The sequence below is a fragment of the Cynocephalus volans genome, chromosome 2 (genome assembly GCF_027409185.1).
Source record: "Cynocephalus volans isolate mCynVol1 chromosome 2, mCynVol1.pri, whole genome shotgun sequence".
Classification (NCBI taxonomy): Eukaryota; Metazoa; Chordata; class Mammalia; order Dermoptera; family Cynocephalidae; genus Cynocephalus; species Cynocephalus volans.
In genome coordinates this window covers 49,343,410-49,631,767 of record NC_084461.1, presented here as the reverse complement: position 1 = coordinate 49,631,767, position 288,358 = coordinate 49,343,410, and the positions used below count along the sequence as shown (strand labels likewise).

The window sequence follows — 288,358 nt, the reverse complement described above, 5'->3', positions numbered from 1 at the left end:
TTTATGAGATATGCAAAATAGTGATTGTGGATTTTTTAAAATTTCTATGTTTTTAAATGTCCTTTAAAAAAGTCTGCAATGCGATTTCAATCATTCATTGTCCTTTTTTCTTTCTCTATCTTTTTGTGTCTCTCTTTCATTTACCTTCTCTCAGTCAGGGAAATTCTAGAATGTATCTGGTAACTGTGGGTTAAGAACAGAGCTGAGAGCATTGCGTGCTGTGATCGTGGATACCGGGTATGCGCAGCTAGACTCCCTGTGGCCACCGGGTTCCGTTCTTCGCAGTCCCAGATCTCTGCTCACACTCTTGCTCCTGGCTGACTTCAGCAAATGCAGCCGTCTAGCAATATTTCAGAAATGTTTTGAAAATGTCTGAGGCATTTCCTCAGTTTCAACAATTTTCTCAGAAGTGTTGGATTTAAATGATTAAACTCTAGGCTTGAAGGTCACATGTTTCCCCACAGGAAGGGTGGAATTCACACCTCTTTGGATATTTTACTGTTTCACCTTATCTGCCTGGAAAACAAACAAAACATCCCTGTTCCATCTAGGCCAAGCTTGGATTATGCTTTTCATTTTTGGCCCAAACAAGGATTTCAGTGTGGTCACAGAGTCCCACGGATACTGCTTCACTTGGTTTGTAGACTTCACCTGCCAGTGAGAGGGCCCTCCTTGAGTTGGAAGAGCATGTGGCCCACCGCTCCCTTTACGAAGGCATTCTCTGTGAGTATCATTCCACTGTTACTCTACTGTGGGTCAGGTTTGTTTTTGCAACCTGATTGATATTTTCCAGGCTGTCATGCAATGCCATAGGCTAAGGGAATCCAGAGTTCCAACTCAGAGTTGGTAAAATGAAACTCATTGACTATCATTTGGCTGACACATTAGGATTAGTCTAAATTTATCCTGACAGTACCTCATAATGGTTAAACTCATTAATTGTTTATATGATGCTTTGCATATGTGGTTTTCTTCTATTAATTATTCCTTATATGGAGCTTATGGAACCAGTTGTTCTTGCCTGGGAGGCCATAATTTCCTGCCTACCCTCCCATTCTATTCTCTGTCTCACAATCTCTGAGTGATAGGGTGGGTATATGAAGGCTGGCCCCCTTGCCTCAAGGTGGAACTAACTTTGTGGTGAAAAGCCTTTCCATAGGACCAGACTGAATTTAGTCTTGGGCTGAGATCACATCTTGCTTAGTTTTCCCCCTGACTCCTGAGAGCATCCTCAATTACTTGAACAAGAATCCCTGTCTCAGCTCTGCTTCTAGGGAACCTGACCAAGACTGGCATGACCCCAAAGTCACCATAGATTTGAAAGAGTCCAGTTGCCTTCAGGATAATTTGTCAAGAATACTGCCCTCTAGGGATATTCCATGTATCTGGTAACAAATCAATCCAACCTAATTTCCTTAGGAAGAAAGTTGGCTCCTGCATTTCAGGTTATTTTCCTAAAAGATGTGAAGAAACATTGTTGAATGTCAATAAGGCACACAGCAAATCATAATATTGGATGTTCTGGGATCAAAAAGTGGTGTATTAATTTCTTGTGGTTACTGTAACAAATTGCCACAGACTTGGTGGTGAAAAACAGCACAAATTTATTCTCTCACCGTTTTGGAGTCCAGGTGGCCAAAATCAGTACGACTGAGCTGAGATCAAGGTGTCATCAGTGCTGTGCTCTTCTGGAGGCTGCAGGGGGGAATCTGTTCCCTACCTCTTCCAGCTTCTGGTGGCTGCCAGCATCTCTTGCTTTGTGGCAGCGTTAATCTCATACGGATCTTGCTTCCATATAAAGTAGCATTCACAGGTTCCGGGGATTAGGACAGAGATAACTTTTGGGAGACTGTTTTCCAGCCCACCATAAAGAGACCACTGCAGTGCTACTCTGCATTCCTGTGCTTCTTCACGATAAACCATCCCCAAATGCCTCTTGTTTACACGTTCTGTACTTACCAAAACATAGCCTGTGGAGGATATAGAGAAGCGAAATCACAGCTCCCTCCCTCAAGGATCTAGCCATCTATTTCAGGAGAAATACACACCGTGTGCTCAACCACAAATAATTCAGATTAATGTAATTTATCATAAGACAGTGCACCATTGACACTGGATTCTTCTAGGCCTTATATTCCAAGAGGAGGTGGAGAAAACCAGTGAGCTCAAGTGGTGGAGGGAGACTCTGAAGAAGTGTAAGTTTTGACCCAAGATTTAAATTTGGTTGAATTTGATTAGGCAGAAGGGAAGAAAGTTCAATTAATTTTCTCATTTGATTTTTACAATTGCCATTTAGGGTTGTGTCTTTCAAACACTTTTGGCCAAGTCATTTGTTGAAATTTTTGAAACTCATTGTAAGCAATGCATTTTACATCATGACCTAGTGTAAAAGATATACATGTGAAATAAAAGTTTCATAAGACAATATTATTTATCCTTAACACTTACATTGAGTTCTAACCACACTATTCTATTCTATTCCATTTCATTCTATTTAATTAAAAAGTTATGGTTGTGGCTTACTAGATCACTAAATTGAATCATAACCACTAGAGTGAATTGAGATACAGATATTTGAAAAAATGCCACTTCAAGTATAAATAATCTCTGTAATGGTTTCTGACACTTGTTCGTTATTTGTTCTTGCACATAACAAATTATCTCAAAATTTAGTGGTTTAAAACAACACCCATTTACAATCTCACAGTTTCTGTGGGTCAAGAATCCAGCCATTATTTATCTGAGTGCATCTGCCTCAAGGTCTCTTGCAAGCTTCAATCAAGGCACTGGTCAGAGCTGTGGTCCCATCTGAAGGCTTGACTATGGGAAAAGAGGGATTTGCTTTTACGCTCACTCACATGCTCACCAGCAGGATTCAGGTCCTGCTGAAGTTTGAGGGCCTCAATTCCTTGCTGGCTATTAGATGGAGGCCTCCTTCAGTTTACTTGCATGTAGACCTCTCCACAGGGCAACTAGCAATTACGACAGCTGTCTTTCCCAGAGTGAGTAAGAGAGAAGGAGAGGACGAACAGGACGCAGTCACAATCTTTTTGTCATATAGTCTCAGTAATGACATTGCATCACTTTTGCTGTATTCTGTTAATTAGAAGAGTCACTAGGTCTAGCCCAGATGGAAGGGGAGAGGATTATGCAATGGTATGAACACCAGGAAGTGGGGATCACTGGGGGCCATCTCAGAGGCTGCCTACCACTGGTACATCTGATATCATCAGGAGAACAAGGAGTTAGTGGCAGGTGAGAGAATTGAGTGTAACCTGCAATCTAATTTGCAACCTTTGGTGAGCCATCTTGACTTGTGAGAGTATGTCCAGGGAGTGACTGTTGTCTACAGTTATGACCCTGAGGAACAAAATGCCCTGAACCATTGCTTTAAAGTAAACAAGGAAGCAAGAGTGTTGCCTTAATTTGGCATTTGGGGAAAAGGAGGTGTGGTGATTAATTTGCTCATGCTCATATGGTGAGTTAGTGATAATGCCGTAGTTACAACCCAGTTCTCCTGGCTAGAGATTAGTAACTTGACCAAGATGTCCCAGTTTTCCTGACTTGATAACTTATTAACTTCCCCATGGTTACACAGCTAGGTGTTTTTTCTTCATACCATACCACGTCTCATACAAAGCTAGATTGAGTAAGAGAAACTGATTATCTCTTTTGAGTTTAATTTGCTAACTGAGGAATTTTTGCTTTCTCTGAGGCAAAAGAAAGAGTGTAGCTCTTAGGAAGAAAGCAAACCATATTAGTTTTTTCAGATTTCATCTCAAGAGATAAGCACTCTCTTCCACCTAATCACAATTCATTCTTTATTTGTAGCACAAAACCCTAATAGCCTTTAGAAATTGGATAATAATATAAAGAAAAATAGTGAGACGTATTAAGAGCAGGGTGCTATGTCACACACGTCTTACTACCTTTGATTTATTTATTTTAGTGATAGATAGAAAGATGGGCATTTGGAAAAATGATTTAAAATTCTTGGATTCCTTTTACCCTAAGGCTCCACTTCAGTCACATAGTGTTTTAGGAAGGCTTAGATGAGTAGCAGATGACTCACTGATATGTATGTCTATTTTGTGTACAGCATTTCCCTGTGTGTTGGATGCAATCTAAATATTAGGAGAGACAAGGTAGCTTCCAGCAGCAAGAGGTGTCAAGAAGCCTAACATGTAGAATGGGACGAGATAGTATCACTCCATGAGGGAAAATAACACCGTTCTTCTTAATCCTGCGTGTGTTGCCATGGTGATCTCTATACTCGCTGTAGCCACAGACAATTGTGCTGAGGCTGACTGAGGATCCCCCCCTCACGACAACCCACTAGAGATATTTCAAATGACAGTGCTCACCGGTGATGCAGGCTGCATTCCAAAGGATGGCATAAAGTCTTTGAATAGCAGGGGGAGCTGTCACGGAGTGACTAAAAAGGGAAAAAAAGAAGGAATTTTATGATGAAATTTTTTTCTTTGAAGCAGGAGTGACCCTGGGGTGTAGAGAACTTTCTACACTCACTGTGATTATATCTCTAAGATACTGAAAAAAGATAAGTTCTGAGCTCCCAGTTTGGAGATGGAGTGAGTGGGAAAGAGAGTTGAGGCATGAAAAACAATAATTTTTTTTTTTCCAGAATTTTAACTAAATTGTGAAAGGAAGTGTCTTTTATCTGAGAGACCCTTCATTTTCTCTGGATAATAAAGCATGGCAAAATAGAATAAAACTGACCTGCGAATTCAACAAAGGAGACTGAAAAGACCAGAGAATTTTAGATATGTTAAAATTAATGATAACATTTATTAAAAATGTAGTTGCTGTTTTGGAATGATTAAAAATTAGTGACATACCCTTGCATCTTTATTTTTTGCTTCCAATTACTCTTGATCATTTTTAGTGAGGGGTCTCAAATTCAAAGTTATGACTAACAGAGATGTTGGTAGAACATCAACTCAAGAATGAGGCCTTGAAACTCAAATTTTCTTTTCAGTGTCTGTACTCCTGTTTTCTTTCCTCTCCCCTCCAGTTTTTAATTCCTTTCTTCCCATGTTCTAGTTAGTTAAGTGTTTGATCACTTTCATCAGTATGGATTGGGGAATGGAGACTCAAGTGTCGTCAGTGGGAATCTCAGCCCATAGCTGGATCTTATGAAAATTCATGAAGAGTTGAATCAACGGGCTCCACCAAGACAGCAGGAAGGCCAGTCAAGCCGGGCCTCTTGGCTCTATGTTCTACCTTTCCTGCGCTTCTGTTACTTTCAGTTTCTGCTTGTCTTTGTCTGCCACTGTCTATTCTCCCTGCGTGTTTCCAGTCCAGATTCTTGATGGAAGGTCTGATTGGCAACCTAATTATCATCACCTCTCTTTTCACAGAGCTTTTAGTGTAAGGCCACATCAAGGTCCAGGGCAGTCTGGGAATTGGTAGTTTTTGTGCTAGGGTGGATCACGTGGCCTGAAAGTTATTGGGCCTACTGGAATTATTGCTTGGGGCTTTTTTCTTCAGTGGGGCAGTTTTTCTCAAAGGGACTGAAGGTCTCACACAATGACTGCCATAAACACTGTTTCCAATAAAACTGCTTATGGCTCCAAGAATGTCTTGTCCCACATGATTTAATCTGATGTAAGAATGATGGCTTATTCACTTTATGATATTTTCTTTTTGTGATCCATTAAGTTCCCTTAAAGGAAATATTGGGATAGACAAGATTTTATTTCTTCACTCACAAAGGAGACCATTACAAGAAAGAGTGTTAATGAGGTTTTAGATAGTGTAGGCAAAATCTCCTCTAACCTTGCTCTAGATTGCCAATTGCACTGAGCTAATCACTTCTTTCGTACATAAGTGGACGTTGGAGGGGGACTGACGGGGGCAAATGCACGAACACTGCCACCATCTGCTCAGTCAATCAGATCAGCCAAACAATCCATCTAAAAAGAATAAGGTTGCAATGACCCCGGACTGTGGATTGATCTAAGTCCTTGTGGGTGCCTCTCATCCCAGGTCAGCTTGCTCTCACCTTTGTGACACCATGTGGCCTGGTGGCAGCAGACACAGAAGGACAGGAACAGAAGGCTGGGTAGTACAGTAGTAAGGCGCGCGTGGCTGACTTGTATTTTGTTCCTGTAGTCTTCTGTGAATGACTGCTTACATACCTTGATTTAGGGGTCAGGAAAAATAGCATTTGAGAAAACATCGTTTCCTTCTGAAAATTACTAATCTGAAGAATTATACTTGTAATGTTTGAAAAATCAGCCATTTCAAGAGATTTACTAGAGTTTCCTCCTTGACCCAGTTTTAAGTCCTCTGCTGTGTTTCCTATTTCAGCCTTTAAGATTTAGGTTGCTATTAAATACCTTCCGTTTAATTTGCTCTAGAGGTCAAAGCCCCAGCATCTGGTCCTCAGCAAGTGACAGGAAAACCTAAAGTGCTCAAGTTGTCTTTAATGTAACCAGTATCTCACTTTTCACTAAGACAACCAGCTTTGAAGCCCTGCATTCTAAACATGAGCTCATCCTTATACAGTGAGAGAATAAATTTCTGTGAACTTGCGTTCTACACCTCTATTTATACACTCACATGTTTTCTGCTTCCAGTTAAGATAACAAAAATCTGCAGCTCAAATGACCTCATTTATTCTGTTTGTTTCTTGCCATTCTTTAAAATTGTATTTAAAGAGTTTTAAAAAACTGGGGGAACAGGAGGAGATGCAGGTGGAAATTTCAGATTTGCAGTTGAACATGCAAAACAGTGAAGAAGTATCTGGACAGAGAACAGACTGGCAATAACAAATGAAGCCAAAATGTCTAAGGATGTCCTATGACTCATGTTTTTGAATTCTAGTTTAAAAGTAAGGAAGTTTTAGAGCAAATTTTTTTAAAGAAGTTTTAAAAAGCTGTCATTGCTTAAGTTTTTTGCATCACTCAGGTGAATTGTCTAAACAGTAATCCCTTGCTACTCAACGTGGGGTCTGTGGACCAGCAGCCTCAGCCTAAGGTGGAGCTTGTTACAGATGCAGAATCTCAGGTTTCATCTTGCTGTGGTTTGAATGTTTGTCACCTCCAAAAATCATGTCAAAACTTAAACCCCGAAGTAACAGTATTAAGACAGTGTCAGAACCTGCAGTGCTCAATGCTGGACAGTAGTGGACAGATCTGATACCCTGTGAGATACTTCTCATGTGCAGTCGGAGGATAGAAGTACTTCCAAATGATAAAGTGTTATTAACTCAATCATGAAAAAAATAATTATTTCCTTCTCTTATTTTTCTCTCACAACTGAATAGCATCTATTGTTTTCAACAATTTTAAGTAAGAAAAATCTGCATGGAATCAAGTAAAGAAAAAATCTTATCGTCATCATCCTGAAGCTAAAAAAATAGTGAAGGTGGAAGATAAAAATAATTAGATTATAACATTACTGACATCACTGTTTTCCATTTGTGACATTGTCATGGTGACGGAGGAACAAGTTAGCATAGCAAAATCTTTTTTTTTTTTTTTTTCTTGCTCGGCTTGTCCTTTCACCTGTCATGTTGGAGAAAGCAGAATCCTTGTTAGCTCAGTCAGCTATTTTAACATATAAATCTTGATTTAGTTAATGGATTTCTACTTTCTTGAAATATCCATCATTGGGTAGTTGTTTCTTCCTTGATCTCTCAATTTTTAAAATAATTTTCCTTTTTGTTCTTCAACTTTGCTCATTCTCTTTGACCTCAGATCTTTGGTAAACTAAATAATCTTCTCATCTTTCATGTTTGTTACTTTATTATTAAATTTCCAACTATTTAAGTACCTTACTTAATATTTCCCATGCATCAATGACTTTGCTTCCCTTCAGTCTTTCTTTAATTTGTTTCTTATGTTAAAGTGTACAAAATCAAAGAGGAATCCAGATATTTTCATGGGCAATTCTCATCAAGAATGGCATCAGGCTGGTCAGTTAGCTTAGCTGGTTAGAGTGCGGTGTTATAACACCAAAGTCAAGGATTTTGACTTTGGCTGGATCCCCTTACCAGCTAGCTGTCAAAAAAATACAGAAACAAATAAATGAAGAAAGAAAGAAAGGTATCAAACTATCACTGCCCTTGGAGACATCCAGAAGTTTGCAGGAAAAGCTAGAGCATGGGGTAGGAGCAGACAAGTCCTGAACCAGACTCCAGGAATTCTCCATGTGATAGCTCAAAGCACAGATCAGCCATTCTCCTCAAATGAACACTATCGTAATGTGGCAAGTCCTGTGAACTGGCTCCCTCAACATCCCTTCCAGCCTCTCATTCCTTTTCCACAGCTGAGGCAGGAGAGTTAGAGAGATGCCCTTGAAGCCTGGCTCTGCATGCAGCCTAGGTTCTGCTAAGCAGATGCAGCTACATGCTGCTGCAAAGGAGGAAGTGACCCATGCAGAGCAGGGGCAGCCCACAGGGAGCTCAGCTTTCTTTGGAAACAGGGGGGCCGAGGCATGTTTCCCCTCAGCATCTCAAGCAGAGTTTGTACTCTCTGGCCCCCAGTATTATTAGTGCAGAGTGACAGGCAATTATGCCAGTGATTTCTACCAAACAGCTCTTGGGTGGTTGATTATTTCCCCTGCCAGCTGCACATCATCCAACCCTGGCTTATTATCCTGCAAGAGGTTCTTCCACCTAATACATTCTTTTTTGCTTAAAATAGTAGGAGTGAGTTATTTTGTTCACAACTAAGTGTCCTGGTTGACACATGCATATTGTTTTATACTGTGTTTAAATCTTTTATATCTATCACTATATCTGGTCTGCATGGCCATAATGTAAGAACCTTGTAGATAGAGAACACCTTTTCTTCCTTTTTGAGTCATGTTTGTCCATTCCATACTGCTAACTACTCAGGAGGTGCTCAAAAACAAATAAACAAAAACCAACTAACAACTTTTTATTAAAAAAAAAAATGGTCCTTTTGGAGAAGGGAAATATGAGCTTGATCAATGATCCCCCTGGGAGGTGTATAAAATGATCCATTGTAGTGCAGGAAGATAACATTAGAATGTCTATGTAAGTAGAACTTTGATTTTTATCTAAACATTTTTATTATGTCTTGCTAATATTTAATACAGATTGATAGTAGTACATACCTATTTACACATAGGTAAACAGGTGTGCATGGTCAAAAGTGTTACTGATAAGAGAATAAACAAAATATTTGGAGGTCATTGGGCCGAATGACCTCTCATGGTGTTTTTCAGTGATTTTTTTTTTTTAACCAGTCAAAAATTTCGCATGGAGCTGAGGATCCGCAGGACACTTAGCAGAGTGCCATCTGGCGGCGACTTCTTCCACCTGCAGTGTCTCTCCCATTGTTCCCGGGGCATGCCATCTGTCAGCTTCATCAGGTCACGGTGTCCTAGGTAGGTGTCGCCTTTAGGCTGAGGGCGCTGCAGGGAGGAGAGGGGGGTAAGCTCATTGCGTGGCAGTGGTTGAAGGAGAGAGTGAGCCTCACCGGGCCCACAGGGCAAAGAGGGGTGGAGGAGGAAGACAGAAGCACAGGTGGGGCACCTGAGAGAAGAGCAAGGTGGGTACAGAGGAAAAGTAAACTAAAGATCTGAACTTAAAGAGCACAGCAAGAGGAAGGCACATTGCAAAGAGGATCGTGCCCCCTGGGTTCCACCAATCCACATTCATCACTAAGGAAACAAAAGGCCAGCATGGAGGGTGGTTGGAGCATGGGCTCCTCTCTGCCTGCCCCCCTTTCTCCCTGGGGCCAGGGTGTCGTCACAGAACAATGACAATTTAAGGCTAACCTTCTCCTCCCCAAGAAAGAAACGATCTTTGCAAAACCAAAAACTTGCTACTTAACCACATAAAGTACAGCCTGAAATCCTTCCTCTCCACCAGATGAATGATGTGATTCTTGCTGGTCTTGATCTTATTCAGCCTTGACGCAACTGCTCCTCTGGGGGAATTCTGGTCGCCAGGAACGTTAGAACAGACACAGCATTTTTTTCCTTGGGTGGCTCAAGGTCACTTGCTGTAACGTCAGAGGAGGCTGCTCCTCGGGATAATGGAACTGAACAGTGACAATTATGCTTCCCAACAGATGCCCGTGTCCTTAATCTGCCCGCTGTGGAGTGAAACGACAAAGAGGTCGTTTTCATAGTCATAGGATGAGGTGTCAGGACTGTCCTGCTTTGATGAGGATGCATTGGGGAACGAGGAGCTGATGGCTTTTCCTGGAGGTCTTCTACCCCCCGCCAAGGGCACAGAGGGGACACGTCCGTCAAGAGGAAGAAGGGAAGAAAAGCAGACAGGGAAGGAAGAGAGGGAGACCTGAGAGACGGAGGGGGTGGGGGGACGGGAAAGGGGGACCACACAGTGGGAGTCCCCTGTTCTCTGTCTGAGACAGAGAATTTCATCAGACTAGCAAGTAGAAGTGGGCAGAGGAGAGGGCTGGAAGGAGGGCCCTGCAGAAAGTCACCTTCAGAACAAAGAGAGAACAAAGATCTTGGGATGCTCGTGCTTCTGTGACAGCACTGTGGGAGTCCACAGGAGAGCAGAGGCAGCCGGGCTGACAATTCAAGCTGAAAAAGGAGTAGGAGCTGCTAATGAGCAAAGCTGGGGCTTTCCTACCCGGAGCGTCACAGAGAAGATCGGACAGTGAATCACTGTATGGGAATGGCTGGGGGTGCCAGGTTAAAGCTGGGGCTTTGTGGGCAGAGTCCCCTGTTTGCCATGTGAGGGCAGGTCATTCATTCTGCTGAGTGTGGGTGGGAGGCAGGACAGGGCCAAGGTGACCTCACCGTGAGGCTGAGCTTTACTGGGGTCGTCAGCAATGGGAAGCAGTGTGGTGTAGTGGAGGGGCCAGGATTTGGGTTTGGAGCCTCATGTCACCTCTTATTAGGTTTATAACCTTGGTACATCCCATAACTTCTCCAGCCTCATTTTTTATCTGCTAAGTGGGCACGCTAGTCCTCATTTAATTATTCACTCCTTTATGATATATTTACTGAGCAGTAACCACAGGCTCAGCACTGGGCTCACCCAGTCCTAGGCACTGTAAATGTGTCAACTCACTTGGACAACCCTAGCAGGTAAAAGCTCTCATTATCTCCCTTCCACAAGTAGAAAAGCTGAGCACAGAATGGTTAGGTGCCACACCCAAGGTCACACAGCAGCCAGGGACTGGGGAGGCTCGCTTCACACCAACGTAGACTGGGGCCTGAGCCCAAGCTCCCTCCGCTCTGTTTCTGGATAATCACAGGCTTGTCTTTTTGTCTGCGAAATTGAGGTATTTGACCACATGGTCTCTGAGGTTGCTTCCATCCATCTACAACTCCTCATTCTCTCAGCCATTGTCCACCTCCTGTGGGTGGCCAGAAGTGGAAGCACAAATGGCGTGTACTGGAGCACAGTGGCAAGACCTTGTAGCTCTGAGAGGGACAGAGCACTGGATTTGAGGGATATCTAGGAGAGACCTATCATAGAAAAAAATTTTTTTAATTTGCTCAGTTTTATCTCATTTACTAAAATTGTCATTAAAGGACTGACAAAATTATATCCTCTGGATGCCCTGAAATCAGTGGCAAAAACTATTACTTCAGGCGATTGGCCAGAACCATAAAGCCCTCTTTGCTCTCATATGCGCGTTTCTTTTTGTCAGAGCTAGTTAAACGTGCTTTACAAAAGAGGACTGTTTTTCTTCTCTCCCAGCCCTGCTGGTCTCCTGCTCAGGGTGTAGATCCCAGAGTGGCCAGGAATGAGGTCAGAACTTAGGGTGGGCGACGGAGGAGTTTTGCAGACACACAGAAACCAGCACTGGACTGGCCCCAGGGAGGCATATCCAAGACTGGATGGCCTGGGAGGGGTTTTTTTTGTTTGTTTTTTGTTTTTCTGTGTGGTATGGTTTTTGAAGGAGGGAAAAGGGACTTGTGGTTGAAAAATAAACAAACAGCCAACAATGTCCCCTCCTCAAGAAGCAATTGTAGGCTCCAGTGTTTTTAAAACGTTCAGGGGAGATCATCAGGGCTTCGCAGGGAAAGGTGATGGCAGCCTTGCTCAGGCAGTTCTAGCACCCACACTTCCACCCATTTCTACTTCAAATCCCCATAGAGGGATGTGGGGGTGGGGGGCTACATGATTGGGGAACCACCCTAATCAGGAATGCTAGTGACCTGGGAGGAATTTTTGGTGTGAATGGGATTTTGAAAAACTGATTTTTTGGAGGAAAAGAGAGGCCGAACAGGTCTGTGGGTCCAGCGAGAGGGACTGGGGGCCCCTCAGTGTCGGGGCCCAGGAGGCAAACAGGCGAGGAGATGGAAGGCAAACAGGAGGGCGCAACCCCAGCAAAGTGAGTCACATTTCCCTGGGCAGAGCCCAGAGGACCGGCCGCCAAGCTAAGGCCAGTGGCTGTCAGACATCGTTTGCACCCAAATGTCAAAGAGCTTGAACTTGAGGCCAGCAGAGAAATGGTTTGGCCTCTCCAGAGGTGAAGGGGCCAGAATAAAGGCCTGGCCTTGGATTAGAGGGTGGAAAACCCTCTAACCTTCAGCCAACCTGCGGGGGGACCCTTCACCCCCATGGCAAGGCCTGTCCCCTCACACAGAAATGACAACAGACAGCCTCTCACAGAGGCTGCCTAATGCTCCGAACCCTGACGTGGGAGTCGGCTTGTGACCTCCCTCTGCCTCCACAGGTGTCTCTCCACTCCCCAAGTCTGAAGTGCTCACTGCCATGACTAAACCAACCGAGGAGAGGCATTTAGTGTAGGATGTTCTAGGGAACAGGAAGTTGAGGGATAGACCTCCATGAAGAAATTCCCCCTATTTCTGCCCTTGGAAATCCACAGAAGCAATGAGCCGGACATTTTGGTCTGATGGTGAGGACTGTTCTGGGTGTGGGGTGACACTTGAAGTCACTTTAAGATGCTGGAGCTTGAAGGGAAACAGGAAAAAGAAAGCCTGAAAGTCAAAAATTACAGCTAGAGTTTAAAATGCAAATGCTTCTGGAAGAGCTAATCATGTCCTGAAATCAAACTGAGTAGTAAACAACAAAATCAGGTTCTTTCCCAAATTTTGGATTTGATAAGGGGAGGAGGCAGATTATGAGGCCAGAGATTGTGCCAGAAAGGGCAAGGGCTGGGTTGTGGCATGGTGGGGCAGAAAAAACCAGGGTCGGGACTAGGGGGTGCCCCCTTCAGCCTTGGTCCTGAGCACCCCTCTTGCTGCCCCAGAGAGGACACAAACGTTTTGCCTAAAGTGAACCTAAGCAGCTGTAGACTGCACCCTCCTCAGGTGCTGTGTCACTTGGAGATGACCACTGCTGTCCTGGCCCCAGGCCCGGGCCCTGCAATTCTAGAACTCACAGTAGGCGCAGTTACCGTGAGTTTCCACACTACCAGCCGCTCCCTCAGTTTTCTCCCCACTCAGAAATGCGCAGTTGTTGTGACCCTATAGAAGGGCAACTGTGACTGTCTATCTATCTATCTGACATCTATCTAGACACACACACACACACACACACACACACACACACACACACACCCCTCCTCCATTTTAACGTATCTCAGTGTATTATTAGTAGCTCTTCATGACTTGAGTCCTGACTACAGTAAAGCACTGCAGGCCACTAGAATTGAAAAGGAGAGACATTTCAGAGACAAACCCTAACTGCCACCTTAGCACAGAAACCTCAGCTCAGGGAGGAGAGCTCATCTACAGTCCCCTGGGCCTCAGGGCTTGTGGGTTCTTTTGAAGGTCCTGTGTTTTGCTGGTACCACCTGAGAATGGCTGAGCCTGACCAGAGGGCTCCATCTAGTGGCTTATGGGAGCACGTTCTTTCATTTCCAGCCCACCATATTTCAAAATCCATCATTCCAAAGACAAGCCCTGTGCAAGCTCCTAGATCTCTGCTTAGATTCTTTAGTTGATGATGATAATTGCTAACTTTACTGGATACTTATTGCATACCAGATCTTAAATGTAGAAATTCTCACAAGAATCAAGTGAGGTAGGTATTTTTGGAAAAATTCAAAAATTAAAATTCTGACTAGCTTATGAAATGCCCCTGTAACTAAATGTGCTTATCTACCAGGGCCCCCAGAATTCAGCCCAGTTAATAATCAACTGCCTTCATTCCTGCTTCTGTAATCTTGCTTGTCTGCTTGCCCAAGTCACGTGAATGTGAAGAAGCTGAAACTAACAGCTGCTTGCCTAAGATACATGCTTAAACTAAAACTTACAAAGCCTGCCTAACTTGCCTATAAAAAGCCCAGTATACTTGTGTTCAGGGTCCCAGGATTTCAGAATATGAATTTGCCTGGGTCCTGCTAGCGTAATAAACTTTCTGACTCTCCAACCCTCCCAAGTGTCTGGAGCTTTCTTGCCGAGTTCATTCCACAACGGTATGATTGTTACCCCATTTTACAAATAAGAAAATGAGGTTCCCTAATGTGCCCAGATCATATGGATAGTGAGTCGTGGAGCAGGATCTGACTGCACAGCTCCTATCACTGCCCTCTCCTCCCTTCTGAAGCCAGTTGTAGAGCCAGAGCTGCAGGGATCACAGATCAGTCCCCAGGCCTGAACCCCGTTCTGCAGCTAGCACTTTGGTTTTGTTGTGAATCATCATTTTAGGCTAACTTGTAACCACATTTACTGTCAAAAAGATGGTTCACTTTACAAGGTAAGCTCCCTAGACAAGGTTCTAATCTTGACTTTGCTACTATAGCAAAAAACATAAATGAAGTATTTTTTGTTCTTCAATATCCTCATATCTAAAATGTGAATAGTACATTATTTCTTCCTTTTTTTTTCTTTTACAGATTAGAAGTTCTTTAGACAAATTTAATGGATATTTGGGTTTTTGAAAGACCCCTATTAAATAAAGACCCAAAGCTATTTTTTTTCCCTGTTATTTGGAGAGTTAGGTTCCTGAAGCTTAAAAGTATACTGGTTTGGAGCCAAAAAGAATCAGGCTGGCATCTGGCTCTGCCTTTTAGCAGCTGTCTGACCTGGGCAGACATTTAACATTTCTGGATTCCAGTTTCCTCATCTATAAAATGGAAGAATCTAACCAGATGAATTTGAAGCTTTCTACTAGCTGGAATATTAGGTGTTGGTGAGTTGTAAGAGAAAATATATGAGAAAATGCAGTAAAGGTTAGCAGGTATTGATATAACTTCCCTCATGCAATTATGCGTCATACCACACACTCTACCTCTTAGACATGGATAAATTAAGCTCATTATTATTTAGATCCTATGTAAAACGGATTAAATGGCTTGAGATCTGCAATAAGGAATCTCACGTTGAAAATGAAATCCCCCTGTTCCCAGTCTCTGAGCAGTTACTAGAACAACAACAACAACAACAAAAATAGGGATATATTCTCCAGTCTCTTGGGCCAAAACACTGCTGTGCACTTGGCCACATATGGTGTTCTATTGCTTGTGTACGTTGGAAGCCCACAGAATGTGGGTAATAACTTGGTGACACATGTTACATTAGAAGGAGTTTTATTCTTCTTTAAAATTTAAGTCACACTCAGCCTCCTCTGAAAAACAGCAAAGGCCAGAGTCAGAAATAGTCCTGTCTGTATAACTGTTCATGGTTAACTTTTATAGAATGTGAGGGCAAGAAGTCAGGAATAGAATTTCTCCTGAAACCACTAATGAGCAGGGTTAGGCTGGGGTTAATAGGAGGAAAAGAGGATATTTGGACCCAGGCTCCTGCACACCACATAGTAAGCAACTCTGTTTTCCTAATTTCCAAGTGATCAGTTTTTACAGGATATTTTTTTAAGTCAAGTTATGTAAGAATAATCATAGTGATTGGAATAAAAGAAAACAATTTTCCAGTCAGACTGGAAATTTTAAGCCTAAGATGAGAAAATAGGAAAATCAGCTGGTTATTGAGAATTAAGGGTCTAGGAGAGGGTGTTATCAGTTATGGTTCTCAATGGCCAACAACAGAATCCAATTCTGGCTTTTAAGCAGAGGCCATTATTCTCAGAATCTTTGCAAAGTTTGGAAAAAACAAACTTAAGAGCCTATACAGCTAGGAATTGGTCATATCTGCAGTCCACCTCCCCAAAATGGATTCCATGAAGCTCATTCTTCTGCTTTTCTAGCTTCAGATTCTACCTTTAAGGTAGGTGCACCCTATTGGTGGAGCACACCTGCAAGAGAAGCTGCAAAAATGAGCCTTTTATAAATGAGCTTCTATAAAAAAGTCTGTCTCTGCCTCCTAAGGTGGGGAATTCTCCAAAACTAATTTAGTAGTCAAATTCCTGACAGGAAATAGATGGCACCATCAACTGAGATGATTCAAAAAAGTTTAATAAAAAACTACTGTAATTATAAAGGTGTGAGTAGCAATGTGGGAAACCAGCAAGGGATGGTGAAGCTCCCCACAGCCAGCAACTGTGGGGAGCTATTACCACTCCCAGACTTGAAAGGATAAGGAACTCTTAGTGAAATACGGTGCAGTGTTTTGGATGTGGTTTATTACTGCTCAAACTCATGTTGAAATTAAATTGCTAGTGTAATGGCATTGGGAGATTGTGCCTTTAAGGTGTTAAGGTGGACTAATGTCTTTCTTGTGAGACTAGGTTCGTTCTTGTAGGAATGGATTAGTTCACATGGGTTGTTATAAAGCAAGGTTGCCTCTCATGTTTGGCCCTTTTGGCATGCCCACTTCCACCTCTGCTTCTCTGCCATGTTATTACACAGTATGAGGCTTTCACTAGAAGCCAAGCTGATGCCAGCACCCTGCTCTTGGACTTTCCAGCCTCCAGAAGCATAAGCCAAATAAACCTCTCTCTCTCTCTCTTAATAAATGACCCAGTCTCAGTTATTCTGTTCTAGCAACACAAAATAGACTGAGACAGAAAATTGGTATGATGTTGGTACTGTGGAGTGGGGTGTTGCTATATAGATACCTGAAAATGTGGAAGTGGCCTTGGAACTGAGTAATGGGTAGAGGCTGGAAGGTTGGAGGAGCAAGCTAGAAAAAGCCTGTATTGCTGTGAACAGAGCACTAAGGCCAATTCTGGCAAGGTATCAGAAGACGGGAAGACTGGGGAAAGTCTGGGACTTCTTAGAAATTGGTTAAGTGGTTGTGACCAGCAAGCTGCTAAACATATAGACAGTAAAGACCATTCTGATAAGGTCTCAGATGGGAATGAAGAATATCTTACTGGGAGTTAGAGTAAAGGTTACCACTGTTGTACAATAGCAAGGAACCTGGTTGCATTGTCTCTAAGTCCTTAGGCATTGTAGAAGGCCAAACTTAGGAGTGATGGAATAGTATATATGGTTAAGGAAATCTCTAAGAAGAAAAGCTCTCAAGCTGCTGTGTGGTTACTTCTAACTGCTTATAGAAAGCTGCTAGAGAAAAGGGAAGAGAGCAGAAAGATTTGGAAAATTCATGGTCTGGCCATGTGGTGGAGAATGAAAAAGCATTTTCAGGAGAGGAAACCAAGAGTGTGACCCAGAGACTGTTGGTTAAGGAGATCAATATGGCTAAAAGGGAGCCAGGTGGTAATCACTAAGACAATGGGAAAATGGTCCCCCAGGGCATTTCAAATCTTTGAGGCTGTCCCACCCATCACAAACTCAGAGAAGGGCAGGATGGTTTTGGGGCATGGGCTCAGGGAGCCCTACACTACTAGCTTGCTGCCCAGAGCTGCCTTGGGACTCTGCTCCCCACATTCCAGCATAGTGCCCCTTGGATGCTCCAGCTGTGGCTTAAGCAGCCCTAAGTGCAGCTCAACCTGCTGTCCCAGCTGCCACTCTACCTAATGCAAATGGCAAATCTTTGCACCACCTACATGGTGCTAATTCTGCAGGTGCACAGAATGGGATAGCTATGGAGGCATGTTTTTCTCCATCTAGATCTCAAAAGATGTTGCAGAAAGCCTGCAGGTCGAGGCAGAGACTTGCCATAAGGTGGAGCTTCGAAGCCTAGTGAAGCTGCAAGGGCAGGGCTGCCATTGAGACCCCAAAATTGTAGAGCCACCAGCAGTGTGCAGTACCTTCTTGGGAAAGCTGAAGGCACCAGACTTCAAACCATGAGAGCAGCTGCATGAGCTGCACCCAGCAAGGCCGTAGAGGAAAGGCTGCCTGAGGCCTTGGGAGCCCAACACCCACTACCATGTGCAGAGGTTGCCAGACATGGAGTCAAGGGAGATTATTCTCAGGCTTTAAGATTTAATGTCTGTCCTGCTGGATTTTGAACTTGCTTTGAGCCAGTATTCCTTTTTCTCTACCTATCTCGCCCATTTGGAATGATAATGTTTGTCCTGTGCCTATCCAACTGTCGTATCTTGTAAGTAGATGACTTCTTTTTGATTTTACAGGCTCACAGCTGGAAGTAGTTGGCCTTGAGTCTGAGAGAGGACTTTGGACTTCTGAATTGTTGCTGTAACGAGTTAAGACTTTTGGCACTATTGAAATGAAATAATTGTATTTTGCATTGTAAGAAGGACAGGAGTTTGAGGGAGCCAGGGGCAGAATGCTATGGTTTAGATGTGGTTTGTCTCCACCAAAACTCATGTTGAAATTTAATTGCCAGTGTAATGGTTTCTGGAGTTGGTGCCTTCAAGAGGTGATTGGTTGTTAAGATGGATTAATGCCTTCCTTGCAGGAGTAGATTAGTTCTTGTGGTTTGTTATAAACTGAGGTTGCCTCTTGTGTTTGGCCCTTTTGGCATAACTGTTTCCCCTCCCACTTCTCTGCCATATTTTGATGTAGCACAAGGCCCTAACCAGAAGCCGAGCAGATCCTGGCACCATGCTTCCTGGACTTCCCAGCCTCCAGAATCATGAGCCAAAATAAACCTTTTCTCTCTATAAACTGTCCAGTCTCAGATATTCTTTCATAGCAACACAAAGTGGATTAAAACATGTAGTGAGTCCTGTAGCTATAGAAGTTCTGGACTCATGCAGAGAAAAGTGGCTACTTCCAACTCTTGGCCTGGTAGTGGGGAAGCTGGGGAAATGAATACTCTGGTCCCTCTCTCTTCCCACCTTTCAGTCACCTGCTTCTGCCTTCCATTGGCTGAGCCCAGTTGGAAGCCAGAAGGCAGGGGAGTCCACCCTGCGGTCCTTGGAGGTTGGCCTTTCAAGCACAAAGCAAAGTGGAGAAAAGAGAGGGTAGATGTGGAGGGGCAAATGGAGACTGTCCAGCACTCTCAGGAAGGTTAATCAAAGGGGCTGGCCACCTTAAAAAAAAAAAAAAACAAATGTTTGTAGGTTTCCACACCCTTGTTTCTTCATCTGTTAACACGTCTTCCCCTTTCTTCTCTTGTATTTGATTCACAAGACATATTTGCAATGTTTCTTCCTTTTTTTCTCAGTGTATTTTTTCTCTCTTTCATCCTCATCCCATGTCCTTCCCCAACTCATTTAATTTTCCTTTTCCATTTCAATTTTATTAAAGTGAAAAGTGTACTGGAGTAGGGATCATATGGTCCAGGTCCTAAATCTGGTCCTACCTCATTATGTCATGGTCAGGGGCTGGTGACTCACTGCCGAGCACAAATTTGGGACCATGGTTTCTCATCTGTATAGGGAGGGTCTTAAGTTCATCACTTCATTCAATCATTCAAGAAATTGACTGAGGACTCACTATGTGCCTGACACTATGCTGAATGTGGGTGATAAAAAAGTGAAGGAAGGACATAATGACCCAGTCCTCAAGAATCTTTAGCTTAGTGAGGAATAAAATCATTAAATCAGTAAGTATGTATAATTGTGATAAGTACTACAGAGAAGGAGTCCACAGTGCTGAGACAGCCTATGACAGAGGTAAGCAGCCCTCATGTGAGTATGTCAGGGCCCGGGGCAAGAAAGCCTTCCAGAAGGAAGCACGTGAGCCCCAGAGGGCAGAGATCTTGATGGGCTTTGCTCTTTGCTCTATCCCATGACCCAGGAGAGTTCCTGGCACATAGTAGGCACCTACTGAATACTGTAGATTGAATGAGCGAACAAAATGAAGTTTAGGCTGAGTCCTGAGGGATGAGCATGAGCTATGTCAGTTATGCAGCGAGGAGGAGAGCAGTAGAGAATGAACAAGCAGAGGATGAAGGGTGGAGCAAAGCAGGGCAAGGCTGGAGTGCAACGGTGATGGTGGTGTGGGCCAGGGTGAGGCAGGGGGAGGTAGGAGCTTGGTCATAGAGATCTCAGGCCATACTGAGCATTTTGACTTTATTCGAGACCAGGGAGACATTGAAGCATTTAAAGGAGGAAGAGGAGAGCTTGAGCTGGATTGGATAATCTCTAAAGTTTCATCCATTTCTGTGATTTTTCTCCACCCAATGGTTTCCTCTTATTTCCCAGTTTCCTCTTGTTCATAAATTTATATTAATTGAGTATCTATTATATGCATAGCCCAATGGTAGGTGCCATGGGACTATTAAAGAATATCAAAAATGGTCTCTGTCTTCTATAAATTAACAATGTTTATAAAAACCTATACCTGACATAATGCTGGGAACAATAAGCTAAGTGTGATAAAAGGAATCACAAGCTACAGAGTCTGTAAGATTTCAAGGAGGGAGAGAAGATTTCCAGACATGGTTGTGGTTCTAGGGTGGAAGGTGGAGGTAGGAAGGGAACACAAAACGATGCCTCCTTTTTGAATCAGGCAACATTTGAAAAGATCGTAGCAGAAGGGAAAATTTCAACTGGTAAAAAAGGAGGGTCTTCCAGATAAAAGAGCATGAACAAAGTCACTCATGCAGGAAAATGATGAGGCACATCTGGAGGAGGAGGAAGTGTCCAGTTGTAGAGTTGTGGGGGAAGGAAGAGGAGAAAGTGGGTCCAGGCTATGACTGGTCTCGAATATCTATCGGAGAACTCTGGAGTCAGTTCTGAACCCTGAAGGTGCGTGGACTGGGAAGGGAAGCTATCTCAGGACAGCATTATTGTACAGAGAAAGGGATGCTATCATAGGATTCATTGTTATATAGTGAAATGTATAACATGCTTTAAAGGGGGAGTTCAGCATCTTGGGTGAACCAGAGGCCAGTCCAGAGTCATTCCAGGAGTTCAGCTGACCAATACATAGGACTCATACCAAAGGAGCAATAATGGAAATGGAATGAGGAGCTGCATGTTAGAGCTATGGATTTACGGTCACCAGCCACTGGTGCCACAAGTCCTCACCAAATGACAACTTAGCAGGGAAAGGGTCAAAAAAAATTTTAAGATATCTGAGGCCTCAGAACTTTGAGGCTAGAAGAATTTTGGTGTCATTAATAGGAAGAAAGAAGTCAAGAAGATAAATTGGGAAAAAGACATACGGATAGTTATTGTTCAGGTTACAAATGTTAATCGGCTGCAGAAAGATGCGGAAAGACAGTTCTTGCTTTTAGAAGAGATGAGGAACACACATACATAACAAATAAAAAAAAGTGGGAAGTGGCAAGTGCCAAGTGAGTTGTACCCACCAAAATGCTATAGAAATCTAGAGGAGATGGAACACATTACAGCTGAGTAAGTCAAGGCAGGCTGCATGGAGGAAGTGGGACTGAAGCTGAGCCTTGTGAGTGGCCAGGATTTTGATGGATACATATTTGGAAGATGACATAGAAGAGCCAGTTATCTAGTAAAGCTGAAAATGACACACAGTCACCATACAGTTCCACCTGTAATTCTACCATACAATTCCACCTGTAATTTCATACTTTAGAAAAAATATGACTTTTATACATAAGGATATATACACAAGAAAGTTTAATGAGTACAACTGAAATCTACTTAAATGCCCATCTACGGGAGAATGGATAAAACATTGCATTTTATACAAAAAAATGCTATAGACCTATTAGATTAAATAAACTAGAGCTACATGTATCAACATGGATATATCATAGAAACGTAATGGTGTGAGAAGAAAGTATATTTGTCAGGGTCCCATCAGAAAACATGGTACGCTCATGAAGTTTAACTGAAGATAATTCAATGGAGAGACTATATCCAGAGGTGTGCATGGGTGAATGGAACCAGAGGGTTGGTAAAACACTCAGGAACTATCAGCAAAGGGAAGTCTTTACCACCTCTGTGCTTGGAGTGATAAAGGAAGGGATTGGTGTTAAAGGAGCGTGACGAGAGCTGAAGCCACAGAGAGAGTCTGCTGGAACGGAGCTATCACCAGAAAGGAAGCCACCGCCAGAAATGCAGCCACCCAGGGGGAATAAATATCTTATATCTTATATGAGAGTTTCCTATAGCTGCTGTAACAAAGTACAGTACCAAAAACTTAGTGATTTAAAACTTAGTTTATTATGTCACAGTTCTGGAGGTCAGAAGTCCAAAACGGGTTTTACTGAGCTAAAGTAAGCAAAGCTGCATTCCTTCTCGAAGCTTTGGGGAGAGACTATTCCCTTGCTTTCCCCACCTTCTAGAAGCCACCTACATTCCTTGACTCATAGTCTCTAATTGCATATCAACGCCAGCAGCGTAACATCTTTCAATCTCTCTAATTATGACTCTTTGCCTTCCTCTTATAAGCATCTTCCTGATTACATTGGGTCAACCAGATAATCCAGGATAATCTTTTTATCTGAAGATCCTTAACTAATCACATCTGCAAAAGTCCCTCATAGTGGATTGAGTTATGTCCCCCCCAGAACTCATTGGAGCTCAAACTGTGTTCCCCAAGTTTTATGTATTAGAAATGTAGCCCCTACTGTGACTGTTAACAGGGTGGGAAATCCTTTTATGGTAGTTGAAAGGTGGAGCCTTGAAGAGGTGATTGGACTGTAGGATCATGCAGTAGTGAATGGATTAAAAATGGTGGTCAGGGGAGTGGTTCTAAGGGTTTTAAAAGAGGACAGTCTGTCTTTCTCTCTGCCCTCTGCCCTGCTCTCTCTGCTTCCACCATCTTGCAATGCGAGACCCCTGGGTCACTGTCACCACAACCAGATGGACTTTGGACTTCCCAGCCTCAGAAACTATAAGCAATAAATTTCATTGTCTTTATAAATCACCCAGTTCAGTGTACTTTGTTATAAGCAACAAAAATGGACTAATATGTCCCTTTTGCCATGCAAAGAAGCATATTCACAGGTTCTGGGGATCAGGATGTGGACATCTTCAAATGGCATTATTTTGCCTACCATGGCATACATTCTCTTCTGCCACTATTCAATCTCCTGTTGTTGCTTCCCAATAGACAAATCCAATCCAACAAGGGAGCCTGAAGATGTAGACCATGGGAGTCAGCCTTTTGGGGCATATCATCATGGAGAAGGACAGAGAATGGAACTGGGGTGGGCATTAGAGACTAAATAATGAAAGAGCAAGTTGTATAATGAAATGCATAGAATGACATCATTCAAATAAATTAAAAGACATAGAAGAACGTGCTATATGTTGTCAATGATTATATACACAGGTGGTAAGATTTTTTTAAAATAACCTTATTTTAGAATACTTTTAAACTTACAGAAAAATCACAAAAATAGTTGTTAGGCATCTATAATTAACAATAATTTGTTGTATGTTCTCAAATGGCTAGAAGAGAGGAGCTCAAATGTCTTATCACAAAGAAATGATAGATTTGTGTGATGATGAATATGCTAATTATCCTACTTTGATAATCACACATTGTATGCATGTATTGAAATATAACCCTGTGCTCCATAAATATGTACAACTGATGTGTGTTTATTAAAAATAAATAAATAAAAACTATAAAGAGGTACAGATAGTTTCCATATATCTTACACCCAGTTTCCCTATTAGTAATATCTTACATTAATATGGCACATTTTTACAACTAATAAACCAGTATTGATGCATTATTAGTAGCTGAAGTCCATATTCTATTCAGATTTCCTCAGTTTTCCCTTAATGTCCTTTTTCCGTTCAAGAATCCATCCAGGATATTATATTACATTTAGTTGTCGTGTCTCCTTAGGCTCCTTTTTGCTGTGACAGTTTCTCAGACTTTCCTTATTTTTGATGAGTAACAGTGCTTTTAAAATACACAGGAATGACAAACACATTTAGGACAGTGGCTACCTCCGGGACTTTGTGAGGGGAATGGGATCAGGAGATGGAGGGGTCCACAGGTAACAGGTACTTTAGATACATTGGTAATGTTGTATAACTTCGAAGAGATCTGAAGCAAGTGTGGCAAAATGTTTGGGATGGATAGCACTGGGGGGGGGGGGGGTAAATCTGTTATATTAGCCTCTGTGTTTTTACACTTGTTTGAAACAGTTCGGAGTCAAATCAAGGACGCGGGGGGGGGGGGGGGGAGGAGGAAGGAGCATGCGCAGAGGAAGAGGGGAGGTGGCTACCCTCTGAGGAAGGGCCGTGACCCGATGGCGCTGGAGCACAGAGTTGGCAAGAGCTGGTAGCGGGGACAGGAAGCTGGAAATGCAGACTGTGAGCCTACTGTGGACACCATTATGGAGGCCGATCAAACCTCTTCGTCAACTGAGAACCACAGACAACTTTGAGCGGTGCCGTGGGAGTAGAAGGGTTATTCTTTGGGAGGTATGCAAGTTGCACTGGAGAACACTTAAGGTGTGCACTCTCCTAGGAGGATGGTGCAGAGGGACGGACGTGTAACGATAAGGCCTTGAATTTAAAATGACAGCCAACAGTGACAACTCACTCTTCCAGCGCTCCGCGTGTCTATTTAATTCTTGTATCAACCCGTTGAGGTAGTGCTGTTGTCACCATCTGTCTTTTGCAGATGAGAAACTGAGATGAGAGGTGAATTAACTTGCCCATGTCACTCACAAATTTCGGAACGGGGCGGGGAGGGGCGCTGGATGCGGATGAGGCGAGCTCACCGAAGGGCGCATGCGCCTCAGGTTGTGTCCTGGTCCCGCCCCGGGGTGTGAGGAGACCCGGGCATTGGGGACGAGGGACGAGCGGGTGTTGGGGAATTAACGGCTTCAAACTTGAGGGACCAAGGGCTAATGTTACCACACAGAGAAACTATAAAAAGCAGGAGGAAGAGCAGGTTGGAGTGGCTGGCGAGTAAGACAAGTTAGGTTGGAGCAGCGGAAGGTGGAGCAGGCGGGTGTGGGGTTCCAGGAGCTACAGCTGTGCGACCGCAGCGTCCTCTCCACGGAGGAGAGAAAAGCGGAGGGCAGGAAGCAGTCAACACGGTAAAGACAAACGGCTTTATACACCCGCCGAATGAAATACTTAGCAGGCTTTCTCCCGAAGCAGGCTCCTTGCTGCCGCCTCAGCCGGGGCAGCCTGGTGAGAGGCGGCTCGTGCTGCCCGGGGCCCCAGCGCCCTTCCATGGCATTTATTTTACTCTTCCTAATACTATGACATGCATGGGTTCACCACTTGGCAGTTAAACATGACCGAGTTTTAAAATGAAGTTTGTTCCTTGGCGTGCGTGACCATGAGTCTCGGCAGCACTCGAATTTAAGTCCGGATAGGACGAAGCAGCCCCACGGCCCCTCCTCCACTGTCACCTCATGGGGAATAAAGAAACAAGCATTTGAAATCTTAATGTCACTCTAAAATCAAAGCTAGATTTAAAAAATCGTCATTTAACCATGTTCTGCCCACAACATCCTCAATTTTTAGGTTGTTTATTTCAACGCCCTTTTGTTATCTCACCTCAAAATAGGTATAGTCTGTATAAAGCAAAACTGGTGGAAAGGAAGGGAATACAAGTCTCTTTAAAAGAAAGTGAAAAGTGCTGGACCAAATTAGGCTTTCTAAGTTTAGGGAGAAACAGTCCTGGTATCACTTTGTATACAGGAGATATGGAATCACTGTACATATGGAGGACATAAACTAGCTGTGTGTTAAAAATATGGTGGGATGTGACCTTTGCAATTGACTTTTACTATACAACATCTTTTAGGTTTTCTAGACATAGTCATGTCACCAACTTGCTATGTGACCTTAGGAATGTTATATGACCTCCCAGTTCTTATCTACTCATCAAAAACAAGGAGCTTGAATCCTTGTCAAACTGTCTATAATCCCAGGGCCCAGGGCCCAGACTTGCTTTCACAGAAGCCATAAGAACAAGGAAGAACCTTGTTAGAAAATTCTTTTGACTTTATGCCAGGAATGAACTCTTTAGCTATATCATTTAGAGTGCATTTGACAGCAAATAACAAAATCTAACTCAACGTGGCTTTTAATATATATATATTTAATATATATATATATATATATATATATATATTTGTTTTTTAAAATCCAACATAACTAAACTTCCATAAGTAGGATGGGCTCCAGGGCAGGCTGATGTAGTTGCTTTACAGTGTTATCAAGACCTTCTGTGCTTTGATGCTTACCCCATCCATAAGCATCACATCTGGACCAAACAGCACAAGGAAGAAAAGATTATAGGTCCCACAGGGACTTGTTCTCAGGTGAGAGAGACCTTTCCCAGAATGACACCCCCTGGCCTCCAGCCAGCAGCAGCAGCAGCCTCCCCTTGTGTCTCATTGACCAGAGTTTGGTCGTATGCTCCACTCTGAACCCATCACTGGCCAGGAGAATGAGGGTGCCTTAGTTGGCTTAGACTAAGCATCTAGAATGAGTGGATGTTGAGAGTGGGTCTCTGCTATATTCTCCCTCCAGCTCTGCCTCGATCTCTTATATAAGTGCTGTCTGTCCCACCTCTCCTATCAAGCAGCAGCTGATCTCTGAAAGGTAGCGTATTACAAGGTTTCAGGGGTTAGGACGTGGACATCTTTGGGTGGGCCATTATTTAATACCAAACCATTGTTCTGTACAATGGCCCTTAACTCTGAGTGCCCAGTAGAATCACCTGGGAAATGTTTTTGAAAATACAGTCTTATCTAGGTCTCATCCCAGATCAATTATAATGGAATCTCTGAGGGTAAAGGCAGGTGATTCTGTTTTGTCCAGGATTACAGCAAGTTAGGGCTGAAACCAAATCTCCTTATTCCTGGTTCACGTTCCTTCCACTACCAGCTTCTATTCTCTTATCCCGTGCAATTCTATATATGTAAAAATGATTTGACTATTTAGGCTAACATTCTACAAATCTTCCTTTCTATGAGAAAAACAACAACTAAAAAGGTCAAGTTTTATATCAATAACTTCCTCCCCCAACTTCTCCTCTTTTTAGATTTCTTCAGAAATAACTGAAAAAGACTACTACCCTATTCTGACTTATGAGTGTATTTGACAGCCCCCTACTGTAGTTTCATAGTAAATGCATCTTTTTAACATACTTTAGCAGAAAGTTCATGTTTTGCTATGTCTAGAAAACCCAAAAGATATTGTGTAGTAACTGAATTGTGAAGGTAACATCCCACCATATTTTAAATATACAGCTAGTTAGTTTATGTCCTCCATATGTACATGTCTTCTGTATACAAAGTGAAACCAGGAATGTATCTCCCTAAACTTAGAAAGCCTAAAATATGTTTTATAAGTTGTAGTATTCGGTTTTGCTATATTAAAAAAGCTTCATTCTGAACAATACAGAATTTCCAATCAAGAAACATAAAACAGTTGCCCAAATTCCATTGGGCAAAGTGTATGTCAGCCTCCTTCACATGATTTTACAGAAAAGCAGACAATTCACCTGACCTCCAGAATGCTTTCCATCATTGATATTAAACTCTGCAATCAGAGATTGATCCTTTCTGCATAAGGCTCAATTTGATATTAAAATGCCAATGGCTCTGGGCAGAGTAGTACTCAGATCCATGCTTCTCATGCCGAGGTAATTATACTCTTTTTTCCTCCCAGGGGGAAAAAAAAAAGGCAGATCTTCCTGGAGAACATATTTAACCTGATGGTAAAAGAGAGAAAAAAATGTATATTTTTTCCTATATATAGGAAAAAATGCAAAATTACATGTATTTTAAAGATAAAACAGGAGATTGCAAATAAATCTTGTATTACTTGTATACCTCTGTTTATTCAATTCTGTTTAGGCGTACTTTGGGTGGAAAAGTTTGATAAGCACTGATAAGTCATTTTGCCTCAGTTTGGATGATTGTTTTCCCTAGAATATTCATTGACTATTAGCTGAGCCGAAATATGGAGCTGGCTGTGGTTCGAGTTCCACTTACTATGACTGTGTAGCAAATTACACCAAACCTTAGTGGCATGAAACAACAATTTGTCATGCTTATGGAGTCTGTGGGACAAGAATTTGAACAGGATTCAGTGGGACCAGCACATATCTGCTCTAGGATGTCTGAAGCTTCATCTGGAAAGCTGTCCAGCAGGCTCAAAGTCTGGGATCATGTCAAGGGCTGTTCACTTACATATCTGGTGTTAATGGTGGTTGTTGGCCAGGAGCATCAGTTTCTTTCCATGTGGGCTAATGTGGGCTTTCTCAGTGTGTCCACAGCAAGTGCCCTAAAAGACAAGAGCCAGGCAAAAGCTGTGTCCTCTTTTTATGACCTGGCCTCGGAAGTCACTCAGTACCACTTCTTACATGCTCTGTTGATTAGAGTATTAGTCAAAAGCCTGCTAGGATCAAGGGAAGTAGACATAGACTCCACCTCTTGAAGAATGAATGTTCATGGGCCGAGCCCGTGGCGCACTTCGGAGAGTGCGGCTCTGAGAGCGCAGCGGCGCTCCCGCTGCGGGTTCGGATCCTATGTAGGAATGGCCGGTGCACTCACTGGCTGAGTGCCGGTCACAAAAAAGACAAAAAAAAAAAAAAAGAAAAGAATGAATGTTCAGGTCCTGGAAAAGCAAGTGGGTCTGGGAATATTACCATGGCCATTTTTTGAAGATAAGATTTGCCACCGTTAGCTTACTGTGGTCAAAGGATTTTCATCTTTTATGGGGTCAGTCTTCTGTAAAGCAATCCTTCAACCTCTGTCTATATCTCATTCAGTTGAAAGTAGTTTTATGAAAACCTACAAAAGAATATGGATGGATCAGTCCAATTCTATTTCCAGTGCCTGAAAAGTAATTCCAAATGCAGGTACCTCAGGAACATCCTTAAAAATAATAAAAAGAGAAAGTCAATCAAAGAGGGTGGAATAGAAGGTCCCCAGGATCGCTCTCTCCCACAAATTAACAAATTCACAACTATAAAAATGTAACAACAGCTAAGCTGGGGCCACTGGAGCTCAGGGGAAGAGGAGGAGAGACCTACAGAGTTCATGAAGGGGGAGAAGCCACGATGAAAGGAAGAAAAAACTGCTCAGAGCGTTTCAGACCACGGCCGCTTTAAGGCTGGAACTGCTGAGTGCATGGAGCAGGAGCCAGCAAAAGCTGTAGCTGTGCCCTTTGAATGGAGTTGCTTGGAGATGGCAGGGGAGAAGAGGGCCTTTGTGGCCCCCAGGACAGCAAGACCACTAATAGGGTTCCCATGGACTCACGCAGCAGTGAACAGCCAGAACAGCTGAAAAAGAGGAGCCATTCAGAGACCGGTGACTCATCACAAGGGACTGGCGCAGGGCCCAACCCATGAGAAGTGTTTGGAGCACAGGTGGTGAGGGAGACGGGCCCACGGGGAGAACACTGGGGCACAGCAAGGACAGCTGATATGCCCCCCAGTCAGCACAGGACCACTCAGAGGAGACTGGTTGGGAATGTGGAATTGCATGGGGTGCAGTTTGATGAAAAGACTCAGGCCCAGATCAGAGTTTCTATACAACCCAGGTGTACCCAGTCTCTGGAGAGCTGGAAGTACCTATAATGTCAGCCATTAAACGCTGAGCTGCACAAAAAGTCTTCCCCAGGGAAACAGCAGCAAAGCAGCAATTTAGCTCAGCAACACAGCTCAAGTACTGGTTCCCACAGGAAGTTCCCCCATTTTAGAAGTAAGCAAAGGACAAAAAATTAGTTCTGGCCCAGGCATACCACCAACACCTCAGGGCCTGCCCTGGGGCCTGGGGCTTGGAGCCAGGGACTGGACCCCCACCCACATCTAGGCACACTGCCTGCACAGCATGGAGCTGGGGACCATATCCCCCCCACAGCCAGGCACACCACCAGCACCAAGGAGCTTGCCAAAAACATCACCTCCATGTGGGTGGCCCACCACAGCCACCACAGTAACCACAGCTGCTGAAAAAAATGGCTAGATGTCACAACCACCATGCAGATGGTCTGCAGCCACTGGAGTGCACTGACATAAGGAGAGTCACCAGCAGAGACCAAAGAGAAGAATCGGAAAAGAATAGGGCTCTCTCCACAAAGCCCATTCCAGAGTGACAGAAGAAGCATCTGCTCTATGATAATACTGGGGGCCCTGAACACACCTTTCAGCATTGGACAGATCATCTAGGCAACAAATCAAGAGTAACCATTACTTTTATAGAGGGAGAGAAGAAATCTAGGGTAGTCAGTGGTGGGAAGGGGGAGGAAAAGGGGGATAGGGACAGATTGGACAAGGGGCATAAAGAACAAGTACAATTTGTAGCAATGTACATACTAGTAATATTGATTTGATCAATATATGTCAACATTGAATCCCCAAAATATGTATAACTAATTGTGATTCAATAAAAAAAAAAAATAATGAAAAGACCATGCAATCTGCCTGTGAAGAATATTATTGTCAAGGTAATCAAGCCTCAGATACCCAGAAGTGAGCTAGATCCTGATGTTTTAGACCTTCTAGCTCTAAATTTCCTCATTCTAAAAGTTAAGACCTAGCTTTGATCCCCTTGGAAGTTAGTAAGACAGTGTCATGTCATAGAAAGATCATGATTTGGGGCATTAGAAAGTTCGGATTCAAACCCTGACTCATTTCTCAAATCTGGTCTTGAACCAAGGACTTGGTTCCTTGTCTAGAGTCTACGATAAGGATCCTATCTCAAAAAGGATACCTGATAAAGCATGCAAAGTAAGCAATACAAGTAGGCTCTTAACTATAGTTGTCTCAGGCCAGCTGTGATGGTTCAGTGGGAAAATGCATGTTAAGTCATTTTGTACACTGTAAACCCTGTGGAAAGTTTGGTAATATTGTTATTATACCCAATTTACTAGGTCTCATCTAGCTCAGCAGTTCTGAAATCTGGTGTTTACGAACTTCACCTAATACAATAGTTAAAATATGGATTCTTGACATCTGGTTTGGGAGATTCTACTCAGTAGGTCTGAGGGTGGATCTGAGAATGCATAATTATACTAGTCTCCCACGCCCTCCTCACCCCCACAGACACATTCAGGTGATTCTGATGCATCAGGTGGATTCACAGATGGGCATTTGGGATCCACTGAGATGATTCCTAGGTTACATGAGCCTTTGGGTGGTAAGGTCCATTGAATGGACTTCTGCTTCATAATAGGCAGTTGGGGAAGCTCCCCCTGCAAAGTTTACACATGCCAGAGGGTGTCAGAGAGTCTGCATATCTGAAAGGGGTCCTGGGAGGAGTGATGGAGACCACCTAATGAAAGCTCTGTCTCCATGGCAGTTTGCCCAAAAGTCTATTAGCCTTATCACTTATCACTGAGTTATGAGGGTTCGTCTATTGCATTGACTAGGAGAGTTATTATTAGCTAATAAGGTAGAAAAATTACTCAGGACTTAATTCTTGTTTGAAAGATTAAGTAATTAAGGAGCAAAACACACTTTGCAGAAGACCAATTTACGTGTCAAGCATCCTTAAAACAAGCATCTTTAATCACTGACTACTGGTTCCTTTCAACCAATGATGGATTTAATATGTCTAAAAGAGAACTATGGCTCTAAACTGGCCGCTGATACACCCGACCCATAGTATACTCTGCCTTTCTGGAGGAAATGTATACATTAATGTCAAATGGTTACCATTGAGAGAGACACTGACAAAAGTCAGAGATGATTGATCTTATTTTCTTTGGCAAGCATATTCCCCAGGCAGTTTTTGATAACTCAAGAAGAGCTGTATTTAAGGAAGTGTTTTTTAATCTGTATTATAGCTTTGCCTGCCTCTGTTCCTCCAGCATATTCTTTTCCTGCCTACATTACTACAGCATATTCTGCGATTTTTAAAGTTTTAATAATTTGTTTCTGGAAAACATTTTGCCACTTGGATTGCTTAATAGAGAGAGCTGTATTAGTCGTATAGTTTTTCCAGCTCCTGATTTCTTTTTTTTACCCCTGCATCATATTTTAGAATAATTATAAGGATATTGTTCTAAAAGTCCAACTCTAAGAGTACTCTTAATTACTTTACAGTTTTTCTCACTACCAAACTTTTCTGCTTCAATAATATTTATATAATTGAATACATCAATTATGCAAATTAAATTACTGATGTTTAGATTATACTTCATTTATTTTATGTATTTTTGTTTCTTACTTTTACAGACTATTAGAGGCCCTTCTCAAGATTTAAGGATTAGCATTAGGTATGATATTTGAATTATACACTCACATCACATCCTCGTTTCCCTTATCAAAATTGACATAGAAAGTCACAATAATTCTTACTCTGCCCTCTGGTGGTAGAAATTGGGTGCAAATGTTTTATTTTCAGCCTTATCCACTTGGTAAATACATAATACACATATAAATAATGCCTTACACATGTTGAGCACTGTGCTGGTCATTGTCTAATTTAATCCTCACAACAATTTTAGATGCATGTATAAGGAATCTGAAGAGCATAGCGGTTAGAAACTAGCCTGCAAAGGCAAAATTCAAATTTGAGGATGTCCAAATCCAAAGCCTACACTCATTCTACTATGGCATGCTGCCTCCAATCAAATATCTTCAACAAAGAATATTATCTAACAAAACTATGCATTGGGTCTCATAACTATAAGCAGATAAGAGAGTAGGATCTGGTATCGGAAAGACCTGGCTTTAAAATCTATCCCTGCCACTTACTGTATCTGTCACTCTGGGCAAATTATTTACCATCCCTAAGCCTTTGTGTTTTCATTTACTACCATCTGTGAGGATAGCAGTGGCCATGTTTCCAGAATTTGGTGAGAACTGAATGAGATACTTCATGGAAAGCACAATGTAACAAACTTGTGGCAAGTCTGATGACCATGATCTTGTTGAAAAATATTGTGTGTTCCCCTAACACTTTCTTTTGTTTCTTGTCTTTTATGTGATTTCCTCTTAAAGTTGAAATGCAATTTTCCCAGTAGAAAGGGGCATAGAGTTTTTTGGCATCTCATAGAGCTAGCACTGAGAACTGTCTTTTTTCCCCCTCAGTGGCTCTAGGTTGTGAGAGTTACCATTGATTTCATTAAATACTTAGATTCAAATGAGAATCTGGTCCTTGAACCTGCATTTATGGTTATTCAGGGCCATTTAGACATTTATTTCTTAATAAGAAAAATTAATTAATGGCTTAATTGAGATTTGGTCACTAAATTCTTTTTGATGCCAGATCACAAGATTTCAATGTTAATCTTGCTGTCTAAAGGGCCTTATCATGCTTGAAAAAGAGGTTACCATCAAATGAAAATGTTTTCAATGAAGGAAGAAACAAAAGGGTGTGGAGTAGTTGCAAGAATGGTAAAAATTCTTTTAAAATGTTTCAGAAACTCATGAAAAATAAATGACACAATTATAAAAAATTCTACAATGCTGGCAAGAATGTGGTAAGAATGGAATTTTTATATAATGCCAATGAATCTGTAAATTGTGTGGTGTTTTTGGAATGCAATTTGGTAATTTGTAAGAGCTTTAAAAGTGTTCATACACGTTGAACTTTCACTTTCAGCAATCTGTTCTAAAGAGATGCAAGTAAAACTAACTACAGAGACACTCGTCACAGCAGTACCTATGACCAAAAAGTTAGAAACAACCAAAGTGTGAATAATAGGACTGCTAATATAAGTTATGATATCTACACTAAAATGAACTTCAATACAGCCATTACAAAGATATTGGGAAGATGTTCACGATAAAGTGATAGACGGAAAAAGAAAACTGAAATACAAAACCATTTCTACTATGAATTATCTGTGTCTTTGTCTCACTATCTCTATTGCTGTCTTTATTGTATGCTCTCTGTCAGTATCTGTGTATTCAAATTATATACACACACATGGCATTATAAACAGTATTTCCTTCCCATTCCATTCACCTTCTTCAAAATCTAACAGAATTCTCTGTGTCATTCCAGGGCTATTTCTTACCTCCATTAGTTAGTATAATCAGGAATAGATTGTACTTAATTAAAAAATCTTCAATAGTGTTAGAAAGAAATTGTCTAGTATTCACATTTTTTTTAGCTTATTGTGGGGTGTTGAGCTGAATAAGATTTTTTTTTCACATCCAGACATACACACTAGAAAGGAAAAGATCTTGACAGTTAACGAGTATAAATCCAGCAATTATTGCTGGGTATTTATTTCTAATGCATAGTTAATGCAGTAACATCAATATTTCCTGAAAGTTTTTTCATCTGTTTTACCAAAAATCCAGTTCTGCACCTGGCTTTAATCTGCACATTGTCATCTTAAAAAGACCCAAATACTTCTTTAATAATAAATTATAGGATTTTAGTTCTATTACATACTTTTTGCATTTTCAGCTTTGAGTTATAACTGACAAATAATAAACTGCACATATTTAAGCACACAATCTAATAACTTTTTGCATATATACCTGTTAGTTCTTTATTGCAGTGTAACAAATAATCCCCCAAATTAGTGGCTTAAAACAATGAACATTTGTTATTTCACAGTTTCTGTGGATCAGGAATTTGGGTGTGGTTTAGTTGGGTGGCTTCTGTCAGGATGTCAGAGGAGCTGCAGACATCTGGAGGTCTGAATGAGGCTGGAAGATCTGCTTCCAAGCTGGTGACTCTCATGGATATTGGCAGGAGGCCTCAGGTTTTTGCTCACTGTGCACAGGAGACCTTAGGTTGCTTATGTGTCCTCACAACATGGTTAATTTCCCCCAGAATGAGTGATCCAAGAGAGAACAAACTAGAGAAAACTGCACTGCCTTTTATAAAGGCTGTCATTACTTCTTTATTCTATTTGTTTGGAGCAAGTCACTAAAGTTAGCCTGTAACAGAGGAAAGGGGAATTTGGCTGTACTTCTTGAAGGGAGAAATGTTAACAAATTTTAAGAACATATTTTAAAACCACCTCACCCATGAAATCAATAATATGATCAAAATAATGAATACATCCTATTAGAAGGGTACTTCAAAAAGTTTATGGAAAAATGAAAGTAAAAGATAGTATGAATCCTTCTATAAACCTTTTGAAGACCCCTCATATGAATTAAATTCTAAGCCAAATTAAATGCACTATCTCTAATATTTTAATTCTGGAGAAGTCATGAAATTACACAAAATATTTTTGCAAATACCACTGCTACCTTGTATTTGCAGAGCACTTTTCAGTCTGGTTTTTAAATAAATTATTATTGTTATACTGAATTATTTAACAAATTATATTAAAGTGTTTTCAAAATTGTTATTAGAGCAGTTGGCACATTTTTTATCCCTGTAGCCAGCCAATATCTAGAAATTTCTGGCCAGAAATATCAAAATTCCTTATTTTGAGAATAAAGAGAGAAAAAAGGATGTAGCAGAGGAGAAATAAGAGCATGCACACATGTTTTATTTCCTTGCGTTGGGCCTTTGACTCTTTCATAGCCTCACTTGAAAAGAAGATTATTTGGACCTTCTTAAGAAAGATGTTTTTCTGATAAATACTGAAAATGTGTCCTTATTCCTAGCATGCTTGCCCCGCATCTCTTTAGCAGCACAGCTTCCAGCTCTGGACTTTCTCTGAGAGCAAAGGGTTTTCTCTGTCATTGCTGCTGTCAGAAGCACCTGTCTGATGACACTGCAACACCAACGCCAATGCCACCCACCATGGACTGTGCACTGAAATGTGCTTCAGGCCCGGTGCTGCATGTCATGCACAGATCAGTTCATTTCCTTTTCACGATAGCCCTATAAGACAGGAGTTACTATCCTAATTTTTTTTTCTACTAAGAAATCGATGAAATTACAATTACCCTTGGTCATTCAATCATTCTTCATTCAGCAAATATTTTATGAGCATCAACTATGTGCTAGATACTGTTCTAGATGCTGGGGATTCTGCAGGAATAAAACAGCCCAAATTCCCTGCCTTCAGTTACATAAAACAGAAAAAATTTGAAAACAGATTATTTTAAGTCTGCATTCTTTATTTCCCCCAATTTTGTTTTGTTTTGTTTTATCATTACACAATGTAAACATGTTTTGTGGACCATTACCAATTTTTCCTTAACTCCCCCTTAAGTCTGCATCCTTAATCACTGTGTCAGTTGTTCTCAAACTTTTATGGGAATAAATATCACCTGAGAAACTTATTAAGAAGGCACATTTACTGCCTGGAGATCCTAATTCAGAAGGCTCAGGAATTGCAATTTAAATAACCATCATAAGTGATTCTAAAACAAAGGATCTGCAGACCACACCCAGAGAAATACTGTTCCAATACACTGTTATAAAAAAAGGAAAAGGTGACACATTTTTTTTCTCATTATTCCCAGTGATAATGCATCTTCAGTGTTTCTCTCTCCCAATTTATATAAACCAGTTTCCTTGAATCTAGGGTTTATATGTCCCAAGTTCATAATAACGCAGGTTTCTTTTACCAGGATTCTTTATTTTGAAAATGGGCACACTAAGAAGACTACAGAAGTTAATCCAATGATGATATAAATACAGGTAATTTTAATTCTACATCTAAATATATCCAGTTCTATGTTGTTAAACATTTTTCTATTGTCCACAATAATAGATCTTAGGAACTTGTAGTTGTAGACCTCTTTGTGCTAATGATGAGGAATAGAAACGGTCAGTAAAAGTGACTTGGTGCATTATTTATCTATTGCATAATGAATTATTTCAGAATTTAGCAGCTTAAAACAACAAACATTATCTCAGTCTGTAGGTCAGGAATCCAGGGGTAACTCACCTGGGTATGTCAGGCTCAGGGTATCTCACAAGGATATAATCAAGATGCTGGCTGAACCTGCAGATATCTCAAGATTCCACTCAGGGTAGATCTGCTTCCAAACTTATTCATTTGGCTGTTGCCAGGCCTAAGAAAATCTGCTTGAGGCTGAATCCCATAGACTTCTCCACCACATGTCTGTCTTAATACATGGCAACTGGCTTGTCCAGAAGGAGTGAACAAGAAAAAGTAAGAAAGAGTGCCCCAAGATAAAAAGCTGCAGTCTTTTTATAACTAAATCTTGCAATGACATCTGTGTTAGTCTATTTTGGTTGCTTATAACAGAATACTTGATACTGGTTAATTTATAAAGGAATGAAATTTATTTCTTACAGCTGGTGGCTGGGAAGTCCAAGATCCAGAGAGCACATCTAGTGAGGGCCTTCTCCTACAGTGCACATAATATCACATTGCGAGAATGAGTTGAGCAAGAGTGAGCTAACCTCCTCACTTATTCTCCTTTTAAAGCCATCAGAACCACATCCATTACTCCATGAATGGATCAATCCATTCGCATGGGTATAGTCCTCACAGTCTGATCACTTCTTAAAGGCCCCACCTTTCAATCACCATAACAGAATCTCCCACCCTCTTAACACTATTACAATGGAGACTAAGTTTCCAATACATGAATTTTGGGGGACATATTTGACCCATAGCAACGTCTAAGCTCTGTTGCATTCCATTTGCTAAATCCATTCCACACTCAAGGAGAGGGAATTATATAAAGGTGTGTGGTAGACATGATAATGGCACATTCATACAAAGTTCTCTCTTTAAACCCTGGAACGTGTGGATATGTTATATGACATGGCAAAGGGGACTTACAGATGTAGTTGAGATTATGGGCCTTAAAGTACGGTGATTATTCTGGATTATCCAGGCAGATCCAATGTAATCAATGAACCCTACAAAGCGGAAGAGGAAGTTGGAAGAGAAAAGCAGAAGGGATGTGGCAGAAGGGGAAGTCAGAGAGATTCCAGGGGTGAAAGATATTCAATGTGCTGTTGCAAGCTCTGAGATGTAAGGGTCATGTGCAATGATTGGAGAGGCCTCTCAGAGCTCATTGAAAGCAAAAAGGCACACAGGCTGTAGGAACAAAGACTGGTCCTGAGTGACAGCTAGCAAGGAGCTAGGAACTTTAGTCTTACAACCATAAGGAACTGAATTCAGCCAATAGCTTGAAAGAACTTGGAGTCAAACTCATCCCTAGAGTCTCCAGTAATGAATGCATCCCTGCCAACAAGTTAATTTTAGCCTGCTGAGATCAGTAGAACTTCTAACTTACAGAACTGTGAGATAATAAACGAGTGTTTTTTCGGTAATGGGCCACAATAATCAACCACATTGTATATTGACAAAATAAAATAAAATTAAATTAAATTAAAAATAAAAATAAAAAAATAAATAAATAAATAAAACTGCTAAGCTAAGGGCCAGCCCCATGGCTCACTCAGGAGAGTGAGGCGCTGGGAGCGCCGAGGCTGTGGGTTCGGATCCTATATAGGGATGACCGGTGCGCTCATTGGCTGAGCATGGTGCAGACCACACTGTGCCGAGGGTTACAATCCCCTTACCGGTCCAAAAAAAAAAAAAAAAAAACTGCTAAGTTAGCTATAATTTATTATGGCAGTAATATAAAACCACTGCAAGTCTGAATACCAGGTATCTTAGGTTGGGCTTCTATAACAAAGTACTGCAGACCGGGTGGCTTATAAACAACAGAAATTTATTTCTCACAGTTCTGGAGGCTGGAAGTCCAAGATCAGCATGCCCCATGCTTGGGTTCTGGTGAATGATGCAGACTGCTGTTTTTTTGTTGTATTTTCACATGGTGAAGAATGTGAGAGAGTTCTTTGGGGTCCACTTTATAAGTGTATTAATCCCATTCATGAGGACTCTACCCTCATGACCTGGAAGGCCTCACTTCCTAACACCATCACACTGAGGGTTAAGATTTCAACATATGAATTTTGGGGGACACAAACGTTCAGTCTATTGCAGCAGGAGATGGGATCATTAGAGGGCTGCATACCACACTGAGTCTGTGCAGAGAATGAATGAGTTTCTTACAGGAGAAGAAGAGCACATTCTGTAGTGTCTGTTTTTTTTCTAGGAAGAAAAACCTCCCTCTGCCAATACCATCAATGGTAAAAATACTGCAATGTCCCAGCACTGTTCAAGTAAGAGGAATGGGCAAACTCACATTTGTGGGCCACCACTAGAAATTAGAAATGGCCTGAAAAGAAAAGGGAGGTAAATGGGGAGATCATTCTTGAGAGGTAAATAAAGCCACTTGGAGGGTTATTTCATCACTCATTGTTTGTGGTTTGTTTGGTGGGTTCTCATGATGTTGCCATGGCTTAACTAGTTCTGCCCAGGGCTGAGGACACACACTCAGATGTTCAGCCTAATGTAAATGAGGCAGCTGCTGCTTTGGACTTGATAATTGCTGGTTGAATGAAGGATAAGAAACAGGTGGAAGGGCAACTGCACTGACCCTTGAAGAGTGGGATAGCCCTAAAAGGCAAGGAAAGCTCTAACTCACTCTGCATTTGGAAAGATGTACAGAATTCTGCCATCCCCTGTTGTCTTGCTTTCAGTGCTTCGCAAAATTGGACCACGTGAAAAACACCTGAGAAGCTTTGAAAACAAAGAAACATTCTCAGGGATTCCAATTTAATTGGTAAAGGTAGAAATAGAGAATCAAGTTTAAAAGGCTACTTCTCTGCAGTCTTTCCCCCAGGATTGGTTTCAGTTGGGTCATTCCTATCACTACAGGACTTAGGCTGACCACTGGCCCACCTGTTGTTCCCATGGAAAAGAGCCTCTCAGGCTGATGAAGAAATCATCTTACGTGCCTGAAATGTAAAGGCTTTCATATTCTACTTCTCATTCACGGAATAAGAAACATTTGAATTAATGCACATTATGGATGAAATGAGACAATACACATTAACCTCCCCCATGAAAAAACTGAAGACACCATAAAACTGTAGCTGGTTTTAAAATCTTTTTTCAATTGACAAGTTAAAATTATATACATTTATGTTGTACAACATGATGTTTTGATATACGAGTATGTATATATTGTGAATGGATAAATCAAGCTATTTAACATATGCATTACCTCACATACATATCATTTTTTTGTGGTATGAACTTAAAATCTACTTTCTAAGTAATATTCAAACATACCCCATATTGTTATTAATTGTAGTCACCATGATGTGCAATAGATCTCTTGAACTTATTCCTCCTAACTAAAATTTTGTGTTCATTGACCAATATCTTCCCAATCTTCCCACCTCCCAGCCTTTGGTAACATCCATTTTACTCTCTGTTTTTATGAGTTCAACTTTTTTACACTCCACATGTCAGATCACGTGGCATTTGTCTTTCTGTGCCTATATTATTTCACTTAACATAACGTTCTCCAGATTCATCCATGTTGTCACAAATAACAGGATTTCTTTCTTTTTTGAGGTTGAATAGTATACCACTCTGTATAGATATCACATTTTCTTTATCCATTAATTCATTGATAGACACTGAGGTTGATTACACATCTTGGCTATTACGAATAATATGGTAATGAACATGGGAGTGCAAATATCTCCTCAACATACTGATTTTATATATTTTTGATATATACCCAGTGGTGAAATTGCTGGATCATATGGTCATCCTACTTTTAATTTTTTGAGGAACCTCCATATTGTTTTCCATAATGACTGTGCTAATGTACTTGCCCATCAACAGATGAATAAAAAAAGTGGTATATATACATAATGGAATACTGAATAGTATAAGAATGAAATTCTGTCATTTGTGGCAACACAGGTAAATTTGGAGGACATTATGTTAAGTGAAGAAAATAGGAACGGACAAATACCGCATGTTCTCAGTCATATGGAGCTAAGAAAGTTGATCACATAGAAGTAGAGAGTAGAAAGGCAGCTGCCAGACGATGGAAAGGATAGAAGGGAAGGAGTCCATACTGTAACAGACATTTATTTTTTTATATGTAATGTGCAAACTAAGCTTAATGGATACAAAAGTACAGCTAGATGGAGGGAATACTATCTAGTGTTCTATAGCACTGCAGGGTGACTATAATTAACAATTTACTGTACAGTTTCAGTTATCTAGGAGAAAGGATTTTGAATGTTTCCAACATGAAGAAATGATAAATGTTTTAGGTAATGAAGAAAAACCAGCGGTTGCCAGGATTTCAGAGGATGAGGCAGGGAGGGCAGGAGGGATCAATAGGTGGATCATAGAGGATTCTTAGGGCAGCAAAACTATTCCATGTGATACTGTAATGGTTATTACATGACACTGTGCATTAGGCAAAACCAACAGAACTGTACAATACAAAGAGGGAACCCTAATATAAAATTAAGTTAAAAATATATCAATATTGGTTGATAATTGTCACAAATGTGCCACACTAATGTAACATGTCAATAATAGGAGAAACTATGTGTGGTGGGTGGGGGTGTGGGAATTATCTGTATTTTCTGCTCAACTTCTCTGTAAAACTAAAACTGCCCTAAAAGAAAAAATCTAAGGGTAGGTTCTTCCAGGCTAAAATCATTGCATTTATGGGACGGACCTAGAGATAAAATAGAAATGACAATAAATCTCAGAGTTGTTATTACATTTTTCTCTATCACGTTGCTCTTCGAAGAGTCTTTTGTCTTTTCTACTGACAATTCAAGATAAACTTTCTAGACCTTTACTGTTTAAGAGCAGACATATTAAGAGAAACATTGAAATATCTTTTACAGTGTGTAGTAACCTTAAGAGACCGTTGAGGAAGGTGCCAGCAAATGTGTAGTATGCCTTAAGAATAATTGAATTTTAAACTAGAAAAAGAGAAGAAGAGGGATTTTCTGGATGTCTTCTTCATGTCCCATTCAGTTTTTGATAATATATAAAACAATCTTGATAGTATTTTTGTCAAAACCCTAATTTAACAGCTTTAGGATTTGAATTCATGGCACCTGAGAGTCTAATGTAGTTTCCATGACCCCCTTTTTTAAATCAGCTTTTTACTTCTTGCTCCTACTCTCAAATCTTTATCAGTAAGACTCCCTCCTCCTCCCCCTGCCCGCCCCTCCCCACTGGAAAGCCTGACTTCCCTTTTAGCTCAAGTGTCAACAAATGGTCTTTTGCGAATGCCATCTTTTTTTCTTACTAAGCCTATGGTTATGTGTCAGTTTCCAGAATTTCCATTACCAACACCCCTCTCCCTCCAAAGTTCTATTTTTAAATGTCCTTTTAATTTTGGCTTGCTCTCCATTAGATGACCACTGTCTTTTGACTTTGCTGTTCTATGAATAGAAACACAGGCAAAAAGATGCTGAGGGGTGTGCTAATTCATACTTGCTCTAAAGTGATGTTGGTCACAGGGAATGCATCACACCTGGTGCATCCCAGTGAGGGGGGGGGGGGGAGTATAAAGCAGCAGCTGCCACCTTTTCAGAAACATGATCGCCTTCCCTCCTGAAAACAGCTTTGTGATTTGGTGAGCAATTTAAAACCTCAGCTCAGCTGGGCTTGCCACCCACTTAACTGACTACTTTCTGGTTTCTATCACATTAACTATGTGCCCATCACTGTTGAAATGAGGTGGTCCTTTCCTGGCTTAATTTGCACATTATATATAAAAAAAAAAATGTCTGTTACAGTATGGACTTTTAAAATAGATAGTTGTTTATTTCATCATTAGTAGTTGTTGGATGCTGTTTGCCCACAGATTAATAAAAGTATTAGGAGAGGACAAAATCAATTAGCTTGAGACAGTGGCATAGGATCTCTTGTTAAGGTGCATAGGGAGGGAATAGAAGGAAATAGAAACTGGAGTAGAAAAGGGAGAATGTAAAGCTAGGGCTTAAAGACCCCTCGAGTCTGTTGTACAGATTGGGTTACAAACCCTCCACATGCAGGTCTGTGAGCTAGTTTTAAAAAAAGGTTCATGGAAGCCGGAGGTATAGAAAAATGAGTGGGTTTTATTCAGATCTAGGAGCAACTATCCTAGGGACTTCTCTGAGAGTTCTGAGAAGTTCGGTGGAGCAGAGCTGTTAGTCTTTTATACTTAAGTCCACAACCCTGGACACCTGGGTGCCCATACACAATTTACATTAAGTAATGACAAGGAACACCTGAGGATATTTGCAGCAAATGGACGGCAAGATTCTGAACATCCGAGGGGCCCTGACATTTTCCTATTTTTCCCAGCAGAGAATACAACCTGGTGGAGAGAATATCGTTTTTGCTTGTATCCTCAAACTTTACCTTTATTGGGTTTTTCTTAGATAATGATGTGTAAGACTCTCATTTGGAAATAAAACCCTCCCTAAATTTTCATTCAGTAACCCTCTCTTTTATTTTCCTTTCAAAGTACCTAAATTGTGTCTCATTTTCATCAACACCATTTACTTCTTCACCCAATACAATCTTTCTCCGTCGTTGTTATTCTAAAACTCCTCCTATCAAGTTGAGGGGCCAGTCTTGACTTTGCCTGAAGATGTGGATCTCTCCTCCTTTCTCAAAATTTTCTCCTCTCTTGGCTTCTTGTGTCCGATTCTATTATTCATCTATCTCTTTGGCCACTCCTTTTTCAAGTCTCTCTTGTGAGCTTGTCTTCCTAGGCTGCCTATAAATGCAGTGTACCCTAGTTCTCAGTCTGCTCTTTTCTCATTAATACCTTCTCTTGCATATGATTTTCTCCACTCCCAGAGTGGAGTTATTATCTATATACTAGTCCTTTCCAGGAGTGTCATTAGTTTGTAACTCTCTTCTGAACTCCCACATGCTCACTGGACCTCATCTTTTGCATGTCCTGCAGAAACATCAGTCACAACACTTTGAATATAGAAGTCATCTTCATCCTTAAACATACTACTTACTGCTGTCCTTTTTCTCTTAGTTAATGGCACTAATCAAGCAAACCCGGAGCCTGAGGGTCATCCTTACTTTCTTACTCTTCCTGAATCTTATTGGTCACCATTTCTCACCTTGTAAATTGAACTTTCATGTATTTCCTACTCTCCACTGCTACTGTCCCAACTTTAATCGGGTAGAATAACTGCTAGATTACTATCACAGCTTTTCAATACTCTTCCTTTTTCTGCTATTGCCTCCTTTTAGTCCATTTCTCATATTGCCAATTTCGTGATCATTCACAATTCAAATCTCATCATACTTACTTGCTTAAAGTCGCTCACGAATTCCACACAGCTGAAGAATAAAATCCAGACTTTTAAAGCATTTCTGACAAGTGTCCTCATCTCAGTCTTGAGCTTTCTCCTTCTGTTCCACCTGCGATCACCCCGTGTGAATGGCTGTGGAGTTCTGTGAATATGTCATGCTCTGCTACACTTCTGTGCTTTGCATTTGCTGCTCCCTACGTTTGGAGCACCTTTCCGCCACTTGTGCCCCCGCATAGCTCCTGCGTCTCCTGTATGTTTAGCTCAGGCCTCATTTCCTCTAGCAGGCCCTCTTGGAACATCCCCACCCTTGCCCCCAATCTGTGTTAATTGCTCCTCTTCTGTGCTTTCACTGTAGCTTGTATTTAACCTGTTTATTGGTACTAATCAAATTATATTTTAATTGTCTACTTGGTAGGACATTGTTTTGAAATATTAACTCGGATTTTCCTTCAATGCTCACCTTCAGTGTATTTTGTATACCTGTAGGGAAAGTGAAATGGATAAATGGTCAGGGTCCCTCAGATGTTCAGAATCTTGCTGAGCATTTGATGTAAATATGCACCTGCGCCCAAGTGTTCCTTGAATATTGTTTAATGTAATTGCGCATGTGCACCCAGGTGTTCTTTGGTTGTCTGACTCCACCCAGGTGTTCCTGGGTTATTGATCTTAAGTATAAAAGATGAAGGGCTCTGATCCACTGGGTCCCCTGCCCTCGGGACACCTCCTGGGGGGTCACGGGGAGGCTGCTACTGCTGCTGCTGCTGCTGCTGCTGCTGAGGAAGCTGAGGACTGAGCTCGTTTTTCTGCCAATGGTTCCTGGGATCTTTCCCAATTACCTAGCTTGTGGACCTGTATGTGAGGGGTCTGGCAACCCAGCTGGCATGCGAGGGGTCTGGTGACCCAGTCTGTACAACGGGTTTGAAGGGTATGTGGGCCCTAACCTGACGATACCCTTTGCTTTTTTTCTATGTAGTCAGCAGAATTGCTTTAAGGGAGAGATAATACATTAAAATAGAGAATATGATTTTTAGTTCAACTTGCATGAGATTTAGAATTAATAAACAACAAGAAACTCTAGCCCTAAAGCACTCAGAACATTAAGAATAGATTTGAAAGAAAAGATGGGCAGCCAGTCTCCTCCAAACTAAAGATTCTTTGGACTGGATGAAGAGGTGTAGAGTGAGAAGATGGAAGAGAAATAAGAGAACTGAGAGGTGGAATGTCCCTGAAAAATGTTCAAAGACCTTGTGGCCTCTTATGTAGAGGAGTCTTTTTCAAGTGTAACAGGAAGCTGAGGAGAGAAGAGTTAGCATCTTCTAAGGGTGACACAGGTGTCCTGTTTCACATCTACACTTCAATGCTAGGGAGAAAAAAATGGCCACATAGTAACTTTGTTTTTTAAATTAATTCAAAGGTAGGGGGATATTACTTCAAGGGTGAGAGCAGAGGCCAATTCCTGCTAAAACCAGTTGAATCTGGTTCAGTTTCAGGAACCTTAGAATGAGCAGGAAACATGTGTAGTCCTTCTGGGGTCTTGATTTTTTTAATATTTAATTGATTTTTATCAACTTATTTGGGGGCAGGCGAGTATAGTCTAAAAAAATCTAACATTTCAAATAAGATACTCGAGCTTCTTTGAAATAGAACAAATTTCCAATGTTCATTTCAATGTTTATTAGACACATATTAGGGAATATTAAGTTTATCAACTGTGTTGATTTATTAATATTAACTTATACATTTTCCTCCATCACAATTGTTTTTCATTGAGTGTCAAGATTCTACTACATGTATTTTCATGTGTAGCAAGAAATTAGCATGTAGAAGTTCCTCTGTAAATGTTTATTGACAATATAACTGGAAGTTCCTTAATTTATTATTGTTTTTCCTGATTTTTGACCTCTTGCATGTTACCTACTTTGTCTACCAAGTAGGTGACCCTCCTGTCACTGAGTTCAGTTCAGGAAGCTAATTTGACCCATGTGGACCCACGTGGACTTTCCTGGGACCTTCTCGCTTGGCTTATTTTCAGTGCAGAGTCCTGGAAATGACCCAAAGAGGCATATTTGGAAGAAAATCTGTAGAATTAGAGCTGTTTGGTGCAAGTAGAACCCTAGGAGATCTCAAAGTTAGTCATGGGTCTGCTGTGATATGAATAGATTGGTAGCTGGGTGCTTCGCCATGCCCCGGTCAAGGAGAGCCTTCATCGCATGCTACTCATTCTGCATTAAGCACTGGGCATTAAATGATGCCCACACCACTCACACATCCCATCCACATGTTGTCCCTGTTGACTGCTCCTTTCCCAGGCAGCTACTCTTGATCCTATAACCAAGGCCTTTGTAACTCTGGAACACAGGTCATATAAAAAGTTACCTACTTTAAAATGTTACCTCTATTGGAATTACCCCTAAGCCTAAGCCCAAATTCATGTGCTGATTGACCTCTAAATAAAAATATATTCACTCTCTGTCTTGAGTTCAAGTTCAGTGCTGTACCTAAGGCTGCTGAAGAGGGAGATAACAAGAAATGAAAACAGGTATCCTAAGATCAAAAATAATATAAATTGAAAGGAGATTAAAAAAGTCATCAGACTAGGGCAGAGAAATTCAGGAATATAGTCTCTTAAATATTTATTGTCATCTTCAAAAAATAAAACAAGATAAACTGAAAGAACAGAAACCACTTTCTATACAGAATTCACATACAGACTGAATACCTAATAGAGCACATACCATTTTTACACAATTAATTTCAATAAATATAATAAAAACTTCACAATGTGAATACACTTCATAGCTTTAAACCCAGACAAGAGCTCCCGTGGACACACAAAGAGTCACAATATTTGCTATGCAGCAGTAGTTTTCAACTAAACGTCACAATCACTATATGAAAGCATTAAGCTGTTTTCAATATTTTCTCAAGAAGAGTTCCACAGTGCAGTCACTGAGAAGGAGCCAAAAGTGCCCGGTTACAAACGAAGGTCTTTATCTGTGTATTTCCCAGCGCCCACTATGGGAAACAGAGCTACAGGAAAATCTCTGGGTACACATCTTCCTGGGTGACATTAGATTAGACAATGTCTTGTGGTTTGGTGCACTGGCAAATGTCTAGATCAACTGCTCTAATGTGGTTTTAAAGCAATTTGTGTTTTGCGGCTGAGTGTGGGACTGCTCAGCACAGAGGAATATGATGATACAGCAGCTTGTCTTCCTTTGTGGAGACCAAAGTGTGGGGAGCTGAGCTGGGGTGAATTGAGGGTTTTCAGAGGACCAGCTTAGCCGTCTTGAGAAAAACAGTGATCTACAGCTGCCAGCTCTGTTACCCCTCCATTTCCAGGAGCTTACTGTGGCCATTCCCACTTATTTGCCTGGCACAATGTCCTCACTACCTAATTCTTTCTGGGATCATATCTGATCTCTTCAATGGAGCCATCTTCGACTCTTCCAGTTCTTACAGATCCCCCATTTTCTGTGCTCTGATATTCTGACGCAACCTAGCATTTCAATTATATCTGACATCTTGTCCTTGTTCTCATTAGGAAGAGGAGCCATACCTCTTTCATATTTGATTCCCACAGTAGTGAACACATCATATTTAATAACTATGTGACAACTAACTAAACATTTAACCTCACCTTTAAATTATATTCTAATGTTGGCTACCTGCTTCAATTTTTCACTTTTTAAAAATTTTGGCACAAAGTCATCACTAATCTCCCAATTTTACCCACCTTCACTTGACCTCTTCAGTGGGTTTTGAGAGCTGAGTACAAATTTTAGTCTGTCACAGTTAAATTCAGGCTGCACATTGCCCACATGGTCCAAAGCCATTTAATTTGATTGGCACTTCCTCACATGTCAATTTCTGGCTACGTGCCACAGAGAGAACTGAAGGCTTTGTGTGATGTACAGAGGGTCGTGGTCATCTAGAACCAAATGCCCTTCATCAGTTTTAGTGAATAAATCATAACTTGGTTTTCTTCCTAAGGGTGTCATGGCATACCCTGTTGACTAAATGAAAAGGCAAAGTAAAATGAGGCCTTACCTTGAAAATTGAAATGGCAAATAGGAGTTTAAGGTGGTTGACCTACTTTAATCTTCATATACATAAATTTTATAGCTTTTGGTCATCCAGCAACTAGGCCTAATTTCTTGACTTTGCATCTCAGTGAAGTTCCTGGCCACCAATTGTGGGATTAACCAAGGGGGTCTGAGGATGGATATATGAGTTTATGATGGCATTCCAAAGTGATTTAAGGATTCTGAATTTTGTTTCTCCTAGGTCATCAGTGTGGACAATTGAGAATTGAAAGTGAATATAACATTAGATAAAACCTAAGAAGACATTGATATTTTAGGGTTCCCAGGGTTGACAGTGTTACAAGGTTGAGTAACAATAAAATATACATAAAAATACAAGAGTGAAAATTCTTAGTAGACAGAACAGGTGATCAACTTTTCTGAGGAAAAAAAGTAACTTTTTCTTATGTGCATATTTTTTCATACTTATCTAAATTAGTTGCTTGCAAGTAAAATGTACACTCTTACAAGAGGCTTAAGGAGAATTCCCAATTGTAGAAGAGAATGCTTTCTTCTACAGTCATTCTGTCTTGAAAATAAAATCCACAATTCTAAAAGGTAAAATTGACATGGACTTGCAGATACTAAACATTTGGCCTTATAAGAAAAAAGTACTTTAAAGTAGGCACAGAGGAGTTTCACATGACACCAATAAGATATTTACTGTATAAATTGCACCACTAGACAAAAACAGCTATAAGAAATCATTTGAATAAGTCACATAGCCATCAAAGCATCTCACACATTCGTTATAATTCACTCTTTCACACTAGTTTATATACACTGAGTAAGTCATTAAATATTGCACTTATTGGCCCATGAACCCTCAATTCTGAGGTGTTGAAAAATAGAAAACAAATCTATTTTTATAACATATTTCATGCAACATTTAAGATATTTCAGTTCTACAAACACCATTATATAGTTGTACATTTGGACAGTCCAACGGTATCACATCACATCTGACATTAACAATATATTAACAGGAATTACAGGACAGTTTTCGTTCAGCACATATCCTAGTGAGAATGAGACAATGCATGGAAAACCATAGTATTGACACAGCAAACAATCCCCAGACTTCACTTTACAAGAAGGAGTATGGGATCACCAGACAGATGTAGGTCATGCTTACGTCCCTGAAAGGCCAGGTTTCTGTGTGGCTCATGTACCATTTGTATCTATAAGAACAGCATTCATGAACCTAAGCAATTCCTAGCCCCAAACAACACGAATACGAAAGTATTTCCATTAAGAAATAAAGCCACAGCCAACTCTCAGTTGCCCACGATGAAGGAAAGGACGAACACAGGTGAATGAAATACTGGACAGGTAACCCCCAACCTCATTTCAGCAACTGATGCCTGGTTGAAACTCCACCAATAATAGTTGCTGATGCGAGGTAAATGGTGAAACTTGAGTCTGATTTCCTTATTCTTTGTCCTGTCATTTTGTGAGGATAGTGCTTTAAAAAACTGAAATGATAAAAAATCAGGAAGTAGAAAAGAGAACTGTAAATTGAGAGTTCCATTTGTCTGCTAGCTAGCTGGTCTGATCCTAATACTCGAGCTCTGAGTGAGGTTTTGAAATAATTCATTTCTGTTATCTAGAATGTTTGCAAAATGTATTTTCTCTCTACCCTCTCTGTTTAACAGGGAATTAATTATGTGCACAGACCCACAGACTAATCGAATCAAATCAATGTGAAGAGTCTATTTCACGAACCTTTTAAAACAAGATGTGAGTTACAACTGGAACAGAACAAAAGCTCCTTTTCCTTAGCACTGAGGAAGCACCATAGATGGAATTTTCCCTTCACTGAAAAAAGGTATCAGTGTTTGTGATTTAGTGTGTGTTGGGAGGGGCAGCACTATGTGTGTGGCCCAAGAGTAAATATTTCAATTTACCAAAGGGAAATATTATTTGACTAGAGTGTCAAGCATTTCTATAAAGGCTTTTAAGAAAAAATACATTTATTTATGAAATATCTATATCAATAGGTAGATACATTTTAGATAAATACCTCCCCCCATCTGTTTTTGCCTCCTTAGGAAATACTGTATTTCTAGAACCTAGAGCCCTTTTGGTGTAGTGTAGGGGTAAAGACACTTTTTTCCTTTACCCAATTTGTCCCAACTAATTTCAGGCTATAAAACATATTTATGTCTTAAAACTGACTTTGGACAAAAATTCACTTAAAATATGAAGAACTCTAAAAAGCTGACCTTATTACTAAAAGGTTGAGCACATCAGAGAGGGACTTCCCCATTTTTCTGGCAAGCTACTAAAGCGCAGGTAGTATTCACAAACAGGCAGAGCTAAGTAGAAGTGCAGAGAATTTCATTTTCCAGGGAGTTATTAGAAAGGGCCACATGGATCTAGATGCTCATGTGGCCTCCTGATGCAGCACACTGAGTGAGTATACACACAAAGGAACGGAGTTCCCAGTACCTGTTACAAACTGTAATTCAGAAAGAAAGGGTAGACAGGCCAGCTCCCAAGTATGTCACATCAAAAATATCCAATTGAGCATTTCAATAGTACTATGAAAATTATTAACAAGTAGAGTAACTTTTTGGTCTAGAAGGGTTTTAGTCATGTCTTTAAAATAAGGCTTATATCACAGTTTTGCACATGCAGGTGTTCTCTCAGCTTGGTAGAGTTTGGATAGGTTTTTGATATAGTCCCACAAATGCCACATAGTTAACTAAAAGAACACATAGTACACCCCCAGCCATGCACTAAGATACATGTTGGATAAAGCATGTCACAGTGAACCACTGGTATGCACTGCCGCACTCCAAAATTAATGTTGTTTTATGGAAGTTCAGTTAATAGAGGAATTTCACTTATTTACTTTTAGTAGTATTTTACTTTTAAAAAGGGAGAACATTGTATACCTGAAAGTCTATTGTCAGCAGAGATGTAGTTAAAATTGGAACTTTGAATTGGTTTCTAAAAAATAACCAATGTAGTAAACCAAGGCCTATAATTAATCTGGGTTAGAGTTAAGTAAGTAACATGTATATTTGTTTATTGAGTGTTTTGATGTCTTGTGTAATTTGGGTTGTAGTTTTGCAGAACTTATATTTCACATTTATCATCATGATGCTGCAGCTTTCTGCCACAACTGAAGGCATTGCTGTAGTTTCCCTTTCTGTATAAAATCTTAGCACTTATTCACCAGGCAGCAAAGGGATACTGAACTTCAACTGACCCTCAGGAGGAACTCTAAGAACCTCCTTGTGCTCACAGTCATTGGAAGTTCATCAAGGCAAAAGAAGCTGTTCGGTCAATGTGGGCTGTAGCAAGGAACTGATTCACTGTCCTGAAGCAATTATCTTATGAGCTCATAGATGTGATGTAACGTTTAAACTTCCGTCTTAGGACATAAGACACTTCATGCACCCTCTACATCCATCCACATCCCTAAAAGCTGAAATGCTGATTCACTCTGAGGATGATTATTTATATGAAATAGTTTCCAGTCCAATTATTCAATTGCATTAGGAAAAGAAAAGAAGGTACCAACACCAAAGCTCTTGAACACATCTGCTTGAAATAGTCAGGGTTTATTCCTAAAAGTATTTGGAGGGGTGAGGGTTGACAGGTGATGAGTGGCAGAGAAAGAGAAATTCATACTTGGAACACTAATTTAATTGCACCAAAGATAACGAGATGGTTGTCTAGGATTTACAAAATGACACAAATATAAACTTTTTCAGGTGTCTTGTTCTTTTAAATACAAATTTAGTTAGGCCATTGGTAAAAATGATCTATAGATATTTAGGCTGTTGGTAGATGGAAGTATAATGTGTGTGTGTGTGTGTGTCTGTGTGTGTAGTGGCCAAAAGGTTGAAAAACCTTGGGACTCTAGTGTTAACATTTATGAGTAACAAAGCTCAACAGAAGCTCACTTAGTTAACCCTGGGCTAGTTCCTCTATTTGTTAAATTTGATTTGAAAACCAGGATTTCTTCATGAGATTAGGAATAGTGAATATTCTCTTTCCACATGCTTTACAGAAGGAAAATAGGTGTTCTTTTTCTTGAGCTCTGTGACATCTTTCTCTGGAAACTTCTCACTGAATTATGGAATGGAATTCACATCAGGTGGAAGTTTCAGAGCCTAGAATCAATTAGGAAAGCTCCACTTCCATCAGAGTTTGGAAAACAGAAAGTACCGAATGTTCCTTGGCAATGATTCTTGGGCTACAGCTGCATCACTCGCCTCTGACTGCCATAAAATGGTTCAGCTTTTGGGATGTGTTTGGCTTAGGTCTTCTGGTCTAAGGGCCAGTTAATTTCCATAGCAATCAGTTCTTTAGGGAAGGGGTTTTAAGAGAGCAAAACTCGGCTCTTTCCCTTTCTCTTTCTGCTCTTTCCCATTTTGCTTTCCATTTTACAATAATATACATATCAAGGTCTTCTGAGAAAGCCATCCAAGATATCCTATCTAGGCCTTTTACATCTATATATGTGTGGGACGGGGAGGATTTCCTGGCTGTATTGCTTCCTATTAGATTGTAAAAGTGAGCTTAATAGCTCTGTCATGTAACTTGGCCACATTCTGGCCCAGGTTTATAGAAATATGACAATGACATGCAAACAGGCCACTGTTGCAAACAAATCTGTTTTTATGCCCCCTGCTTTTCTCTTCCTCTTCACTTTAATTTCTGAGATATTGAAGTTGGTTGTCCCATTAGAATTTAACAAAACATTTATGTTTTCTTGTCTTCACTAAGCTAAGGCTTGCCTTGTACGGTGCCAAAGTGGAAATTTGCTATCAATTAGTGGATCATAAACTAAAAAGGTAAGAAATAATGTGGATATGTTTAAAACATCCCAAATGCTTTCCTGTAATTTTCATCTTTTAACATACTAATAATGTATGTGACCTAGTTCCCTGACTTGTAAGCATTTATTCTCCAGAGATATATTTATATGTATGCATGTTTCCCTATCAATACCCTTGCCCAACAAACTTGCACCCAATACTTTCACGGGAAGCTTCTCTATTTTTTAAAAACAGAGAAAGAAGTAAAACCTTTAACACAGTCATCAAAAAAAAAAAAAAAAAAGGAAAAATCCACCAAATGGAACTGTCCTTTCAAAACCGTCAAACAGTACCTGCTCCCTTCCTAAAATCCTTGCTGTAAATAATGCTGGAGAGTGATACAGACACCAAGGTTCCCTCCAGTCTGTGCTCATCACCATCGGTGGGATTCGTTGTTTGCTTGTTATTCATATATGGCCTTCAGGAAGTCTGGAATAAAAAATCTGAATGTTCAGATGGTTTCTCCCCGCTCTCAAATTGCTGTGGATCCTAAGTATTTCTGTAACTCTCAGCTACAAAGAATGCTTTCTGTGTAACTTAAGCATGTTTAGAGACTTACATAATGGAGATATGCTTAGAATTATGAACATCTGAATTGAAAAAGATTCAAGATGAAAATTGTCTTTTCCTCAACTTGGGACCCAATGAAATATTGTTTAAATGCTTCTAATTAGGTAAAATAACTTAGCTGAGTTTTGAGCAGAAGGCAATCGTTGAGGAAGCATATCTGCATCCTATGGAAAGAGGAGCCTTAACAAGCTCAACATTATCTCTATTCCAAGAGTTGGTAATGATTCCAGAAATGATGGTGGTGGTGGGGGTAGTGGGGTGGGTGTGTGTTATGAGGAACAAGTCATTAAGGAAATGGGGGCAGCTCAGACCTTAGAATTCTATAGCTACTCATACCCTTCTTTGTTAAATTGCTTGTGGCATAACTTGCATTCAGGAGATACCCCTCAATCTGTTCAATGCTGTCAAATATTCAGAGAGATGGATAGAATCAGTGGAAAGAGCAGTTTTGGAGTAGGGTATTTGCATATTTAAACATGTAAACTAAAATTATTGTTTAAATCTAGTTTCTGTAAGGTGAGTATTAATGACTTAGGAAACTTGCAAGTACCTTAAACACAATATTTCAATTTCTTTATAGTCAATGGTCTCCTCAGTTATGAATAGCAATGAAAAATAGACACATTTCCTAACGGTAAACTGACCAGCCCCATGACAGTGTCTCTAATCAGAATCTAATTTCCACATGATTTTCGGTTGAGAGTAGAGCAAATCAAGTCTCCTGCTATCTGCCCCACTCACATATACACACATTGGCAGTTCCTGGTCACGATCCCTGCGAGTGAGTAGAATGATTTGAATCCATGACACAATAGTCAGTTGCAGTAAAATTATTGTCTGAGGTTCCAGCAGTAGCTTAACTGAGAAGAAATTTGAAATGAAAAGAGCCTAGAAGAGAAATAAATAACAAGTCACATGCAAGTACCAGATGTTTATAGATGAATAGTCCTTACAAATTTAAGATCACATATTTGCCATGTATTAACACAGGAAATCTCTCAAGAATTGAACGCATGGATAAGCCATTGACATCAAAGACTTCCTTCAAATAATTATTAGGCAGTATAAATGAAGGCTAATAGACCATTTATAAATGCTGTTTGTTGGCAACTGGGGCCTCCAGGAGCTGCCTATGTGCATAGGGACATTAACAACCACAGTTGGGTTGCGGTGGAGGAGGAGTTTCCTTGAGTCTTGTGTTCTGCTTTGCGGCAGTGATGGCTGGATCGGTCTCCAGACTCTCTGACATTTTGTCACAGATGATATCCACAAGGCGCTCAAATGTCTGCTTGACATTAATGTTATCCTTGGCACTTGTTTCAAAAAACTCAAATCCTGGAAGAAACACACAGAAATGCAGCTTGGTTATTTCATGTTTCTGGAATGAAATGGGACTTGATTATGATTTTGAATGACGGTGAGTTAATGGCGGGACAGCAGTGAGTGGTGGGTTTGGTTTGGGTAGGAGATGAGAGGTGGGCAGGAGGTGCCATTTGAACCAATGCTACCGTCTTGCTACTCACTAAAGGAAAATATACATATATTCCTTTAAGAGTTAGTAATGGCAACATTAAGAATCCTCAACACCAAGTCTATCTTTGACATCCTTTTCCGCCACCCCCACCCCCCCACCCTGGCCCACCCTGTAGCTTCCTGCAATTTTTTCTAGGCCTGATATTATTTGGCATTTTATTCTTTTCCCATTACCAGATTCTACCAAAATTATTAATTTTTATTTTTTTCATCACCTTGTGACTTAGAAGATTTCAGGTGCATAATCTGCTGCAAAAAAGGCTACCAAACTCCAAGCTCTACCTTTTTATGCCCTGCGACTGCTCAGTGATGGGTCCGACGGTGGGCTTCTAGTAAATTTTCAGTATATAATAGGACACAAGGTGGCACTGGAGAGCCGTGAGATTTACCTTAAGCCTGCTTCAAACTGCTTTAGGAAATTTTTTGAATGGGTTAGTCTAACAGCCCACCAGGGTGTTGTATGCCACTGCACCTATCTATTGGGTGCTGATTTCTCCATATCATCTGTCTATCAGTAGAAATGTTTTTATCAACATCTGGGAAAGAACAGTTGATAAATTTCAAATGAGCTGCCAGAATTGCAAGAAGGTACATGATGCAGTGACAGTTTCACACTTGGACTGATGTGTCACTGTACCTGGGCAGAAGCAGCCTTAGTATGCTGCTCTGTACACAATTTTATCACTCTTATTGTTTGCATTCACATTCCACTGGCTGAGCTTGCCAGTCAGTTGCCATGACAACCTCCCACTAGGCCAGCCAGAGGTTGCTCTGGTCCATTCAGAGGACGTTGATTTAGGATGTGTTGGGCTGAACACAGAAAGGCTTTTCTAATCCATTCTGAATTTTACACTCTATAAATCCTTCTGGTTACATCTGGCCCTATCTCAGAGGAGCCACATGGATTCTGAATGATTAAGTCATGTGATTTCATCCCAGCTCCTGGGGCCAAAAGAAAAAAAAAAAAGAATGAACTGATATTTGCATCCATGTCAAAATCTCTCAGATAATCCAGAAATACTTATGTTCTTATACAGTATAGAAGGCTATAGTATTGAAGGGTAGAAAACAAAAAGCAATTCTCATGAGTTAAAATTTCTAATTTAGTTATGATGCTATTTGGTCGAATGACTACATCTGAGCTTGAATTTCACTAGCTACTCTATTGTTAAAGTTCAAGTGGATAATTGCAGGATTTGAGCTAAAAGAACCTCAGTAAAGCCAGGTTCTATAAAACAGAGGTGGATATTTCAAACCATCTTTGGTTTGTACTTCTCTCATTTTGTCTCTCTGGGCAATGCTTATGTGCTTCTCTTACAGTCTACATTTCTTTATCTACAGATAAGGGCATCTGGTGTTAACAGAACTCTCTCTTCTAATGTTTGTACTGTGTGTAGGGCTAGATCATTCACTTTCCAACAGTTTGATCCAGCTTTATGGGAAGGCAAGTATGGATCTAAGCAATATCCTTGTTGTTAAAATATCAGAGCTATTTGCATTCTCTGGAGATTTTTTCCAGTGCTAATGAGAGGGTGCTTTATGTCACGAGATATCAAGAACCCGCTGAAGAAGTTGAGATCCCTGGACAAGACTTCGGAGAAAAAAATTCCAAATTTTGGTACAAAGATTTCACTTACAGGTTCAATTGTCTCATCTTTTCTGCTAATACTTATTTTCTTATTAGCGTGATTTGGGAAGGCAATGAACTTGAAGGATATCATAAAAGATTTAGCATTGTGGAAAGATGGTATTCCACATCAGTTTTTGTCAAGTGTGACTCCTTTAATCTGGGCTGTGAAACATCCTACAGTGCTGGTATACAACTTGAGGTCAATAAAATGATCCTTGATGCCAAAAGCCAGAATGCTCTCAGCTTCTCGACCTTAACCTGGAATCCTAGGAATACGTGGCTACTAAGGAGACAGTGTCCCAGGACGGGCACACCATATTATCATAGTACCCACTTACCCACATGGATGAGAAGAAGACATCATAATATGGTGATGAATCAGAAGTCAAAAGATGTGGGATTTAGGACCACTATCAACACTTACTAGACTTGAGACCAGGAGCAAGTCACTTATTTTATTCTCACTTTCCTTATTTATGACATCTGCCTTTTATCATAAGGCTCACATGAAAACAGTAGGTAAAAGTCTCAAGCAAACAGGAAAATCCTATGATAACAACAGCAATAGTAATAATAAATTAACATTTATAGAGTGATTACTACATAATAGGTACTATTCAAAGCACTTCATATGTTTTAACTCATTTTTTTGGTGCCATTATTTTCTCCAATTTCCTGATGGGGAAATGGAGTCACAAAAAGGCTGAGTAATCTGCTCAAACATTTCCTTGCTCTGCTAGTAAATGGCAAAGCTGGAATGTAACTACTAACCTGTATACTCTCCTGCTTTTCCAGATATCCTGCAAAAGTGAGCTACTATAGTCACGTGTTGCTTAACTATGGGGATACAGTCTGAGAGATGTGTCATTAGGTGATTTCACAGTTGTGCGAACATCATGGTGTACACTTACACAAACCTAGATGGCATAGCCTATTGCTCCTAGGCTACACACCTGTACAGCATGTTATTGTGGGCATCTGTAACACAATGGTAAGCATTTGTGTATCTAAGCATAGAAAATGTATTGTCAAAATATAGTAGTATAATCTTATGGGACCACTGTTGTATATGTGGTCCGTCATTGAAGACACATGACTGTATTTTGTTCCAGTTGAATTATAAGATTTATGTTAATTAATAATCACAATATATACCATAAACTTTCATCAATTTACATAATGAGAAAGTAATTAATTGATTTAACCCTATTAGTGAACCAAATGAAATAATCTTTCTTAATGATTCCAAGGGTATTCTGATATTTTGATTCATCAGGATGGCTATCCTGATAGCTGTATCAACACAGAATTATACAATTATAGATATAAAAGGTTCTAGAAGTTAGACACTCTCTCATTGACCAAATATGCCATGACCTCCTATCATAAGGTTGTCATAAAATGAGATATTCAGGATCAAAATAAAAATATTAGTATTTTAGTATTTAGTTGTTCAGATTCAGGGCAAGTGGGACTTTACTGTGCAATACATGATTCTCTGTCCAGGTGAATCAGCATCTTCATTCAATCACCTGTGTGTAAGGCCACTCATGCCCCTCAGCTATGTGTGCCCATGGGTGTTTAAAGCTCATGGCCTAAATCTTGACTACAAATTCAACCACTATAGCTTTGATTTTTCTACTAACTCACTGGATGTTATGGCCATTACCTCCCAGTATCTCAGTATTTTAACTTCAACTATAGAAACATGAACTTGTTCTCAGAAATCTTTAACCTCCCACCATACACACCTACATCTGTAGAAGGCCGACCCTTCAGTCAATGAAGCTTCAGAAACAGAGTCTTTCTTATAAAACTTTGAAGATCGCTTCTAATTTCCTGAGTAGAAAAGCGTGGTGCAGCAAGATTAGATAGGTGGCTCAAGGTCACACAGCAAGACCACTGTGAAGTCTGACAGAGATCTCCTGATAAACAGGTTACTGATTTAGCTTCCAGCCTCAAACATCTGTCCATCAGATTACATCATCATCTTTCAATAATTTCAGCACACAGATGTCTTCGTCAGTGAATCAGTGAACATTTTTAATTAGCCATAGGGACTCTGATCATTCTTTCTCATTCTTCCCTTATCAGGGAACCTTTAAAAACCTTTCTGATTTTTCTCTGGCAGAGGCAGCACTGTTCTCGAGGTGGGTAAGCCTTGTTCAGCACATTTCTGTTTTAGGCTCTCTCATGCCTGATCCTGAAAGATCACTCCTGCCTTTTCCAAAAGACATTACAGTCATGGCTGGATGCTAATTGTTTCAGGTTCACTTGGTATTAAGAATGAGACAGAAGCTTGGAAAGATTTTGTTTGGAAAAATGTGTTAGCTGTGCTGAGGAAAGAAGGGAAGAAGTACAAAGCCAGCCTGTGTCCTCTTCATGATGTGAATATCACTGCAGGAGGCAACAGAGAGAGATGGTGCAAACCAGATTTTGCTCTAGTGCCCAAGGGAGGTGATCCTACAGCATGACTTCACAGGATTGGAGGTCCACCTGCATTAGAATCACCTGAAGTGCTTAGAAGCTTCTAAACTCCACCCCAGACATACTGACTAGAATCAAAAGGGGAGGGATGGGTCCTCAGAAAATGCATTTATTTTTAACAGGCTGCATAGGAGGTTTTTTATGCACATGAAAGGTTAAGATTCACTCTCCTCTGTACACTCATATTCATAGCAGCATTATTCACAATAGCCAAAAGGTAGAAACTACCCAAGTGCCTATTCACCTATGGATGGATAAACGAGATGTGGTATATACATACAGTGGAATATTATTCAACCTTAAAAGGAAGGAATGTTTGACACATGCTATAACATGATTGAGCCTTGAGGATGTTATGCTAAGTGAAATAAGCCAGTCACAAAAAGACAAATACTGTTTGTTTATACTTATAGGATGGACCTAGCATACTTAAATTCACTGTATTAGTCTGGTTCTGTTGCTTATAACTGAACACCTGAAAAGAAAACAAAACTTATTTCTTGCACTTTCAGAGGCTGGGAAGTCCAAAGTCCAGGGAACACATCTGGTGAGGACCTTGGTAGTGGTGGCTCTACAGTGATGCACGGTGTCTCATGGTGAGAATGGCTGAGCAAGAGAGCTAATTCCTCATTTCTTCTCCTTTAAAAGCCATCGGAACTGTGTCCTTTACCCCATGAATAGATCAATCCATTCACAAGGGCATAGTCCTCACAATCAAATCACTTTTTCAAGGCCCCACCTTTGAATTACCACAATAAGATTTCCTACCCTCTTAACACTGTCACAGTGAGGATTAAGTTTCTAATACATGAAACTTTGTGGGACACATTCAACCGATATCATTCACAGAGTTGGAAAGTAGAATGGTCATTGTCAGAGGCTGAAAATAGGGGGCAAATGGGGAGTTAATGGGCATAGAGTTTCGGTTTTGCAAGATAAAAAGAGTTCTGGAGTTTGGTTGCACTACAGTGTGAATGTACTTCCTACTGAAATGTACACTTAAAAATGTTTTAAAAGGTAGGTTTTATGTCGTGTATATTCTACCACAATTAAAAAAAATTCTCTGCAATCGTACACTGTTGTAGGGAATTTAAAATGATTCAGCCTCTTTGGAAAACAGTCTGGCAGTCTCTCAAATGGTTAAACATAGAGTTTCCACATGATCCAGCATTTTCATTCCTAGATACATACCCAAGGGAAATGAACATGTATATTGACACAAAACCTTGTACACAAATGTTTATAGCAGCACACTAGTTATAGGAGCACATTAGTTATAGGAGCACATTAGTCATAACAGCCAAAAAGGAGAAATAGCCCAAAATGCCCATCAACTGATGAATAGATAAATAAAATGTGGTATGTCAACATAATCAGATATTTATTCAGCCACAAAAAGTAATGAAGTAATGACAAATACTACAACATGTATGAACCTTGAAAATAGTACAAGTGAAAGAAACCAGGCTTAAAGGGCCAAATTTGAGGTGCTGTGGTTTGAATGTGCCCCCGAGCTCGTGGAGAAGTTTGACCTCCGTGTAAGTGTAGGGAGGGTGGGAAATCTGACTCTGGTGTTTGAAAGGTGAGGCCTTTAAGAAGTGATTAGATCATGAGGACTGTGCCCCCACGAATGGATTAATCTGTTCATGAATGGTTTAACGGGTTATCAGGGAATAGACATGTAACTTTATAATGAGAGGAAGAGCCACGTAAAAATGCTCCTGTCATGCTCACCATGTGATACCCTGGGTCGCCTTGGGACTCCGCAGAAAGTTCCCACCACTCAGAAGACCCTCGCCAGACGTACCCCCTGGACTTTGGACTTGCCAACCTCAAAAACTGTAGGAAATGATTTTCAATTTCTTTATACATTACCCACTTTCAGATATTCTGTTGTCAGCAACAGAAAACAAACTCATACAGGAGGGTACTTCAAAAAGATCATAGAAAGATGCACATTATCTTTTAATTTCATTTTTCCATGATCTTTTTGAAGTATCCTTGTACTTTATGATTCCATATATTTGAAATGTCCAGAATAGGTAAATCTATAGCGACAGAAAGTAGATTAGTGGTGACCTGGGGATGGGGTAGGGAGTGCGGGGCAAGGGGGAGGGAATGCTAATAGGCATGGGGCTTCTTTCTGTGGTGATGAAAATGTTCCAAAATTGATTGTGCCAAAGGTTACACAGCTCTGTGAACATAATAAAAACCACTGAATCGAACACTTTAAGTGGGTGAATTGTGGTATATGAATTATATCTCAATAAACCTGTTATACATATTTTAAAAGAGAATTACTTTCCTAAATGAATGGGAATGTATGTTGCCCTTGGAGATCTCTCCAGAAGGAAACCATGCCCTCGTGGGGAAACCATTTCAGTGTCTGACAGAATTCTTGAGCAGGCAATGTCTCCCCATGCCCAATGCAAACCCTTCATACAGGTGTTTAAATCCAATCCTTTTTGTTCTGACCTCAGCAGAGAGGAGAGAGCAGCTTCTTCCCCGGGAGGACATTCTGATGCATCCTGGAGTATCAGAAGAACTTGAGCTTGAACCCCACACTGCTAGGCTTGCTGGCACTTTTCTCTCCATATTTCTGCACATTGATCCCTGAAGGTCCTTAGAGTAAGAAAGCCTCAGAGAAGTCTGGCGCCTTTTCAGACTGATACCCACAGGGCAGCAAGCAGGACCAAAACTGTGCTATTCACCAAGGTGGCAGGCTCCAGGCGGTCACTCTGGTGCTTGAAGGGTACTGAAATGTCACAGCACCCCACAGAGACTCCATTCCACTTGTGATTACACTGTGTTTATGGCAATGATCACAATTCTACTATCAAGTATTTTACTACTCCTTTCTCAGCTTTTTTCTCCAGTGTATTAAAACAGTCTTATAGGCAACCACTAATTCATTCTCACATGTCCATAGCTATACCATGTTGTGCAATGCTTTTTGTTTTCGTAAGATGTTTTGTGGGATTGTTGCTCTTTTTTTTATCCCAGGAAACTCCTAAACATTATTTGGGGTACTCTGCTCTTTTAAACTTCACTTTGAAAGAAAAATCACAGCTATTTTTTTCTTTAGAGAGAAAGCGGCTACTAAAACCATAGTGCAATAAATCATTTTTGTCTCTAATTGTTAAAAATCTATGTTCTGTTCTTAAGTTTCTATTGCCAAACTCCCAAACGAGATCTTCTATTTCCAGATTCGAATTGCAATTTCAGTGTCCTGTTTTCCATTTCCTGTGGAATTGGATGAACCAGAGCTACAAGGAAATGTCATTTGGCTGCTGGGCGGGTGACATTTGGGCCAGAACTAAGGATTGCTGAGCAGCAGGACAAACTGCCATATGAGTTTGTCCCATGCTGGGGCTCAGCCTGGAAACACACTTTAGGAGGAGCAGTGGGTGAGTCTTTTGACCCGCTTGCCTGAAGAAGGGCCAGGGAAAGACCAAAGCTGGACAGCAGCAAGAACACGAGATCAGCCAAAGGCTCGCATTGCTAAAAAACTGGTCAAGCATTTCAGTCCCTGAGTCCTTGTCTTTAGCCAGGTATGACCACATGGTAGTTTTCTCCTGCTTCTGTCAGGATTCTGAAACTATGCAAGGGTCATTCTATGGCTGTGACAAATGCTGGTCCATGTAGAAATGTTCCCTCTCTGTCCTTCCCCTGCCAGACATGAGCTCAACCCTCTTCATTCCTTCAACAAGCTCAGATTCTGTTTTACAGAGGAAATGGGCTGTCTGAGCTTGCTGGTGTAAAAGTTGCACCTGCTGCGATTCATCATTCGCAGCAGAATAAAATCCAAGCTCCACAGCCTGTCATTCCTTCTCACCTTTATTGTCTTCTCCTAACCCAATCCTCTCCCAGACCCTCACCCACACACCCAAACCCTCCACTTCAGCCAAGCTGGTCCCCTCCCCATCTGGTGAATGGACTTAACACAAGGCTCACTGCAGCTTTGCCCTTAAGGAGTCTCCATGTGAAGCCTTCTCTCTCATTCCGTCCCCTTCCCAGTCCAATTTAACCTTCAATACAGAGGGTGCTATGTGTTCCATCTGGCCCCAGGCTGTTGAAAATTTAATCTTGAGCCAAACTTTAAAAACTCAGGATTCTTTTTACATACAAATTCAGATTTCCGGCTTATCTTTAAACATGGGAATACTCGGTGGGTGTGTAAGGACACCGTGGCTAGTGTATTTCAGAGGGGGGCATTTCCTCTCCAGCTGACCACAGTCCCTATCACTGCTGATTGTTTCTGTGACATGAAATCCAAGTTCAGCTCTCTTTGCACTCACACTTGTGATTCTCGGAACCCACATCTCTATTAATGGTGGGAAAATTCAAGCTACACGGGGAAGGGCTTTCATTTCAAGGGGAAGGAGAAAGCATTTTTTAAAATTTTACTTTCTTTTTTTTTAATTTTAATTTTTATTATTAGCATATTCATTATTACAAATCGTAATTTTTCTTTATGCCCTTTACTTGACCTATCATTCCCCCACCCGCTCCCTCCCTGCCCTCCATCACTAGTATCCTTAGGTTTCTTCTCTCTTTCTGAAAGTTCAACACAGTGTTGTGGTCTTTTCTTTCTTTGTTTCCTTGTTTCTTTCTGTCTTTCTATCTTTCCTTCCTTCTTTCTTAGCACTCAGTTATGAGTGAGGACATGCAGTATTTCTCTTTCCTCGTTTGGCTTATTTTCATAATTTTCTCCAGACTCATCCATGTTGCAGCAAATGGCAAAATTTCATTCTTTTTTATGGCTGAGTAGTATTCCATTGTGTAGATACACCACACTTTCCTAATCCAGTCATCTGTTGATGGACACTTAGGTTGGCTGCATATTTTGGCTATTGTAAATAAAACTGTGATGAACATGGGAGTGCAGGTATCCTTTTGACATGATGATTTCCATTCCTTTGTATATATACCCAGTAGTGGGGTTGCTGGATCATATGGTAGTTCTATCTGTCATTTGAGGAGTTGTTTGAGAAACCTCCATACTATTTTCCATAATAGCTGTATTAATTTACAGTCCTACCAACAGTGTAGAAGAGTTCCCCTTTCCATGTATCCTCCCCAGCATTTGTTATTCTCTGTCTCTTTAATAATGGCCAGTCTAACTGGAGTGAGATAATATCTCAATGTAGTTTTGATTTGCATTTCTCTGATGATTAGTGATGCTGAGCATTTTTTCATGTACCTGTTGGCCATTTGTTGGTCTTCCTTTGAAAAATGTCTATTCATCTCCTTTAATTGGATTATTTGGGTTCTTTTTTTTTTCTTTTTTTTTTACTTATAGCTCTTTGAATTCTTTATATATTCTAAATTTTAATCCCTTTTTGGATGTATAGTTTACAGATATTTTCTCCCATTCTGTAGGTTGTCTTTCCACTCTGTCAATTGTTTCTTCTGCTGTGCAGAAGCTTTTTAGTTTGATATAATCCCACTTGTTTATATTTTCTTTAGTTGTTTGTGCTTTGGGGGTCTTATTTGTAAAATCTTTGCACAGTCCTATTTCCTGGAGTGTTTCCCCTATGCTTTCCTTTAGTAATTTGGTGGTTTCAGGTCTTATATTTAAGTACTTAATTGATTTTGAGTTAATTTTGGTATAAGGTGAGAGGTATAGGTCCAGTTTCATTCTTCTGCATATGGATGTCCAATTTTCCCATCACCACTTTTTGAAGAGGCAGTCTTTTCCCCAATGAATGTTCTTGTTGCCTCTGTCAAAGATCAGTTGGCTGTAAGGATGTGGGTTGATTCCTGAGTTTTCTATTCTGTTCCATTGTTCTGAGTATCTGTTTTTATGCCAGTACCATGCTATTTTGGTTACAATAGCTTTGTTATATAATTTGAAGCCAAGTAGTGTTATGCCTCCATCTTTATTTATTTATTTTTGCTCAGGATTGCTTTGGCTATTCAGGGTCTCTTGTTGTTCCATACAAATGTAAGGATTGCTTTTCCTATTTCTGTGAATAATGTCATTGGTATTTTGTTGGGAATTGCATTGAATTTGGGTAGAATGGACATTTTCATGATGTTAATCCTTCACATCCAAGAGCATGGTATGTCTTTCCACCTTTTTGTGTCCTCTTTAATTTCTTTCAGTAGTGTTTTGTAGTTTTAATTGTTGAGATCTTTCACCTCCTTGGTCAAATTGATTCCTAGTTGTTTTTGTTGTTGTTGTTTGTTTTTTTTTAAATTTTTTTTTTGGTGCCTATTGTAAATGGGCTTTCTTTCTTGATTTCTTTTTCTGCTAGTTTGTTACTGGAGTATAAAAATGCTACAGATTTTGGGGTGTTGATTTTGTTTCCTGCAACATTACTGAAATTGTTAATCAGCTCTAAGAGTTTTGTCCTTAGGTTTTTCTACATGTAAGATCATGTTGTCTGCAAACAGGGATAGTTTGACTTCATCCATTCCTATCTGGATGCCCTTCGTTTCCTTCTCTTGCCTGATTGCTCTGGCTAGTACTTCCAATACTATGTTAAATAGGAGTGGTAGTGTCTTGTTCTTGTTCTTAAGGGAAAAGCTTTCAGCTTTTCTGCATTCAGGATGATATTGGCAATCAGTTTGCTGTAAATGGCTTTTACTGTGTTGAGATAATTTCCTTCTATACTTAATTTGCTGAGAGTCTTTATCATGAAGGGATGTTGAATTTTGTCAAATGCTTTTTCTCATTGAGATACTCATATGGTTTTTGTCCTTGATTTTATTGATGTGGTGTATCACATTTATTGACTTGCATATGTTGAACTATCCTTGCATTCCTGGGATGAATCCCACTTGATCATGGTGTATAATTATCTTGATGTGTTGCTGTATTCTGATTGATAATATATTGTGAAGGATTTTTGCATCTATGTTCATCAAGGATATTGGGCTGTAATTTTCTTTTTTGGTTGTTTCTTTATCTGGTTTGGATCAGGGTGATGCTGGCCTCATTTAATGAGTTTGGGAGAATGGCTTCTGTTTCAATTTTTGTGGAATACTTTGAAGAGAATTGGTATTAATTCCTCTTTAAAGGTTTGATAGAATTCAGCTGTAAAGCCATTTAGTCCTGGGCTTTTCTTTGTTGGAAGATTGCAGATTAGTGCTTCAATCTCATTGCTTCTTATTGGTCTGTTCAGGTTTCTATTTCTTCTTGGTTCAGTCTTGGTAGTTCGTATGTGTCCAGAAATTTATCTGTTTCATCTAGGTTTTCATATTTGTTGGCATAGAGTTGTTTATAATAATCTCTAATAATTCTTTATATTTCTTTGGTACTGGTTGTAATGTCTTCCTTTTCATTTCTGATTTTTGTTCTTTGGGTCTTCTCTCTTCTTTTCTTTTCTTTTTTTTTTTTGTTAGCCTAGCTAATGGTTTGTTTATTTTATTTATCTTCCCCCCAAAACAACTTTTTGTTTCATTGTTCTTTTGTATCATTTTTTTGTTTCTATTTCATCTAGTTCTGCTCGGATCTTAATTATTTCTTTCCATCTACTACTTTTAGGATTGGATTGTTGTTGTTTTTCTAGTTCTTTGAGGCATAGTGTTAGGTCATTTATTTGGAGTCTTTCCCTTCTTTTGATGTAAGAATTTGTTGCAATAAACTTTCCTTTTAGTACTGCTTTTGCAGTATCCCACAGGTTTTGGTATGATGTATTTTTATTTTTGTTGGTTCAAGAAATTTTTTTTATTTCCTGCTTAATTTCTTCTTGGACCCATAGGTCATTCAGGAGTCTGCTGTTTAGTTTTCATGTACTTGTATAGTTTCCAGAGTTTTGCTTGTTATTGATTTCCAGTTTCAATCCATTGTGGTCCAAAAAGATACTTGGAATGATTCAATTAAAAAAAAAATTTGCTGAGAGTTTATTTGTGACCTAACATGTGGTTTATCCTGGGGGATGTTTCCTGTGCTGATGAGAAGAATGTGTATTCTCTACTTGTTGGATGAAATGTTCTGTAGATGTCTGCCAGGTCAAATTGGTCTAAAGCATAGTTTAAATCCTGTGTTTCTTTGTTGATTTGTTGCCTGGAAGATCTGTCCAATGCTGAGAGAGGGGTGTTCAGGTCACCCACTATTACTGTATTAGTGTCTATCTCTCTTTTTTGATCTAAAAGTGTTTGCTTTACATATCTGGGTGCTCCAGTGTTGGGTGCATACATATTTATGGTTGTTATGTCTTCTAACTGGATAGATCCCTTTATATATATAGTGGCTTTCTTTGTCTCTTTTTATGGTTTTTGGTTTAAAGTTTATTTTATCTGATATAAGAATAGATACACCTGCTCATTTTTTGTTTCCATTTGCATGGTATATCTTTTTCCATCCCTTTACTTTTAGTCCATGTAGGTCTTTATAGGTGAGGTGGGTCCCTTGAAGACAGCACATAGTTGGGTCTAGCTTTTTAATCCAATCAGTCTGTGTCTTTTGAATGGGGAGTTTAATCCATTTGCATTTAGGGTTGGTATTGACAAGTATTGCTTTACTCCTTTCATTATATTGCTTTTTGTTTGAATGTTTTAAATATCATTTGTCCCTTTCTTCTCCTTTTAATTTTCATCTTTGATGTTAGTTGGAGTTTTGAGGTGGCATGATTTAATTTCTTTCTCTTTCTCATTTGTATTTTGGTTTTAATGGTGAATTTTGCTCTTTCTTGTGAAGGAATTTGTGATAGTGATGATTGTTTTCAGATTCTGAATGCAGGACTCCTTTGAGAATTTCTTGCAGGGCTGTTCATGTGGTAGTGAACTCCCATAAGTTTTGTTTGTCTGAGAAAAATGCTATTTCTCCCTCATTTCTGAAGGATAACATTGCTGGGTATAGAATTCTTGGCTGCCAGTTTTTTTTTTCTTTTAGTAGTTTGAATATATCATTCCATTTTCTTCTGGCATGTAAAGTTGCAAAGTCTCTGTTAGTGTGATGGGGGCTCCTTTATAGTTGACTTGATGCTTTTCTGCTGCTGCTTTTAGAATTTTCTCTTTGTCTTTGAGCTTTGCCAGTTTGACTATAATGTGTTTTAGAGAGGATCTTTTTGAATTGAATCCCTTTGGGGAATCTTTGGGCTTCCTGGATCTGAAAATCTGCATCTCTCCCTATACCTGGGAAGTGTTCTGTTATTATTTATTTGCATAAGTTTTCCATGCCCTTTCCTTTCTTCTCCCCTTCAGGAATACCCATGATTCAGATGTTTGTGTGCTTGAGATTGTCTGCTAGCTCTCTCAGATTTTCTTCATTTTTTTAAAGTTATTTTTTCCTTTTTTTTTTTTTTTGTCTGCCTGGGTTATTTAGAAAAAAACATTTTTGAGGTCAGGAATTCTTCTTCTTTGCTCTAGCCTGCTGCGCAAGCTTTCTGTTCTGTTTTTTATTTCATTGAGTAAATCCTTCAGCTCTAGGAGTTCTGCTACATTCTTTTTTAAGGTATTAATCCCTTTGTAAATTTACTCCTTCATATCCTGGATATTTTTTCTTGTTTCATTGTGTTCTCTAATTGATTCTTCTTTTATCTCTTTGAGTTTTCTTAAGATCAGTGCTTGGAATTCCTTTTCAGACATTTCAAGTGTTTCATGCTCTGAGGAGTCTGGTAGTTGAGAATTACCATATTCTTTTGGTGATTTCATATGTTCTTGTTTATTTGTAGTTCTAGTATTTTTTCATTGATGTTTGGTCATCTGGTAGGGCACTTGTTTCTTCTATTACTCTGGAGTGGAATATTAAGAGAAAGACTTCTTCCTTTATTTGTAGGCTCTGCTGATGACTCTTCTTGTATCAATGCAATTGAGTATGCAGTGGGCTGCCTTGGCTGCTGCTTGGGTGGTGAGTGAATGCGCCTTTCTGGGGCTCGGGTGGCATGGGCTGGCAGCAGTTGTGGTGGCAGCACATGGGCTGGACTGGTGCACACTTGGGCTCCTGCTTGGGTGGTTGGCGGGCCTTTCTGGGGCTTGGGTGGTGTGGGCTGGTGGTGTGCAGGTGGGTCCAGCACTTACCTGGGCTCCCACTCACTGCTGCTCTTAGCAGAACATGCTGCTTCATGCTGGGGGATCTGAAGTGGCACTGGCCATGACAGCAATTGCCACACAGGGTGGGAGGGCACACATGCCAGCACCTGTAGTAGGGCATCCTCAGACAGTGCTGCAGGCAGCTTCCCCACTTCCTGGGTCAGACACTGGTGGGAGGAGGGCGCTGCTCCAGAGGCTGGTGGTCACGAAGCCTGGCTCTCTGAACAGGCTCCTGCTCTAGCTGTGTACCCACCAGTCCAGTGTTCCCTGAGTCCCCCTGGTGGACGGCCTATCAGTGTGCCCGTGTGTCAATGGGTCTCTCTTTTTTTAACTGTCATGAAAACATTTTTCTATGTACTTAATCTGCACACAAATTGTGTTTGAATCTTACATCTGGCTGCTTTCCTCATTTGATTACTTACATCAGCACCCTGTCCTCCGTGGCTGTGTGAGTTTGAATACTTCCAGATCTAGCTGTGTGCCGACTCAGCTGTGAGGTCTTGCCCACACTGAGCATTACCTGCTCCCTACCATTTCTTTTCCTATCATATATTTGGAACTTAGTTGTTGTTTTGTATAACCGGTATAACACTTCAGTATAACAGCAGTGTACAATTCAGTAGCTTTTAGTGCATTCACAGGGTTATGTAGCCACCGCCACTATTTAATTCCAGAACATCTTCATTACCCTAAAAAGAAACTTGGCGTGCATTAAGCAGTCATTCCCCTTTCCCTGCCCCCCCATATTAGGTGTATTTTGCTCCCCAATTAGATTGAACATCTGATAAGGGCTTCTCCATATCCCTTGAAATATTTAACACAGTACCCAGCACAAGCAGGTGTCCAGCAGATTTTGGCTAATTAAAGGATTGATTGCTGTTAATTGGATGGGAGCAGTGGGTGGGGTGGAAATGGAGAAATGGAAGGAAAGAGAATCACTTTCTTTTTGGTTATGGTTATGAAGTGACTAAACTTGTGAGCAATTCCATCAGCCACATTATTTCTAGATGGAGTTTATCAAGCACAGAATTCCACCTAATATCATTTTGCTTTTGCCCTGTGGGAAATTTATGATATAAAACAAATTAAAGCAGCAGCTCTATTCACCTGTGGAAAGACACATTTCTGAAAAAATTGAAAAAATGCAAGGTTGTTACACTTCAGTATCTCAGCTAACAGCTGTTAATGTGTTGAGAAATTGATGTTCTGTCAGACTGGTTTTAATAAATGGATAAGGATCCTTTATGATTGGCAGAGTGGTTGTTTATATGCAAATATGTGCTGAGTGATTTAAGAGTTTGTTCTCTTAAATCTGTTAAATACCACATTCCCTTTTTAACTTCTTAGCATTTCAATAGGCTTCTAATGATAAAGGAGAAGATTTCTAGCCTAGGCTACTTATGAATTGGCTAAACATCAATACAAAAACTTCAGGAACTTTTATTTGTATAGGATTCTCAGTTTATTATAGCATTTGTATGCATTATGAATTAGCAGGTTATTTTTGCTGTGAGTGGTGCATATGAAATAGAGCAAATAGTGTAATACATTTCCAATTAGCAGGGCCCAAACTAATGAGAGTTCATTCTGATATCCAAGGATGTGGAATCTTAAATATAACTAACATTTATTGAGCACATATTATGTGCCAATATATGCTAGGCATTTTGCATTTATTTCCTAAACTTGGGACCAGCACCATGAAGTAGGTACATTTACAATGCTCATTTTACAGTTGAGAAAAAAGATTGAGTCACGCATTTGCTAAACCAGGACAAGAACTAAAGTCTGACTCTAAAACTCACACTTAACCTCTGCCCATCCCTAATGTCCACCTTCAAATATTCTGGCAGTGCCCCCACTCAAACATCATAGAATAATAACTGCTGGCTTCATAAAAAAGTTTTGGGGGATTTTTATCCATGCTGAGTAATGTTTTTTAACATTTACCTGTTCCTAAAATCAGGAAATTCTTTTCAAAGTCTAACTCTAGCTCTTTTCAATAGTAATACAGCCTAGCCCTCCTCTCCAGAGCAAATGCAGAAAGCTATGTGAGGCTTCACATAAATGATTTTCCTTCAGTGATAAATTCTGACAACTGTAATTAAATCAACTGTTTTCTTGACAGAGCTTGTATCTGGGGAAAAAATACCATCTCTCTAGTAGCAGTTAGTTTATTCATTAAACTCTCAAGGCAGAGGATGAGATAATAATGAATTTTAAAGTCTTTAAATCTCTTTCTTAGAATGGCCACTTCCTTGACAAATAAAGCCAATTCAAGTGAATGCCAGTTTACTAAATTTAAAGGCAAAAGAGAGAGAGACAGACTAGGGTGTAGTATCTAGATTCAGTGGGGAAAACTATTATGATGGATTTCATAGATATAAAATCATACTTTAGTATGTACAAAGATGGGTGAGGTGCCTGTAGGAACCAAAGAGTATATCCTTGGAATCTGATGTTGAAACAAGAAAAAAAGTCACCAGCTGAGAATAAAGTTACTAAGCAAGTGTGACAAAGTGCATAAGATTAGTCATCTGCATAAGTAACTCATTCTAAGGTAGGATTAACAAATGACTTTCTGGTGAGAATGGGACACTTCCCAAAATCCATCAAAGGACCAGGGTGTCTCCCAAGTTTCCAACATGGAGAGTGATATTTTCCTTTTAGCTGTGGTCTAATGAGTTATGAAATTTCCAAGGTGAGACCACCAAATGGAGTTGGTCTGTATAGAGTCAAGGAAAAGGAGAGTCAAGGATTCAGAGTATTTACTGCTGAGTGTAGTCAAGAGGAGAGGAGAGGGTGCCTGTCCCAAGCTGTGTGAGTGTGCAAATTTGTCTGTGCCCCAACTCCATTGGGATAAGGGAGCATTGTCCCCACTCAGTGGTATTTCCTTACTGTCACAGGCCTGGCAAGAAGTAAGCACTCAATAGAATAAGGAATAAATAAATGAACATCACTGGGTTTCCTTTTCTTCGATCTACAGTCACTGAGAAACTCTATGAAATTGATTGGCTTTCCTAAGGGTATATTTTCTATTGATAAGAGGATGCACTGCTTATCTGAGAAAAATACTATCAGCTATGTTGCATTTACATTTCTCAAGTAATAAAAGCATTTTTAATTAGAGATCAGTCCCTTGTGAGTTTGGTTAGTATGATTTGTTCTGTTTACCACGAGAGAAAGGAAATGACACGGGCCAGTGTGCAAAGCTGATGAACAGACCTGGGACTCTGCCAGCTGCACACACCAGTATACATTTCACAGTCCAGTGTGAGCAAACAGTCTTTGATTTGAGCTCTTTCAACTCTTAACACTCAGCAGATTAAACTCTATCCAGATGCTGCAGTTTATATTTCTTATATCTGCTTTTAATTTTGGTTAGTAATATTGGTATTAGCACTTTTTTGTTGTGTTTAAAAACCAAATAAAACATGAAGCCAGCAGCTTACACATATTTCTGTTAAATGGAACTGGATTCATTTTTAAACAGACCACAAAAAGGGTTTGCAAATTCACGTGAATGGGAAGAGGACACAGCTTGGAAGATCATCCTAAGAGAAGGAGCAAAGGTGGGGTTCTGAGCCAAGTCTAGGTAAGAAAAATAAGGGATAAACAATTTTGAGAGATGGGGCAGGAGATATGTAAATGGAAGGTTGGTTAGGGTATAAGCTTTGATCCACAAATGGTAGAAGGGCACCGAGAGTTTGGAAGCTCTTTAGCAAGAAGAAGAGGACTTTGCATATTGGTGGCTCTTACAGCAGCTGGACTCATGGGAATGAGGATGCCCCAGGGGTCAAATGTTGATAGAGATCTGGAATAATAAGAAGGAGTATAGGAAAGACCATCTAGATTAGTGAAGTTGACTAAAGAAAGCAACTAGTAAAATAGGGGTTTGCCAGGGGCTAAGAATTCATTCACTGGGGAACGTGAGCACATAAGAGTGGAGGTTTAGAAGCTTAGCCTTCGAAACACTGGGGTCCCAGAGGAAGCTGAATGCACCACTCAAAGATGCTGCATGGGTGGGTTCCATGGGTTGGATGTAAATTGAATCACTTTTGAGATTGAAAGGGGATGCTATTAATACTTACACTGGGAAATGAGCATAAATTGGGGCTGTCCTGAGCACACTGGGAGGCATGGTCACTTTATTCATAAGGAGCAGACACTTTCTGAGGAGTGAATTTCGGCTGCCAGTAAAGAGGAGAATAAAGATCAAGAGTTAATAGAACTTGAGCTCAATGAAGACAAGGACCAGGAGGAAGTGGAAGTCCTTTCCCTTTTTTAACCACGCCTAAACCAACCCAAACACATTAAAGTGTACACTGTTGGTTGATTTTATGCCTCCTGAGAATACTTAGCCAGAAAAGAACGTGAGCCAGGGGACGTAACAGTAGGGGGCAGTGCTTCTCCAGAGAGCTGTGTGCAGATAGGTACTTAGAGCATTTGAATAGCATTGCTGAGACTCCTTGCTGAACCCAGAAGTTGGCAATCCCTGTTCTTTCACAAACAGTACAATTAGGATTTAAATCAATCTTTAAAAGCTGCTAGAGAACAGAGTCAATGCATGTTTGGAGCAGGTGGTTTGAGTTTCAAAAATAGTCTTCAGGGCAATGCTATTCTCATTAAGGTTTCTGGCTCCTCAACCTGGCTTTATTACAAAATTGTTTTCGTAGAGGCAAGGGGAAAATGACCAAAAAATTGAAGAAAAAAAGTGGGGTAGCTGGAGGCAACACTGCGGGTCTATGCTCAAAAGGAAAGCTCTAAAATGGCCACGGTGGGAGAGTATCCACCACTAGGGCTGTTCATGCTTCTCTGGCTGTGGTGCCCCAGCTAAGTAAATGGTGCTTGGCAAGCTGAACTGACACTCTAACGACAGGCTAAAGCCTATGAAATGAGATTAGCTATGAAAAAGTGTGCACTACCAAACCTTAAATCAGCCACAGTCTTTCACTAAGGAGGTTAACAATGCAGACATAGATACCAATGATGGCCATTTCTTAGTTTGCTTTACTTTTTCATACCAATTTCTTGTGTTACACAAAAATGCATTTAATGGAGGCAACTAGCTTAATTTCATAGAAAATGAAAGGGTGTCTACTTGCACTATAAATTTGCAAAGTTCTCAACTTGCTAAAGAACCTCCAAACTCCCACTTTCCTCCCACACTTGTGGATCAAACTTATCAAATCATTTCGACAATAAATTACTGTCATCTTTGAAAGTATGGAGTTCAAAATGCCAGTGCTTAGGTGTAATGCTGGTTCTTTCCATTTGCTTTCTAGATGTTGTCCCATTCATTCCTATGACTGTCCATCACATATCTCCATTCTCCTGACTCTCCACTCTCTGCCTCTTCCAGGATTTCTTCCGATCTGCACGTTAATATGCTGATTTCACTCCCAACTTCTCCCTCCATAAGGATGTCAGTCAATTACTCAAGCCAGACACTTATGGTCATCTTTCATGCTTTCATCCCCCCAACCTCCAGATCCAGACATTCACCAAGTGTTATTAGTTCCACTGACTAAATAGTATAAAAATCTTTCCCCCATTTGCATTGACACTGCCGCTGCTTTGTTTAGATCTGTGGTCCTTAACTTTAACACAATCAAGTGAGACATGGCAGAGCCTAAATTAGAGGTTCCCAGCACAGGCTGTACATTAGAATCACCTGAGAAGCCCAAAACACTCATATTTGTGCTCCAGCTTCAGGAGTCCTGGCCATGATTTTTTAAATGATCCCTAATTGGTTTGCATGTACAGCAGGGTTGAGAAACACTGACGTGGGCCCCAGCCATATCTCAGCTGACTGCGTTAGCCTCCTGTGTTGTCTGTGCTTCCTCTGCTCTCCTCCAGTCCATCCTCTAACCAGTGGTCTCCAAATATTTTTGACTGTACAATCTCTACAGTTAAAAAACAAAACAAAACAAAACAAAATAAAAACCAAAAACAATCCAGCACTGCTCTAATATATAAATATTTATTTTATAAATATATAATATACTATTGGACTAATACATTGTAAAACATACCCAATACCCAATAACTGAAAGAAAATTTAAGTTGAGATACAAATAAATCTGTTAATATTTTCTTTCTGTATTCCAGTTGATCTCAAATGCCTTAATTTTGGAAACATCGCCAGGGTTATTGACCTAAAATGAAATCTGATCTTGTCACTCCACCATTTAAAACCTAGCATTAGTTCCTCAGCAGGTACAGGACAAAGCCCTCGTTCTTCAGCCCTACAAATGAGGCTCTCCATTATATGGCGGCTTTTCCAGGCTTAGCTCCAAAGTTCTGTTTCTTCTGCCTGGAGGAACCATCACCTGTTTGTCTAACTATCAAAATCCTATCCATGCTTCAAGACTTGGTTCAAACACTGGGTCCACAGTGTGACCTTTCTCAAAGCCTCTACACAGGGATGGCCTTAATCTTAAGAGCTCCTCTAACACTGAGTCTGTACCTCTATTGTGGCACTTATATACTGTCATTTAATTCTTTGTTTATGTGTCCCTCACTAAGCTAGAATCTCCTTGGGAGGAGGAATTTGTCATTATTATCTTTTTACTCTCAGTGCCTGGCCAATAGTTGATGCTCAATAATATCGAATGAATGAATGAATTAAAATACTGTAATGTATTTGTGAATTCTATTTTGAAGCATCTATCTCCTATAGACAAGAAGAAAAAAACTCCGAATGTGACCCACTGCAGTTTGGGAAGAGAATCTTTGGCTTATTTATTTTAGCTCAATGGATTATTAAGCAATTACAAGTGGATATTGCTAAATTCTCATTGGACCTGCTAATTATGCTCTATTATACAACCTCACACTACTCTTCTGATCCTCAAAAGCCTACTTAGAAATGTATGTTCCATTGGCCACATGGGGACCACAAGCCTGAAAGGTTCACCATGAAGCCACCCTAGAAGCCCCACTCCCTGTGGCCGAGCAGCGGGAGCCCAGCCACAAAGCGTGACACCGATCCCAGCTCCCTTCTCCTGGCTGTGGGCTAATCTGCATCTTTTTTTTTTTTTTCCTGTAGATCAGTGGTTCTCAGTCAGGTCTACACATTGGAATAACCTGGGGCTTTAAAAAACAATACTGTTGTATGGGTCCCATCCCAGAGGTTCCAATTTAGTCAGCTTGAGATGCAGCTTGGGCACTTAAAAAGCTTCCCATGTTATTAAAATGTGTAGCCGAGGATGAGAGCCCTTACTCTAGATGCAGTCTTCTTTCTAGATTTGTTTTCCTGCCCCTGCCTTGGTCTTGCCTAATTTGATGTTCTGAAAAAGAAACGAGGTCCTCTCAATGTTTGGAGGCCTCGCTGTGACTCCTGACATCTCTGCCATTCTCAATCCCACAGCAGTCTGGTGTGGCTCTCTCAATGCAACAAGCAAGCAACTAAAATAGCACACTGTACAAAACCCTAATTTTCAGTTATTTAGAAGGGGACTTTCTTAAGTAGTCCTGATTATAGCCTCATTAAAATGGTGCTCTCAAGGTACTGAGAATTTTCTGTAAAATTTAGTGGTAACTATCTGAGTGTAAGTTTTAAGGCCCGTGGAGTGAAGCACTATGAATTTCCAGAGGTTTCTTATAAAGCACAGAACAGGTGGCTAAGGAGCTTTCCAGTTTATTAGTTGTGGAAATTCCAAAAAGCTGGGCATATTTTGAAAAGAGAAATTATGTATTTGAATAAGATTGCATTTAAGGTAATTTGTCCCTAATAACAATGTGATCATTTTTCTGTCATCTTCCACTGGATCATGTGGATCACTGGAAGATTGTGGGGTCCAGCTACATATGCCCTAATTTCCTCCTGGATGGAACACTAAATTCAGGTAAGACCTGTTCTGTAACTCAAGGTTGTGCCAAGAGTATGATGACTAATATGGAGCTTAGTGGTAAGGAAAGGTGTGAGGCTGCTATTACAATGCACAAAGAGAATATGGTTGCTTAGGGTCAGACCACATGGATCTAAAAGTTCAGGGTTCCCAGGACCATATGATTTCACATTGCAGTTACTACCTTTCTTTCTCTTACTTGGGTTGGCAATGAGAGTCAAGAGTGGCTTCCACCACAAGATTCATGGGAACAAATTAGAGAATCCCAGAGCCAGAGTTCCCAAATCAGGCACCCTGGGGTAACTCAGGCTCAGCAGAAATCAGAATCATGGTTACAAAAATCCAAGGAGGTAGCCTTTCCTGGCTGGGTTATAATGATATTTTATTTACTTCAATCATCTTGATTCCAAAAGTGGCATATGAGGTAGCGTGGTCAGCATGCCCAAGCTCTTATCCATGATGGAATAGAAATATCCCACAGAATTCAAGCTTTCTTTATTAGCCATGGAGGATCTGCCTGCCTTGATTTATCTAAACCTTTTGGGAAGCAATTATATATCTGGCCTGTACCATGTCCCACTTCCAGAGGTAGTTGGTTCTATTTAGTATATTTTTTATTATGTGAAAGAGTATCCTTTTTCATTTGTTTTAAATTCACCTCTTTCTACTTCAAGAGACTATTCCCTTGAAGGAATTGTTTAATTAAGCCACAATTTATCAAATCAATAAGTTTTAGAGTTCATAGACATAGAATGTGTCTTTTTGTCAGTCTTCACATGCCTAAAACAGAAGCATGTACCCCTCACAGACCTCCATGCCCCTCCTTCATCCTTCAAGCACACATATTGATGTTTTTCAGCCCTGTTTAGTATATATATTCATATTTTAGTGTATTTTCTGATATATCGACCACACTTTAAGCCCCACAAGAGGGAAGATCCATGTTTTAAGACTGCCATTATCATTATAGGTGTTTAGTAAGTATTTGTCAGATGAGGAATCAAAACAAAAGAGTCATTAAATGGGAAAAGAAGGGGAGACAAATTGTATAGCTTGAAAGATGGCAAAGTGTTAAGAGTATTTTGTGGTTGTCAGAAATCCTCATGGATTGTTAAAAAGAGAGAGAAGAACTGTGGTTACTAGAGGTGGGAAGGCGGGGGAATAGTGAGGGGCTGGTTAATGGACACACAATTGCAGCTAGATAGGAAAGATAAGAAAATTAGTTGTATTAGTGTGCAGCTGACCCAGGAATCTATAATTAACAATGATTTACTGCATGTTACCAAACGACTAGAAGAGATCAAATGTGCACATTGCAAAGGAATGATTAAGTTTTACAATGATGAATATGCTAATTTCCCTGAACTGATCATCACACATTGTATACAGGTATTGAAATATAACACTGTACCCCATAAATATGTACAATCAATATGATTCAATAAATTTTTTTTTTTTTAAATACAAAATCCTCACAAGATCTTTGTTCTGGACAGGACGGATGGACACAGAGAATGTGTCTGGAATTCAGTCATACATCCACATGATACCATAACAATTTGTCTGATTGCCAAGTAGTTGAGAATATTATCTGTTATTTTCTTCTGGAAAAAATATTAATGCAAATTAAAAACACTTCAAAACTAGCTCCTTACAAACTGTTAATAAAAAATAATTACTTCTCTCCAGAAGCAATTTTAAGTTATCTTTAGTCTTTGTTTCTCTGACTACATTTTTGGGAAACCTCGGAGTTTCTGCACTTTCTGCCTTTAAGAACACATAAAAATGGTTCAGTATTCTTCTACCTATAATTCCAAGGCAATAGAAATCCCTTCCCCTCCATAAATTTCTTTGTTCTTATTCCCAGTTAAATTACTCCTATTCTAGGAAAACTTATATCTTCAATTATATCTCCCATTTTTTTCTTATCTAACATTTAATAGTTTCACATTTAAAACTTAAATTATGAGATTGTACATATATACAATTGCCATATTATAAATTTTATATAAACTAAAACCACAAAACATTCTTATATATTGTTAGAGGCACATGCAATGTTAAAAACATGCATGGGAGGAATAATACCAGCCATAGATCATGTTCAGCTTTGGCAGCAATTCCCTACCCCATCTAAACACTCTTAATTTAGTCCTGTATAAAAGTCACAAAGGGATTTGTTAAAAATATAAATCCCTAAGCTTCAACTTCAAAAACTCTGATGCAGCAGGTCCAAGTTGGGGTTGAATGGGAGAAAAGGAACCCTGGCCGATTCAGCTGCACATGAGTAGAAAATTACCCTAAATCAGAAGGCCTGGATATACACAGCTGTCAGGGGGACACAGGAGCCTGTGCTCCACTGTGAGGTTAGGTCTGGGACATGATTTGGTAGTCATTAGTCTGTAGTCGGAGTTAAAACCTTGGAGTGGATGGGAATATCCAAGGGAGGGTGTAGAGAGAGGAGTGGTGGGCCAAGCATAGAAAGCCTGAGTGTGAGAGACAGAAAGAGGAGGAAAGAGTCTACCAAGGAAATAGAACACATGAGCAGAGAGGGAGCAGGAGAACAGAGAGCACCTGCTCATAAAAGCCAGGGTGGCAGAGTGCAATTAGGAGGAGGTGCTCAACAGGGCCAAAGGAAACAAAATGCCCAGGAAAGGGAAGGCCAGAAAAATGCTCACTGTCATAGTCTATCTAAGGTACTATCATGTTCGTTCCTAGAAGGGTTATTTGTCATTGCATTTCCAGCACATGGCAAATTATAAGCACTTAGTAAATGTTTGGCAAACTACAGCTTGGTTCCATTAAGTACTCTCATTAAGATGAGCAAATGTTACATGAATATAACCATCCACAATGGTGAACTAATTGTAACCAGATCGATAAAGCAGTTATTTTGAGCTACCTGCCAAGATATGGTAATGACCTTTAAAAAACAATGCCTAACCTCTGCATGTACATGATGTTATTCTGGAGAATGGGATGTTACCAGTAATTTTTAAAAATAAAGCAAAGACCTTTAAAACCTTTAAATTTAGATTGTGAGAATGTTTTTGTTCCATACAAATGAACTCTCATGATCATTTGCAGAAGCGTGTGTAGTCATGAGGAGAACAAACCACATTAAAGGAGGTAAATGACTCTCCAAGAATGCATGTGTCGGTTGCTATGACAACTGCTGGGTTTTATTAAAAGACAACAAAAAATCAATTAGAAGACATTAGGAGAACTTGCACAGGAACATAAAACATTTCTGCCTCACAATTTTAGGAACTTTCCAACATCTGTGTACTGGATGGAAACAGAGTGTGCCAGTCAATGGAGTTCTAAGGAAAGTCACCTTCTTGATGCATTTCCATCATTATCATTACCGAAGTAATCTGATCCATAATCTGATCTTCTCAATACCCAAGTAATTTATTAGAGTAGTAAATAAATTTAGCCATTCACCCGGCTCTTTTGTATCAGTGACATTATACAATTCTTGGCTCTTACATATTTTCTTTGAACTAGTTTTCAGGTTTATTTATAAGGACAGCCTGTGTAGCAGTTTCTTCCCCTACATGGCTTACATCGGGGTGGTCAAGAAAATATTTCCAGGGTGGGAAAGAAGAGACAGTCTTAGGAAGCCATCCTGCCAACCATCTCCCAGTTTTCTTTCTCTCTTTTCTTGGGGATTTACTGTTCTCCATTCCCGTTTTCCTGAGATACTAACAGGACTAAAAAAGATTGCCAAGTTTTTCAGACAGTTCTTAAACCATCGTTAAATTGATAGACTGGGGAGAAGCTCTACGACAGAGAAGAGAAAGGCTCAAGAGTAGCCACAGTGAGACCAGATATCAGCTGTTTGACTTTTTCATGGGTAGCTCTAAGAATGCTTGGTGGAAGGGTTCTTGTGGTCACTCAGCGATAACTTTTAGTCTAATGAGCTCATGAATCTCATGGTCAAGCTTTCAGAGTGGACTATACCTAGTTCAGTTATGAGGTTTGCCAAGGGACAGTGACCCATGGAGAGGGTCCCTGCTTCTCCAATCCATGCTGTATACCACCAGCAGATTAATCCCAAATCATCCCCTTCATAGCAGTGTTTTTCAAATTATGGGTTGGAATTTATTAGTGAGGTGGAGGATCAACTAGTGGACTGAGACCATCATTAAAAAGAAGAAAGAGGTTAAGATAGAAAATAGTGTGGAATCTCATTTAGTTAAGGTAAAATGTGTTTTGTGAAACTATGTTTAATTCTCTCTCTTTACATATGTATGCCCTGGGTTGTTAGATTGAATGTATTTCTCACAAAAGTCCAGGCCAAAAAGTTTGGAAGGTTCTTCTCTGCTAAGAATCCCTCAATGTTCCCTGTTGTCTACAGAAAAAATGAAAAATCAAACAAAAATTCTAACTCCTTTACCTCTAGGGTTGGAATCATTCCCCGAATCTCCAACTCACTTCCACAACTCTATGCTAGGTTCCATTCACCGCCCTCTCAACTTATGTTCATCTCAATATCCACCCTCTTCTGTGCCTTTTCCTCATGATGTCCCTCTCCTCTTTGTAGTTTTTACATTCCACTGTCCTTTAGGGTACATTCAAGCTGTATCTTGCCATTGAACCCATGCAATCTCATTTCCTCCCACCACTCACCTCTTCCTGGTGGTCCTGCTCATTTCCACACATTATCTGTCCAGGTGTCTTCCCTGCATTGCTCTTTGTCTGCCTCCTATCCCACTGCACCCCCATACCTCCTTCTGGCAATATTTTTTCTATCCCTGTGTCTACTTTCCTCTCCCTTTTGCTTTCCTTTTGGCATCTGCCTTCTAGCTCATCATCTCATTGGCCTGTTTTTGTTGTCCTGTTATCTCTGCCTTCTTGTGTGTATCTCTAGTCTCCCCACTTGATGGAAAGCAACTTGAGCCCAGAGACTGTGGATCATACTGTTTTGTATTCCCCATGATGTTTGACATGTAATAGGTGCTCAGTTAAAGGTTCTTGAGTCAATCAATCAATCATCAATCCCTTTGCACAGAAACTCTACCCTAGTCGCTACAGCATTTTTCTCTTTAGATACAGTGTTTTGTGTTTGTTATGGCCTTGCTATTTCTAAAGCTCTGTCATATTTATTATCTCATTCGATCTTATCTACAAGGCCTTGGTTAAGTAGGCATGGATTATGATACTCATTCTTGAGAGATGAAGAGATTGAGTCTCAAAGAGATTCGTAACAGTAATATAGCTTATCAGTGGTGTCCCTAGAACCAGCATGTAGGATGTGACCTAGTCTGTACCATTACCATCTTCCAATGGACACTTGAGAACAATGGTAATCACACAATAAAATACTCACTCAATGAAAGATGTTGTGTATAGAGGAAAAAACAAAGAAATAGTGGTCAAGGCATAGTTTGTGTTTCTCGTGCAATAAGAATTTGAACACCTTGTATTAAGACCAAAATTCTGGGCATCATTTTTGCTTCTATAAATTGTGGTTGAATTCAAGTGAAGCCACATGAAGTGGGAGGAAATGCAGGGACTGCTTATGAGGATGTGTTGCTTTCCACTGTCAGGTTGAGAGACTTTTCATTAACCCCACCCTGGCAATGGGACTGTACATGGGACTCTGTACATTGTTAAAAATAATCGCCAAGCTCTCTTTCTCATTAATTTGCTAATTTGTTTCTCACCGAGCTGTTCTCCTAGGCGTTGGCCTCTCTCAGTTGAGATGACCCGCTCGTCTTCCATGTCACATTTGTTGCCAACCAGGATAACCTGGGCATTATCCCAAGAGTACGTTTTGATTTGAGTTGACCTAAAAGAAAAATAACAAGCACAAAATGATCAGAAGAATGCAGAACAGCATACAATGGAAGAGAAAAAATATATCTCACAGATGATGATAATAACAAAAAAACGAAGGCCAAATTCTTGACATTTAGAATTAATTAGTTCAGTGCAATTTCACCCTTCAGAAATTCATCAGAGATTGCATGAGTCAAAACTCAAGAGAACAGTGGTGCTGTACTAAAATTCTTTTTATTTGTCAAAATTAATACTATTCCCGCTACTTCCTTTCTCTCTTCTACTTCTGTCTTATATAATACCTTTATAGCTAGGGTGGCCGACCATCCAGGTTTGCCAAGACTTTCCCAGTTTTAGCAATAAAAGTTACATGTCCTGAGAAACTCCTAAGTCCTAGACAAACCAAAATGGTTGGTCACCCTATTGCCAGTCCATCACACAAAAACATCATTTTCCCATGTCACAGTAACATCTTAAAGAGCTAAGGTAATTGGAGCTTAGGAAATCTGTGGATAATAATTTCAAAAAAAGGAATCATAAGAACTAATATACTCATGCCTTACATTTTTAAGAGAAAAATGCCAAGTTGATTACTATCAAAATTGCAATACAACGGGCTGGTGTTTTAAGTTACTACAAACAGGATATCTTCAATTCAGAATAAGCCTCTAGTGTGGATCATAATGCAAATAACCAACATTTGATTTTGAAACTTAGACAATAATTATAATAGTTAACATTTGCAAGTATTGTTCTAAATGCCTTACATATGTTACCTTAATTTAATCCTTAGAGTAACTCAAGGGGGATATTATTATCCCCATTTTACAGTTGAGAGAAATAAGGCATAGAGAGGATAAATGATTTGCCCCAAATCACTCAGCTGGTAAAGTGACAGGTCTGGGAATCTCACTCAGGCAGTATGGCTCTCAAGCCTGTGCTTTTAAACATGTTTCCATATTACTCATTAAAAGTTTGAGAAGTGAAATTCTAGTGCATTTATTGTCATTCAGAGAGGAAGTCATGTTCTCTAATCCTCCCTTTATATTGGCCATGTTCTTATCTGAGAACAGGCTCAGATGGGTGGAAAAGATATTGCCCAGTGGATGGCCAGGAGAGAGATACTGAAATCTTGAAAAGCTAAACAAATGAAGTTTGAAGAAACAAATTTGTGAAGTGTTGGAAAGGGAAGCTTGGGAATGGTCTTACTAACAATTGTCAAGTCTTTTAGAATTACTGAATATAAAACAGAGATTAGCTTTTCTCAACTTGAACAGAGAATAAAAAGTAAATAGCTTTAAACTACAGCAGGAGAGCTTTTAATGACATGTGATCATTGTGTCTCCCTCCTGAGAACAAAGGAAAGAGCTAAGAGGCAGATAGGATTTTGTTCCAGAGTATTCCCCTGAACCAAGTGCAAGTTTTCAAATGAGATTAAAATCTCTGGTGAGATATGCTCTTGATTCTACCTGGACATCCCAGAGGCACAGCATATTTTGTCAGAAAAATCTGGGGTGTATGACCTTGCTAATTCTGATGGCTAAGTTAATAATAATATATATATTTTTTAGCAACAATAAGATTTGGCATGTATCCATAAACAGGAGAAATAAAGTCAGAAAATTTAAACTGTATACTTTTTTCTTACCACATCTTACATGTGGGGTATATGAAAAATGATGAATTCATAATGAATTAAGGTGTAAAAAATATCCCACATCTGGACACATCTTAAATCTTAAATACCAATATGTTTTTACAAAGGAAGTCCAAAGTTAACTTTTAAAGGATCTCAAATCTCATTGAATTTCCTTATGTATTTTTTAATTTTTTAAATATCATCCCTATACTAGTGTAAGCCTTATAAACCAAGGGGTGGCCTATGCTTGTAAAGGCTCTAGGTAGAGAATCCTCATGTTAATGGAGAAAGTTCCTGGTAGTACAGCTGGAAATCAGATGCCCAGAGTGCAATTAGTGACATGGGGTTCACAGGAGAGTGTTATAATTGTGTAAGGAAGGAGTTGGAGCCAGGATGCAAATGACACAACTTCTTGAGTTTCCTGAGGACAAACTCTCACTTGAGGAAATCTGGCACTCATCTGGCCTGGAAAACTCATCCTACTGCATCCCTGACTGTATAAACTCAACCCAGGGTATACATTTACGAGGATCAGGTGTAGAGGATTCATAAAGCAAATGTACTTCACAGGGCCTGGTTTTCCAAAGCCTTGCAGTTTCAAATATTGACTTTGCAAAGGACAGGAAATTTTCCTCAGGCTATAAAGTCTCTGGTGTAAGATAAAGATTTGTAACATAGCAAGGTTGCTGGCTCAAAGACAGACTGTTTACTCATTGATATGTAAAGTTACTGGGAAGCTGCTGGAGGGAGAAGGAATGTTTGCTAGATCAAGCTTTTGTTGGTAGATCACTTAATTTTCTAAGGGAATGTCATCTGACTTGTTTTTACTGAATGTTACCAGCTTCTCTTGTTAAACTTGAAAAATGGTACTTAGCAAAAACCCCACCTATGTCTCTTCCTGTAACTTCTTGTTCTGGAGAATAAATGCAGGAAGAGAACCCCAATTTGGGGTTAATTTCCCAAATGGAAGGAATGCCTCTCGCTTGAGGGTTCTGGGGGAGATTAACCACTTTGGGGCTTCTCACTGCTCAGAAGAGATGGGCTTTGAGTAATCCTTTATGGCTCCGTCACCCAGGAGAAGAGGGGTGACAAATCCGTGGAGGGCAAAGCAACAGTCAGGAAGGTACATAACTCAGCATCCACTGGCTGATTTGTATCCTTTAACCAAGTTGATGGAATGCTTGCTTCTATCATCAAACACATCTGAGTATCTCAGTTCTGCTGACATAATAACCCATGGGGTCTTTGCTCCTGCAATGGATTATACATTGATGCATACACAACATTTCCTGGTCTCTAAAAATTTATAATATATGAAAAGAACATCTTAACATCTATTTTTTTTTTTAGCCATAACTATATTAGAACCATCCCCCTTCCTATTTGTTCTTATATAAAAAATATTTTTATGTAATCTCCAATGTTTTAAATTGCCAAGAAAATAATGTAAAATGAGTATTTTTACAATTACCAGGGAATTATAAAGAACATTATCTTGAAAGCTTAGACCAATTTTCTTTGTAATGAAATAAAAATTGTGGTCTGGCACATTTGTGTTGAGATGAACAAAAGATTGATTTGCCTTCAGAGTGAGTTAATTTTATGATTGAAATCAGTATTGCAAATATTCAATGCTTGGTCTTGGTTTTGACTTCCCTGGGCTTCCTGATGGTGTTCTCCATCAGCAGAGCAGGGAAGATAGCTGCAGACACAGTCACACCATCAGTAAGAGGGGTCAGAACAATGCTGGTTGGATCTGGATTACAACATGTCATAGAATCTAAGATGCCATAAATCATAAGTTAAAAAATATTTTACTACAGCCAAGAATGAAAAGTTATAGCAAATTAAACTATGTTATAGTACTTTAACAATAGTCCTGCTTGGCACATTTGTCAGTCACTTTAGCTTCTTGTTGCTTTGAAATTTCTTTCATGTATTCTGAAGGATTTAGCAATTTAAAAAATTTTCTTTTGCTTTTGGTTGTTTTGCTTAGTGCATGACAGTTAACCATGTCATGCCTATGTTAATAATAAAAATTAAAATACTTTAGCTAATTGTGGATATCTTCCCTTCTTAGGTCCTGTAGAGCATGAAGTTGTTGCTTTGTGAAAAAATATGAAATAATGGTCATTACTCCAAAATAAGTATTCATATCACTAGTATTAAATTTAGACCCCTTTCTGCATACACTATAAATTTCTGCCCATGTACCAATAATTGCCTAACTCAATGGAGGCAATGCCAGTGTAACCAGCTATGACCAAGTTAATGTGTATGCAGGCAATGAAATCCATGTTTGGTGCTGCTACATAGTGATTATAATAAACCACTGATGATAAGACACTTCCCAATGTTGGAGACGTTAAAATATGAAAATTGTGAATCTTAGATTCTGTAAAATGTTATTGTGTTCCTGTTTTGTTTTGTTTTTTCAAATGTGTGAAGATCATACATGAAGAAGGTAGAAATAAGGGCCCAGATTATTTCCTTAACTCTGGAAAATTTGGAGATGAGGAAGTATTAGCCCATGAGTTGAGAAAGACCCAGAGCTGTGCATATTTCATCTACACTGCAATACGAATTAGGGTCAGAAGAATGTTGAGATAGCAATCCAGTTCCCGTCCCTTCCAACTCAGAATCACAACAATTTATTCAGCCAGTTTAAGAGAAAGCTCCAATACTAAGTGAGAATGGGGAAGTCATTCGGAATTCTTTAGCGTCAGTATCTTCATCTGTAAAATGAGGCTACCACATTTTCTACTTTGGGGCTGTTGTAGGAAAATTATGATCTAAGTAGGGCCACATTTTTAACTTGAAAACATCTTTTTACAAATAGAGCACATTATTAGTCTCAGCTTGGGCAGCCAGCTGTTCCTCTTCACAAATCGAGCTCCATTCATCCTTTCTAATTCCTATACTCTAAACAATAATTGGAATTTTTTCATTATAGAATCTCAAATTTTGTCTCCAGTTCATATCTCCAGGCTTAGTTCTTCTAAACAAGCACATTTTTTACTGGGAATAAATGGCCTTACTCTCGTATGTCTATCAGGAATGTGACACGTTTGTTGAATAAATCCTCCTTTCATGTGGCATTTATATGTATTTACTTTTCTGGCCATTTGCTGTATTTCGTAAAATTTCTTATTTGGGGGATGTTTCCAATCAGCTCAATTGAGGGACTAATTTCTTTGTTGGGTAGAGATACACATTTAAAGAGAGTGGCTATCACCAAATAATATACACCTGAAAAGATGATTTATTTCTGACTTGCTGCAAAAGATCCTTTGGGATTTACCATTAATCTCAACAAGATTAATGGAATCAGAAGCCATATGCTGGTCACCATGGTTACTCTGCAGATGGCAGTTAACTCAGACCTTACCAGTACCAGATCACAGATACTAAAAAATCTGTTATTTAGTTACTATTTAGCTAAAACAAAACAAAACAAAACAAAACAAAATATACAAAAAACCCCAAACCTTCTCTCATATTTATTTATAATCTCAAAAGAGAGAGGGGAGGAAAGCATAAACCCCCATTTCAGCTCCTTTCAAACGTGAAAGTGAGGTCTTGCAAAAGAGTTGGGATGGGGCAGAGGGATGTAAAAAGAGTTCTTGATATTTTATAATATTTTACACATAAATAACTGGACTCTACACAGAATAAAATAATTTAAGTCTGGAGATCTGTAAATGAACAAACTGAATTCCTACAATATCTCTATTCCTTCTCTTCTGTTCTGGGTATATAAGTAATTTCCTATGAATTCAACCTCTTCTCATAGAGAATAATGGGCTCTGGCTAGTCACAATGTTCTGAAAAACACTGCACAAAACGTACTTCAGTGAGTCTCCCCCACCCCCCAAAAATTGTGTCCTAGGATCTGATTTGGGCTGTATATGGGGGAAATGGGGTTTCAGAGAGAATATGGTTTGCTCTTCCTTACCCAGTGTAGTTCAGACAGATCTTAATTTAAAAGCTAGTATTTTCCACTGTATCTTTTAGTCTTACTCTCCAACATTTAGGAGCCTTGGCTTTTCAGTATCATAGCATACTTCAAGTTTGTAAGGAAACTTGCTTACAAGTTTTTTTTCACTTGCTCTTCATCATGGGAAGAGTCCATCCCAGAAAGAGGTTGCTTTTCAGCCTGTCCCAGAAATGATAAGCCATGAGAAGCCCAGGTGAGTTCTTCAGAGACCAAAAAATTTCAGACAAACTTAGAAAAGCCCAGTTTAACATAACACCTTGTATTAGTCCATTTCTGTTGCTTATAACAGAATACCTGCAACTGGGTAATTCATAAAAATGTAGAATTTATTTCTTATAGCTTCAGAGGCTGGGAAGTTCAAAGTCCAGGGAACACATCTGGTGAGGGTCTTGTTCTTGCTGGTGGCTTTACAGCAAAGCAGGGTATCACATGGCAAGAAAGGTTGAGTGAGAGAGAGCTAAGTTTCTCAGTTGTTCTCCTTTAAAGCCATCAGAACTATGCCCATTACTCCATGAGTGGATGGATGAATCCATTCACAAGGACAGTCTTCACAATCTAATCACCTCTGTAAGGTTCTCCCTTTCAATTACCGTAATAGGGTTTCCTACCCTTTTAACACTGTCACAGTGGGGATTAAGTTTCAATGAGTTTGAGGGGGCATTCAATCCAAAGTACACCTTTCACATGGCCTTGGCTTACTTTTCTAGCTTTATCTCTTGCTCCCTTCCTTTTTCCAACTCTGATATGGGCTTATTAATTTCTTTGAATTTCCCATACATGCTTCACTTTCAATAAGTAAGGGCTATCACTATGGATGGTTTCAGGTTTTGCGAGGTCTAAAATTAATAAAAAATTTAGGGCCTAATTTAAGAAAAACAATGCAAATTATAAATACAGAATTAGGCCCAGGATATTTTGTAGCAGATGCTGTTGCTGCTCTGTCCATATCCCCCAGGTCTGGCTGGCTGACTTCTGACTACAAGAGTCTGCACCTTTTTGCTTTACAGCTTTCTCCAGAGCAATGAAAGGTCATTCCGCCCATCAGGGAAGGTCAAATGTATCGGAAATGACACACCCAGGAGCAGCCTCAGCCGATGACTGACAAGAGTTGGTGTATAAACACCCCAGCTCTCTTTCTTCTCAGGTTTCTACCACGTTAATTCTTAGACTGTTTAAGCAGGATTAAGATCTAGTTACGTATAATGGAAGTTAGCTTGAAAATACCTCTTATTAGCTTTCTTCCCTTTCACAGCTTGCTTCCCCACCCTCTATGGGTTTTTCTTGCACTTCCCAAATAAACTACCTTTATGTAAATTCATGTCTCAGAGCCTGCTTCTGGGGGAAACCTATTAAGACACTTTGAGGGGGTTTGTCCTAATAAGGAGCCCAAATCTTAGCAGTGTTCTGGAACTGGCAGTACTGACTCGAAAGCAATGATTGCTAAATATTTTTTTCCTTTTATCAAAGAGCCAGCTTACTGGTGAACCACTGGACTCAAGCTTCTTTAGCTTTGCAAGAAACCCACCTGTAACCATCACGCGTGCTATCTGTCTAAAACAAATTCATCACCTCTATCAGACTCTCTTATTCTCTTCCATCTGGTCTCAGCACTCATATTCCTCCTGTGGGCCCACATATGCCCTGGACATCTATCACCATGACCTTTCACTTGTCTATATCCCCCCTAGACTGAAGGTGCTGTGAGGGCAAGGACTTCAATGGTTTGTTCACCATTATGTCTTCAGCATTCAGCAATATGTCTGGCACATAGATGTCAAACAGGAAGTTTGAATTTGTTATTAAATGAATGAGTGAATGATAGACTGAATGGCAAAAATACCTGAGAAGCTCAGTTAATTTGGAATATTAGCATAAAATAAAACCTCACAGGAAGAGAATCACCAACTTCCACGATGTCAGTGCCATATTGAACTCCTTTTAGGATGTGTTGCTGGCAGAGTTCTTTCGTGGTCTTTTGTACCCCAACAGTGTCTATGGTAAGGGACAAGTGTTGGCCCCTCCACAGCCTGCAAAGGCCATCTGTGTAACTAGCTGTTCATTCCAGGCAGAGGAGTCACGTTTTCCTTTCTGATCCAGCACCAATAGTCAGGATGTGGATACCTCAGGGAGCAACTGAGCACCTTAACACCATGGAATAGTTGCTTTGGAGGGAGGGGCCACAGTCCAACTCCTTCATTTTGTAGATGACAAAGCTGAGACCAGATGTGAAGTGACTTGACTGAGATGATGTAAGTACCTAGTGGCTGATATGTGTCTATTTCCAAGGCCCCCTTGAGTGCTCTTCTACAACATGCCATCTGCTCCACAGGGAGAGAAAGTGGCTGTATTTTATTGGATGTGGAACTTGGTTAAAAATTTATGTGCTAAATATTTGATTGTCTTTTCAAAATAAAAAATAATATATCTCCTGGGGAAACCCCAAATCCTTGAATCTCCATACACACAGGAATGTCATTAGGCTGCAGGTGGAAATGAGCAGAACTGGATGTGCCAGAAGGATCTGTTTGATCTGCCTCTCTGCAGCAAGTCTGTTGCCGAGAGCCAATACGAAGAATTTATTTTAAGAACTCAAGAAGCAGTTTTCTTGATCCATGATGTCCTGGAACTATCTGGTACCACATCTGATTCTGCGTTGTTAGTTTAAATCCAACCTTACATCTATTCCCATCGTGCCTCTCTTATAACTTCTGATCTCATTTTGATTTCATAAAATGTCAAATTCTATTTTTAAAAACCATATGTGTGGTAGGAACAATCGGACATCTCTTTCTATGCAAGAAAGAAAAAAAAAGAACTAGGTGAAGCAAAGATCACCATTCTGGACAACAAAGAGAGAAATGGAAGTCTGGCCCAGGAAAAGATCAGGTGTTCCTCAGCTCAAGAATGCTTGGGTTATTCTTTCAGAAGGAGCAAGGCCAAAGTCATGTTAATAGAATATCCTAGTCTCTAATTAGACAAGATAGTGTTGTCCCTGGGGAATTAATGTTCCTTGGCAAGATGTGCTTGCTTCTTATGTTAATGCTAAGGTAATTGGGCTTGCTGGAGGGGAAGACAAACTTAGAATCTAGTGCCTGCTTTGCCCTTACTCGGATTCTAGAACCTTCTCCTTCCCCTTTGTAGCCCTAGTGGCTGAGCAGAGGAGAAGCTCCATACATATTTGGCCAGAGCCTGAGCACTGAAGTTTGCAAAATATTAAGATAGGACAAAGGAGGAAGAAAATTCCTTCTGTGGGGGAGGTGGAATTTCCAACGAGGAAGAGTGAGATCCCGAGTTTGTCGAGTTTGTGGGACTTTGAAATGGGATCTACAGGAAAAGGATAGGAAGGTGTTAAGAGAAGATAAAGAAAAGGAAAAGAGAAATACCACTCAGACCTTTTGAAACCTAGGACTGTGAAGCCTCCTTTATAGGCAGGGGAATGAGTAAACTGGATGTAGTTATATACTCTATTCCTCCAACACCAGACTACTCTTTTGAGATCCCACTGTTGGGAAAGATTGTGAAAGACTTTGAAGTGGTCAAAAAAGGCTGCTGTGGTCATCTCTGCATTTCACCATCTTTGAGCTATTTTACAACTCCATAAATGATACAAAATTGATAATACTACAAACAAGTGCTTACCCATGGAAAGAAATGTAAATGAATTATGTGTGGTGGAATGCAATTGATTACTGCCCCATGGATAGTAACCTGTTCTGCAGCTATTGGTCAATTTCTTTCAACTTTCCTGCTCATTGAATATTCACCTGAACTTGTGCAGCATCCTACTAGCTCCATCTTTAAGTCATGAGTTAAATAATTACATTTTTGACATATGTTTATTTTACACTTGAATGAAAGTTGTAATTCTACCTCATATATTTTTAAAAATTAACCATAGCAACTTAACAATAGCGTCTGATAGAGGGAAGGCATGAGTTTGGAGTGACAGGGCAACCTGTGCATGAGAAGGGGCAGTCAGCCTTGTGACCATAGCAGATACCCCAACCTTTAGCCTGGGTAGAGACCCACCGGAGCGCAGCAGTGAGAAACACTCCCCATCATGAAAGTCAGACTAAGAGTCTTAAATGTCCCCTCAAGTTAGCAGGGAATGCCTTCTGAGATTGAGAAGACCCTGCCCTTTGCCACCCCCACAGGCAGTACTCGTCACTCTGGTGGGAGTCAGTGTGGTGCAGTAACCATAGATATATAATAATTACACATATAATGTAATATAAAAGCTAACATATAGTAATAAATAATAATAAAACAGTAGCTTCATGTATTAAACTCTCACTTTGTGCCAGGCAATATGCTAAGTGCTTTACATTTATCATCGTTTCATTTAATTCTTATAACAACCCTGTAAAGTAGCTGCTATCATTTTCCCAATTTTGCAGGTGAAGAAACCGTAAAATGAAGATTTATTTAGGGTGTTACCAAAAACACACTCAGCTAGTATATAATGGAATTGGAACATAAACCTTTCTTCTACAGTAGGAATTCAAAGTCTTTGGTTCTAGTTTTTGTATCTAATGAAGAGAACCAGAACTATTCTTTCAGCTTTGTTCAATCTCTGCTTCCTCTTCTATGAGAAGGAAGAACAAACCCTACCCATTTTCCCACCAGATTTTCATGAGGATCAAGTGAGAAAATATCCATGAAAGAGTTTTGAAAACTGTAGAGTGCTGTATGAATGGAAGACATTAGTATTACTGGTAAATTGATATCATTAATTATCCACATAGCATTGTCATATTATCTCAAAATCATCCTCATTATGATTTTCCTTGATGTTTTGTAACCTTTTATTAGAAGAGGTTTGTATCAGTCCATTTCTGTTGCTTATGACAGAAATACCTGAAACTGGTTAATTTGTAAAGACATAATATTTATTGCTTACAGTTTCAGAGGCTGGAAAGTCCAAAGTCCAGGGAACACATCTGGTGAGGTGACTCTACAGCAATGCAGGATGTCACATGGTGGGAATTGTGGAGCAGAGAGAGACTGACCTCCTCATTCACTCTCTTTTTGAAGCCACTGGAATGACTCCCATTACTCCAAGAATGGATCAATCCATTCATGAGGGTACAGTCATCACAATCCAATCACCCATCAAAGGCTCCATGTTTCAACTACCACAATAGTGTTTCCCACCCACTTAACACTGTCATGATGGGGACCAAACCTCCAACATATTAAACTCTGAGGGGATATAATTCAATCCATAATAAGGTTAAAGTGGAAGAAAAAAACTAAAAGAAAATACTATCTGGTTCTATTTCAACTCAACAAATGCATTGTCAGGCATTATGCTAGGAGCTTGAGACAGCAATAAAGAAAGATATGGTGTCTACTTTCAGGGAGTTTGCAGTCTGGCTATACATTATGATCCTATAAATATAGTAAAATCAGCAAGTGTTTATTAAACAACTACTGTGCACAAAACACTTGTGTCTACACCATATGGTATTGCTTTTCTGACTTTAGTAGGCAGCATCACTTGGAAGGTTTGCTAAAACAGATTCCTGCATGCTGTTCCTAGATATTTTGATTCAGGGGGTGTGGGGTGGGGCCTGAGATTCTGCTGGTGCTGCTGGTTTTCAGACCACACTTTGAGTAGTGCTGTGATAGAGAATAGAATAAGTGGGGCATGGCCTGTCTTTAGGCTGATACGTTCACTAGAGGGAAAAAGTCTGGTTGAAAAGTTAATGGTAAAATGGGCAGGGCAGGTGGGGGCTCTTTCAGTTCGAAGCTTGTGGGGGTCATTCCAATGGCTCGGGGATTGGGATGGGGAAGGAATGAGCAGCAGGTACCGGTCCTCTGGGAAGGGGAGGGGTGGGAGTTCGGGCTTGTACAACTCTTTCCACCCCATTTTATGATCCCAGGCTGTGTCATTGGTAATTTTCCCCCAGCCTCCCTCTCTTTTATCCTGAACACACAGTCATTCATATCTATGTTTTATAAGAGGTTGGTTGTTTTTCTTTTTTCCTTTTTGCCACAAAAGAAGGATGAAAAGGGGGGAAGCCTTTCTCCTCATGACCCCTCTTACTACCTTTTGCTGTTGTTGTTGGGCCCAGAAAGGCAGGAACTTTTAAAAAGAAAAAAATAACCATAGGTGTTTAAGTATTCATAAGTCTAAAGTAAGATTCAATCACCATATCAGGGAAATGTGTAGACTGGAGTAGAGGATCATAGGTGGTCAAATGGGGCTGGGGTTTCTTGAGTGAAGAGCTGGGAAGGTTTCCAGAAGGAGCTGTGGGGCTGAGGCTCATTGGGGGCACCACGCCTGGCAATGTGGTGGGAAGCTTCAGGGCAGTAGAAGGAGGGCTTGTCCTGGGGGTCCCCCATCAGTGGTTCACTTTTGTGAGTTTAGCTCTGACTGCCCTGGGGTAAGTTGAGAGGAACGGGGTGGGGGTAGGCACGGGGCCATCCCAGCTAGTTTTGTGTCTTGGGGGAAGTGGAGGGGAGTGAGGAAGAAAGGAAAATGATAAGCAGGGAAGCGAGGAAAGACTATCCTTAGGGCCAAGTAAGGGACTTAACTGGGGGCTATTGTCCTTTTCCTAGGCCTTGGGTTCTGGTAAAATAGATTCGAAAGAGCTGGAACTACCTGCTCTCTTTCAACACTACATTTGCCTTTGTAACCCCTCCTATTAAATGTTTCTGAAGCATTTTTCTATTGATCGTCGTAACAATAGCTGTAAAATCATCACTCACTCTCTTTTTCTCTCCCTCACATACTCATACACACACACCTGATCTAAACTTTAATATGGCAGTTTTTTCAGATGAACCAGAGCAAAGAGGTTTTGTCATTGTAGAGAACTCCAGCCTCAGGAAACCAGAAAATATGAAAAGGCCAAGCTTGACAGTTGCCATTTGCCCTTGGTCGCAGAGGGTAATTGCTTCAGTCTTTCAGATCTCACGTCCAATGTAACAACAGGTCCAGCGGCAGGCTGTGCATACCAACCATGGCATTTTTGCTAATACCCTGAGCATCCAGTGGCAAAGTGGTTCACTGAGCCCTGTGCTCAGTTCAGGCACTCAGATGAAGTCCTGGTGTCATTGTGCCTCTGTATGATCACAGTGATCCATGTTCACACCATGTTCCACAGAAGCAGACAAGGCCATGGTTGCACCATTTTGGTGGGAGCAAACTCCAGAAGTCCACCATTAAAATAAGTGAGGAAGGTAAGCTACAATTGATGTGTAAGATCAATACATCAACTAAAAGAAGATGCGCCTTGTGCACATATTAACATCTGTTCTTGAAGTATACACACACCCTCTATTAATGCTTCAGAAGACACTGTCCAATATCACCACGTTTCTTGAGTGGATTATATGAACTAGTAATAAGCACATCTCAAATTAAAACAAAACAAAAAGTAACATGTAAGAGAGAGAGACAGAGAGAAAGCACACAGAGGACTTTTGCACCAATAGAAGCACTTCTGTTGTTTGACCAGTATTTTCTAGATGTGTCAGTCATTTGTCTATTTGCCCTTGAATACACTTCTTCCCCTTCCCCTGCTGTGCTCCGTGTGGCAGGAGGCAGACCTTTGCTGTCAGTTTCCCAGGCTGCCTTGACAGCTGGTTTCCAATGGGAGACACTGGCAGGAGACTGGAGAGAGGGACAAGCTGGGTTTTTCTCCCTCTGCTCAGCTTTCAGTGGCCTCTTTAGGAGGGGTAGCAGCTCTATCATTCCCGCTTTTGCCAGGTGGCTGCCCCAGATTGTAGGCCCCAGGAGCACCACAAAAGTCTAGGCTCCCTTATTTCTCCAACTGTTGTGGAGGATTTATCTGCCACAAGACAACTTGAAATGGAAGAACAGTAAATAATAAAGTTAGTATAACTAGAGGTTCTCCCATTGTGATTTATCAACTCCAGAAAGATCAGTTTTGTTTAAATGTTTATGTGTTGTCAGCTGTGACAATACTGAAGGCTGCATACTAGGTTGTAGCTACTATGCAGTATATCTTACTCAGCACGGTGGCTACGACAAAATATCATACACAGGGTAACCTAAACAACAGAAATTTATTTCTCTCAGTTTGTAGTCTGGCAAATCCAAGGTCAAGGTGTCTACTGATTCAGTTGCTAGTGAGGGCTCTCTTCCTGGTTTGCAGAGGGGTGCCTTCTTACCTCCTCACATGGTGGAGAGAGAGCAAGAGATCTCCCTTGTGTCTCTTCTTATAAGGGCATAAATCCCATAATGGAGGGGGACTCTACCCACATGACCTGGTCTAAACCTAATTGCCTTCAAAGGCCTCACCTCCACCTACCCTCACATTGGGGATTAGGGCTTTAACGTATGAATCTGGGGGAGATGCAACATTCAGTCCATATAGCACAGTGGGTACTTTTCATTAATACAAACAAACAAACAAAAAAAAAAAAAAGAAGAGAGAAATATAACTATCTATAAGAAGAAATAAATAATAGTAAATGAAAAATACAGACTCTTAAGCAAAATCAATGTACTCAAAATTCTAAAACTGTAGTGTTTACTGAGATATTTCAAATAACTTTAGCTGGCTTTGGGCAAAACACATGGACTGTAAAATGACAAAACATGATACAGCATTTCTTGAGATTTGACACAGTGCACAGAGGGAAAGCTGCAGAAAGAGTAAACATTCTTGTCTGACTCCAAAGGATAAAACCAAGTGCTCAAAGATGAAATTAAAGACAAGAAAACCAGATATTTGTCTCAGGAAATAAGACTAACGTTTTCAATCAGATTATTGAAGTATTGTTTCCCTCATTATTTTAGGTTGATCTGGTAAGTAAACCCATATAGTAAATCTTATGCTGACAGGTAGCTAGATTAAGTGGCCTGAGAGTTCTTTTTCAATTTCCAATTTCTTTGATTTGTAACACAATTAAGTAATTTATAATGAGATGAATAATAGAATTACTTTGAAAGGATGCTATGCATATTTAATTTGTGTTTGATTCAGATTTAAACCTAACCATTTTGAAAAGCTTTTTGTTCCCTGAATTATTTTCTGCTTTTTATTCCTTCACTGTGCTATGCTTTTATTTGGACTATTATGATATTTAAAAATATGTCTAGCTGTAACCACAGAGGATGCTATAGCTTCCCTTAGTATAGCAACATAATTAACTCTCCTGCCCTGTTGACTTGGCGTTTTAACAATGAGGTTCATAAAAATTCTATCTGCAGATCAAATATTTGACTATAATTCCATGTACCAAATTTGATGGTCATGGTTTTCTTCCACCCTCTATGCACATGCTTTAATATGAGAACACAATGTTACTATCTTCTCTAGCAGAAAAAAAAAAAAAATTCTAGCATAAGGAACAGCAAGGGCAAAAGCCCAACAGAATTAAAGTATGTGACATGTGGAGGGAATGCTGAGGCTTGATGTAGCTGGAGCACTGTGTATGAATGGAAGAAAATATTAAATTCTGTCGGATAAAATGACTTAAGTTTGAAATATTTAATTTTGACCAAAAATTGTTTCTTCTCAGATAAGAGTAGAAGGACATCCCTGGAGAACTATGGTTCTCCCTGGAAAATGTACCTTTGACTTCAAAATATCACTGAAGAATTTGTGTCTAAAGCCTCCTTGGAGACAGACCTGTGGTGAAAGCAAAAGGGGTTGTTTTGGAAGCTCTTTTTCTCAGAAAAAAGCTGAGTAGGAACACAAACTACAAGATATATGACCATTGAATCTCAGCATTTTTTAAAGTTAGTGGTAGTAGGAAAAGCAACATAAGAATTCCAGATTCTATAGGGAACTCCCCAAATTTACATTTGCTCCTAACTGATCTTGAATCTTGAAAGTGAGTGCAGGTTTGTGTCCCCCAGAATTCACATGCTGAAGTCCTAATCGCCAGTGCGATTGTACATGGAGGTGAAACCTTTGGAAAGTAATTAAACTTAGAAGAGGTCATGTGGGTCCCCCCATCTCCATTTTGGGATTAGTGCCTTTATAAGAAGAGACACAAGAGAGCTCTCTCACTCTCTCTCCACTATGTGTGAATGCAAGAGGTCATCCCTCAGCAAACCAGGAAGAGAGTCCTTGCCAGGAACTGAATCAAAAAGCACCTTGGCCTTGAACTTTACAGAATCCAAATTGAGAGAAATACCTGTTGTTTAGGCCACCCTGTGTATGGTATTTTGTTATAGTAACTGGACTGAGTAGACATACTGCATAGTAGCTACAACCTAATATGCAGCATTCAGTACTATCACAGCTGACAACATATGTCCATTTAGCTAAAGCTGCTCTTTCTGGAGTTGATAAATTATAATGGGAGAACCTCTAGTCATAGTAACTCTCTAGGAGTAGGCAGACCACCATCAGGAAGGTCTCGCTTACCACCTGTAGTGATAATCCAAGCCATGATGCCCTTTTGCCTGATACTGCCTGCTGCCTCCAAAAGCAAATTACACCAGAAAAAGCAAAAAGCAGCAAGTATCTCAGGGATTCACATGCTTATTATCCATGAAAATTTAAGATGCAAATCAAAGTAACCCTTTCTAAAAGAAAAATGGCTACTCTTAACAGGCAAACATTTATTCTCTTTATTTTTCCATTCTGCTGAAGAGGTGATGATATTACTACGAGGCCATTCTGGTTGGTTAGAAAATGACACTATTCAAATCTTGCTAAGACATCGATGCATTTCCAATTCCTCCTCTCTGTTCATGCTGCTTCATGCCACTACACACCTGCACTGATACTAGCATTTGAGGTGGTTGATTTTCTGCCAAGTCCATTGTAATGGAAGCTGTGTTGAATAGGCATGGGCTGAAGGTACTGGAACCCATTTTGGCCACACTCTTTTATTTGAAAAACAGAAGCAATAGGTTTCTGGTCAATGATTTTAACACAGTGGTTTTTGACTGGGATTTTGGCCCCCACTGATATTTAGCATTGTCTGGAGACATTTTTGATGGCCGTGACTGTGGGGAGAAGATGCTACTGGCATGTAGTGGACAGAGGCCAGAGATGCTGCTAAATATCCTTCAGTGCACAGGACATCTGCCCCTCTCTCCCAACAAAGAATGTCTGGCCCAAAGTGTCAATAGTGCCATTGATGAGAAACCCTGTTCTAATGGAACCAAAGGATTTTTTTTCTTAAATAATCACATATTCAGGGAGCTTGTGCTTCACTTTGGCATGAAGTAGGAGTGGTAGAGCTTGATTAGTTCAAATGAACTCAAGGTAGATACTTAGGTTGCTTTGAAGAAGCACAAAAAGCAGCAAGCAACAACTGAAAGCTTATAGCTATTGCTTTATTAGCAAAGCAAAAAAGACATATTCAAAATGTCATAGACAATAGACTTCTTAAAGTAGAATGTGTGGTTATTAGGAGGCAAGAAAGGGGAGGTGGGAGGAAGGATGGTGAGAGGCTGGTCAATGGACACAAAATTGCAGCTAGATAGACAAAATAAGTTGTACTGGTGTACAGTCAACTCAGGAATCTATAATTAACAATGATTTACTGTATTTATCAAATGACTAGAAGAGAGGAAATCAAACGTGCACATCATAAAGAAATGATTAAGTTTTGCAATGATGAATATGCTAATTACCCTGAATAGATCATCACAAATTGTACACCTGTGTTGAAATATAACTGTGTATCCTACAAATATGTACAATCAATATGTTTTGACAAAAATATTTTTTAAAAAGTAGAATGATTTTGGGGGGTGGGCATTTTTCAGATTAAACAAGATCAACAAGAGTAACAGCAAGGTTGTGGCTGCCCCGATTCATGAATCGCAAATAAAAGCTAATTAGATCTTTAACTAAATTTGTTGTCATTTTGTTTTCTGACAGGTACAGACGGAAGGAATTTGGCTCCAGAGTTCACACCCTTCACTTCTATGCTAATGTTTGGTCCAGAGGATCAGATACTCTCTCTCCTGACACCTATTTCTTCTTTCCCTTGCTAATTTTCTGTTGAATATAAGTGTATCTACCATTAGGATGCTTAATGAAACAGAAAAAATAAATAAATAACAAGGAATCCAGATATCACATCTGCTAGAAATTAAATGGAGAAAGTTAGGACCCTGGTCATACGTGGACTTCATGTATGGATGCCCCCTCCCCCGGTCATACTCCCTTCCATAGTCTCACATAAATGGAGCCATTTCTCAGGGTGAGAGGCTTTGCAGTGCACCACATATGCCTTCTGCACCTTTGCCTGCCCAGGTGAGCACTCATGTTACCTTCCTAGGAATATTTCTTGCTAATCCTCTGCTCTTATGCTTCCTCAGACAAGCCCAACTGATCACTGGGCATGTTTTTCTATGTTCTCTGCCTAGAATACCATGTCTTTCTTTTCCATGTACTCAGAGTCTGTCCATTTTTCAGCTCCCAGCTCAAGTTCCACCTTCTTCAGGTGATGTTTCCCATTTTGGTTCGTATGGTACTTGTTACCTATACTGCTCATTTGGCTCTTAATTCTAAAAAATATTATTTTGTAGTGTTATCAAAGCATTATATATACATATTTCTTTCCTTCTGAGTATGGAGTTGGATTCTTGAAAGTAGCAAGAATATCTTAGACTTCCTTGTATTCTCCTAAGTATTTAACAGTGCCTAATAAGTATTTAGTAAATACACAATAAATGTAGTTTGGTGAAAATGGACCATTCTAGTTCTGAAACTGAATCTAAATACCTGGAGAAATGAAGATCTAGATAAATTAAAAACTAACTTTGCCCCTCCCCAATTTTGTCCCTTTTTACTACTGCAATCTCTATTATATACAAATAACATAAAACATCCAGTGTAGGTCAATGGATATTATGATAAAAAACAGGGAAACAACTAAAGAAAAACATTATCTTTAGGGATTTCTTAGCACCAAAAAGTGATACAATTATTTTTCTTTCTTTTTTTTTGGTAGAGGGGTCATAGTTTATATACTGTGGATGTTTTTGTTAGTAGCTTTTGCAAGAAGGGATGTTGGTTTAATCAAGTATTTGTGTATAAACACTGCTTTGAAGAAAAGCTGCTGACATTTTACCGGCATGAGCAAATACACACACACATACTCATGTACAGTGATTTTTTTCTCCTGTGGCATTCAGGCCAAACTGCTTTCCTAAACTTGCCTTTATTGCAAATACAGTGCTAAAGAGGTGTTAGCAACGGTGCTAAAGGAGACAAAAACCTCTCTGGGAGTAAGAAAGCAACTGTGAACCATGTGATTTGATGTCGTCAGCCCTCAGTTGCTTGCTTCTACCCTTTCCCTGGTTGGGAGTTTGTCTGTAGAGGAAGAAATCTGAATGGAATAGGAGCAATTCCTAGGGACTCTGCAAGATCAGAGGCCTGGGAGAGGCAAGAGACATGCAAAGCACACAAAAAAGAAAACATTCTGATTTTAAACTCAATTAAAATCCATGGGGCTCCTGGCACTTGAATGCGGAGGAAGACAAGAAAAATGGCTGGTCATTTTTTCTTGCCAGCCATCCTAGAAATGAAAGGAAAAATGCTGGTTGTCTTAAGACATGTCATCAATAATTTCCACTGAAGAAATCCACTGACAGATAAACTGATTTAGAGAAAGAACAATTAGCTAAAGATAAAGTTTATAAGGATTTCCTATTCCTAAGAAGCCCAAAGAACAGGCTGAATTCTTTTAAAGCTTATTGTCCCGGATGCCTTTATCTTCCTGGTACCCTAGTTATCTTCTATTGATAATTTATGCTTTTCAACCAAATTGCACAATAAATCACCCCACCTCGGACTGTGCAGCAGATGTGACACTAACAAAGTTCTGAGTCATTTGCAGAAGGCAGGCTGGTCCTGAGAAAAAGGACTGACATAGACAATCAGAATCTGTTTTTATTTTTACAGGTAAAAGCTGGTTTTGTAAGAAAATTAATTTATTTCTGATAGCGAACAGGATAAGTACACCTCAGTGGAAGTCCAACTGATTCTAGGATACCAAAAGCCACCTTTCACTGTTGACATTCTCTAAAATAAAAATAAAAAGACATTTATAATCTCACCAAAGAAAACCAAAAACCTAAACTCAGCCTAATGCAGAGCATCTGTCCTATTTCATTAACAACGTTTCCTGGAAATGGAGCTTGCCTGCTTAGTGCTTTTGACATCTGAAACCCAGTTGAAAATAACACTGAAGAATAAGCCTCAATAGTGAGAACTGCAAGTCAGACAGTAGACTGCTATTTATCTCTTCCCAATCAATTTTCTTCTTCTTTCCGGGATATGGTCACCAGCTAGAGACATCATTTCCCAACCTCTTCACAGCTAGATATGGCTGTATGACTAAGGTCTGGTCAGTGGAATGGGAACAGAATGGATGGATACTATCTTTGTCCAGCTCCCCCAAAAGGAAAGTGTTTGCCCTGGACTGCCTCTTGTGCCCATTTTGCAGGAATGTGGTTGAGGCTATGACCCAGCTTCCATCATGCAGATGAGGTAAACCCCCCAGTAAAGATCATGGCAACAAGCTGCAAGTGATTTGTGTTCCCAATGACCTTGTGGAACATGGCTCTCTTTTCAGCTTAATCCAATTATGCTATCAAATGAGACAGAAAACAATATCTTATATCCTTTAGCCTCATGTTTTAGGGTCTTTTTATTATAGCAGCCTAGCCTTTATATTACATAATGCAGGATTCATGTCTAAATCTGTGTGAACTCACTACATACCTTTATGTGTATCTACCTACTTGCTGTATTCCTCTCCTAGAACAATCTTTTTGTGCAAATTCTTAGCCCATCATAGAAGGCTGGAAAGTGCTTTTCGGGACCCATCTTTCAGCAGCTGATGGAATCGAGTTATTGATTACTTACTTCTAAGACCAATTGCAATTTCTAAAATGTGCTCATCTAGTTATTATCATTCCAACATATGCAGCCATAGCCGTTAGGTACAAACTGACATTTCTTGCTGCAAACTCTGCATGTGAGGTTTCTGTATGATTATTCTGTCCTTTGGGAGTGTGCACACAGTCACTGCACTATAAATGCATTTTTTCATAAGTACAAACAATAACAAATCTGGCAGAGGGACTATTTGTCATCCTATTGAACCTGGAATTAATGCATGCTGGCCCATTACTAGGGAATACAGGTTCCATTACAAATAAGAAAAAAGAATCTCTCTAATTCATGATATTAAGGGTAAAGAGGGTTTGTGAGTGTGGGTAAAAGTCAGATTGATCGAGTATAACTAAATGTAGTTGTTTTTTTACTTTCAAATATAGTATTTTTTATGTATTTAAAAAATTTTCTAAATTCATATTATATTCTCTTAGTTGTATTATTCTAATGACTCATAGAGAAAAAAATTTTGTCTAATACTTCACTCAAAAGGAGCCATGCATGTCAGTGGTAAATTTTTACAGATTCCAGGCTAATGCAGTTTGGATGCTGATTTTATGGAGAACAGAAGAGAATGTAGCACCATGTTGTCTTTGCTGTGGCGTGATGTCAGTAATGGTCGCTAAGGGAGGGAGAGCTGGAAAGTTGAGATTTGGAGGCTGTTAGACTTTTCAGGACTTGCTTGAAGAGAAGATTCACTGTGTCCCCAGCCCATCTTAGCTGGCTCCTGACAAAGTGGCCCCAGTATTATGACAGATTGTTACATGGCACCATTTCAAGAGTGTGGCTTTCGGTAAAGCAATGAGGGTCCCATGATCTGCTGGTCTTATTACATATCCAGAGGGTCGTCTTCTGGCCAAAAAATAGAAGATCCTCTTCCTGAGACCGAGATATTAATTTTAAATCTCATAATTTTTATAAGGATACATACCGTGAGTATGAAATTATGCAATGCTGTCACCCAATGAGAAAGAACATCAGGACTTTAGAATTTCAAAATCCTCCCAGGAACCTCATCTTTAGTGATTGGCTGGACTTTAATTTCAACCTTGCTCTTGAGCTTCCCCACATGCTCACATGCTACTGGTTCCCACTGGTTCTAATGTGCCACATAGCCTAACTGTCTTATGTGTCACCCTACCACATGTCATCAGGTTCAAAGATTACACCATGGTGAAAAATTACATGTTATAATTCCTCATCCTGTCTTTCACCATTTCTTGCAAACTTGGTCTTACTCAGGACTGCAGAGGTGATCCTTGGAATCCTAATGGAGCCTTCTGGCCACACCATTGCCACTTCTTATCTTGAGCACTGCCCGTACCTTTCTTCGATAGAAACCCTCTAGAGAGAATCCAGAAGAGGGAAAGCACCCCAGCTGCAGAGAAATGAGCGCTCTGGGGAGAAGAGAGACAATACAGCCCAATTCCTCATGGGGGCACTATATCCCCAAGCCTCTGCCAGAGGCTTCTGCAGCCCCATTAATATCATGTTTGTCTATCTCAGGAATGTACCCAAAGGCAAATGAGGGTAATGATGCTAAATACACCGACTGCTAGAAAAGTAATCATTCCAGGGGGAAAGACTCTGAATTTATGTGGTAAGCCCATAGTTCCTCTAAGAATCGCTGGGAAAAACCTGCGAAATCATTTGGCTGCGTTTAGTTCCACATGGAGATGGAGGGGTTCATCAGTGGTCAGTCTGAGCTAAGCTAGTACCCTCGGGACCCTCACTCTGTCCAGTTCCCCACATTCTGTTAATTTTTTTCCTTTTCCTCAAGCATGCTAAAGAATTCTATTCAGAAAAAAATGTGGAAGGTCCCCTACAAAATGTGGTTTCCCCTGCCCTCTGCCCCCCACGTGCAGCAGCTGAGGCTCGGCCCAAGGCTGTGCCCTGCAGTGCTGCCGCTGACCACCGGAGGGTCGGAGTCAGCGTGTTCATTACACTCACAAAGACAAGGCAGGGATTTGCTTCAACATTTAAAAAACACCCATCTTCAGGGGTGGAGAAAATAAGCGTTTCCTAGCAGGAGGGAAGTAGTAGCCTATAGACTTAATAGCTTAAAAGCACTGATTATATTTTCCTGCTCTATAAAGAACAAAATTGCTAATGACACTACCAGCCTACTGTGAGTTTTTCCCTCCTGCCTGCACAAAACACTTTCCAAAAAAAGGTCTGGCTCCTGTGGGCAATTCACAAAATCCAAAAACTGAATGTAGGGCACAGAGGGCACCCTCATGTGGGAGAAGCCGGCCGCTACCCATAAACCACCTAACAAGGAGTTTTCCTTAGTACCTAGTTCTACTGAACGAAGACATTTAAATGAGAATCTTACTCACATGCGGTAAGGTTATTACGTAGCAACGTGAAGTGTTAGGAGAAAACAAACTTCCAAACACCATTCGCTGGGGAGTCTAGGCAGCCTTATCTAGATTCATGGATATGGAGCAGAAATTACCTGAGATGGATACTTTAGAATTTGAGTACATTGTTATATGATTAATCACCTTGTATACATCAGATAAAATGAATCATTGTTTTCATAAATACTGACCATCTCTTTGAAGAAAGGGGGCCAATTGGTTTGCGGAAATGCCCTTCTCCTCATTTGTTTTCCTTCAGTTGTTACTCGTGTAAAATGAGCCTACAACAACTGTGTACCATGTTGACATCTATTAAAACTGCCTGAAAAGTTGTCTTCTGTTGCCTGCTAGGTTTTGTGTCCTGAGATAATGAAAAGCCAGGATAATTTAGATTGCAGCGTTCCACAGAACTTTACATTAGGCCTTAATAATGAAGTCAAAACCACTTTCTATACTATTCAGAGAAGGAAGGGCCTGCCTCCTTAGCAGGGCTGGAGGGAGTGGGGGTGGAGGGGTGTAGAGGAGGACAGAGCATTTGCAAAGCAAACCCAAGTCCCTGTCTCTCAGGCAGGGGCCCTTGTCTGTTTCAGCCATGAGGCACTTAGAGAAATAAATGTCATTCTTTTTTAAGACAGGTTCACACTGACTGTGTTCACACTGATTATTCTAGGGCCAAAAGGCATTCAAAGGGTTAGTAGTGTCAGAAAGACCTGGCTTTGAATATGAGCTCTAGCATGTGCTAGCTGGGTCACCTGAAGCTGTTTCCATTTTTGAAAAAGTGGAATCAATAATACTGCTTTTTTGTCTCACAACTCTTTAAAAAATACTTTAAGCCTGTAGTCAAGTAGGAATTGTCACACATCTAGTTTTCACCTAAATTCATCAATTGTGGACATTTTGCCACATCTGCTCTCTCTCTCTTCACATAACACTGTACGGTGGTTGTTGAAATATGCGAAAATAAGTTGCAGATTTGATGACACAAATAATTCACAGATATCTCTTTAGAAGCCAGTCTCCTTTATAACCACAGTGCCATTAAGTCAGCCAAGAAATCTGTGACCCCAATACTATAATACTAATATGTAGACCATATTCAAATTTCCCCAGTTGTCCCAGGAATATTTTTATACTTAATTTCCCCCCCCATCCAGGATCTAGTTAAGGATCACAACTTACATGCATGTGGCTGTCATCTCTGTCATCTTAGTTCAGAGCATTCTCCCTAACTTTTTTGTTTTTCATGACTTTGACATTTTTGCATAGTCAGGCCAGTTGTGGCCAGTTGTAGAATGTCCCCAAATCTGAATTTGTCTATTTCTTCATAACTATATTCAGGTTAAGCTTTTCAATAACAATGCTATATATGAGATGTTGAATAATTCCCATTTCATACACAAAGAGCACATAATGTCAGTTTGTCTCATTACTGGTGATGTTAACTTTGCTCACCTGGTTAATGTATTGTCAGCCAGATTTTTCTGTGGTAAAGATACCATTTCCCCTTTGTATGTAGTTAATAACTAACCTGTGGCATGATGTTTTGAGACTGTGCAAATATTCTATCCTCTAGCAACCTTTTTACCAATATGTTTTAGCATCCATCGATGACCTTTGCCTGAGTCAGCTACTACATTCATGGTTGAAATTGTGATTTTCTATTTTCTTTTTCCCTCTATTAGCTGACATTCTTCTGTAAAGAGCCCCCCTCTTTGAGTATTATTTTGAATTATTGCTTTTAAAGTTAATGTGTTATAATCTAATAATACCTACCTTAAGAATTGTTATGAGGATTAGAACAAAGTTATGTAAAACCATAGTGGGCATTATTTGTAATGATAATTATTATTTTTTCCTATGTGCCAGAAGCTAAAGTATCAATTTAATATTATAGTAGAGCACAAATTTGTCGCTGGAGTTTGTCTTGTCTGTGGAAGAAACAATGATGGGGCTACCTGACCAAAGAATTCCCTGAAGTCCTCTGGCTTGTGGTTAAAAGATTCCCTCTTTCTTGGACATCTAAATGGTACCTATTGACTGGTCAATCGATTCACAGCTGCTCACTTTCTAGTCGCATCTCTGCTTCCATCTAAAGACCCACAGCATGAATAGCTCCTTTGCTGGTCTCTGCTATCTCTATGGGGATTGGGGGAGGGGGGTCATCCTTTCAAATGGGAGGCAGCTCCTGTTTGCTGAGAAGCCATCACCAGCAGGAAGTCTTGGGGAAGAACAGCAAACAGGAAGTGGAGGCAGCAGCACTATCTGGTGAGTTGCTTGCTCATTTCTAATTCCTCCTTTTTGGTGTTCTAGGGAGTCTGATGTCCTTGGTGCTGAATTTGCTCATTGGCGGTAAGTTAGTAAGGTCTTTAGGGAAGCACATCAATGCTCTCAGGGAGCTGAAGGATATTTATATACATATCTTAGAGACAGGATTTGGGTCCAAGAGTTACTAAGTCTTGCCAAGAACATAACCACTAATGGCCCTGAGGTTTGACAGAAGGAAGAGCAATGTTTAGGTTGAATTCATTACTGCATTTGGCAAATAGTCATTAATGGAATTATTAGCTAAATATACTCTGCTTCTCTCAACCCTACATGTGCCGGTTTGTTTGAAAATGTGAGTGCGTGTGCACGTGCATGTGTGGGTCAGGGATGGGAGGTAGAGATGACTTTATTGAATAACCCCTGTTCACCTCCTCCTTCCCTATCCATTCTTTGCCCATCTTTGCCTTGCTCAGTGCCCAGGAGGCTGATCCCTGTGAACTATATTATCTGGGGTTCTTTCCCATGTGGCTTCCAATTGGGTTTAGCAGTGGGAGTCTCCAGCAGGAGCTCAGATGGCAGAAGGAGAAAGAGGTCTCTCCCCACTGCCTCCCTGGCAGTCTCTGGTTTGCTCCATACTACAGCTCTCGTGGGCCTCTCCTCCATAGCTCCTGCTCTCACTGGAGATAGCTAATATTCTGTCCATCTTTGCCTTCAGCTCTAAGGGTAGTAATGGTTCCCTGTTTGGCAGTGTCCAGGTGCCTCACCATCCCATTTTCTTATCCCTGCCACACTCTTGTAAATAATTTCTTTACAAAAGTCTTTTTTCAAGCCACCTGGGATGGATTCTATTTCCTGTCAGGACTCTGCTACATCCTGACTTACCTGCTATCTGAACTAGATGGTTACTCAGTCCTCTCCACCACTCTGGGTGGTGTATCTTGGCTGAGAGCTGGGTAAATTGAAGCTCAGAGAAATTACAAGACATGCCAAGTGTCATACACCTACCAAGTGCTAGTGCCCACGTTAGCATTTCCCTAATGCTGCACACAGTGCTCCTACATACAGTGTTTCTGTAAGCTGTGTAGCACCTTCTTCAGAGATGGTCTAGGAAGTTTTTAATTTCATAGGTGATGAGTTGCCTAAAGATATTTATGCCACTTGGAGCAAACACCATGGAATCTAACACTAAATGCTTTGGAGTTCCCTAGACCCTGTTAGATTTTTATTTCTCTCCGTCCAATCACTTTACTTCAGATTCACAGGAAAGGTCATTTGCTGGTCAAACCTATTATATCAGTGAACCTGATTGGAGGAGATGCAGATCTGAGAAGAGTAATTTTCTCAGAGCTAGTAATTTGCAGTCACCCTAGGAATTGTAAAGAGAAAGCAGTCAAACAATTGGAGGACTAGACCAATGTGCTGTTAAGCTTAATTATAGTTTGCTCTGTTTGCGAGACTCTGCCATCTCATTAGCCTTCTTCTTTTCCTCTTTTCTCTTTTTCCTGATCTTTTCTCTTTTTCTAAATCTTATGTCCATACTCCTGCCCTACATCCTATCTTTCTTCCTACGACTATTGTGGAATTTTTCTTCTTGTCCCAAAGCTGCCTCAGTTCCCCGTGAGTGTGCTGTTCTTTCATGGAAATCACCTTTAGTAGGGAATGGAGGGCCTGTAGGTTGGGGGCTCAATGAGACAGATAAAGCAACACCTGTCTTCTTTCCTCCTGGGCCTTTTCTATGAAATCTCATTTTCTCGATAATTGTCACAACACTATTTTGGCCCTTCATCCTAGATGGGGTTCAATATGGATCTTCAGTACTTCCTTTTTAATTTAAGAAATTGCAGTTGAGAAGATTTCTGGTTGAAAGTTACCTGGCAGGCCAGGGTGGGTAGGTTGGGGTGTGGCTTCCAGTGGCCTGAGTTCTAAGGGGGCAGAATCCAGGTGATGTAACAAAACCAGCACAGACTGGGGACTTCCCTTTTGTCCTGAACTCTGAGCTGTCTCTGAGAGTGGGGGACCCATAGTACAAGCCTTTTCTGAATGTGGTATGGGAACCACCTGACTCAGGTCACCTTGTTGCTTGTCAACTACACAGATTCCTGGGCTCTCTGGAACTTATTAAAGGGAATCCCTGGGGATAAATCAGCATTTTAAACAAATTCTCAGAGGAGATTCTTACGTACACCACAGTACAAGAATCACATTTATTAGCTGAATAATCTGAGAAAGTTAATGAACTTCTCTGAGCCTTAGTTCCTTCAACTGTAAAATGGGGAGAAAATCTCTTTTATAGAGGTGTTATAAAAATTAAAGCATTATTTAGTCCTTTGTCTAGAATACTTTAATAATTAATAAATAATTACAACCAATGATTCTTACATGATAAGAGTGAATTGATTTGTTAATATTTACAATGACTGGCGTTTGATATTTAGTAAAGACACAGACAACAAAAGGAAGATTTTTAAAAGCGTAACCAATGACCTGGACTATAAATTGGAACATGCCTACATCAGTAGAGAAATCATAAGAAGCATCTATCTTGCTATTTTCCATTCCACAAAATCTTGCAGCTAGAAAAATTAAGTAATAAGTTATCATGCTGCCCAGAAGGTTTTTCTATTTCCTTTGGAATTTTGAAATTTATCTGGAGGACAAAAACCCAAAAACCAAAAAAAAAAAAAAAAAAAAAAAGAAAAAAGAAAAGGGGGGGGTGTTATTATTCAAATAGAAGACAGTTTTACACACTTCTGAGGGTGAATCTTCTAGTAATGCATTGCAAATGAGTATATGAAATAAGCAGTGATTTTTGACAGCATTGCTGATATAGAAAGTTCTTTTGTGATCTTCTGTAAGAACAGAAGGTCTTACATTTTAATATACACCCTGCTGAGAAACTTGCAACTGATTTATGACCTCTCAAACCTGTGCTTTGCATTCTGCAGGCACACGAGAGAAATCGTGGGTCTAGCAAAGGGGAAAAAAGGCTTCTCCTCCTCTAAAAATTAAATTCCAATTTGGTATGAAGATGATCTCCAAGATGAAATAAGAACATAGACAATAAGATGACAAAATTGAAATGTATAATCAGGACCATAGAAATTTAATTGCATTAGAATATTATGAGCATAGGACCAGAAGATGGAAATCCTTCACCAGCGATTCCTGTCCCTCAGTGACCAAAAAAGCCCATGGGGTGCTTAAAAGATTGTAGATTCCTGGGCCCTGTTCCAGATATACTGACAACCTCTTCAGAGGCGAGGCCTGGAAATTTGACTTTTAAAAGCTTCCTAAATTTGGAAATAATTAATGTAGATTATATATACAAGAGAAACATATGTATTATCTCTTAATTCAATGTTTCCATGAACTTTTTGAAGTGTGTATCTATATGTGTATGTGTGTATCTATAGATATATGTGTGTGTGTATGTATTTATTCTGAACTCTGTTTGCCAAAGCAAAAAGTGACAGACATGAAGTTCATAACTCTTATCATAGGAATTCTTACAGTAGGAAACACAAGAGGAGCACAACTTTCCCTATGACTAATCTGAAAGAAATCTCCCTTTTAGCATTGCATGGATAGGGCCCGGAGGGATCAAGATAATGGGACCAACAGTGAGTACTCATTTTTCTCTGGTGCTATATTTAGCAAAGCCCTTAGCCCACCAAGGGGTGTGAGGCTGTGTGTCCCTTCTGTGCAGAGTGGTCCAAATATTATTCTGTTTGGGCTGCTGACTTTCCTCCAGTGGTGGGCAGGGTCTCCCTCAGGTGCAAGCAATAAGAGAGTGCGATGTATATAGAGTTTTAAGACAATAATAAAACTCTCTAAATGTTTTCTGTTATCACCACATGCCAGCAAACATGAAAAACAAAAACATGTCAATGATAAAATACTTCTCCCATAAGTTGAACTTTCAGAAGGAGAGAACAAACCTAAAGATGCTAGTGACGGGGGGATGGAGGGAGGGGGCTCGGGAAGTGAAAGGTCAGGCAAACAGCATAAAGAAATATCACAATTTTTAAGAATGAATATGCTAATAAATAAAAATTTAAAATAAAAAATCTTTTGTTAGTCTAAATTCTAGCAATTGCCGTTGAGTTTTAATAGCATATATGCACATACACATATACGTATACACATACTTAGCAGTGCAGTGCTTACAAAGACAAAGAGTCACAACTTGCGTTCCTTCAATCTGCCATTCTGCATGGAGTTTTAAATATGTGCTTCGATTTAAAAATAGTGTCTCCTTGGAGTTATTATTTGTGCTTTAATTTAAAAGCAGTGAAACTGGAATGTGAAGTACGAGGTGAAATATGTTTGGTAAGTGCAAATTTAATTCACATAAAATATTTTGTGGAATGTGAAAATATCTTTAAAAATTGAAGTTTTTTTCCCCATTTAAAATTGTTCAAAAGCTAAATAATAAATCAAGAAAATAAAATGTTATTTACTGTACAAAACTGTAGTTACCAAAATTGTTTCAATTGAAGATGTTTCACTTATTTACTATTTATTTGCACCAGCATGATCTTATATGCAAAGTTCAGTAAAAGACAATTTGTAATCTGTTTATTTCTTATATAATCCACATCATAATATTAATGAAAATACTTCTGTCTTATATATAGGAAGTGTTGTTAGGGAACAGTCTGCTCCAGTGGCAAATACACTAGGTATAGTGTCGCTCCCCTGAATTTCCCCGCTGCCAAAATCACTGTTGCTGTGGTTCACAGCTTCTGCCTCCAGCTCTATAATCTCCACTCCACTGTCATGGTTCCTTGCATTTGTACTCGTTGCTCACATCTCTTTTGTTTCCACTTTCCCTTTTCCTTTCGCACAATTTCTTGTTTTATTCTGTGCACTTGGCTCTTTTGCCAGAGGCATGGTTTTGACCACCAGGGCCAGCCAGTGAGAATACCCTCTTACCCCTGTTTGGAACACTTGCTGCCACAGGATGAAGAGGTTTTTGCCCATATGGTTGTAGGGCTGTTATTGTTAGCTGCTTGGAATCCACTCCTTCTTGCCTTTTCCTTAATTCCTGGCAGTATTCCAGAAGTAGAAGTCATCAGGCTTAATTATTTCTGAAGTAAACAGTAGTAGAACTTTACCTATAATGCTAAATTATTATAATAAGCTCTGGTGGTGAATTTAATGAACTTAAAATGGAGGGCTTACAATAAAATAAAAAAGCAAACACTCCCATTATCATCTAATTTCCTCACATATGATATTACTTTGAAAACTGTGCCATAGCATCATCTCACTCTTATCTGTATAGTACTTGCTATTTCATTTGCATTATTTCATTTGCTGTTTAGAACAATCCTATTATCAGACACAGTTATTACTGGCCAATATTATTTCCATTTTAGAAATGAGTAAACCATTTAATTGAGTAAAACCACTTAAGCCTAAAATTACATGAAAGGCCAGTGGCAGCGAAAAAAAAAATTCCCAACACCAAACTGCTTCTAAGTATCATTGTAAACCTTCTCTTCATTATATTATAGCAAGATAGCTCTGACTCTTTGGTAAGCAAAATTTAGTGAATATTGACTTTAATTCTCATTTTATAGTTGGAGAAAAATATAAAGGAAGTCACGGGATAGGGACAGTCTCTGTCCCAGAAAAGTTTATAATCTAGTAGGAGGAGCTTATAAAACATTAGGTTTAAACACTTTAAGTAAGTTCTCACATTTTATGGTTTCATGAAAACATTTCAGTGCTCATGTAAAGAAAAAATAATTCAAATTCAGGATGCTCTTACTTTAAAAGATATCATAAGATCTTATGGTAGAGATCTGCTTATCCAAGTACCTAAATGACATAGTCTCTTTCATCATAAATAGAACCTTTATTTAAGGGACACAAACATTTTTATTTAAGCACCAGATAGATTCAGTGGCTGCTTAGATTCGTAATAGAGGGGATGGTGGCAAAGTGAATTATGTTTCAACAAAAGTATTATTACTGGAAATTAAGTGCTTAAAACTTCCTTTATATCTCTTCCTACCCTGCCCATCCTCCAAGACTCACTCCAAATTGCACCTTCTTAAACATCCTCTCATCTCCCCAGATGAATGAGATACCTTTCTCTAGGCCCCTGCAGAGACTATGCTGGGGATTTCTTTCTTTGTCCAGCCCAACATCTAATGCTTCACCTTGTAACAGAACCCACAGTTACCATATGGATTCACCCTTCTCCCATTGTGAGTCCCAGGTGGTTGGAGTGGGCCAACTCTTCCTTGATTCCATGAGCCTGTGGTAAAAGACTAGTCAAGCAAAGCCAGAGTGACTAGTTCAGAGTGGGTCCAATGAGCTTCCATCACAAGGCTTTTGTAAGATTGCTGTAAGAGAAAATGACTTTGGTGGTTGAAGAGCTGAGGGAATAGAAATCCAGATTGTGGGAGCCACTGTGGGGAAAGGGTTTGACTGAGAGTAAAGCCAATTTTGAGACAGAGCAGAACTAGGGGAAAAAGGAAGAGGGAAATTAATCTAGGGAGACAGGGACCTTTGTTGTCATCACTGAACTTCTGGATTTATTTATGCCTGACACTAGACCACCTCTGGACTCTTTGGTTATATGAACCAATGAGTCCTTGATTTTTACCTTCTGGAAAATTGAATTGTGTTTTCATTCAATAATTATAATAGGAATAGTCCTAGCTAACATAGAGACATTCATTTATTCTATTCTTAGGCCATGTACCATCCTCTGTCATGTACAGTTTTCAACTGTGAAACAGTATAATCCCCTAGCTTCAACTGGGAGCTTTTGAAGGCAGAGAGTGGCTGTATTGGTCTTTGTTTCCCCATAAAACCTGGCATTGCTCGGGTGTGTAAATACTCCATAAATACTGTATCTTGAAGGAAACAATTCATAAGTACTTATTTGAAATTTGATGGGTGATTCATTTTTTATGGACAGTAAGACCCACATGTTTATTTCAATTAACTTTCTGATGTAAAGCATTTAATTTGAGCATTATCTTTCTTTGGCATTCAGGAGGGAGCTATCACAACACTTTCAATACTAAGAGGTGCTTGAATTTGCTATACTTTTAAAATTCCATGGAAACACTTGGAACATCATACAGCACTTTCCAGTTTTTACTCTTTGCCTCTTTTTTAAATTATAAATTCTGCCTTTATTTCATGCCTTTTCTTTCATAAATAAGCATAGGCTCTTAAAAGTATCCACACAGCTTCCTGAATGCTTTGCTGCTTAGAAATTTCTTCTGCCAAATACCCTGGGTCAGCACCCTTAAGTACCACATTCCATAAAGCTTTCAGGCATAAACAGAATGCAGCCAAGTTCCTTGCCAGTTCATAGCAAGGGTGATCTTTGCCCCAGTTTCCAATAAGCTCCTCATTTCTATCTGAGACCTCCTTAGAGTGGTCTTTGTAGTCCACATTTCTATCAGCATTTTAGTCACCACAATTTAACCAGTCTCTAAGATTTTCTAAACTCTCACCAGCATTTAGGCTTTTCCTAGCCTGCTTTCCCAAATTCTCCCAGCTTCTGCCCCATACCCAGTACCAAAGCTGCTTCCACATTTTCAAGTATTTTTTTATAAGCAACACCTTACTCCTGCTTACCAATTATCTGTATTAGTCCATTTCTATTGTTTATAATATAAATACCTGAAACTGAGTAATTTGTAAAGAATCAATATTTATTGCTCCCAGTTTCGGAGGCTGAGAAGCCCAAAGTCCAGGGAACACATCTGGTGAGGGCCCTGTTCTTGGTGGTGATTCTACAGTGACATAGGGTATCACATGGCAAAATGGTGACATAGTTTGAATATGTTTGTCACCCCAAAGCTCAGGTTGGAAACTTAATCCCCACTGTGACAGTGTTAACAGTGTAGGAAATCCTCTTATAGTAATTAAAAGGCAGGGCCTTTAAGAGGTGATTAGATTGCAAGGACCATGCCCTACTGAATGAATTAATCCATTGATGGTTTAATGATGATCATGGGTGCGGCTATGATGGCTTTAAAAGGAAAGTGTGTGAGAAATTCTCTCTCTTGGTCAGCCATTTCTCCATGTGATACCCTCTATCACTGTAAAGTCACCACCAGGAACAAAGCCCTCACCAGATGTGTTCCCTGGATTTTGGACTTCCCAGTCTTCAAAACTATAAGCAATAAATATTGTTTCTTTACGAATTACCCAGTTTCAGATGTTTCTGTTACAAGGAACAGAAATGGACTAATACAATTTTTATGGCCCTCTTCCCACTTATTCCTATCTTATGATTCTATGAAATTTTCAAAATAAATAGAGAGGCTGCATAAAAGTGTAAGGAGCATGGACTTTCCCAGGTGGGTAGATCTGAGTTCAAATCCTGCCTCCTCCACTTGTTAGCTGTGTGATTGTGGCTTGTACTTAACTTCCTCAAGCCTGAATTTTAATTATTTGTAAAATGGGAATAATATTAACTTTAAGAAGACTGTAGAAAATAAGTAACTCAAATAAAACACCAAACACAGGCCATCTACTTTGTAGCTGTTCAATATATTGATTATAATTGTTGAAACAAGGTACCCAGTTCACATGTGTAATGACAGGAGCAAATTCCTATTATTCTGCAGATAATAGTCTTAAGGGAATCTGGTTTGGGGTCTACAGACATCACTGAGTAGATATACACACTATATCTCAAGCTTCTCTCATTCACTGTCGGGGTTTTGTAATTATTTCATCTTGGTTAATGTTGTGAGAAGAACAGATTCTAAATGAGGCAGCTGGTGCCCAAAGCTGAGCAGCAGCAATAAGGCATAACCAAACACAGTGGTTCCTTGTTTTTCTCCCACCAAGGTCTGGCTTAGCATCTAAATTTCATTTTCCCAATTTTGTATTTATAAATGCATTTTAATGACTATTTCTTCTCCCTAGGCTACACAGTTTCATGCCCCCTCCCTCCCTACTCCCCCTGGGTAGGCATCTGCCCATGTTCTTTAGCACAGATTCCTAAAACTAGCCTCTATTTTTTAATCTCCTAAGTCTTCCTGTCACTCCAGTGGCATCATCTGGTTTTGCAGATATTTCACAAAACCATGACAGGCATTAAACCGTAGAAACCACTTAGGGAAAAGGGAATATGAAACATTTACATACCATTATCCACAATGTGAGATTTCTATAGCAAATATTGCTTATCTGTGATAGTTCCAAAATGTGACCATCTATTTTACCTCTTGGCACCTTTCCATAAAACTATAATTATAGTCACAGACTTTGATAGTATTTATTTAGAAGAGAACATTATACACAAGTGAAAAGACGTTCCTCCTTTCCTCACCACACACTCTTCAATCCAATGCACCGTAATAATGCATTTGAGATGCATATTTCACTGCAAAGTATGCCTAAAGCTTTCACCAAATCTGCATTAAGGCACACTAAATCAGAGTCCAGCAACACTTTCCCAAACAGGAAATTATACACACAGAAATACATTCGTTCCTGATATAATCTGATAGACAAGCAAAATTAAAACCAATTTTCTCTCCATTCATTCACATAAAAAGAAAACCCAAATAATAGAGTTCAGCAGGTTTCCATTTGCAGAGAAACAGAAATGGAAATCACAGGACTTACCTGGCAGGAGTGGGGGCAAGTTGGAGGCAGGGCTGCTGGGGTTTTGGCCTACAGCATGTGTATTAAACACAAAGCCATCTTTGGCTGTTTTTCAAGACAGAGGCAAGGGGTGCTGCAGAAAGATACCAGGAACTCCTTATATGGAAAGAAGCCAGACTGGAGCAGCATGCAGAGTGAGCTGAATTAAATGTGCAGATTAAATGAACAGCTTGCTTTATGTACATCAGTTAAGTTCAAAGCTTTCTGGCCTACTGCTAATAGCAGGCTTGGCAAAGAAATAAACAGTGACCTGGTGACATGGGGCCTGGCAGAAGGCAGGCAAGAGCTGCTCTCCTCCTCTGGTTCTCTCCTCCCCCGACCTTCATTTCTGTTGCACCTTTTTCTTTCTTTATTTGGGGATTTCTCTACAGCACCTATTCTTGTGCAAAAAAGAAAAAGCTTGATCACTATTTGGTCCGAAGTCCCTGACCAAGAAGAGAAGAGAGGTGTGCTTAGAACATGGCAAAGGAGTTAGGACAACTGAGAACATAATAGCACGGACCCTGACGTCATAACCTGCTAAGAATGAGGGCCGCAGGTACAGAACATGCTGCAGTCCTCAGATGCAAATGTGGTCGTGCCCATCAAAGAACGCTAAGTGTGTCTGTGGTGTCATTAGTGCTGCTATTATTGTGTTCATTATTCATGGTGTCTAAAGGGTATTCTACTCCCAGCACAGTGAGTCTGGCAGGTATGTCCCTCCAACATCCAAGTAGGGGGAATAGCCTTTTCCCAACTGTGACTTCCTCCAGTCCAAGCCAAGGAGCTACACCTCTCCATAATTCTTAAATAATTAAAAGAGCTTATTGTAAAAGTTTGTAAACAAAATTAGAAAATACAGATAAACATAAAGAAAAAAACCCAAATTACCCACAATTCCACTCCCAAATTAATCACTATTATCATTTTTCTTTATGTCTTTCTCAGGAGACTTTTTAGGCAGTGTCTTTAAGTCTCAGTCAATCTCCTTCCAATAAAGCTGGATTTTATTATAATCTACTGGGTAGTCCTCTTCAAAGGCACTATAACTGAAATCCATACAGAAAATGTTTACAGTTTACATAAAGGATATTTTCTGCTGTGAGAATTGTAAGGAACTCTGTTGTAAGGCTCAGAGAAGTGAGAGCCAGCCTGGCAGCAGCATCTCCACGTGCAAATGTATTCATTCTGGGCTGCGTGGGCTTCCCCACAGGGCAGGTGTGACTCATCTGGCCACTGCTTGAGGGGCTCAGGTCTGTAGGCTGTGTGTGCTGCTAGGGGCTGGCCACAGTGGCCACTCTGTCCCCCTCAAGACCCTAGAAGGAGCCTAGTTTCCAGAACGTCAGATCTTGAAAGGATGCGCTGAACTTTGTGGCCCTTTCATCTTATCTGTAAACTAACCTTCTGCCTCCCGTATTTCATTTCTTTTCAGCTCACTACCAGTATCCTCCGAAAGCCCAGATGCTTTTCTACAATCTCTGTGTGCAAGGCAGATGTGGCACACTGATAGCAATAGGAGATTTCCTGTGGTGGGATCAGGGGCATAAAATAAACCTAATTGTGTGTACTTCTGACACATGAGTAGAGGGTTAGTACTTTGACAAACAGACTCATGTTTTTTTCTTCCCAGATTGAGTCTGTTCCCTTTTCCTCCCCTTACCCCTGTCCTCTTTCCTGTGCAGCCAACTAGGCTCAGTGCCTCAGGGGCACTGTGAGATCTGGAAGAAAATAAAAATAACCTGCATGTTTCCTAACTTTTGTTTTCCAAAACCTTAACCTTTGGGAGAATTTAGGGAATTCACAGAGATATAGTGTCTTGGGGAAGCATGGAGGGAGAAGAGCTGGACGGCATCCCAGGGCTACTAATACAAGTGGCTTCTCACATGATCACCCACAGACTCCTGAACCTCGACAGATACAGTTCTCATTTCTACCTTTGGGACTCCCTGTGGACTCTTATTTGGCTGGGAGTGGCATGAAAATGCTCTGTCTACTATGAAAGGACTTAAGTCCACCAACATTTAGGTCAAAAACAGTAACTTATCAAGGTTCCTGTTTTGCTCAAGAAATCTAAAGGAAATTATTGCTAGTGGATAAAGTGGAAGTAGAAGAGAAAGGAGAATCTTTTGATATTTAATTTCCCAGTGCATTCCCGGCCTATGCCTGGTCACATGTCCAAACACACCCATAGGATAAGTGCCTTCTTAAGATCACAGCACGTTCATTAATGCATTTACTTTAAAAGCATTTGATCCAACACGAGTGCCATACGGAAAATACTTCTTTGCTCCCTCAGTACTTTTTTAGAGAACTACTTAAAATACAAATAGTGTTTTTCTCATATCAGCTCCAGCAGAAACTCTAATTACTTATCTGGAATATACTCTAATAAAGAGATTATGACACAAAGAATGAGTACATTCTGTAATGATGAATATGCCAACTATTCTGATTTGATCATCACATATTGTACACAAATAACGATAGTCAACTTTGTACCCCACAAATATAAATGATCAATTATGTTTCAATTAAAAAAGATTATGAGTCTTTGGAAAAAAATACAAATGTATCTTTTGTGTACCAGGTACAGGAGAAAGTCTTTTTGTTCTAAAAGATTCACATGCTGTTTTTATGTCTGCGCTTCAGATATTCATTATTCTGAATGATTGAGGTGTCAATTTGAATTTTCTCACCACGCAAAAATAAAATAACATACTTTTTACTCTGCTGAGCTTGAGGTGAAGATATTTTTTAACCTTTGATCTGAAAAAAGTTCCCTTGATGAGCATCTCATAGGGCATTTTCTTAAAAATCTTATCTCTGTTACAGGTATGATTTGTGGGTATTTGTGCTTTATAAAAATATATACATGGACTCCCATTAAATTAATTTCTAACAAAGAGAGGATGGAATAAGTGTAGAAAAATGCATTGAGACATGCTAGTATTATACTGATGATGGAAAATATCTGAATCAAAAAGGAATATGAATATATAGTGTTATAGATCCACATTCTGTATCTCTCAGAAATCAAGAGGGATTAAAACAAAAGAACTGAAGTAATTGAAATAAATAACATTTTAGGGAATAATACAATCAAGGGCTATAACAAAGAAAAAGACTTCACATTTTAAATCTGAAAGGCAATGTGGTCCTGGAGGCTGGCTCTTGAGAAATAATTCTTATCCTTCTATCGTTTGTTCAGGGGCTGAAGGCTATGAATAATTTCTGAGTGTAATGCCGATATTTCTAGTGAAGTGCTGACTGATTCATACCTTTTCATGACTTATGATCCAACAGTACTTTTGAATTCTTAAATACAATGTACTTTAGAAAAGCAAAGTTTTGAAATTGTTATCACTGAGATGATTTCTGAGCAAAAAAAAAAAAATGCGTAGGTTTCATGTTTGGGCTGTTGTAGGAAAAAGCAGCTTGTAACAGTCACTAAAAAGGAACATATTATGTTTAAGTACAGAAATAAATATTTAACATTTACTGTCAAAGACTAGCAATTATATGCATAATAACAGTGGGCACATAATGAGTAGTCACATTTGAAGTTGCTACTTAAATACTGTATGCAAGATATGAAAGCTTGCAGTGAGAATTTCTGGGAGACAACCTAAGATAGAAGATTTGGGTTAGGTTTATTAGAGGAAGTGGAGGGGATGTAAATTTTGATGAGAGTTTAAGGCATCATGCTATTTCATGTGACATGCAAGCATGTTAGAGAGGAGGCTCACTTACTCCAAGGATGTTTTACTCTTCCAAGCCTAGCCTGTTTAACCAGTTGAACTTGAACCTGTGGTGCACCAGTCGACAACTGGCAATGTACTCCAATTCCCATTCACTCACTCATTCATTCATTCATTCATATTCAAATCTTTTTTGACATTACACCTTTTGTTATGGGGATAAGGGTTAAAACAGTGCAAATATACCTACGACACAGTTTTCCTCCCTCAGGAAGCTTTCAGTCCAGAAGAGTTGATAACATGTGCACTCCAATAAAAGGTAGCTAGTGATAAGTGCTGCAAAATTTAAAAAGGTGAACTCTGGCAGGGACTAGCTAGATGTGAGAGTCCGGGGGAGGTTTCACGTGGAAGGTAACATCTGAGCTTGGCCTTGAAAAATGTGTGAAAAGTGACATACAGAGATGGGAGGCAGGGGTTGGGGCGATGGGCAGGAGGGAGTAGTTGGAGGAGTACATTCTGGTTCTGCCCAGGATGGGTTGCAGAACTAGAGAAGCCCAGTGGCCAGGCTAAAGGGAGAAAAGATATATGGAGTAGGTTGAGTCCAGATTGTAGCGGGCCTACATACATTTTATAGGTACTGGGGAGTGACAGAGAGATTGAGAAGGGTGATGATATGAACAGAGGAATTATTTAAGATTAATCTGGTGGGAATTCCCCCCCGCCCCACTTTTTAAACTAAGAATTAAGCCTTAATGCCTTAAAGTATGTATTTTATGTAATGAATTAACTTGTCAACTCTGCATTTGGAATGTTACTAGTTAAGGACTGAGAAAATAGTTACTGAAATCATATTCAGATGAAGAACTCTGATTAAGAAATGAAATGATTAGAAATACAGAAACCAAATTAGGAGACTCTTATAAATCTAGGTTAAAGAAATAAACTAAGAAGATAGCAGAGAAAGAACTACAAAAGTACTGATTTTAATAAATCATCTCTACCCAGCAGAAGTTCATTCTCCTGGCTGAAAAGATATGTGTAAATACTAGAGGGCCACACCATGTGCAGTCAGCTGTGACACTGATGAGAAGCTATGCGTATTTTTGCCGGAGGTTTTAAATTATTTTATTTATTTATTTTAGAGGGGTTTCTCCTTGACTGGAGAGAAGATGCAGTTCTAGTTACTATTTAAAGATAGGGCTGGAGGGTAATTCAGAAGAAGAAAACATGTTTGCAATTCTAAAGAGAAATGAAGAGGATCTGAATAAAATTATAGCCAGTATATAGTTGAAGACTACCTGATAGGTGATTAATAACAAAATATTAAATATATCATGGTAATCACAATTTCTTTGCAATGAAGTATCCATTTTTAGCTCTTCCACTAAGCAAGAAGCAACTCTTCCTTTCCAAGGAGGGTGTTAAAAGCTCTATCTAAGACCCCAGGAGATTCCAGAACACTGATTATACCAGCGACAACCTGTCCACCAAAGAGACCTGAAAGAGACACAGGCTCATTTTGGCTAGGGAGACAGAGAGCTGCAGCATCACACAGCCACAGTCTGCATTTTTATGAGTATATTGGAAGCACTCAGTTCGTAAAGATAACACTCTGAGCAAGTGCACAAGCAAAGAGCAACACTTAGATATGAAAGACCTGGAGTAAGAAACCAGACTTAGATGATTTGGGGACAGAGACTGTATGTAAGATACAAAGAAGGATCCAGACCAGGCCAGTGTTATTTCCTTAGAGAGGAGGAGGACCTGAAGAGATACTGGTACTCAAGGAGTGTTTTTAATAATTTATTATACTTAAATAACTATTAAGTATAATAACTATTAACTATTAAGCCCTGGGCCTCTCCCATCAGTAAATACAGATGTATTATCTTTCAGAGCTCTTCCAAATCACAATGCTTTGATTTTCAGGAAATGAATTGGAAGCTCTATCCACGTTATTCATTCTAGAAATTTATTCTCCTTCCAGGAGAGGGGACTGTCACATTTAATCAGAGCTGCTAAGTCTACCTCTGCCGTCTCATCTTTTTGGAGTTCACAGACTTTACCATCATTTTGCTTTTTGACCACTGTTGCTCTTCTGCCCACAATTTGCTATCAAGACCATGCCCATGACACTACTGACCTCCTCTATTCCTCTGCCTTTTAGTCCTTTTCAGCCTTAAGCCGGCAGGAAACATCTTTCTGATATTCATGACTACCTACTTGAGAGGGCCTCCTACACCAGAGCTTTTAGGCGCCTAGTGTCAGAGTTCTTTCCTTTTGTCCCCAACATCCCCCTTCTTCTGTGCAAAATGATTCCAAATGGGCCTCTCTAGATATTTGATCCCAACTATGGGTTAGGTTCAAGTAATTGTCCACATTGCTTGTTGGTACTGTGTACCTTAAAAAATGTGGCTAAGCACCTTTTTTAGTGTTTTCCAGAAATTTCACAACCTTTAAATTCTCCCAAACATATTGCTATAATTAGGAAGCTAGATGGTCTAGTACACATAGACAATCTATCAACGATTCAGTTCTAGCTCCTCTAAACACCCTTTTTAAATCTTATATATCTGTCTTTCCAACTATCATTCCTGACATGTCTACAAGTTCACTCTTTGTAGTTGCTGTTGATTTCACAAAGTCCTGAGTCATCAAATGCTTTCTGGGTTATATAAATACTTGGATCTGATGGTCAAGACAATCATGAGTCAAGAGCCAGAGTGAAAGCCTAGGTATGGCCAGTTTATCTTTGTGACTCTGCTTTGTTAACACTGGATTGGATTCTTCTTTTGAGGCTGACATTGAGTGTTCAGCTCTGGGCTGCCTGTATATGAAGTGCATTCTCCAGAAAGAGTAGCAAGAGATCTTACTGTAAGTGGTTTAGTAGAGATAGAATGAATGTGAATTAATAAACGATTTTTGATGGGACTCATGAGCTGTCAAAGATGATCATGTGTTTTCAATCCTGTCTGACTGAGAAAATGATGGAATTACTAATTGAGCAAAAGAAGAAAGGAGTTGCAGTAGGCTTGGAAATGAGGGTGATTAATTCAGTTTCTGATATGCTGAATTAGAGATTCTAATGAGTCAACGGAGTGGAAATGCCAAGAGGTAGTCAGATACAGAGAACTTGGAGGAGAAATGTAAACTTAAGACAAGTACTTGATAGTCACTTACATAGACATGATAGATGAGGCCACAGTGTAAATAATTTTAATTTACCACCTTGACACTTGGTTGGCTATGAGAAGTAGAGATGTGGGCAAGAGAGACAGTGTGGCATATCTCATTTAATGATGAAACTCATTCCTAGTTATTCATAAGTAGGACGAGAAAAGCAAGGAAGTCTGATATTACCAGTCAGTGCCAGAGCCCATTCCAGCCTTTATCCAGTCTTCAAATTCAGGCAGAACTGGTTAATAGAGATTCAAGCTTGCCCTGCCTTCATTCCCTTCTTTACTGGGCATGGCTCTATGTTAGAGCAAATGGAAGAAACAACCAGTTCCCAGATAACCAATAAATGACTGTCCTTCTTTAGTGGGCCTTAAATGATTTTAAGATTCACAACTTGTAAAACTGATTAGTCCAAGAGGGTAAAATCCTGGAAAGCTGCACCTCTTGTTGAAATGTAACTAAGGACTTATTGCAAGATTCTGTATAATTTTCAGACAAAAATCTGCTAACGTGGCTAATGGAGAATGCTGCTTTTGATCATTTATCCTCCTAAACCCCATGAGATTTGGAGCTAATTGCTCCTACAGCATAAATAATAAAACTCTGAAGTGCAGAAAAATTATGCACTGCATTTTTCTGAAATAAAAATATAGAGTTGTAGTTTGCATTATAGTGATTCATTTATTCATCAAACATCAGTTGAATGCTAACAATGTTCAAGCTTTGAACGAGACTTAGGGATTATAAATCTAGCCAATTAAATTATGCATAAAACATAGTCGTTCCCCTCCAGAAATTCTCAGTCTTGTGGGGAACATAGACATATAAAATTAGCTATAATTAAATGTGCTAAAATGCTATAGTGTTATATAAATTGTTATGGACATACAGACACGTTACTTCTGACTAAGGGATTTGGAAAGGCTTCTAAGAAAAAGTGATATTTAAGATGGGTCTTGATGCTCAAAAATGATGTTTCAGATGGTCAAGGCAGGGCTGGGCATTTTAAAACAAAGGAACACTCCTGGCACACTCACAGAGCTTGGCAGCTAATTGTTTAAAGAAAGAAGGAAGTTTGGTGCCTAGCACAGAGTGTGTTTGCAGAATGGATTAAAAGAGAAATCTGAAAAGGTCAGAGCTAGCTCTGGCATAACCGGTCTGTATCTGGATACAAACAGTAGGAAGCCAGTGAAGAGTGGGAGCTTGTATCATAAGTACCAGTGAGAAGTGATGAGGATGGGGATGGCAAGGAAAGAAGATGCTGGGCTTTTCTGAAGTAGAACTACTAAGATCTAATACATGAAGTGAATGTTGATCCCCAGGCTTCTATCTTGGAAGACTGAATAGAACGGCTGAGAATCCTAGCAGTGTCTAATCTTATTTCTCCTTTTCTTTCTGAGCACAGAGCTAAGTTTCATTTCCCAAACTTTTGCAGTCAGTTGAAGTCATGCCTCTGAGTTTTGCACAATGGAATGTGGGCAGAAGTGATAATACACACCCCTTCTCGGCCTATGCATTGTTTCTCTTCCCTACTTGCAGGAAGCTTCCAGGTAAGGTGTTGAAGATGGTCACACCACAGGATGGAAGGAATTTCACGCTACGAAGTGTGTGGAGCAGACCCTCCCCACCGCCATACCCTATAGGACTGCAGTGGACTGTGATAACCAATATATGTGAGCAAGCGATCACATTTTCTTGTGGCAAGCCATTCAGATTTGTGGCCTAACTGTTTCAGCAGCTAGTGTTACTACTGTGAGCAATATTCAGGAAAAAAACAGGGGAATGGTGTGAAGAAGATGGAAGATTAAGAAGAAAATGATGGGCTTAGTTTTACCTGTGTTGAATTTGAGGTAAGTGCAGGGGCATTTACCCAGGTGTTCAAGAAATCAGAAGAAAAATGTGTTTAAAGCTTATCAAAGGGGCTAAGGCTAGCCTTGCTATATTTAGATGTCCTTGGAATATGAAGAATAACTCTAAACACTTTTGAAGTTAAAGAAGTAAAAAGAACCACTCTTGATGCACATAGGCTAAGATGAGAACACTAAAGCAGAACTCTGGCAACACCAGTACTTAAGGTGTGGAAAGAAGAGAAAGATTTATTAAGACTTCGAGAAAGGGTGGTGGGGTGGGTTTGAAGGAGAAAGGGAAATAATTATCTTTTTATTTTAATTAGTTACTTCTCGCCATATAGCTAACACATTAGGAGCGTTTACATAAAAAGATACATAAATAGAGGTTTACATAAAAAGATGTGATCCTTGAAAACCCACTGACATGGACATGTCTCAATTTATAAATTAGAAAGTTGAGGCATAGAACGGGTGTGTGATGTTCGTAAGCTTATGTACTTCATAAGCTAGAGAGCGGAGATTTGAATCTAGACCTGTCTGTTCCAGAAAACTGGAGAAGACCTAATCAGTGGCCGCAGGCGTGAGTTTCTGCAGAGACAAGAGACAACCAGGAAAGAATCTAATGTCTGGTGGGAGGTGGGGTGAGCAGGACCAAGGTGGGGTAGAGTCACCACCAGGGAGCCTGAGCAGGAAGGTCAGTGTATGATGGAAGGCGCACAGTGGTGGGCAGGCAAAGGCCTGCCAGGAACTCAAAGAAAAAACAAGATCTGAGTAAGAAAAGTGTCAAAACCTGGTGTTGCATGCAGGAGTTTAAGGCCGGACTGGGAAACAATGAGTAACACTTATGATCAGCACTAGTGCCAGGCCAGGGCCAGGCCAAAGCTACGTCCCTACACTCCATCAGTACAATTAGCAATTCCTCCAGGAAGATGTGAGAACTGTGGCCTGTGGTTGTATATGACTCACTGATTTTGTTTGATTTGTAGGTATTTTTAAAATTTAAGTTAACAGTATTTAAAAATGGAGACACTCCATAGAAAATTTCAGATTTCAAAGTTCTTTTGAAAAATTACAAGGCTTCATTGAATTTCAGTTTGTAAACCCTGCTCAAAGGAAACCAGAAAGAGAAACTCAAGGCTTTGTGGCTGTCGTGATGTCACTATACCTGCCAGGTGGGATCTTCTTACTTGGCGTTGCTCTTAATAGATCAAGACACGATTGACCTGGTTTTAGCTCTGAGGCCTCATAAAGGAGCCTCAGACACTTAACAGAAGCCCCTGGGTTTGGCATTTGATATTTAGGTCATTTGTGACCTTAACCAAGAATATTTTCAGAACAGCAGTGGAGACATAAAGCAGATGGGACTAACATGAGGACGGAGAGCAAGGAGGCAGTGAGTGGAACTGCCCTTTTGACAAGTGTGGTGGCAAATGAGGACATAAGGGTATGTGTCACCTCTCTCTCAGATGACTGCAGTCACCACCTAACAAGCGTCCTGCTTCTTCCTATGTCCCCTCCTCAGTTCATAACACAACAGACAGGGGGGTCCTCTTAAATACGTCAGATCATGTCACTCCTCTGCTCAAAAGCTTCCCAATTTCCCCAGAGTAAAAGCCAATGTCCTTATTCCCAATGCTCCCGAAGGCCCTCTGGACCTGTTTCCCTGGCCTCAAATCTTACTACAGATCCGCACCTCCCTCATCTCCACCCTCACAGTCTTCCTCAGTGCTTCTTGATTTATTCTAAGAACATTCCACCCTGCTGCAGGACCTCACACTGGCCACTCCCTCTTCAATGGATTTTCCACCCGGCTCACTACTTCACTTCCTTCAGATCCTGGCTTAAATGTCACCTATCGCTGGCTGCTCTATTTAAAGTAGCATCTCCACCCTCTCCCTATACATTCTCCCCCCATTTCCATCTTATTTTTTTTCCTAAGGCATTTATAAACACCTGTTTCTAATTTATTTATTTCTCCCAATAGAATATTATCTGCCTCCCCTCCACTAAAGGGTAGAAGTTTTATCTGTTTTTTCCCCACTAATGTCTCTGTAGTGCTAAGAATGGCACCCGGCATATCATTTCATCCATTCTAGCTGGACGGAACAAAGACAGAGGGGCAGAGACTTAAGTAGGTCTGTGGGCTGGAGTGCAGAAGATAGAAAGAGGTAAGGAAGATAGAGCGCATATATGGTAGAGCCTGATCCTAGGAGAGATGAGAACAGATAGAACCGAGAGCTTAAGAGGAGGAGCTGGCCTTGAAAAGGCAGAAAGAGATTCTCCTCAGGAATGTGGGAAGGAAACAAGATAGGTTCAATAGATTAGGAAGGAAGAGAAACTGGCAGTTACCAATTACATTCACTAAATAATTAATTTATTAATTTATTGATTCACTGTGCCCCTACCATGTCTCGGGTATTACACGAGGGATGAGGGGTGCAGAGGTGATGCCCTCTATTTTCTCTGTGAGGCAGGAGCAAGCTCAGTAGCAAGAGTGAGGGGGAGAAGAGCTACAGGAACCTTGGAGAGAGTGTAAAGAGCTGGGAACAGCACCTCTGGACACTGTAAATGGAAGACAGGACATGTGAAAAGATTGCAAAGTAGTATGGAGGGCCCAGCTGAGGTTGTTGTGGTGCCACTTGGCGCAAGTATCCGTTTTTCTCCAGCAGCATTTGCAGCCTGGGAGCAGAAGCAGAGAAGAGCAGATGGTTGGAATAAACTGGCTCTGGGGACTGCTAGGAGAGGATGTTGTGGGAGGACCAGGGAGTGAGAGGATCAACTGATCAGCCCCTAAACCTAAGAGTCCACTGCTCCTCAATCACCTGATGCTGCTCACCTGATGTGGAGGATGGCCACTGAATGACAGCTGTCCCTCCTTCCCCCAGAGCCCTTGAATCAGTAGTAGCCTCAATCAAGGGACCCAATATGAATTGCTCCACAAACTTTGAATAGTGGAAAAGTTGATAGATCTTCCTTGGGGGTCGTCTCTCCTTACTTCCATGAATTCTTCAAAAGGGGTACCCACCTAACTTCCAGAATGATACCTTGAAAGCTGATCCTTCACTATCCAGTAGACATATCTGGCACACACTGTGGTGAATCCTTACTTGTTTTTGCTTCTGGAACAGGTAGCTACAGTCCTTTGAGTGAGGATGACTCAAATCCAATTCCAAGTTCATTTAGGAGAATCCTGTATTTGGGGTCTCAAAGACATGCTTCTATTACTGGAGGTGACTTTCTTGCACCTCTTTATACAAGTCTCTGTTGCCATAACTTTACATATTAATTAGGACCCGTATGTATTCTGGGCCAGATCTACAGCGAGTTAGTCCCCTGGTCCTAGGCTCACCTGGCCTTTACCTCTCCATGAGGTAGAGGTTTACATAAACTAAGCCAGCTTCACTTATCCCACTGTTGACCTGGCCCTCTAAGGACCTTATCTGATTTCACCACGTGTCTAGTTTGTGTCTGTTGCTCTCTTGGGAGAATCTCTTTATTTAGTCTTTTGGATCAGAGTTGGACAAATGATGCGTGAAAGGCATAAAATGCCTGCTTCTGTTGTTTGTCCTTCCGCCCTACCATTATCGTTCTCTATACAACATACCTATAATTTCTTCATCTGATATATAAAATTTAGGCAGTTTAGGATTTTTGATATCTGAATGCTGGAAATCAGAAGAACACAAAGATTTAGATTATGTTGAGTCATCTGGAATAGAAATTTCTAGAGTTTGAGGGAATGAGTTGGAGTGTACTTTCATGGGAAGCCAGGAAACAGGATAAAACCAAAAGACAAACAGCAAGAACTTTTCCTCCTATCTTCTTTGTTCTCATGACAATGAAAGGACTTAACCTAACTCTAGAGGACATTTTCCAGGGGCTTACTAGGGCTGGCCACACCTGCCCCTATTGGCTGGAGAGAGCTGCTGCATCACTGTGACGCTTGCCGCTTTCTTCCTGCTGTCCTTTCTTAAAAACACAGACACTATTTCTAGTACTGATTTTCTGCTCTTCTATTCTAATGGAGAGGCCTCTTCAGATACTAATAGCTTCTCAAAAGTTTTCCCTACCCAGATCTCTAACCGCCCTAACCCATGTGACTCTATTTTTACGTGTGATAATCAGGTTCATGGTTTGGAAGCACTACTTTGATCCTGTCAATCCTTTGTTTAAAAACCTTCACTATTTTAAAATATTTTTTAATTTAAATTTTTTTTTTTTTTTTTTGTCTTTTTCGTGACCAGCACTCAGCCAGTGAGTGCACCGGCCATTCCTATATAGGATCTGAACCTGCGGTGGGTTGCCGCGCTCCCAGCGCCGCACTCTCCCAAGTGTGCCACGGGCTCGGCCCTAATTTAAATATTTTTAAACTGTTAAAAAGCCCTACCGTTAACTAAATACAGCTCCTCAACTTATGGTGGGATTACATCATGATAAACCCATCATACATTTAAATTAGCGTAAGTCAAAAATGCATTTGATACACCTAACCTACTGAATATCATACCTTAGCCTCCCCTACCTTAAATGAATTCAGAACACTTACATTAGCCTACAGTTGGGCAAAATCATCTAACACAAAGCACATTTTATAATAAAGTGTGGAATATCTCATGTAAGAGTATCATGCTACATATTGCTAGCCTAGGAAAAAGATCAAAATTCAAAATCTGAAGTATGTTTTCTACTGAATGCATATCGTTCTCGCACCGTTGTAAAGTTGAAAAATCTAAGTTGAACCATCATAAGTCAGGGACCATGTGTGTAGTTAGTTCTCTTGACCCTGCCATTCAAGGCTGCACTTATCAAGCCTCTGCTTGCTTCCTGCTTGCTAATATCCCATTAGCCTGTGAGTTTCATATGACCAAGCTCAGAGTCAGTAGGAGAGGACCTTGGAAGGGTGTGAACATCAGGAGTCACTGGGGGTTGCAAGCGCAGCCATCTATCATGCTTCTCTTGCTTTACTCAAGTAGTATTTTCTTATTGCTTTTTTCTAGCTGCATATTATAACGGCTGTGTTTCCCAAGCCTTCTCTTTGCTCTTGGTGCTAACAAATGGGACTGCAGTGCTCAGCTTTGAAAGGCTGAGTCTCCCATTAACATCTGCCAAGAAAAGGAATCTAAGAAAAAAGAAAAAGAAAAAGATGTGTCCACTTTCCCCAAAGACACAGATATTCAGATGCTATTTTGCTTCATAAAGAGGAATTCTGAACTTGAGACATTCACGAGTATCAACTTTAATCTCCGGTCCCATGCGGAGACTTGTGTAATTATGTGATTCCATTCTTTTCTTATTTCTGCTTTTTTAAAACCTGTCCTTGCAATTTTTCCTTACGAAAAAAATTATTAACAACACCTAGACTCCAGAAATTATTGCTGTGTCCTGAAAATTCTAACCTTTAACCTCTGAAATTCTAAAAGTCTAATTGCTTCCCTTGCCTATTCATTTGTTGCTAAATAATATTTAAAGGCACATATAGTTATAAATTTTTTTAAGCAACCAAGAAGAGGAGCTTTTTGAATTTTTCACTTCTCCTTTCATGCATTAAGATATAATAAGCCTAAGATTTTGATGGGTTTTTTATTCAAATTAAGAGTTTTAAGGGTTTTTGTCTCTCTTAAATTACTAGTATTTAGCTAAATGTTTATTTCTTCCCTGGAAAAATGGAATCTCTTTTAAAGTAGAGATTATATATTATATAATAATTATATATTAAATTATATACATAATTAAATACATATTCATACTTTATCATAATTACTCATCCAGTATCTAGTACTTTCCATTTTCCAACAAGCTCTTGCTAAGTGATTTTTTAAAGTAGCTTTATCGTGATTTTTGTCCTTATGAAGACATAGGCATGTTGTCTAATTGATCTTCGTAGAGCAGGAGCTGGTTTCACCAAAACTGAGAGTTTGATCTCTATATGTTTAGACATCATGCTCTGTAGTCCAGGTTAAATAAACAGTGAAACATTTCTAGTCTTTTTTAAAACACTTGGAGTATTCTTTAGGTATTTTTGAACCATTCTTTAGTTCAAAAGAATGAATTTATTAATAATTCTGTGATGTGTATGTTTTTATGTGTGAGTGCATATGAGTGTGTATGTTTCAGAATGTAGTGAATTTCTAAACTATCGGGTTTTGTCTTTATTGCTTCCTAGAATTTTACATGAATACTAAGAAGGTATAAAAATGACACATTTAAAGTGAGAAATAATTATTGTAATTAATTATGATAATTTAATATTAATTATAGAGCATAGTATTTTGGCTTGACTGTGTAGGACAATAAAATTTGTGGTAGCTTTTCAAATTTTACTTCTTCATGGAGGTTTGAAAAGATCCCATGGTCTTTTAAAGAACTACAACAAAACGCCACTCATTAAAGACATTTTCTTGTAACAGATTCACAGCACTTTATCTTTTAAAAACCCTTAAAAATAAGAAACACCTGGAGGAAAAAAGTAGGCCATTTCGAGGAAAACCTTAACTGGATTTGGCCTTGGATCAAGCCCTGAAGATCCATACTTTTTCCTTGCATTTTTGTCAGTCATCCAAAATGAACACTATCCTAGGCTGTTCTGCTGATTGTTCAGTTTCTTTGCCAGTATCATTTCTGGGTTATAGACAGTGACTTATATTCCACTGTGGTTGATAAAATAATGTGGATAATCCATTAGCAGAGGAGAATACCTAACAGCCTTGCTATATTGCACACATTTTATCAATAAGTCATCCATAAAGTAAGAGAGAGTGTGGTTCACTAATTAGCATCCTATTCTCACCCCAGGGCAGAACATATTAATAATTACCATCCTTATTCTTTAATAATATTATTCTGTGTTGAAGTGAATAATTAAATTAAATAGAAACAACCCAGAAAATATAATTACAATTATCATGCTGTTAAGAGATTGCAGCATCATTGTCTGTACACTATACTTTTCTAAACTAGATGCTTCTAGGTTTATTTTCACAGACTGACTTTAAGGTATAGGAACATTTTTACCTGTGATTTAGTTACGGTTTTCATTAACACTCTTTGGAGCTTCTTATTTTATCAGAAATAATCTGATCAAAACACTGTACTACTAGGATACTCTGATGGAGAATATTAAATGTAAATTCATATCTTGAAGAATCTTGCAGATGACTAAATTTCTCTTAAAGAAACACACATAAATGATTCCACCTCCTGGTAGAAGTTATATATAAGAATGCAGCTGAATATCAGGTTTATAAAAGTAAGAAGAAATAAAAGGTCTGAATCTAATAAAATTATGCACTGAAAGGCTATCAGAATTTCAGAAGCTTCTTCACATCAAGTCAAACTCTGACAATGCTTTTCTCCTTTTGTTAAAGACATGGTTGTCAGGACTTTATTTTCTCAAGCAGATGTGAGTTTCCTAGTATCATCTACTGTCCTAGAGAAGAAGGAGCAGGAGGAAAGGAAGAGCGTGCGTTCAGCTCACTCTACCCCAGTCGGTGCTAAGAAGGAAGCCCTGGTGCTCACAATACTACTTTCATGCTCTAACCCTGACATCTTTCCTGAACCACGTACTCAAATATCTAACTGCCACCTCACCATCTCTGCTTGGACATCCACTGGAAATGGCAAATGTGAGCTGTGTAAGGCACACCCCACACTGCCACCTCCACCCTCACCTCTGACTCCCACTGCCAACCGAAGCTGCTCCTCTCTCCATCTGGCACCAGTTACCACTGCTGTCACCTACTCAGGAGCTCAGGATGCAAACCTAGGGGCCATCCTTGATTCATCTGGCTCTCTCCTGTCATCATCAAGCCCTGCCTATTTTACATTCAATTTAGTAGTCTGAATCTGACCACTTCCCTCTTCCTCCAAGGCTGCTGCCATGGCCCAATTACTATCTCTTCTTGTGCTGACTAGACTCACAGTCTCTTTCTTGGTTGGTCTCTGGGTTTCCTTTCTTGGATTCCCACAGTCTAATCTCCACACAGCAGTGGGAGCAAACTCAACAAAATGTAAGCATTATGAAGCTCCCTCAACTTGCCATCACACAGAATGTGGCCAGAAGAGCCCCACATGATCCAGCTCTTGTTACCTCTGACATTCCTGCCCTGACTCTGTGCTCCACCCACTCTGGACTTTTTTGCTGCACTTTGGACTCTCTGAGCTCCTGGCTGCAGCTCTTACCCTTGTCATTGCCTCCCCCTGGAATGTCCCCGCACCCCCACGATCTTCATGTGGTTGGCTCCTTTTCATTATGCCCCTTCTGCTCAAGTGTTGCTCCTCCAAGCACCTGATCTGAAATAGTCCCTGGGCCCCATTCTTTTACTCAGCCTTATTTTCTTCGTAGTGTATATTACCATCTGATAATGTATTATTTGGTTTTTTGTTTGTGTTATTATAAATTTGTTATCTGTTTCCCCAGCTAGACCTGTTTCTGCCTGGCACACAGTAGGCATGCAACAATCTTTGTTGTATGAGTGATTCACTGATCCACCCAACTGTACAGAAATATAGCCAACAGTTTATGGAATCAGTTTCAGACAAAGTAGAATCTGAACTTTCCTCAGGGGTGCATTGTGATTACTATAGGGAGAGTGATTACTCTGAGATCACAAGTCATCCCTGTTTTTGTTTTGAGATCCTAGGTGACTGGAGGTGCCCTGCTCACTCCCTGGCTCTCTGCTACATGTCCCACAGACATGTCCATCAGCATGTACAGGGCAGGCCCCTGCCTTCCACTCCGGCCTGTTTCCTCCCACCCTGCCCTCACCCTCTATTGCAGCCACAGTCCTCTTCCTGCGGTTCTGCAGGTTCACTACGTGTGGTCTAGCCTTGGGGTCTTGCATCACTGCGTGCTGGAATGCTGGGACCCAGGGCCTGGCTCCTTTTTGCCATTCAGAGTTCAGCTTAGTCAGTCCCTCAGAAAGGCCATCCTTGACCACTTAATCCACAGCAGCCTCCAGGCACTCTATCACATCATTACCACTTAACTTCTGTCTAGCTATATCACTCACATTTTTCTTGTCTATTTCCTTTGCCTACCACTAGGCTACATGTGTCAATGTCTCTCTTGTTTCCTACTGTATCCCCAGGGCCTGGAACAATGCCTGGCATGTAGTAGGTGATTAGTAAGTATTTGATGAATACAAGTGTGACCCTTGTCTAGCTCAGCGTTTTGAATCCACTGAATACATAACAAGTGCGAGTTGGAATATTAGCAGAATGCTTTCCTCCCCCTCCCCAAGTCTCCTATTGATTTGTAAAACAATGTCAATATTTCTTTGTGCCCCTCCAGAAAAAGAAAATGTTTCTCTTTTAACCCAAATATCTCTAATAGTCTCTTTCTCTTTCAGTTATTGTATAGTATTATTTATCTTCTTATTTGAAATGAGCAAGGACTGTGTTTTATTTATCTTTTTGCAATGCACAGCAGTGTATCTGACACATAGCAGGTGCTCAATAAATATTTATTAAAGGAATGAATGAATGAAACACATGTCTCAAATAAAGCTAAGGATCTGGTGGCTAGGTGCCTGCCAGAACTATATAATGGAGTAAAAGCAGAGTGCTTGTTTTCAGCCCACCTTTCAGAGCTGAGAATTATCAAGTAAATTACTTTGTCCTAATTTCTGAGATTTGGCTGCCTGCATCACTTCGACTCACTAGAAAACTGCTTACCTTCTTTACACAGACTTGGTCTGTTGCAGGAACTGTGAAGACTTGACAGATATTTTGGTTTTCTCTTAATTAGCAGCACCAGAAGAATTTAGCTTACCATGGGCACCAGAGCACAGGCACTGGTACTGGTCCATCCACAGGACATAGATTCCCATGGCAGAAGTATGATAGTCCCTGTCCTGGGCTCCCTCCCTGTCTCTACAACTTCGTGGGACTACATTTGTGTTGCGCATTCAGAGATGCTGTCCTCAGTCTCTTGACATCTATTCCCCCTTCTTCTTTCCTTGAAACCCGTGGTACCTAAACCCCTCACTGGGACATTTGGAATCAGCTCCTGCTTGAGTCTTCTGGCTGTGTGGTCTTTGGTACTTCAGACTGTACATCCTGACCTGTGATAGTCTGTACTCCCCGACAGGTATGTCTTCCTGCCTTTGTGTTCCTGAACCAAGCCTTTATCTAGTCTGAAGGCTCTGACTATACTTTTAGCTGACCTCTGTCTACCTCCCAGACTCTGGATCCCACCAGTGACCTCTGGCTCACACCTGAGCTCCACTGTCATGTTCATGATGACAGCACACCTCTTCTTCTAGAAACACCAAGGTAAACACTCTGGGTATTTCATCTCCTCACTTGGCCATTTGCTGCTTTGAAAGAACTTAAGATTATCCTTTCTCAAATTTCCATCAGATGCTATGAGGCAGCTTTGTCTCTGGGCTCTTGCCTTGAACGTACAGTCTCATTTCTAAACTTTATTTCAGTATTATCTCTTGATATCAGGTTCATCAACATGACCGATTAGATATACGATAGATGATGTGTCCACACAGTGGAATATTATAAAGCCATTAAAAGTATGCTGTATGACTGTATTGACATGAAAACATCTCCATGACATATTTTGCATAACAATGCAAGGTTACAAAAAATATGCTTAATAAAGTTCCAGTCACATCTGACTATATTTCTAAAAGGAGCGTGGAAGGTTGCTCAACAAATATTGATGGTGCTAAGATTGGGGGTATTTGGGCTTTCTTCTTCCTACATGACACATTTATTATGTTGTCTAACATGAGTAAGAATCATTTTTGTAAATAGGCAACATAAGTAAAAGGAGGAAAGAAAGACAAGTCTCATGGTAAGAACCCATCACCTGACCATTTCTTCTCTTGTGTGTCATAAAGCCAGTCAAAGGAAAATGTGAGCTGAAAGACGTGGAAATGGAAAAACATGGGCCAGTTATAGATTAGTCTTAATAGGTCCAGGCCTTCAAAGGCACACTGGGCCTCCATGCCTGTCCCCACCTTGGGAGCTGGAGGAGCTGGCTAGAAAGTTACAGGTCTATTCACTGTTAACCTTCCTTTTCCCAATCAGTGCATAATTCTCACTCGTTTGATCAGATTCTCTTCATTACTTTTTTTTGCAAGAAGCTTCCTGCTGTTTAGTTGATTTTTTGAGTTTTAAAGAATGTCAATAGAATTTCAAAATATGATATTTCACAAATATTTTTTTTTTTTAAAAGCAAGTGCTTGAAAATAACTGATATGCACAGCAAAAAGGGAAGTCTTCAGGCCAGTATTCTCCTTAATGTTTCCTTTCGTTAGGAGAAATATCGTAATAGATAATAGGTATCATTGAGGAGAAAAATAGTTGATTAAACCATTCCATGGAAATAGTTCATCTTGAAAAACTGATAGCCCCAGATATAAGCTACTTGCCACAGATATGGGAGAAAAGGTAACACAAATGTGCCAAGTTATTATGAACATATTTTTTAAAACCAAGAGACAGCACAATAGAATGGAATGAGTGCTATCAAGAGTGACAAACTAAGTTGTACGTTCATTTAAAGACTGCACGTTTTTGTCTTAACTCTGAAGATCTTCCCAGTTCAAGTGAATATTTAACATTAAATGGTAGGGAATATTCTGGATATCACTTTAATCATTTGTTGAATTGAAAATGGCTCGTGGGCTTTCAGTGATGTTTCTCTCAGTGAATGAGAACCAGACACTCTGAAGAAAACAAGTCTTTGGGTGCCTTCCAGTGATTATCTCCCACACTGAGGGCTGGGAGTTACACATGTGACCCTGCTGGTTCCTCCCCCAGCACAAAGCTCTGTCCATACAGAGCAACTGCCTTCTAAATGCCATGGCCCAGCTGAGCCACCATCATGCAATAGGACCTAAAAACTGTGACCATGGGCACACAAGATGGAAGCTAGTTTCAGAAACATCCTTAGGGGGTCAGTCCTTTTTAAATTTACATGGATGTGGGATTCATAGTCCTCAGATTGAAAGAGTAACTGATAGAGATTGCCCCTTTCTGAAGTTTGAGGCTTTACTTCCTCATCCTTGCAGCACAGGTTTGTAAGTTGGCTTCTACAAAGAGATTCCAAAATAAGATATATGCCCTGCAAAATCAGGCTTATTTTAACGCTGCCTGAAGTGTTTTTTTCTTTCTTACTTTTAAAGGAAAAAATCAAAAATAAACCTTATCCAATCAGAGAGACATGACTTTATTTAGGACAAGTTGAGAGGCTTCCAAAAGAAAATTAACCACAGAGCTGGGTGCAGAGCCTGAGGTCTCCGGCTTCCCATCTATTGCCCTTGTGCTACATCACCCTGACCTACGTGGAATTCCCCCGTCTCCCATGTGTCTTGTCGCGATGCTGTCAGCCAATTCTCTCTGCAGTGGGATATCCATATTGCTCTATTACCTTTTCTGCTTGCTGGAGTGAAAGCAAATGGCTTCTTACTCTAAATCACTGTGTTCACTCTTTTCTAAGTTGAGGGAAAGGCAGATTTTATTATTATGTGTCTATTTTGCAAACCAGGGATCTGGGAACTGGTTCTTTGATAGGAGTGGAAACAGAGTGGTAGGCACTGAAATGTGTGAGGAGCTTGGTCGTCCTGTTTCTTTGTGACATCTTGCAAACAAAAATATGTGTTCGATGACATCCCCTGTGGTGAGACTGCTTGAAAAGAGCCAGATCTACTCATCTCACATAGGAAAACTGATTTCTGAATGGGATCTGCCCTGCTGCCCATTGTGTTTGTATCTATGCGGGGAGGTCTTCAGGTGAAGATGCACTTTTGGGGATTTTCCCTTCAAAGAATGGTACTGCTGAAGAGAAACTTAGAGAACATATAACACCACTCTGTTTATCAATGAACAAAATGAAGCATAATCTCTCTGACTTGCCCAAGCCTACTCCATAATTTGGGGGCAAAACTGGGACTTGATACTTAGGTGGCTTTAAATGGATTATCAGATTATGTACAAGTTTTTTGTGTTCAGTGGAAAACCATGCATCATCTACAGTAGACTGACTGGGGTTATGGGATTCTAGCTTGACTCACCGTTTTACAGCTATTTTGCAACTCTTTGTAAGTTGTAGGTTACTGATAGCAATGTAAGTTCTGTGTTACCTGGTTGTGATTTAACTGACTTCCTCCTGTAGAAAAAAACAGTTTTGTCCCCATCTGCAATTCATCTCAACATTATTCTACTCCACATAAATTTATACTGTTTTCACTTTTCCTTTGAACCAGCTAAAACAGCTGCCTAGTTCTCTCATATCATAGGAGTAAAAAAAATTCTTTAACATGCATTCATTTTATGCCCTTATAAGAGTCATGATGTTACCTTTTTCTGAAAATTATCTTTTAAGAGACACTAAGTAAGAAATATTTATATTGCAGTTTCCTCAGATGGCCAGTTATAGAAAAAAAAAATCTATCAAAATGGATAAATAAATACCTATGAAAAGTGATAATATAATATTTTTCATTAAGAAAGTCAACATAACATGTTGATGAACTAAATTTCAGGAAGGAAAGAAAATTCTGCAAAAGATATCTTACATCTTTAAATATTCCAGTTAAATAAAATGATAAAATGATAAAAACAGTTTTAAGGAAGTAAGAACATTGTCCAAACCTTCACTGAAAAATGATCAATGATCATCTTTAGCCACACAGGCTATTGAGGATTTGCACTGTGGCTAGACCAAATTGAGATGTGCTGTACATGTAAAGTGCACACCAGATTTTGAAGGTTTAGTACAAAAGAAAAAGAATATCAAATATCTCAATAACAATTTTTTAGATTGATTACATGTTGAAATGATAATATTTTAGATAAATTGGGTTAAATAAAATACATTTAAAATTAATTTTATTTATTTCTTTTTTTAAATATGGCTATTAGGAAATTATAAATCACATATGTGGCTCACATTATATTTTTATTGGACAGCACTGCACTAGCATATTAAAGAGAAAAATTAATATTATTTAACTAAGCATTATTGACATATTCTTGGGTTTCAATATCTGTGCTGGAGAAAAACAAAACAAGAATAAAGAAAGATCATAAGTTGAAGAGCAGTTACCTGGGAATTCATATAAAATTAACTTGTTTCCTTGTACGAACAATCACACAACATTTGGTTGCCATAATTTATAGTATATAAAGACAGAAAAGATAGTGAAACAGCTGCTTTAAGCAGTTTAAAATCAGTAAGCATATATTTAGGTTTTTGTATCTTTTGTCCTTGATAGAAAGCAGACAAAGTCAGGGGTGTGGTGTCTTGTGTGTGTGTGTGTGTGTGTGTGAAAGTTCAAGGTTTCCATGAGGGTATGAAAAGAGCTGAGCGTTCAAAACAGAGAAAGAGATACAAGTTTAGCTAAGCTTTCTAAGTCACAGAGGAATGACTGGTTACCTTGGAAACAGTTTAAATTCTTACATCAAACAAGATCCTGGAAGTTGACCTAAGTTTTTTTTTTTTCAGAGCCAGTAACATGGATTTAAGGGTGTTTATCACCCCCAAATTAAATAAGATGTATTTGTGGTTATAGCAAATGTGTACCTTAATTAATTGCATAATTTTCATTTGTAATGAAAGTAGAAATTATATAACTGTCAGGTAAAGTCATTGATGTAAGATAAACTGAGCGTTTTCAGGAAATTATCTTCAATATATTTTTACTAAAATAAATTATTCCATTGGTTTTTCTGATTAAATAATATTTAATGCCTATTGCAAAAAAATATTCAATCAATACAAAAGACTAAGGAATAAAACATGGAAACTGGCCTCCCACTCCCAGCCACAATTCCTTTGTCAGAGATGTTTATAGTAAGCAGTTTGGTATATGTCCTTCTAAATTTGTTTGTGGTGTGTGTGTGTGTGTGTGTGTGTGTGTGTGTGTGTGTGTGTGTGTGTGTGAGAAAGAGAGAGAAAGAGAGAGAATGAGATCTTATAACTCATGTTCTTTCTACAGACTGCTTTTGAAAAGCGTGAATATTGTCTTCCTTTGGAAAATTAAAATGTTTAACACTCATATCTATCTAACCGGGAGTCTTGACACTGACAGACGGTCTCTAGTGCCTACAGTGCTAATTACTTGACTTGCTGTACTGATGTTGCTAGGCACATGTGTTCATGACATGTCTTCATTAACTAGACTCTAAACTCCTTGAGGGCAGAAATCAAGTTGTATTTAAGTGCACCACAGCATCTAGCACAGATATATGACCATGGTGAACTCCCAATAACAGATATTTCTTGCTTTTATCAGTGGATATTTACTGATTATACAACATATTATAGATTTTGAACACCAGACAAGAAGGGAGAACAGATTAATTGCTTGGTTGATAAAAACTGCTCACATGAATTGACACTTCCTATCGGGGTGATATTCAGTTAAGTCTGGGCTTTTGGTGATCCCATTTTTGAAAATCATAATGCTTAAATGAGGCTTAAAGAAAATCAGTGAGTCACCACATTAAGGGCTTTACATATGTAAACTTACTGGATCCTCCAATTGTGTAAGCACTTTTTAATTTTCCATTTTACAATGAAGAATCTGATGTACTTGAAGCATTAAGCAGTGGTGCTGGGAACTGAACCCAGGCACGTGACCTCACAACTCGTACACTGATGTTATGCTGGGAGCTTATATTCCAAAACTTTCATGATTTTTCTATATGGTCATGGTAGACAGGTAACAGGCTCAATTTTTCTCACAAATAAACACCCAAATCCTATTGACACAAAAGCCCATTGAGCATTTATCCTACTCATTATGTTGCCATTTCCTGAGTCATGTCCCTCACAACCAAATGAATGGCTATGGTCCCTAAGTGGGAGGGTCCCAAATAAGGGTGAAGGGGGCTGGGAATTAGGACTGGATAAAGGCTCTTATCTAGGTCAGGGAGACAGAAGAGGACGGAAGGAGCACTTGCCTTGGATTCCCTCTGCTGCTTCTATTAGTTCCACTCAGTCAGTGACATTTTTAATAACGGAAAGAACAGCACTTGAATGCATTGCTACTCTGTGGCCTAATTTTTATCCTCCAAATTTGCCATCATGTAGATTACGCTCTTAAAACCTAAATGACTCATCAGTAATTTTTTTTTTTTTTTTTTTTTTTTTTTTACCTCCCTACAGACTGTGAGCCCTGTAAGGAGGCATTGTTTTTTTTTTTTTTTTTTTTTTTTTTTTAATTTTATTTTGTCGATATACATTGTAGCTGATTAATGCTCCCCATCACCAAAACCTCCCTCCCTTCTCCCTCCCCCCCTCCCCCCCAACAATGTCCTTTCTGTTTGCTTGTTGTATCAACTTCAAGTAATTGTGGTTGTTATATCTTCTTCCCTCCCCCCCCCCGATTTGTGTGTGTGTGTGTGTATGTGTGTGTGTGAATTTATATATTAATTTTTAGCTCCCTCCAATAAGTGAGAACATGTGGTATTTCTCTTTCTGTGCCTGACTTGTTTCACTTAATATAATTCTCTCAAGGTCCATCCATGTTGTTGCAAATGGCAGTATTTCATTCGTTTTTATAGCTGAGTAGTATTCCATTGTGTAGATGTACCACATTTTCCGTATCCACTCATCTGATGATGGGCATTTGGGCTGGTTCCAACTCTTGGCTATTGTAAAGAGTGCTGCGATGAACATTGGGGAACAGGTATACCTTCGACTTGATGATTTCCATTCCTCTGGGTATATTCCCAACAGTGGGATGGCTGGGTCGTATGGTAGATCTATTTGCAATTGTTTAAGGAACCTCCATACCATTTTCCATAGAGGCTGCACCATTTTGCAGTCCCACCAACAATGTATGAGAGTTCCTTTTTCTCCGCAGCCTCGCCAGCATTTATCGTTCATAGTCTTTTGGATTTTAGCCATCCTAACTGGGGTTAGATGGTATCTCAATGTGGTTTTGATTTGCATTTCCCGGATGCTGAGTGATGTTGAGCATTTTTTCATATGTCTGTTGGCCATTTGTATATCTTCCTTAGAGAAATGCCTACTTAGCTCTTTTGCCCATTTTTTAATTGGGTTGCTTGTTTTCTTCTTGTAAAGTTGTTTGAGTTCCTTATATATTCTGGATATTAATCCTTTGTCAGATGTATATTTTGCAAATATTTTCTCCCACTCTGTTGGTTGTCTTTTAACTCTTTTAATTGTTTCTTTTGCTGTGCAGAAGCTTTTTAGTTTGATATAATCCCATTTGTTTATTTTTCCTTTGGTTGCCCGTGCTTTTGGGGTCGTATTCATGAAGTCTGTGCCCAGTCCTATTTCCTGAAGTGTTTCCCCTATGTTTTCTTTAAGAAGTTTTATTGTCTCAGGGTGTATATTTAAATCCTTAATCCATTTTGAGTTGATTTTAGTATACGGTGAGAGGTATGGATCTAGTTTCATTCTCCTGCATATCGATATCCAGTTATCCCAACACCACTTGCTGAAGAGGCAGTCCCTTCCCCAGTGAATAGGCTTGGTGCCTTTGTCAAAGATCAGATGGCAGTAAGTGTGTGGGTTGATTTCTGGATTCTCTATTCTATTCCATTGGTCAGTGTGTCTGTTTTTATGCCAGTACCATACTGTTTTGGTTATTATAGCTTTGTAGTATAGCTTAAAGTCAGGTAGTGTTATGCCTCCAGCTTTATTTTTTTTGCTGAGCATTGCTTTGGCTATTCGTGGTCTTTTATTGTTCCATATAAATGTCTGAATAGTTTTTTCCATTTCTGAGAAAAATGTCTTTGGAATTTTGATGGGGATTGCATTGAATTTGTATATCACTTTGGGTAGTATGGACATTTTCACTATGTTGATTCTTCCAATCCAAGAGCATGGAATATCTTTCCATCTTCTTGTATCCTCTCTAATTTCTCTCAGCAGTGGTTTGTAGTTCTCATTATAGAGATTTTTCACCTCCTTGGTTAACTCAATTCCTAAGTATTTTATTTTTTGGTGGCTATTGTAAATGGGCAGGCTTTCTTGATTTCTCCTTCTGCATGTTCACTATTGGAGAAAAGAAATGCTACTGATTTTTGTGTGTTGATTTTGTATCCTGCTACTGTGCTGAAATCATTTATCAATTCCAACAGTTTTTTTGTAGAGGTTTTAGGCTGTTCGATATATAGGATCATGTCATCTGCAAACAGGGACAGTTTGACTTCATCTTTTCCAATCTGGATGCCCTTTATTTCCTTCTCTTCTCTGATTGCTCTGGCTAGTACTTCCAACACTATGTTGAATAGGAGTGGTGAGAGTGGGCATCCTTGTCTAGTGCCTGTTCTTAAAGGAAAAGCTTTCAGCTTTTCCCCATTCAGGATGATATTGGCAGTGGGTTTGTCATATATGGCTTTAATTATGTTGAGATACTTTCCCTCTATACCTAACTTATAGAGGGTCTTTGTCATGAATGAGTGCTGAACTTTATCAAATGCTTTTTCAGCATCTATAGAGATGATCATATGGTCCTGGTGTTTGAGTTTATTAATATGGTGTATCACATTTATTGATTTGCGTATGTTGAACCAACCTTGCATCCCTGGGATGAATCCCACTTGATCATGATGAATAATTTTTCGTATGTGTTGCTGTATTCTGTTTGCTAGTATTTTAGTGAGGATTTTTGCATCTATATTCATCAAGGATATCGGCCTGTAGTTTTCTTTTTTGGTTATATCTTTACCTGGTTTTGGTATCAGGATGATGTTTGCTTCATAGAATGAGTTTGGGAGATTTGCGTCCGTTTCAATCTTTTGGAATAGTTTGTAAAGAATCGGTGTCAATTCCTCTTTGAATGTTTGGTAAAATTCTGCTGTGAATCCATCTGGTCCTGGGCTTTTCTTTGTTGGGAGCCTTCTGATAACAGCTTCAATCTCCTTTATTGTTATTGGTCTGTTCAAATTTTCTACGTCTTCACGGTTCAGTTTTGGGAGCTTGTGTGTGTCCAGAAATTTATCCATTTCCTCCAGATTTTCAAATTTGTTGGCGTATAGTTGTTTATAGTAGTCTCGAATGATTCCTTGTATTTCAGATGAATCAGTTGTAATATCGCCTTTTTCATTTCTAATTTTTGTTATTTGAGTCTTCTCTCTTCTTTTTTTTGTTAGCCATGCTAATGGTTTGTCAATTTTATTTATCTTTTCAAAAAACCAACTTTTTGATTCGTTGATCTTTTGAATTGTTTTTTGGTTTTCAATTTCATTCAGTTCTGCTCTGATCTTAATGATTTCTTTCCGTCTGCTAACTTTAGGATTGGATTGTTCTTGTTTTTCTAGTTCTTTAAGGTGAAGTGTTAGGTTGTTCACTTGCCATCTTTCCATTCTTCTGAAGTGAGCATTTAATGCAATAAATTTTCCCCTCAATACTGCTTTTGCAGTATCCCACAGGTTTTGGTATGATGTATCATTGTTTTCATTAGTTTCAATAAACTTTTTGATTTCCTGCTTGATTTCTTCTTGGACCCATATGTCATTAAGTAGAATGCTGTTTAATTTCCATGTGTTTGCATAGTTTCCAGAGTTTTGTTTGTTATTAATTTCTAGTTTTAATCCATTGTGGTCTGAGAAGATACATGGGATAATTCCAATTTTTTTGAATTTATTGAGACTTGATTTGTGACCTAATATGTGATCTATCCTGGAGAATGATCCATGTGCTGATGAGAAGAATGAATATTCTGAGGTTGTTGGGTGGAATGTTCTGTAGATATCTGCCAATTCCAATTGGTCTAGAGTCTTGTTTAGATCTTGTGTTTCTCTACTGATTCTTTGCCTAGATGATCTGTCTAATATTGACAGTGGAGTGTTCAGGTCCCCTGCTATTATGGTATTAGTGTCTATTTCTTTCTTTAGGTCTAATAGAGTTTGTTTTATAAATCTGGCTGCTCCAACATTGGGTGCGTACATATTTATGAATGTTATGTCTTCTTGATGGATCAGTCCTTTTATCATTAAGTAGTGTCCCTCATTGTCTCTTTTTATGGTTTTTAGTTTAAAGTCTATTTTGTCAGATATAAGAATAGCCACTCCTGCTCGTTTTTCTTTTCTGTTTGCATGGTAAATCTTTTTCCATCCTTTCACTCTTAGTCTGTGTGAATCTTTATGGGTGAGGTGGGTCTCTTGTAGGCAGCATATAGTTGGGTCCTGCTTTTTGATCCAGTCAGCCAGTCTGTGTCTTTTAATTGGGGAATTTAAGCCTTTAACATTAAGAGTTGTTATTGAAAGGTGTTGATTTATTCCTAGCATTTTATTGGTTGTTTGGTTGTCTTAGGTGTCTTTTGTTCCTTGCTTTCTGATTTACTGTTTGGTTTCTTTGTTTGTTGGTTCCTTAGGTTGTAGATAGTGTTTTTGTTAGCTTGTTTTCTCTTCATGAATGCCATTTTTATTGTACTAGCGGGTTTAGATTTTTCTTAGGTTTTTATGGCAGTGGTAGTTATTTTTCGGGAACCAAACCCAGTACTCCCTTGAGGATTTCTTGTAAGGGTGGTCTTGTGGTAGTGGACTCCCGCAGTTTTTGTTTGTCTGAGAAATATACTATTTGCCCCTCATTTCGGAAGGATAGCCTTGCAGGGTAGAGTATTCTTGGCTGGCAATCTTTGTCTTTTAGTATTTTGAAAATATCATCCCATTCCTTTCTAGCTTTTAGGGTTTGTGATGAGAAGTCTGATGTTAACCTGATTGGGGCTCCCTTATAGGTGATTTGACGCTTCTCTCTTGCAGCTTTTAAGATTCTCTCTTTGTCTCTGAGTTTTGCCAATTTGACTATGACATGTCTTGGAGAAGGCCTTTTTGGGTTGAATACGTTTGGAGATCGTTGAGCTTCCTGGATCTGAAGATTTGTGATTTTTCCTATACCTGGGAAGTTTTCTGCGACTATTTTGTTGAATATGTTTTCAATGGAATCTCCATTTTCCTCCCCTTCTGGAATACCCATGACTCGGATATTTGAGCGCTTGAGGTTGTCTGATATCTCTCTCAGATTTTCTTCCATGTCCTTGATTCTTTTTTCTTTCTTTTTGTCTGCTTGTGTTATTTCAAACAGCCCATCTTCAAGTTCAGAGGTTCTCTCTTCAACTTCGACAAGCCTGCTGGTTAAACTCTCCGTTGTGTTTTTTATTTCGCTGAATAATTTCTTCAGTTCAGCAAGTTCTGCTACATTTTTTTTCAGGACATTGATTTCCTTGTATATTTCCTCTTTCAGATCCTGTATACTTTTCCTCATTTCATCATGATGTCTAGCTGAGTTTTCTTGTATCTCATTCAGTTTCCTTAGAATTATCACTCGAAATTCCTTGTCAGTTATTTCAAGGGCTTCTTGTTCCATAGGATCTAGAGTATGAGATTTATTAACTTTTGGTGGTGTACTTTCTTGATTTTTTGTATTTCTGGTGTCTTTTTTTTGGTGTTTATTCATTGTGGCAGGGGGTTTCACAGTCCACCGGTTTGAGACTAATGACTAACTAGGATGTTGCTGTGGTTGCTAATTTGGTATGGCTCCCGCCGTGACTGCTCAGTTGGCCTCTAGTGTCTTGTGTGTGTGGTTGCCTCGGGTCTTGGGCTTCTCCGGGGATCCACCTTTCTGGTCAGCTTGTACTCTGCTGGGCTGGTGGATCACGTACCACAGGGTGTGTGATCTCTGTTGAGCTTTCACTTTCTGTACAGGACTTCTCCCCGTTCCGTGTGCTCTGGCCCAGGCTGTTAGATCGTGCAGTGGCGACCCCACCGGGTGTGTGGTTTCTGTCGAGTCTCCCCCCTCTGTGCACACTGTGCTGGGCTGGGGCGTGTCTTCTGCACCCCTCGTCTATCAGCTGGGCCTTCAAGACCCTGCTCAGCACCGCCTCGCCCAGGAAGTCTATCAGGTTTCTGCTAGGCACAGACAACCGGTCTCTCTGGGTGCCTTTGTAGCACTGTGTAGATCTTTCTCAGGTCTTGTTCACCTTTGTATCCCCCCGGTATAAACCGAGTCTAGTGCCTGCCTGCAGCCTGCTCTCCGGCAGGTTCAAGCGGACCTGGGAACTCTCCTACCACACTATTCCCAACCAGAAATTTGTTAGGCTTTTTTCCAAACTGGTGGTCGCAGAGATGTTATCTGCCTCCCAGTAACAGGAAGTTTACCGGGCCGGAGTCCAGGGTGTGGTGGAGTGACAGTCGGCCCGCCCGTACTTTCTAGCCCTCCCAACACTGGTCGGGACGCCCCACACCCCCAGCCCCGCCAGAGAACCGCGGAGGGAGTGGGAGAGGAGGCCGGCCCGCAGGGTCCGGAAAGCCCCGCGCCAGGCCAAGCAAATGGGCTCAGTGATGGCCGAGCAGGGCGGAGCTGCCCGCACCTGGGAAAATGGAGGCAGCACCGGGGCAGTGAGTGGCCTGGTGGTGCAGGCGGGAGCCGCGTGGGCCAGGGATCACTCACAGTGCTGTGCCAGGTCGGGCGCTCGCTCTGTCTCTGGTTTGTTGCCTTCCGTGTTCTCGGCGCTGCCGCCTCGGGCTGTTCAGTCGCGGCGCCGCTCGGGCGCTCCCAGGAATCTTCTTTAATGCCGGCCTGAAACCTCGAATCCTGAATAGGGCAGCTGGCCGCCTTCAGTGCGGCCCCAGCCTCCGGGATCCTGGCTGCATCCACAGCAGCCCTGGCGCCGTGTTCCCTGTTTCAAGACTCGCTTTTGCAGCTAAGAATCAGTTCTTTTCCTGCTCCACACTTCAAAGCTGTTGCCTGTAAATGAGGCAGCCTCTCCTGCCGGGGGCAAAGTGGCGTTGAGCCCCCACGACCGGCCAGCAGCAGCAGTCCTCCCTTAAGAGATGGCCAGAGGAAGGTCCACAAGTTTCCCGGCTGCCTGAGGCCCAGTGGCCACCTTTTCCACCTCAGCTACTCCGCGCCAGCCGCCGCAGCCGCCGCCATCTTAAAACCGTGACTCATCAGTAATTAATCAATACCCATGATGCTAAATTTCGATCATAAGAATGAACCAAAGCCAAGTCAATTTGGCTTTCAGTTAATTGGAAAAATTAAATGGATGAGAGAGGCCAGTTCTTCTAGGTATAAATAACGTGCTCTACAACTAATCTATTTCAAAGACATCTGCAAAAATATTTTAATACCACCAGACTCTAAAACTGCTTCATCCTCCTCTTCAATATATAACTAAATTAATAATATAAATGTAAAGTTGATAGTACAGAAAGTAGAATCTCATATGCTAAATATTATAAAAGCCTTTATATTGATTTTTAACAAGATTACTTTCTCTTCATGGACAAAAATGTCCTTTAGGCATGTGTTCACTCACGCTTTCCAAAATACTTAGTGTCAACTATGTGGCAGGCACTGGGGGGCACAACGGTGAATGAGAGAATCACGCATATGTGCCCATTTTCTTTGTGACATTGCCCATGCTGCACCTGGATGCAGGGAACAGCTTGTAGTCTCTGGCTAACTTGTGCCATTCTTTAAGTACTGGCTTCATTTCTAGAAAGCCTCTTCTGCCCACTTGTCCCACCCCCACCATGTCTGGGTTAGAATCCCCTCGTATATAACTTTGTATAACCTCCCTCAGGATCCCATACTAACCGCTGTGGTTATACTTATCACAGTAACTTGCTTAATTACTTGTTTGTATCCTTCATTGAAATCATGCCAATGAGAAGAGGTCCTGTCAGTCTTGTCTGCCATTATTTTCCATGTCCTGGCACAGAGTGCATTCTTATTAAATATTTATTGAGTGATTGAGAGAGGTGGTATTAAATACAAAGTGTTTTGGTTCGCCTATTTTATTGTTTGCACCTGGTGTAGAAGTTACTGACATACAGTCACTGGTATGGAAATGTTAAATCTAAAGGCTGGACCCCCATACAGGTAGCAACAGCAGAGGTGTGTTCTGGTCCTAGTCATGAGTTTGCTGCAAACAAGCTGGAAGAGGGTCATGGAGAAGTATTGTCGCACTCTTTTACCCGCCTGTAATCCTGCCGACTGGGCCAATTGTAGAGCTAGGGCTGGGTCTGGAGCTCACAGACCAGGTTACAAACGCTTCACACTCCAGGCTGGGTCCCCAGACCCCTCACACGCAGGTCTATGAGCTAGGAGACCGGCAAACAGGTCCTTGGAAGCCGTAGGTCCAAGAACATGCATGGCCTTGAGCAGCGGATGCCTGAGGCACTAAATGCCAGCCAAGTCGTGGTGCTGCGCATGTGCACTAACTCCACCCACACACAACTTATTTGCAAAGAATGCATGCACCACCCCCAACCGTCAGTAAGGCGAGGGGGCCTGATTAAATTATTCTGTTTTCCCAACAAGTACAAAAAAAAAAAAAAAAAAATCCCATGAACAACTGCCCAGAAGCACCACCACTCAAACACTCATGAGAGATCATGATGAAGCTGCCTTTCTAGATTTCTTTTTGATAATGACTGGCCTCTGTATTACCTTGGTAATCATCCTCTAAGCTCCTGGGTTTGTTTTCTTGTTTCCTCTCACAATGCTTTTCAAAACCTGTAATTCTTTTGACAATTTATTTACTTACTTGTTTATCTTTCCCATTTGACTGTAAATTCCCTAAGGGTAGGACTCTGTACTCTCAGCTCCTAGAACAGTTCTTAACACATAGGTGTTTGATAAATCCATTGAATAAATTAATTAATGTGTTTAACTTGCATGTTGAAAAAAATGTTCTTCAAGATTGTGGCTGTCCTCAGACCTCTGTACACACACACACACACACACACACACATACACGATGGTACTTGAAAATGTTCACAGAAGGATTTATATCATCTCTTAATTCTATTTTTCCATGAACTTTTTGGAGTAACCTCATATATAAACAATACACATATCTCTGTATATATGGTGGAAGACAGGTTGCATCTGATTTGCTCATAGTTGTATATCCAGAGTGTATTAGAGTTCCTGGTATATTGTAGGTACTCAATAAATATTCACTCAATAAATAAGTAAATAAACCACTCAATTAAAATTTTATTTCAAATTATAAACTATTGGGAAAAAATAGAAATTCATAGGTCTATACTAATAATAAACAAATGAATAAATAAATGGGAGAGCTTTTGCTTGAACAGAATTCTGAGATCTGATGGCAGATGTGGAGGGAGTATTGAAATTGAAAAATCATAATTTTGTAACTGTTTTATTAAAGATCGAATCAGGCAAGATTCATCAATGAATGCTAAATCTACAAGGAAATCTTAATGAGGAACTAGATATTAGTTTGGCTTTAAAATGTCTCCCACAGACTATTTATTAGTTGCAGGGGAGAAAATTGCACTGTAATTACCTAGTGGGGAAATGAGAAGACACTTGACTGGATGATTAAAGTTAACTTCACCAGTGAGGGACAGATGGACATTGGGTGCCTCCAGATGTGATACCCTGAGAAGGACACACATCACCTATGAAATATTCCAATGGAGAATGAATAACCAGAAAGCAATCATGAGAAACTATCAGACAAAATGCAAATGAGAAATGTTCTATTAAAAAAAAGTGGGGGATGAGGGCTAGTACTCTATTATTCCAAAATGTCAATGTCAGAAAGACAAAGAAAGGCTGTAGAAATTTTCCGTATCAAAAGAAGCTAAAGAGACATAACAATTAAATGCAATACCTGACCACAGACTGGAAAATGCCGTAGGGGAAAATGCTATAGAGGACATTGCTGGATCAACTGACAACACTGAAATATGACAGGTAGATTAGATAAAAGCATTCTATCAATATTAAATATACTTAAGTTGCTAACTCTACTGGGGCTAGGTAAGAGAATACCTACATTCTTAGAAAATATGCACTGAAGTTTGGGGTAAAGGTATTCTAGTATTAGATAAAAGTATTAGATAAAAGTACTCTATCAATATTAAATATACTTAAGTTGCTAACTCTACTGGGGCTAGGTAAGAGAATACCTACATTCTTAGAAAATATGCACTGAAGTTTGGGGTAAAGGGCCATGATTAATATGACTTACCCTCAATTTGTTCAGAAAAAATTATGTATAAAATAATATGTCTATAATATAGATGAAGAGAGTGAATGGATTCCGTAAGGTAGACGAGAAACAAATTTCAAAGACAATTGAGTGAAATTTTAACAGTATGTGATTCTGGGTAAAGGGTATAAGCTATTTTATATTCGTAACTTATCTACAAAATCAAAATTATTTTCAAATAAAAAGTAAAAAAACAGAGGGTACAAATATATCAACATGTATCAATAATCACAATAAGTAAAAAATTATTTCATTAGAAATACTTGTGCAAGTTTTAATATTTCACTTGTTTAAGAATGTCATCTTTGGCATTACAAATTTTTAAACTCTCATTTTGGATACTAAAAATAGGTTTAAATTCAAAGATGAGAAAGTTTGCACACTATTGCATAGTGTTCAAGCAGTTTCCACACTTAGCCATTCTTTGGGTTCCAATGCTGCCCACTGGGAATTTTTTGGAATGAGAGAGACTCCCAGCTGTCCCTGCCTGGACGACATCATCGCCAGGGAGAAGCATGCTTTTTCCACTAGCCCGGCAGCAGGTATTCCCTGCTACAATCTTCCAAATGCCCTCAGCTACACCGACCCAGTCCTGTCTGCCCAAATACTGATGTGGGGTCTCGTCCAGCCCACAATATTCTCTTGCACTAGCCCATGGAGATCCAGTCACTTCAGTATTCAGACACGTGATTGTTAGGAGTGACATAGTTTATAATTGTACCCACAACACCAACATCATTTCACAACACACAATACACAAAGTGCATTCTGCCCTCAGGAACAGCAATCTATGTCAGATGAAAACAAATTGCCAGATTAAAGGGAAATGTTAATTGGAAGTAGCCAATTAAGCTTCTGTTAAGTCAGATTAGTTCAGGCTTACAGCCACATTAAATCAGGACATCAAAAGGCATTGCCCTAGAATAAGTCAGAAACCAGCACTGTCAGTTTCTTCTGGAAATTATCCACATGCACACTTCTGTTATCCTCCTTGGAAACATAGCCCTGTTGTCACCAGCCTTGTGTGGTTGCCATTCTTTTGGAATTGTTGTGTAAGTGATCAGAGAATGATTTCCAGTTGATAACGTGTCAGCTGTGAGCTCTAATTGCATGTCTTAAATTCAGCATCTTAAAGTCAATCTGAATTTTTTTCTCACGTTCTTTTTTTAATTTTTATTTTTTTGGCTTCCTTGCCCATGTTGCTTGGTGTTTAACTTGGGCTGACATAAAAGGCTTTATTAATCTGAGCAGAAGAAAAACAAACAAACAAACAAATAAATAAATGTATGTCAGGAAAGCCAAACAAATCAGGGTATTTAAATTTAGCTCTTTGGATGATGCTGGGTAAACCTAGATGGAGGTGGTCACAGGGGGGCAATAAATACTAGGTAGGGCACTGTATTTGTGCAATTTATTATTTGGGTTTTTTTGTGCCTCAGTTTCCTGTATTTCAAGAAGGAACACAAGGTTAATACACTGAACATGATATAAACATTTATATACAGTTCCTCTTTGTGGTTGTGGCTCTTCATGACTGGTATAGCTGTATGAATTTCTGTCTTACCTATACGTAGTCTGTAGTCTGGAGTAATTACCACTTTCAATGTGCTAGGGTGTGGATGCTGCCTCTCAACAGCAAATATTCCCTTTGCTTAGTGTCTTCCTTACTAACCTGGCCCTGGGCTGTGCACATATTCATGCTGAGTGCGACATTGACCCTGACCTCTTTTCATTTTGGCAAGCATTTATCTAACACCTAATATGTGTAAGGTACCTGGGTTAGGGAAGGAAGAACAGGAAATAAAAATAAGACGCAGCCCCACAATAAAAAGCTCAGCCCATTGACAATGATGTCTAGATCACAATCATCATATTATTTTGGTTACATCAATGATTTAATGAACAGTTTCTGTAAGACCTTCGTTAACGACATGCACAGTGTAATAACTGTGTTGTGAAGTGCAAGTCTCAAACCAGCGAGAAATAGAGTATATTGGGCAGTTCACTTCGCATAACACAGAAATGAGAAGTAATTCTGTAAATGCCAGAATTTAAATCTTTTGGTACGGAAACCTTCCTAAAATGTCTTGTATGTGTCTCTCCTCTTATGCACTGAAAAATCTCCCATCTCTACCTAACCCCATCCCTGACCTCTAACACCCCCAACCCCACTCCCTGGAACGCTGAAATCCAGCTTCTGACAAATCTTGGCTCACTACTGTTGGCAAACAATTATCCTTCCCCTTTCATCAACAAAGAAAATAAAACCTTTCAATGTGGAAATATTTAAAGGGCTAACTAAGGTTTGGCGACATGGGAAGTCGACGGTCCCGCCTGTGGGCTGGGCAGTTCCATTCTCTGTGTCCCCGTGTGCACAGCTGTCCCTCAGCCCCAGGATGAGACATTCATCAATGATGAGAACAACGTACAGAAGTGCTGATTTTCTGCTGCTCCCTTTGTTCTGTTCTTGTCTCTTGTCACTTCTCCAGTGTCTCTTGCCTTTGTGTCTTTTATGGGCAGGTCTGGCGAGCGGGATGGGCTCTCCCTTCCCTCCCCTTCCTGGCAGACAGCTACTGGCCTAACTGCAGGGCATCTCTTTCCAGTTGGCCTTGGCTCTCCTTAGTGTTGACTTTTCCAGATGCTCAGGAGTTTTTTCTTGCCTTGAAAGACTTCTGGGGGTGAGGGAGATAAATTATGGTGCAGGATTACTTCTGGATCTAAACAATCTCAGGGAATCTGGAGGTTCTGGAAAACCAGATTCTGGATAGCTGAAGCTTTACTCTATAAATGGATGGGAATTTACTGGGGATTTCTTAAAATTTACTTTTAAGAAATGACTGCTTCTTAAGATTCAGGAATCAGGCAACAGCATGCTCCTCATTAAGATCTCTGTTTTTCTTTTCTTTTCTTTTTTTAAATTCTTGTTTTTTGGGGGTTAGAGAAAAATAATTTTATAGTTCAGCCAAAAGATGCCTTTACATAAAGGAAGTTCAAATGGATAATCTCCACTAATTTCTTTCACACGTTTGAAAATAAATGCTGGCTCCAGACAGAACACCCACCTTCGCAGATAATTATTTTTGCTCAGCAGCAAAACATCAAACTTCAAATAAGTAATTGATTCAATGAATATTTATGAATCTTGGAGGAAGTTTAAATAGGCTCAAAACATCCTATTAACCACTCTTCCAACAGCAATATAGTTTTTTGGTTTTTTTTTTTTTAATGATCCCTTTTCATTCTTTAAGGTCCCTGTTAAAACTGACCCTGCCTGGGATTCTGAAATGATGGCTGTCATTGTGACTGTCATAAAGCATTTAGTCTAATTCCTTACAAGTAGTTAGATCATCAATAACTACTTTCAGATTGGGAGTGAATTTCCATAATTTAATCTTTGGCAAGCTGGTATATGATTACATTATTCAAATAGCACATTATATTTTAAACTTATGAATAAATCTGCATTTTTGATAGCATATAAAAAGTAATAAAATTGAGCAACGTACAGTAAAGGAATTTCAGATCTCTATACTTTTCCCCATAACTGTAACATCTCTTTCTTGATTGGTATTTCACTTAACAGCTGGAGAAAATCCATCAGCAATCAGATTACCATTTCCACTGACTGGAATTACTGATAATACATCACAAAACCTTAAAGATGGGAGTTCAAGATGAACGTATGCAAATGTTCAATATAGACTGTATCTTTCTCTTTACAAATATCTTTTTCTGTACTTGAGTTTTCTGCACTGTGATTTTGACCTATTCTGCCCAAAGCGATCCTAGAACTTCTTTTCAGGGATATTCCTCTGGGACACAGTCCTGGTGGGAGTTTTTATGATTGGCTGTGTTCCTAAATCCCTTAGATATCATTAGGGGCTGAAATCTTGGTCTTTTCCAAGCACCAAGTTGCAGTTCTGTTAAGTTTTAGCAGTAGTGTTTTGTGAATTGGGGTTGATATTTTTTTCTGGTAGGGGATACTGCTTAGTCGACAGAATTGTTGCCAAATATCTACAGAGTCAGGAAATTGAAAATCACTAAGTAGGTTCAAGAAATGATTTCAGTATGTGGTTATCTTGAATTTAGCTTATGTACCATAGTTCAAGTTAAACAAAGTGTTGCAAGAATTTTATTACCAGATTAAGAAAGCTGCAGCGTTCTAAATACATTTAACATCTCCCTGAGTCAGAAAAAAATCATACGGAGTCTGAAAACTGATTTCAATATCTACTTTCACACCTTATTGTGCTTAACTCTGCCGTTCTGTTTTGATAGGCTTCAAATTGAGGAAAATCAATAATTACATCTCTGACTTACATTTAAATAATTAATTTGCACCTTTATTTTAAAAAAAAAAAAACAGGTTTAGTTCAGCATTCCAAAAAACAATTAAATACTTTATTTCACCAAATACACAGTCAAGTCAATCAAAATAAGGTTTCATATGCAGAATATGAGCATAACTAACATGACTAGAAGTCAATACTTATAAGTTATTTTATGACTTCAATGTACTTTCAAAAATGGACTTTAGCCATAGGACAATGGAAGAAATGATGAAACCACAAATATTCTTTGTATCCAATACAAAGTGTTATCCTCCCAGACTTTATAAAGCCAGGAAGTCCATCTCTCTCTCTCTCCTGCATACCACCATTCATGGCTTCGTACAAACCTCCTGCCTTAATCGGTCTTATTTTCAGCCTCTTGACCTCTCAGCCTCCCTGAACTAGACCCATGATTACTCCTTCAGTGAGCTGCTTTGCTGGTTGTGACTCATGATTGCCACAACTTTAATCACTCAACGAATGTTTATAGAGTTTCTACTATGTGTCCTTAAGCACTGCTCTGGTACTATGTGTCCCCAGGTGCTACTCTGGTACTATGTGTCCTCAGGTGCTACTGTGGTGCTATGTGTCTTCAAGCGCTGCTCTGGTACTGGAGATAAGGCACCACACAAAGCATATGCTCCTCAATTCTAACTTTGGATTCCTGTCTCAACTCTGATCTGATCTGTACCTTTTATCTTTTCTTTTCTTTTCTTTTTTTTCTTTTTTGGCTATGCACAGTACTAGTAGCAGACCCACAAACAGAGTTATGGTCAAGATCAATAGAGGATGGCACAATTTTTTTTTGTTTTTATAAATATAGCACCCTTTCCAAATCTAATCTATTTTAAATCTTTTCTTTTTTAAATGAAGACATGAGTTACGATAAGCTACATACAGTAAAAAGTGAAAGATTTGCAATCTGATTAAAAAGACTCGACTGACTGAGGGAATAATTTCCATATATATTAAAGGAATCCAGAGTGAAACCTTATACACAATTGCTTTCAAGAGAGTCAGAGATCTAATTTCTTTTCTTCCTTTTCAAAGCCTTTTTAACCTAAGAGTTTCAATGTTTTCTAATAAATATTTCTTAGAGTTTCTATATCTATTCTGAACAATTGCTGAATGTAATTCTTTCCCAGCTGATTCTTAAATAGAGTTACTGACTTGTGCAGAAACGGGCCAAGGCCAGACCATGATTCAGTTCAATGTATATGTCATGTATCTATTGTCCAAAGACTTAGAGTTACAGAGAATAATGAGATCGCTGCCCTTGAAGCACTCACGATAGCAAGAAGTTAAGAAGCACCAATTATATATCTTACTAGTTCCTATTTTTCTAACTAAACCTCTCAATTCCTTCTTGTTCATTTTATTACTTTCTAAACTTCTGGCTTTTGGGAATTGTTCCTTGCCAGAGTGAACATTGTATTAAGAGTGAGAAGGAAGATTACCTTGAGGGGCTTACCCTATCACATATGAAAATGTATTATAAAGCACCAGTTGTCAAAATTGTGTGAGATGGGTTAAAAAATCAAAGACTAGAGTGATGGAATGAAATAGAGATACTTGGAATGTAACCAGGCCTATAAATTTAATAAATTAAAATACAGTGTAAAATAAAATATGGGCAAATAAATAATGACTAATAAACATAGATCAGTAATAAATAAGATAATTTATTTGTTATTACATACAGCCATAAATTCCAAATGAACTAAAGAACGACTTTTTTAAACCCCCCCAAATTAGGGCCAACCCCGTGGTGCACTCGGGAGAGTGCGGCGCTGGGAGCGCAGCAGTGTTCCCGCCACGGGTTCGGATCCTATATAAGGATGGCCGGTGTGCTCACTGGCTGAGTGCGGTGCAGCCGGTCACAAAAACAAACAAACAAACAAAAAAAACCCCCCAAATTAAAAAAATTGTGAATTAGATCATGGTTATTACAGCAAAAGAATAAATTATTAATGGCACAGTAAATAACTGAAATTTTTTTTTGCAAAAGTCTAAAAAGTAAAACAATGGAAAATTATTCCTGATAAATATGACAAGCTTTAATATGACAAACCAGTATAGTTATGTAAAAATCAATATCCTGCCTTCATTGTACAAATGGTTAAAAGTTGTAAGCAGTTGACTCATATCCTTTGACAAACCTTGTATTCATCCTCCAAACCTTAATTCAATGTTACCTTCTCTATAAAGCTTTTTTCTTCTGCTTTCAAGCAATAACATTTTCTACTTGCTCTTACAGACTTAATCGTATTGCTGTAACATTTTTTATTGCGTTTCCTTGTAATTTACCATCTATATGTCTGTTTCTTTTTCAAATTCATCAGCTAATCTTTTTATTTTTCCTTTTTTATTCCCAAGGCCTAGCAGAATGTGTGCTCCACATAATGGGTGCTAGATAAATGTTTATTAAGTGAAGAGAAAATTCACACAGAACAAACCCCTTTGAAATTCTTTAAGAATCATGATTCCTCAATACCAGGAAATACAAAAAACTATGAAGCACTATGAAAGAAAGTTGGGGAAGAGAATACATAGACTGAGCTACTGCTTCTAGGAAGGATATAATAGAAGAAAAGTTGGATAGGTGCAAACAAAAATTCTACTTATGAAGCATATTAGGAGTGAGGCTATTTTCTGGAGCCTATGGCACAAACACGATAGAAGTTTACTTCTGTGTCCAAAATGAGTGTTTCTGATTGATGGGGTGGGGGGCGGCTTTATGTTCAGGGATGATTCTAGAAACCTAGGCTCCTTCCATCTTCTGGCTCTACTATCTTCACCATATGGCTTCCAAGATTTTGTACCAAGCTCATTAAAAAAGGAACACAGAACAGAAAAATCAAATTCACATCTTAAACACCATGGTCTGGAAGTAATGGCACACATTACTTTAGCCCACATTCTGTTGGTGTGAACTAATCATATGGCCCACGTAGGTGACAGAGAAGCTGGGAAATGTAGTCCCTGACTGCAATCACTTCCCAGTAGCTATGTACAGAAGGAGAAGCATAAATCTGATGAAGAGTTACATCTGTATGTCATATTGGTTTACTATACCTTCTTCTAAATTCTTCCTAAATGGATATCTAGGACATATTATTTCATATATATATAATTAAGTTCTGGAAGATACACACACTCACACGACTTATGGATCTTTGAGAAATATAAGGTTGGGGCTACAAGCAAACCAACAAAATGAGAGGTACGATTCTTCCAAAAATTAGAGGGTTGAGTGGTTTTACTTGTCTTTCAATTCGATTATATCCTTTATGGCAATGGTTCTCAGACATTTAAAAATAATTAGGGCACACACTGTGAATCAGGCACCATGCTAGACAATGCCAACACACAAAAGTGATGCAGGGTTCTTATGACCTCACGGAAATTCTCAGCCTAGTGGAGAGAAAAATACAAAAGCGGGTAATTATAATATCACGGATAAACAAAATGACAAAATATGCACAGATTTTAATGCTTAAAAGGGATAATTATCTTTTTCATTCTTAGTGTTTTCTCAGGATTCTCTCTGGATTGTTTGATCATTTTCCCTTGAAATTCCTTCTGGATAACGTGAATAACTTATGTGTCTTTTAAAGGATTTCCTCATTTCCGCTGTATTAACAACAAGCACGAGTGTGGGGATAGAAAAGATAGCAAAAAAATTCTCCTCTTTTCTAACCCATGTTTTGCATGTTTTGTTGTCATTTCTTCTGCCCTTCACACCGCAGTTACCATTATGGCCACATGTAGTAACAGTATAAGCTCTTTCGTCCCCTAAACCCCCCACCCCAAAGATGACTCTCGATACACTATTTAAATGCCTGGAAGAACTAAAGAGTTTGTTTAATAAGCAGAGGTGTTGGACATAGGCAATATCAAATCTCATTTAGAGCCATTTTAAGCCCTAGGACTTTTTCTTTTAAGCTCTTTTTGTAATACTTATTGTAACCTAAAAAATATTTATTGAGTATTTACAAAGCAAATGACTTAGTTCTGACTATTGTTAGATTCACAGAGTTTTACTTTATGTGATCCAAACTAAAGAATCATATAATTCTATTGATGAATAAAAAGGATATTTAAATAAAGAGATGATTAACAATTACACACACACACACACACACACACACACACACACAGAGACAGAAAAAAACATAGTTGTTTGGGTACGGATACAAATGAACCCACATTATGCCATTTTCTTTGCAATAGTTTCCCACTGCAGCCTTTGGAAGCTCACATGCTTTTGCCAGAAATAATAAATATTTTGACTAAATAATAGCATGTTTTTGGTTACCAGCTGTGACCTCCAGAAAATGGGAGAGGCAGATGGCGGGAAGCAGTGAGAGGGAAATTTAATAGAGAAATGTTAGAATGTGAGTGTTTTTTAAATTTTTTTTACTATACTCAGATTGTATATCAGTCTCTACAAATTAGGGTTACCAGATAAAATACAGGACATGGAGTTATATTAGAAATTTTAGGTGAACAATAAGTAATTTCTTAGTGTGTGTCCCAAAAATAGCATGGAAATACTTGTACTAAAAATTTATTCATTATTTATCTGAAATTCACATTTAACTGGACAGTTTATATTTCTATTTCCTACATCTGGCAATCTTACTAAAAGTTCTATTAAAGATCCTACAAATATTATTATAATCTATGTTTATTGTTGCCTAAAAATAAAATTAAAAACAAATTTGGTCAGAAATATTGTTAGTAAAAATTTTAGAGAGTTTTGTTGTTGGGGCTGAATCAATGAGCACTGCCTCTACTCAGGGCATGTATGTATTAATTCCTAGAAGAATGAGAGAACTTGAAGTTTCTGTCCGAATAATGAAGAGTGTTAAGAGTCCACTGCACACCCTCGTTTCCACTGTTTTCTAGTTAGCTTTGGTGTGTGTCTCCTGATGCACAACTTAGCTATCGAGTTCAAGGCCCCTATCAAGCAATCTTCTGATCTAGAAATAGGAACCAACGAAATACATATCAACAGTAATTATTAAAGTAATAAATATCTTTATGTTTGCAGAGTGCTGCAGTTTAAAAATTTTTCGGAATCTGTTAGCACATTTGATTTGCAAAACAACTTTGTAAGACACATGAGATTCTTGATTTCAGAAAAATCGTGTGATTTCCCTCTGCAGCTGCAGAGGCAGCATGAAACAAACATTGCTTTCCAATCTAGCTGTCAAACATGTACTTTATGGATGAGTTAATTATTATTCAAGATGGAACCAAACCACATCGCTGGGTAGTGGCTGCTAATGAGAAGTCATAAATCAAAGTCCTTAATGTTAAGCTCAAGCTACCACATGTAGTTCTCTTGAAATATCATAAGGATGGCTACGTGTGTGTGCATATAAGTGCCTTCTGATCCTCAGTTAAAATATTCATCCTATAACCCATCCTCTCTTCCCTTAGTGATGTCTTTGTTTTCCTGAAGTCCCAGGAATGGCAGAGCTCTTTGGAAAGGTCATGAAAAGGAGTGGACTGCCTAAGGATGGCTCAAAAAAGATGCTGACTCCTGGTGTTTACTCCCTGACTAACTAGTCTTGCCTAGAATGAGAAGCTGGTTTTTTCTGTTCTATTTTGTTTTGTTTTTTTCCCTAACCTCAGTGAGGAACAAAAAGACCCTTTTATTTATATTCATCATAAATCCTTCAGAAATTTGAGATTAGTTTGGGAATATAAAACTCTCCTTTTAAAGTGCAAATGTTTCCATCTACCTTATGAAATCAGTCATCAACTTACACATCCTGTGAATTGTTTTAATCTGATTATTCTCTGGAAATTATCAAAGCAATCAACTAAAAGGAATTGTTAAGATTGAAAACCTTGTAGAAGAAGGAGTTATGTAGGTTGGGCATGAGCATTCGTTTTCTCACTCACCCCCTCATTCATTCATTCATTCATTCATTCATTCATCAACTGAATATTGAGTGCCTACAAAGTATAGAGTTCTTTGAGAATACAATGTGCTTTGGGTAAGACAAGGATAAATCTAATTCATACTCAACCATCAGGAAGCTTATAACATAGTAGAAGAAATGGACAAGTAAATAATGATAATACAAAGCAGAATGAAATATGTGCTTATGAGATACGTGTAAAAGGGACAGTGCATTTGTTCCTGACCAGGAGATCAGAGGGAAGGGAAGATAACTAACATTTAATGAATACCTGCCTTATGCTGGCCTCAGCCAGGACTTTACCTCCATTATGAAGGAGGGAGATATAGTCGAGGTGAGCAATCGAGGATGAGGAGGACTGTAGAGGTCAGCAATAAGGAAAGGAACCCATCATTCTGATGGAACAATAGAGGTAGTGAGGAGCCCACACATTTGAGTAGCAGCTCGTGGTCTGGTGTGGTCAGAGTGCAGAAAGGTACCTGGGATTATTATATCCCATCTACTTCCTGAACAGTAGGCCTGGAAGGAGGGGAGCTTTGAAAATCAGAGGGAGGTGTGAGAGCCCTGGCAACATGAAAGCAAGAGAGAGAAGGCAAGGGCTGAGAGACAGGCTACAAAGGCAATTCTAAGAACAAAGGTTGATTCTGCAATAGTGGCCTGCTGATCAGGGCACTGAATGCCTGTATTTCCCTTGAAAGACTCTGAAGTCCCTGAGAGCAGGATGAAATGCATTTTGATATCTTTCACAGTGATTGTCATGCAAAAACCCCACAACTGCAAAAAAAAAAAAAAAAAAATTAAAATAAATAAAAAATAAAGCCCTTGTTGGTTGAATAGAATCTTGTATGCTATATTCAGTATACAGTGGGCTTCATATTCAAGTTTTTAAAAAATTATAATATTTGGAAAACCACAAACACGACCATTCCTCTATTCTGCCAATTCAGAAGCTTCCAAAGTTCAGAAACTCTGGCCTTACCGCTTTTCTGTGTAATCGTCTCATCAGAGAGAAAAAAGAAAGCATGAGGAGACACAATACGCACCTGTCTCCTCCTTTCAAGTGAGCTCCAGGTGCTGCTGATGCACACGAAAATCCTGTTGTAGGCTCAATTAGCTGGAGATTCCATACACTGCCATTCAATCATGTGACTGCTGCATGTTTGGTGACATATTTACCCAGGCCTGCTGGTACTCTCTCCATATCAGTCCTTTGTTCACTTCTATTAATAAGACAGCCTTTGGGTCCTGGGAACTTTTGCAGAAGCAGCACTGATGATAAATTTTACAGAAACAATTTACTTTTCTCATCACTGCCTCTCTTACCACTTCCAGAGGAAATTACTTGATTGAGTACCTGGGTGCAAGCCTATATTTCTCATGTTGGGAGAAAGCCTAGAAGGAGCCCCTGTCTCAAAAAGCAGCTACCTCCATGTAGGCCCTGTCCTTCCTGCTCATAACAGGACTCGTTATCTAAATCCTGCTGGTCCAAACATTTTGGTTTGAATGCCTGGATTCTATACCATGTGTTTGTCTGAATCACAGAATTTCTGAAAAACATAGGCAAACAATTAGCATTAAAATCCATAGACAGCATAGAATGTATTTGAATATATTCAGTGCATGTGGCAGAATTTGACCAGTGAGCATGCTATAAAAGAGACCAAAAAAAAAAAAGAAAAGAAAAGGGAAAAAAAAAGATCCAGTCCAAATGTTAATGTATTGGTTGTAGAGGGAGAGCATAAAATACCATTCTGCAAAATCTAGCTATACAAAAGGTTAAGAGACTATATATTTATGTGTTTTCCCAGAATGTTATTATTAATACAGGAGAGTCCAACTCCAATAATATGTGACCAAAAATGGCCTTGGGAAAAGTTCTCATTTTTCAATGTAACCTCACATTACAATCATGAGGGGAAATTTTTTAAAAATCTTGGTTTTGGGGTCCCAGTGGCAGAAATTGTGATTGATTTGGCACAGAGGATAAATATGCCTTTAAAAGAACTCTAGGTGATTCTAATGTTCAGTCTGGACTGAGAACTACTGTCTGATTTAAATCCAAGGGCAAAAACCCTTTAGTGCCTGCACTATGCCAAGAATATTAAACTTTCTCCTCTATTCCTCATGGCTATCTTGTAAGTTAAGAATTCTTTCTCCGTTTTTAAGATAGAAAATTAGGCTGAGAAAAGTTGTGTTGTTTAATTTCCAAGGTCACATCATATTTGGGTCTATTAGATTTCTTTAATTTTGAGGCATGAGACCTCAATTAAGGGTTTGCAAACCCTTCACAGCTCTCCTCACCTGCCTCAGAATTCCCAGCATGGTGTCTCTTTCCCCTCTCAAAAGCAGCTTTGACCTATATCCCTGCTCTCACACAGACTCCCTTCCTTCTGCCTTTCTCATTCCATCCCCAGATCCCTATCTCTGTTGCTTTTAAATTGAGGAAATTAAAAAAAAGGAAAAAAAAAGGAACTTTTTCTCTCAGCTTAAGGACATTTTCCTATGATAAGCTGTTTTATCCATCTACATAAATTAAGTAGTATTTGGTACTTTTCAATACCTATTATAAAGTCATAGGATGTAAAACTCTCTGCTCCATCAATTCAGAAAGAACTCATCTCCGGAATATACAATATGAAGGCAAAGATTTACATAAATTACCATATTAACATACATATTTAAAATTCATAGCTTATCAAAATCGAAATAAGAAAATAATTTCAACTGTAGCAAATCATCTATGTTTTCAAGTTACTTAAATATTTGATATGCAATTAGGAAATACTGGTTTGGGGGCTGGGGGGAGGGACGGCACAGCTAGTGTCTACTATGCTTAACTCCTTGAATGCCAGCAAATCTATCAAAAATGTGAAGTTTAGGATAGAGCCTGTGGGATTCAGAGAGGGGGTGAAATTTAGGGAAGAAGTTTGATGGGCGATGGGGTTATGGGTAGAATAGGGGGTCAAAATATTTGTTGTTATACTATTTGACAATAAAAAGAGAACATTTTGAGATTTTGACATGGTCATTTTGATGAGGGCTATATCAGAATGACCCTATCATACTGGCCTCATCACTGTTTCACTTCAGTGGCAACAAAGCCACTGAACTGAACAGGAAAATCTGCAGAGCCAAGAAGGGCAAGAGTGGGAAGGAATGTCAAGGGGAAAGTGAGGTATAAATAAGAGCGTTGAGAGGACCAGGGGAGACCAGCTAGCTTTGCTGCCACTGCTGTGCTCTGATTTTATCAGCCTTAAAGGGCTGCTTTATGGGGTTTGTTAGGGCAGTTTTATACAACGTTATCTTCCACAAGTAGCTAGGAAACACTCTTAGAAATTCTATGTTTAATTCATCCTTTTTAACATCTAGTTTCCATGAGTGTTTCATAATGTGCACTGAAGATTGATATGGTGGTATGTAATTATTATTTATGATAAGTGACATATGCTTGGGCTGCTTGTAAGTTCTCCTACTTCCACCATGATTCTTGCTCCTTTCTTTGGAAATTGATGGTCCAGAGAGAGAATGGGAGAATACTTAATATGTGCTCTGTCTAAAATGAATGGAATCAGGCATCATATACCATGACCTATCTTCTCTGGTGCCCAAATGTAAGCCTCCCACAACTAATGTTGTGGTAGTTTTCTAATTTTCTCTTTTGAATAGTTTCCTTTAATGTCTTTTTATTTTTTATTTTTTGTTTTTAAGGAGTGATCATGTAAGGGGGTTTGTTTACAGGTGATAATTAGGATAATTATCACCTGTAAAGAACTGCAAAGAAAAATGAACTGAAAAGAAAAATGACCAAGCCTATCCCAATGGTAAATAAGCAAATGAGGCTCTAGAATTCTCCAGCTAGAGTATGGAACCCTACATTAAGCAAACAATGCCATAGATTTGAAAATAGGTAGAGATTGGATGGGGGTTGTATCAATTTAGACTTAGAAGGTTTGATATATTCATTTCATGATGCAGTGACTGAGTACATATTTACATGCTGAATGGGCAAATAAAAGCCAATAGTATGTGTCATGAAGTACTAATATTCATTGAGATTCAAAAGCAGACATGATGGAGATTGTACTTAGAATGGACTGGAAAAAAGTGTAACAGTTGACTTTTAAAGCCTGTAATTCTGTCTTTTAAACAGAATCACCAACAATCCCATAGATTAGCTTTTAAAAACAACAATCATTCACAATACCATCTAGAAATCAAGCTGAATATCTAGGACTGGAAAATGGGCTTCTACTGTAACTTCTTTTCTGAGGAGTCATGTGACAGGTATAATTATTGTCCTTCAAGACAATCCTACCCACCAAAGGCAGGTAACTAATTTCAAAGAAAAGAAGATGTAATAAGTGGAGATTAAGGAAACTATGTTAGAAGATATTGGTATTTGCAATAAATATTGTGCCACAAAACTGCATAGTAAGAGCTTCCAGGGAGTGCGTTTTCAGAGAGCAGGTGAAGCAGAACAAATAGCAATCAGATCTGCATGATACCTTTTACTCAAGAGTCCGAGTCTTCCACTTAATCTTCAAATTCTCTGTATAGCCTGTTTGGGGAAAGGCTGTGTCTACTGGAACTTAGCTTCTAGCCTTCATTTTAGTGTCAATATTTATGGAATATTACCACTTCCAAAGTACAAAACACAAAGTCTTAGAAGACAGGTGTCTCTCTCTATTCCCTTAGCTCTTTCTGTACAGATGCACATTAACTACTAACATATGCTTTAGCCTTCAAGACATTTATTATTTTCTGAGTTACAAACACACACTTCTCTGAGGCCAGAATATAAATCCAGGTTTGCCTCTTTGGTCAGATCGAGTAAATCAAAAAGCTTAATAAAGACATCTCTAATTCAAGGATTTATACTTTTTTTTTTTTAAATGTATCTGCGTTCTTCATGGAGCTAATTTCTACTTCAGTGTTGTCAAGGGGAAGTCATTGGGAGAAGCCAGAACCAGTGCAACAAGTGAAGAAGGGAGTGGGAAGAAAACGAAGAGAGTCCAGAGGCAGAAAGTTAGCTGATTGGAAACCAGAACAGTAAATGAGACTTTGAACTGAGGCCATGGGAGATGAGCAGATATTTCCCATTGGATTAGGTGACATTTCTAGCTCTTTTTAGGTACCTGAAATAGGTGCTGTACTTTTATTTGTACTAACCCATTCCATAAGAATACACCCCTCCAAAAAATTACTGTCTTAGGGATGTGATGTGCTACAGTAACTAACCTTATAATGTAAAGTCACATTGCTCAATATGTAAGATAAGGCACGTTTTAGCTTCTCTTCATCAACCCTGCCCATATACCCTCTTCATCATACTGGGAAGGGGAGAATTCTCATTATACTCATATAGGCAAAGTTTTGGTAAAACAGGCAGTGTCTTCTTACATGATCTGAATTGACAGCACTGATTTGTTTTCATCATAATGGTCTGATAACATTCCAGCCCTCAGTCAACAATTTTTTGTTGAAAACATATAATTGATTTTTGCCTGGGCCCGTGCAGACTATGGAGACACAAAATGAACAAGTTCCAGTTCTTCATATTTCTCTTTCTGTCATTTATACATTCGTTCATTTGACAAATATTTATCGGTTACCTAGTATGTGCCAAGGAGTATTCTAGGCACAGAGAAAATAATACTGCATAAAAGGAACAGAGAACCCTGTTTCATGAAGCTTGCATTCTTGTTGGGAAGACAGCCAATAAACATAATAAGTATGTAAATTATAAATATATCACAGGGAGATAAATGCTATGGAAAAAAACATAAGGCAGAGAAAAGGGATAGGGAGTGCTGCAGAAGGTTGCAATAAGAAACAGGGTGGGTGAAGAAAAGAAGGCCTGAGAAGCTGACGTTACAGTGACAGCATGAAGGAGGTGTGGGGACACCATAACGGTATCTGGGGAAGAGACTTCCAGGCAGTGGGATAGCAGATGCAAATGCTCTGAGATGGAAGCAGTCTTTCATGTTCTGGGAATATCAAGAAGCTGGTGTGGCTAGACGGTGTGTGGAGGAGGAGAGCAGCTAAAGGTGGAGTTAGAGAAACAATGGGTAAATTGGACAGGGTCCTGTAGGCCATTGTGAGGGCTTTAATCCAGGGCAGGTGAGATGCTGTGAAGTTTTGGAGCAGAGGAGTGATGTGATCTGATTTATAGTTTGAAAAGCTCCCTACAGCTGCTGTCCTGGGAAGATTCTGGAGGCTGGGGCAGAGATAGACACAGGGATACCAGTTAGGCTATTTCAATAATGTAGACAAGAGATGATGGCAGATGGCAGCAGTGTGTTATGAGTTTAGTTGTATCCTCCCCAAAAAGATTTTGAGGTTTTAACTTCCAATACCTGTGAATATGACCTTATTTGGAAGTAGAGTCTTTGCAAATGACCATGTTAAGATGAGGTCATAAGATGAAGTCAAATCCAATATGACTGTGTCCTTATAAAAAGAAGAACTTTGGACACAGAAAGAGACATGTATAGGGAGAAGATGATGTGAAGACATGGGAAAAATGCCACCTACAAGCCGAGGACTGCCTGAGGCTTCCAGAAGCTAGGAGAGAGGCATGGAACAGATCCTCCCTCACAGCACTCACAGTCAACCCTGTCAACACTTTGATCTGGGACTTCTAGCCTTTAGAACTATGAGACAATACGTCTCTGTTCTTTAAGTTGCTCAATTTGTGGTACTTTGTTACAGCAGCCTAAGCAAACTAATACGCAGTGGAAATGGTGGGAAGTGGTGGGACTATGAATATCCTGTTGGTCCTCCTTACTTACAGATTCCATTTTGCGAATTCACCTACTTGCTAAAATCTTATCTGTAACCTCAAAATCAATACCCATGGTGCTTTCATGGATAGTTGTCGATACGCTCAGTGTAGTTCCCTGATGAAAGATCTCAGTCCCCTGATGCTCATCTTCCCAGCTGAGGCTGTATGGTAAGCAAGTGCCCTTTTCAGTCTATTTAATGCCATACTTTCTCCATTTTGGTGCTTTTTGTTGGTGATTTTGCTGTTTAAAATGGCCTCCAAACACAGTGCTGAAGTGCCATGTGGTGTCTGTGAGCACTTTCTGTGAGGTGCCTCGCAGAGAACATAACACCTGTTAGATAAGCTTCTTTCAAGCATGAGTCATGGCATTGTTGGACCCAGGATCAATGTTAATGAACCAACAGTACACATTAAATAAGGTGTCTTTCAGCACAATCACGTTTATGTGTTAATCAGTTGGCGAAGGTGATCAGAGCCTCACAGGAGCCTAACTCTGTGTTTCTCTTGTGGGGTATAGATTCAGTATTCTCAAATTTAGTGTTCTGGCAACTTTATAGGCATAACTTATATGAGTAATGAGAATAGACTGTATTTTGGAGTTAGATCCAAGATAAAACAGTATGTTTTGAAAGACTGTGGGCTCTGAGAAAATGAAGAGTTAAGATTAACTCCATAGTTTTTGGCTTGATAAATTGGAAAGATGGAGGTGTCATTTACTGAAATAAAAAATGAAGACTACAGAATGTTTTTTGTTTTTGTTTTTGGAGGGGATTAGGAGCCATCTATTTTCCAAATATAATCTTGAGTTTAAGTTGGGTTATCTGGACAAGAAAAATGTTTTATGGCTGGTCAGACCAGCAGTGAAAAATGTTGACATGCAGAGAGACAGAGACCTGAGGCCCAGGGTGGGGTGGTGGTGAAAGTCTGGGGTCAGATGTTTGTGCTTGATCCCACCACTGCCTTCTCCAAACTGTAACCCAAACAACTTCTCACTGATAGGGGCCTTGATCTAAATTACGATGCTCTGAACAAAGGCTTAGCAATTGCTCAAATCTTAGTTGTTCTTATCAGGCTGAAATTCATTCATATTTAACATAAGGTCACCTTAATTTAAGATGATTATATATTTTTCAGGGGAAAATAAGAGAGAACTGCAGAGGAAGAGAATATTTGAAGGTGAAATTTCATTCTACTTCCAGCACATCTGCAATGATCCCCTGAATGTCACAGAAATGAATTATTTAAAACTGGTGGGAAGATGATGTTGGATTTTTATCCTTAGTTTGGTGTTTTGGTGGTGTTTTTTTTTTTTTTTTTTTTTTTTTTTTTTAAGATCAATCTGCTCACCAGATTTTCTGCTTCAAAAAAGCCCTTATATGTGTAGTTCTTCATTGTGTCATAAAAAGCAGAATGTAAATAAATAAGATGCAGTGGGTGGGGGGAGATAAGCCAATGTCATTCTCTTGCAGGAAATACAAGAGCTGTGGCCATGCCACACTTGGAACAGAAAGACATTAAAATCACGAGTGGGGTAGATTTGAAGTCAAGTTGAAATGCACCACAATATGTGTAGACGTTTTGAATCATGTCTGGTCAGATAGATGTTTACATAGAGCCTGAATAACTGATCTGAATTATACACTTTAATGAGACCCAGTAAACTCTCTGGCTACAACTCATTTGAGAAACACTTCAAAGAGAAAGAAGTTTTCGATGGTGATCTTGTATTTCTATAACTATTTAAGTCTATTTAGGAACTGTATATTTAATAAATAATGCATTAATTTATTTCTTAAATCAAATCACATTGGAGGATTCAAAGCATAGAATACTGTTTCCAAAAAAGAGGTAGCCTCTATTTTCCCCAAATTACAGAGCCACCAGATTGCTGCTCTTGCTTGTACAACTCCACGTAGGTTTCTCTTTAACAAACTGCAGGTTTAAGCAAATGAAGATTAGGCAACTTAGTCTCATTACTGACCGTGATTACACACATTTCTACCACATGGATAAATCTGAAGAACACCGTAAGCCACGTTGCAGCTTCTAGTGTGATTGTCTGCAGCCAACTTACTTCCCTATGACTTTTATAAAACACTCAAATTAAGATAACCTCACTAGGCCTGCATTTTCCATGCAGACATCACTCACTCATTCAGTAAGTATTTACTGAGAAGCTACTAAGTGGCAGGCACTGGGGTAGGCACTGAGAAGTAATGTCAAGGAATTCAAACATACTCTTGTCTTCAAGGACGTTAGAATCCAGCAGAAAAACAGATAACCAACTAAGCAATTATAATATGTTGTAAGATACAGTAGGTAATGTGTCGAGAGCTTACCACAGGAGTAACCTAATCTGGGATTAGGAAAAGCTTCTCAGAGAAAATCACAGTCTAGCTGAGTTCTGAAAGATAATAAATTAGTTGGATCTATGTGAGGGTTGGAGTGATGTGGTTTCTGATAGAAGACAAAGCCCAGGGGAGGAGAGAACAGGAAGTATGAGAAGTTCAAGGGACTGAAAGAAATTCAGAAACTGCAAGAATTTAACAAGTATAATAATAAAGGTCAGCATCTGGTTTCCAAAATATTGGATGCAATATAAGCACCTGAGAACATAACCTCAAACTGCTTATCAAGCTGCCCATGCAGCACTTATCACAGGCACAAGGTAGAAAGCTGATATTTGAGAAAGCCAGTTTAGGTGGCATGCAATCCATTCATTTCCTTGAGTGGTTACCCTTCCATTGCTGGATTATGTGAGACCATGAAAAGTCTACGTGCTTGGATTCTTGCAAGGGTCGTCATTAAAGATACTCAAATATTCTGTCTGCTATGCTTTGAAGGCACTATAAAAAGAGGAGTCTCACACGGTTGGTCTTTTTAGTACTAGTTCTAAAAGATATTGTCGACATAAACCCAACGTTTCGCCAAGAAAAGGCATTTCCCTCCAGATTTAATTCAACGAAAACTTTCTTTGCCCTGGGGTGATTGATACAATTTTCCCTTTCTATAATGAGAGCTATGTAATATATCAGGGTTTTTTTCTTTTTTTTCCAGCCTTGGTTTCCAGAAATCTCAGAATCAAATTTCATTTTAAGCACAATAACCGTTTTGTCCTTTGGATTTCCATAAGCTCTCAAATTCTCTACCAGATGTCTTTCACATACACCCTCAGATCTTCTCGGACTTGCCTGTCTGAAGGGCTCTTGGCTACTTGTTCATTCCTCCTGCCAACCACTTCTGCAAGGGCGCTGCTCCACTCTCACCTCTGCTGTCTATGTGACGGGGGCACAGCACAAAGCCACTCATCTCAGGTGAGTCCCACAGAGCCCCCCCCCCCCCCCCCACTGAAAGCATCCCTGTTGCTGCTGAGCCATGAGTCACGTGTATATGTGCAACTGAGAAGCATGGAGGAGTGAAAGCCCCAGAAGTGAACACAGACCAGTAGACAACAGCAGCTGACGGGTCAGTTCTCCCTTCCTTCCAACATGTAGTCTGTCCTGAGATGCCTCGTTCATAAGGCATCTCTGAAGAAGTTCCTGTGAGAACAATGGTCAGTTACAGTCTACACCAAGGGGAGGTCAGTCTGCAACACCTCCCGTCCCCCTTGTTTAGTTCTCCCTGTTCCCTGTGCTCCTTTCCTCCTCATGCTTGCTTCCCCAGCACTGTACTTCCTATCAAGGGTTAGCACATAAGCTTTTCCCTCCCTGTTTCCAGGGAATGATGGTTACAACGAATATTCTTTCCTGATTCTTTGGAACTACTTTCTACTCCTATTTTGTTAACTATGTTGTATGCATCTTCGTGTTTAGTTTTTCACATTCTTTTTCTAAACTTGTAGATTCTAGATAAATTTATGAATAAGCTCAATGTTAGCTTAATTTTATATTAATTTTACAAAACTGGGAAATTTAGCCAAATTTAAAAGGATAATTTAATTTAACTCCTCCAATAAAATTTTGTTGAAAAATTCAAAGCACAGTCTAATGTGTTTTCAAAAAAAAGGATAGCTTCCATTTCCTCGAAAACATGCATTAGCTTGCTATGATTCTCTTTGAGTCTCTGTGCTTGCCTTGTCTTTAACAGACTAAAATTTATGTGTAATTAAATTTCAAAAAATGTAACAATCTATTTCTCTGTACAGTTAGATAGTTCAAGGATTTCATTGAAATCATAGCCAGCAAACTTTTCTTTTTTTTTTTCTTTTCTTTCCGTACAATCAAAGTGCATTTTGTATAGGAAGAGTACCTAAAATTTTCATGGCAAATAGGTTTCAATTAATTTTTCTTTTTGCTATACATACTTTTCTATATTTTTTTCTACCCTTAAGATGAGCACATGGAGACCAGTAATCTCAAGAATGTGTCCCTTTGTGCTTGTTTTTCCCAGAATACCTCATTTCCTGTTATAGAAGGCCACCACTGAGGATCAGCAAGCTCCCCGATCCTCTGCACCCCTCACTCAATAATACTGTACATGGAGAGCGAGTTTCAGCTGCTGTGCTGGGTGTTTATTCCCCAATAGGTTATTAACAATTCTGTTATTAGTTCTTAAACATTTCTCAAGGTTTTTGATGGGTTCTTTCTTCATTTTTTTAAAAATAAAGAATAATTTTTAAAATACCCATTATGTTAAGCAAGGGATACATATAAGAAGACATAGCCTTTCCCTACAGATAGCTTATAATATAGTAAGAACTTAAGACAAGTATATACTTAAGAGAAACAAAAGGCTAAATATAATTAGTGCCATAGCAGCAATACACAAGCAATATTAAATGTTTTGTTGTGAAAACAATAGAACCATAAATTCCTGACTATGTTGGTTTGAAGTAACTTCTATATTTTCTGTTGGGAAATCAAGTAAAATTGTGATCCTTTATAGTTCTTTGGATCATCCATTCAAATATATGTATATCGGATCTGGTGTTTTATAGCAACATAGGGAGACTACAGTCAACAATAAATTACTGTATTACTTCAAGCATCTAGTTGAGAGGATTTTGAATGTTCATAACACAAAGAGGTGACAAGTGTTTGAGGTTAAGGGGATGCTAAATACCCTGATATGATCACTGCACACTATAAATTCACCCAAATATCACACTGTACTCCATAAATATATATTACTATCATGTGTCAATTAAGAAACAATAAATTAAAAAGAAAAAAATTTCAGAGACAGAAGTAGATGAGAGGTTACCAAAAACTGGATGGAAGGAATAACGGGAAGTTACTGAGTTAGGGCTTAATGGGTACAGAGTTTATGTTTAGGGTGAAGAAAAAGTTTTGGAAATAGAAGTGGTGGTCACACAGCATTGTGTATGTAATTAAGTCTATGCAATTGTATGTTTAAAAAAGCTTAAAATGGTAAAAATTATGTTGTATATATTTTACCACAATAACAAAAGATGCAAAATATATATTGGATTAATATAGTATATGCATACAATAAAATATTATCCACCCTTATAAAGGAAGAAAATTCTGACATATGCTTCAATATAGATGAAACTTGAAAACACTGTTCTAAGTGAAATAAGCCAGTCACAAAAAGACAAATACTGCATGATTCCACTTATGTAGTTGAAATCATAGGTACAGGAATTAGTATGGTGTTTGCCAAGGGCTTGGGGGAGAAGGAAATGGGGAGTTATTGCTTAATGGGTAAAGTATCAGTTTTACAAGACGAAAAGCCTTCTGGAGATGGATGGTGCTGATGGTTGCAAAGCAATATGAATGTATTTAATATCACTGAACTGTACACTTAAAAATGGTTAAGATGATAAATGTTATGTGTATTTTACCAAGAGAAAAAAAAACAAAGAAAAAAACCAAGAGAAAACATATATTTGGTTGTACTGTATTCAGTATGGGGGGATAGAGATTAACAAATTCACAGTTCAATACAGAAGACAAAATGTAATCAAATAATAGAGTCTGCTAGGTTCTTTACGTGGTCTGTAGAAAGTTCTGGGGTAGCGTGGATGCAGAGATGGGGGTGCGAGCAACATTGTCCAATGTGAATGGAGATGGGGGGTAAGAATAAGGGTAGAGATGTCTTTTTAAACATCATAAAAGAATAGACATTTGATCTGGGCTTGAAAAGTGAAAATTTGGAAAGAGAAAAGGTATTCTAGGTAGAGAAACATGTAATGAAAGGATGGAACTTTGGTAGATTGAGAAAACTTCTGTCTGGTTGCAACATGGAGCCCATGGAGGAGGGTGGTGGGAAGTGATGCCAGTGGAACAGATATGTGGAGGTTACACTGTCCACCAAGTTAAAGTTTATGTTCATTATTAATCAATGGTCTTAGCCAGAAATGGGCTTCAGAATCACTTTGCAGAGTTTCAAGAAATAGATATGCCCATATTTCTTATGGGAGATTTGGTTTAGTGAGTCCAGAGTAGACCCTGGGCTTGTACATGTTGCCAAAGCTCCACAGGTGATTCACATGTGTTCCCAGAGTCACTATCATAGTCAATAAGACATTGCTAAAAGTTTAATTTTTAAGAAAGATATGCTCAGATTGACTTAGACAGCTCTGATGGCAATGTAATGGGTGACCAGGAGAGGGTGAGATCTGAAGGTAAGGAGACAAGGCAGAAGGTTCCTAAATGACAGTCTAGATTAAGACGGTGACAAGAGGCAGAAAGGAGAGAAATAGGTTTGAGAGGCATTCAGAAAGTCAAAATGGATGGGCTTGGTGTCGATGAGATGAGATGGGTAAAAGAGGGAGAAATCAAAAACAGTGCTCAGATCTCCACATCAGATAACCGAGTGATAATGGATTTACTAACTGAGATGGCAAGTGCTGGCATGGGTACTAAACAGTGTCCGGCAGATTGGCTGTTGCTGTGGGTTGGATATCCCCCCAAACTCATTGTTTGGGACCAAGCCCCACTGTGACAGTGTTAAGAGGGTGGGAAATCCATTGTGGTAATTGAAAGGTGAAGTAGTTGAATAGGTGATTGGAGTGTGAGGACTGTACCCTTGTGAGTGGATTGATCTGTTCGTGGAATAATGAGAGTGATTCTGGTGGCTTTAAAAGGAGAGTAATGAGGAGGTTAGTCTCTCTCTCTGCTCTGTCATTCTCACTATATGACACCCTGCATTGCTGTAGAGTCACCTCACCAGATGTGTTCCCTGGACTGTGAACTTCCCATCCTCTGAAACTATAAGCAATAAATATTGTTTCATTATAAATTACCCAGTTTCAGGTATTTGTGTTAAAAGCAACAGAAATGGACTAATACAGTTGTCAAAGAGTAGGTGCTCAATAAGTATTTTTTAAATGAATTTTAAAAATCTTGAGTAAACCAATGATCAAATTGTAGATGAAGAAAATGAGCAGGTATGGGTTGGTTATAGGATGAGCTTCCTTGGTTTTTGACAAATCTAGATGTGTGGGGGGATGTGGAGCAGGAGGTTATGGAAAAAGATATGCAAAGCAGGGGTGCTGTAATGGGAAAAAAAAGCACAAAGTTTGGTAATGGAAAAAAAAGCACAAAGGCTGAGTTTCAGAAACAATGGATGGTTCAGTTTGCCTCTAGAATAGTGAGAGATAAAGCTGTAAAGACAGAGTGGCACCATGATGTGGTGTGTCCGAAAGTCAAGCTGAGGAAGCTTTAATTAATTCAGTAGGCAATGAGGAGTCACGGCTCCTGGGCAGGGGTCTTCCATGATCTTTAGAATCAAGTGCTTTTGGAAGACTCCTACAGTAGCTATGGGATAGGACAGATTGGAACACGGGGAGATCTAAAAGGAGAAAGACCAATTAGAAGGTTCCTGTGAGGGTAGAAGAAAAAGATAATAACAAATTTAGCAGGAAGGACCAAAGAAGAAATGGAAAGGCAGGGGCAGATTCAAAGGATATTCATAAAAATCAATAATATGCGTGATCAGTCTCCAGATTAGAATGCCTGGAAACTAGAGATGGCTTCACGGTGGACCCTGGGTGATAAAGTGTTGTAGCCTCAATGAACAGAAATAAAGATGCCAGAAAGGTGAGCAGTTTTGGGGGAAGGTGATTGATTCTGAGGCATCAGCAGGGTGAACAGCTGGAGAAATTTTTGAGTGCCTGGAAAATGCAACACTGCAGGTTAGAGACAGATGGAGGCCAGAAATTTAAATTTGGGAGTCATTTGGTATAAGTGGTAAATGAAATTATGTGAATGGATAAGATGGCCAAGGAAATGGAGAACAAGCCCAAGAAAAAATTCACGGGAGGCACACTTACCCTTGGCAGGGGGGAGGAGGAGGGTAAAATCTGGGAAGGAGAAAGAGGAGTGGTCAGAGGAGACAAGAATAATTTGGAAAATGAACCCCTTGGAAGACAGAAAATAGAGCTTCAAAAGGACAGAGTGGGTAACTAGAGTCAAATAGAAAACTTGAGGTGGAGGAAGATGGGTCTGTTGACATGTGAGGAAGCCATCAGTGGGATTGAAGCCGGGTTGACTGGGGTTGCAGAGGGAAGGCACAAGGTAGCTGAATATTTCCATGTCATTTCTGATGCCAGAGACAGGCATGGGTCTCGGATTTGGTTTTAATGAGCTCAATGTTTTCTCAGCACGTTTCTTCCACATTTTCTCAGCAGCCAGTAACTTTCATGGAGACAACAAGGCAAGAATAGCCATGGGTGCAAACAGCATTGGGATGCTGGAGTCTGAAACCTCAGTCATGAACACTTCCTGCAGGAAGCACTGGGTCTCGACATTTCCAGAGAGGAAAGAATCAAGGTTAAAACGACGATTTTGCATGGCATTATGTGTGCCAGAGCTAAGTGTGACAATTTTCTAGACATTACAATGCTATTAATTGAACAAACCTTTGTGTCACTAATTTGAATGTGACTTTTCTCATAAACTAAATCCCCATATAGATGGTGTTTATCTCTGCACTCTCTATTTCATTCCATTTTGTACCAAATCTGCTGGTATTTAATTGAGATTGCCATGAACTTATAAATTAATTTGAGAACTGGCATTTTTACTGCTAAAAAGAAGATTACTTAAACCTTCTTTTATGTTTCTCAGTGGAAGATAATTATTTTTTCATATGGGTCCTAAACTTGTATTCTTCGGTTTATAACTCAGTATTTTTCTTTTGAGTTGCTATTGTCCATGGTATTATTTCTTGCAATGTATGTGTGTGTGTGTAAATAAGAAAGATGGAGGTGTCTTCCCAGATGAACAATTAAAATTCAAAAGAAATAACTTAAAGCAAATTTAAGTTTTTAGTAGTATCTGACCCTTCCTGAGCTGATATACATGTAAAAAACAAAATCACTTTTACTATTTTAATATTTAACATTTGATATTTTAATATTATCATAGAAAACAGAGAAAAAATGAATGCTGTTTGTTCTGCCTGTTTCCTTACATAAGACAAGTTTTGACTGTACTTAGAGTTAAAATGGAGTATCTGTTCAGTCAGTCCTGGTCACCAGCAGTGGGAGCTCCATTTCTCTCCATTTGCCACACAAAGTCCTAGCTAGATTCTGGCTCTTTCCACAGAAAACCTGCTCTTTTCAGCCCTGCTGCTTGAATTCATGACCATTCTCCTCTGTGCTTTCACGTCTCCTCCCGAGGTGCTGGTGCAGCAGGACGAAGCAAGCTGCTGCCGCAGCATAAGCCCCGCTGCAAATCACACTCACCATGGACAGCGGTGTTTCCTGATGGTGTGAGTCAGAAAGGGTTTTGGTTTTACCTTCTCCTTCATCCTAGTTCTTTGAAACTTTTCAGTTTGAATAATCTATTTAACAACTCTTCTAGACAAGGGGTCAGCAAACTTTTTCTGTAAACTGCCAGATAGAAAAGGTTTAAGGCTTTTCAGGCCATGTGGTTCCTGTTGCAACTACTGAACTCTGCTGTTGTAGTGTAAAAGCAGCCAGACAATAAACAAACAAATGAGCCTCGCTGTGTTCCAATAAACCTTTATTTATGAAACAAGTGGTGAACCTGATTTGGCCCACAGGCCATAGTTTTTCGATCCCTACTTTAGACCAGTAAACTTCCAAGCCACAGATTATTTATATTTTCAAAAATCAAAAGCAATGCACTAGTCTCCATGGAAGGTAAGGATGACAGGATGCAAAGCACTGGAATGAACACAATGAAGCAAAGTCACCAAAATGATTTCTTAGTGATCCCTAAATAATGGTTCTGAGCATACCTAGCATTTCCTTGTTTTATGAAACACAAGTGGGCTTTTAGAATATAATAATAGACATATTACACTGTAGTATGGTCATGGCTTCAGGGAGGAAGAGAGAATTGAATGGAAAACCATTATTATTAGTAATGAGAATAATTGATCCAACTTACCAATCTTGTACCGCATTGAAAGATTCTTCGTTTGTGATGTCATACATTAAAATAAAGCCCATGGCCCCACGATAATAGGCTGTGGTGATAGTCCTGTATCTTTCCTGGCCTGCTGTGTCCTAAAAAATAACAATGATAATCTTTCAGAAATAAGGCAATACTTGTCTAAACAAGTGATTAATAATTCCAAAAACATTCACAAGAGAAGTTGAAAATGCACTTGCAGTGTATGGCTATCTATCTTTTTTAGTCTTGCTTTTCCTAATGATTTTCACATGGCAGCTCTATGATATTCTGAAAAAGCCTTTTTTTTTTTTTGGTAAAGATCTAGCTCAAAGTACTTTCTACATATGTTCATTTCCATTAAGCAGCATCTAACAGTAGAAAACAAAATAAAAAGTAAGATTGTACATATCTAAAATCTGTGGCTTTTTATATAGTTGAAAACCAGAGGAATATATTAGCTCCGCCATTATGTATTTATTGCCTGTCTACTAAGTACAAGCCACTGCAGGGGAAAAAAAGGAAGTTTATGAAAATGGTCCTGCTTTTAAGTAGCTTGCAGTACAGTCTGTTTATTCAACTGGGAAATGAGAGTAAAAATACCTGCTTTGTGTGGATGTTTGAGTCAGACAGATTAGAATCTGAGTCCATTGTTAGATAGCTGGGGGAACATGGACAAGTTCCTGAACCTCTGTGAACTAAACCCTTCTAAAGTTCAGCATGCTCGTTAGGGTTTCATGAAATAATTTGTGTAAAGTGCTGCACACAGTGTAGCACACAAAACGTGATCAATAAATGGCAAGCACTGGGTGTTGCTGAAATGGGGGGGCAGGTAAGGAGAACACAAGACTGGAGAGAGCAGCTTACAAACGCAGGGGTTCAACACCTGCAAAAGAGATGCCTTGTAGCAGATAAATCTGGGAATCAGAGGCAGATACATGGTAGAGATGGCCCTGCATATGTCACATACACTGTATCCTGTAGCTGAAGAAATTGTTCTCAATGCAACCAACTCTTGCCTTTTGTCTTCTCAAGATCTGGGGTATCACTCATCATTTATATGCCCCTCGGCTCCCCTTTTTGCCGCTTTCCCTGGAGACTGGGGTCTGACTTCTCTTTCTTAGTACTCTTTAGGTGCTTAGCATTTTGGTTAGAAATGTTCCTTTCTGTCTGACTTTGGACTGGATCTTCTCTCTCCCCTTATCCCAGAGATGCCTCCCTTGCGCGCAGAATGCATCCCAGCTCTCTCAAGGTTTATTTGATAAACCTTGAAGGGAAAGCTAATGTGTTGGATAACACAGAGCAGTTCTCTTCACCATCAAAATTAAATTAACACCTCACATGGTCACTACTGGGACAGGCTCATGTTGGGTCCGCTGTTCCTCACCCATAGGCACTGTCCTTCCTGGATGCTTGCATCCCACAGTCAACAACAGAGAGAAGCTCAAGATTCCTTACAACTCCCTTCTAATTTGTGTGGCCTATTTTACTTGCTTCTGTAAGTTCAGAGAAGAGTGATTAAAGGAGGTTAGGGAACAGCGAATGATCCCAGGAGAATGTGGGGTGTGACACGGAACTGAAAATTAGCTAAGGGTGTGACTTTTCATTAAGCTGACAACAATTATATTTTACTCTTGAAGTAGGGATAAGGCTGGCCTGATTAGAAGATGTTTATTAGGTGGTATTAATGAAAATAAGGTTTCAAAGATAGGATGAAACCAAATTATAGTAACCAAAATAGCAGAAATAAAGCAAAATCAGTGGGGAGGATCCTTCAGAATATACTACCAATGGCAGAAAATAAAAAGCAAAAAAAGTACAGATATCACCACTTGAAAATCTGACAATTCCTTGAATATAGAAAAGATGCTATAAATAAAATTGAAATGACAGAAAATCAAATAATAAACTGGGAAATAATATTTGCATTGTACCAGAAAGACCAAAGGTTAATGTAATGTAAAGTGATGTTAGAAATCATTAAAAAAAACGTTAAATATTCTAATTATAGAAATGATTTATAAATAGGCACATAAATGGCTGATTGATTTGTAGAAATAAAGTTGAATCTCAACCATAATAATAAAAATGCAATGCTGCATAATTGCATGTCTGTATAATAGAAGTTACCTGACTGTTATTTGAATATTTTATTGTACTTTCCTCACTATTTTATAAATTAAATTAAAAAATAAAATGTAGATGCTAAAGATAAACATAGAAATCATAAACTGCATATCATTGGGGAAAATACATAAATTTATTAGGCAGACTGAAGCCAGTCTTGAGCTTCTTTGGATTAGCTTAGATATTCATTGGATTTAATTTAGTTAACAGTATATCCAACTGTGAAACAAAGAAGGAAGTTAGAGAACACAGGTAAAATGCCAGAACCAAATTACCCAAACTGTGTTTATTTTGTTTTTTATTGAAACATAGTTCATTATACGTGTCTGTGGGGTTCAGAGTTGAATATCAATACCTGTGTGCAGTATGTTTTGCTCAAATCAGGATAATTAGGATATCCAACATTACACAGTGTAATCATTTTTTGTGGCCCTTTATCAATTTCTCCTCCAAACTGTGTTTAAAAAGCAAGGTATACTAAGAGATTTTGTAATATATTTTAGGTCTCTGGCGAGCAGAACCCCTTATAACTAGTCAATTTTAAAACTTTCCCACATTTGGCTTGGGTTCATATTTTCCAGAACATATTATCTATAAACGTAACTTACTTTTTAAATGTTTTTTATTTTTGCCTACTGTGACATAACTTTACACGCCTTTCGTTTTCTCTTGGTAAAATATTTTTTTGGCATTGATTGAATAGCATTCTTACAGGTTGGGGACCTCACACCTCCTGCCTTATCTGTACGCCAGACAGAGTTCCCCCAATTTCTCATAGAGGAAAACAGCCAATATACCCCAGACACTGCTAAAAGGTGACTCAGACCCTTCCTGTCAAGCATGTTTTTAACACAGATACTGAATAATGTCGTACTGGAAGACTGTGACTTTATCTCTTTCTTCTTGACCTCTTCCAGGGATGGCTTCTCCTTTTCATAAGATGTTAATTTTATTTTGACAGTAAAGAAACAAGTTCTAGTGTTATAAAATGCATCAATTTCACATTGTGAGTGTACTTAATCTTTGAGAGAGCGGAAATTGAGACCCTATTATATTATGACTGAAATGTTACAGGAAACTGCTGGAAACCACAGGACTGAATAGCCATTATATAGCAAAGTTTAAAAATAGAGAGTGGGGAAAAACAGCTTTCAAGAAAAAAAAAATAGAAGCTTTTAGATAGTACTTAAGTCACAGCAAGGCACAAGATTCTCAACACCATCCTGATTTGAACCCAGAAACACAATCTAATTGGAGGCATTTGTCACTTAAAAGCTCAGAGAGAAAAAAGAAATTGTACCAAGCAGGGGAAATACGGTATTGAAATACAGAGGAAATTTCCTTTCCAAACGCACAGAAAATATAAAGAATAGGACTAAGCTAATAGACACCAAGTTGACTCTATTGGTTTTGGATATTGAGAACAATTTCAGAATTACAAAGTCATTAGCATCTTCTTTTGTTACATCAGGAAGGAAAAGAAGTCAGAAAACACTTCATTCATTACGTTTGACATTTACTAATGACGGTAGAAGGTTATATGTGAAAGAAAAGAACATTTTATAATGTCAAGTGCCACTAGTATAATTACACTTGAGCATTCTCAGAAGGTAACTGACTAAAATGGAACATCTTCTCAATTTGCCCAGGACACTGGCTCCAAACCCTGGCCTTGTGTTGTGTCTCTCCCCTGTTGACTCTAAGAACTGGGAATACCTGCTGAGTTTCTATACATGTAGGCTATTTCTGGTGATTGAAAAACACAACTAGAAATCTCTTACAGAGAAAATGAGGAATAAAGATGTGATTAAAAGATGAAAAATCTCTTCCATAAGCAATAGCTTTCATTTTCCTCTTTTTTAAGAAAAATAAAATCATTTTAGTGAGTTTAAATATTTTGATTTCCCAATCACATTTTTAGGAGAAATTTTTGGCTTTAATGATAGGTTTGATTAGCATATACTTAAGTATCTGTCAAGAAAAGAAGGGTAAAATGGGAAACATTAGCAGCTTGATAAGCAGTAGCCAAGAACAGTTTCAGTTTGAGTTTTGGCATTCTTACTTTTTTTTTTCCTTGGTGAAACATTTTTAAAAAAATTGTATGTACTGTATTCTCAAATATTTCTGAGGTTGTGCAGAAATAATATAGTTTTAAGATGGAGGAAATAGCTTTCATTGGTAAGATATGGGTTATATTGTAATTTGTCTTTTGTTTTGGTGGTTACTTTTCTCTGTATTAAATTAAGGGGAAAATAGAAGTGACCATGAGTAAACAAACATAACTCAATAATATCACCACAATCAAAATATACTTACTGATTGTCTAGACAGAGAAAAATAGATTGAGGACAGACAATCCTGGTACATGATAAAGTAGGTAATTTTATAAGTGGAGAAACCAGATCAAAACACATTGGCATTAATTGATCAGCAAAAGTAATTTAATTAAGCTAAAGGAAATGGTATGTAATAACCCAAAAGGGAAGTCAACAGAAATGGGGGCTGGGAACACTGTGACCCAAGACAGAAAACATGCTTTAACAAGTCAGTTTTCAAATGGACACAAAGACATGAAATGGAATATGCTTTAATATTCAGGTAAGTGATGATCTCTTAACTCATACTTTGCCACCTTTTACCTGAAAGACTTGTTTTGTATCATTAAAAGAAGAATAAATTATGCTCAGTATCATTTAATATTAACACTGATGCATCCATTCATTCATTTATTCATTGAACATTTGGTGACCTATTACAAGTTAAGGACTATGATAGGTACATGTTAAATTCACTTTCTCATTCATTAAAATTTATTGTTTGTTTTCAAATAGCTGGAAGAGAGAAGCTCAAATGCTCTCATCATAAATAAATGATAAATTTTTGCCATGATGGATATGCTAATTGTTTTAGTCCATTTTGTGTTGCTATAACAGGAATACCTGAGACTGGGTAATTTAAAAAGAACAGAGGTTTATTTGGCTTATGATTCTGGGACAGCTGCATCTGGCATGAGCCTCAGGCTGCTTCTGCTCATGGTGGAAACTGGCAGGCAGCTGGCGGGTACAAGCAGATCACATGGAGAGAGGAAGCGAGAGAGAGAGAGAGAGAGAGAGAGAGAGAGAGAGAGAGAGAGAGAGAGAGAGAGAGAGAGAGAGAGGAGGAGCCAGGGTCCTTTAAACAATCAGGTCTCCTGGGAACTAATAGAGCAAGAACTCACTCACTACCCCTCCTCCCCCAGGGAGAGCATTAATCCATTCATGAGGGATCCGCCCCCATGGCTCAATCAGTTTCCAGCACTGCCACATTGGAGATCAAATTTCCACATGAGTTTTGGAACTCCCAAACTCCATCACTAATTATCCTGATTTGATCATCACACATTATATATATTGAAATAGATACACATTGAAATATAGGTACATATTGAAAAATAACATTTTACCCCATAAATATGTACAAATAAAAGGTAAATTAATTAATTTAAAAAATGAAGTCCTAGGGCCCTAAGTCAACAATGAGTGTCCTTATGAAACCAGAAAACAGAGACACAAAACACACAGAGGAGAAGGCCATGCAAAGGCAGAGCCATATACCGGAGTGATGCATCTACAAGATGAGGAATGCCGAGGACTGCTGGACACTACCAGAAGCTAAGAGAGAGTCATGGAACAGATCCCCCCACTAGAGCATTCAGAGAGTGCATGGTGCTGCTGAAACCTTAATTTAGGACTCATAGCCTTCAGAACTGTAAGCCAATAAATTTCTGTTGTTTTAAGCTACCCTAGGAAACTAATACAGTCACTGACCCCAGTTTGCAATCTTCATGATCAGGGTGAAAGCAATATAAATTTCACAGCTACCCACACTTTCCTTTATTACTTTACAGAATAAATAAATAAATAAATAAAACTAAAGGTTGTCTTCTGGAGCCTTCTAACACAGTCGCACTATGTGAATTCAGGGAAGATGTTATGCTAAAAAATGCACGATCATATTCCACTTAGGTAAAATAATTTTGTTCAAAAAATGGTGGTTTGAAATACCTTGCTACTTTAAAAACTAGATCCCTATCTACCTTTCTATCTATTCTAATATATGTGCTATTAGAAAGACAGAACAAGATTGCTTGTTGTGACAAAAATTACATATTGCTTCATGTTGGAATTTCCTCCCCAAATAATTGAGATACTGTTACAAAAAAATTTAAAGTCATAATGTATACTGAGACACAACTCCCCCAAACAACAGAAACAACAAAATGCTGATTACTACTATTACTTCTTTTGTATGATATTACTTCCCTCCAAGCTGTATTTATTTTTTCATTTTTATAAATAGGCAAAAAGTAGCATTGAATTTAGTCTTATAAAATAGTAAGCAAAAGAGAAATCTTAAATATTTTATGCTTTCTTGTTGCATATTTATTTTTGGAATGAAATGAGAATTTTTTTCCCTTACCGCAGTTAATCCCCCATTAAAATAAAAATTACAAACCACTTTTCCCGACTGATCTTGTGCAAACAGTCAATTTGAATTCATTTACACACACTTAGTTATACAAGCTTCTGTAAAACAAGCCCACATCTTAGAAGTGAGCACTAATGAATCAGCCTCTACATAGTTCTTCAACCCGTTGAAATGCTCTCCCTACCTATTGTCTTTTATCCATCCTCTTCACGCCAGCGGATTTTATTGGTCAGATTTTTCTTGTCATGATGTTTAGCTTTGAAATACCAAAACCTTCATTTTACAATGGTATCCACTTCTAAGTAAACCTAATAAAATAAACCCAAGGCAGAAGGATAAAACTTGACCTATTATTTTACAGCAGTGTTACCATGGCAATCCATCTTTCCTGGAAGAGAGGAACAGCCATATATAGCTTTTTTACAGGAGGTCTTTGACTTCATTGTCAGTAATATCTTGACATATCTACTAATTGTATGTTTCTGCTCATGAAAGTTAGAGACACTTTTCAGTAAACACTATTTAAACACTTAGATGAACTCTCTTCAAGACCTTAATAAAATTTACAACCCAAATCACGTAAAGTCACATTTACTCATTTTACTTAAGAGCTTGTTTAATAAGAATGTTTAACACAAAGGCAGGAGAAGACACTCTTTTTGCTTCCTTTTCTAATTAATCTGTTTGACATACTTCTTCCCAGTGTGATTTTGATTATGCTTTTTTTTTTTCTTTTTCAAAACCTGGGACATAAATACTTAAATGCAGAGCTTTTAGTCAAGGTTGGTGACTGTTTTTCTTCACAGACACAATATAAAATGCTTGCATCAGATCAAATGCCCTGTTTTAAAAGATAATCAGCTTTGTGTTGGACTTTTCCTATGGCCCTAAAATTGGCAACTAAGACTCAAACCAGACTCCTTACAAAGGGATGAGAGGGCCACCCCGTGGCTCACTCGGGAGAGTGCGGCGCTGGGAGCGCAGCAGCGCTGCCACCGCAGGTTCGGATCCTATATAGGAATGGCCGGTGGCTCACTGGCTGAGCGAGGTGCAAACGGAACCAAGCCAAGGGTTGCGATCCCCTTACCGGTCACAAAAAAGAAAAAAACAAAAACAAAAACAAAAAAACAAAGGGATGAGAGCCACATGCCCTTTGGCTAGTTGGATGGTGTCTGCTTAAGCAATGGAAGTGTTGATCTATGTTTGTGCAGAAGTATCTGATACCTGGGGAGAGACTGCAGAATTGACGAGGGGAAGACAGTGAAGTCTGATTTTCCACAGGTTAGCTTGGTTAGGTTATGTGAGTTTCCCTTGAATCAATAAACACCACAGCAGGTAGCTGCACTTGAGACATTTTGCCATTAACACACCTCCAAGAGGGCTGTCTCCCGGATCAGGTGTAGGAAGCTATGAGGTATACTAACAAGGCAGGAGGGAGCTGACGGAATGTTAAAAAGGAAGAACCTGAGCAAACCTTCATGTCCTGGCTGTGTGCAGTGAAAGAGCCCTGCAGGGCTCCCTGAAGATCCTGCATAAGGGAACCAGCATTTGGATGCCTGTGAAACAGAAGGTACAGGCAGTAGGACAGGCTGCACTGAAGCAGCCAACAGAGAACTGTAACTGCAGGTCCACTTACAGAGAGTCATCTGCCCTCACTTCATTTCCCAGCTCTCCTTCCACCCTTGATATTGAAAGAGCAAGAACTAGAAAAGGCAGGGACAGAAAGGGCAAAAGGGTGGATCAAACCCTTCTTCTTGTTGCACTACCAGTCCCTGGGAATGTAGCAGATTTATGATAAGAGAAGAATATGAATGTTAAATTGAATATGACAAGGGCATTTTAAATTAGGCTGAACAGTACTGAGCTTTTTTTGTTGTTGTTGTTTTTGAATGGACTTTATTTTTTAGAGCAGTTTTAGCTTCACAGCAAAATTGGGCAGACAGTGCAGAGAGTTCCCATATACCCCCACACATGCATAGCCACCACCAGAGCGGTACATTTGTTACAATTAATAAACCTGCATTGACACATCATATTCATCCAAAGTCCACAGCTCACATTAGAGTTCACTCTTGGTGTTGTATATTCTAAGGGATCAGACAAATTTGTAATGTCATGTGTCCATCATTATAATATCACACACAGTACTTCCACTGCCTTAAAAACAATTTGTGTTTTGCTTGAGCATTTTCTAAATAAGAGAAAAATGTTTGGGAATCTACAGGATCTATTCAAGTCATGGTTTGGGATGGGCATAGGCAATTAGGCAGAGCATGATTGAAAACAAGGTTTAGATCAAAGTAATACCAAAGTAATGCCAAGTGGTTTAGACTTTTCACCAAACTAGCCACCAACGAAATACTACATACAACAACAACAAGCATGTAGACTGAAATACATTTAAAGCACATTCATGCATATCATTTAGTTTAATTATTCTGAGGTAGTAGACCATTTTATAGATAATGAAAATGATCGATAAAGAGGTTAGGTGCCAGTTTTAAGTCACAGCTCCGGAAAATGATACAGGTCATACCAAAGCCCAGGTTTCCTCACACATTCAAAGTCCAGTCCTCTTTCTGAATATTAGGCTGAATATCAAGGAATTCAGGTTACATTTTTTCACTCTGGCTCTATATTTGATGTTATCATTTGGCAATTTAACATTTTTTCCATGTACGTGCTTTAGATCCTTTTCAGCTTCACTGTTTCAAACTCCATTCATTCATCAACCAGTTGTAGCTGTGTCCATTCCTGATGCTCTACTGAAATTGTTCATGCTACAGTAATCAATGACCTTCTCATTGCATATCCAGTGGTTCAATTTTTAGTTCTTATCCTAGTTGTTCTCTCTGAAACATGTCATATAGATGACCACCCTTATTTCTTTGAATTCACTCTCCTAGGGCATGACTCTCTCCTGTTTTATTAGTTTCTCTATATTTTCTTCTTCAGTTCCCTTTGCAAGCTCCTTTTTTCTGCTTACCTTTTAAAGGTGTTCAGGCTTCCCATCTTCTTCTTCTCTCATCCTCTTATACGATGCTATCTTCATAGTCTCAAATATAATCTATAAATAGCTACACCTTACTAGGAAACGTTGACCACATTTCTATATTCTAGAACCAGATTTTCATCCTTGTAACACATATTTATCTCAAATTTAACTCGTACAAAAAACTAGTGAATATAATTTTTCCCAAACCTATTTTGTCATCAATCTTTTAACCACAACATCAAAACTCACAAATCTTACTGAGCTGAAAATCTCCCAGTTATCCAATATTCTTCTCCCTCATCCTTTAATGACTTCCCTTCCATAATTTTAAAGATTTATAATTAGAGAAGTAATTTTTTTTCCCTTAAGCTTAGGTCAAGGCAAAAGAAAAAAGTATATCACCTAGAATTTTATTTTATTGCAATAATTTTATTTTCATTACCAACTGGAACTTTCTTTACTCTCTAGGAGAAAATGCCTTTAGTCTAGGATGCAGGGTTAGTATCTTCTGGAAGAAAAGAAGATGCATGGAGAATCCAGCTTGTAAAATTAAATACATTTTTGCAGAAAAGAAGATGAAAGTATAATGTGATAAATCACAGTATTAGCAGTCAGAAAACCTGGGTTCTGGTTGAATCTCTGGCACTTTTTAGCTATGTGACCCTGGTTATCTCACTGGCCTAGTGAGCTAGGCATTGATTTCCTCATTTGTAAAAAAGAAACTAAATTTTCTAAGTCCTTTTCAACTCTGAATTCACAGAATGTCCGGTGTTCCATATTTTAATACTATCTTGACTTTTTACCCATTAAGTTACACATTATTATTGTTTATACAGACTGTATTCATTTATATTTATCCACTTGTTTTTCAGTTTCCCTGCTCACAATTTCTTCTTATATCTTACACCATCCTTCCATGTTTCTGAAGTACATTTTCTTTAGAAATCCCACTAGTGAAGGTCTGCTGGTAGTGTATGTCTGAATATATTTTTATGTAGGCCTAATTCATGAATAATGTTTAGCTGGGTATACAAATGTAGATATATTCTATCTTCACTTTATAGCATTATTTCACTGTTTTCAGGCTTCAGGGGACACCCCTGAAAAGTCTGCTGTTAGTCTAATTATTGTGCTATTTCAGTAACTATCTTTTCTCTGAAGCTACTTTCAAGATCTCCCCTTCATCTTTGGTGTTCTATCGTTTCACTGTGATGTGGCTACATTTACAGTCCCTTTATATACGTGCTAGGGGATCATTGCTCTTCCTAATTTTGGGGATTCTCAATAAATAAATGAGACTCCTCCCTTCCCCCCACACCTTTTTTCCCAATAGCAACAACGTGTGGAAGAAAAAACAAGGGCTTTGGAGTTAGAACACCTGGGTTCGTACCCTGGCTCCGAGACTCACATACTGGGTGGCTTTAGAAATATCACCTAACCCTTCTGAGAATAAGTTTCCTGTTTTCCTAAATGAAATCTATACCTAATACCGAGTTAAACTGCAAGCCACAAATGAGAATAGTTCTCTGTAAACTATAAAATGCTACAGGTTGTGTTATTATTGATTGTGTTATTGAGAGTAAAGAATCAAAGCTAGCCTGTCAGATCCTGATAAGAAGTATCTGTTAAGACCAAACTAGATGGCTCAGTGAAACACTATTTCTTACTCATCCCACCTCCAGGGCAGGAGAGAAAATAAATATATTTGTCCTTCCAGATGAGTCGGAATCTACATGCAACCGTTTTCTCCACTTACATATAAAAGGGAGCAAAATTCAAAGACAAAATACACAATTAAATTCCTATCATGACTATCACTTGATTATGCCTATTGATTTTTTCTTTTCTTTTTAAAGAAATTTTAACCATTTGGCTTTTATTATTATTATTATTATTATAATACATACACGTGGGGTACGATGTTGATTTTCAATAATTGTGTACAATGTGTGGTGGTTAGATCAGCACAGTTAGCTTATTTATTCATCATTACAATATGCAATCATTCTTTGTATCCATTGACCAGTTCCTCATTAGCTCCCCTCCCTCTCCCCGTCCCCTTCCCTTTTCCACCTCTAGTTTTCTAAAAGTTCAATGTATTTCTTTAAGGCCTTCTGTACATTCTCATTATTCTGATCGTTTTGACCCTCATTGAAATAAAAATCCTCCCGAATGACAAGAGTGTTTCAAGATTAAAGCAGTGATTCCCACACCTCAAACTACTTTGGTTGATAACAATCATCAAAAAATAAGTATTATGCCCGATGAATGAAGACTCTAAAATACATAGGGAGGCAGAGGGAAATGAAAATGTAGAAACCAGATGCTAGAGAAATAGAAGCTGCTGCAGCATCTCATTTTGTGCTCCACAGAGAGAGCACGAGCAGGCAGCGGGGCCGGCGGTGAGGCAGACGTGGACAGCAAGAGGACAGAGCAGTTGTCGGACTCTGGGAAGGGCACTTGAAAGACCGGGAGAAAAGCTATCAGGGAAAGGGTGTCTCCTTTGGAAAGATTTCTTGATTTGACCCAGAAGAGTAATCCTGTTAATAAGGACATACATTTCTCTTTTATAAGTAGGTCCAATTTATTTATTTGTTTCTTCTTAAATAATCTTCTATCTTAAATAATTCTCAAAATGGAGTGAGATGATATTACATCCAAATGGATTACCCGAACATCAAAGGCAATCGTGACTTGCTCAGTACTGCCTCACAAGCTGTTAAATCAGTGAAAAATATTGAGCCCATTTGCCAGGCATTTGGGAAACAGAGACACTCAGACTGAGGCCTTAGACAGTCTGGGACACTGACATGTGACTTTTGTGACCTCACATGTCTGTATGACATTAAATAATATCAAACTTTACAAGGCACAAAGTCATCCAGGGCCTGCTAAGAGCAATGGTAATTGCAAATGACACTTCAAGATCACATAGCTCATTAGATGACAAGTCCTGGCTTTTTGCCTACAGTTTTTGGTTATGTTGAAACCATCTAGAGATGGCTTCAATTACTGTTTAAGCACTTCTCTCTTTTCTACCCAGTTCTGATCACACACTAATGTAGAGCTGAGAATGGTTCGTGGCTCCGTGACTGGAAGAGCTGAAGTCGGAGGCGGGGGTCAGAGGCCGGCTACAGAGAAGACTAAAGGGTTGAGAGACACAGCTTGGAAAATAATTTAAGGAGGAGTCGCTATGCCTCAGAAGTCTAAAGAGTACTTCCTACCAACCTTGAGGATAAAAAAGTCTCCTGATAGGGCATGGAAAGCGGCTCTTTCTTTCTTTTTATACATCTTCATTCAAGACAGAACTGGACTTTATTGGGGGGAAATGGGACCTCCTCATCGGCTGCAGGCATTGGGGACACTAGAAAGGCAGCCAGACTGGTCTGGGGACTGGACTGTGAGTTGTGAATGCTCCCCCATGGAGGGGGTGCCCCTCTGGGGAGGTAGGAGGGCCAGGGGCTGGGGGGCCCTTGACCACGGGTATTGTGGGTACTGCTTTTGAAAAAGATCTGTCCATAAAGCCAAAAGAACACATCTAAAACAGAGGTCATTCTCATGTTAAAACTTGACACAATCTAAATCTGGGATAACATCTACAGAATTTATTCGATCTGAATTCTGTTTAGGAGTTAAATTCTCTGTTAAGTCAGAAAAAGCAAATTTCCAGGAGTCATCACAAATCAACCAACCGCATCATTTCCAGATCTACAGAAAATAGGAGTAAATAGCCACAAATGAGAAAGAACCTTTATTATTTATGTGTGGAAGAGGAAACAGACAGGAAGATATATGCTACATAGTATATAAAACACCCACACATTAACATTTTAAATTTAAGAAGGAAGGTTAGCTAGGACTACGAAAAGTATTATTGATGGGGAAATAAAATCCATGTAGAATTTTTTTTGTTTTTCATAGTAAAAAGTTACAAAAATCACTGCATTACAAATAGACCAAATAGGCCTAAATCATTTGCCAAACAATCTGGCAGCACATAGAAGCACTTTTCCCACATTTAAATTTCACTGACAGTATGACTGCTGGCATGAGAAGCCTGAAAGGGCGTTTAGTATTCTGACTCCAATTCAAATTCTTATTTTTGATGCAAAAAGTTCTTGTAGGGCTGGTGTGCCAGACAAATGTATTTTTCTTCCCATGTAAACAGACTCTGCTGCTTGAATAGCTTCACAGCAGAGTCAGAGAGCAGATGCACTGGCATCTACCAATCCTTCTCCCACGGGAAAGACAGAAACTTCTCCAGCTGGGCACTGTTCTGGCTGGATTAGCCGGGCCTGATGATCATGCTGTGCTAATAAGGTCAGGGTCTGATCCCTGTGTGTTCTTCCCTCTGCTCCAAGCTGCCCGAATACATGTTCAACCTGGTGAGTTACTTCGTAAATGTGAGAGGTAGGCAGATGGGCAAGGGTGTAAGGCTGGATTTGCCCAGATCCATCATTTTTCATAGAAAAGACCCCAAGACTATTATAAGCTGCTGGAGAACATAACCAGTTGAGGCAGGGTTTCTCCCCTTTTGGAGCCAAGCAGTGAATTCTGATGTAGCACAGACTGTGCCTGGAGGGACAAATAGAGTGAAGAGCCTACTTAGTCCTTATTTTCAGGGAAGTTTCAGGCGATCTATTTCTTCTAATTGGTTTATTTATAAATTACATTTGGCAATTTAATATAGTGCCCCACTCTGAGAGTTCTCCCTTAGTAGATCTGACAGGGAGTCTGGGAACTTGTACTTTTTCCAAGCACCTTGGTCAGTCTGATGCTGGTAGTTTGACCTGTACTGGTAACTGTGAAGAGCAGGGACTCTAGAATAAGATGACTGTGTTCACATTCTAGATCCACTGTGACTAGCTGTGTGACCTTGAACAAATTATTTAACTTCAGCTGTAAAATGAGGTTTTTGGAAAACCTAAGGTTGTTATAAAAATTAAATAGGCTAACACAGGTAACTTGGCTAGCACAGGACCTCGGACATAAGCAAGCAAAACATGCAAATTATATACTATAACTCACAGCTGTTCTTTCATTTCTTTTTAAAGTTTCTTTTTCACATGCCATGTTTTACACATCAATATTTTTATATTTATGATTTGGATTTTTAAAGTCTATAGAATTATCAAAATATCATTGTTGTGATATCAAATTTTTGGATGTTGATTTTTAAAAGATGTGATGATATACCATGTTAACCACTCATATTTGAATAAAATGGTGAATGACCAAGGAGTACAGATGTTTTATAAGTTGTCATTCTGTGCTAAAATATCTTTTTTTCCTCAAACAGAAATGAGATTACTGCTATGGTCTTCCAATTTGCTTGAAGTTGACAGGCAAAAATAATTATAGGCTTTAAAAGTTCTTTCTGCCAGAGGACCTACTTCAATATGAAGTATCCAAGGCAATTAAGCAACAAATAGAGACAAGCAAATAAAAATTGAAAACTGCCATGGGAAGAAAAGCAGACAAATAATGACTGAAATGTTGCCTGAGCCTTTCTCCAAGCGGGCTTTTGAAAAAGGATGAAAACCCTTTGTCTCAATGGGGAAAATAACTGGAGATGTATAGATTCTGACTCAAAATAAAGTGAAACTTACTAACAAAAACATGGGTAGCCTCCTGAATTGGTGAGTACTTCATCCCTGGAGATGTGTGAACATAGGCCAGGTGAGCAATGTTAAGGATGTTGTAAAAGAGAGTTATGCATTCTGTAAGGGGTCAGACTATACAACAAGATTCCAAAGGGCAAGTTGTAGATGGTATCAAAGTTGCAAAAATGGGGTATTGGAAGGTTAATGTTATTGACAAAACAAATAAGTAGAGAGGTTACTAAATGTCTGTAGAAAGATAAGGGCCTCAAATGTTAGTGATGCTTTATATTAGCCCTAGGTGGAAACTTCTAAGCATAGACGTTCTGAAACCAACCATCAGTAAATAGATATATTCTCATTATTTTACCAATCTTTTTCTGCCAATAACCTTTTTCTTCTTTTCCTATCCTATAAGTTTCAGTGAGTCTATGAGGGAGATTAGCCATTTATTTCTAAACAAAGATATAAATTTGGGATGGATGCCCAAGCAGCAGTTGAAAAATATGCTTACCCGGAAGGTGCTCAAACTCTCTGATTTCCAAGGCTATTTTCCCTCAAGTTGCAGCTGGAACTGACTGATTTCGCTTCTCAATTAGCGGGAAAGGAAAGTGTATCGTTCAAGACAGCTGCCATAAGCTACTCCTAAACAAAAAAGGGTTTTAGACTTGGTATCTCTCTTATACTTATTCCTAGATCACCCAGTGGTTGTTGGCACTAGATTATTTTTATTTCTGTGTTTAAAAAATTGGCCCAAGTATCCCCCAAATCATCAGAGAAACATAAGAAAAGTCATAAAATCATAATTTTATATTGGAAGCATTGAAGGTGTAATATCCAGTATCTCCCATGATTCAATGAACTGCAAAGCTACTATGAGGAATGTGGAAGTAAGAGCAGGTGGATCGGGCGGCACAGTATCAAATGCAGCCCAATCTCCCCATCACAGGAAGACGGATACTTCAGGCATTAGCATATTAATATGTAAAATGTAATTACTCCATTTCCAGAAACAAGTTAAATTATGTTAGGAACCAAAGGGACCCTTTCTAAAGAGAGAGAAAGAGAAGGAGGGATGGAGGGGGGGGGATGGAGGGAGGGAGGGGAGGAGTGGGAAGGAGATGGGGGGGAGAGAGAGAGAGAGACAGAGAGAGAGAGAGAGAGAGATTCAGGGAGTCCTTTCCTGAAGTTTGGGCATCACCCAGTTCTATTCCATAAACCAAGTTCCAAGAGACTTACACTCTCCTCCAGAAGAAGACTTTTCTTTAACCTTATTAATGTTCACTGAAACATACATTTATTTTATCTTGGATTCTGAATTCAAGTACTTCTTACCTCCCTTTCTAATAAATAAAAAAGCCAAATGCCACAATACAAAATTATCATAAAAGTCTTTTTTTAAGAGTTCATGAAAGGAAGCCAGTTCTTTATAAATTCCCAGTGATTCCACCTTACAGCAATATTGCAAAACCCCTGACCGAAAGACAGAAGAATCTAATCCATGTTTGTACTGGGCACTTCTCTCCAATAGCTGCAATGAAATTCACTTCTGAGAATAAAATAAGAACTTATAAAATAAGAACTTAAAAAAATACCCTGAGATGTATAGCTATCCTATAAGTTTATTCTAAAAGTACTTTGAGAGCAAGGATTCTCTGAAGAAATCTCTCTCTACCGTATTCTAGTGTTACATATAGTGTGATGCCATAAATAACCAGATGGTTAGAAAAACATTATCAAAGATCCAAGAAAAAAGTAAAGGATTGTAGTGATTGTTAAAAATAGAAAACTATTATCACCTTTGCTTTGGTGAAATTGGTTCTGAATACAATGTTGTGCTGTCACTCACTTTGAACATATCATCCATGAAATGAAGTAAAAGAAAACTCATACAGTTGGTTACGTGCCTGAAGTTCTCTCTAATTTGGTAACTTGAGTTTCTTATTGTGTTAGTTAATGATGAAGACAGCACTGTCCAACAAACCAGCCTCTCTCGTGTGTAGCAATGGGATCACTACTCCTAATTCAAACTGGAGTTAAATTTCCAACCAGAGAGAGAATGAAGGTTACAGTGATGAAAAAGGAAAAATTTGCTCCCCTTAAGACCTCTGAAAATGTGGCAACCAAATGAAAAGCCATTTTACCTGCTCATTATTTTATATATATATATATATTTTTTTTTTTAATGCCTCGGTTCTAGAATAAATGGAATCTCAGCACCAGATACATTCAGCACAGACCATTTGGACAGCACTGTTTTTGTATATTTTACTACAACATTCTCACTGCTTTCAGGAATTCTGTGTTTGAGATCATATTCAGCTATATAGGTTACTCTTCATCTCACTAAGCAAGTAGAAATCTTTTCTTTTCAGGAAACAAAGATATCTATGCTGTTTTTTTCTATCAGAGTCCTTTAATTTGGAGGTCTTATGGCTCCTTCTTATCTGCATACACCAGCAGGCAAACTTAAACATTATGGGCCACTAATTACACGCAAACTCCAAGCAGTATGTAGTTAACAAAGGACATTTCATGGTTCTGCAGTTTTCATAATTACATTAAAGGTAGGCATGTTTCTCTTTAAACACCAAAATGTGTTTTTATAAAGAAATTGGTTTCAAAATCTGTCATTAGAAAGTAAATAAGCAAGAACTAAAATGGCATTACTGTGATGAAACAGTGGCTTGAAATAGGTAATCCAGTAGACTTAGTAAAGCATCCTCCAGTTTGGAGGAGCAGAGAGAGTTTTGGACTTGGAGTCAGTCGTTCTTTTCGAGTAAAAGGTTTAGTTTTCCCACAAACCAGCTTTGTGACTTGGGGGAGGTCACATCATCTTTTTAGTTTCCTTGTTTGTACAAAGATGTGATTGAGTTACATATTTTGAAAAGTCTCTTCCAGTTATAAAGACTCTTTAAGGTTAAGCCTTTTTAATTGAACTGATTTCTAGGGAGAATTTACATTAACACATGCCGTAGGGCCCCTAAAATGTTGTTTGACTCTTAAGGGATTCACTACTTTCAGTGCAGCGATTCTCAAACTCCTTTATGCATCATAACTTGTCAAAAGTGGAAATTCCTGGGCTTCATCATTAAAGACTGATTCCGTAGGACAGGGGTGAGCATGGGAATTGGCACTTTCAGTAAAGCCCTTCAGGAAATGTTGATAGGATCTCCATGGACCACACTTTGAGGTTGAACTCATGGCCTGAAAAAAGTAAAGCAATTTCTCCAAATCCTGGCTTATCACTTGAAAATCTACCTTAATAGAAAATTAAGGCACAATTATAATTCCAAATAAAAACTTTTTTTAACCTCAGAAATATGATTATGGAATAATAAATTTGACATTATTCCTTAGGAGAGTTCAAATTTAGCTGCTACATACAATTTTTGAATTATCCCTTTCTCCTTTTATTAAAAGTTCTTTACATTTCTTCTCCTCATGGAAGTCATCTTTAATTACTATGTATTCTGAGTATTCATTAAACCAACATGTAGGTTGCCCTGGATTTTTTTGTAAAAAATATTGGGTTATAACCCATACTCACTATCCAGGTCAACGTCAACTCTCTTCTCAGCAGGTTACAAAGTTCTATAGTATGAACCTACTTTTAAAAAATAAAGTGTATAGATCTAGATATCAAAAAAAGATTAACTGAAAAAGTATAAATATGAGAAGTTATCTCTGGAGGGTTTCTTTAGGGGTGGATTTAATTTTCTACTTATTCTTCTGCATTTTCAAATTTTTCTACAAAGGCTATTGTATGTGTTATAATCTTTAAAATGGAAAAAAGAAAGGAGAAAGGGAGAAAAGGAGGAAAGCAAGGAAGGAGGGAGAAGGAAAAGAAAGAGGAGGAGGAAGAAGGGAAGGAGATAGAATGTGTGTGGTCAGGGGAGGGGAGAAGAGAGAGAGCGAGGGAGAGGGAGAGGGAGAGGGGGAGAGAGAGAGAGAGACAGAGAGAGAGAGAGAGAGAGAGAGAGAGAGAGAGAGAGAGAACAGCTGGCAAATGCCATCGTGGGAGGCTGGGAAGACACAGGTGTCTAGGTGAGGTCTCCTAACCGCCTGGAGGAGCTCAAGGAAGGCTTTCTAAAGGAGGTACAGAGCGGATTGTGTCAGCTGACGATGGTAGCAAGCTCTGCAGGATGAGGGATAGCCTGAAGTGCGTAACGGCCTGGGAGAAAATGGCGTGTTTGGGATCTACAAGTAGTTTTGCATGGACTGAACATACACAGCTTACTACTAAAGGCAGTGACCTTTCAATTGTGGCTTGCAACCCACTGGGGGGCCAGAAACTCAGGGAAGTGGGTCATGGGCTGCATTTAAATAATTATAAGGATATAACAGAAAATATCAGAGTGAATCACACATAATAAGTGTCATTATGTGAAGATATTTGTGTGAATATGTTACCTCACATGGCCAAAGGTATTTTGTAGGTGTGATTAAATTAGCTATCTCAAGATGAGAAGATTATCCTGAATTTTCTGAGTGGGCTTAATGTAGTCACAAAGGTTATTCTAAGGGAAGGAGAGGGCAGGAGACTCAGAAAAGAAGTGACAATAAATGCAGAGGTGAGAGAGAGAGAGAGATCAGAAGATGCTATGCCATTGGCTTTGCAGGTGGAGGTGGGGCCTCCGGACACTGAGGAAGGCAAAAAAGTGGAGGAGCCTTCCCTAGAGACTCGCAGGGACACAGCCCTGCAGACCCAGTTTGCACTTCTGGCCTCCAGAACGGTAAGATAAATGTGTGTGGTTTTAAGCCACTGAATTTGTGGTAATTTGTTACAGCAGTAGGAAACGAATACAAGTTTCATAAGAATGAATTTGCTAAGAAGAAAGTAGAAGCTTAAAAAAAGGGGGCGAGTGTTGCACTTGAGGAGAAATAAGTGAACTAAAGTATGGTTGGAAAAGAAACTCATCACCAGAGTGGGGGAGATTCTGAAGGTATTTCAAAGGTAAAATTGATAAGGCCTGAAGAATAACTGAATTTGGAATTTGACGAATAAAGTATTTAAGGCTTTTAAACTGTAATACTATAAAAGTGATTAACTTTAGCTATTTGAAGGTCTGTCCATAGAGGAGGAATTAACCATGTTACCATAACATTTCTTCTTGCCAGGCTCACCAAACCAAGTGCCCTGAACCTTCCCTAGGTGGCATGATTGTGAGATGTGTCACTTTCTGGAGTATATTTCCTAGCCAACTGGAAGAGATAGGAATGTCTATTTTTAATATATATATATTGTATATTATATATATGTACAAACTAGTCATATACAAAACTTTTTAAGAGAATAATGATACTTTGCAAAGTACGAAGCACTTTGGGGTTCATGAAGTTCAGCCACATGTGTCCTCTCTGCTGAGCTTAGACTAACTTTGTGAGGGATGTACAGTGAGTGTTACCCTGTTTTGCAGACAAACAAGTTAGTGCTCAGAGAGCGGGTGAGATATTCTCAAGGTTACCCATTGGACCTCCAAATTAGTTCTTGGTTTCTAAAGTGCTCTGAATAGGTGACATTCCATTCACAGAGTTAATGTCACACACACAAAAATGCATTCTTTTGCTCCCCACCCCCATTACAGAACATAAACGTGTAGTATCAGGATGCTTTGGATTGTAATATTAACTGGAAGTTTCAGAAAACCAAATTACATGAAACACATGTAAAGACATAGTTTTTGTATTCCAAAATATTTCCACTAATTTTTAAGGTGCATTCATAAAACAATTTCTGAGCACCTACCAAAGGCCATGCACATGCTGACTCTAGGAATACAAAAAGATAAACAGATGAGGCCTTTCTTTTAAGGAACTTACAATTTTGTGGGGTCTCTGGGGGTGCTGAGCTCATCCAGGAAAGCCTCCAGATGCCTGTGACTCTAGCTTTTCATCAAGGAGCCCTGCCCTGTGCACAGTGTAGAACACACATACTATCAAGCAAACATTTATGAAGCCCTCCATGTTCTGGTCAGAGGGTTGGACACTGAGGTTACAGAGACTTATGCATATGACGAGACCCTGCACTCTAGGATGTAGAATCTAAGAGAGGAATGCCGGGGCACTTTATGCTAGACCATTCAAGGCAGCTTTTGATGAATAGAAGTAGTGACCAGGACTCACTTCTCAATTTCTTAGCTCTACTGCTTAGCTGAATTAATACCTATTTTAATCAAAGAACAGTGAATGCAATATTGCAGGCTTTTGATATATTTGGGTAAGGAGAAGAAAAACTTGATGAGGTTGTTTATGCTTACATATTTTTGAAATACCATTGTCACCTCAATGTTTGCTACAATAAAAATGATACGTATTGTTCAGGAGCAAATGTAACGTGTTCTAATTGGCAAAATGTTTTCTCCACTTAAATTAATGTATCTTGGAGGTAGTTGGCTAAACTTTATGCTTAACGTCAAAACCCCAAATACTGGCAAAAGATATCATTACCTGAACTCCCTTTTTATAAATATGAAACAGGCCTTTTTTTGTTTTTTCCCTTAACATTATTTTATTCCTAACAAATATGTATTCACATTTCTGGTTAATAGTATATCAATTCATTGCTTTTGACAAATGTATTATCTAAACATTTAAACACACATTGAACATTCTATTAGCTAAATTTTGAGTTTATAAAACACTTCAATAAAAATGCAAATGTCTACATTTTTTCATTGCTGTATTACACATACTTTGGGTTTTTAAGTATGTAACCATTTGGAGCTATTTTCATGCCAGATATAATAAACAAGTACTATTGGGTAGCAGGCCTATTCATCATTGGGTGTCCATGAAGAAAAAGCATCACGTTATTGCTTTAGCTGAAGTCTAGACTGTGATCTTCTCTTCCAAAATGTGCTTGAGTCCATGAATCTTCAGAACACAATCACATTTTGTGAAGAGAAAAGTGGAATGATTCATTTATGATTAAGGAACAAGACCAGTACACACAATAATCAAATCATGGTATAAATGCAATTTATCTGATGTATTTTTTTAATGACATCATAGGTGAGTAGAAAAATAGATAAACTCTAGTCCAAAAGTGCATTATTCAAAAAAAATACATATTTTGAGATCAAACACCCACTTAGTATTCACTGGGTATCTGAGTTCTAAATAAAGAAAGCATAAGCCTTGCTCTCCACCTACCAGAAGCTTCCACTGATATGACACTATGTGCATTCCATGAGAAGATATTTTGTACCAAGACAGCTCTTTCTGAATGCCCAAGTCTCTCAGATAGACTATTACATCTGGTAATTACCCCTATTTTCTTTCCCCCTTCTAGCTAGATCTTTTAATCAGTGAGTTTAAAGATTGCAAAAGTGTTTTGGCTGACTTCCCCTTTATTTATATCAATGCTGGGAGAGGACCACTCTTCCTTCCTTCCTTGCTTCTTTCCTCGGCTTTTCATCTCCTATGGTCTTTATCAATATTCATCAAGCAGACACCCCATCTATATGTCTCCAACACTCTCTGATTGTTAAAGTTATTCCTCTATTAGGAGGAAGAAACCTCAGTCCATTTATGCACAAATGCAGAACAAATTCCACTATATATTCACCCACAGAAGACAATCTTCTAAAACTAAAAGCCCTCCAGCACTTTCTCATTGAACTTAAAATACAATCTGTATTAGTCCGTTTCTGTTGCTTATAACAAAATAGACAGAACTGGGTAATTTGTAAGAAAATTAAATTTATTGCTTACAGTTTTGGAGGCTGGGAAGTCCAAAGTCCAGGGAACACATCTGGTGAGGACCTTGTGGGTGGCAACAGTGACCCTGGGGTCTCACATGGCAGAAATGGCAGAGCAGAAAGAAAGAGACTCTCATGTGCTCTCCTTTTAAAGCCCTCAAAACCACACCCACGACCACCATTAAACAATCAACTTCATCACCTCTTCAAGGCCCCACCTTTCAACCACCATGATAGGATTTCCCACCATCTTAACACTGTCACAGTGGGGACCAAGCCTCCAACACATTAAACACTGAGACACAATTCAATCTATTGCACAGTCCAAACTCTTTAACATGATCTATAGGACATATGTGATATTTCTTACCTCCTCCTTCTGTCTTCTCTCCTTGCCCTCCCTCCTTTATTTCTGCCACATTGACCTTCTTTCTCACCTTGAACAACCCTATCACAGCCTGTCATTGAACAGAGCACAAGAACAGCTCTTACTGTTTCCTATACCTAGTGCACTCTTCTCCCACAATCTCACAAAGCTCGTTCCCTCTCATAATTTAGATTTCACTTCATATTCCTCTTCAAAGACAATCCACCTAAAATGAGCCCCTCTCTCTTGAGCCCACTTTCTATTATAATACCTGGATTCATAACACAATCTGAATTTGTGTATTTATTTATTTACTTGGAATGCTCTGTCTCTCTGTACTATAAAGCAAATTCAATAAGGACAGGGATCCAGTCTGTTCTATGCATGCTTGTACCCTTAGTTTACACACAGAAGAGTGCATGGCACATAGAAAGTGGTCAGTAAATATTTTTAAATTATTGAATGAATGAACTGGAAATTCCTGCTAGAGGTGCGGTGACCATATAAAGACTCAGAGGCTACAGCAGAGGAAGAGCGGTGCGGGGTGGGGAAGAGAAGAGGGAATAGAACGGGTTATGTGCCACCTACCTTTCAGGGTGGGTGTGGGAAGGATAATTGAACTATAAGAAATAAAATGTGATAAAACTGCAAAAAGTGAAAGAAATAAGGAATGTAAATATTAAAGCCTAACGCATAGTTGTATTGACTTTGAACAATATAAATATCACAGAACTTTATTAAAACAGAAAATTACCCCACCCAGATTATTATAGTGCCCTAGTTTGCTAATTATTATGATCATGCCAGGTCTACTCACCACAGACCTATCAGTTGTGGTAGCCACGTGTCAGCTTGTCAGAGAAAGCACTGGGCTGGCAAATGGTGGGGGCAGTGTAGTGGCTAAAATGAGGAAGCAGCCTAACCCCTTCCCATCAGCACAGCAGGAGGGGAACCCCTGCACCCACTGAGCCCATTCCCCTTGTTAGCATCCCCCTCCCATCTTTCAACCAAACGGCACAGATAAATACAACATTTTATCTCTGGAGCCAGAATCATCAAACCAAACATGTTTCCTCCCATGAATCCATTTTTATTTGCTTGTGGATCTCATGAAAAAAAGGTTTCTATCAGAACATATTACACACTCGCGTTGTTGTCCCAGAATCCTTCATGAAGAAGTGCTAAGGTGAAGATGTGGAATGTTCTCCACAGGTACTATTTCATTGCCTGGATGGGTCACCCAGAAACCACAAGATGATGTCTCTCTACACAGAGCCATTGTATATATTTCTGCTTCTATGTCCATTGCAGACCATAAAATCCAAGTGTGGCCTAAATTATCTCTTTCCACTGCCACTATAAAGGGAATCAATGCTGTGCAAGCCTGACGACCTGTGATCCTAGTATAAATATAGTTCAGAAAAAGAATTGAAACAAATACAGAAAAATAGTACTAGGAAAGCAAACATGAATTCAACTCATCTTTACTCCTTCAGCTTTGGTGCCATCTCCATGGTCTTAAAACTCAGTGATAAAACAGTATATAAAAATTGGATAACAAATAATAGCCATGTACTGAAACCTTAACTTATTACAGAAAATTGAAAACTAGACTATAATTTGATTTACGCAGCATGCACACACATACCATTTATGAAAAGACTCCATTTAGACTCATGCTTATATTAGACACCTTATCATGAGTTATTTAGGCCAAGGACTGGGTCTTTAAAATCTAAAAATGTAGTGTTCAGTACATTACAGAGTCTCAATAAATATTTCATTGGTATGGAAAAGGTTAGTTGACTATATAAGGCCAATAGTTACTAGATCTGTATTTCAAGGAAAGTTATGGGATCTTCAAACTTGATAATCCTTTGAAAATGGAATGAGCATGTGTCTTAAATGTGCTTTAGATACCTGGGGCATTTTCCTGCCTGCTGCCTGAGGGTTGGATCAGTTATCTCGTGCTGGCTTTCTGACGTGTCTCCATTATATTATCTCCACTTTGGGGCATGAAGATGGTGAAAGAGGTGTATTAGTCCATTTCTGTTGCTTATAACAAAATACCTGAAAATGGGTATTTATAAAGAAAACAAAGTTCCTTATGGTTTCTGAGGCTGGGAAGTCCAAAGTCCCGGGAACACATCTGGTGAGGGTCTTGGTGGTGACAACAATGACCCAGGGTTCTCACATGGCAGAAAATGGTGAAACAGAGAGAGATTAATCTCTCATGTGCTCTCCTTTTAAACCCTCAGAACGATGCCCCTGACCACCATTATTAATCCATTCACTACAGCATGGTCCTATAATCTACTCACCTCTTCAAGGCCCCACCTTTCAATTACCATAATAGGATTTACCTTCTCAACAGTTAAAGGGGAAATTAAGCTTCAGTGAGGCTGGGGGTGGAGGGGTTGCATCCAAGTCACAGCAGAAGGGAACACAGATGCCTGTAACTATTATGCTTTGCAAGTTCTTTCTATTCCTGAATATAGCTGGGGTCTTTCTGGAATATGGAGGGGGAAAAGCAGAGTAGACTAGTAGGCTGAGAATAGAGACATCATGGATATGATGTTGTAATCAATGACAGCATCTCTTGGCATCCCTTTATCTATTCTGCAAAGATCATTGTGAATGTTGCTCCTCTGATAAGTGTTCTCTGACATCATTCACCCTTAACTATCCCAGTAAAGGGGAATTTACCACCTCACTCTTTTTTCTGTGTTTCCATAGCAGTTTGTTCATCATGTTAATGACGTGAGTTGTGTATGTTTATCATCACTCACTGAGTAGATTAACTATATTTCTTCCAAATTGCCCCTGGAAATGGTAAAGTAAGTGGTCATCTATAGCTAGCAATGCACTGTGGATACATTTATAAAGCAAATTATGCTACATCCAGATGATTAATTTTCAAGTTTGGGAACTATATATGACGATATTTTCTCCTCAGTGATTCCTCTGGTTTCATTCCATCTCTCAGATTACTCAGGATTTTTTTTTTTCCATCTGATCCATAAATTAGATTTTCCAAGCTCAGACTTCTATGGTACCGTGAAAAGATTTTTATTAGGCTCATAGCCACTCCATACACTGCTAGCTGTCCTTTTCCTCTAATAACCTTTAAATAATAATAATAATAATAATTTTTACCATCTATCAGAGTGATTGTCAGTCTTTGCCTTAATCTTCCTTATAACCAGAGATTCTGATTTTAAAATCCCACATAAAATGACATTCAACAAAACTTATTACAGAAATTAAGCATACCACAGCGCAAAGCATCTTTTTTCTTCACTCCCTCGCTGACATATAGAACTTTCCAAGAGAATATCTAGGCAGCTTTTCACAGGTTTTTAGGTTAATTTTTTTTAGTGGAAATGGTATGAACTATCATAAATTGTGGGTTCTTTGTGACTTAAATAATGAATTATTATTAATAAGCTAGAAAAAAAATGGTTTAAGAGCAACTTATTTAACATGGAAATCTACTTCTGCAAATTTTCATCAATAATGACCTATTATCTCACAATCAATTACTACATTTTAAAAATGTGGCAACTGATTAGTTATTACTTATTACAAATCTTATTAGTTACATCACTGTATTACAACCTAATGGATATGTAGTAGTCAGTGGTATTGGTGGTTTTAAATTAACTACACTTCCTGGCATTCACGCCATTTTATAGTCCACCATACAGGCTAAGCCTGTGAATTGCTTTAACTACAAATGCAGCAAAGAAACTGCCATGGTTGGAATGTTTGTCTCCTCCACAGTTCAGGTTGTAACTTCATCTCTAATATGATATTTGAAAGGTGAAGCGTTTAAGAGGTGATTTGATTAGGAGTATTATGCCCTCGTGAATAGATTAATCCATTCATGGATTAATGGGTTGATGATTTAATAGGTTAGCAGGGAGTAGACTGGGGGCTTTAAAAGAAAATGGAAGAAAGTATGTGTAAACATGCTTGCTCAGCCCTTGCTATGTGATATCCTGTGTTCTCATGGGACTCTACAGAGAGTCCCCACGAAGAAGGTGAGGACCGGATGTGCCCCCTGGACCCTGGACTTCTCAGCCTCCAAAACCATAAAAAATAAATTTGTTTTCTTATAAATTACCCAGTTTCAGGTATTCTGTTATAAGCAACAGAAAATGGACCAATATAGTAACCTCGTGTCATTTCTCAGCCTGAGAATTAAGGGAGCCTAACTTTTGTGTTTTAGGGAAGCCCTCACTGACACGTAAAAACCTGAGTTGCCCTGTTAGAGAGATGACATGGAAATTTCACAGAGAGAGGGAAAGACCTAGAGACTGCATGGAGGAAAATTTAAAAACCCAGTTGGCAGAGTAATCTATAGCTCCAAACATATGACTCGTGTTGAGTCATTCCAGCCAACACCAGCTGTTCTAGCCATCCCAGCTGAGGTGTCAGATATGTGAGTGCCGAAGTCATTTTGGACATTCTGGTCCTGCAGACATCACATGGAAAGAGATGAGCCATCCACACTGTGCCCTGTCCAATTTTTTGACTCATGAAATCATGAGAAATAGTAAAATATTTTAAGTCACTTAGTTTTGGTATATAGTCTGTTATATGGTAATAGACAACTGAAACAGAAATGTATTCAGTTACCATTACTTTATTTTAAAAAATTATTATTTTAAAGTTAAAACACATTCAGACCAATTCAAATGAATATAGAATTTCTTAACTAGAACTATTCATTTTTAATGCAGAGGAGTAGGTTGTGTAGGTCTATATAGCTTTCTCTGTTGCTTCCCAATAATCTTATTTCTGCCTCTTCTAGACAAAGGTGTAAATTCAGAAAAGTCATTGTGAGGAGGAGGTAGTTATGAATGCACATACATCTTTTTGCTAGTATGTATGTATAATGCAGGCAATAGACTGTAAAGCATTTTAGATGAATGGATATACCATATAAACTTCAGGATACCCTCCCTAAGTATTGCTTTACACACCGAGCTTTTGTTAAATATTGAGTGACAAACAATTAGATAAGAATCTGATCTGGAGTACAGTTAGCTTATCATACCGCTTAAACACTAATTAATATACTTTAATAGTCATTTGAGCAAGGAGAAGGGTCGCATCTTCTTACTGTTTTGAGGAGGAGTTGAGGGGGCTGATAAGAACAACAGCCCGATCAGAGGCCATTTCCACTCCACTTGAAACTTGCCAAGTGCATACAAGGAAGCAAGATCATTATTCCCCTTAAGAAATAATTCTGCATCTGCCCCATCACATGGATAAACAGGTGATGAAGACCATGAAGAATGGCTACACTGATTTTAACTACCCCCATTTCCCAAATCATAGAGCAGTCATAACCCAAAATTCACCTGGGCCACATATCTTTTTCTTTAATATGACATCAATTAAAAAAAAATCTTAAATTAAGCAGAATTACTTCATGGGATGCCCTCTAAATTAACTGGTTACAAAACAGACATCTGTGTAACCGAAATGTTTAAGGATCTCAACCCAAAGTTGGTTAAATGTTAGGAATTGGTTGCCAAAGTTACCTTTAGTGTTACTGCCTGTTGTGAAACATTATGTTGGCACTAGGAAGCAGGATGAGTTGTCCATACCAAATGTGAATTAAGAAAACAGTGTTCTCTTCACACAGTTGGTAGTAAGTATACAATAATGATTAAGAGTTCAGGTTTTGGAGTTGGACTTTCTGACAAATTCTGGTCTCACCTCATAGCAATGTTACCATGGAAAAGTTACTTCAATCTCTCTAGGCTTTACTTTTCTTATGTGTACAAATGGGAATAAAAATAGCAACAACTTCATAAAGCTTCTGTGGGAATTGAGTGAGAATAACCACATAGAATGCTTAGCATACTGCCTGGCACACAGTAAAAGGTCGGTAAATGTCAGCTATCTCTATTCTCTACTGTACTGTATCTGTATTCTCTATTGTATCCAACTCAACATTGAATGCTAACAAATTATTAAGGTAAAAATTACAGAAAAAGTGAAATCAAATCAAATACATGTTTGATTCACTGAAATCACTATTGAATCCATCAAGAGACCATTTCTCTTGATTTTCTGGGTAGTATGTACTTGCCAGCATTAATAACCAAAGATAGACAATATGCTCATAGAACTTAACCCATAATCAATTCCTGTCCACGGCAGCTAAGACCACAAAATAGTTAAAATGGATTGCAAAGTGATAAAGGATATAAATGTTTTCTGATGTTTCTATAGAATCTTTGACCTGAAAAGAGAGTAATGTTGACATGTTCTTATGAGAGTTGAGGAGGCAAACATTTTGAGTGAAATGTCATATCGGTTAAGGGCTTCATAATTTAATGGCATAAAAAGGCTGCCTTTTAAAAAGCAGAATAGACTACACTCTGAATATAATCAGATAAGACCATGCCCACAGACCTGGTAGAGGTAAACTCATTGTCAAAGATTGAATCCTTTAATTTAGAACTATCCTTGACCTGTTCTTCGTCCTGGAAATCCTACTATTTATCCAAAAGAGTAAGGTAGTAGTGGGTATGATTTTCCATGGTACACAAAGCTGCTATAAACAATATGCTGCTTGGGTAAAGAACCTTCAACCAATCAGGCTCAGAGCTATGAGCCGCGTCTCACATGCAGAAGAGGGAGAAGTGAATGAGGAAAAGTCAACAAAGTTGATAACATCTTTATGGCATTCTTTCTTTATTGGAGCCCTGGAGAGACCATGAGAAGGCCCAGCTCTAGAGTCATAGCGAGAAAACTCAAGGCTCTTCCAGAAAGCAAACAAGTTATTAAAAATCTATAGCGCTTAGGAACAAGAAAAAATGATTTTTGGTATTTCTATAGAAACGAACATTCTAGGCTTTCTAAAACATTTATCAAAATTAATCAAAATAGTTAATATGTTGGGAATAGCATATTCAACCAAAGCATCCAAGACACTTGATAGGTGAGGAAATGTGAAATAAACTGAGATGATAAATCAAATAAAACTTTAGCAAATCTATTCAGGAACTCAGATCACAAGTATTTTCAATGGTAAAAGTTTAAGCCTTCATCAACTGAAGTATGCAAAATAATACATTACCAACTAGAAAGGATACCAGTGCCATATCCTTTCTTCAGTATATCTGAGTGCATCTTATGTGTAGGATCAATTGCACTAACATTCAAATTAGGCTGCTTATTATGTTAAATTTATTTTGAACCAATATTAAACTTTCTTCTCTCTTTTTCGGGTCCTCTTATTTTTTGCCCTACATCTCAATTTATGCCATACTCATATGAATCAGGATTTATTAGCTGAGGTTTGCTAACATTTATATAATTAATATTTTGTAACCACAGGAAAATGTTTTTAATTAAAATTTATTTTTTCTCAATAGACACACGATAGTTGGGGTACAATGTGATATTTGGATACCTGTATATAGTGTGCAATGATCATATCAGGAAAATTAGCATATTTATCACCTCAAACGTGTCATTTCTTTGTGTTGGGAACATTCAAAATCCTCTCTACTAGCTATTTGAAATTATACAATAAATTGCTATTAACTGTAGTTTCCCTACTGTGCTTTATAGAACCCTAGATCTTATTCTTCTATCTAGCTGCAATTTTGTATCCATTGACCTCCCTCTCCCTTCCTCCTCTTATTAGTCTCTAGTAACCACTATTTTACTCTCTACTTCTATGAGATCAACTTTGAAAAAAATTATTATTTTTTTTTAACTCACACATTGTAATAGTACATATTTACCGGGTACAATCTAATATTTTAACACTTATTTATGTTGTACAATAATGGGGTCAGGGTAGCTTATGTGTCAATCTCCTCATACATTTATCGTGTCTTGGCAAAAACATTCAAAAACTTCTCCTTTTAGATATTACATAGCCGTTATGTAACATATAAAATTTAACTGTTAATTAGAGGCACTCTGCTGTGCAAATAGAACATCAGAACTTATTCTTCCTATCAAAATCAACTTTTTTAGATAATCACAGGGAAAAAATTTAACTGCCCCACCAAGCATATTATTACTTAAATGTTTACTAGGTTTTATTTACTTGCAATTACTTTTGTTGTTGTTCTCAGTTCAGAACTAGTTAACTTCATTTTTAGCATTATTCTAGCTAATTCATATCTGAGATAAAACAGTGTCAAAGAAGAAATCAACTTAAATGAAACCACCCTCCAGCTGTCTACGATGCACTAGCACTAGAAATAGACAACAGAAGTTGATTTCAAATGAATTCTGGCATGGTTCTCTCTCTTTTAAAACTTGGCATAAAATATGATTTGGGGATTGAATGCACATTTTGCAAAGACAGCAGGTTATTTTGGTATCTAGTGGGTAGACAAAATGAACCACAATCATTTCTAGAAGGATTTCAACTCACGAAGGCCGGCAGAATGATCCTGTTCCCAATTAACCACTAAAGAAAACAAAGGTGATGTATTGTCATAATTATTCACTGGGGAGCTGGGTGGTAGGAGTTTTTAGCAATGGAAAAAGTCCTTGAGCTCTAGGTCACTGGTTGAAATCATTTCAAGATTTAAAACTGAATTTTTTTTTTTTTCAATTCTATGTTAAGGGTTATTGGGCTTGTATCGAAATTGGTAGTGACGCTGGGGTCATCTTGTTAAATAGGTGACGGCTTCTGCCCTCCTCCAAATGACTGTGTTAGTGGTCACTGGGCTGGACAACTGGATGGGCCAAGCGGTGACCCTGCTATTTATAAATTTATTTCAAGATAAAAGGTATTGAAGAGTTCTTCCTCTCCTTCAGCCCTATTTGATTAGGAGAGCTGGCCCTAAGAAGTAAATATGTGTGTGTGTATATGTGTGTATGAGAGAGACAGAGAGAATCAGAGACAAACAGAATAAAGAAAAGAGGAGCACAGATAATCACAGGACTCACAGGTCATAATAGGAGTAGTTGTTGATATTTTTGTTAACAGGAGACATGTAGGAGCAACTGTTGCTAACTACTGTATTTGTGGTTTGGGTATTTGTCTTTGCAATTTTTGTACACAATTAATACAGGTAATTTGCATAACATAGCTATTTTTTCACATAAATTATACATATAAATAGGCTGTTTCCCTACAGCTTTCATCTTTAGACAAAATCCTGTTGAATAAATTGTTAGGCTTAAGTCCTTAAGCAGAAATGACCCAAATGATATTTAATTTTTAGAATGCAAAAAGAAAACTGGGAATAATAAATGTAACATTCAATGCAATTCTATCAATATTTATTGACAACTTACAACTTTCCAAGCACCACAGAAAGTAGAGAGGATAGAGAGATGCAAAAACACATTCCTGTCCCTAGGAATTAACAGATATGGGGATACAGACAGAGAAGAGCCCATTCCCAGAAGGAGATAGGTCTAATTATCTAGTAAGAATACTACTCAGCTATAAAGACGAATGAAATACTGCCATTTGCAACAACATGGATGGACCTTGAGAGAATTATATTAAGTGAAACAAGTCAGGCACAGAAAGAGAAATACCACACGTTCTCACTTATTGGTGGGAGCTAAAAATTAATATATAAATTCACACACACACACACACACACACACACACACACACACACACACACACAAACTGGGGGGGGAAGAAGCTATAACAACCACAATTATTTGAAGTTGATACAACAAGCAAACAGAAAGGACATTGTTGGGGGGGAGGGGGGGAGGGAGAAGGGAGGGAGGTTTTGGTGATGGGGAGCAATAATCAGCCACAATGTATATCGACAAAATAAAAAAAAATAAAAAAAAATAAAAAAATTTTAAAAAATAAAATAAAATAAATAAATAAAATTATGGCCAAAGGGGGGGGGGGGGGGGGCGGGGAAGAAGCACATAAGAAGCTGATTCTCTTTTCCTTCCCATCCTTGTCCTTGTGAGAGTTTACTTTCTTACTTATTGATGGAGTTTGGGTGTGTTGTCCCCTCCAAAACTCATGTGGAAATTTGATTCCCAATGTGGCAGTGTTGGAAACTGATTGAGTCATGGGGGCAGATCCCTCATGAATGGATTAATGCTCTCCCTGGGGGAGGAGGGGTAGTGAGTGAGTTCTTGCTCTATTAGTTCCCGCGAGAGCTCCTTGCTTAAAAAGACCCTGGCACCTCCTCTCTGTCTCTCTTGCTTCCTCTCGCCATGTGATCTGCTTGTACCCGTCAGCTCCCTGCCACTTTCCGCCATGAGTAGAAGCAGCCCGTGCCAGATGCAGCTGTCCCAGAATAGTAAGCCAAATAAGCCTCTGTTCTTTATAAATTATCCAGTCTCAGGTATTCTGTTATAGCAACACAAAAGGGACCAAAACAGTTATCTTCCCTCCTTCTTTCTTTCTTTTTTAACATAAAAAAGTAAAGCAAGGCTAGTCACTTTGCTCACAGTCTTTCATTTCATAAACAAGTTCTCTGCCCCCCTCTTCCTTGGCTGCCTGTACAAAATTTAACTTTGGTGTCAAAAAATTAATACATCCATAGGATACAAGCAAGTTTATGTTAGGATCTTTTCATTTTTATAAGAAACTTTTTATTTAGTTGATTTTGTTAATAAAAATTAAGAAAGATGCTGACTAAGCCATTTTCCACTGCCCTCTCTATTTACTACTTTTCTTCTCCGTTCTTTATATAATTTCTCGGATCTCTTTTCCTCTTTTCTTCTTGACATTTCTTTCCACAACTTCCCACTTTCTGGCCACTTTTCTGCCTTTCCCTTATTTTGCAGCGATGATTCTCTTAGCCTCAAGAGACACTGTGATATGTATTGCAGAGTGAAAACAGAAAATCAGAAAATCGGATTTGTAGACTGAGCATTACCAGGAACTCATGTGTGGTCCTGGGCACACTTGGATCGCTCTCTTACCCTTCACTCTCCTGTCTCTTCTTTCCTGCAACAGACTAGGGAGTACTAGAGAATGTTCTGCTCTTAGAGGTGTGGACTCTATTGCTCCCTGGAGTTAGATTGGCACATTCACTATAGTTCTTTGTTGTGGCTTTCATTGTTCACTGTTTGCTATATACAAGTGTATTTCCAAAACTTCATGCAAAGATGCATATTATCTTTTAATTCTATTTTTCCACAATTTTTTTGAAGTTTCCTCTTATAACTGTTACATACAGATGGCTTGATAGGTAAGACAGTAGATAACCAAAATAAATTTCTCCAACTTTTCCTTACTCAAAGGCAGCCTGGGATGGGTAGTGTTAATTGCTATGTGATCTTAACAGCAAATGTATGCTTCATATAGGTTAGCCAATAAAATGTAAGCTCTTTTAGATATCTGTACTACTCCTGCTCTGTGCTTCTCTCCCCTGACCCAATCTCCTACTTTTCCCTGTCAAATTTTTGTTTGTTTTTAATCTTAATAGAAGCTAATGTTGATCACAGTAATATGTCCCCCCAATGTTAAAGATATATTATGAAAAACAGCCGTCTAAAGCCCTAACACTCCTTACAACTTCAGTTTTGACCCTCATATTTCTCAATAATGTGTTTTTCTTGCTGTTTCTAGCGGGTCAATTTTAGACATTACTTAATTGGTTTCTTATTATAGTAGAGGATGATTGATCAATAATACACCGTCCCCAGCTTCCTTTCCTTCCAAACTCTGAGGGAAATTAGAGCGACGCAGCATAAGCTATATATATCTAATCATGTCACCTACCTCCCTCTTGAATATTTGGGGGGAATAAGTACAAACTTCATAGCATGGTTCACAATAACTTCATTTTTTTGTACTCTATGCTACTGCTATACGTAACTATGTTCATATTTCTGAAAGGTCCATACTACATCTATGTCTTCATATGCCCTGGATTTTTTTTCTTAAAATCTAAGCCCCTAGAGAACAGGGAAGTTAGTGGATTTATTCACTATAGTATCCCTATTCCCCGAACTCTTAGAATACCGAGCTCATAGTACACACTCAAGAAAAAATTGATAAATATATCAACTAAATGAATGAATGATGAATTGTCACAGCTGATGTCACACTGACCCAGTTTCCTCACAGAAGTTATTACCTGTGGTAGGTCCAAGGATGTTCATGTCCTAATCCCTTGAATCTATGAATGTGTTGCATTATTTGGCCAAAGGGAATTTGCAGATATAATTAAGTTAAGGATCTTGAGATGGGGAGATTGTCCTGAATTTTTTGGATGGGCCTCATGAAATCACAAGAGTTTATCAGAGTGAAACTAGAAGTCAAAGAGATCGTGAGGACTATGTGGTCATTAATGGATTAATCCACTCATGGAGTAATGGATTAATGGATTAATGGGTTATCTTGGGTGTTGGGTGGTGGCTTTTAAGGAAAGCACTCTCCTCCTCCTGACCATGTGATAGCCTGCATTGCCACAGGACTCTGAAGGAAGTCCCCACCAAGAAGAAGGTCCTCACCAGATATGCCCTGGACCTTTGACTTCCCAGTCTACAAAACCATAAGAAATAAATTTTGTTTCTTTATAAATTATCCACTGTCAGGTATTCTGTTACAAGCAACAGAAAATGAACTAATACAAGAGTCCGTAAAGTCACTTGAGTGTATATCTTCTAAGTAGTTGACTCATTTCTTCTTTCTGACCCTGACCTCTCTCCCTGTGCTTTCTATGTCCACTCACCTGACGTTACCATTGACACATCTGGAGACACTTTAAACTCAACATCTTCCAAACTGAACCTTCACGTGCCCCTACCTCACACAAATGTTTATGACATCTCATTTTTTGTTAATGTCATAACAAAGCTTGAACCTTGGAAACCTCATGCTCCTCTTTGAGTCACCTCTTCCCTTGGTTCCCACAGCTAATCACGAAGATGCTGCTTCTGCATGGCCTCAAATCCATTCCTTCCCTTCTTCTAGCATTAACTCAGCTACAATTTGTTCAGCTCCTCATTAACTTCTCTTCCTAATCAACTGAACCTGCTCTAAGACACGGTGGACATATCAATTTTCTTAAAACATGCCAATCTTATTAAAATTCTCAATTATCCCCCATTTCCTATTGAATCACATATCAATGTCTAGTCTGATATTTAAGAACCCCATGCTATGGCTCCAAAAGTTTCTTCTCTAATTTTTTCTTTCATCTATCCTCAACTCCAACAACTATTCCCAAATACATATGCTCCCTCTCTCTTCACCTTGCCTGAACAGTTGTTCTGACAGTCATAAGCTTATTCTTGCAGGAAACAGAGCAATGAAAGTAAAAAATATTTATTTACTCAGGTTTCCTAAGCTACTTCATCTTAATTTATATGGAGGCTGCTTAATAGTAGCCATTTAAATGTAAACTTCTCTCATGGGAAATAAAAGTACCTCGTCACAATATAAATTTTCCGCTGGTCCAATTGCCTGTTCAATTTTCCAAAATGGTATTCTAGTTTAGTACCAGTTTTATTTCCTTCATTTCAAGGATAAAGCAGGTATTCACTTTGGCAAGACCTTAATATTCATGCTGTAATAGTTGTGAATGTTTTTAATTCATCACAATGTACACCTTGAATCTATAAAATTTTTATTTGTAAATTAAATATTTTAAAAAACAATAAAGTAAAATAAACATGGAAACCAGTGACACTCAACTGCCTTCTGTGGACATCACTTTTCTGATACTTTAACCTGTTTTAAGGATTAGAAACAAGCAAGTCTTGATATAAACAATGTGTATGTAAACAGTGTATATTTTCTGCATGAACATAATCAGTTCTCTATTGATGAATCCATAAAAATTAGCCCTTATCACCTTTAAATTTATGTAATTTCTTCTTAAACAGCCAAGGGAAGTAAGGTGAATTTGGCAAACTGAATGATAGCCCTCCACTGTTGTCTGCGTCCAAATCCCCTCAACCTGTGAATACTTTATTGTACAGGGCAAAAGGGACTCAGGAGATGTTTTTGAGTTAAGGATCTTGAGATGGGGGCATTTTCCTGGATTATCTGGGTGGACCTTAAATGTAATCACAAGAGTCTTCATAAAAGGGACACAGGAAAGTCAAAGGAGAAGGACATGTGATGATGGAGAGAGGAAAGGGTCATGAGTCCAGGAATGCAGGAGGTCTCCAAAAGCTGGTGAATGCAAGGAAACAAAACTGATTCTCTCCCAGAGCCTTAGGAAGGAATGTAGCCCTGCCAACACTCTGACCTTGTCTAGTGAGACTGATTTCAGACTTCTGACTTTGACAACTATAAGATAATAAATTTGTCTTGCCTTAATCCATGAGTTGGTGGTAATTTGTTACAACACCAGCAGGAAACTAATACAGGAGATATCTGATATTTTTTCCTAAGTAGTTGCTGCCTTGGATTGAATGTCCCCCCAAAACTTGACTCCTACTATGACAGTATTAAGAAGGTGGGAAATCCTATTATGGTAATAGAAAGGTGGGTCCATGGGGAGGTGATTAGATTGTAGAACCATGCCATAGTGAATGGATTAAAAAATGGATGTGGTTCTGAGGGCTTTCAAAGGAGAGTGAATGAGGAGGGTGGTCTCTCTGCTCTCTCTGCTCCACCATTTTTCACAACGTGGTACCCTGAGTCACTGAAGTCACCACCAAAGAAAGCCTTCACCAGATGTGTTCCCTGGACTTTGGACTTCCCAGCCTCTGAAACTGTAAGCAATAAATTTTGTTTTTTTACAAATTACCCAGTTCCGTGTATTTTGTTATAAACAACAGAAATGGACTAATACAGTTGCTTAGCAGGTTTTTCATTGTTTGTTTCGTTGTTGTACATCATACAACCATCCATTTTCTTTTCACAAGTCACTTCAATAATACCGAATTCAAAAAGTATGATCTTTCTAAATCATTCTTGATTTGATTTTTAGGCACTGTAAGCTTTTCTCCTTGGCTAAATGGCCTGGCAAAGTTAGTTATTTTTTCAGGTTCCAGGATCTCAAAGGCAACCTCAGTGGCCCAATTAACATGTAGCTAAATTGTTGGTATTGTTTCTGGGGTATCCCATTTTCTTTAAAAGGAAAATTTCTGAACTCCTCATTCAAAAATTAAATAAACTCCTTCCCTTTCTTTGATTCATTTATTTGTTATAAATTAATAATACATTTCCCTTATTACCATTCGTAAACAAGGCTAATTTCAGTTTCTGAGGTTGTGGGCATCAGCCATTTAAAAAATTTTTAGGTTTTCAAAGAAATAAGCAAAATTTGAAAGATGAAAATCTGCTGACAAACTGAACCTCTAAATGGATGAGCTCAGCACACATTCCATTTCCTAAAGGATGTGTTTACTGTTCGCTGACCCAGAAGACAACATCACCTCTGCTCACTTTACCATGTAAAGAAAAGCCTGCTTAAGTTTGCTGACTAAACTCACATTTGGGTCTCAGGTTTGATTCTGATTTTTGAACCAAAGAGCAGCATTAAATAGCTTAATTTCAGGTTAAAAGCAGTTAAATACAGTAAAGGTCATTTGAAGGCACTCTTTTCAGGGAGACAGCTACGGAAAATGTGTTAAATAGAAAAATTGCCTTTGGTCATAAAGACAGAACACTATGAGACTAGAAAGAACCTGAATGTGTTATTGTTCCATGTGGGAAACCACGAGGTGAAAATCCATAATCTAGAGAGATAATGAGTTCTACGTAAGAACACAGGCTCATTTTGTAACAGAATTGTCTGCCTCAAAAATACTGAGATTTAAATGCTCCAAATATCATGTCCTCAGTCAGGACAAAAATACCCTTTCTGGAGAGTCACAGTTAAGATTAAGTTCTCTGGATGATGAGATAATTGGGGTGGAAGAGTATGACAAGGGCCAAATACAGCCAGCTTGGAGTGCATCAGGTCAGGAAGCATACATGAGCCAGAATCTAAAATGACAATGTTCCCTGAGCAGGAAAAAAAAAAAAAAAAAAAGGCTTGTTTGGACACATAGTATCTTTTCCCTGATTATACATAGTTTTTCTATTTATACTCCACATCTAGCAAAAATAGTAAAAGGGAGATTTTTTAAAAAATCAGAATAAACCTTTTGAGTTAATGATGAAGGAATAAGCATGAGTCATATAAATTCTAAGCTTTTTTTAAAAGTCACAATTATATTGGGGCTGCAATGCCTTGCAGTTAGGTTATTGTTAAAATAGAGACAAAATAGAGAACAGTTGAATTTAAATTTTTATTCAGTTTAAAATAAATCTCCTAGGCAGAGTTAGGAAAAAATATTTGCTAGTGATATAAGTAGTATTTGTTTCTAAAGGCGAGAAAATTAATATTTTGCTCTGAAACATGTAGGGAAGATTGTGTTAAACTATAAAAAACATACTGCTTTGCTGAGAGATGATCTTTTCACGTATTTTTTTCCTAATCACTTTCCTGATGTCAGTGACTTATCTTGTCATCTTGTCGTGTGAAGCATCCTCACTTAAAGAAGCCAAGTAAATTGTCTGGTTGGCTTCATGTGCTCCCTTCAAAATATAAATTAGTATTCATAATCACTTTAAACATGAATATAAACTATATTGTAAAAATTTCAGCTATTTGCAGTATAATATTCCAAGTACATAACTATTTGTTATCTAATATCAAACACTACCCACAAAAGTTACATTACTAGCCATCAAAACCTAGTTTTCAACATTTTCTATAACTTACATGTCTTATATAACAAATAGGTACTTACAAGTTTTACCAATCATTCTTCAATTCTAGATCATTGCCCTGTCCTCTAGGCTAGTAAAAAAGACACATCAGAGGAACTGTGTTCCTTTCCTTCAATAAATAAAAAATGTTAGTATTTCTTTAGCCCAATATTCTTTTGCATTACTGCAGTTATGGGCTTCATCACTTCTCTAGGATTTCTTCATAACCTGAGATCAAGTTTCTGGAAAGCCCCTTATCAATTCAAATAGATAGGCTATCATCTAGTTATAAAGTTAACAATTCAGTTCTTTGATAAGTGATTTGATTCAATATTAAAGACATGTATTGAGTACTTGTTGTGTTCAAAGCATTTTGCTAGGCTCTGAAGAGAATAATATTATGGATAAGGCACTATAATTAATGCTAACCCTTCAGTAAAATATCAAGGTGCCTCCTTATTCCTATCTTATTCCTCATACCAAAATAAATTTCAGGTGAACTACAGATGAGAAAAACAAAAATACAAGCAAACAAAAATAACAAAAACTATATGTCCAAGCTAGCTATTTATCTGAAAGTTCAATAAGAAAGTTGGGACAGTTTTAATAAATACTGGAGTATGTTATGGGTTGCATTGTGCCTGTCCCCAACCCCAATCATAAATTTAGATCTTAATTCCAATAGCCTCAGAATGTGGCCTTCCATGGAAATGGGATGGGGGTGTTACAAATGTAACCAGTTAAGTTAGAATGATGTCATAGGGAAGCAGGATGGGCCCCTAAGTCCAATACGACTGGTGTCCTTGTAAGAAGGGAAAATTTAGACACAGACATGCATACTGTGTGAAGAACACCACGTGAAGATTGAAATTTTGCTGCTACAAGCCAAAAAAAAAAAAAAAAAAAAAAAAAAAAACTACCAGAAGCCAGGAGAAAGGCCTGGAAGAGATCCTTCCCTGGAGGCTTAAGTGGGAGCATAGCCCTGATGACACCATAATTGCAGACTTCTGGCCTCCAGAAATGCGAGACAATAAACTTGTGTTGTTTACACAACCCAGTTTGTGGTCCTTTGTTGCAGTAGCCCTAGTAAACTAATACAGAGTGGAAAAGGCCACTCTAAGCAAATTTAAAATCTAAAAGCCACAAAAAACATTGATAATTTTGGAGACATAAAAATTTTTTAAAAATCTATATGTCAAAGAAAAACAAAATAAAGCAGAATATAAAGCAAAACAAAAAACTTCCTATTTTGTAATTTCAGCTGAGGTCTCAAAGCTGAGGAAAATAGATGTCAAGTATCCTCACCCACTGATCAAGGCTGGGTCAACTAAATAGGACTTGCAAAGGGGGTGAGTTCTGCCAAGATTAGTCCACCCCCAACCTCTAGTCTGAATTCTCAGCCCTTGCCAGTCCAGTCTAGCAAGGAGAATTCAAGGTGGGAATAGGTTCTTTATAGTTTAGAAAGAAGGTTGAATGCTGTGGAATTTCCTTGATCCTTGATAGAGTTTGAATGAGGATGACTTCAGATAACCACTCAGAAAGAGTGACTAGTGTCCCCTGGAGCTTGGGGAACATGGGGACGTTGCCTTTGAAATGAGCCTAAAGGCAAAAGGCTGATGGGAAAAAGCTGCCTGGCAGAGCAAAGAGCAGAGGTGCATCAGAAAAGGCCTGTCCTTCTGCAGTGCCGAGGCCAGATGGGCACCTGCAACAGAGCCAGGCTTGAGCCGAATGGAAAGATCCCCGCCCAAGAGAACCACCTGGAGGGGATAGTTGATGCCAGCAGAGGATTCCCTCAAATAAGAAGCTGGAAGGCCAGGTAGGAATCATGGTGAGCTTAGAAGACATGTTCATCTCAGAGTCACCATGAGAAATATTTTTAATAGAAATCCTAAGTCTTAAATGTTCAAATCCAATGATGTGTGTAGCAGTGGTTAGGGTTTTACCATTTTCTTTCAGTAGTCATTTGCTGAAAAAGTTAAGAAAAAAACAGGCAGAAAAGACAAATGGCCTGTGTAGGAGACACTGCGTGTGTTGGGAGGCACATTTCCTTCTCATCCCAGTGTAACTGTGACTCCCATTTGCTCTGCTTGAGTGCCTGCCATGTGTGGGAACGAAGCCATGGCAGGAGTTTCTGCTGAGAAGAAAATTTGAATAGCAGATGGGAGAAAAAGATACAGAAACTTAAGTTAAGATGTACAGAAAATTTAAGATGTATCTTCACAAAGGAATCTTAAAAGTGTTTGACTGAAAAGTGTTACTGCAGAGATGAGAGTTAAGTAAAAGCATAGCCGAGGAAATTAATGACAGAGATAAAAAAAAAAAAAGAAATATTTCTCCTTTTAAGAGATATATCAGCACCATTTGAAAGTTGGTCTCAAAGAGCCTAAATTAATGAGATAAGGGAGGAACAAAAAGCCATTTTCATAAAGAGGTCTGGCAGAAAGGTAGGTATTGAGCCTGAAATGGGTTTGCAGTTGAAGCAAAGGTATCTTGGGGACAGCATGAGAAAGCTGCTTAATGAGAAACAGGCCCAAGCAGTGGTGAAGGAGCTTTTAGGCTCAACTTAAAAACTTCAGTTAGAACCCAAAAAGCACCACTAGGTCTGAGGAATACACTCAGAGGGACCCTATGAGCCCCAGGGAAATAAATGGAGGTGTGTAAAGGGGTGGTGCTTTTTGTTGTCTATTGTGTGACTCAGGATTGAGTCAGACTTCAGTTTTATAAAGAGCTTTATTTTTTTATGTGTATGTTTCAACACAATACTTGTCCTAACTTCAAAGAGAATTCAAATTTCCAAAGACCAGCACAAGAGAAATCGTATACTTTCTATCTTTACCTTCTCTAGTGTCTTAAGTTTTCAATGCACTTTTAAATCTTCTAACACAGTGTAACCTGTAGGAATGACCTCTGTGCATTTAAAATACACTGCATTATTCAGTATAAAGCATCTTAATATGCAGGTTGAACTTCACACTATTGGAAAGTGGATTACAGTGTTAAATATTGTATTGTTGTACTGTATTGACCATACAGGCTCCTGTACTATCTCCATGTGTAGCTGGGCAGAACTTTTTGACTGATATCTAAATATTTTTCACATGAATTGAGCAGAAAACATGATTTCTCAGCAGTATGCACCATTTCTCACTGATTTCTCTTGTATAAGAGAAAGAAAAACTTTTTAGTCTTTTCTAAGTTTCTAAGTTCCACTAGACATTGGTTGGCTTATATTCAACCACATTCCTTAGCTTTTAATTAAAAACCCAGGAATCAATGGATTTACTGGAAAACACACTAATATGTACTTTAAAAAGACAAAGGAACAACTCAAGCTCTAAAGTGATTTCTTGAAGAGTCAGAGAAGTTATGCCTTGAAGTCTAAATCTTTGAGTAACATGCATAGGGGTTATTCACATAGAACACTTACATAGATGCTCATTGCTCTAACTAAATAATACATATTACATCACAAGTAATTACCTCACTTTCAATTCTGATCTCAATATACCATTTCTATATTCCCTGTCTAGACTCCTTCCAATATTAAGAGTAAGTGTGTATTCTGAAAAACGCCTACACTCTGCATCTTCCCAAACTTACTATTCTGCTATCTTTTCTGCGACTTATGTGCACAATCCACTAAATGTGCTGTAAGAATCCATTGACTTCTGTTGTCTACACAATGCTTTCTATATATGGTGTATACTTCTTTGATTATATATTTTTTGTGTGTGTGTGTCAGTACTGGATAAAGTAGCTATACTTCACAGCAGGAGTCAAGACCCTGCCCCCTTCACTTTAACCCAAAATCCCTCTGAGTTATAAGTGCTGGCTCTGGAACTAGACAGCCTCTGTTTTAAAGCCTCCCTCTGCCTCTTGACAACTGTGTGTCTTTGAGAAAATTACCGAATTTTCCTGATCTGCAGTTTCTTCGTCTTTCAAAGGGGATAATAAGGACCAATGACAAGGTGGTTGTGAGAATTAAAAAAAAAAAAAAAAATTACAAAGCACCTAGAATGGTGTCTAGCATTGATAAATCTCAGGCTTTTGACAATTATTATTATTTTCAAGGAAAAAAACACACAATCAAGCATCACTGATGATGAATCATGAGGAAGAGCAGAATGAGCTCTGAATGGAAACTTAGAGGTAAGAGCTTCGACCTGTCCATCTGATAGAAGAATAAGGTGGGGCCAAAAGAGGTTGTGACGTGCCCAAATAGAAACAGGAATCCAATTCTTCTCTGCTGCACCTGCCCACCTGAGAAATGTATGATGGCCAGGGCTTTGGCATGAGTTCAATTTCACAAATGTCATTTCACGTCAACTAGGAAGGTGCATGGATTTCACTCTGAATTATGAGGACAAGGTCAGACCAAGTCACTAGTGGAAAATGAGACCACGATTTCTGACTTTGACCTTGAAATTGGCCAGATTCTGCAATGTAGTCAATGAAATAAAAATGCCCCAGCTGTCACACAAAGCAGGCATAATGCCTCTGCTTAACTTACTTTAAAAGTTACGCTTCAGGCAGAGTTTACGCAAATAAGAACTGAGTTCTGTGTTATCTGAATTTTGAGGTGATAAATACATAATTTGTTTTTGATAACATTTTCACATTTTTAGGCATGTTTTTGTGTGCAGCTTAACTTTTTCTTACATTGAAATGAATAATTACATAACTTTGCTTTGAAATTTGGCAGATTCTTAAGACAGATTTGGCTATCTTAGAATATTATCACATTCAGCATAGCTCAGAAAACCCAAAATCACCAAAAAGGGAAAGGTAGTTGAAGAGAAACATATCTTTTCCTTAGATGTTGGGCAAAAATCACTTATGTTCTTTAGCAATTTTTTTTCTTAGATTATATCAGAGCCAATTTGTATTCCCATAGTGGCCAGCCTCCAAAAAAAAAAAAAAAAAAAAAAAATTATAACTGAGCCAAGATTTAAAAAAAAAATTTTTTTTTAAATCCATCCTTTGGAAAATGTCCTATTTTAAGATGTTGACAGAATAGAGGGCTTTGTCATTACTGACCTTCCCAGAGGGTCCATGAATAGGCATGAGGGTATACCCAGGCCTCTGAAATTGCATTTTAGTTGTTTGGATATGTATGTGGTAGTGCTGGTGGGAGAGGGAATGAAAATAGTTGTTATCAGATTCTCAAAACATTCAGTAACCGATCTTCCCCAATAAAACCAGTTCTGAGAATACAGAGAGGTGTAAAGATGACTTGTGGAGAGGCACATTAATAGGGAAATATTCATGCAGATGGAGGAAATGGCTGTGTTGCCTCTTCTCCAACTCTTCAAAACAAGAAGATGAAGGCAAAAAAAAAAAAAAAGATTAAAATATTCAGAAGTCTCCAAATCAACCCATGGAAAAAGCATTGGTTAAGGAAGAAAAATATGAAGGATTCATCTTTGGGCCATATGGGTAGTATTTAGGATCTATATACTACTAAACTCCTAGGTCTACTGCCTCTAGGGAGGCACTGGCTGACCTCAGAACTGGGATTTATACCATCACTGTTAGTTGTACTCTGGGTTTGGGGCTGAGGGAGGTTGTTGGGAAGTGGGTTGGATGTGAGCTAAGCCTCCCCCTCTGCACCAACTCTCCTCCAGATTGTAGTAGCCTCTGGGTGTGGTCTGTTGTGATCTGGGAAGCAGGCTCTTTGGACACAGGGTTGCATCTCAACAGGGGATTTTCTCTATTTCTGTCAAGGGGAAATTATACCATATGGGACCACATTTGGGATGGGGATATGTTTTCAACAAAAACAAAAGACACATTTGAAAGTCATTAATTGCTTGAGTCTGTTGTTAAAAAATTACACACATATAGTGAGACAGAATATGAAAAAAATACTAGGGAAATTGCTATGGACTGAATTTTGTCCCCCCACCCCCCAAATTCATATGTTGAAATCCTAACTTCCAATGTAATAGTATTTGGAGATGGGGCCTTTGGGAGGTGATTAGGTCATGGGGGTGGAGCCCTCACAATGGGATTAGTGCCCTTATAAGAAGAGACGTGAAATCACTGACCCCCCATCCCTCCAGTTTGCTATGTGAGGACACAGCAAGACAAAGGACATCTGCAAACCAGAAAGAGAGCCCATTCCAGGAACCAAATCAGCTGGTACCTTGATCTTGGACTTCCAAGCTCCAGAACTGTGAGAAGTAATCGATGCTTAAGTCACCCAGACCATGATATTATGTTATAACAGCCCCAGAAGACTCAGACAGGAATCTTTTACAGGAGACTATGAAAGACCAGAAAGAATCTTAAAGTAAAAATTGGAAGCCCCTAATTCTAGTCCTGGTTTAGATACTAGCAAGAGTGACTTCTGCCTCTGAGCTATATTGATTTCATCTGTAAACTAGTATATTAAACTAAATACTCTGGAGTCTTTTTAAAAATTTTATGATTCTATGATGTGGCCCTGATTGTGCCTCATCATCCTACACTTCATGTGGCTTAAGAAGATATGATTTTGAAAACTCATGTGATCTTCTCCATACAGGGGCCTAAGCTGTGGGATTATTTAAAATTATTAGTTGAGTTTTAATAATGATGTTGTGGAACACTCAGTGCCAAAAAACTTTCAGTCACTTCAAGGATAATTAACTAGAATTCTAGACTGATATTAAAATCTAATGTAAAACTAGACTCTCAATTTGTCTTCTAGGATCCTAACCTCCTACCCCCATATCCAAGCTACAAGTAAATTCTAGATATTGTGAACGATTTCTCTGCAAGCTAATTTCTCCCTTTACTTATCTCTGAGGTACAGGTTAATTTGCTCCACTTAATGTTCTAATCACTTTTCTCTAAAGAGAAAAGGAAGAAAGATGACTTAGCACAGGCAGACTTTCTTTTCTGCAGTAAGAAAATTAATGAAACTGTCTGCACCACGGGAACATAATATTAATTTCAGGACGTGCATGAGTAAGTTACGTCTTTTACTGACAGCACCTGCAATGGTGCTGTTTCTACTCAAGCCAGTTTCTCTCTGTAGTCTACATCCACATTATAAGAATCAAAACTATTTCTTTTGTACGAAGTATCACTTATTTTTGAGCTCAATGAGAGATGAAGACTGACAATTACAAGTCAATATAATATGCATAGAATAATATCACTATAAAGTAGGTGTCAAGAGACTATCTTAGAAGAGGAGTTAAGCCAGGTTAAAAATAAATAAAACTCAAATCTACCCAAGTAAATGTACCCTGGCATTATTACAAGTGCATTTTTAAAATGCTATTGATTCTCCTTAGAAGCTTTTGGTAAAATGGAACTGCATGGGGCTGCTGTCAGGTTCAATGTTATATAATGCATACAAAATTCTTAGAAAAGTGGCTGGCATATAGCAAATTCTTAATAAATGATACCCATTTCATCTGTTAGGAATTTTGTTTGGCTCTGTCTAAGAGGCACACAAAAGCAGCTGCTTAACGAAGCAGCTTATACTTTTCTTAGGCAACAGAAATCTGGGGTAGGCAGTCCAGGGTTGGCTGGAAGCTCCACAACGCCATTATTGATTCGGTTTCCTTCCATCATTCCATTTGGCTTTTGCCCTAATGCTTTCAAGAATGGCTCCTACACATCCAGGCCTCACAACCACATTGCAGGAAAGGAGGAAGTAGAAATGGCAAAGGGAGCAATGCAGCTAAGTCCGCCCTTTTATATTTTTTAAATCAAGAAGATGATAGTGTTCCCAGAAGTCAGCTTACTAGACTTCTGGTTATGTCCCATGTGGTGGAACTAGATCACGTGGATCCACATAGCTGTAAAGGAGCCTGAGAAATCAAATTTTATATCTGGGCATATTGCTATACTTAATAAAATCTGCCCCCATTGTTAGTGCCATCACAGTACAAAACCAATTCTCCCCTTCCCCCAGTTATATTTTTGTAGTTCTGTTGGTAAGAAGGAGAGAAAAAAGAAAAGCAACCAGGAGGGTCTGCCACAGCTATTACTATGATGCACTTACACATCTGGTAGTCTATCTAAAACCATCAGATAATTTTGTTTTCCACTGCTAATGGCAATTTGTTGTCTCCCCAGGACAAAACGCTCAAAGGGTGGAATGCAATAGAAGAAATCTTTGACTCTGGTCTGCACGTCACCACCTGACTGCTGTTTTCATGTCTCTGCTTAGGTTTGCGGCAACACTTTCCATAAGTCATTCCATTATCTTCTGAATCAGCTCCCACATAATCAGCTTCACATTCATCATTTGTCTTAGGAGAAGGTGCAGTTTCTTTCTGGGGAGGGTTCAGGCCTTCCTGTCCCTTCCCTGCTCAGATCTCCTGCTGATTTCCACCTAGATTTCAGCCAAGTTACCAGCAGCCCCCATCTCTAGTTTTGGTTATATGGCTAACTGGTCAGCCTCCAGAAGACTTGGTGTGAAGAACAGCATTACCTGGGAGCTTGTCATAAGTACAATTTCTTGTGCCCATCTTGGTCCTCTGGAATCAGAATCTATGGGAGTAGGGCCAAGAATCTTATATTTTTAACAAATGCTTCATGTGATTCTCATTCATGCTCAAGTTTGAGGAAGACTGTCCTTGTCCTCCCAGCACTTTTCAGCATATCTGTAACCTAAACACTTAGCAGAACTGGAGATGCTCACACTTCAGGCCACCCACTCACACAGAGTAATAGCTTGTTTGCCTCCTCTGTTGACAACCATGGACAAGCAGAAAATGCCTTAAATATTTCGGTTTAATTGCAATCAGATAAAGCATAGCTGGCTTGGGGAAACATGACCATTACAAACATAATAAAATAAAGTCAATTATGTTGGGCTGTGCTGATTTCCTGAGGGACAGTGAATGTCATCCTATGCAATCCCTAACCAAATAATCATAGCTGCTTACTTATTGTTTTACCCTCTCACCCATGTGTTGGAACCTGCCAGAAGCACTGAATTAAAATCTAGTACATCCATCATCTAGTTATAAAAATCTATTACAGCAAACACAGAGGAGCTTGCAATGAAGGCAATAAAAATGGTACTTTGTATCCCTCAAGAATTGCACAGTAGGGTGACTATGAGTAACAATTAAGTTTTGCATGCTACATAATAGCTAAAGGAGAGGCTTTTGAATGTTCTCACCACAAAGAAATGATAAATGCATGAGGTGATGAATACATTGGCTACTCCAATCCAATTATTATACAACATATATAGTTATCAAAACATCAGACTGTATCTCATAAGCATGTGCAAATATAATGTGTAAATCAAAATAAATAAATAATTCACAAAAAGAATTTAGTGAGGAGTGTTGCCCATAATGGTCTTCAGTGGACATGCAGACTTCTCATTAACGCCTTTATTTAAGAGTTTCTAGAAGCATAGTACTCCATGACTTAACGGGATTTCAGAGAACATAAGCTGATCAGAGGTCCCTATTTCTAAATATATGAAATAGAGTTAAATGTTCTTTGCTTATTCATTCCTTTATTCTAAAATATATTTATGGAAATCCTGTAACATGCAAGGCACTATTATGCTGCTATGAAGATATAAAATGAATAATAGAGTTTAAATGACCCCAAGAAAAAGCTGTCCCAGGACTTGCATTGAGGAGATGATTTTTCCAAAAGGAGAATCCATCAAGGAATTAATCAAATAACAACAGTGAAATAAAAACACATAGATTCATGAGCATCTAATGGACCACCTGTTATACTACTTCAATTTGAAATCCCTTGTACCATTCTTTGGAAATAACAAACAGCATTCTGTTTCCTGGTAGGACCCAAGCTTTCGTGTATCCTAATAAGGACAGGCTCAGAGTAGGATTTTTCAATAGGACAGGTGAAAAGAAATAGCCAGAAAATTTATTGCAACCATAAGGAGTTGTTACCTAGTTTGTATAACATACCTTCTCCTTAGATAATAGTTTCATATCTTCTGCAAAAACACTGATGGCCATGAGGCACTACTATTTATCTATTACTCATAATGTAGTATCCTCCCCACCCATATAAAAGTCATATTCACTCACCTGCCTAGGAGGACTAAAAATTACATAATAACTTTTTTGTATTACATTTTATACAAAAGTTGTCTCATAGAGGTATTGATATTTTTCCAACTTGATTTTGTTTATCACAGGATAGACAATGATGTGGGAATGGGATGTGTGCTGTTTTAGATAAAGTGGTTAAGGAAGTCTTCCTTCAGGAGGTGATATTTTAGCAAATGACATTAAGTGAGCAAGTGAGATTAAGGAGGTGACAATTAAACAATTGCCTTAAGGCAGGGAATAAACTATGCTAAGATCTAGGAGAAGAGTATTCCAGAGGCTGGAGACAAGTGCAAAGGTCCTGAGGTGGGGACAGCTTTGGAGTATTTTAGAAATGGAAAGAAGTCAACTATGGTTAGGTGCAAAGTCAGCTAGTAGGAGAACAGTAACAGCAAGAAACGAAGGCGGAAGGATGTCAAGGACCAGATCCTGCAAGTTCAATTAGGCAATCTTGGGGAGTTTTGGATTCTGAGTATGATGGGAAGCTACTGGATGGTTTTGAGGAGGAGAGTAACATGATTTGATGTACTTTTTAAAAATTAAACTTTTTATTTTGAAATACTTGTAGATTCACATGCACTTGTAAAAAATAATACAGAGAGATCCTGTGTATCCTCTACTTAGTGTTCCCCAATGGCAACATCATACCAAACTAGAGTACATGATCACAACCTGGATATTGACATCGACACAGTCAAATGTTAGAGAACATTTCCATCATCCTCATGTTGATTCCACATGATGCCTTTTTATAGCCATATGCACTGCCCCCTCCCTCCTTGGTCCCTGATCCCTAGCAACCACTAACTTGAAATATATCTTCATTTCTCTCGTTTTATCATTTCAAGAATGTTATATTAATAGAACCATATAGTATATGACTTTTTGAGGATCGGCTTTTTCACTCAGCATAATTGTCTGGAGATTCATCCTGTTTGTTATGTCTATCAATAGCGCATTTCTTTTTATTGCTGAGTTTGTATTCTATGCTACGGATTCACCACAATTTGTTTAATGATTCACCCATTGAAATAGATTTCCTTCAGTTTGAGGCTATTAAGAATAATGCTGCTCTGGACATTTGTGTACAGGCGTCTATGTAAACTTAAGTTTTTACGACTCTGGGATAAACGTTCAGGAATGTGATTGCTGAACTACACTAAATTTCCATAAGTGCAGTATTACCTGACTTAATGGGATTTTGGAGAAAATAAGCTTATCAGAGGTCTCTATTCCTAAATATGTTGAATAGAATTAAATGTCCTTTGTTTTTTCATTCATTTATTCCAAAATATACTAATGGAAAGCCTGTAACATGCAAGGCACTGTGGTAATACCATGAAGATTTTTAAAATACACTTGTTGAGATTTATAAGAAACTGCCAAACTGTTTTTAGGGTGGTTGTTCCAGTTCACATTCCTGCCATCACAGTTTGAGAGTTTCAGTTGCTCTGCAACCTTGCCAGCACTTGGTATTTTCAGCTTTTAGTTGCTTTTTGTTCTTGTTTTTTAATTTTTATTTTCTACTTCAGCATTCTAATTGGCGTGTGGTGGTATCCCATTACAGTTTTAATTTGAATTTCCCTAATGACAAATGATAATAAACATTTTTTTTGTATCCTTATGGGCTGTCTTAATATTATCTTTAGTGAAGTGTATGTTCAGATATTCTGCCCAAGTAACAGTTACTTCTAGCTAATAGTTACACTTAAGTAAAGCTTTCCCTTTTTATTTTAGACAAATAAATTGAGTTACATTTTAATATTTTAAACTTGAGATTCTTAGGAGGAAGATGACTAAACTCTTTGAAAAAATTTCCAACAAATGATAAAGAGATTTGTCCAAATTTCTTTGTTAAATGTGTTTATTGGGCAGAACGTCTATGCCAAGAATGGGTCAACCACTTTTATCCCTTTGATCTGAACTCTTATAAATTTTACAACCCACACTTCCTTCTGGGGGCAAGCTAAGTGGTAGTCCCCACTGCCGTATCTTTACATACACAGTGTCTATAGATACAAGTAAAAATTGAAGCAATCATCTGAATATCTTAATTCTCCGAAATGTCCTTTCTTTTTACTTTGAAGAAAAGAAATAATGAAGCAAAAAAAAGTCTGGATTCTTCACTTAGTATACTCTGTATAACTAGACATGGCTTTAGTAAGTGTCCCTATTGATTAAATGCAGTGAAACATTGAGCAGTTAACTAGAAAAAACTGCAGAAGTACTATCTGGAAGATTCAGATAAAAGAAACACGAATAGGTCTTTCTTTAATACCAAGCAATTTTGTGCTTAAATTCTTCTTCCCAGCTTCCCTTATGTGAACACACAGTTACTTTCTTGGTGGCAGCATCTTCTTGAGGAAATAATGTGCTAAATGGATAGGATCATTAACTTTTTAAAAAATCAACTTTTTTGGTTAAAAATGACATACAATAAAATACATCCATTTCACTTACAGTTCAATGAATTTTGACAAACATATACTAGTTTAACTACCACCACAATTAAGGATTAGAACATATTCATCATACCAAAAATGTTTCCTCATACCCCTTTGAAGTCAGTCTCCTCCCACCTCTTACCTAGGCAACCACTAATCTGATTTCTATCACCACAGCTCAGATTTTTGTCTGTTCTAGAATTTCATATAAATGGAATCATACGGTATGTTCCCTTTTGTGTCTGACTTTGCTCTGTAAAATTTTTTTGAGATTCATTCAGCTCATTGGATTTGAATCCCAGCTCTTTTTTATAAGCTATATGACATTTAGCCAATTACTAAACCTTTGTTTTCTAGTGGAGAAATGGTCTTTTAATACCTTCCCTGTGGGTTTGCTGTGAGAATTAATATCAAGGTTCCTGGCTTGGTGCTTGATAATTATATCAGTATAGCTATAAACAATCTAATTCACATTAGTATGGATTTTTCCTTCACCCCCTTCTCTTTCCAAAGGAAGAGAATAATTCTAAAGCTGCTGCAAATCTTATTCAAGTTCATCGTGTCCTATGAGAGGAACCAGCACAAAGAAAACTCATAAGTTTTTCTTACTGAGCAAATATACACTACAGAATTTCTGCATCCTTCTTCCCTGTTTCCTTTGGGCTTGGGCAAATCGGCAGCAGTCAGCTCTACTTTCTCTGCCCCTTCTAGAGTCAAATGATGTCCAAGAAAAGGGCACTGTGTCCTCTTTGCCCCTACCCAGAAAAAGAGAGAGTGAGAGAGCAGGACCGAAGTCCTCAAGGAGCCCTCCCACAAATGGACAATGTAAAAGACTATATACAAAAGCAACTACCTTTCTTCTAAAAATAAATCTCAACATTTCTGACCTGATTCCAGCAAATGAGGAACTGGGACATGCAGGAGGCGGAGAACAGTGTGAAGGATGAAATATTTTCTCCCTGATTGTTCACCTCTGTGAAATCTTTTCCTGCTCATACCAGAAAATGCTTGACAATCTAGCTTCTACACACCAGAAAATGATTGATATTCTAGCTTCTTCGTGCTTTTACCCCTGTTCATCTCCTTTGCATATGTACTCTTACCCCTCTATCTAGCTCTTTCTCTGTTGTGTATCCATGATATTATAATAGGAACATCCATTCAGAGGAATCTTGGGTGAGGAGAGGTATGATAGGAGCCATAGTTCCAGCAATTAGCAAGCCTCAGGACTAGGGTTAATGGATGCGGTAAACTAGTGCTGCTTTAACCTTCTAAATGATCTTTCTCGTCCAGCCAGCCAAAACAAAACACAGTAAATAAATGCAAAAGGTAAATGATCTCTCTTACCACTGCCCCTGCCTGCTCAAGCACTGCCACCATACTGGGCACCTGCAGGTAACCAACTGAAGACAGATCTCAGGAGTTTGATCTAAGTTAGATCTGTCTCATCTGGGGCTTCTCCAATCAACTGGCTGCAGATACACTTGCTCAGATGGGTCTTTAAAGCTTAATTTGTTGGAGTGGCTTAGTCAGGCAGACAATGGCAAATATGACAAAAACATACACAAAGAATATTTTTAAGCAGCCAATATTTGGTCCCAGGGAATTAACAATTCCTTTGCGTTGATACAAACTGCTCTGCTATGGATGGCAAATTATTCATATAGGCATGTATAATAGAAATAACATGACAGAAAAAAAGTAAGATGCGGTACATGATTCCACATAATATTCTGATGCATTCCTTTATGATTTTTGAACTTGATTGTTTCACTGAGTACAATATTTGCTGGGTCACAAAATTCTAATGAAAAACTGATGAGACATGACTATAATTTGAGGTATACTTTAGTTTCTATTCTTTCACATGCTAACAAATATTGGTTATTTCATGAGAGAAATGAAATACTCACCATTTAGACTTTAATGGGACCTTAAAATAAAAGATGAATGGGGGGGCATGAATATCATTCTGTTTTGATTTTGACAGGGCCCTAATTAGTCTAGTTTCTCTGCATCTCCCTGCGTGTCAGAGGGTGCTAGTGCTCAGTCCATCTCCACGTGCTCCTCTATGTCCCACCCCCATGCAGCCATCCTAGATGGGTCCTAGGACTCACTTCTACCAACAGAGAGTGAGAGAAGTGAGGTTGCATGTCCAGTCCATGGCAGGTACCAGTGCTTGAGCCTTCTCCATGCTCTCTCTCTTTTCCTCATGGTTAAAAATAAAGGAATCTAAGACAGCAGACCTGAAAGATGGAAGTAGTCTGAGGACTTGAGCTTCAAGGAGGATCCCACAGAAGAGCTACTTATTAGTCCATTACTATTGCTTATAACGCAATACTTGAAGCTGAGTGATTTATAAAGAAAACTAAATTTATTGCTTGCAGTTTCTGAGTCAGGGAAGTCCAAAGTCCATCTGATGGTGGTGACAGTGACCCAGGGGTCTCACATTGCAAGAGGCAGAAGCAGAGAGAGCAGAGAGAAAGAAAGACAGACTCTCCTCTTCTTTTAAAGCCCTCAGAACCACGCCCCTGACCACCATTTTTAATCCATTCACTACAGTCCAATCACCTCTTCAAGGCCCCACCTTTCAATTACCATAATAGGATTTCCCACCCTCGTAACAGTCACAGTTGGGGCCAAGTTTCTAATACATAAAACTTGTGGGACATAATTCAAGCTTCAGGGAGTTTTGAGGGGACATAATTCAATCCACTACAGTTACCCAACCTACTTCAGAGAAAGAAATAACTGTACTGCATTAAGTCACTAATTACGGTTGCTCTCTCATGTTAGAATTAGTGTATAGTTTAACACCAACTGGTGTGGGCTCCTTCTCACATCTGATTATAGGATAAAATGGGCTGATGTTGAAGGGTCAAAATAGGGCCTATGAGGGCACTTCAAAAAGTTCATGGAAAAATAAAATTGAAAGATAATATGAATCTTTCCATGAACGTTTTGAAGTACCTTTGTATTCACCATTTTTTTGTCCTTAAAAAAAAAAAAATTCAATACAGTATGGGAAACATACAAGAGACAGGTTACTACTTCAACTGCAGGAAACAGAATGAAAATACCTTTGCAGATCCATTTACATCCTCCTCTTATGGGAATAAGTGGGGATGAGTGGGAAGAGAGAGAAATATTTCACTTTGCATAAGGAAAGTTTATATCCCAGAGTAACAGTCTCAGGGACTTTTTCATCTCTTTTCAAATCCCAGGCAAGGCATAACAATTAGAATTTCCATATGAACTGCTAAAATATCACTGGAGTAGGAAACCTTCTAAGAAGTCTCTCATTTATCTACCTTACATAGACAGGGACAGAATATTACATTTTTTGTTTGTTTGCTTTTGGGGTTTAGCATCTCAAGGTAATCACTGTATTAAGAACTTAAGTAAAAAGGTGATCGTGATGAAATCAATGGCCAAAGGATTAAACCATTTTTCAGCTGCTTGAGAAAAATTAACTTTATTATTTCTTTGAAAGTTTAATATTGGCAAGTTTTAAGACTTTTTTTTTCTATTAGAAATCTAGCTGGGGAAACGAACTTTGGATCTGCCAGGAGCAAGTAGTAAAATAACTGTTCTCCTGATATGAGCATCAAGAGCAAAACTAAATATTCCTGCCTACTGTAGACTCTGGAGGGGTACAGTATCTGTTACCTAGAAAAAATAATTATTTCTAGTCCCCTCATTGGAAAACATGAATGATATAGGAATAGAAGATTGCTTCGTTCTCTCTGGGGCTAAGATTACATAAAGCTGTCAGAGTGTTATTCATCTAATATTTGTTGAGTGTTTACTACCTGACAGGCATAAATTCTCAAAAGGGACCAAAGAAAATATATGTAGTGAAGGTATTGCTTCCTCCAGCAGAAGAGATATAATATTAATTTAGTATATTTATTAATTTGAAATAAAAATAAATTATCTGGAAAAGCAATTTATAAATGTGTGCGTGTATGTACATGTATATACATACTAACACGTACATGTACACATACACGTGTGTATGTGTGTATCTCAAATAGCAATACTGAGAATTGTTTTCCCATGTGAATAACACATTATGTGATTAGAAAAGGTTTTTTGCCCAATGTGGTAGATTGCAAAAATAACCACAACTCTCCAAACCCACCTGTCTGCATGCCCCTTTTGCAATGTGACTTTGCATCTTCTCTGATCAAGAGGCGGCAGCTATTTCTCCACTTCTGTGAATTTGGGCTGGACTTGTGACTTGCATTGGCCAATAGACATGACTGAAGTGATCATATGCCAGTTCTGAGTCTAAGTCTCAAGAAGCCTCATGTGCTTTCTCCAGCTCTTGAAATATTGGCCAGGTTCTATGTAAACCCAGGGTAGCTTGCCAGGTGATAAAATACACATGGCTCGGTAGTACCACTGTCCCATTGCCCAGCCAACAGTCAGTCAGCCTCAGAAGTAGAGCCACCCTGCTGCTGACCAAGATTCTGATCAAGACCAGAAGAGCCACCCAGCTGAGCCTAGTCCAAATTGCTGACTCATACCATAGAAAACTAAATAAACTGTTGTTTATTTCCGATTGACAAACAAAAATATATATATTTATGTGGTATGACATGCTGTTTTGATATATGTATATATTGTGGAATAGTTAATTCAAGACAATTAACATATCCATCACCTCACATACTTTTTGTATTTAAATCTACTCTTCCAGCATATTTTAAACATGCAATCCATTATTATCAGCTATAGTTATTATGCTGTACAACAGAGGTCTTTAGCATTATGAAATGTTTTCTTTATCTCATTCTTTTCATTTGGGTCTGAATTTTGCCTTGTGTGAGAACTAGATCAAAGTCTCCAGTTCCTTTCATCTGCATATGCTTTACATTTCTCTGTGGATCCCTTTATTTTAACCTCTCTAAATCCCTTTGGTGTGTCTCTTATAGACCATGTCCATGTAAGAATTAGGTTTTACTTTGTCCAACATTCTGAATTTTTTAAATTTTTAATAGGTGATATGACTATGTAGTATTGATGTAATGAATATGTTTAACCTCAAACCTGTCATAGTATTTTAGGTCATTTTTTCTGTGGCATTTTATTTACTACTTTTCATTCCCCAAATAACCTGTTTCTTTGCTCTTTTTAAAAGAAAACTAAAACAAACATTAGCAATTAGCAGGGTTTGCATTTTGTTCCAGTCATCAGTTTTATTCTTTACTTTTCATAATACCCTTATTTCTCCTTTCCCTTAACATTGCACTATTTGGTTTGTCTGCCTTAAAATACATCCTTGGCCTCCCAACTATTACCTATGTGGCAATTGAAGAGCTTATTCTAATTTTATCTTTCTCTGGTGCTTCTCTATTTCTTAATTTTGTTATTTCTACTTTGTCAAAACACATTAAATTTTACATAAAATTCTTCCACTTTTTTCTCACCTTTGTTTTTGATTTATTTCAATGTCCCCAGCAAATGCTTTTGCCAAAAACTCCCCACTCATCTATTGATTGGATGAGGTTCATTTCTAGTTGATGAAGAAAGAAAACCACAGGAAGAAAACTTGACCATAGTATTCTCAGAGGTTTTGAATCTCTGTATCCCAATTATGATGTAAGCTTGAGTTGTAGATGGTTTTATTTGTTCTTCTTATTGATCTGCATTAGCTTTGGAAACATAAAAGGAAAGTTTTGGATTTGAAAAACCTTGATTCTTTAGTTCTCCCTTTGTCCCCTTTATCCTGCTATTTTCTGTATAAAACTCATCATAAATGAAATTATATCGAGTGAGAAAGAGAGAGAATATATGAAAAAATATATATGTAAAGGTACTTCAAAAAGCTCATGGAAAGATTCTTATCATCTTTTAATTTTATTTTTCTACAAACTTTTTGAAGTACCTTTCTATATGTAATTTGTTTATTACTACCTGAAATTTTGTGTATACTTCTATATTTTAATACTGTCTCATTCATAAAAATACAAGCTCTCTGAGATAATTTTATGACAGTGCCTGGGACACAAAAGACAATAAATGTTGAATAAAAAAATAAATGAACAAATGTTTCTGAATCATTACTATAAAACATGTTTAAGCATTCTTGAAAAGACAGTCATGTACTCAAAGATTTTCAAATGCAATTTTGGGATACATTAGAGAGCAAGAGAGAGAGAAAGAGACTATAATATAAAGAGGCTCCACTGCTGCTTGTTTTAAGAAGTTTGCCTTTTAATGTTTTACACACACACACACACACACACACACACACACACACACACACACACACACACACACACACCCCACAATGAGAGTTTCCTGAAATATTTTCTCATTTAAGTTTGAAGATTTCACTCAAAATTTAGAAAATTAACCATATCATTAATTATGTAAGTGCACTCTCTAGCAGAAATTGTTTCTGTGACTTAAAGCATTTAAATTATAACTATAAATAACACCAATATATACTCTGTCATATAACCTATCTGAAAAGTTGGATTTAATTCTTGTAGCACCGGGCGGCTGGTGGCTCATTTGGGAGAACATGGCGCTGTTAACACCAAGATCAAGGGTTCAGTACCGGCCTGTTGCCAAAAAAATAAAAAAGAAAAAAAGAAAGAAAAAAAAGTCTTACAGGATAAAATAAAACTGTTTTGGAACTTTTTCTCATTTTTCAGTTTAAAATATATTGCAACTTGTTGAGCTCTTGGGAAAGAAACCACAAATTCTTGACCATGAAAAATCCTTTTATCATCTGCCTTTAAAAATGAACCCCTTTGGGTAAACTGCACTCTCCAGCAATACTTCATTACCTACATGACATGTTTTAGTCCAATAGTGAATCTAAGAATGCTTTAGAAACCCCTCAACTGCTCTAAGCTTTAAGATCAAATGCTCAGACCAAGCCAGGTCATCAAACAGAAAGAGCAATCTGAAGAAATCAGTCCAGAAAGATGATGGAGAGGGAGAAGCAAATGCAGAAAACATTACATTAGTCAGGAAATCAGAATATGAATTTTTATAGTTTTGGGCTTCATTTCTGGGGTTATTTAATCTAAAACACTTTGCCTATTCTTCAGGCTGCTGCTATGACATGAAAAATGGGCACCTTGAATATATCACAGGTAAATGGAAGATTGTGGGACTCAGTAGGAACAAAACTCTTTTTTTTCAATTAGGATGAAATTTATCTCTCTATGGCTTCAACTACCATCTAAAGGCAAATGAGGTCCAAATTTTTGTCATTACTTCCTCTCTCTCTCATGTACCTCAATTGTCATCACCAACTAAATGTCTTATGAACACCTCATCACAATATTACAAAACTATCAGTATTTTCCCAAATTGCTTCATAACTTCAATGTGATAAAAATAAAATCCCAATAGATTTTTATTTTGGAAGTTATCAGAATTTTTCTAAAGTTTATCTGGAAGAGTACTAGAGAAAAATTTCTAACAATAAAAAATCTACAAAGAGGTAAGGGGTAACAATAATCAACCACAATGTATATCGACAAAATAAGATTTAAAAAAAAAATCTACAAAGAGCAAGTATCCTTCCAGATATTCAAACATATTATAAAATTGCAGCAATTAAAGCCAAGGTACTGGCACAGAATTAGACAAAGAGATCAGTGTGAAGAAATCTAGCCAAATATAATGGAAAAACAAAGATGCATTCCAAAACAACAGGGGAAAAATGATTACTCAATCAATAAAATTGGACAACAAGCTAGTAGCTTGAAAATAAATAAATCTGGATCCCTATATTCTTTCCCAGAATACTTTCTATAGGAATCAAAGATTTAAATGCAAAATGAAAAATAAAATTATTAGAAGGAAACATGGATGACTCTATTTAAAATCCTGGATGTACAGTACTTTCTAAACATTTTCAGCCATTTATAGAAAATTGATTGATGAAGGGAATGTTGGAAAAATATTTACAATATTCATATATATGACAAAGAATTAAAATCCTTAAATATATAAAATAGCTTTAATACATATGAAATATTTTTGAGTAAAATGGCAGATTCAAGAGAAATGAATAGCATGATGCCAATTTACATAAAATGGTGTACCTATTTCTACAATTCTATAAAAATATAAAGAGGACTAGAAAGAAATGCTACAAAATAATAATAATTATTTGCTCATAGGCATGGGGAAAGATTTTTGATAATTTTTATTTTCTTTTTAAAATATATCTGTATTATTTCAACATTTTATAATAAACATGTATAATAATTATAAAAATAATACAGCTATTGAAAGCAACATAAAATGTATATGGAAGAATAAATTTAGAAAACAGCCAAGAGAGTATTGCAAAATAAAAATAAACAAAAACCATAATATGTATTTTTTCAAAAGCACATAATTAATATGCATATAAAGAGAAAACCTATGTGAACTGGTTTCCAGGAAAAAGTTCTAAATTTATTATTTATTATATTTCATTCTCAGCTCATCCTTTAATTTGCTATGCTAATAAAATTATCACTTGAGATATTTATGACTCAATTTATCTGTTTATGAAATTGATAATAATAAAATGTTAGGAACTATATTTTAGGCACAGTACAATAATTAATAACACTTTTATTATAGTAATTTTAAATTTAAAAATCACCTAATTTGCTGAAGGAGATGCATTTTATTAAGAACTGTTTTAATTTAAATTTTTTCTTATTTTTTATTTGACTTAGATGTTTAATATTCAAAAGTTCATATAAATTGCCATCAACAAATTTATCTCACCTTTTCTCTTTGTTTTTCTTTTCATTATCAAGGAAAAAGACCCTTAACTTCTACATATAGATGCAAATGTGATACATACCAGTACTAGAGGTTTGGAACTGAAAGTTGCAACGTATAATTAACAGTATCACTTCTGTTATTTCCCAGTAGAGTAACAGAGACCTCTGGGCCATGCTCTAACCTTAGATATAATAATACTTCCAACTACACAGTTCATATAATAATGATTTGATCTCTACAGTAGATGATGGAGAAAAGGGAACATATAAGTCATTAAGTTTTATGAGAAAAAAAAGTCCCTTTCCCTTCCTTAGAGGATATAAACTGATTGTGAAAGCTGTACTTTATAGAACAATTCACTACAGAATATTATAAAATATATTCCAATTTCAAAGGAAAACTGTAACCGAATAATAATAAGTCAGAAGCCTTCCTTGGCAGTTCCCACCCTTTACTAGGCCAGGTGCCACTGTTATAAACTTACATAGCATTCATCACCTTTAGAATTACTATTCCAAGTACCGTAAGCTTCGAATATAAGTCTTGCGTTTACATTGTTTACTGTCGTATCCTCAGTGCCTAGCATAGAGCTTGGCACAAAATAGGTGCTAAAAAATGTCTGTTGAATAAATGTATAATTAAATAACTATGTTGGGATCGAAACTAAAAGTCTTCATAATGCATAGTTTTATTTTTTACACACATATGAAGATACATCAAAAAGTTTGTGGAAAATTGAATTAAAAGATAATACTAATCTTTCCGTGAACCTTTTGAAGATCTTTCATATCTAATACATTATATATATATATCACTACTGTATTAATATATTATGTATATGGACACATACACAAACATATGGAAACATACATAAAATATATTTTAAAAGTATAAGTACATTTTCTAATATTACTGCTAACATACTGCCTTGTACACCCCCTGGAGTAAACACCACCTCTACCATTTCCACCACCGCTACCACCATCATCACTCTGAAGACAACTTACCTAAAGAATCACTAATAGTCTCACATATTGACTCATTTAACTGTGACAGAAAACACGCAAGAGGGACTGGAAACTAGAAAAATGCAGTCAGTGTCAATCATGATTAAACAAGTGGTCAGTGATACCATGGCCACAGCTAGTGGAGATCAACATTTTCATCTCGCAACTCTGATGTGACACGGTTTATGTCAAAGCACTGGGGTTGCTGCTACTATTGCTGATTCTGCAGTTTACATAGAAAATGGAAACAATTTTATTTTAAGTAGGGTCTGATTTGCCCAAGTTCAACATCCCTATGTTAGTGTCATATTATAAACTCTGAATATTGATGAAAGCTATACAGAAAAGACATTGCCTAGCTCCTATGGAACCAAATGTCCAGTTCAATGTAGGCTCAGAAAAAGGGATTCCTCTGGATCGTGAGTGAGTGATCCTGCTTAATCCAAACATTCGAAGCTGCTCTATATTTCAGTTCTGAGTTTTCCCTTTTCCTTTTCCTTCATGATTAGTCTTTTTCAAACTGAAATGTATGAGAATATTGTGGAAACTATTTTCCAAATGGGTCTCAGGGATTTCCTAGCCAATTCTGAGTAATTCATAGGAGACTCATGGATGTTAGTGCCTGTACTGGAACCATCTGCAGAAACGCAGCTACATGAGATTCAGAGATGATAATAAACAGAAACTTAGCAAATGTGACCATATTTATTTTTCCAGCAGTAGCTTCTCTAGTTATAATTTACAACTATAATTATAAAAGCTGATACACTGAGGTATGAAAAGACTTCATTATGCCGAGTTGTTAGTGTTCAGTACACATATGCCAATTATCACATATCAGAAACTCTCAGGGTTTCTCTTTACTCAGCTGGAGTTACTGTATTACTTGCTAACTCCATCCTTCATTATTCCTCATTATTCCTCATTATTCCTTTAAAAATCAGGATTTTACATTCAGTTCTTTTCAATCTTTCTTGACAGCTACTCTGTTTTCTAGCTATACCAGCCGTCTCTCTCCATCCCCTCTCTCTTGCTCTTTCACTCTATTTCCCTCATCTTCCTCTCTTTTTCCAGGATTCTGCTGTCTTACTTGGTATTAATAAATCACCTGCACAAGATATATCTTGCAACTTAAATTTGAATGGAGACCAGAGTTAGAACCCCCCATGTCACGTTTAAGAAAATATGAACTGGTATAAAGCCAGTATTGAATGTCTGATCATTTAAAATGTCCCTGGCTATAGTTGAGATTTTTAACTCGTGTAATCAGGGTTCCAAGAACATTATGCATTTTTTTTCAGTTTGTAATGGTCAGATGTTAACAATTTTTTTACATATAAATTGAAAATTATAAATAGGAAGTCAGGAAATCAGTAATGCAGGAAAGAAAGAATAAATCAGAGCCTGTCATAGACAGGAGGAATACAGACTGATGCTTCTTTAGTGCCTGAAAGAACAGCAGAGAGTGCTGCTTTTGGAGCTAAGGCTTTATCTTGGCTCAAAGAGCTAAGATAAATATGAGCTCAGCTGTCTCCAGTTGTCAGGCAAATGTGCTGTCTGGGATGGGCAGACCATTAAAACACTAGCAGAGATGTGTTCATTACCTTGGCTAACAGAGTTTGTAGTTCCCAGGAAACATAATATTGGCCAGACAGATTTTGATGAGGTGGGGATAGAATATCTCTTTGTTGGAGGAAGGCTGGAAGGGAGATGGCAAGGAGGAGAAGCCAGGAACCTGCGTCGGGCTTGGTGGAGCATGCCAGATGGACCCAGAGTCAAGGGGGATTATGAAGATTCTATGTGCCGTAGAGAGAATGTCAGAGTCCTCTCTTGGGTGGGTAGGACACTCAGGAGGGGGATGGGCATGGAATAAGGTGGGGATAGACCATGGCTGCTAAGTGAGGGGTTTGAGAGAAGTAGGTCTGCATCCTAACAAAGGAAGATGAAGAATTCCAGGAAGATATCAATCATCAAGTCCAAAAGATCTCCCACACGGAGAATGAGATCTGAAATTAGAGGTCAGTGACCACCACAACTAGCAAGTTAGAGCCAGTGAGTTTAGAAAATGGAACTTGAAAAGACACTTGGATGCAGATGTGATACGTTAAATATTTAAAAACCAGTACTGAATGGGCACCAACCAATAAGTAGGGATTTCAGGCAGAGCTTTGAGACAACGTCCTGGAGCCTGCCTCCTTTTGGGCATTTAGTCACTGGACTGCAGGGAGATTCATAAGCTCTCAGTGGACCAGTTGGTGGGTGGTAGGGCACTTGGGCAACTTGAGATAGCAACTATTTACCATAGCAGTGTGTTGAACAATTAAGATGTATGTCAGGGTGTGGTCATCTAGCCAGGGCATTTCTGGGCTCCCTTTCCAGCAAGGTAGGACCATGTGACTAGTTCTTGCCAAAGGAGTATGAAGGAAAGTGACATTTGGCTCACAGCCAGGCTATTAATCACTGGATGTAAGATCATTTTCCCAACAATGACAGGGAAATCTTGAAGCTACAGGATGATGAAACCATAAGATGGGAGCACCCTGGGGCCTCGAGTTACTGCTTGGAAAGGGGCTGGTCACAGCTGCCTACCAGGAGAATCAGACTTGGACTTTTCATGACTAAGAAATTAAATTTTATTGTATTAGCCTACTTAGATATTGGACTTTCATAGCATTTAGCTTTAAAAATACTTCAGCATTTTAATGCATTTATTTCACAGTAGTGAATATCAGCATATTTTAGGTTTGCTTTTCTCCCTGAGAGGCTGTGGAATATTCTACAAAGATGTTTAGGTTATTATTTAAAGAAACAAGTTTCTGGATCTTGTGGCAAAATCTTTTTAAGAAATAAGAGAGGATTTTGTTTGTTTTTGTTGTCTACTTACATTTTGGAGCATAATTTCTCTGTATGTTACAGAAAACTATCGGAAGTTTCCATTTATATTGAGAAGCTCATTTCACAAATCCGAAATCCACATAATCACATATTAGATTGTGATCTCTCTAAGAGGAGACACTAGGGGAGAGTCTCATTCATTTTTGTACCCACAGCACATCTGTAGGACTCATCCGATGAGTGTTTGCTAAATGAATGAATGAATGAATGAATGAATTAGTGAAGTCACTGTTACAAAAAAGCAGTGTGCTGAGGAAAAGTAACTTAAAAGGCAATTATGGAGACCAACCTGGAGTCTTACGCTAATTAATTTTATGTTGAATTCTCCATGAACCACTAGATCTTATTTCTTAGAAGGATTTTTGTGACATTTTAGTGTTAGCTCTCATTTTCCAGTGGGGTAACTGTGGCCCAGGTAAGTAAAGTGATCGGCTCATACACATGAAACTAGTTTGTATCAACACTTAGATGAAAACTTTAGTTTTCATAATCCAAGAACGGTATTATTTTCCCTATAATATGTCACTTATTTTTGCCTCTCAGTTTGTTTTCATCTTCAGAACACAAATAATATCATTCATTTAACCTCAAACAATTACTGTAAAGAGAGTATGAGGCAGTCTCAAAGTGCTATATCGTACTCATACCAAAGGAATGTGGCAACCATCAATCTCAAGACCTGTTTAGTCGATTCAGGTCCATGTGAGGCTGTGTGAATGTTAATTCTGAGGGTTGAGATTATCTTTAACTTCAGTGTGTCATTAAAACAATCCTATTGTACTTATTTATCCTGCACTCAACACAAAACCATCTGCTTTCAGACATTCTTGTGAAGCTGCCTGAAGGCATAAATTGTCAACCAAAGTATAGAAATCAAGGTTTTGGGATGAGGAACCTATTATTCTGTTCTTTGGGAAATAGCCGAAGTGTCTTATTAGCTAAAAAGCTGGTGGGTGGGGATTTTTATCATCCTGAGGGCTGACTTTTCTTTTAATTGGCTTAAGTGCCTTATCTAATAGCTCTTCAAAATAGAGGATGTGGATTTGATTTGAGATCCAGTTTCTAAAGGTGAATACTGGATCAAGTAACACATTGCTCCTTTGTATCTGGATACTTTCTGGGCAGATCTAGCCTCTAATATGGTATGAGCAATACAGAGTGTGATCATTATTCCCCTTAGCTGATAATTCTTAAAGCACATTTTAAGATGATACAGCAGGAGATGCCAAGGGGCAGCTTGAGGAGAATTATTTGCATGGCTCCTAATTGAATGTGTCGGCCATGACTGATCACTGGTCTCACTATTTAATGAATGCACTAAAACCCAGGCTAGTGATGCATGGCGCTGGCTTTCCCTGCCCCCACACATAGTGAGGGGGGATGACCAAGGAAAGCTGGAGGCAAAATTGTGACGAAGGCAAAATTGATTTTGAGACATTCTATTTCCACCGTATGCCCTCCTCTCCATTTACAGCACTCCCCACCCATTGGAACAAGCCTGGTGCACACCAGGAAAAGGTTTGCTCTTCTTACTATAACCCCACAGCAGGCATGGAAGTCTACCAAGCACCCATGCGAGAACATTGTTATCTGCTTTGCTTGATGGGTTACTGGTGTGAAGCTTGCCCTGTTAACAGGGAAACCTCATATATAACATGTTTTCTTAAAATTCATCAGAACAGCTAATGCATGTATTCATAGATTAATCCTTTCAGTAAACCTACATGGAGTGCTAGTAAGTGGCAGGCACTGTGCCAGGTGTTAAGAATGCAAAGATATTAAATAAATGCATTGTTTTATGCCCCTCAAGAAACTGTGACAGAAGCTGTTTTTCAGTGTCAGTCACAACACACTATGCTGGGGACAGTAAGAGAAGGTGCTGTGAGAACAGAGAGGATCAGCCTTGGGATGGGTATGGGTAGTGCCCCGGAGGCTTCCAATACTCAAAGGAAAAAGCCAAAAGAGTAATCAAGCATCCCCCAGGGGGAAAAATCATTAGGCTTCACTTTTCTTGTGAAACCTATAACAAAGGGTGGTTAATGAGATTCTGTGCTGGTAGAGTGTCCCTTAGGCTTGAGACCAGCTGTGGCCCTGCCCAAATCCCAATCGGCAAAAGTGAGGGGGAATGAAGTTTGTTTCTGGAAATCACTCTCTCCTCTTCTGGAGTCGGGTAGAGTACTCACCTTCCCGCCCTGCCTGACCAGTTGTGTTCACAGTCACTACGTGGAGTCACAGGCCCACCTCCACCTCATTCTGCTCCCTCTGCCTGGGGTGCCCTGCTCCCCACTCCCACCCCCACTCCCCAATCAATTTCTTCTTGACCTCAGGGCTCAGAGGCATTATCAGTTCTTCCAGAAAACATTCCTGCACTGCTTGCATAAAAGTGCTCCCATGATACCCACTGCTTGGTTACTTCCAGTCTTTCACAAATTACACTAATGACCCTGTCTTATATTTCTACACTTGTCTGATTCAAGAAGACAGATCTACATTGTTTTCCTCTTTGTACACAGTACCTGGCAAATAGTGGATGCTCACAACACATTTGCAGATTAGATGAATGGATGGTTGGTGGGTGGACGGTTGAGTGGAAGAGTGTGGTACCCTTATTTTTCTGTTAACTTTAAAGAACCTGTAGAACTCCCAATAGTTATCCTACTTGAACAGTAACTGGCACTCTGTTCTTGCACATTTCTAACTAGTTGTAGTTTATGTATCCATGTAAATCTGAAGCATATTTTATTCTATCATAAGCGAGACACATGATTGGTCATGGAAATATTATGCTCTACACATTCATTTAGGACAGCTACAAGGGAAAATTAGAACCCATGATCTCTCTATTTGTATTCTGTGCTGTTAATAATCAGCCTGTGGCATTGCGGATGTGCCGCAGCCTAATGAACTTTGCAGAGGGAGACCTGATCAATCTCACTTGAACCTGAATGATCCTAACATGTCTATGGACTGTCTTGTAGCTGTATTCAAGAAGCTTCAGGCTTCATCTGAATCACATCTCCTTTCCTTTTCTAATGTCTCCACTGCCTTGGACATTCTCTTGGCAATTAAGATCTGCAAATGACAGCTGCTTTTGATCTTAAATCACTTTCTCACTAATATTGCTTGATTTTCGGACTACTCACTTTGATTATTAATCAACAAATAGCCAAATCGACACTTCATCTGTGCTCTGTAAATGTGGTGTTTAAGAAACAGGCTTTCCTTGCTGTGTGCTCCTGTTTAGCTTTTCCCACTTAGGAATGTGGACCAGGGCACCAAGCCTGCAACAATGACAGCTCTGCTAGTGCGGATTGTAAAAATTGTCTTTCATGTTGATCAGAATATTCTAAAAAAATTTTAACACCAGAAATAGACAGCATGAACATGAGGGATCGAATTATAAATAAAGAACCAGAAGAAACGGTTAGCATGGAAACATTTCTTCTCATTCCTGATTTTTCTTTCCCACCGGAGGGCATCGGTGAAGAGCACTCCCAGCCTCGCTCTAATCCTCGCTCAGCACCACCCAGCATTTCTCATCTGATTAGTGAGTTGAGGGAGAAAACAAAAACAAGCAAGCAAACATCACTTCTTCCTGCAGGAGGTGCGCTCCACTCTTTTGCTCAGGCCTGCAGCTTTCTGAGACCTGCCCCCTCAGGGGGCGTGGGTGGACCAGCACCTTCTGGGACTGGGGGAGAAGTCTAACTCTGGGGCTATCACACCTAAGCCAGTATCTTCAACATCAGCCTTATAATTAATAAAGGTGATTTTTTAAAACTCCATCCATGAGCTGTTTTGTTCTTTTTCTCCATTTTTTTCAAAACTCAGAGAGTGATTATTTATGTTATTTATGTTATAAAATTTCTGGAATATATCTGACAAATGTTGGTTTGCAAGAAGTATAATAATTAAGAGCACAGGCTCCCTAGGTTCACATCCTGGCTCTTCCATTTATCAGCTGTGTGTCCTTGGGCACATAACACAACTCCTCTGTGCCTCAGTTCCCCTCTATAAAATGAGGACAATAAGGACAATAATAGCAATGCCTATTCCCAGGGTTATTGTGAGTACACTGCACACAGTATATGCCAGTGCTCCTTTCTATAAGCCATCTCTGCTGTCAATAAGCCATTTCCTTGATGGGATCATTTGCTTGATGGGATGCTTTGGCTGTCATCCTAATGTTGATTCTAAACATGGTGAACTGCTTAGCGTGAGCCATTACTGAATCATAGAATACGAGAACTAAAAGGGACTTGAGAAATCTTAGCTTCAGGTTCTAGTTCAATGGAAAATGAAACTGAGGTCCAGAGAACTGAAGTGATTTACATGAGGTCACACACAGTGGTACCAAGGCTGGACGTTCTACCTGTCCAGACTGTGAGTCCACTGATTTTCCCTCTACCTTACCTTCCTCTCTCAAAACTGTGACTTCTGTTAACTGCTCTTCTCACATTCACTCTGCTTGTCTGTTTAATGCTGTTATCAAGTGTAGTTACCAACCACATTGAACCTACCAGGACTCAACACCAGGCCTTGATAAAATTTTAAGCATCATAACAACAACAACAACAACAACAATAACAACAGAAATTACTCCCCGAGCTTCACAGTATATTTTTCCTGGTAGAGAAAGCTGAGTTATGAGTTGCCTGGAATAATCATGTAAGAAAAAGCCAATGAGAAAAATAGTGCTGTTGACTTATTAGCATGCCTTATGTTGCTTTGTTCTTTACAACCAAGAACATTTTTAAAGCCAGATATTTATTTTTTGATTGTTCTTTTACGCCCACTGCTTCTTCCCTAGGGAACTCACTCTTCCATTTGCAACATTCCAGGGAGTGAAAACTAAATACAGTATTGAAATAAATCCCTGTGAAGCTAATGAACTATTTTATGGAAAGTGAGGCAGGAAACCTTTTCAGGAGTGATGTTGTAATTAATTGGATATGGCCACACAAAGACATAATTTCAGAAACAGGCAATTTACAATAGGGAATTTAGAAGGCCACATATGATGGCTTGAAAGGTAGAAAATCATTACTTTCAATCATCTATCAACCTGAAGGCCAAATAAGACAGTTTAATGTATATTTTCAACTGATTGCAATTTGCCTAAATTCCCAAAAGGAAAGTGTGGTGCATTTGCCAGTAGTCTGTCTGTACAGCTAATTACCAATTACGTATCATTAAGAATCATATTTGTCATGTTGTAACCTCAGATTTCCCAAGTATGGGTCATGAGGTTGAATACACTAGCAGATAACTAGAGCCATAACAGCTAACACAGCATTGTCGTTTTAAAACTCCATTCTTACTTCAATATGAAATAATCATTTTTCAGTGAATTTAGGATAAATGACACCAGTATCAGTTGGCCAGCTTATTTTTATGCACGTTCAGCTATTCTGCTTCTGGTGACAGTTGTGGCTATTTTTAGAATCCAGGTAAAGGATAACTGTTTAAAAATTTTTCTATGTATCTTCAGGAATCATTCTACTTAACTATTTATAGAAATTGGAATACAAGTTAAATTGGCCACAGTGTTGCCAAATCATAGAGCTAACTGGATGCAGATTGTAAAATTAAGAAAATTATCACCAATTTTTATCTATATCATAGTGTGTTTAAATTGCCAAAGCAATACTGTTTTTATTTTCCACAAATTACAGGTCTTCTATAAAATAATAGAATAACAGAAAAATGAAAAATCTTATTAATCATTTTAGGAGAAATTAAGTCAGACATAGCCTAAGGTTAAAAGTGTGAGTCTATGAATTGTATTTATTTATTTTTTAAAATTTATTTTATTTTATCTTAACTTCCCAATGTACATTGTAGTTGGTTTTTGTGTCCCTTTACCCGTTCCTCTTTCCCCCCCCTACCCTCCCCACCACTAAGTCATATCTGTTCACTTGTCTTAACGAGTTCAAAGATTTGTGATTGTTGTGTCTTCTTCCCCCCTACCCTTTATTTGTTTGTATATTTATTTATTTATTTATTTATTTTTAGCTCCCACAAGTAAGTGAGAACATGTGGTATTTCTCTTTCTGTGCCTGACTTGTTTCACTTAATATAATTTTCTCTAAGTCCATCCATGTTGCTGCAAATGTAGTATTTAGTTTTTTATAGAATAGTATTCCATTGTGTAGATACACCACATTTTCCTTATTCACTCATCTGATGATAGACATTTGGGATGATTCCAACTCTTGGCTATTGTAAATAGAGCTGCAATAAACATGGGAGTACAGGTATCCCTATGACATGATTATTTCTATTCCTCTGGGTATATTCCCAGCAGTGGAATAGCTAGGTCATATGGTAGATCTATGTGTAATTATTTGAGGAACCTCAATATCATTCTCCATAAAGGCTGCACCGTTTTGCAGCCCCACCAACAGGGCAGGAGGGTTCCTTTTTCTCTGCAACTTTGCCAGCATTTATCATTCTCAGTCTTTTGGATATAAGCCATCCTAACTGGAGTGAGATGGTATCTCAAAGTGGAATGCTGAGTGATGTTGAGCATTTTTTCATGTGTCTGTTGGCCATTTGTACATCTTCCTTTGAGAAATGCCTATTCTGCTCCTTTGCCCATTTTTTTTAATAGGTTATTTGTTTTCTTGCTGTAAGGTTGTTTGAGTTCCTTGTATATTCTGGATATTAATCCTTTGTCAGATGTATATTTTGCAAATATTTTCTCCCACTCTGTTGGTTGTCTTTTAATTCTGTTGATTATTTCTTTTGCTGTGCAGAAGCTTTTTAGTTTGATATAATCCCATTTGTTTATTTTTCCTTTGGTTGCCTGTGCTTTGGGGGTCATATTCATGAAGTCTGTACCCACTCCTACTTCCTGGAGTATTTCCCCTATGTTTTCTTTAAGGAGTTTTATTGTTTCAGGATGTATATTTAATTCTTTAGGTCCATTTCGAGTTGATTTTGGTATATGGTGAGAAGTAAGGGTCTATTTTCATTCTCCTACGTATGAATATCCAGTTTTCCCAGCACCATTTGCTGAAGAGGCAGTCTCTTCCCCAGTGTGTAGGACTGATGCCTTTGTCAAAGATCAGATGGCTGTAGGTGTATGGGTTGATTTCTGGGTTCTCTATTCTATTCCATTGATACATGTGTCTGATTTTATGACAGTACCATGCTGTTTTGGTTATTATAGCTTTGTAGTATAGTTTAAAGTCAGGTAGTATTGGCCTCCAGCTTTATTATTATTATTATTATTTTGCTCAGGATTGCTTTGGCTATGCATGGTCTTTTGTTGTTCCATATAAATGTCTGGATAGTTTTTTCCATTTCTGAGAAAAATGTCATTGGAATTTTGATGGGTATTGCACTGAATATGTAGATCACTTTGGGTAATAAGGATATTTTCACAATGTTAATTCTTCCAATCCAAGAGCATGGGATATCTTTCCATCTTCTTGTGTCCTCTTTAATTTCTGTCAATAGTTGTTTGTAGTTCTCTTCATAGAGATTTTTCACATCCTTGGTTAACTTTATTCCTAAGTATTTTATTTTTCTGGTAGCTATTGTAAATGGGCTAGCTTTCTTGATTTCTTCTTCTGCGTGTTCACTGTTGGAGTAGAGAAATGCTACTGATTTTTGTGTGTTGATTTTGTGTCCTGCAACTTTGCCAAAATCATTTATCAACTCTAAGAGTTTTTTTGTAGAGGCTTTAGTCTCTTCAATATATAGGATCATATCATTTGCAAACAGGGGCAGTTTGACTTCATCTTTTCCAATCTGGATGCCCTTTATTTCCTTCTCTTCTCTGATGCTCTGGCTAGTACTTTCAACACTATGTTGAATAGGAGTGGCAAAAATGGGCATCCTTGTGAAGTTCCTATTCTTAAGGGAAAAGCTAGAGCTTCTAGGCCCACATGCCTTGAGTCAGCTGTGCCAGAACAGACAGGAGCCACAGGATCCCCAGCCCAGGCCAGTCCCTGCCACCCAGAGAGGCCCAAGAGCCACTGGGCACATGCACCCTGAGCCAGCCATGCCAGAATAGGCAGGTGCCATGGGATCCCCAGCCCAGGATAGATCCTGCTGCCCAAAATTGGCTGTCCCTTCAGTATCCAGGCCAGATATCAGGGTGGAATGAGTGGACCATGATACCCCCTACCACAGTGACTAAACACCAAAGGAAAGATACCAGAAATATGAAAAATCAAGAAAGTACATTACCACAAAAGGAAAATAATAACTCTCAAGCTCTAGATCCTATAGAACAGGAAGTCCTTGAAATGACTGACAAGGAATTTCAAGCAACAATTCTAAGGAAACTAAATGAGATACAAGAAAACTCAGACAACACAATGAAATGAGAAAAAATATACAGGAGCCAAAAAAAGAAATATACAAAGAAATCAATGTCCTGAAAAAGAATGTAGCAGAGCTTGTGGAGCTGAAGGATTCATTCAAAATAAAAAACACAACAGAGAGTCTAACCAGCAGGCTAGAACAAGCAGAAGAGAGAATTTCTGACCTTGAAGACAGGCTGTTTCAAAAACAGGTAGATCAGAAAAAAGAAAAAAGAATTTAAAAAATTGAAGAAAATCTAAGAGAGATAACAGACAACCTTAAGTGCTCAAATATCTGAATCATGGGTATTCCAGAAGGGGAGAAAAAGGAAATGGCATTGAAAACATATTCAATGAAACAACAGCAGAAAACTTCTCAGGTATAGGGAAAGTCACAGATCTTCAGATTCAGGAGGCCCTAAGATCCCTAAACATATTCAGCCCCAAAAGGTCCTCTCCAGGACATGTTATAGTCAAATTGGCAAAACTCAGAGACAAAGAGAGAATCTTAAAAGCTGCAAGAGAGAAGAGGCAAGTCATCTATAAGGGAGCCCAATCAGACTAACATCAGACTTTTCATCAGAAACCCTAAAAGCCAGAAAAGAATGGGATGATATATTCAAAATACTAAAGGACAAAAATTGCCAGCCAGGAATACTTTACCCAGCAAGGCTATCCTTCCGAAATGAAGGACAAATAGTGTATTTCTCAGACAAAAACTGCAGGAGTTCACTACCACATGACCAGCCTTACAAGAAATTCTCAAGGGAGTACTGGGTTTGATACCTGAAAAACAACCATCACTGCCATGAATACTCAAGAAAAAACAAAATGTACCAGTAAAACAAAAATGCTAACAATATGAATTGTATTTAAATCCTAGCTCTGCTACTTACTAGCTGGCAGGAACTGTAAAGGAATTACTTAACTTCCCTGAGTTTCAGTTGTCCTTTATGGGGAGGAAGATATTGACTTTGCAAGTTTCTGTGAAATTTAATGGTTTCACGTGTGGAAGAAGCCTAACCAGTACCTGCATAGTAGGTTAAAGATACTCAATAAGTCATCATCATGACATCTGAGGACATCAGGAGCAGGGAGAAAAAGTTGTTTTTATGAAAACTTAATTCTATTTTAGACTGTTTAGCTTAAGTGTCTGTGGAATGAGGTTGACTAGTAGGTCTCATGAATGGTATAGAGGTCAAGAGCAAAGACTAGGATTTTGGAGATACAAATAGGTCAAATGGATCATATACAAAAACCAAATAAAGGCAGGAAAAAAATGATCGCAGGAAAAACCCAGGAAGTCCCAATATTTATGGAGTGAGCAGAAAGGAACAACTAATAAATGAGAACTAGAAGACCTGAAAGAAAAACCAGGAAATACTAATGCAATGGAAGCCAGAGAAGATCCAAGGAGAAGGTGGCTGAGAGTGAATGAGGCCTGAATAGGCCTTCGTACCGATCATCAGGAGATAACTTCCAGTCTTAGTGGGTGCAACTTCACTGGCCTGTGAGGAGGACGGACACCAAATTGAATGAAAGTGAAAGTGACTGCAAAACCAGGAGAAGGAGCTGGTGGGCACTTTCAAGAAGCCTGGCAGGGCAGGGAAGAAAGATGCAGGGCAGATAGCTTGGGAAGGGAATGCGTAGTCTATTAGCTGTGGGCCAAAATCCGCTTTTTTTTTCTCCCTAACTGCACAGAAAGACTATTTCCTAGTCTCTCACAGTTAGGTGTGGCCATGTAGCTAATTCTTGTCAAAAGAATGCAAGTGGAAAATATATGCCCTTTTGGGGCCAACATTTTTAAGAAGTAGGTGTGCCTTCTGCAGGATCTGCCAAGAAATGTCTTCCTTCACTGTTCACTGCAGAACCTGGGTCTATACCCTGTGATTTTCTTTGTGTTTCAAGCCCCATGGCTTCATCTGATGCTGGTGTTGGGGAGGGTGCCCTCCATGAGGAATGCATAGCTTTTGCCACCCACTTTTTGTTAGCAGCAAGGATTGTTAAAAAGTCACAGTCTTTTTGTTTGTTTGTTTTGTTTTGTTTTGTTTTGCCAGGGTCCTGATTTCTATGGTAATACAATTCTCTCAAAAATGAATGATATGCAGAATGAATGAATAATGAATGAATTACATGGGCTTTTATAGCTCTCCAGGGAAACTAATCATTTTTAATAACATTTTTTAAATAGAAAAATGTGTTCTAAATTCCAAATGATGATATAAAAATTAACATCTGGAAGTCTACATTTTTAAGATTGACTACATATAAGAGAAATGTATGGCCCTTTTTTTTTTTGAAAATTCTGTTTTATTATATGATGAGGATATTGGTGTTTCTCTTTACCTGAGGTTCTGAGAATTATATATGTGGATATTGAGAGGAAGATTAATTAGGGCACAATTTCATAATCTATTGTTATGTCCAGATGGATCCCTGATTTCTTAATGACTTCTTTTCCCGGTTTTACTTGCACTATAATTGGCAGGGCCGATTCTTATTTTTCTCAAATAACAGAGCAAGGAGGTGAGTTTGACAAATAGGGAAGTGTTCAGTATCCCCAACACTACATTCTATTGACTGATGAAGAGACAGTCTGCACCAGCCTGCAGCTGCCACATCCTGCCCCTCCGTTCTTTTAGGGGTCAACTTATTTTCCACTCATACATTAACCTTTCTCTGATACAAATTTGACAAAGCACATTAGATTATATTATATAAAGTTGATTACATGTGATGACAGACTGCAGGGGAGATCAAAAGCAGTGAAAGCAGTTTATTCAGTAGCATGACTCCAGGATGTTTGGTTTGATGGGATAAATCACAAACCAAGGAAAGATCTGACAAAGAAACTATTTCCTTTTCCTAAAACATTAGTACAAAACAACGTAACTCAACTAAAATAGTCTTTTGGAAGCTTCTGCTGCCACATGATTGGAAAGTTAGTATAATTATACCTGCAGTAAAGTCCTCGTTACAGCAAAAGAATTGCTGTCCTCATTCAGTAGTGGTAAGTGTGGCTAGCGTTCTGCAGGAGAAGGCATCTTCTCTGATGACACCGTCCCTGAAAGACAACTGATTTTTTTACTCTGTTTTTCTATTTCAGCATTCTTTGGCCATGCTTATGTTTATTTTTAGAGTCAGATATTTCAGCTGCATCTTATATACCACCTAAAGCAAGGCAGCCTCAAATAAAAACAGCATTGGACATCATGGAAGTAATTATTACTTATAATTACTTCCTCACGGTATGTTGGCTCATAAATATTAATGGAGCACTCTCTGCAATGGTGATTGCCAGCCTTCCTGGCATTTGTGGATAAATGTTTATCCAAATAATAATAATACAGTCTGAAGTAATTTCATAGTCAGCATGAATCTTCCCTTCCTCATTCCACATTTGACATTATTTTAAACACGTAGAATTTGGGAAAAGGGAAAGGTAATGGCTATGCTACTTTGGAAGTTCTGATGTACACACAGTGACTCCTGATATTCATCTTCCTGCCAGGGATATAGATCGGTGCAGAACAGCTCCAGGGCAGGCAGATAAATTTACTGCCAGCCCCTGGAAATTCATTCATTCCAAGAGTCAGGAACGAGCTTGACATAAGGAAAGGAAGGAGAGGCTGCTCCCTTCCCCCGCTCTTTATTCACTGTTAGCTGTAAAGGGGGTGGGAAAGAAAGCAAGCATACTTTAAGAAGACAATAAGAATGGAAGTTGTCTTTACAGGAAGAATACATAGCACGAGTTGGCGTTTACATTATACCTATGTGCATAATAGATTCCCTTTATGTAGTAAGCTTCTTTAGTACATTTAAAAATTATTGATTATTTGCAGTCCTACCCAGTATAGAAGTTTCTCAAACAACTACAAATGGAATTACCATATGATCCAGCAATCCCACTGCTGCGTATATACCCAAACGAATGGAAATCATCATGTCAAAGGGATACCTGCACTCCCATGTTCATCACTTTTCTGTTTACAATAGCCAAGATATGAAACCAACCTAAATGTCCATCAATGGATGACTGGATAAGGAAAATGTGCTATATTTACATAATGGAATACTACTCAGTCATAAAAAAGAATGGATGAGCTTGGAGAAAATTATATTAAGTGAAATAAGCCAGGCACAGAAAGAGAAATACCTCATGTCCTCACTCATAAGTGGGAGCTAAGAAACAAAGAAAGAAAGAAAGACCACAAGAAAATGTTGAAATTTCAGAAGGAAAGAACAGACCTGTAGTTTCTAGAGGTGGAAAAGGGGAAGGGAGTGGAGGGATAGGGAGTAACTGGGTAAGAGACACAAAAAGTAACTATGATTTGTAATAATGAACATGCTAATAATATTGATTTGATCATCACATACTGTACGCAAACACTGATGGTCAACTCTATCCCAGAAATATGTATAAAAAATAAATAAATAGAAATCATTGATTATTTGACAGAATCTGGGGACACAGGTTGGAAATGTTAGAAATCCTTGATAATGAAACACCATTGGGGTAGGAAGAGGTAACATCTTTACAACAATAAAATAAATCTTTGAGGAAATATAATTTAATATCATCCAAGTGTAATTAACAGATATGTTTTTAAGAAGACATTGTTTGAATTTGAGTTCCTTCAAAAGCAGAGACTGAGATGAGAACTTGGGAGCTGGTATTTTATTTGGGAGGTGACCCAGGGAAACAGGAGTGAAATAACAGAGAGTGTTATGGACTGAATGTTTGTGTCCCACTAAAATTCATATATTGAAGTCCAAACTCCCAATGTGATGGTATTTGGAGGTGGTGCCTTTGGGAGTTAATGAGGTTAAAATGAGGTCATGAGGGAGTGACACATATAATGGGATTAGTGTCCCTGTCCCTATAAGAAGAGAGACCAGAACACACACACACACACACACACACACACACACACACACACACACACACACACACACTCTCTCTCTCTCTCTCTCTCTCTCTCTCTCTCTCCCTCCATCCCTCCCTCTCTCCCTCTCTTTCTCTCTCTCTCTCTGCCATGTAAAGACACAGGGAGAAGGCAGCCATCTGCAAATGAGGAAAAGAGCCTTCACCAGAAACTTTTATCTTGGACTTTCCAACCTCCAGAACTGTGAGAAGTAAATATTTGTTGTTTAAGCATCTAGTCTGTGGTATTTAGTTACAGCAGTCCAAGCAGACTAACACAGGAAAAGTGAGACAGGAAAGGAGAAAAAGACAATGTAAAGATACATAATTTATGACCCTCAATAATATAGCTTTACAAAAAAATATCAAGGTCATGGATAATATTTTTATTACATTTTTAATTGACATAATAATTTATATATTTATGGGGTACAGAGTTATATTTCAATGCATGCACACAATGTGTAATGATAAAATCAGGGTAATTAGCATATTTATCATTGCAGAAACTTATTATTTCTTTGTGATGAAAGCATTTAAGATCCTCTTTTCTAGCCATTTGAAAACATGCAATAAATTATTGCTGATTATAAATGCCTAGTATAACTGTAGAGCACTAAAATTTATTTTTCCTATCTAGCTGTAATTTTGTATCTGTTACCCAGCTTCTCCTTATTCCCCCCTCCTACCCTTCCCAGCCCCTAGTAATCATAGCTCTACTCTCTACTTCCATGAGCTCAACTGCTTTTTTAGCTCCCACATATAAGTGAGAACATGCGATATTATCTTTCTGTGCCTGACTTATTTCACCTAACATAATGTCTTCTGGGCAAATCCATCCAAATGAAAGCAAGTTATTATAACAAAGAGATGTTTGCACTCCCATGTTTACTGCGGCATTATTCACAATAGCCAAGATATGGAATCAACCTAGGTGTTCATCAACAGATGAATGGATAAAGAAAATGTGGTATATAAACACAATGGAATACTACTTAGCCATAAAAACGAATAAAATCCTGTCATTTGCAGATAACATATCTTACTGTGTTCTTTTTCTCCTTTTTTGTCTCACTCATTTTGGTGAGCAAGTGTGTCTCCATATTGCTATAATCTCCTGAAAATCATGCATAAATCGTTCCAGAACTGCCCATCTGAAAGACGGAAGGCAGAGGATTTATCCACTATCTTCAGTCCTCTATTAATTGAGGGTTGTTGCAAGGGTAGGGGTGATTCATAGCCCTGCACTTCAAGGCTATGCTTACAAGCATAGACCTAGGGAGCTGTGCTGTCAGAGAAGTCCTGGGAGAATGCAGAAAGGCAAGCGTGGTGTGTTTGAGGTGGGATGCTGAGCATGCACAGATCTTCCCACTGCAGCTGGGGCCAAATATCAGAAGCAGGCCAGGAGCCATGCAGGGGCTTGGGAGGCACCTGCTACCCACATCCACTGCATAAGGAGAGATCATTTTCAAATGATGATATTAACTGCTTCAAGAGTTTCTAACAGTGCTCCGTATTCCTCCTTTTAAAGGTTTGTACACATCTGATGCCCAAAGTGACATATAATATCTGTTTCCTGCTATTTTCAATTCTGAACTTTGTGTATCCATTCTGACATCATTTTTCTACAGATTCTCAGCCTTTGCTAAAATTTCCATTATACTTACACCTAACACATCTTCATGAGTTGTAAAGTGGGTTATAATTTAAAAGAACAAGGGCGTATTTATTATTTCATAATGGATTTGACATTAGTATGCCTTGTCTTTGGAAACATTTTTAAGAAAATAATTGATGGATGTGACTCCATAAAAATGAAAACAAAAGTATGTCAAAAAATATGTCATAAACAAAATTTAAAGCAAACAATTAGAAAAACTTATTTGCAGGAAAAACAAGCTTCTTTGCAGGAAGAAAAAGTGTCACAAATCAATAAGAATAAAGATGCACAGGAAAATAGAAACAGTAACTTATGTAAGAAAAATGCAAATAGCAAATAAACATTTGAAAAAGACACCTCAAAAGATGAAAGGGAAAATAAAATAAATTCAAGACTGGCATTCAAAAAGATGATCATGCCAAGTATTGCAGGGTTCAGTGACATGGGCATCTGTGTCCTCTTGTTGGGAGTGTAAAAACATAGTCATCAGGATGTCAACTTGGCAACATAACTGTAAGAACCCCCAAATTTTATTTCCTTGGATTTGTCCACAGCAAGGAGTATTTATACCATTTAAAATTCTTATTATTTGTAATGTCAAAAATAATTAGAAAAAAAAAATAAAAGAAAAGCCAGCAGTAAGGGATGGGTTAAATAAATAATTCCTGTGTTGCTTCTTATGACCAGGCTTTCAAAGTATATTTAAATATTTTAGAAAAGATTCATAACATATAAGTGAAAACACGGTTGGTGATATAGCATGTATTTTGTTTTTAAAATATGGAATTTACACATAGAAAAAAATTGGTAAATTATACATCAAACTATTAATAGTTATTTTGGGGTAGTAACATTTCTGGTGGTTTCTTTTCCCGTCTACTTTTCTGTATTTAGACATTTTCTACATTGAACATACACACTTTAAAAATACTAATAAAGCTAATTATTTTTCAAAATAATTGACTTCAGTATAAAAGTTAATTATGACTAAGCCTTGAGTGGGTGACTCCAACTACTTTTTCTGTCTTCCTACCTTTTCTTTTAGGAATTTTTATCTTCTAAATGAGTATATTAACTTTGAAATTTAGAGTATAAATTTTGTCTTTTTTTTTCCAGTTAAGTCCTTCTATATGAGAATTATAGAAAGAATTTGAAGACATCAGGAATAGAAATCCCAGATATTTTATGGTTCTAATAATAGAATATACAGGAATAATGAATATCTAGTCATTGAGAAAGAGAGATAAAGGGAGAGAAAAATGGAAAGAAAGACAAAAGCACAGATGAAGAAGGAAAAAAAGCAGGCACAGAATTACAGAATACAGCTTGGATGATCAACATTTATTTTGTTTTGTTTTCCTTCTTGAGTCCTAAAAATCAGAAATGTTATTAAGAGATTATTATACCTTTTGGTTTTCCAAATAGGATATTTTGTGTATAAGAAAATTTCAGTGGTGGGGAATTAGAAGAAAAGTATGAAAATCCACTCACACTGAAAAAGTGAAAATGAAAAGATTGTTTTTTGAATAAAAAGAGAGATGATAATGCTTCTCCACATGCTCAAGTTCCTTCCATGACCTCTGTCCACTAATTGTGAATTTGACAAAAGGAAGTAACCTGATCTATTACCAAAAGTATCTTTTGAATCATATTTCTGATTTCCATATACCCCTTATCAGTTTTTTCAACATTTTAGTGTGATGTATTGAATATACAAAAATTATACAAAGGCATGAGCTTAAGAAGAACATGTATTAAAGGCTTTGACATAACCAAAATAAGGCTGAATTTCTCATACACTCTTTCTTTCTTTCATTCATTCATTCATTTATTTATTTATATGGTGGCCTATATTGCTTTCACATTGCAACAGTGTTCCCCTGGGAACAGAGAAGGAGACAACTCCAAGGATGATGATTCACCACTTTGTGGGTGATTCACTGTCATCCTGGTCTGGCACATTTTTTCTCTTTGATCTTTCTTCATTACAGGAGCCTGACAAAATGATCTTAACATAATTGAAAATAGGCTGGAGAAAGCATTTGGTGGATGTGTGTCCAAACAATGGGCTGGGATATAAGGAATTAGATCGGCAAACTCCATAATAGGAATGAAGGCGGATCAATAAGGTGAGGCAAAAGTAAAAAAAGGGATGAGAGTGCAAAAGCAAGGTGGTGGTTAATCAGGAGGCATATACGGTAGGACATGATTCAAAAGATGGAATTCAAAGTTACCTTGAACTTTGATGACTAGAACCCAAACTATATACTCGTACAGAGATTAGCATTCAGGGGCAGGAGTGTAGTTTCTAAAAGGACTGAGTTGCTCGGGAAGGACATCAAGGCAGGAAATCATCTACTAGAGAACTGGGATGGAGAATAAAGGAACCCAGGTTCCAGGAAATTGGGATACCAGGAAGACCAGGTAGAAGATCTATTTGAAACTGAACAGGTAAACAAGTATATTTTAATTGCATATATTCCTTTCATCCAAGAACCCAGGATGTACAAACCCTGGTCCTGACAAGCACTTGTACCAGCCAAGTCCCAGCATGTTTCTAGGTCCAGACACAATTAGTCTGATTTTGATTCTCAGTATGACAATTTTCTGTCTGGCCTCAAAATATCCAATTCTGTACAAATTGTTCCTGTAAGCTCAGGAGTCTATTCTGCATGCCAGGTGACATGACTTAAAAAAAAGAAAAGTTTTACTTGGAGGCAGGAGTCTTTATAATTTATCAATTCACTACTTTGCTTTCTTTAAACCAGTGCACCCAGATTAAGATGCATTTATTTGGAAAGCTTCCATTAAGGATGAACTGCAACGTCCCCATATAACTTCACATGTTGGACAGAACAAGACATTCTTCTTTATGCATTTGACCATAAGTTTTTCATTCCGCCACTTTAGTACATCTCTTTCTACTCTGTCCTCAGGGTCATGTGTCATCATAAAGGCCAGGCTAAAAGGGCTCAGCAGGTCTTGATTCTCAACAGTCTCTGAGTATTCTCCTTTAAACTCTGCTTTTGGCCTTCAGAAGCTATGTCATTAGGAAACCCAATTTAGAATTTCACTCTCTAAACCACACCTAAAGCCCTTGTCACAGCATTCTCAGAAGATAGCCATACTTCAAAGTGTGAAAAATGCTTTCAATTGTCACTCTCTTGTTTCCAATTGATTATAAATTTGTCATGAATTAGGCGGTAGAGATGAAATCTTCTAAGGTTTGTCTGGACCCAGAGGTTAATTGCTTTGCAAAATTTGAAGGGGAAAAATAATAGAACTACTGTACTGTTCTTTTTCTTAAAAGAGGAGGACAGATCTATTGGCTAAACTCATATGACATGATTTATATCAGCCCATTTCTCCCCCTCAGTTACAGTAAAGTGTCTCAACAACATGCCTTAAGAGTGTGGGTCAGCCTTCAACACAGGGGATCTAATTTGAAGTGTCCAGGAAAGGTGACCCACCATTCAACTTGCTGCTGAAATCTCTCATTCCTTTGTTAACAAACTACTGTACAATCACAACAATTCCTTGAACTTGTTAAGACAAGTGAACAGATATGATGTTGATGGAGGGGAGGCAGGTGAAGGAAGGGGGAAAGAGGAATTGGAAAAAGGACATGAAAATCAACTACATTGTATACTGATAAATTAAAATAAAAAAATAAATAAAATTCAAATATCATTAGAATATGGGACAGTCTATCAGTCATGAACAACTTCATGTAAATTAACATTTTGCTTCTGCTAAACTTTGAAAGATGAGGATTTCAGAATCTAGGAATTTGTTTTCACTAGTAAGCCTCCTTTCACAATCTTGCCAGGAAACGCAATGGCTTCTCCACTCAGTTGCCCGGTTTGTAAATTAAGTCGGGGCTGGGAGATGAAGGATTCATTACACTCATCACCTGTCCCCCTTTTCAGAGCTGGGGAGAAAGATCGTTACTCCAGTGAGCCTGATTTGAGCAGTGAGGTGGGGCCATCGGACCTGCTTTCTAGTCCTCTGCACTTGCCGTTTTCATATCGTTGGAAATAGCGAGGTATAAAGAGTGCATGTCTGTGCTTTCGTCTACTCATTCTCTCATTCAGATACTGCTGAAAAATAGAAACTTCCTTCTGGTTCAGACTCCATTTGCGAGACTTGCACCCTTTGCCCTGAGTCTCAAACCTGCCCAGGAAACCAACCTCCTTATCTATAATAAACAAGCTGCTAAGAGAAGCCAGCCTGCTAGAAGTCAAACTTGCAGGAAGCCAGACTGCTCTGGCTAGTGACGATCCAGGAAGTTAAGCAAAACTTCTGTAATGATCAGCCCAAAAGGGCAGGTACTAAATAAATAACTGACAGCTTCCCTAATTTTTGTTCCTGCTTCCAACTTAGGACCAATCAAAGAAGGTCAAATATGCACCCCTAACCAATCATATAAAATGTCCTGCCTCTAATTAGTCTAATTAGTCCATCTACAACTTCTCCATGCCAACAGCCTCCAATCAGTGCACATCTGAAGGTTCCACTTTTTTCCACTATAAAGCTTTCCCACTCCTCTGCCTGCCTTTGAGTTTCTGCTAAAATGTAAATGATGGTTTCTGACTCCCTTGCCATAGTTAAGCTTGTTCTCATTTGAATGGTCTTCATTTATTTCCACACTGTTTCTGTGCCATTATCCTGTAAGTCACTAGAAGATAAGAAGCTTAAAAACCCTTGGCTCCCTCACCTCCAGAGTCAAGCACTTTACGCTGCACATAGCAATCTCTCATAAATGCCTGGTGCTTTAGGGCAAGCTGTGCTGGAGCTTGTTTGACTAAAGCACAGCCACTGCCTGACTCAACAGCGGATTTCTTCATACCGTCCAGCCCAGGGGGGTCTATGTCACTAAACACTCCATATCACTGATTCCCAGACATTTGGGCTTCCAAGACCAATATAATGTCATAATAAACGAACACAAATGGGAAACTGACAGAGGATTGCCATTTTTTCCCCCAAGAAAGGTTTTTTAAAAATCTACCAGATTATCAAAAGAGTGAGAAGGAATTAATTATAATTAATAATATCATTTCAATTGAAAATGTTTCTTAAAATGAATAAATTTAATTTTATGAAAAAACACATTTCCTTGCTTTTTCTTTGGAGACACATTTGTCAGGGGCCAGTGAGGGTCAGCTGTTGGCATCTGGGAATACTGCTCACGTGACAGGAAGCATGCTCAGTCTAGCAGAGCAGAAGGCCAACTCTGAATCTCTGTCCCTCCAGTGCCCATGGGCCTTCCTGGGCTTTCTGTGGCAAAACCATAAGCCACACTGGCTTTTGTTGCCGAAGATCTCAGGTCCTTTGCTTTCCCTTTTCAGAAGACATTAGAGCATCTCAGAGAGTGTTAGACAAAGGAGCTGGGTTCACTGGTATTTTTCTCCATGCAGGCACTCACCTGGTTTTGAGTGAAAATTAATTCATGTCTTTATGAAGCAGATATTAATGGCCAAGTATGTGTTTAACGTGCCAACTCATTAGCAGTATCTTGATCCTTCAATAGAATTATCCAATGAATGCCCACAACAATAGGCAGGGAGGACCATGTGGACAGTCAAAGCAAAACAAAACGAAGGTTGTAAAATTGATCATATTATTCAAATCATCTGGGGTATGAACATAAGAAGACATGTAATAACTGTGATTCAATTTCCCTAAAATGTGAATTTGAGCTCTATGCCTTGAAAATATTAATCAAAACCCACCTTCTTCATTGTGCTGGATGTTTCTTTTCCTTCCAGATCCACTCTTTACCCAATTGCTCCCAACTGTGTGCTCCAGGAGGCTAACATTTGTGAACTGCCAAAACAGAGCAGTGCCCACCCTTGCCGGCTACCCTTGAAGTGGGTTCTGCCAATGAGAGGCGCAGGCAAGAGATAGGATGAATGAGAGGTCAGGGCATTTATTCTCTGATGAGCCATTAAATGGCAGTGGCTGCATGTTCTAAAAGGCCAGTGCCCCAATCTAATGTCCCTCTCCTACTGTGTGACAACTACAGTTGTCTCCTGGCCTCAGTAAATGCTCCCTCCCTGGATCCTTCAGTCCAAGGGAGTGGTAATGACCTCTGATGCTAGCTCTAGGCTCTGCACTGTCCTTTATTACATCCATATACTCTTCACACACCTTTGTAAAATTATTAAACTCTCCTAAATTACCCTCTGTTTTTCCCCAAAACCCTGTATGATACTTTTCCCATTTCAAATCTTTATCATCTTTGTGCTTTTATATTTAGTTTACACTCTATTGTTTTGCACATGGTGCTTTTGTACTTGTGTGTGTGTGTATGTGTGTTTCTCTGCACGTGATGGTTTATAAACATTTTTAAATTGATTCAGCTGCTTTCAAAGATTGTAAACTCTTGAGGGTGGAGACCTTGTTTTCCATTTCTTCACATCCATCAGAGGCTTGAGCAATGTAATTTGTATCAATTGGTGCTCACATTTGCTATCTCTTTTATCTTGCTGGTTGAGTTGCCACAATGGCAATGTTCAGGATTAGTAAAATTAGTGTTTTTATGGGAATAAAAACAGGAGAGGAAAAAAAGGACGTTCCTACTACTGAAAGTAAGTACGGTCCAGCTAAATAGAGAACTGCTGTGCGCTTTCCTTAAATCTGACTTGAGAAATAAACCTAAATTAATTAAATGATTATTTGAATCTTAATTTAAGCTGTGTTTATCTAATACCAGAACAACTGGTCAGTTCAGTATAACTTCAAACGAATCGTTAGAAAAATAACAACAGGTGACTTGGTGGCATAAACACAGCCCACATCACAGGCCAGAAGCTGCCAGCATCACTAGGCAATATCCTGAAGAAACTATATCCCAGTATTTTAATAACAACTTTCTATGGAGCCAGTGATCCGTAATTGTTTTGTTCTAGGGCAGGACATCAATTCTACGAGCATTTAATAAACAAGCTGTATGGGTTTGCCTTCCCTGTGCATTTTATGACTCTATTTAAAATCCACAAATGGTTACAAAACAGCAGAAAACACCTCAGCTACACAGCTGACTGCACTTGGACATATTGACCAGAGGCTGAGAGGAGCCCAGGTTTCCAGAAGATGTTTCTTATTCATCGTATGCTTGTGTATTTCATTACCATGTGAGGACACAAAAATGAAAGCTCTTCATATAAATGTCTGCCTGCATTAGAACTGACAATTTACGGCCCCAGAAGTCCATTTGCAGTTCCAGAAAGTATGAAGATGGATAGATGACATTCACATTCATAAAATAATGTTGAGAAAAATGATAATGACTTGTTTATTGAGTACTTACTACATACCAGGTACTGTGCTAAAAATTTTATAAATATTTTATTTAATCTTTATGATAAGACCATAAGCTAAGTATTATTATTGTCCCTATTTTGCAGATGGAAAAACTAAGGCATGGGAAAGTTAATTAACTTGCCCAAGGTCACAACACTCATAACTCTTAGAACCAGGATTTGATTTCAGACGGCCGGCTTCAGAGCTCATTCTTAATTACAAAACCACTGTGATATTGCTGACTTAGGGGAATTTAGAACCAAGCAAGTCCAGAATAGGTCTAATTTCAAACTAACACCAATGTGTTCAGCAGGTTAAATATTTTGGTTGGTAAATACACAGCAATTCCAACACAGTAGGAAAGGGAGGCTTCTGTGAGGTCAAATTAGACTTCTCAGTGCCCATATACCCAAGCTCATGCATGTTAATAAAAGAGATTCTCATACGCACACTCTGAGCCACTCTGCTTTCAATTCAGCTAACTGAGAATGAACTGCTTGGTTTACAAGAAAACAATATAATGGAAGTAAAAACTTAGAATGGGAGAGGAAAGCAGATAGAAATGTGAAGGGGGACAGTTTGATACTGAAGAAAGAAAAAATATATAAGTAGACCTAAGAATGCAGAAAACACTATCTGTGACCACTAAGTGGGGTAGTCGTCCTTGAAGGATTCATTGAAGGATTCATCTGATAATCCTGAGAGTCAAGTCAGCTTATCTTTCACATTCTTATGGTCCTCCTATAGGTTAGTAAATGTGCAACACACGTTAGAAAGTTTTTCATTAAAATATTTAATTTGTTTAGTGTTTTGGCAATTTATAGCTTCAATTATCTGGAACTTCAGTGATGCAGAATTGCTATTCTCTGCTACCAAAGGTGGTATTCCAATTTTTAGAATATTTGAAAACTGCTTAGCAGTCCTGTGATAGAAATCCTGCAGGAACTAGGCTGATTGGAGGATCCTGAAAGATATCAATCTGGAATATAATTTCATGATTTGTCCATTTTTACCTTATACATTTCTGGATTTTTTTTCCTCCATTGATTGTTGGCTACTTCCTGATTTTTTAATTTAATCAAAGTTACAAAGTTTAAAGTTATTCTAAAGGCAGCGAAAGAGCTATATGACCAGGGGAAATTATTTAACCTCTCTGGGTCTTCATTTTCTCATACGTTTAAAAAGAGTGCTATTAATACCAACATTTCAAGGTTGTTGTAAGCATTAAAAATAAATTATGCACAGTGGTGGGTCTAGGGCAATTACTCAAAAGTGGAAATTAGAGAGAAAGGGTATAGAAGAATGAGTTAAGAGAAAAAGCTCCAAAGCTAGAGGGCTGATGCTCACACCTGCTAACCACTTGTGCCTTAGTTTCCTAATCTGTAAACTGAAGATAAGAATAACATGTATCTCATAGGGTTTTGTGAGAGTCAGATGACTCACAATCAACAGAGCATGTACAACTGGCACATTAAGGATCATTGGATGCCAGTTTTTTTGTTTTCACTTTTTTAAACTTTAATCCATCCCCTTAATGTTACAGATCAGAAAACTGATGGCTACAGGGGTTAAGTCATTTTCCCCAAGGTTACACAAAGAGGTCAGCAATCTGCTGCCCCAAAGCCCCTTGTTTATCCCACTGTCTGGACACACCTTGGCCGTCAGGCTCCTGCTATATATTCCTCTCCTGCACCAGTTGTAACTGCTTTTCCTAACCCACTTAACGTCCTTCAGTCCCTATAAACATGCAGGTAAATTATCCACAAAAGTAGAGATGAATTACCATGAAGCTGATTGAAGATTAGACTTTAGGTTTCTTACCAGCGGCCCCAGAAACGTGTTCACATGGTCATCTGTTTCTGCCACTTTTACAAAAGTAAGATACTTTTGTATCTTTTTCCTTAGAGAGGATTTTCACACTGTAAAAGCTTCAGGCCAGAATAGTCTAACTCCACCTCTGCTCAAATGAGGGCAAAATAGAAGGGAAGTCAGGATCTGATAAACAAGAAGTAGGCAATAAATGCTCTATATGAAGCTGTGGTGGAAAAAACAAAAAACAAAAACAAAGCTCTCTTTCCTTTCAGAGGTGAAAGCTCACCCCTATTCTTCAAGTGGCTGGTTCCTTCTTACCCTCTAGTCTCAGCGAGGTTGTCATTGCACATAAACCCTTCTTGATTACCTAAGTAAAACAGGCTTCCCCTCCCCAGCTGCTGTTTTCATTTATCCGTGTGCTCTGATTATTTCTCCAAAGCTCTTATCACAATCTGTAAATTTTTTTGTATATTTACTTTAAATCCCAAATTCCTTAACAGTGGCTGGCACTAGTAAAAGTTCAGTAAATGTTGATTGAATTAGTGAATGAATAAATGAACAAATAATTCCTTTTCATTTGTCGGTTCTCAGGTTAGATATGGATGATCCAGGAAACCTTTCCAGAGCCCCCAGGACGGGGTTAGGCAGCTTTCCTGTGTATCCTCTGCTCAGGCCTTCTGGACCATTTACAACAGCACATGAATTCCATCTCTGCTCAGATTGTTGGCTCCTTAAATCAGCCCCCATGCATCCTTCACGATGGGATCCCGACACCTAGCACGTAGCACTGGCACGCGGTAGGCACCCAGCAAATATTTGATATGATTAAATTACTCAGCTATGTACAAAAGTCTGAATGTTGGTACACTATTTTAAGAAAAGAAATTAATATTTTTTGGTGCCTATTTTGTGCCCAGTATTGAACTAAATAGAAGTATTTATAATCGAAAATACTTAGCAGCTAAGGGATAAGTGTTATTTTCCCCCATTTCACAAATGAGTAAACACAGGCACAGAGAAGTTAGGGCTTGAGATCACACAGCTGGAGAGAATCAGGGGCACCATTTGGACCCTAGATCATTAGAAGTTAAAGTCCCTGCTGGAGCCGCTGGGCCACTTGGCCCCTGAGGAAAGCAGTTACTGATCTGCAGGGTGATCCTTTCTTCTGTGTTTGTTTTCCTGCCTTCCCACACATCAGGTAAACTCTATTAGGCCAGGAACAAAGTCTTCTGCATCCTTTGTATTTTGTGCTGAGAAGAGTGGTTTACACACAGTGGGATGCAGGAGCTGCTGCTTTGGGCTGCCTGACAGAGTGAATGTTTTCATGCATCTTGACATTTTGCACACACTATCAGCTTCCTCTCAGGAGTGAAACTAAATCTTGCCTTTCAATCTCTCAGGAAAGGCAGATGCTAAGTTCGAAGAAATGTGATGGGGAAAAAAGAGCATACAAACGACAGCACCAAGAATGGGCCTGGCACCTGTCACTGGCTTCGATGGTTCTCTTAAGGAGCTCGCCTGGGCAGAAAATGTTGCTTCCCTATGAATAGACTAGACGATTTGAACACCCTCTTGGCGTCCTTGAGCAGGATGACTGGGCTGCATGAACACCAAATGCAAAGATTACAGGCAGAAATACTTTCCTGTGGGTATTTATTCCATTTTACTCAGACTCTTTCCTCCACACACTCTTCTTTACATGCACGTTCCCAGACAGTGGGAACAGACATTCCAGAAATGTGCAGGGAGAAGTGAGCTGTATGTATTCCAGTCCTTCCTACTATGCATGTCTATGTTTTTTTTTTTTTTTTTTTTTTAACACAAAACAGATAATGCACAGGTAGTAAGTTCCAAGCAAAACAACTGATCCTTTTCTGTAACTATAATTTTTTAGAACAGTTATTAAAGGAATACTGAAAGATAGTGAGCAATTATACAGTGTGAAAAAAGTACTTGCTAGGGATTAAGATATGTAGAATTTAATATCGAATTTCCTAAAGATTCAAACAAATTACTTGGCCTCTCTGACCTCATTTATACTGTATGGTCAAGTACATGGGCTTTGGACTCAGTGCCTGGGTTGGAATCCAGTTTCTGATATATCCTAGCTGTGACCTTGAGCAAATCACTTTGTCTTTCTGATTCTCTGTTTCTTCATCTATAAAATGGGTCTAATAATACCACCTTCCATCATTGGGTTGTTACAAAAAATAAATTCTAAAATGCATATAAACATCAAGTGCTTATTTTTGGCTCATCACTGGGCTGTTACTAGTAGTGCTGTAATACTGAGAGAATTGGGTCAGATAATCTGTAAGATCTTGTCCTGACCCAGTATTCTAGGTTGCCAAATACTGAGACTAAGAAATGCACAGGAGGACCGGCCCCGTGGCTCACTCGGGAGAGTGCGGTGCTGGTAGCGCCAAGGCTGCGGGTTCGGATCCTATATAGGGATGGCCAGTGCACTCACTGGCTGAGCGTGGTGCAGACCACCTCATGCTGAAGGTTGCGATCCGCTTACCAGTCAAAAAAAAAAAAAAGAAAAAGAAATGCACTGGACCTGTCATAAGCGTGTTGGGAATCAAATTTGTTAGAGTGGAAATAGTGGCAGAGGCTGTCCCTGGGGCTCCCAAGATCTGACCTCTGCATTAACCATGTCTTTTATTTTTTTGTATTCCGATGCTTTGACGTCTGGTACCTCTCGGATCCTGAAAGGACTGCTCCTCCCCGGGTTAGCCAATCCATATGGGTAGTAACAACTTACTGGAGCACTTTTTTTTCAAAAGCAAGCCAACCAATTCAGAGCCCACACCCCCAACCACTTCCCTTATGGGCTCTAACACTCTGGGCCACTATCCACCTGCCCTAATCACCCCAGGAAAAGGCGTCAGACAACATGGGACAGCCCCTATGCCCCAGAGCCCTCTGACATTGCTCAAACTATCCAGTCCTAGCCTGCTTACCCTGCCTTTCTGTCTTTTCCTACAGAAGCCACAATAGAAGCTCTTGCCCACCGTCTTCCATCCCTCTGCCTCCTGACAGAGCCCGGTGATTCTTCTGATTCCACATGAGCCCCTGTCCCCCAACCATGCACCCTTCTCTTGAGATCTTTAGTTTGTAAGTATGACAAACTATCTTTACAATGGCAGTCATATCTCGAGCTGTTGGCCTTGTCATAGCTAAATGATAATAAAACCTGTATTTTACAACACCCTCTTCCTCTAGGCCTTGCTAGGAAAGCAAGGTTTCTGTCCTTCTCTTGGTTTGCTACATCTCTTTCATTAGATTCTGATATAGTTATGTCTGCACATACGGTTGCTGTATGGGAATCAGAATCCCCCTTGGTTGCATGCAGAGCAGAAGTCACATAACTGACAAACAGGTGGTACCCTTGTGAAAAGGAAAAGGCCTCCCTTCCTGGAGATAGGAACAGCTCTGAGTGAGAGCACAAGGCTTGGCGAGGGGAGCTCTGGCTGGACAGCAGCCCCACTTGACACCTTGCCTGGTGCTCTTGTCTAATGAACAACATGCACATCTGTGTATGGCAGCCCTGACCCCCAAGCAGGCTGAGAATGAGTTTCCCATTAACTCAGCCAGAAAAGAGGTCAGAAATAGGAGGGAGAAAGGGAAAGAGGGATGAATGGAGAGGAAAGACAAGAAGGAAGGGTGAGAGTAGGAAAAAGAGAAAAAAATGATAAAATAGATAAAATCTTGTTCTGACGTTTAAGGAAACGTTTAATCCTCTCTGCTGACCTGCCCCTGTCCATTTTAAATCTATATTCTCTAATTGATCTATCGATTTCTAGTTCTTATACCAGTAATCTAGACACTGAAAATAAATCTAGACACTGAAAATAAATACAGACAATATTTCTTCTCAGTAATGGATGTTATACTATTTTTCAACCTTCCTCTTGGGAAGAAATCCATTCTACATAGCCTTCTCAAAGCTAAATTATTTTGTAAATAAGAAGCAAAATATTGTAGATCCCAGGTTATGAAATTTTTTTATAATTAAAGCAAAAAAAAAAAAACAGTCTAAATTTTTCTCCAGTATGTTCATATGAGCACTAAACAGACAGAAAAAATAAAAGAACCAGCCCAAATATTTGGAATCCTTAAAATCTGGAAAATATTTGATTTGAGAATCATAAAAATGGTAATGAAATGAAAGTGCAATAAGAAATGTTAATATAATGAAGGATAGAGGGATTCATAAGTATGCTAATGTAATACAAAGTTTATAACTAAGTATAAATGAACAATGATATTTCTCTAAACAAGTGCATTGCAAGGCAGTAATGAACTTCCACATAAAGCAAGTAAAACATGTCCAGGAAGAAATGTCAATGTTTCTAGTAGCCGTTAAAATGCTTTATTTGAATGTGGACTGTTAAAAATCCAGTAACCCAGTTTGTGGAATCAGAAAATTCTTATTCAGCACATGAAAACAAAGCAAACCATCAATTGGAAAAACAGTGGAGTCTTCTCACCCAGGCTCTTTCCTCCTGATTTGTTAGAAATACTACTTGAAATCTGGCCTCCAGTTTGATTTTTCTATGCCCGGTCGATTCCACTGACAACCAGGTATGAGATTTATCACAATTTTCACAACAGAGTGCTAATCTTGAGAACAAACTTTGTGTAACAGAAATTAAACTGGCCCAGCTAACAGGAGACCTGGATTCTAGGTTCTGCTCTGACACTAACGGTAAGGTAAGGTCAAATCATTAACCTCTCTAGATCTTGGTTTCCTAACTTGGAAACAGTTCTATTTGTGGGCAATTTAAAATTAATAGAGTGATCAGAATCATACTAATATCTGCAACCTGTCTTGGTAAAGGTGATACTGCAGTGGATGAGTGCATTGTGGTTTTCTTACTATGAAATCATTTTGCTTCTTTGTCTTTGAAATATATAATAGGCTAAGATGATGTGGACATCTTAACTACTTATGCATTAATATAAATGCATAAAATACTATAAGCTGGAAAGAACAGTTAATTGTTTGGTTATTAAATGAGATAACAACCTATCAGTACTTAATGTATTCCCAAATAAATGATCTGTCCAAGTCATTAAACAATAATAACTATACACAACTAAATATTTTTTTTAGCACACTTACAGCATAAAGCAAGGATCCCAAGAATTATTATGGGAATGACTGTACATAAACATCCCCAACGTTACTCTTTGTTATATCTTCTCCTGCATGCCTCAATTCATTGAGGTGGTCAAACTCTTTCAAAAACATTTACAACATCCCAGCATACATCACCCAAGATTGTCATCTTCATAAAAAGACTTCTTAATTATAGCAGCGTGGTGAAGGTTACAATCCCCACATTCAGATCTGATAGACCTCACCCAGAATCCCATCATAGCCACTCATCATGTAATACCCTGGACAAGCTATTTAACTTGTCCCACCTTCAGATTTCTTAGGTAAAATAGGAAAAATAATAAATACAAAGTTAGGTTGTTGTGGAAATTAGAGATAAGCAATAGGTAATGCCCAGCATATAGTATATATTTAATAAATGCTAGCTATAAATAATATTTATACAATTTGGTATTGCATGCAGATGAATGTAATTAATCCATGAGTATTAATTTCTCTCTCCAACTATACTACAAGTTCAGTAAGCACAAAATCTTTGTATAGTACTTCTTCTGAATGTTTCACAATCCACTGTAGACCAGTTGGTATACAGTAGTATAAAACTAATTTTCACACATCCAGAATCATATGTGCATTAAGAGCTCCTAAATATCTAAAGAAGAAGCGAGATTATTTTTTCATTGCAAAGATATTAATAACTATTAAACGACTGTTGTGACTGAGGAGAGGGCAAGGTGAAGGGTTCCTGAGTGGCTGACCCCTGAAGGGAGTGTGGAAGTCCACAGAACATGAAATGAGATCCCAGGATGGCTTGGTTGTGAGGAGAGTTGGAGGTTTTAAAAAAATGGATTATGGAAGGTAAGAGACAGATCTGAACAGAATAATACATCAGAGGCCTTGCATAAAGTTATGAAAACTGAGAAGCAAGAGAAGGTATGAGAGTAGGAACAGCTCAAAGATCTGAGCTGGGCTTTGGCTGGCTCAGAGAAGAGCAGCATTCCTCCAGAAGTAAGGCGTAGACAGAAATAGCCTAACTTCATGACCAAGAAAAGTGAGTGAATTAACTTTGGCCTGGTACCAGCATTGACTATTTTAAAGAAAATATATTTTTAAGTATGAGAAATACTTAATATTATTTGAAATAAATCTGCTTTACGTTAAGGATAGATGACTTGTACCTCAATAAAGAATTTCTGTCAGAAACCTAGGTTGATAAATTGCTAAAGATTGTCTTAACGCATGATGCTGGTGTTTTATCTAAATGATTATAACAATCATTTTTAAATCTTAAGACACAAGGAAGAGAGGAGAAACCAGGAGCTGTCAGATAGAGGAAAAATTGTTCTTCCATGTTATCAGAAATAAGACTGTCGTGGAGTTAAGAGATGCGTAGTTACCAAATTAATTTAATTTTCAATTCATCAAAGCCCATAAGAGTTAAGGGACCTTTCTTAAGCCAGAACATGAAATTTATCATATGACAATTGGTTGCCTGAAGCTCAAAAGGAAGAAAATGAACTAGGACTCAGATATAAAACAATGGACATGGCTCTTTCTGTCTCCATGTACAGGCATGAGTGACTGGTATCTACACTGACTGAGGTCTCGTTCTTAAAGAGGGATCTTCCCAGCAAAAATGGCTTTGGAGAAGAGTAGAGCAGTGAAGATGCCCAGCCTGGGGCCTACTTGTCTAAGTTCTTATGTGAACTCTAATTACAGTAAATAAAGGGCTCTTTAAAAAAAAAGAAAAAAGTTTAAATGCTGCGCTCTGGGATTTGTCTCTTCCAACTTTCCATATTTAAGAAGGGAGGCTTATCATCAGTCCTGCAGGCCAGTCCTGGCACCAGCACCGAATGACAGTAGCTGTTGGAAATGTCTGAGGAGGAGGCAGAAAACACCTCTCGGAAAATGCTTTTTCACAGCTCAAATCAACTTGAGTGGCAGAGGTACAAAAGAATAAAAGAAAAGGGCCAAAACTGACTATAGAAACATTCTGCCTATATACATATTATGATGTTTGTAAAATATTCACTACATAATTCTCTCTTGGTGTAGCTCTTATATGACCTTGGACCTGTTACCTACATACATTTTTCTTCTGTTTCTTGCCTGCTCCCCAGTCTCCTAAATTTATCCCAACAATTTAGTTCAGAAACCTTTGATCTTCCTCTTGAGAGGGTGGGGAGAGGCAGAAGCTAGCCAAATGGTCTCAAAACTTTTGGGGAACCTTCCACATAGGGCAGACCCTGCTTCAAATGAATATTTTGTTTCGCTGTTTTGGTTTATTTGAGTGTATAGATGAATATAGCTGTTAGAACTGAAAAGACTAAGTCTGTGGAGTATAAATAGACTGTGCTCAGAATTTTATCTGGGGCTTTATGAAGGGAATAAACCTAAGTTTTCTTATATTTGCTTGTTTACCTTTTCCTTTAAATGCGCAGGGCAGGCTGCTTCCTATGACCTAAAAGGCCAGATCCACTTTGCTTATTTTATAGATTACAAAAGTGGCATAGAAGGATTCACAGACCTGGTCAAGGTCACACAGATCATAAAAGGCTGAGCCAGACTTCTCACTTGAGTGTTCCTTCTTCCACCAACATGAAAGAGGTTTGGATTTTTTTTTCTTCTAAAGATTCTTAAGGAGCACCACTTGACAACAAGGCATAATTCAGTCTCCACAACTTAAAGAGGAATCATCCCACTGTCTTTGAAATAGAAAGTTCTACAGCAAACAAGCTGGAAATTGAGGCTTGTGGACCCCATGGGGACAGAACAAGGCAGAAAGTTTTTCCTTACACACTTGTATGTTCAACATACCAGCCTGATGACACGGTCAGTTCAAAGTCACTTACCCAAATCTGAAGCTTGATTCTCTTTTCATTCTTGAATACTGTTTTTACTTTGAAATCGATCCCAACTGTGCTGACGAATGCAGATGTAAAGGAGTCATCCGCATAACGAAACAGAAAGGATGTTTTCCCCACACTGCTATTGCCGATGATAAGCAATTTGAACATGTAGTCAAAGTTCTGATCAGAAGAGTCTTTCTGTCCATACCTGGCATCTTGGGCAGAGGCCATCTGTGGTTAAATAAAAAAAAAAAAAAGAGATGTAGATCAGTCTCTCATTTGATATGAAACTAGCTGTACACTCATTATTGGCCTTGCCAGAAACAGATGTCAGACACTCAGGAGGCAAGTGGAGAGTGCTCCCCGCTCCTCCTCCGATGCTGGTATCCATGGTAATAATTCCCTGCTGGAAGACAGAACAGCAAATCTTACAGCTCTATCCAGCTGTGTTGCTGCTTGTCACTACTCAGCATTCAAAACCAATCAAAGACACCAAAGAGGACATCTATAAGGGTAACATGAAAAGCAAAGATACAAAGAATTGGCCAGGGCATGTGGGCTCTGAAACTTTGTAATTTCAGTGATGGAGACACCAAAGTAGCTGAACAGCAGGGTGTTTCTTCCTGAATTATCTGACTTATTACAGTCTCTCACATTTCCTAGGGAAGCATACCCAAAGCATATCTCTATTTCATCTATTCACATCACATTGAATCGACATCCTAACATAAATGGCAGTCTCCTTCAAGTTAAAAATAATGATGATGGCAAATCCACATGGTTCAAACAATGCACCAGGCACTGTTAACTTATTTAAACTTCACAACCACCCAATGAGGTTTATAGTTATTATTTTCATATTAAAATGAGAAAATCAGGGCCCAGAGATATTAAGTAACTTGCTCAAAATTGTGTAGGTGGTAAGTGGTAGAGGCAGGTCAAGTGAAGCCGTGTGGAGCCAAGGCCCGTGTTCTTGACCCCTGCCCTATTCCCTAGTGCTGATTAGGGAAATATGCACAGGTGCTCTAGAAGGCCATGTGGAAAACATTCATTGTGAGAAGCATCAATGAAGACCCCTATGTGGGTTCAAAACTTGGTTCCGCTACTTACTGGCTATGTGACCTTGGGCTTGTTATTTTAAATTGGTGTAGCACAGCTTTCTGTTTTACATGAAATAGGAAAAAAGCAGTATCTTAACCTGGAATGCTTGTAAAAATAACAGATGATATATCTGTAAAGCAGATATGTAAATCACCTAGCATAGAATAGAGAATGGTCTCTATTATTAATTTTAAATGCTTTAGGTAGATGGTGATTTTTTCTCATCTTTTATGATGATCATATTGACATCCATCAAGAATGATGTTGCATTACTTCTAAGTACCAGTTAGCTCAATGCCCTTAGAAAAGAGGCATTTGGATGTAAATCAGAGGTAATCCTACTGATTAATGCCTTCACTCAACACCTTTTCTGATGTTGTGACTTTTTTGGCAATTTTTGTGCTGTCCAATACAGTAGCCACGAGTCACATATAGCATTTAAATTCATATTAAAATTAAGTTAAGCTAAAAATTTAGTCTTTCAGTCACACTAGCCACATTTGCAGTGCACAATAGCCACGTGTGGGTGGTGTATTGGACAGCACAAGTACAGAACACTGGCATAATTACAAAAGGTTTTATTGGACGACGTTAGGCTGCGCAGTCAATTTTTCATTTCACATAAAGGCTGATTAACAATTACATTTCTCTTGGGGAAGCGGGGTAAAGAGAAGCCCCAGCAGATGGTGGAATGGCAAACGGTTCTCCGTCTCATCTAAGAAGACATCGGTTGCCTGAAGTCAGATGTGTGTGTGCATGTGTGTTTACAGATACCTGAGGAAAAGGGAAAAAGGGAGATGGTGAGATTATATATTCCCCTCTACAAACTCTTATTGCCAGCAAAAGAATGCAATTGTATGTATAAAAATAAGGACAATAGAAAAATACACATGTACCATTAAAGTCAAGGGCAATAATGATTCGAATTGCACTGTGCATTTTCTTATTAAGTGTAAGCTTAAGCATTTCTCTTTTTAACTCCATGAAACCACACTGATATATTCAGTAACTGTGACAACCCATAACAGATGTTTCTCAGTGGGAAAAACAGGGCCTCTTAAACAGGCAGATATCATTACCGTTCTTTCCAGCCCAGGAACCCACACATTAAGGCAAACCTTCCTGCAACACAAGCAGCCAGCCGAGGAAGAAGTAGGATTGCAATTCTTGACTATCAATTTGAACAATGATCTCTTGCACTGATGACTTCTGACACCCCAGAAATCCAGCTGTTTTGTTTGGCACTGTCGTTCCTGCAGGCATGGCCCTTTCACCAATTAATATGCCCCTCTTATGAGCTGCTAAAATCACAGAGGCCTGCAAATGGCCTTCATTAAGAAGATCCTTTTACCTATTTTTTTATACAAACAAGCCTAGATTCCGGGTTCTAGATTAAAAATGTTCAGCTAAGCCACAGCCAGAAAAGAGACATTTTAAATTTCCTAGATCTACTCATTCACTCAGCTGATAACCTATCATCTCTTGTACCCCCAACCCTAAAATGGTATTCCAACTGAGTCCTGTGGATGTCCAGGTTACTGCAAAAGAAAATGTGATGGAGACTACTGCTGTTAACCCCAGATCCTATTCCAAAATTAGATTGGTTTCCAAACCTGTAAGAAATATGGATATTGTCAATATATATAGACTCTTTTAATGTAATTGTAGGGATTTAGATGAAGAAAACCATATTGGGCAGTAACATCTTTAAATTCAAGGACTAATATACCTTGTTCTATTGGCAGCACGGAAGCTGAGGGGAGCACAGAGGGTTTAGATAAGGGAGATGGAGCTGGTGGACACATGTATTTAGAGGAGTTGTAAGGATTCATTACAAGAATTTACTAAGAATTCACTTACTCTTTAAGACTGCTTTTTTGTTGTGGTTTTTCTGTTTTTGCTTTTGTTTTTTCTTTTTAAACTATTTCATGATTTATATTCCTAATAAGATTTACAAAAAGATGTGCATTGGGAATGTATGTGTGTTTTGTAGAACTTCAGAATAATGAAATAAATCCTGACTCAGAGGGTGGAGAAAGAGACAGCCCTAATCTTCCTGAGAATAGAAATGAAGCAGTTTGATAGCATATGAATGTCAAAGGGACTTATGTACAGTCGCTATGCAAAATTACTGACATTTCTAAATACTAAGTCACGTAAACACTTTCAAAATTTTCATGGGAAAATATAGCTGAAATTTGAAAACATAAATAAGGATGAAGTAACCTCCCAGACAAAAATCAGATTTTATAAAAGACAGAGAGTAAATTGCATTTTTATAAAAGATATATAAAAGAAACTCTTCGAATAGCATTAATCTTGAATTTGAAAAAAGAAAGAATCAAATAGTTGGATAGAATCTTCAGGGCAGTGCAACTTCTCTCTCATCCCAAGAGTCCCTTTCCCGGCATCTCAGCATCTTAGGTTAGCATCCTAGCCAAGCCTTTCACACTGAGTGACAGGAGGTTCAGCCTGTGAAACAGCATGTTTTGTTGTTGAAAAACTCTAATTGTTACAAAGTTCTTTCTTAGTCCTGCATGAAAATCCACCTGCCTGCAGCCTCTGCCCACGTGTTCTAGATTCTGCCTTGTGAATCAAGAGAATTGATTCCTTTCCCATCGGAGAAAACTTCAGGTATTAAAGGAACACATGATGTCTCTGCAAGTCTCTCTCCTCCTGCTCAGATGATCCCAACTGCTTTAGCCTCTCTTCACACATAGGACATGTCTGAAAAACCCTCGCATTCTGCTGGGTTAAAACTGACATCTCTCCAGATTGTCAAGTTCCCATGTGTGGCTCTTACAACTGGTCACAATATTACAGATATTTACCTGGTCAATGCAGAATAGCAGGAGACTTAAAAAATAAAGTCTCCTAAATGCATTAGGAATCAGGTTTTTTTTCACATTAACTGTCATGAACATAGGTCTCCACTATTCCCATCCCCTACTTGACAATTTAATTTTTAATAAAAGTATCCTACTTATACATAACCTATTAAATTTCCTTTTGTTTGTTTTGATTTATGGTTCAATTCTAATCTGATAATTTTATTTCTTTCATCAAAAACACTAGTTACCCCTTTCAGATTTGTGTCATTCCTAAATTTGATCAGTGTGCATTTTATATACCACCTAAGTCCCTGATCAAAATGGTAATCAGTATATAGACAAATGATAATTAGCTTTTTAACCTGTCTAAAAAATATAAATTTATGAATGAGACCTCTACAATATGTCATTAAAGAATTCGGAACATTTGAAGCAAACTTTTAACCTTTAGGAGTTTGTGCCTTGGAAAGCCACCGTGCTGCCACTCTAGGGGTGCCTGGGTTCAAAAGCAGGAGAACAGGTCATGGATTTAATTGATGTGCCATCTGAAATCTCAATTCTAATTTCCCCAGGCATCCTACTGACCAGGGACCAAACAGATTACCTCTAACTAACACACACAACCACAACCTACTTCAGAATTTTGGACATTTGTTTTTCAAGCTAAATAGAAAAAACATACTTTTAGGGATTCACTTGGGCACTTAATCTAAACTACATGAAACCATTTTGTGGGTCTCATGAGAAAACAAAAAAAGTCATTTTGAAGTTACTACGTTCCAGCTATTACTATTGATAACAGTTTGTGGTCAGTGGGAGGGAGGAAGGAGGGTAAACGATTTTTCAAAAAATGCAATTCTTCTTTGCAATTAGAAGGGTGAAAGTGAGAATGGAACATATGTATTGGAAGTGCAGAAATATGTAAAGAAGTTTCACATGTCAATCGTTTCCACCTGGGGAAAAAGAAAAAAAGAAAAACAATTATTATTTTTGAGAGCTCCAAAGTAAAGACCAAAATTTTAAAGCCAAGCAGGAAGATATTGAAAGTTAAGATTTCCAAACATCTGTCACTGGACCCCAGGCTGTTTCTCCTGGTGGAAGTCCTTGTAAGGGCACAGGTTTGTCTGCCTGTCTGTTTGCCTCTCAGAAGGAATGATGAGGGGCCGGCCCAGTGGCGCACTCAGGAGAGTGCAGCGCTGGGAGCGCAGCAACGCTCCCGCCGCGGGTTCGGATCCTATATAGGACTGGCCGGTGCGCTCACTGCCTGAGCACGGTGCGGACGACACCACACCAAGGGTTGCGATCCCCTTACCGGTCACGAAAAAAGACAAAAAAAAAAAAAGACAAAAAAAAAAAAGAAGGAATGATGATCGCGATGCTCTTTGCAATCTTCGCCAGCAGTTTCTCCCTGTGTCTGCTACTGTTTGCTCTGGCAGGAGCCAGCTGAGAAGCAAGAAGACACCACTCGTGTCACTACTGACTGTTTGCCATCCAGCTGAGAGGATGCTGTCCAGGGAATGGGAAGAGGCCCAGACACTAGAAGAAGTAAACTCTAACCCTGGCTTTTTGAAGCAAAGGGCCTGGGGGAAGTAGGGCGGCATTCACAAATAGTCTGTCTTTTTTCTTCACTTTAGCAGGGAATGAGTAACTATTTCTGGGGCTCACAGAAGAATGTAAACAATGGTATGCCAAATTATGGTAATGCTTCCAAGACGTATTCCACTACTTCCATTACACATTTTAAAGGTATTCTTCAAGCTAAATTTCACAGTTCTTCTTTCAACCGTTCTCTGTATCTCCATCTCATATATAGCTTTTTTTTAGTAGATGTGGCTAACTCTCAGCTTATGTACAGAAAAATAGTTAAATAAGAACAGCAACACAGCCCTTACAGGCACTGTACTCTGTGCTTTACACATATCATCATACCTAATCCTGCCACTATTCCTAGGAGGTCTAACTATTAGTATCCCCATTTTATAGGAATGAATGCTCTGGTTTATTTCAAAACGGCTACATTTCCCCTTTCTCTGCTGGAAGTGTGATGACAGTTTTCTCTCATCTTCACTCTGAGGATCTGATAGGGCTCCTGAAGATAAAATTCACAAAAGTGTCAGGGATTCCTCTATGACTGGGTCCCCTGCAGTTCTCCCTAGATTTGTCCACGCTTAACTCCCAGCAATTCATCTGTTATAGTTCAAGTTTTCCTATTTCAGTATTAGTTCACATGGAAGTGTCTGCTCTAAGTTGTGATTCTCTGTATCCACCTGTCTGTCCTCCAATTTTCTTTTTGTTGGTGGGGGGGGCAGTAATTTATCCTGTGAGGTCAATTCTCTAGAGAATCTAATAAAAGTTGTTGATTTTCAGTTTGTTCAGCTTTTTTCTTGTGCGAGGATGGGAGTATGGCTTCCAAGCTCCTTATGTGCAGAACCAGTAGTCATCATCCCTATTTTAAAGTGAAATTAAGAAAATTTGACAGGAAGCTATACGGTCCTTGTTTTGCAATAGGTTATCTTGATTTTTTTCATCCTGTGTACTGAAGCCTCACAGCCAGGACAAAATGTGTTCCTCAAGAGCTAGCAACATGCAGGCTCAGCTAGTTCATTCTGCCCTTCACCAAACTAAAAAGTCCGAAACTTCAACCACAGAGAAGAGTGTTGAAAAAGATATGGGAGCTTTTTCTCTTTGTTTCTAGAAAGCTATCATTTCTTTGTTGAGGAGAGACGTGACCTAAACTTGTATGTGTATGTGTATGTATATATGCATGTGTGTGTATGTGTGTGTATAGTATTATAATGGTTTTTAAATCTGCTTTGACACCTGCCGGTGTATACTACTAGAGTATCAAGAAAAAGGAAATGAAATTTATCAAGCCGCATAAAAACTGTTCCCATTTCTATCAAAGACTGATGTCCTCTCAGCCCCTACTACAGTTCACTTCCAGTCTGGTCCAGAGGGTACCTGCACTGGAGCTGGGAAGCAGCAGGCTAAAGAGGACACCAAGACCACAGAGAGATTGTAAGCAAGGTCTGCTGAGAAGGAAACTGCAGTGGCTGGGAGAGTCCCCTGACTCTGACAATGCAATCCAGACAACAGCAATGATGCGGGCCTTGGTCCCAGCAGCTTCTGCACGTCCTTACACATGTTGAAGCCAGAGGACCAGTAGTGCACTCCTCGGATGCTGGTGAGCACCCAGCTACTGAAATGCTGGCCTTATAAATCACAGTGTGAAGAGAGGTAAAAAAATATATACCATTCCACATTCCACCTGTTTTCTAGTAGTTCCGAAATTATGTGCATGCAGACACATCTATGAAAAAGAGCAATCCACGTTCTTGGTGTGATGTGAGTGTGGGTATAGAGTACACAATCTGGGGTCAGCCTCCTTGAGAAGGGATCCCAAGTCCGCAACTTTCTACCTTGCTAATTGTGTAAACTTGGGCAAGGTTTTTTTGGTTTTGTTTTGTTTTGAACTATTCTAAGCTGCAGTTTCCTTATTTGTATAATAGGAATAGTGAGATCATCAAAATAATATTGTCACTATGTGTTAAATGCTAAATTAATGCTTCCATCATTATCTTAGATAATCTCTTTGTGGCACTGAAATGATGTACAAGCCACTTACTTTCTTCCCCAACTCTCACCAGTGCTATTCTCTGAAATGAGAATGGTGAGTTTTATAGAGTATGCTTTCTTTAATTTCCTAACTTCAGAAGGCAAGAGCTTTTAACACCCAACTCTTTCACTATGTAGATATTTATAATTACTGAAATAAACACATTAATTTTTCTCCCTAACTTCAAATATTATGACATGGAACAAAGGGAATTCAACAATATACCTGTCAGAGTAGAAGATAAGACACTGAGGGATCAGACAGAAGTGTTCTGTGATCTGGAGAGCTATGGGGAGGAGAACATGGCCAAAGACCACATATCCTGTAATGCACCTGTCCTTTGACACTGCCTGCCACTCAGTCACTTCTAAAAAGCTGCTCGACTCATGAAATCTTTGAGTGTGGGCAGAATTTTGTAGAATTGAGAGGGAGCTGAGTTTCACATCTGGACTAATAAGGAGCAGGATCCAAGCAATACATGGTGAGAAAAAATGTGGTAAGGAGGCCCGGGAACTCACAGGACTGCGGGTAAACTGTCTGCCCATATGGTCTTGGGTTGGTTTGGGGTGAAGTTTAACCTAATTTCTGATACTGAATTTGGCAAATCATCAAAGTCAACAATATCATTATTTCAAAGTTATAAATCACTGAGAGGCTTTTAGTTTTTTATACATGAGGGTACTTCAAAAAGTTTGTGGAAAGATTCATATTATCTTTTAATTTTATTTTTCCATGAACTTCAAAAAGTATGTGAAAAATGGAATTAATGGATAATTCAATCTTTCCACAAGGTTTGAAGACCCCTCACGTCTAAGTGTGTGTGTATATATATATAAAATCTTGCATACATGGTAGTTATCAACATCCTTTAGCCAAATCCTTGTAAAATAATGGTAAAGGGTTTTCATTAAAGCAAAAATCCTTACTGGCAGAGAAGTAGACAGAAGATAATAGTAGAAAAAAGAGGTCAACAAAAGTTTGGGATCTGGAAATGAATGAACTGGAGCAAGCAGAATCCTGAGCCTGCTGCAGTAGCCCACAAGAACACCTGCAGAACCTGGAATGACCTTGGGATTGGAGACACCAGGTGTCTTGATTATGGGGGAAGCGGCTGTCCTGGTTTGCCTGAACTGAGGAGTTTTATGGGACACAACAGAACTTTCACTACTAAAATCAGCAAGCTGGCTGGTTGGTCCCAGGCGTGGCTGGGGCAGGCAAACAGGAGGATTAAAAGTTCAAGCCTCACATCCCTTCTAATAGCCAAGCAACCTTTTTCTCCATGTACAATTTTGATAAAACAAAATTAAGTACAAAATATTCAAAAAAATCATCAAATATTCTTGACAGCCATACTTCCTATATGCAAATGTCAATTTATAAAAATGTAAGGGCCTCTGTCTTTAGCAACAAAATGTACAGACTCCTTCAAAACTTTTCTCACAGATATAGATAAGATATACATAAGCTTTCTCACCATTTCTTGGCAGAAAGAAATACCAGATACTGTATTCTCAAATACCTGTTCTCTCTAGTTGGATACATTTTTATTCAGAAAAACAAAACTGAATCCTTGTAGGGTACACTAGACCCAAGATTCCCAGACATAGGGAACTCCACTCAAATTTTGCATAATTAGAATATTCAGGGTGGAACCAGGAACCTGTCACTTTTGAAGCTTCTCATATGGTTCTTTTGATCAGTCATGTTAGGGAGTCATTGTATTAAACAAATGTTCACAGCAATCCAGGGCATGTGTACACAGTCAAGTCTTCAGGGATATAAAAAAAAAAAAAATATATATATATATATATATATGGAGACTGAGTAGTCTGAGGTTTAGGACAAGATCCCCAGGGACATGGAAATGTGATCCCACAGTTCTCCAATAGCAGCTGTCTTCACTAGACAGCCCTCCTGGCAATAAAGTGACAGCAGATCTCACTATCCTAATGTTGACTCTTGTGGAGAAGGGTCTGCACTCTACAATGCCCAGTCTGCCCAGACAAGCTGAATTCTGAGATATGTGCTTCATCTATTACCTCTACCCTGGTAAAAAGCAGGACCTTCTGAAGACCGGTGATATAACTCACTGTGAGCGCCCTATCAGACTGTGAGGAGGCACAGCCTAGTAAGAAGCAGTAATCACGTTCTCAGAGCATATGAAGCTCTGCTTTGTTTAACTTTGGGGAAGGTGGCTTAGACTTTCCTCATCAGTCACTTTGTTAAGTAATACACAATTGGACTTATTTCCTCTCACTCCATTAGAAAGCACGGAGAGATAAATGAGGCCAGTGTCCAATCGAGACTATAAAATGATGAGTATCTTTTACAAGAATATCCCTTCCTGAGAAGAAAATAAAAAGTAAACAGAATAGACATATCCAGTACTATGTGGTATAAGGAAAACCTCTCTTAAAAATACCTAGTTAGTAAAATACTCTAAAAATTCCTACTGGGGGAAAAATCCCCTAAATTTTAATATTGATATACTCTTTCCCAATAAACTTTTATCATTAAATTTTTTAAAAATATTAAACATTTAAAAAATATTAAAATGTTTAAAAAAATGTGAGCCTTCAAAAATGCCTCCAGAGATTTGCTATAAATATTCCTCCCAGATCTTGACATCTCTCCTCCCCTTTTCCATTCATGAGGGTAGGTCATGCGTAGGGACAATCACCCTGTTGTCTGTGTACTTAGGAGACAAAAGGAATATCTAGATCATTCGTGAAAAACTTGATATCTTAGCAGTCAACATATTTGCATTTCCAGACTTACAGAGCGATTTTTCTAGTTATAATCATCCCTGCTTTTCATTCAAAAGCTACTGCTACTATTATTTACTACAAAGAACAAGCCCACCCATGTACATTTATAAAAGAACATTCATATCCACAGGTGTGCAGTGTTTCTGTTATCCCTTTCATCAGTCCTGCCATTCAAACAGGTGTTCAGTGAATCAAACATTCAAAAGAAAAACTGTCCTTTATTACTAACACTGTAGATGAGTGTCACGTGAGAGTTGTAATTTGCCAATTGTTACATAACACATTCTTTCTCCTAGCTCTTTCAGGCTTCTTTATGGCCGTTTGAACAGAAATTACGCATCAGTATTGGCTTGAACGTTTCTGCAGTTGATGAGATTCAGACATGCATTTCAGCCACTGGATGGCTAAAATGTAAGCCCATTTATCTCTGATGGGCTAGAGTTAAATTAAAAGCAGCAGATAAATGACAAGAGGCTCCCAGCCTCACCTCTTAAGGTTAGATTATAATTTGGGTTTCCAGACATAAAAAGGGTATGGGAGCTAAGTGGCTGTGATTCCATGTTTGTCTCAGTTCGCAGGCCAAGCAGAATGTGACCTTTTAAAGGTTGCTAGACCTATATTCCTAATAACATACCCAATTCAACCATCTTTCTGGAGAGTGCATCTGAGACTGGAGAGTGCATTGTGACCCTGTCTTTTTCACAAGAGGCCTAAAGATCTAGAATACTCACCCCTATGGTTTCATTGTTTAGTGGGTAGAAAAGGTACTTCATGACCTCAATAGAACTGACAAGACACTTTAATATGAAACTTGTTGGTATTGGAAAAGGTATTTTGTTCATGCAGAGATGAGGCTATTAAGGAATATACAAGTTGTCAAAAGAAAGTAATTGTTAAAACTATTTTTTTTAACAATCTTGTTTCTTGTTCAAATTTTTAAGTGTCTTGAAACCCTTAATTTTATTTAAAAAAAAAAACACAAAGAAAATGTATTATATCACAGAAACAATGACCAACAGAAATATAACTAAATGATCAAAATTAAAATGTAAACATATTTTCCCCAAAAGTCTACAAGGAATTATCAAAGCTGTAATATTATTATTTACATTTTTATATCAACTTTTCTACAAGAAGCTCAGTAAATAAATATGCTTTCTTGGATTCTACACAATTCTATAAATGGGTCCTATTCCATTCTCTCAGTACCCAAATATATCATACCAAGAGCTAATATCTATCTTCAGTTGGCAACATAATATGTTTCTAGTGTTAAAGTAGCTGATGTTGACCCTAAATGGAAAAGTAGAATAACTGAAATGAACAATTTCTGGATGGACTTAACAAAAGACTGTAGATGGCAGAAGAAAGATTTACT

General features: G+C 38.8%; 1 protein-coding gene across 1 annotated transcript; it reads right to left on the bottom strand.

The window, feature by feature from the left end:
• Window positions 1-54,683: 54,683 nt before the first annotated feature.
• RAB3C (RAB3C, member RAS oncogene family) lies at window positions 54,684-276,895 on the bottom strand. The gene is made up of 4 exons (XM_063087929.1): window positions 276,668-276,895; window positions 179,628-179,746; window positions 82,693-82,817; window positions 54,684-54,871 (listed from the first exon to the last, which is right to left on the bottom strand). Exons 1-4 carry the CDS (start codon window positions 276,893-276,895, stop codon window positions 54,684-54,686), a joined length of 660 nt encoding a protein of 219 aa, XP_062943999.1.
• Window positions 276,896-288,358: the final 11,463 nt, after the last annotated feature.

Coding starts and splice junctions, on each gene's coding strand:
- RAB3C (XM_063087929.1), bottom strand. CDS start 276,895: ATGGCCTCTGCCCAAGATGCCAGGTATGGACAGAAAGACTCTTCTGAT. Junction 82,818..179,627: donor TTCAATGCGGTACAAGATTG/GTAAGTTGGATC, acceptor TTTTTCTTTTAG/GTCAACTCAAATCAAAACGT. Junction 54,872..82,692: donor ACGCCTAGGAGAACAGCTCG/GTGAGAAACAAA, acceptor TGTTTCTTCCAG/GATTTGAGTTTTTTGAAACA.